Raw genomic sequence first — 262977 nt, 5'->3', positions numbered from 1 at the left:
TTACAGATCTCGTCAATTTTAATTGCTTGTAATCTTTCACTCACTTTGTAAGGCAAATATCTAGCACTTTTAAAATACACGTTTTGATCCATATTTTTACATCCCACTTTTTATAAAACTACTCTGTGTGTGTGGGATGCACAGTGCAACACATTTTTGGTGCCGTCTCTTTGAGCCTTTGATGAGCTGATTGATCGCGTTCGATTAGCTATAGTTTTCAACTGCTGACACGTGTCGTCTGATCCCAGATGAAAATTATCAATTTTTATTTTTAATAGCTTTTCATTTTCTACAGGTTGCAGGGGCGGACTGGCTATACGGGCATTTGGGCAAATGCCCGGTGGGCCGGTACCCAAATGGGCCGGTAGGGCCACCGAAATGGCCTGATCGAAGTCACTATAGCCCATATCAAGTTGTTAAAGGTTTTATAATATTCTCATTATGTTATTATTATTATTTTTATAAAAGGCCCTTTGAGCGTCGTGTTTAAAAAAAAAATCTTTCACAGACATTTCAGTGTAATACTATTTTAATCTGACACATTTTCCGAAAATAAAATGCAGAATGTAGACAGTGCTACTAGTAGGCTTCATCTTTTTAGGGCCTACATAAATGCTGATTAAAAAAGACGCTATATTGCTTATTAAGATATAGAGTTCACTGTATGCATGCATATCGATACATTATCCAACTTAACAATGATTTTTAAGGACCGATACAACTAGAAATGGATGCCCATCACATGATAGAGAATTTGTGGGCCGAATTTTATAGAAATGCCCTGGCCGATTTTGACACCCAGTCCGCCCCTGACAGGTTGTATTTATTATGACGAAAATAAAATAATATTTAGAATATTTTATGTCGGGGGAAAAATATTATTTGTACTATTTATTTGACGCGGCTTCAGAAATGAAGATTATGACGTCGTAACAACACCTCCTCCAGGACGTCAGGGGTTGACGTCTGCCTGGGTTAGGCCGAGACCAATCGTTATAAAAGACCTGAACACTGACCTGCCACGTCATAATCTGTGGGCAGTTTAGACCAATAGCTCGTTGCTACGTCTTACAGACCTATGAAGTGCGAACACACACACACACACTCCATAATTCAAGGTTCGAACCCGGGACCATCAAGATGAGTCAAGAGCGCTTCCCACGCGCCAATGACCCACATTATCCTATCAAATATTAAATATTTTGTTTGTCTGAAGTCGTACCAATTTATGTTTTAAAAGTTCTGAAGTCCTTTATATGTGTGCTAAACCATTGTTAAACAGACAAGATTAAAGTCATGTTTCGTTTTTTTTTTTTTTTAATCAAAGCACTTTCACAGCGAGGCTCTTTCACAGCGAGGCTATTTCACAACGAGGCTATTTCGCAACGAGGCTATTGTTGAACTGCGAGAAGAGGGACTTCAGAAAGATGACGGAGTGAGTTAAGGGAAGAGTGCGACACAGCGCGGCTCGGACAATCTTTCAATCTTGTTCCCTTTTGACAGGGCAGAGAGATAAGATGTTTCTCTTAAAGTCAGCGCTGCTCACCTCAAGTGCGTTGCTTTGTGCTTACGGTGCTCAATCAGCAGCAAGAAAACAATCGGCGCTCTGTCTGTTCAACATGTAGATATAGTTTTTATTCCCTTGTGTTTTTATCTTCTGTGTTGTCCGCCCCTTTTTTTTTTATGTTCGAGTCGCTTTATCATTTCAAATTCGGTTCATGCGTTTATGGAGTGACTCTTTCTCATCCCCCCTCTCTCGCTCTCTCCGTCTCTCTCTCTCTCTCTCTCTCTCTGTGTCTCTCGAGACACTCTGGCTTCTTATCTCATCATTGTTCCTCCATATGTTGACTGGCTTCTTTCGCTGTTGGAGTTCTGCCTAAATATGAAACACTTTGTGCTCACACAATTAGAGACACTTTGATGGACGAGGTTCTCCCGTGGCTTTTGAAGTGGAAACAATTTGTTTTCAATTCGTCTCTTTGTTTGTCCGTGTATTTGTCCATGTATTTGTCCATTTAGTTTCGTGTTTTCTTTTTCATAAAAATCTCCAAACTAACGTAATCTTTAGATTTCTATAAATAGAACCGTTGTTGAAATTGTTTGAACTGTTAACGATATAACCGTGTTATAGTTTTACAAAGTTTTTATCAACTCACTCTGTCTGTCTGGTTAAAAGTTTGTACACGTTATTTCTCCCACACCCAATCTCGGATCAAGCTGAAATTTCGCACAATTATTTATCTTACTGACAACACAAGAATCAATTAAAAAAAAAAAAAAAAACAAATTAGTTAATTAACTATTGGTATTATATTATTTTGTTTGTTATCTTGAACAAGGGAAAAAAATTGTAATTGACTGAAATGGTGGTACAAGCTGAATTAGTCCCCATTATATACACAAACCTAAAAAATAGGACGTGACTATAGAAACAATAGATAACTATGCCATCTTCCATGTTCATAAGCTCGCCACTGACATAGTGGTTACCGTGTTGGCTTGAGAAGCCTGAGAAGGCTTGAGCCTTGAGTTCGAATTCAAGTTGTTCCCCCTTTTTAAAACTTTAAAAATGCTTTTTTTTTTTTTAAAGTGTAGATCTATTACAAATCTAATTACAATGACTAATCCAAACTAATTGATACAAGTACGCTTAATATAAGCCTTGTTTTTTTTTTATATTATTCATCCTTCCATCCATCCCAGTGGTGCTACAGCCCATGGAGGGCTCTGGCCTGCTTCAACACATCCTTCCATTCAGATCTCTCCTGGGCCTTTCGTCTCCACGCTCTAACCCCAAGCTGTTGCAGATCTGCTTCCACATCATCAATCCATCGCATTAGGGGTCTGCCTTTGGGTCGCTTCCTTTTTTAGTTTTTGCCTGTATACGATTTTTCGCGCCTCTGTTATCTGACATTCTTTCTGTTCTTATTTATTTATTTTCTTGTTATTATTTAAATATTGATTCCAGACTAGATGTTGCTTTATTGTTTTTAAGTGATGAATAATTTCGGCGTTTCGAAAAGTTCTTAATAAGCGATAAAGTAATGCGACACAATAAAAGCACTAATATTTACACCCCGGTTATAACTGGCATTTTAAAATTTTAGTGTTAGTGTCCGTATTGTTCTTTTTTTTTTGTCCCCTTGGCTTTCTTTTCCCTCACCTTTTCAAGACCTCGGTTAATACTTTGGTAACTACATTAAGTTGAGAACTGTAGGTCTATGTCACACTGTCACAAGGTCGTTTCAGCAGGTTTGGCCTTGAATTTCGTTTACATTGAAACATTTAACTAGAATGACGTCATCAACTTCTAGATAATAGCGACTGGTTCTGGAAAGGTTAAAAATAGATCAGAAAATTCATGTCAATAAGCCCTGTGAATTTATAAACTCGTGAGGTCTATAACATCAGAATTAATCCATATTTTTACATTTTTCAATTATTTTTTTTAATACAGTTCTGACATCCTTGTATGACCTAACGACATAATTTACTTTGTCCAATGGGTTAGATGAAACCCGTTCGTTTTATCACAAGCTTTACAGGATTCATAAATGGAAAGCAATAGGGTCTCCGAGACAATATTTCATCCTGAAAAAGCCTTTAAAAATGTCCCTTCCAGTGAGTAATCTTTGATCTCAGATACCCTATTCAACCAAACAGTGAAACAGCTTTCACATGTTCCTTCTAGTGAGTTATCTTTGAGTTTCCATACCATAGCAAACCAAACAGTGAAACAGATTTCACATGTTCCTTCTAGTGAGTTATCTTTGAGTTCCATACCATAGCAAACCAAACAGTGAAACAGATTTCACATGTTCCTTCCATTGAGTTATCTTTGAGTCCCAATACCATAGCAAACCAAACAGTGAAACAGATTTCACAACATGTTCCTTATAGTGAGTTATCTTTGAGTTTCCATACCATAGCAAACCAAACAGTGAAACAGATTTCACATGTTCCTTCCATTGAGTTATCTTTGAGTTTCCATACCATAGCAAACCAAACAGTGAAACAGATTTCACATGTTCCTTCTAGTGAGCTATCTTTGAGTTCCATACCATAGCAAACCAAACAGTGAAACAGATTTCACATGTTCCTTCTAGTTAGTTATCTTTGAGTTTCCATACCATAGCAAACCAAACAGTGAAACAGATTTCACATGTTCCTTCTAGTGAGTTATCTTTGAGTTCCAATACCATAGCAAACCAAACAGTGAAACAGATTTCACATGTTCCTTCCAGTGAGTTATCTTTGAGTTCCAATACCATAGCAAACCAAACAGTGAAACAGATTTCACATGTTCCTTCCAGTGAGTTATCTTTGAGTTCCAATACCATAGCAAACCAAACAGTGAAACAGATTTCACATGTTCCTTCCAGTGAGTTATCTTTGAGGTCAGATACCATATTCAGCCAAACAGTGAAACAGATTTCACATGTTCCTTCCATTGAGTTATCTTTGAGTTCCAATACCATAGCAAACCAAACAGTGAAACAGATTTCACATGTTCCTTCTAGTGAGTTATCTTTGAGTTTCCATACCATAGCAAACCAAACAGTGAAACAGATTTCACATGTTCCTTCTAGTGAGTTATCTTTGAGTTCCAATACCATAGCAAACCAAACAGTGAAACAGATTTCACATGTTCCTTCTAGAGAGTTATCTTTGAGTTTCCATACCATAGCAAACCAAACAGTGAAACAGATTTCACATGTTCCTTCTAGTGAGTTATCTTTGAGTTTCCATACCATAGCAAACCAAACAGTGAAACAGATTTCACATGTTCCTTCCAGTGAGTTATCTTTGATCTCAGATACCATAGTCAACCAAACAGTGAAACAGATTTCACATGTTCCTTCCAGTGAGTTATCTTTGATCTCAGATACCATAGTCAACCAAACAGTGAAACAGATTTCACACGTTCCTCCCATTGAGTTATCTTTGAGTCCCAATACCATCGCAAACCAAACAGTGAAACAGATTTCACATGTTCCTTCTAGTGAGTTATCTTTGAGTTTCCATACCATAGCAAACCAAACAGTGAAACAGATTTCACATGTTCCTTCTAGTGAGTTATCTTTGAGTTCCAATACCATAGCAAACCAAACAGTGAAACAGATTTCACATGTTCCTTCTAGAGAGTTATCTTTGAGTTTCCATACCATAGCAAACCAAACAGTGAAACAGATTTCACATGTTCCTTCCAGTGAGTTATCTTTGAGTCCCAATACCATCGCAATCCAAACAGTGAAACAGCTTTCACAAAAAATGTCCCTTCCAGTGAGTTTTCTTTGAGTTTCCATACCATAGTCAACCAAACAATGAAACAGATTTTACATGTTCCTTCCAGTGAGTTATCTTTGATCTCAGATACCATAGTCAACCAAACAGTGAAACAGATTTCACACGTTCCTTCCAGTGAGTTATCTTTGATCTCAGATACCATTGTCAACCAAACAGTGAAACATCTTTCACAACATGTTCCTTCCAGTGAGTTATCTTTGAGTTTCCATACCATAGCAAACCAAACAGTGAAACAGATTTCACACGTTCCTTCCAGTGAGTTATCTTTGATCTCAGATACCATAGTCAACCAAACAGTGAAACAGATTTCACACGTTCCTTCCAGTGAGTTATCTTTGATCTCAGATACCATAGTCAACCAAACAGTGAAACAGATTTCACACGTTCCTTCCAGTGAGTTATCTTTGATCTCAGATACCATTGTCAACCAAACAGTGAAACATCTTTCACAACATGTTCCTTCCAGTGAGTTATCTTTGAGTTTCCATACCATAGCAAACCAAACAGTGAAACAGATTTCACACGTTCCTTCCAGTGAGTTATCTTTGATCTCAGATACCATAGTCAACCAAACAGTGAAACAGATTTCACACGTTCCTCCCATTGAGTTATCTTTGATCTCAGATACCATAGTCAACCAAACAGTGAAACAGATTTCACACGTTCCTCCCATTGAGTTATCTTTGAGTCCCAATACCATCGCAAACCAAACCCTCACCTGGAAGAGGGGACGGTTCTGAAAAAAAAAAATAGCGCCGAGATTTGGAAGCAGATGCCAAGTGGATGCACCAGACGTGGACACGAATAGATGCCTGGGAGGAAGATGGTCGGTGGCCGACCCCAGAAGGGACCACAACTTATGAATGAAGGTAATTGTACGATTTGGGTAGCCGCATATTGGGGAAATGTAAAAAAAAAAAAAAAAAAAAAAAAGTGGGGGGGGGGGGGAGTTGCCAAACAAGAACAAAAAGTTGAGAACCGCTGCGCTAATGCGATCTTGATCTTTGACCTTGCTGAGGAGATTCTCGTTGAAGACTGACACCTCATAGCTGATGTGTGAGATTTACATTTCAGTTGTCGTTGGATAACTGTGGTTGAGAGTTCAACAAAGAGTTACTTTTTTTTTTTTTTTGTGTGTACATCAGTGTTTCTCAAACTTTTACCTGTGGACCCCCCCCCCATCCATGAAAAAAAAGTATGTTCTCGCCCCCATTAGTTAGTTAGCAGAGCTACTGAAACTTTTTCAGTTCAGGGACTTCCTTCCTAAGCCATACGATGTTGGCGAACACCCGACACAGCCAGATTTGTCTGCCCCAATCGCATATTTCCAAAGCCGCTGGGATATTCATACTCTCCGTAAAAATGTGTGCTTTTTTTTTTTAATCTACGCTATTGCTATTTGCGATGAATCAGGGAACCCATTCCAAGCTCTAATAGCACTAGGGAAGAAATAGCGCTTGTACAAATTTGTCCTAGCATATGGAACGAGGAATGTGCCTTTATCTTTGTGTCTTTCTGAGTTTTTTTTTTTTTAGTTTTTGTTTTTGTATTTGAATATTAGGGTTTAATGCTTTATGTATAATTGATACTTTACTTTTAAGTCTTCTATCTTTCTAAATTTAGTGATTTTACTAAAGGTGTTACTCGAGTCAAATGCAAATATTCGGTTGTTATGAATCTCACTTTTTTTTTTTTTTTTTGCTTTAATTTTAGTTAGTATTGAACTTTTAAAGCTGAAGAAGTGTGTATTTTTGGGGGGTGGTCAATACTAAAGACATCCCGTAGCTGCTCGCAAGTTGAAATCATAAAAGGATTAACAAAAATCTGGCACAGACGACCTTTGATCACCCGAAAGTTGACTGGCTCAATGTCGAGATGGTCGCATCAGAAAGAGAACGCCTCTGGCTTGTATACCCACTGGCTACTGATGTCATTGAACCAGCACAGCTGTAGCCGGATGTATTGATGAAAATTAAGATAACTATTAAGATGCGAGGATCACAGGCATCCGAAGATCTCGAAAAGAAAAGTCAAATAGGATCTTGAGATCAATTACTGGACATTTCGAGTTGATCTTTAGACTTTGGTTTCAAAGCCAAACACTAATCATTCTGCCATTATAAAGAAGTCAATGTTACACGTTATTCTATATAGTAAGAACGCTATTTAATATGGATAAATATAGTTCAAAGGAGATTTTCATCTATGGCACAAAAAGCTATTTTTAAAATTCTATCTGTTTGGTGTTTCGGGTGTACAAAATAAAATTGTTGGCCACCTTTAGTTGTTCATCTCGTAGAACACTTGTTCACGTGACTGTGGTGACCTATTTTGGAGAGACACTCCCGTTCACCTATATCGCAGGTTAAGGTGGCTTTTGCTTTGGTGGTAGAGGAGCCAGCTATTTTTCGTATGTCACGCATTTTTTTCCATAGATGAGGCCCATGTTTGTTCGCTGTTTAAAGCGTTCATGGTCACCTTCTCTCTCTTCGTATTGCGGTCTAAGGCTATGTCTTCCTAATGGTCAGTATCAATGTTCACTGTTTGGAGGTCTCGTTTGATGACATCCACGTAACGGAGGTGAGGGCGACCAGTTTTTCTTGATCCAGGCGCGAGTTGCCCTTAGAGAATGGCTTTCGGGATGCGATTGTCCTCCATCCGGCGAACATGTCCGAGCCAGCGCTGTCGTCGTTGCGTGAAGACTGTAGAAATGCCTGAGAGACCCGTTCGAGCAAGGATCTCAGTATTGCACATTCTCTCTTGCCATGTGATTTACAAGATCATCCGGAGGCAGCTCAAGTGGAATGTGTTTAATTTTCTCTCTTGATTAGCAATAGTAGCCCACGACTCACTGCCGTACTCAGAACGCATGCCTTGTAGATCTCTATTTCCGTTGCTGTAGTGAGTTTCTGATTTTCCCAAACTGTTGGCCTGAGTCTAGCGAAGGTCGATGCAGCCTTCCCTATCCGTTTTTTTTAAATCTCCTCTTCTAGAGACGGTCATCTTGAATAGAGAATCCAAAAGAAAAGCATTGTTGATAAACTAGGTTTTACGTAATTTTCTAGTTTGCAATTTTTGCACTGCAGTGTCAAATTTTCTCATCTTTTTCCGTTTGTAGTCAATTTTTTTTTTATAGAGTTGGCAACGTTAACTCTTTCTCCCCGTAATTATTTTTCCACGTTTTGACTGATTTCTTCATTTTGCTCATTACTATTTCACTCCCCTGTTATGATTGGTCTTCAATAGCTTTGTTGTTTGTTATCAGAAAATGTTGTATTTGGTATAGAATTAAAGGGTAGTGCATGCTTTTTTTTATGTAACGCAAAGTCAAGTTTATAAAATTAAATATTAGTTAAATTTAATGATGGTATCGTCAATAAGGAGAGAAAGAGTTAAAGCTCAATTTGGCGTCCTTGACATTGTTTAGTTTAGCTTGAAAATACCCAATAAAATACAACATAATACCATCCATGGCATTGCCTCGTTTTCTCATTGTCTGTACAGTTGTTAATTAATTCCACTCATTGTTTAGACAGACACAGTCTGAGAGCTGTAGATACAGCATGAATACAATATTGCTCTAAGTCAATAAGGACCCACTTCAGAGACAATTTAACTCAGCAGAAGATGACTAGCCGTTGAAACTCGCGCGCACACAAGCCCACACACACACACGCAGTTGGGTCGAGTTATTTATGAATACAGTATCGATCCCAGTCTCGATCGATTCCCATTCAGTTTCTCATCCGATAATGTTGGAAAGTGTTTAAGGGAAGTCGAATACTTGAATAGATTAGTCCGCGAAGGGAGAAAGGGAAACAACTTCTTTATCCCGACGTGTTTGAAAATGACTAGAGATCTAAACTAATGAATGGGAAGTCGTGGCCATGGGTTTATTGGCTACCAAACATTTCAAAACAAGACCAAAGTTTTTCAGGGCTTACATTCTATTGCTTTATTCTATTGGACTTCGTGAGCGCTCTTTAGCATTGTAGTTTAGCAACAAAGGGCTCCCACCAATTACGTTTTCGTAGCCAAAGTAACAATACATGGGCTTTGCTGCCAAGGGCACTATGTATAGGTGGCAACTTATCACATGTTCAAATACACCATACGTAGACCATAGTCTCTCAAGCCATAGTTTTTCTTATATATATATATATTTGTTACGGGAAAGATATGGTATTCATCTGTTATAATAAAGTATTAGTTGACCTAGATTTATTATTATCGAGTTCTTTCTAATTAATCATAATAACATGTGACTTCAAGATTTACAAAATGATTTTTTTCTATAAATTATGTAAAATAGAAATTTGTTTTAGCAATGAATAATTGAAATTTTCATATGCACATAATTATAACTATGACTAATGTAGACTATTTTATGATCCAAATGAGATGTTGAATTATTCAAATCGTTCAGCTGTTCCGCTCTTTAAAAAGAAAATGAGTAATGTCGCTATTTATTGTTGTTTGATTCATTGTGTCTTTTGATTCGTGTCGATTGATTCATTGTGTCTTTTGATTCGTGTCGATTGATTCATTGTGTCTTTTGATTCGTGTCGATTGATTCATTGTGTCTTTTGATTCATTGTGGCTTTTGGTTCATTGTGTTTTTAGATTTAACGCGTCATTTGATTCATTGTGGCAATCGATTCATTGTGTCTTTAGATTCATTCTGTCGTTTGCCTTCTGTCGCCAGTTCACATTGTAACGCAAATATTTTGTTTCGTTTCAGCTGTACCTGTTTGTCCAGACTTTTAACATCCCACTGTCCTCACTGATAATGGTAGCCATTGGCTTTGACCGCTACTTCTGCATCTGCCACCCTTTCCTTCACGCCGTCACAGTGCCCAGGGCCAAGTGGTGCGTGGGCATCTTGACCGTCATAGCAGCTCTCATCGGCATCGTCCCCATGCTGTCCCACGGCGTCTACCACCCAGTGGTCAGGCAGGTCAACGTGACTCTAAGCTCGCCACCTGCCCAGGTCAGAGCCTCCACCACGCCGTTTTCGGACGGACTGTTCGTGCAGCCTCTGCCTGTGTACAACGTGGACCCGGGGGAGTCGATCAACTATAAGACGGGCAGCCTCGACGCGCTGGCCCCGACTCCCGTCACGCCCATGGACGAGGTCAAGCTGGACGTGGACGTTGGTCAGTGGGTGGTGCCCATGAACGTGACAGAGGTCGACTACTTCGGCATCTGCATTTACACATACTTTTTACTCAGTGAGCAGTTCGTGGACATGTACCTCAAGGTCTACGCCTCGCTGTTCCTGGTGGAGTTCATCGTCCTCGCTCTCCTCTACGCTCTGATCTACAGGTCCATTCTGGCCCGCCGTGCTTGGAAGAACAAGAGGAAGCGTACCAGCTGCTACACAAGCACCAACTGCCCCGAGACCGTCGCTGAGGAGACCCAGCTGACACACCTCAACGGCACGGCCACGGAGACGGTCCTTCTCAAGGCGCACACCGAGAAGATGTCCACGGCCATGATGGACCGCGCGCTGTACGCCAACATCAAGACGGCCGCCATGCTGTTCGTAGTGACAGTAGTGTTCGTGATATCCTTCCTTCCCTCCTGGCTCATGGGACTCAAACTCTTGCCCTTCAGCTACATAGCATTTTACATGTTTTACATCAACAATGTGGTTAACCCTATAATCTATGCCTTCATGAACAGGACTTTCAGGGATGATTTGGTGCAACTGCTGAGATCGTGTGTGCGGCGCTACTAAGAACGATAACAAGAAAAAAAAAGTAATTACTTCAAGGGACATCATCATGGTGCTGGGCGGTGTATGACAAAAACCTCCCAAATTTGTGAATTGTATGAATGCGTATTCGGTTTACTAGTTTATATAATCTATAATTAAACTTTATAAGCATATTAGGAATATTAATGCATATTAGGTCAACATGTTTATATAATTATGGATGCATTCGACTATTTTGTAGAGATTAACCCCCTCGTGTGTATCTTGCATATATTTGTGTCCTGTGTGTATATTGCAGGTGAAAAGTCAATTCCGGTCAATTATACAAAATATTATGTTCAGGCAAAGTAGGAAATCATTTCATCATGATATATTTTGCCTAGGCATTTAATAGAATGCCACTGTATCGAATAACTTCATATACATCAGGCAATGTAAATTATGTCTTTTTTTTTTTTTTTAAATTAAGTTATAAATAAAATGTACTCATATTAAAATGGGATGCGTGGTCGAGAGGCCAAGTACACTTGGCTTGGCAACCTATGAAGAGGGCTCGAGGTTCGACATCCGACTCGAACAGAGTTATGTTTACTGAGCGCCTAAAGGCAGCACGGAAAACCTTCTCCCAGATACCCCCTTGCCCAACTGGTCCACAAATGAGATTGAACCATAGCGCCCTGAGCATGCTATAAGCATAAAAGTAGAGCTATATAAAAGCTATAATTTTTTTTATTTAGATTACAATTACATTCTGTCTCGATACTAATTTTGGAACAATTCCTTAAAGCGATTAATTATATTTTAAAATAGTAATATACATTAGGGAAAAAAAATCATTTTGTTTCGCTTTTTCTCACTAGTTTACAAAAGGGAATTAAAAGATGCAGAAACTTTTTGGTAAACTTAGCCGGTAAAACTATTTACAGATACAGAAGTAATCCAGAGTACTCTAACTTGTATGCTGCTCATGGTTCGTAAATATTTTGTGTTAGTTTCTCTTAAACACAAATACAAATATACATGACCTATATAGTAATGTTCAAATCAGTTGCTTGTATTTATAATAGGAAATGGCAATTTAAAAGAACTGTCTATAAAGTACAACAAAAAAAATTAAAGTCAATGTTCTGTTTGTAAGCATTTCATATTATATTCCTCTCTACTCTTCTTCGAGCTTTACTTCTTGTAAAATACAATATCTTGAGGGTAGATATAAATTAAAGGGTAACAATTATCTAGGCATTCTATGGATTACCGGATGTCGCATTTTGCCGGCAGAAGCGGCCTTAGCAGTGCGCTCGTCATATCAGGGCTTGCGGGGGAAAAAAGATTCGTAAGATTTTCGTAGGGCGCAGGACCTTGGCGGTCGCCCCACTCGCCGCCCCCTAAGGCCGCATCTGTAATTTGCCGGAAACATAAACATTTCTTGTGATGTAATGGAATTATTTTGGAGATTTACACATTTGTATCGGAGGTCTATGTTTTGAAAAAAAAACATTTTTTTCCATTAATACTAAAACACACTATAACTAGTCAATCCTTGTATCAGTATGAAAATATGAACAGCATTGAGGTTTTTAAAAAAAATCATTTAGTTTCATGGATTTCAGTAGTTTGGTTCATGTCTGCTTAGTCATGTAAATAGGCCTACATCTTTTTAGCGATAGCCTACTTAACATAATTTACATAGAGTACATTGAATGTATTCATACGCTGTGATATATAAGTTGTGTATTTATTGTGCATCCATACGCGGTGTAATTTGGTCTTGTGTTTCGCTTGTGTACAGAATGGAAACCCTTCCTTGTGCCTCGACTGAAAATTATTTTCAATATTTATTAATTTTGTGCCAAACTTATGCGCTATACAGTTTTGATTTTATATGTAAACTATTTATATTATTTCTAAATGTATGTGTATGATGAAGCCTTCGCTTCAGTGCAGCCTATTAGGAAGCTATAGATAGATTTCGTAGTGGCAAATCATTTTACATCTAAACACTATTATTCATTTTAACAAGACTGTTATTATTACAATTCCTCTATTCAGCTCGCATACTCTTCGTGGAAACTGGAACCTGCATGGTCACGGGTCACGAAAACGACTATAAATGATTTTCCCAGAAATTTGATAGTTGATCTTTGGAAAAAGAATTACTAGCTTATCGACCACGCTTGCAAAAGCTCGTAGTTTGATCGCTATAGGTTTTTTTCGAAATATTATTTTCGAAAATTAAATTTGGTCTAGAAAATCTTTATCTTGATAAGACATACGTCAGCGGGTATTCCCGCATATTCAGTGGCGTAGCTAAGGATTTAGGACCCGGGGGAGGGGCTTGACTTCTTTAGGGGCCCTGCATTTTGACATTCGACAGCATGAGATAATGGCGTAATATTTAGTGTAAAAAAAAAACAAACTTCGAACACTCATTTGGGTCCCTCCCTCAAGTGGGGGCCCGTGGGATTTTCAAATGTGGACACCTTTCCTCCCCACCCTAGCTACGCCACTGGAAGAAATTGTTTTTTTTTTTAAATATGTTCCTTGTCTTTAGAACTAGATCAATACTTGTATGATCAATCGAGCAAGGACGTTTCAATGTAACTGTCATTTCTCTTTCTCATCATGTCTTACCAAGTCCGATAATTATTTAACATTGAGTAATGTCCCTTTAATTCACCAACATACGGTATATTTTTGAGAATTTTATTTATGACATAAAAACTATAATTAGCTAGATTTTTTTGGGGTGTATCAGGTGTTAAGCAATGTTTTTGCTTTGCAATGAATCTGAAAAAAATTCTAGCACTTCAAAAAAAAAACGAAACAATATTTTAAGCTCCAATGTCAATCTCCTTAAAACTTACTTTAAAAATAAGCAACTAACTAGTCTAACTAATCATTGATGAGTGGAGAGTTGAAACGAAGATCAGCTGCAACACATTGAGATATTGTATATTGTAAAACCATAACCTTTTTTTTTTATTTAGTTGGCAGAAGTGAGAATCCATAGAGCGTCCTTGACATTGTTTAGTTTATCTGCCTGGTCGTGCGGTTTGCGCGCTGGACTGTCGTTCAGATTTATCGATGGTCCAGGGTTCAAACCCTGCCCGCTCCCATCCCCCGACGTCCTGCGGGAGGTTTGGACTAGGAAGTAATTATCTTCAACTCTGAAGGAACATCCGAAACATGTCAAACATTTTACAATCTCTTACATGATCGTTACATTAACTCTTTCTCTCCGTAATTATTTTCCTCGTTCCGATAGAATTATTCATTTTGCTTATTTGTATTTCATTATCCTTTTATAATTAAACTTCAATAGCTTTTTTTTTTCTTTGTTATCAGAAAAATGTTATATTTGGTATCGAAGTATTCTAGGGGAATACATGCGCTTCTTACACAATACAAATTAAAGTTTATAAATCCAAAAATCAACTTAGTTTAATGGGGGATCAAATCAACGTTGGCATCGTCAATTAGGAGAGAAAGAGTTAATCAATCCAGAAGTATGGCTAAAAACAACAACAACTAATACGCAAAGACGAAAAGTGCATTTCTTATTCCCGAAGCCAGGACAAAGTCACACAGTAACAAACACCAAACCTTTTTTAGATCGCTCATTACGGGTAAGGAATGGGCGGGGAAATAAGCCAGTGCAAACCTATAAATAGGAGGCGCGGTGGCCTAGCGGTAACGCGCTTGGCTTCCGAACCGGGTCCGGAGTTCGAATCCTGGTGAATAATAGTATTTTTAATTTCGGGATCTTCTTACAACTATTTACTATAAATACTTAAGAACCTTATATCAACATCCTGTCATGATCGATTCATATATAATAAAGAAAGTTTAAGGGGGCGCGGTGGCTGAGTGGTTAAGCGCTCGGCTTCTGAACCTGGAGTGTTGGGTTTGAATCTCGGTGAAGACTGGGATTTTGAATTTCGGGATTATTAGCGCCCCCGAGTCCACCCAGCTATAATGGGTACCTGACATTAGTTGGGGACAATTAAAGGCGGTTGGTCGTTGTGCTGGCCACATGACACCCTCGTTAACCGTAGGCCACAAAAACAGATGACCTTTACATCATCTGCCCTATAGACCACAAAATCTGAAAGGGAAACTTTACTTTACTTTTTCTAAACTTATAAATAAATAGGTATTAACTTTTGGAAATGCTTAGGACGTGTAAATAGGTAGTTTTAACCAGCATCGGTTGAGAATGAATCAAATAAAATGTATAAATTACAATGGTTTAGCCACGAATGAAGCCTTATTTTTATACTTGTAAAAAATATATGTTTAGTTTTTTTTTAAAGTAGGCCCTATAAGTTAATTCTGGAATCTAGGTCTAATGTACAAGTATAAATATAGGTCATTTATACCAGTTTTTACATTAGATTTTAAATAAAAATTATTACGTAGCTTACGTGTGCGGGCCGCACCGGGTGATACTGACCCTAGTGACACCACTGCTTACATGTAAGCTCAATTTTAGTTTATTTCTCAATTATTACATAAAAAAAATAACGCAACTTTAATATATGTAACTTTAATTGTACAACCAAAAAACTTTTTGTTGTTTTGTTTTTTTAATTTTTTGTTTTGTTTTCTAATGACAGTTCGGTACTATACTGAGTAATTTGTACAGTGGACTAGTTCTTCATGTATATAATGTATAGAGAATTATACCATCATCTTAATGTATATAATGTATAGAGAATTACCCCATCATCGGTGTCGACACTATATGGTGTACCGTAAGATCCGGTTTATTTGTGTGTTCGTCTGTCCGATGTCTTCTTCTCAAGGCGGACGAATAAAAAAAAAAGAACAAACACGATGCTTTTGTTTTATTTCATTGTTTTCTAAAGAGAAAGAGAGAGGGAGAGCGAGAGAGAGAGAGAGAGCGAAAGAGAGACAGAGAGAGAGAGAGCGAAAGAGAGACAGAGAGAGAGCGAAAGAGAGACAGAGAAAGAGCAAAAGAGAGACAGAGAGAGAGACACAGGGGGAGAGAGACAGAGAGAGAGAAAGAGACAAAGAGAGAGAGAGAGCGAAAGAGAGAGACACAGAGAAAGAGAGAGAGCGAAAGAGAGACACAGAGAGAGACACAGACAGACAGAGAGAGCGAGAGACAGAGAGAGCGAAAGAGAGACAGACACAGAGAGAGAGACAGAGAGAGAGAGACAGACAGACAGACAGACAGACAGTCACAGACAGACAGAGAGAGAGACAGACAGACAGAGAGAGAGAAAGAGAGAGAGTGTGTGTGTGAGTGCGTGCGTGCGTGTGACTTACGTGACTGATGATCAGTATGTGTATGTATGTCTACTAATTCTGGGCTTTTGGGCACTGGTTCAATTTATTAGTAGAAATCACACAGAAAGCATTGGAGTTGGTATACGATATCGCACCGATGCAAGTTTATTCGATGCTCAGAGCATCAAGGCAAGGACCAAAGTAAACTACGACAGCATCAGAAACCTGCTATTCGCAGACGACTGTGCCCTTAATGCCGCAAACGAAGAAGATCTCCAAAAGAGCCTGTCCCTCTGCAAAATGCCTGCAAAGATTTTGGCCTCACCATAAATGTTAAAAAGACAGAAGTGCTGCACCAACCTCCTCCAAATAAATCTGTCACAGAACCTGAGATGAACTCCTATTGAAAAAAAAAACAGAGCAGGAAGGACTCAATCCTCCCGTAGTGCTCTGGCTGTCACAGAACCAGACATTCTCATTTTTAAGAGATTCCGCACTAAGAAAAAACATAATATATATCGTGAAAGGCGCGGTGACTGAGTGGTAAAGCGCTTGGCTTTGGAACCGGGGGTTCGGGGTTCGAAGATTTTCGAGATTTTTTATTTCGGAATCTTTTGGGCGCCTCTGAGTCCACCTAGCTCTGGTGGGTACCTGACATTAGCGGTTGATCGTTGTGCTGGCCACATGACACCCTCGTTAGCTATATGCAACAGAAACAGATGACCTTTATATCATCTGCCCTGTAGATCGCAAGGTCTGAAATGAGAACTTTACTTTTTATCTTGAGAGCAAATCAACGGGTGTAGCCGGTGACTAATGCTAATAATTTAAGAATCATCGATATATCTTGAAAATAGTTTGTAATATACAACATGTTAATTTGTAAATAAATTCTTTCGTCGAGTGAATGATGACGTTGTTATTTGTTTGTAAAATGTTTGACATGTTTCGGATGATCCTTCAGATTTGAAGATAATGTGCTTCCTGATCCAAACCTCCCGCAGGACGACGGGGGGGGGGGGGGTGGAAGCGGACAATGTATGAGCCCTGGGACCATCAAGACGACCAAGCGACAGTCCAGCGCGCATGCCGCACGACCAGAATGTTGATCCAACCATCTACCTTCACACTATTTACAAGCAAATAACACATACATTTAATCTGCACACATAAGACTTTAAGGTTGTAGATAATCCTAGTTCTATTGGTAAGTAATGTGGACGTGGTTATATTAGTTTGGTCTGTGATCTACGATTTTTTTTTTTTATTTTTTTTTATTTTTATTTTTTTTTTATTTTTTTTTTTTAATTTTTTTTTTTTTTGATTTTTTTTTTTTTTGATTTTTTTTTTATTATTATTTTTTTTTTATTTATTTTTTTTTTTGATTTTTTTTTTCAGTACTGAAGAGATTACATTGCCAACAACACATAAGACACTAACATAAGTTTACGATTGCCAACAACACATTACTCTTATTAAGTAAGAGAGCCCTATCTTTTTTATTGACAAAATTCAAATATATACCTATTTAAATAACAATTGATATGCATTACTGGAACCACCAAAGATACTGGAAATGTCTTGCACATATAATCAACAGGCACAGAGTTATAATGCAGGCAGCAGATACTAGATCTATATTTAGATGTGAAATTATGTACAATTTATTATACAAGAGAAGATAATTAAAAGGTGAAACGCTGTACAGGCTCATCATTCGTTGCTACAGATATTATGTTTCAAATAGGAATTTGTTGTTCTAAGAAGTAGTTCGTCAAACAATAAATATTAATTAATTAATTAGTCTGGCTCAAATATTGGGTCAGCGGAACTGTTGTCTCAACCAGGGGAAGGGGCGAAGTAACTGGCGTCTAAACCAGTGGCCTAACATAAGTTTACGGTTTACACAACAGTCCATGTCCTGTGTTTTTATGTAGTGTTCGATATCAAAATAAATAAATAAATAAAAAATTCTAAATTGTTTATTTTTATTTCAAAACCGTTTAGGTATATTTGCATAACTCAAAGAAGAAAATTCTAGGGATTCTAGTTTCTAAACGTATATAATAATACATTGATTGATTTACAATCTAATAATACACATATATGAATAGAACAAAAAACCCACTAACTTCAAATACTTACTAAAGTAAACTTAGCAATTTTTGTGTAAGCTTGGGAGAAAATTCGCTTATTTTTTCCACACGTAGTGAACACAACAATCAATAATGCATTTTTTTGTTCATTCTCTCCTGAATGTCATTTTATTTAAGAAGAAAAAAGGGGGCACTGATGGAGCAAGTGTACACAAAGAGAACGCCGCCTCCGGCAAGTCGGGGTGCTCACCGCACTATAAAAATATAATTTCTTTTTCGCCTCGGTGTTTACACTCTCAATCTATAACTGGTCCGCTAAAAAATGTCTTCTGTCCTCACCCAACGGCCGCCATTATGCACGCTGGCAGACAAAAGTTAATGAAGAACCATGAGTGTGAGTTCTATAATCAATATTGATATATTTTGTGCTTGTTTATAGTGAACCATATCAAGGGAGAGCTTCCACTGAATGTCTCTAATTTAATACAATGCTTTTCAAGTTAATATTTGCGCTGAAATAAAATAGATCAAAAGTAAAACAACAATTAGGCCTATATCTAGTTATATAGATGATACGGATATATCTACACGTACACACATGCATTGATATGTAGGCCTACTTACTCACAGTGTTCTGAGTACTATTTATAGTTATCTAGAAGGCATTATTGGCTATTGGTGACATTTGGGTGTACTTCCCTTTAAGTCAAAGACATGCACAATTATATAGAATCTACATTAGGCTTTAGGCTGTTAGTGACAATTGAAAGAACTTCCCTTCTAATCAAAGACAAAGCACAATTATCTAGGTTCTAGAATCTACATTATAGGCTATTAGTGACAATTGAATCAAAGACACACTCAATTATCTAGAATCTACATTATAGGCTATTGGTGACGATTGAATCAAAGACACACACAATTATCTAGAATCTACATTATAGGCTATTAGTGACGATTGAATCAAAGACACACTCAATTATCTAGAATCTACATTATAGGCTATTAGTGACGATTGAATCAAAGACACACTCAATTATCTAGAATCTACATTATAGGCTATTAGTGACGATTGAATCAAAGACACACTCAATTATCTAGAATCTACATTATAGGCTATTAGTGACGATTGAATCAAAGACACACTCAATTATCTAGAATCTACATTATAGGCTATTAGTGACGATTGAATCAAAGACACACTCAATTATCTAGAATCTACATTATAGGCTATTAGTGACGATTGAATCAAAGACACACTCAATTATCTAGAATCTACATTATAGGCTATTGGTGACGATTGAATCAAAGACACACTCAATTATCTAGAATCTACATTATAGGCTATTAGTGACGATTGAATCAAAGACACACTTAATTATCTAGAATCTACATTATAGGCTATTAGTGACGATTGAATCAAAGACACACTTAATTATCTAGAATCTACATTATAGGCTATTAGTGACGATTGAATCAAAGACACACTTAATTATCTAGAATCTACATTATAGGCTATTAGTGACGATTGAATCAAAGACACACTTAATTATCTAGAATCTACATTATAGGCTATTAGTGACGATTGAATCAAAGACACACTTAATTATCTAGAATCTACATTATAGGCTATTAGTGACGATTGAATCAAAGACACACTTAATTATCTAGAATCTACATTATAGGCTATTAGTGACGATTGAATCAAAGACACACACAATTATCTAGAATCTACATTATAGGCTATTAGTGACGATTGAATCAAAGACACACTCAATTATCTAGAATCTACATTATATGCTATTAGTGACGATTGAATCAAAGACACACACACAATTATCTAGAATCTACATTATAGGCTATTAGTGACGATTGAATCAAAGACACACTCAATTATCTAGAATCTACATTATAGGCTATTAGTGACGATTGAATCAAAGACACACTCAATTATCTAGAATCTACATTATATGCTATTAGTGACGATTGAATCAAAGACACACACACAATTATCTAGAATCTACATTATAGGCTATTAGTGACGATTGAATCAAAGACACACACACAATTATCTAGAATCTACATTATAGGCTATTAGTGACGATTGAATCAAAGACACACTCAATTACCTAGAATCTACATTATAGGCTATTAGTGACAATTGAATCAAAGACACACTCAATTATCTAGAATCTACATTATAGGCTATTAGTGACGATTGAATCAAAGACACACTCAATTATCTAGAATCTACATTATAGGCTATTAGTGACGATTGAATCAAAGACACACTCAATTATCTAGAATCTACATTATAGGCTATTAGTGACGATTGAATCAAAGACACACTCAATTATCTAGAATCTACATTATAGGCTATTAGTGACGATTGAATCAAAGACACACTCAATTATCTAGAATCTACATTATAGGCTATTAGTGACGATTGAATCAAAGACACACTCAATTATCTAGAATCTACATTATAGGCTATTAGTGACGATTGAATCAAAGACACACTCAATTATCTAGAATCTACATTATAGGCTATTAGTGACGATTGAATCAAAGACACACTCAATTATCTAGAATCTACATTATAGGCTATTAGTGACGATTGAATCAAAGACACACTCAATTATCTAGAATCTACATTATAGGCTATTAGTGAAGATTGAATCAAAGACACACGCACACAATTATCTAGAATCTACATTATAGGCTATTAGTGACGATTGAATCAAAGACACACTCAATTATCTAGAATCTACATTATAGGCTATTAGTGACGATTGAATCAAAGACACACTCAATTATCTAGAATCTACATTATAGGCTATTAGTGACGATTGAATCAAAGACACACTCAATTATCTAGAATCTACATTATAGGCTATTAGTGACGATTGAATCAAAGACACACTCAATTATCTAGAATCTACATTATAGGCTATTGGTGACGATTGAATCAAAGACACACTCAATTATCTAGAATCTACATTATAGGCTATTAGTGACGATTGAATCAAAGACACACTCAATTATCTAGAATCTACATTATAGGCTATTGGTGACGATTGAATCAAAGACACACTCAATTATCTAGAATCTACATTATAGGCTATTAGTGACGATTGAATCAAAGACACACTCAATTACCTAGAATCTACATTATAGGCTATTAGTGACGATTGAATCAAAGACACACTCAATTACCTAGAATCTACATTATAGGCTATTAGTGACGATTGAATCAAAGACACACACAATTATCTAGAATCTACATTATAGGCTATTAGTGACGATTGAATCAAAGACACGCACACAATTATCTAGAATCTACATTATAGGCTATTAGTGAAGATTGAACCAAGAATTGAAAAAAAAAACTATTGAGAGCCTACGTCTTAATTGTGATTTATTAGGTTCTGCCCGAAGATTAATGAGGAATGCAGTATTTCCCTTGGCTACGTAGCCCCAGCTGTGACCTAAATATTTTGCCACACCTAGGGCAAGCATAACCATTCGTTGGTTGATTAAGATTTTCTGTTCGCCGTCTACGTCTGCCCTTGGCAGCGGATTTTCTTTTGGTCTCAAGTGTGAATCCCGCGTCCTTTCTAAGTGACAGCACTACAAACAAACCGAAATAGTCAACAGCAATTAGTCTTTCAAGATTGTTATTTATTTTTTTGTAAATGTTTTCTTGTGTATCTTCAAGCAATCGTAACCGTGCACTTTGCATGATTACAATTTTGAATAATTTTTTTAAAACTATCCTAGCCTTCAGAAATGGGTAGCCTGCAGTGTCGGAGCTAGGAATTTTGGGGCCGGGGGGGGGGCTGCAGTTGGATTCGACATCACGACATGAGATATTGGCGTAATATTCAATGTAAAAAGACGTTTCGGACACTTATTTAGGGGGCTCCCCTCAAGTGGGGCCCCAGGAGGAGGGTTTTCAAATATTGACCTCAATTTTCCGACCCTAGCTACGCCACTGGTAGCCAGATCGTGCGGTATACGCGCTGGACTATCGTTCGGACTTTTCGTTGTTTTTGAGTTCATATTCTACCAGCTGCTATCCCCCTTCGGGAGGTTTGGACTAGGAAGTAAATTATCGTCAACTCTGAGGGAACATCCGAAACATGTCAAACATTTTGACAACTACCTTTTAAATGAGTGCAAAATAGATTTTATTCATGTGATAATTTTCCCAAAAGGCTGGCAAATAGAAGAGTGTGTAATAAATAATATTGGAAATGAACAAAAAGGCTTGATAAATTATATGTGCTAATTCTTTCTCTATCTTCTCGCGTCAGGTCACTGTTGTTTAGATGCAGGGAATTGTTTTAGAATAGTTCAGGAAATATTTAATTTCTTTTCTTAATCAACAGATAGTTGGGAAGTTATGTTATTATTAATTAAGGATGATGCAAAAGTTTTAAAAATCTTTGTCAGACTAGAAAGGAAGTACATTCAACGGCCACAAGTGCAATACTTGATAGTTGTAATTACGCTTGTGCCCATGCCTCAAGGCCAGTTGGAGCCCACATTAGAACTTAGGAAGAACATTTGTTTGTTCATTTGAAACACTTTTAAGTTTAACTCATTTTAGAAGTTGTAAAAACATTGACTTTTAAGACGCTATTACTTATATGCAGTCCTAACTGAATCAAACGTTATGACATAATTACTTTTTTTAAGAAAAAGGTACGATCTTTACATTGGAATATCTTTACATTTAGTTTACTCATTTTTTGTCACACACTAAATTTGTCTTATTGGCTGAAGAGGAGCCCATCAAGATGTTCTTGAACCCGGAGTACTAGTGTGATATTTACTTGTGTAGCAGGCAGTGGTTAGGTCCTATAGTCCTCGCAGTAGGCCTACTGGTGTGATATTTACTTGTGTAGCAGGCAGTGGTTACGTCCTATAGTCCTCGCAGTACTGGAGTGATATTTACTTGTGTAGCAGGCAGTGGTTACGTCCTATAGTTCTCGCAGTAATGGTGTGATATTTACTTGTGTAACAGGCAGTGGTTACGTCGTATACATCTACAGTCTTTGGCCATCACCTAAATTAAAATTTAACTTAACACTAATAGTCCAATATTTAAACTACATGCTTACATATTACTTCGTCTTAAAACGAAAAGATATTAATTAATAATATCGTTTTATCCCGTGCTTTTAAGAATGTGCGCTTATAATACTGTCTCTAATTCAGTCACAAGAAACACTGGCACTTGATTTCCAACATCAATTCGGTTCAACACCAAGCCGTGTTTATGCCATCTCCCATTTAGCTCGAGCCTGTCACACAAGTCCTGGGTTGGATCCCCATACTAAATGAAATATAGACGTTAAATGTTTTCTTGGAGGTTCAGCGAGTGCCTGTTTAAATTATTCTGACAGCGGATTCCAGCGGTGGTTGATTTTGAAATCAATACGATGCCAATGCCCATACATTCTCATCGTATGACCTCAAAACCATCCATTCGAAGTTTGTTTCTTTGTTTTCTAGCGGTGGTTGATTTTGAAACCAATACGATGCAATGCCCAACCATCCATTCGAATAACATTTTTTTTTAAAAAAAGGTACGAATGTCTTTGCATTTAGATTACTCATTTTTGTCACACACTAAATTTGTCTTATTGGCTGGAGGGGGGCCCACCAAGATGTTCTTGAACCCGTGCCCACGGGTACCTTGCTACGCCACTGCATGCATGAGCAGTTGATGCAGTAAACTCTAGGCCTATATACACATCGGCGCCGCGTCGGATTACTGAGTGTGTGGGTTCAAACGTGTCGGACTAACAAGAGTCAACCAATTGATTCCTGAATACAGTTGAAATTACCGAGGTATCTAGCAGTGTAGTCAATTAATCAAAATTTATTTATTTATTTGATTGGCCAAAAAAGTTGTTTTTTTTTTCAAAGCGATTTTCATGAATTTCATGAAACATTTCTATTCCTATCATTGATTCTTAGGACACAGGGTCAAAGACTCAAAGGGGTACTCGTTTAGCTGTTATCAAATCTGTTTTCATTCTTTTAGAACATGTGCGTGGGGGGGGGGGCTATCTGGAAAAAAGTTTCTGTAAAGTAGTCCTACATACTGTACGATTTCCAATCCTAATCTAAAATCTACATCGATCTAGAATCTATAACGTAGGCCTACTGAAGATAACAACATGTTTTTTTTCAATGCAAGGGAAGTAATTCTAAAATACAAATATTTTCCGTTTCAGAATTTTTACTAGCCTAGTTTCGTTTTCAATAGAACTTATATTTCATTTCATTTGTTTATGCGTCGAATTCTGGAATCTAGGACTAGGATCACTGGTCTAGATTCTAGAGGGTCTAGAACTCTAGGTCTAGATCTTTTTTTTTTGCTGCGCGAATTTTAATTAATTTATTTGAAAAGATCTTAAGAAAAAATTTCATTTCAAATGTTTATTTGACACACACACATCTTGGAAAGCTCCACAAACGCGCTCGTCTCGTTTTACAACAAAAAAAGAACAAGTTGAAAATCAAATTATCAATCAATGAATGTCTTTTTTGACAGTAAATCATGTAAATGACAGTCTTGAATGAACTTCAACAAGTTAAAAGTTCAAGTTTCAAATACAAAGTAAAATTTTCATATGCCACATTCATCATTCATAGTCATACTAACTATACTATAGATAATAATAATAACTATTCATAGATTCTAATTCATAGTCATAGTCATTCAATTCATGCAAGACTCTGGATCTAGAGTCTAGATTCTGTTTTGAAGTAACATAGACATAGAATCTCAGTGGCAATCTGTATTTTATGTCAATCTAGAATAATCTATATTAGCATTAGTATATACTGAGTATATTAATATAGATCTAGGGTAATATAGAATTTAGAGTAAAGATTTTCTGATAGGGAGAGAACAAACTGTAATAATAAATGGCTCTAAATCAACACCGATAACAGTAAACTCAGGTGTACCTCAAGGAACAGTCTTGGGTCCACTACTGTTTTTAATTTACATAAATGATTTACCAAATTGCATTAGTTCAGGAACAAAAGTCAGATTATTTGCAGATGATTGCATAATATATAGAACAATAAAAACAACACAAGATACAGATATTTTACAAAGAGAATTAGATGAATAACAGAAATGGGAATTAAATTGGAGCATGTCTTTCCACCCAGAAAAATGTCAGTTGTTAAGAGTAAAAAAAAAAATAAAACAAATTAATTCCACTTATCTTATTCATGGTAAACCAGTAACACAGACTAAAAACGCAAAATACCTAGGTGTTATAATAAATGAAAAACTGTCATGGAATCTCCATATTGATGAAACTATCAAAAAATCAAACAAGCGTGTAAAGCATTAGGGTTTATTAAAAGAAATTTCTATAAATGAAATAAGAACATAAAACTAAAATGTTATTTAACCTTAGTTAGGCCAATAATAGAATATGCATCCTCTGTTTGGGACCCCTCAACTCAAGAAAACATTAAGAAACTGGAACAGACACAAAATAGAGCAGTGAGATTCATAACAAACGAATATTCACATTTGACTAGAGTAACACATTTAGTAAAATCACTAAATTTAGAAAGCCTTTAGGATAGAAGACTTAAAAGTAAAGTAGCAATTATGCATAAAAATGAACTCTGGACTATCGAAGCAACCAAATAACAGTCCAACACGCATCCCTTATGACCAAGCAGCCGTCCATATAAAACATCTTTTTAATATAGTTTTTGGCTTAAGTTGATCAATATTGGACTCTTAGTAAAATTAACATGAAATATTAACAGTATTATGCATATATAGATTTGCATGTTATGTAATTAAAGAACATTGACATATTTTGTATACTTTTGATAAATAGATTTTACTAAAATTTGTATTCAAAAGCTTAAGCTAGTTCTGACACCAAGTAGCTGTGAGTTCATTATACTTTTGTATTATTTACTAGTGAAAAGTAAATAAAAGTTTCCATTTTCAGACCTAGCAGTTTAAAGATAGCATTTGTTTTGTCTTAACATCCAATGAGGCAGCTTGTGGTATTGCTTCTTACTCAAATGTTGTTAATAACTTTGTTAAGTTAAATGTGGCTGTAACTTTAAAAAAATTCAGATTCTATTTCCCTGTTCTTAGGTGTTGAATGTTATTAGTCTGAAACTATTCCACATTTCACCAACATGGCTACTAGCAGCTCAGACGACATGAAAGCTGCTGCAATCAATGTGCTGTGTCCAGTTACTATCCAGCTCTTAAAAGAACCCTCCGTGCAACACGCAAAGGCACTGACCAAAGCACTGGAGGAGATTGATGTCAGGGTGATCCAAGAACTTCAGACCTATATTATTTTCCCATTAGAAGCTGGCTTGCGAGACAAAAATGTGTAAGTGTATTGTGTTTTGCTTAATTGCCTAGACAAAAATTAGCTTTTCTCTATACTAGACATAATTCTGTCAACTCCCAGGGGAACCTGAGGCAATTTGCTCCCATGTCGTTCCAGTATCCTCAGCTTCACTGATGACGGACCTCTTTCAGAATTCCTTGGGGCTGCCCACTTTCCTCTTTCCTTGCAGATTCCAATCAAATGCCTGTCTTGAAACATTGGTAGAGTAGGGTGTGTCCTAACGAGCTCCACTTTTGCTTTTTGATATCTTGGGCATACTAGATTATGAGATATTTCATAAATAGCAAAGAGAAATTCCACAGCCATTTCAATTACTGTTGAATTATTTGTTTGCTATGCTAGTAGCTCATTCATCAATGGGGAATATCTCATTATGAACTTATCAAGATTTTTAAAGGAAGTGTCCTCTGCATCTGAAATTTATTATACAATCGGCTACACAATGACTTAACTCCAACAAAATAAGTTGTACCTATTTTTGGTTAATTTCAAAATTGGGTGTTAAGCCACTGTACCTATTTAGCAGTGTTGGACCAGTACATGAAAAAAAATTTTGTCAGAATCTAAAAATAACCAACCATTCTTAATTAACAATATATTTAGCCATTACAAATATCTGCGCCATGTGTTTATATTGATGTGGATTTGAATGAAAAATTTATGAAAATTTGTACCAAACATAAGCCAGGCACATATATGGTAGGTCTAGGCTTGTAATAAGCCTAAAGTTATCAATATTTTAGTTAATTTGGACTCTTAGGAGTAAGAATATAAAATAATAAACTAAATTATAGCTTTTATATTGCTTATAGCATGCTCAGAACGCTATGGTCCAATCTTGTGTGTGTACCAGTGGAGGGGGTGGGAATATCTGGGAGAAGGTTTTCCGTGCTGCCTTTAGGTGCTCAGTAAACACAACTCTGTTCTACTCGGTTGTTGAACCATGAGCCTCCTTCAAAAGTAGCCATGCCAAGTTCAAATGTGCTTAGACTCTCCACCAGGCTTCCCAATATCACTAAGAAGAATGTTTTACTGCAATTGAAAGAGTCTAAAAACTTGTCTGATAAGAAAAATTTGAACTTCATTAGATGTGGAGTGAGAGAAGTTGTAAGAGGAGGGGAGTTTGCCTTAGGAACTCAGACATAGCTGACTGTTATCTGCAGATGTAGAGAGAGGTTGTAAGAGGAGAGTTTGCCTTAGGAACTAAGACATAGCTGACTGTTATCTGCAGATGTATAGAGAGGTTGTAAGAGAAGAGTTTGCCTTAGGAACTCAGACATGACTGTTATCTGCAGATGTAGAGCGAGATTGTAAGAGAAGGAGAGTTTGCCTTAGGAACTCAGACATAGCTGACTGTTATCTGCAGATGTAGAGCGAGGTTGTAAGAGAAGAGTTTGCCTTAGGAATTCAGACATGACTGTTATCTGCAGATGTAGAGCGAGGTTGTAAGAGAAGGAGAGTTTGCCTTAGGAACTCAGACATAGCTGACTGTTATCTGCAGATGTAGAGAGAGGTTGTAAGAGGAGAGTTTGCATTAGGAACTCAGACATGACTGTTATCTGCAGATGTAGAGAGAGGTTGTAAGAGAAGAGTTTGCCTTAGGAACTCAGAGCTGACTGTTATCTGCAGATGTAGAGAGAGGTTGTAAGAGAAGAGTTTGCCTTAGGAACTCAGACATGACTGTTATCTGCAGATGTAGAGCGAGGTTGTAAGAGAAGGAGAGTTTGCCTTAGGAACTCAGACATAGCTGACTGTTATCTGCAGATGTAGAGAGAGGTTGTAAGAGAAGAGTTTGCCTTAGGAACTCAGACATGACTGTTATCTGCAGATGTAGAGAGAGGTTGTAAGAGAAGGAGAGTTTGCCTTAGGAACTCAGACATAGCTGACTGTTATCTGCAGATGTAGAGAGAGGTTGTAAGAGAAGAGTTTGCCTTACGAACTCAGACATAGCTGACTGTTATCTGCAGATGTAGAGAGAAGTTGTAAGAGAAATAGAGTTTTCCTTAGGAACTCAGACATAGCTGACTGTTAGGTGTAGGGACCAGGACCTGGTAGTGTTCAGTTTAAATATAAAAATTGTGTATTTATATCTATTATTATATTTACAGGTCTGAATCCTTATTATTAAATCTGTGTGAAGCTTCCTATACAGTGTTTACAAAATCTAGAGTTCTCTCAATTAAGATATTTTACCAGCTGTACACAACAATATTAACAATATTATCAAAGTCTCGGCTCCAAGGTAAGTTATTTTGTAATTAAGATTATTTAGAAAGAATTATTATATTGCACTGCTTTTTTTAAATATTTTTTTTATTTTACAGTTGCTATTTCCAAGTCTTGACCAAATTTAAAATTGTAATTTTTTTTATTTAAGTGCTTTTCTTTAGATTATTTAGAACATTATGACACAGTTATTGCTATATTCATAAAGATCTAGTATAACTCAGTACAGTTTGCCCCTGATAGGTCAACACTTCATTATCTGACACAGTAATCCAATGTAATTAATGTATAGGTTTAAATTGTAATTTAGTACAGTGTTGGAAAGATGAAATTGTATTTATTTTTTAACTCAATAAATTTTTCTTTTTCATCTATTGTTTATTTTATACCCTTGAAAGTCTTGACAATATGGGTGGGATATGTAGTCCGCATGTCAGACAATCACCTTTCCAAATGACTTCTGTACGGGGAGTTATGTGCAGGAAAGCGCTCCCAGGGAGGTCAATACAAGCACTATAGAGACACTCTCAAGAGCTCCTTCAAAGAATGTGCTATTGACTTTCACAGCTGGGAAGCACTAGCTCTCGATCGCTCCTGATGGGGTGAAGCTGTGAGTCTCGGAGTCTTGAGATTTGACTCAAGAAGAGTTGCCAGGGTGAAAGAGCGCCAAACCAGCTAAAAGCTGAGAGAAGAAGCAGGCCCATCTGCAACTGACCTAACCCACCCATGCCATGTATGCGGCCGGCTTTTTAAAGCGAGGATTGGATTTTACAGTCATATTCGAGTCCATAGGAAATGAGAAATGTGCTCATCTTTGATCAGGAAGGAGGAGCTATATATAATTTAATTGATATATACAGTTAAATTCTTTGAGGTACAGCCACTTTATTATCCAACGTCTTAGGTCATCCAACTTCCCCCCTGGTGCAGTAGCTGTCGTACTATCAAAAATATATATTCACCACTTCTACATTACTCAGTGGGTCATCATAATTAATAATATTTGGTTAGGATGTCATAGCACTTATAGCAAGGGAAGCAACTAATGTTACTTTTTTTTCTCTCAGTCCCTGCCAAATTATCAGAAGAATCAGAAACAGCTCTAATAAAAACCATAATGTTGATGCTGCAAGCGAGTGATGAAAAGTAAGGTTTGGCTTTATTTAAAATTTGATTTCTCATACAGTTAGCTTTGTTAGTAACCTTAGTGTCATTATTATGATTCATTTATCAGAAAGCTTATATCAACTCACTCTGTCTGGTAAAAAGTTTGTACATGCTATTTCTCCCACACCCAATCTCGGATCAAGCTGAAATTTATCACAATTATTTCTTATACCTGACAACACAAGAATCAATGAAAAAAAAATTAGCAACTTATAAATTAACTATTGGTTGGTAATTATTTTGTTTTGTATCTCAAACAAAGGAAAGAAATTTTCCTTGGCTGTTAAAGTGGTATAAGTTGAATTAGTCCCCTCTATTGTTTGTAGAAAAAAAAATATGAATATGTAAATAACTATAAAACCTATTATCATAACCGGCTCCCTGGCTCAATGGTTACCATATTGGCTTGAGTCAGTATCCCTCGAGTTCGAATTCAGGTTGCTTTTTTTTTTAATTTTTTTTATTAATACATTAAAAAAAGCGATGACCCAGATACCCCCCTTCTTTCTCCCCCTACCTCTTTCTAACTGGTCCAGACAAGTGAATGGTCATAGTGTATTGAGAAAGCTAAAAGCATGAAATTGTGCTAAACAAAAACAATTAGTAAAAAATATCTTATCGCACAGATTTATTGTTGTTGGTCTAGATCTATTATAAATTTAATTACATGACTGATCCAAACTAATTAATACAACTACACTTACTATAAGCTTTGTGATTTTATAAAAGTATTTTTTTGTATTTAGTTTGTTCTCTATATGGTTATATATATCCAATATGGGGACGAACTTATGCCGAAAGCAGTCCTTTTGGTGATGTAACAGAGGTGCCCCAAGGAAATGCTTTAAAGACCAGCTTGGGCAACAACTTGCCTTAGCTGACATAGAAGAGAGCTCATGTTGCATGCTTATAAGAACGAGACAGCTGCAGGTCACTTACAAATGCCGCAGGATACATATTTGAGACCAAATAAAAATCTGCTGCCGAGGACAGACATAGATGGCGAAAATATCTTAAACAACCACCAAATGGCAATGGTTATGCTTGCCCTGGATGTGGCAAAATATGTAGTTCATAGCTGGGGCTGCATATCCATGGGAAATACTGCATTCCTCATTAATCTTCGGACTCGAAGAAAAGCCTTATTATTAAGCGGTCATATGTGTTTTAATAAGCTTATACATATCAGTTATTTATAGCTAGTAATGTGTAAATTTCTATTTTTCAGTGTCCTTTCTGAGTTTTACAGTATTAACTACATTCATATTCTTGCTCAACAAATTACTGTCCTCATCAACATAGCCAAGCTAGACAAGTCCAGAGAATTACAGAAACTGGCTTTGAACTGTATCTTGCAGTTTATGCAGGAAGGAACAAAATGTTAGTTGCTTATATTGAACTGTACTTTGTATCTGAATTAAGTTAGTTAAATAGAGCTCATAGTATGTAGTCGAAATATTTGAGCCTTTAATAAAAATGTATTAAGTCTTGTTTAATCCTCTAAAGATGCTTATATTAGCTTTTAATTAGCAATTAATTTTTAAAAAATACAAAAAAAAAACACTAATGTTTCAGTTTTTCTACTTTTTATACAGGAAGCTAAAATTAATATTTGAAATCATTCTTGCAGCAAACTCTAACCTTATAAAATACATGGGAAGCTTGGTCGAGAGGCTAAGTGCGCTTGAACTTGGCTTGGCTTGACTACCTAGAAGGGGGCTCGAGGTTCGACACCCGACTCGGGCAGAGTTGTGTTTACTGAGCGCCTAAAGGAAAGCATGGAAGACCAACTCCTAGATACCCCCTCCCCCCCACTGGTCCACAAATGAGATTGGACCAAAGCGCTCTGAGCATGCTATAAGCATGAAAGTAGCGCTATATAAAAGCTATAAATATATATACATATGTTACTTCAAAAAAGATGATTACGTCCTATGCGTGTCCCTTGGTCAATCTAGTCATATATGTTATAATCAATGACTTAAACTCCGCCAAGTCATTTGTTTTCCTGGCTGATTCAGGCAACCTATTCCATGCTCTAATATCACCAGGGAAGAAGGATCATTTGCTCTAGCATATGGAACTAACAATGTGCCTTTATTTTTGTGTCTTTCTAAGTATTTAATTAGTTTTTGTATTTGAAGATTATAATTCAGTGTTTTCTTTTTAATTGCTACTTTACTTTTAAGTCTTCTATTCTGAAGGGTCTCTAAATTTAATCTAATGCGAATATTCGTTTGTTATGAATCTCACTGCTCTATTTTGTGTCTGTTCCAGTTTCTTAATGTTTTCTTGAGTTGAGGGGTCCCAAACAGTTGATGCATAATCTATTATTGGCCTAATGTTGGCCACATAAGCTAATTAACAATGAAACTGGGCAATTTAATGACTTCAAGGAAATACATTAGACTTCCAACCCAACAGTTTATGATTTTATTTCCAACATACAGATGGTGAAGTGAATGCAGTGAAGTTGGGAGATGTGTTTGCTCACTGTTTGCCTGGTATAGTGACAGGGATGGTGCTGGTAGTGACGGGAAGTTCAAACCAAGGTCAGGCTGTGTTTGTGGTGAGTCTTTGACATCACTTCCCCCGTTTAAGAAATTTTTCCATTACAGCCAAAACCAAATTGTATTATTAACTAAACACAGTATATTCATACTCTGAGTCTCCGACTGTAAAGAAAATATCGCAAAGCAAATGAAATTGTCCATTATAATTGAAGAAATGAATGTAGGTCAGCTTTATTTTGAGATGGCTGATAAAACTGTCGCAATAGTGCAGTAAGCATTCTAATAATTCAATAGTAAGACGCGTAGAAGTTGGGTTTAATTGGGTATTTCCTTAGTGACTAGAGAGACTAACGAATGGCAAGAAGAAGAAAAAACTCTTGTAGTGATTTTGATGACATGGACTTTGCACTTCTTTATGTAATAAAGTTTTGTGTTCTAAAAGGCCGGATTAACATATTTTATACTTTTTCTTTCTGTTGTTGGTTATGACATTTAAAAACTCACGATTGCTATTAATAGCATTTCAATTCAACAGATTGTTCAACAACGTCTCCACTCAACTGCCAACCACTAACAGCACAATAAAGTAGTGAATTTCTTTGTACTTATGGAAGACTTCAAAATAGATAAACTTTAATTTTGAGACCCTAAGAAAAGCCCTTGTAGAAGACAGGAGAAAAAGACTTTAAAAAAAAAACTAAATATAACCCTGGGCGACAATGGCTTTGTCTGCATCAGATATGGAAAAATATGCAGGTCACAACTAGTTTTGCGCAGTCTTGTCACTGCACTCATCCATAATCTTGTAGTACTACAATCATAGTGACTGATAGAATGAATATCACTGTCCACCATTGGAAATCGATGTAGCCCCCACTTAAATGTCATAATCTCAAAACAGCTCAACAGGAGTTTTAGATAGCTTTACACTTTTGACCAGTGTAAATTAGTTATTTAAGGTAATTTACTTCAGAATATGTCAAACAGGCTAAAGCATCTCAGGTGATCAAATCATGTTATTCTTTATGGCCCCAACTTTTATGGTGGTTATTTTTTGTGGTCCTTTTTTTTTGTTTTCTGTTTAACTCCTCTACAGATTTAACTCACTAAAATTAATTAGGCAGTACTATGTTTTTAAGGACCAAACTTAAACAACTTTTCTATATCTTGCAAGTTTTCATCATGAGTATGCTTAGTATTCTCGAAGAAAAAAAATATTTATAAAATAAGCAGAATCAATAAATAGCTATTTTTAATCACTTGATAATTTTTTTTTATATTAATTTATTTTGTATTGTTCCACTAGAAAGCCATATCTGTGTGTTGCCGTCTGCTTACCTTGACCTTATGTGATAAATGGTTGCAAAATTCTCAAGAGCAAATAGAACAAAATAAACAAAAAGGAAAAGGTTTGTATTGGTGTATTACATAGAACAAGATAATTTAGGAAATCAGCTACATTATTAAAAGAGGTTTTTTTAACAATTAAAAAGTATCACTGGTAATTTTGATTTTTGCAAAATTATTTTTTTGTGTGAAGTAAAAAAAATTGATTTGAAAAGTTTGTCAAAGCTTGTGTAATGAATTACTGCTTTCCTGCAGATCCAAAAGATTCTGTTGATGCTCAGTTGAAGTCGTTATATGTTGAAAGAAGTCAGAGCTGGGTGAAATCCACATCAAACCATCTTGGACCTGTGATTGATGCCATCTGTGGTTTAGTTTCCAACAGTCATTGGAGAGTTAGACAAACTGTGGTGGATTTTGCTCAACAACTTTTAATGACTTGTAGCAGGTATAAATATAGATCTTGTCCAGTATAATACATGGTGGCCAAGTCCACAATTGACATTCTTGACTGCTTTAATCAAAGGTTCTTATTTTCTGTCCACAGTGGAGATCTAGGAGATCTCGGATTCATATTAGATCTTATAAGATGTCTTTAAGCAAGAGTAGCTTAGTAATGAGTTTATTTGGAAAAGTTACTAAATTGTTCTTGTATACATACTGGATGGCTGCCTGGTCATGCGGTTTGCGCGCTGGACTGTCATTTGGATTTATCGATGGTCCAGGGTTCAAGCCCTGCCCACTATCATCCCCCATTGTCCTGCGGGAGGTTTGAACTAGGAAGTAAACTATCTTCAATTCTGAAGGAACATTCGAAACATGTAAAACATTTTACAAACAAACATGACATCCTTGTCCTCTGTGTTCAGCGCACTCTAGTACTCTCCTTCATGGACTTATGAGGGGAGGGTGTATCTGGAAGGTTTTAGTGCTGCCTTTTTGCCACTCAGCTGCCTAGTCATGCCGCATGCACACTGGACTGTCATTGGGTGGACTCGATGGTCATGGTGCATACCCTGCCTGCTGCCATCCCTGTCGTCCTGGGGAAGGTTTGAGCTAGGTAGATTGTCTTCAACTCTGAAGGAACCTCCAAAAACATTTTACAAACAAAACAGTGGTTTGTGACACTCTGCTACACAACTATTAGGAAACTTTTCTTACCACTGGCAATTTTAATTTTATTGCAAATGTTTTGTTTGTCTTTGATCATAAAACTTTTTTCATTGCTTTCTAATTGTTTAAAAACCACGGAATAGAATAAGATAGTTTAGTTGCTAATAAAAAAAAATAATAATAATAAAAGAAAGTAATTTGGTTTGAACTAAATATAAACTAAAATGCTCATTTATGATTTTCTCTTCCACCCTTCCCCCAGTTCACTGAGTGATCATGTTCCCAAACTTTTAGAAAGTTTAGTTGGCCTCATTCACGATTCCTACCAAGCCGTTGCCCAGAAAGCAATGAGTGCACTGGAGGCTTTCAAAGCCAGTCAACTCGGGCAACCAGGACAGAAAACACTGACAGAGATTCTAGAGGAGAATATTTTTAACTTGGCCGCGTCACTCCCCAGACTGATGAAATTCTGCGGTTAGTTTTAGAGAGATCTTTTTTACATGACATTTTGTTTTTCTAATGGATAATTTATGTTTCATTGAAATTTTTATTTTCTCCTATTTTTTGTTTAGTACATGTTGTGTAAATAAAAAATAACTTTATATTTAGTTTACTGGCCCCTTCATATTTAAAAATATTTATAAACTAATAAACAATATAATAATACCTAAAACATTGGTTGGTGCAATTGTTGATGAGCCCAAAATTTGTAAATTACAAATTGTAAATACTTACCCAATCAAAACAATAATTGAAGACTGAGGTCATTCAAGTCTATCAAATACTAATTTTTTAAATACTGGAGCCTCTGATTATGCATATAAATATTGTGGGATCTATTTGGAAGGGGTTTGTTGGCTGAGTGGTAAAAATCTTGGCTTCCTAACCATGGGGTCTTGACTTCAAATCCGCCTCGAGATTGCAGGATTTTGAGGACCCCCACCAACTCAACTATGTGCCTGACATATGTGGGGGGAAATAAAGAAAGGCAGTTGGTCGTTGTGCTGGCCACATGACACCCTTTCTCATCATCAGTCATTGGCAAAAAACAACCCCATTTGGGCAGCTGTTTTAGACAAATATTCATATATAAACTTAAAAGATTCTAGAAATAAAAATCAGCCTTTGGGTCAGGATTTTGTGAAGACACAAAAGAGACACAAGACACCGATAGCAAAGACAAACAGACACAAAAACTCTTTTGTTCCCCCTGGCAATCAAATCATTAAATAGAAACAATCTGATATAAACTTGTCACATGTAAATTATGAGTGAGTCTGGTGTGAATGTACATTTTGGCTTTTTTTTATAGTTATAATGTTTTGTTTGGTGTAATGCACAGATTGTTAGACAAATTTCCTTATGGACAATAAAGATTATTATTATTATTATTATAGAAAGAGATGAGCTTAATATCGTCCGTCCTCACAGATCATGAGGTCTGAAAGGGGCTACCTAGTCAACAAACAAATAATAGTTTCATCCTTCAGTTTATGAGCTAGAATTGTAGTATTTGCTTTGAAAAAAGGAGGCACAGTGGCTGAGCAATAAAGTGCTTGGCTTCCGAACCAGGGGTCCCAGGTTTGAATTCTGGTGAAGACTGGCATTTTTAATTTCAGGATTTTTGGGTGCCTTGGAGTCCACCCAACTCTAATGGGTACCTGACACAAGTTGGGGAAAAGTAAAAGCAATTGGTCAGTGTGCTGGCCACTTGATACCCTCGTTAACCGTGGGCCACAGAAACAGATGATCCTTTACATCTTCTGCCCTATAAATTGCAAGGTCTGAAAGGGGAACCTATTACTTTGAAAAGTGCAACAAAAAAAACTTTATGATTTGAGATTTGATGTGTTAATCATGTAAAAACATTTTGTTAAGGAATATTTGCAGTCTAAAAATTCAGAAGTATCTTTTTTTTTTTTAGAAGAAGAGAATAAACTTCATTTGATTCATCTCTTACAAGGCTACATCACATTGCTCGGTAAGATTGAATTAACTACAGTTAGAATAGAAAGCATTAATAATTGTAAAGCAAAAGTTTAACATTTTATTTTTAAACTGCATTGTTGAAGAAAAACATTAAAATAAATAGTATGATTAACATTATAGTAGGATGGATAATTACATGAGGTCGTTAATATCTGGTGTTAACATTTACCATTTTGCCACAGGTTCAAACGTTTCTGGGTTCATCCACTCCTCCCCTCATCTGAAACGTTTATGTCTTGTTCTGGTTCAAGTTTTGGAAATGGAAACCACAGACGTCAGAGTTGTAGAGGAAAGGGGTTCACTTTTACATACAGGTAATGTTGGTTGACGACGACCACCTGTACATATATCTAAATGTGTGCGTGGAGTTGTCACTCAAAAGAAAAAGTGAATGAACCACTTCAATAAGATATTTGCAATGTTTTCTTTACAGTCCCTGAAGTCTTTACTGAAAGTGGGAGCCTCCATGTTTGGAGACCTTGCAAATACTTCAAACACTTCAGAGATGATGCTGTGTACAAGGGACTTATGAATGTATGCAGACTGCTTGGACAATATGGTATTAATTCACTGTACTTTTTTGCTTGTAGTTTGTATTCATTATTTAAAAAAAAAACTAAAGTTCATTTCTTTTAAGTGCTATTGCTGCCTAGAATGGTTAGCATGTAAACTAGTTTTTAATTAACATGGTTAAAAGGTGGATAAAAATTTTATCTACTTATAAAATAGATAATAATACTACATCAAACGAAATCTACAGTGTCTGTGTTCAAAATTCAAATATACTAATTTTATAGACTTAGACTTGGATCCTCCCGCACTGTTTGGTGCATAATGTGGCGAAGCTCTCTCACAGTGATCAGTCTCGTGGGACTTCCTCAGCCTCTTCCCAGATAAGTGTTGAATATCCTGTTGGATTTGGTTCAGTGTGGTCATTGAGAATGGGCCACATGTTAGAGAATGGGCCACACGTTAGAGAATGGGCCACACGTTAGAGAATGAGCCACACGTTAGAGAATGGGCCACACGTTAGAGAATGGGCCACATGTTAGTGAATGGGCCACATGTTAGAGAATGGGACACATGTTAGAGAATGGGCCACATGTTAGATTATCTCTTTGTTCAGTCTTTGCCATTTCTGTAACAATGAAAGATTATGACAGTTTATAGATTTATACGCACTTTTTTTTTTTTGACAAATGCTATAGTCATAGTCTTTCTCCATTCTCCGGTCGACAAATCTTGCTTGGTGCACCAACCAGACTAAGGGATAGGTAAAGGTAATAATCATAGTAAACTAAGAAATAGCGTAACAACCAAAAACTTCCTCTCTTGGACACACATAATAAAACCCTTTCGTCATTAAAACTCAAACTACTTTATGTATTGAAAATCAATTTTTCAAACTAGTTTTTCTTTTTTAACAATCTTTCAATCTTTTTTCATTTATCAAATGTTGATCAATGATCTATAAATTCAGTATAAAGTACCCCTTTCAGTCAGTGCAATCTATAGAGCAGATGTGACTAGCACAATGACCTACTGCCCTTACTTTCCCCAGTTAATGTCATACCCACTAGAGGTGGGTGGACTCAGGGGTGTCCTAAATTCTTGAAATTTAAAATCCGTCTTCACCCAGATCTGAAATCAGGACACCTTGGTTCAGAAGCCAATCGCTTTACAATTCAGCAACCATGATCAATCATATAAATATGTGTAAATCATTTTTTTATTGTAAGAAATATGTGTTTTTCTGTTTAATAAATTAAAAAGGCAAATTATTTATAACTTTAAAATAGAAAGAAGATTTATTTTACTTTATGATATTTCTTGTAGAAAGATTCGATAAGAAAAAATATTTATCTTTACAGAATACGTTTTTGTCATAATTAAAATACTCACTTTCATAGAATCACATAATCACATCATTGCCCATAAATGCTTTTTTTTTTCATGAATTGTTTTTAAGATTATTAAATATTGAGCAGAGGCATGGTGGCTGAGTAGTAAGAGTAGTAAAGCAATTGGTTTCTGTACCGGATTCGAATCCTAGTGAAGACTTAGATTTTTTTATATCGGATCTCTAGAGCGCCTCTGAGTCAACCCAACTTTAAAGGGTACCTGACAATAATTGTGGAAAAGTAAAGGCGGTTGGTCAATGTGCTGGCCATGTGATGTCCTTATTAACTATGGGCCATAGAAACAGATGACCTTTAAATCATCTGCCCCATAGAGCGCAAGGTCTGAGAGAGGTACTTTACTTCTTTACTAAATACTCAGCACAAGGCTCTGTATCCCTGGCTTGTCATTCTTTCACCCTATCACACTTCCAGCCCATAATAGTAGTTTCTAAATATTTAGATGATAGATCCCATTTCCAGGTAACATCTACATCCTTGTTGATCATATGCTGGAACTGTATCAAGAGAGTGTTGTATACAAATTAGCTGCTGTTCTGGCCATCAATGAAATGGTATTTGGGGCTTCCCTTCAAGGTATGATTAGTTTAAATACACTGTCATAGCTGATGACCATCAGAATAACATAGACTTGTCATTGCTGATGACCATCAGAGTACATAGACTTGTCATTGCTGATGACCATCAGAGTACATAGACTTGTCATTGCTGATGACCATCAGAGTACATAGACTTGTCATTGCTGATGACTATCAGAGTACATAGAAAGTGTCGTCAGTTCCTTTTTTTGTACTTTTTAAATTTTTAAAAAATTTATATATTTTTTAATTATTTTTTTTTTAATTAATAATTCTTAGATGTATGGGTTTTTTGTAATGCTGTTTTTTTGTTTTGTTTATTGCTGTTGTTGTATTTTCATATTTATAGTTTTAAAATTTTGATGCTCTTAATTTTCATCAGATAAAGAAATGGGCAGGATAAAGGATCTACAGATACTTAAAGATGTCATAAAGTAAGAAAATATAAAATTTACTTTTAGAGCTTTGTAAATATTGTCTGGAGGCATGGTGCCCCAGTAGTAAAGTGCTTGGCTTTCAAACTGGATGGTGAAGACTGGGATTTTTCAGTTCTGGATCTTTAGGGATCCCAGAGTCCACTGAACTCTAATGAGTGCCTGACATTTGTTGGGGAAAAGTAAAGGCAGTTGGTCATTGTGCTGGCCACATGACACCCTCATTAACCATGGGCCACAGAAACAGATAACCTTTGCATCATCTGCCCCACAGATTCCAAGGTCTGAAAGGAAAACTTTACTTTTTTTTTAATATTGTCTAGTGTGGAAAACATAGATGTCTTACTATTCACTTAATTAATATAAAATCCCAGAGTTCATATTTATATAAAGGATCTAACGTAAAAAATAAAAATTTACTTTAAGGAGCTAATTAAATTATAAAGCATTTCGAATGTCTTATACAAAAATTAATGTGTGTTGTAATAGCTAGTGTGCAATGCAAGACTTGATAATTCATTCTGTCTTCAAAGGATGAAACTTAAAGATATAATTTATGTAAATACACAATTTTAAAAAAAAAAGCGTTCCCTTTATGAGGATGAAATTTCAGTGTTCAACAACTAAAAAAAAATATTTGTACTTCAAATGTTCACTTAGAAAATAGATTTGTAAAAGGCCATTAGCCATAGAACTCTTTCACAGAGTGTAAAGCAATAATCTATCAAATAGATACTTCACTGACAGTGGTGGTGACAATATGCTGTTAAACATTGGTATTTGTAAATACGTTTGAATAGATGTGATTGATATAATATTAATAATAAGGCTTGTCTTCAAGTCTGAAGATAAATGAGGAATGCTGTATTTCCCGTGGCTTCGCAGTCCGATTGTTATAAATAGATTTAAATACCATTTTATATTAGTAGTTTTTTAGTTTTAACAATGCTTCTATTTTTTATTAATTTTTCCTTCCGCTATAGAATGTTGATTGATGAATATCTCTCCCAGTCAAATTTAAAGCTTATCAGTGACATCACTGCCTGTCACAAACAGTCAGCACCAACCTCCACATCTACCTCATTAGTCATTGTTGGACGTTACGACCCATTCTCCCAGAAAGAAATCACCATTGCTAACAGGAATAGGATTATATTGTTGACCTGTCTTTACATGGAAGGCCTTGGAAAATTTGCAACTGTGAGTTTTTTAATTCAACTTAAATTTTGTAAGTTAGTTTGTGCATTTGTTCATTTTTTGAAACTTTGAATGAGGTTTGATTTCAGAGAAGTCTTTCTTATTAATTGTAATTGCTGGCTTTTTAATTAGGCACTTGGTAAAGATTTTCAAGTCCATCTTATTAGGGGCCTGTACCCGCTGGTTGAAAATTTAGGTCATGAAAACCTCTATCTCAGCAGCACAGCTTACTCATCGCTAGTGGAAGTAGCTTTGGCGAGTGGACATAGGTTAGTTTTGTTAATAATGTATTTTCCATCATGAAATGTTATAAAGTTAGTCAAACTTTTTTCAAATGCTGCATCTTAAATATTTGAATCATATCCTTGAAATGAAATATACAGCAAGATATTAGGCTGAAAGGGATGACTGCAACCTTTGTCATGGTCACACAAGATTTCTGCCTGAAAAAAACAAAGAGATTTGAACATTTTTTTATAGTAATTTCCATAGCATGAAATGCCACTATTTTATTTTGTTTTTATTCAAATGCTGGTCAAGATTTTTTGTTTAACATTGTTAATTTGTGATGCTGAATAATACAGCCAAGTCTTCTTATTAGAAATCTTAAAAAAAAAAGTTTTCCATCCAGAATTGGGCAGATGATTTAAAATTTTATAGTCCATTGTTATCGAGAGCATTATATTGCCACCAAAATGACCTGAAAAATTTTGGGTCCCCATCAGACCTTTTTAACCTTACAGAGGTCTTTCCAAAATCATGAATTTCTGTTGAATGAAATACTCTTGTATTCTAGACCACCACTTTCTACCAAGCACTTTATTATTTCATCTCTTTATTTATTGTATCAAGAATTTGATCTATGTAGCAGTCTCTCAGCACTGCTGAAAGAAACACTCAAATTACTCCTTTAATAAGTTTGGCCTATGGTAAAAATGTATGAGAAAATGTTCCTCTGTCAACAAGAAGTTGTCTGTCATTTTAAATTTACAAGTCTTGTCAGTATTGAAATCAACTCCAATAATGTTTCAGCATTGGTTTTCTAAAAACTGGACATAAATCTTTGATAAATTTCTGCTATAAACAGAGCTGCACTATTTGGTTGATTTTTTTAAAAATGTGTATAAAATAGATCCTTAAAGTTTCCATTGCATCCCATAATAATGTTAAAAATATATATATATATATATACATGTTCACAGTAGTTTAGATCAGCTGATCAGAGACAATGCAGACTATCTAGTGACTTGTGTATCTCAACGTCTTCGCCACTTTGACCAACACTATCGAGCCCCAAGAACTATTTGTGTGATGCTGCGCTACTGCTCAAAGGAGCTTTTGTATTTGATTAGCAACAACATCACACAGGTGATCAACTTTTTATACGCAAACTTGTTGGCACTAGCCAAATATTATTTTTTCCTTGATTGGATGTATCTTTAACATTTATTATTGATTTTATGCTTTGTTTTTTCATAAACATAACCAGACTCTGAAATAAATAAATCACAGAACATATCCAAGAACAAAATTACTGGTTTTACTAAGAAATGCAATGAGAATAACACACCCAGTAGAATCACAAAATTGAAAATGAATATTGAATCATCTAGATTTAAAAAGGCAAACTGTTAATATAAATTAAAGGAACCACTGATTTGATTACGATTATGTCCCTTATATAATGTTCTAGTAACCACGATACAATACTGGCATATAGAACCTTCCAGTCCCATCCCAAGATTTGGTTCTAGAGCTCATGATTGAATGACATAACACATTTTTTTGTTATTTTCCAAGTCGAAGTAATAAATTCTATTTGCTACCTCCGTTGTCTCTGGCAGTGTTTGTGTTTTAGATAAGTTTAACAATTTGTAAAGAACAAAATAAAAAAAGTATATTATGTATCAAGCCATGACATTGTGACCAAATTTTTTTTACATTTTTTTTGTAGACTCTTATAATGCTAGGGTGACATGTCAACTATAATTGTACTTTTGTTACTTAGAATTTTGTTGTCTTTCAGCTGTTTGAAAGTTTGGATGATAACTACACCCACCACTTGATGCTCTTTATGCCGGTCCTGTTAGAACTGGTTCGTGCAATAGGAAGATGGTTTCCTCCAGTTTCATCAGACAAGGTTTGACTTCGGATACATTTAATATTTCATTGATTCGTCAATAAGAAAAACAATATTCCAAAAACAATTTGTGTAAAAAAATCTATTTTGATGTATCTTGTTTTAATATAGTTTTTTTAAACATGTAACTTCTTCTTCGTTCTCATTGTTATGTTGGAGTGTTCATATGACTAGACCAATACATGAGATGAACTGCGCAGTGGTTTCCAAATCAGGGAGATCTCCATATAGTTTTCTTTCTATTGGGGTGATTTGGGGCCAATGTCTTATACGGGCCTCTTGGTAGAGAGAGCAGTTTTGGAGGACGTGGTCGGCATTTTCTGGTGATACTCCACATGGGCAGATTTCACTGGTTCCAATTTTGAGCTTCCGGAACATGTGTTGTCGCATTCTGTTGTGTTCGGTCCTGAGTCGAAAGATTAGACGTTGGTCTTGTCGGGATAGCTTATAGTAAGCATCATCTTTCTTGTGATTTGGATGGGAGCTCGTCCATTTCTCATTTATTTTATCTACAATTAATTTCTTCTGGATAGAGTGCAGAGTTTACTTGTGAGTTTGTTAAACATGTAACTAAATATGGAGACTATTGCCATTCTAGTCAATATATTGACTTACAAACTTGTGATCCTCTGACATAATACAAAATTATAGTTTTGTTCTATATTGAATCATCACTTCATAGCATAATTCAAGCTGCAAGGCTATAGAAGCTTTTATATATATATATATAAGGTGCATATCTATCTTATATATATATTTGAATGGCCTGCCCTTAATGATAACAAAAATGGTATTTAAGGTTTTTGGTGTGCTAGCCCAATAATAGTTCATTTAAAATAAGGTAGAGACATTATATCCAATTCCTGGTCATGTGGGATGTGCTTCAAGCTAGTCTTCACATTGGTCCTGGGTTCCAACCTTGTCTGCAGCTAAACCTGACATCTTTTCTAAGAAATGTCTGAAACGTTTAAATCATATAAAAAATTCTAAAACAAACTTTTAATATTGTATATATTATTTATAATTTTGCTGATTTCGTTTACTTTTTGTACAAATCACAGTATATTTTTTCTTCTTATTAGATTTTAGATTTGTTTTCCTAATCTCATAGTCAACTAGAGTTGCTTTTGAAAAGTTGAACTCTAAGCTGTTTTTTTGTTTTGTTTCGTGTAATAATGTATAATTTGAAATATATATTTTGTTCACCAGGAAAAGCCCTCAATCCAGGCTGAACACTCTCTAGACCATCAAGCAGTGATTTCATGTGTGACTGAATACATGAAGGACAAGATGACAGTGCACGGCTATTTCACTGACGCTGATGCCAGGGACTTGAGTTGTAAGAGTCATCAAGAGAGGACACTGGAAGACATTGAGGCTGACATGTTGCAGTTACAGAATGAGGTCAAAGAGAAGGGAGACACGGAAGATATGATGGAAGAAGAAGAGGAGGAGCCTGGGAAGAATGAGCCTCCTAAACATGTGCAGATAGTGCTAGAGGTAAATTTTGGGTTTTATCCTTGTTTTGTCATTATTGGTTTTCAGGGGTCGGCCTTATGCTGATTTTACAGATTGACCCAAATTGAGCCCGCGTCTGGCAGGCCCAGCAATTTACATTTAGCATATCACAATCACACATTGCTCTTATCTCAGGCTTTCACAGATGTAGTGTATCCTACGTAGTGATGGGCAAACATGAAATAAAAAGCTCGAAACGTTTAGATTAACTTTAAAAAAACTAATCAGTTAAGTCCAAAGTTTAATTAGGAAAAAAAATAATAATTTTATAATGTTGTTTGAATCGTACGTAGTTTAATTAATTTTTTTTTTAGTTACAAACTAAAAAGTTCAATTAAAATGTGGTAGTGGTTGAACCGCACATCCCTGTTTTCTGATCATGTACATGATCTCAACATCATTGATTATCAAAAAAAAAAAAAAGATGTAATTAACAACTACTTAGTCACAGTCTGCATTTGCAGAGGATTGGTCAAGTGAGATGGTGGTAGAAGTTATGGAACCTATATCTGCACTTGAACGTGACATCATTATAAATGTTGTTTTCATTTTTGCCAAAAGCTTCTATACAATATTATGAATGGGATTGTTCAGAATTTTTTTTGAGTCATGTGGTGGTGTTTAATGTCTGTTAATTTAAGTAGGAATTTGATAAGCATGTAAGGTAAATATTTAGTGATTTTTAATCAATTCATTTGTGGAAAAAGATAATTTATTAACTGCAGGAACATTAAGTACACCCTTTTTTTAGCTTATACCTTAGATGAAGCCAAAGCATACAATAGTCTTTATTAGACCTATTATTGAAATCGGAGTGGTAGAGCGGTTCACAGAAACTAGACCTAGAAGTTCATTTTACTCATTGATTAGGACTTGTTTGAGCTGCAAGGGAGGCATGTTGGCTGAGTGGTAAAATGCTTTGTTTCCAAACTGGGGTCCTGGGTTCGAATCTCAGTGAAGACTGGCATTTTTCGAATGTCTGGATCTGAGTTCACCCAGCTCTTATGGGTACCTGACATTAGTTTGGGAAAAGGCAGTTGGTTGTTGTGCTAACCAAATGAAACCCTCAATAACTGTGGGCCATAGAAACATATGACCTTTACATCATCTGCCTTATAGATCACAAGGTCTGAAAGGGGAACTTTTTTTTTTGCGCTGCATGGAGCAAAGTATCTGTTCCCTCAGGCTCATACTAAAACAATACACCAAAACAAAGGCAGTGAAACAAAAATTTGAACTTAAAATAGTTGAAACACATTATGTAGTACGAAAAGGCACTGCAGTTTCTCTGAATACGTTTATCTAATATTAGTTAAGGCTTAAACTTATTGAAGTAACAAAGTCATTCTTCACTAGCATCACGAAATTCAACTGCGTGACTCAACCAGATCAACCTTGAGACTACTCTACATAAAGATTGGAAATTCCTCAGCTATTTTAGTTTGCTTATCAAATTGTGGAAATCTCTGCAGTGAATAATAGATTAGAGCTTGTGACGCTATTGAAACCATCTTGACGTGGAGGCTTTAAATTTTTTTAATATGCTGGTGCTTAACTCAAACACAGTTAAATCTCGTTTAATGGACTAGCTAATAATTAGGACCGAAATACTCAAATGGTAGGATTAATTGGATTCAATTGTAGAAGTTTGTCAAGAAATACTTTCTGTTTGTTTATATGACTTTAAGTCCTTGTTTCTCTCTATTCTGTCCTTTGACTTTCATGTGACAGTTCTCAGAACCAAATCCCTCCACTTTTCCCAGTCAGCAGTTGATCTTAGTAGGATATCAAGAGAGAGACCGGTCCATTCTATTATGTTGTCCTTCAAGGTTTTCTTTGGATGACCCTTTCTTCATGCTCCCTTCAATGTACCTTGAAGGATGACTCTTGACAGCGAGTCATGTCATGGAAGCTGATGTAACTTTTCCAACATAGCAATAATGATTCTGTAAACAAGAATTTATTTAACTCTTTAATACATTTTCGGCCTCTTCTGCTAGTCTTAATTTGAGTGTTTTGATATGTTAGAATATATTATCAATTCTAAATTAGGTAAGATATGGTGAAATATTGTCTGTCTGTTAATTTTACTAAATATCTTCCACCTTCCATCTTCTGCAGGTGTTTAAAAGGGTCCGTAACTTGATGTTGTGCAAGGAACCAAATCTGAGAGTGATGGCCCTTGATGTTGTATGTCAAAGTTGTCAAGATCTCTGTGATCATGAAAGTAAGAGCTTACAACTAAGTTCTAGGTTGTTGTTTTTTTCAATAGCTTTTATGTAACATAAATTTTACATTAAAGTATGCTGGTACTGCTATGGTCCAATTTCTTTTTTGGACCAGTTTGGGGAGGGAGTTTCTGGGAGTGCTTTTGGCCACTCAGTGAGCACAACTCTACTTGAGTTGTGTGTCGAACTAGAACCCCCTTGATAGGTAGCCAAGTTCTATGATAGGTAAAAAGTTCCCCTTTCAGACCTTGCGATCTATAGGGCAGGTAATATTAAGGTCATCTGTATCTTTGGTCAACGGTTAATAAGCAAGGTTTCGTGCGGCAGCACAACGACCAATGGCCTTTACTTTCCCCAACTAAAGTGAGGTACCCATTATAGTTGGGTGGACTCAGGGGCGACAGTAAAAATCCCGAAATTCAAAATCCCAGTCTTCACTGAGATTCAAGCCCAGGAATCTACATAAGAATACAATTTAATTAACTTTTAACACTTTCTCTCAGGAGAGCTTCTTCCCCAGCTCCATCAACTCTGGCCTAGTTTAGTGTCTGTGTTTCGGCAAGAAGAGAAATTTATAATTGTCAAGGTTTGTTCTTCTTTTATTTAGTACTAAATATTATCCATCCACATGCCACAGATAGTGCAGTTAATCATAAATAAAGAATTGCCTTTTAAATATTTAAATTCAAACAATTATTTATAAAAAAATATATAAAATGAAAATTTTCGAGTGTGTTATTAATTCAATATTTATTATCAAAACAATTTAGACTCGTTCTGAAGTTATAAACTTGTTGCTCACCTTTTATGATCATTGAATGTAACTTACCAATGTGTGTGTGAATGTTTGTGAAATGATTACCGCGACATTTGTATTCCTTTTAAGTATGAATTTAATTTAAACTTGTTGCTCTAATTATCATCAATATTTTTTTTCATTGTTGTGAGCTGACAGAGTGATTGCCAAGAGATGCAGTAAGAAATAACTGAAAACTGCAAAAGCATTTTAAAAAAAAACAACTCTTTTTTATTTTATTATAATTTTTTATTTAGATATCCATCTAGCTTGTTTCAAAAATAAGATAAAATGGGGGGGGGGGAACTAATGGTAGCTGGTTCTTTAACTTTTAAGCAATTCCATAAAGGTTTTTTTTTTTGCAGTTACTAGTTAATTGTTGTTTGTTTTTTTTACAGGCTTTAAAAACTTTATTAATTTTATCAAAGCTCAGTGGAGATTTTATGCGCCTGAGAATAATGAAAGAGATTGTTCCAGGGATATCATCCTACATGGAGAAACAAGCCAAGATCAGGTTGCTTATTGTCTATCAATATTATTAAGTGACCGTGGGGTAGCAGGGTGGTAACATTTCCATTTTTGAGTCATGAAGTTAGCATTTTTTAATAAATATTACTTTTACTGCATTTATCCATTGCTTATGTGGTGTTCCTTTGACTTGCAGGTTGGGGTATCTTATGAAGTATTATCAATAAAAATACTTTTATTTTTAAATCTTCTAGATCTAGATATCCTACAGACTTTCATAACAGCTTACTTTAGTAGTGTGAGTGTTCTTGTATGCACTGGATTATTTTTCAATTTTCTAGAATTTGTACCTAACAGATTTTCATAATAGCTAACTTAGTAAAGTTAAAGGTAAAGTTCCCTTTTCAGACCTTGTGATCTATAGGGCAGATGATGTAAAGGTCATCTATTTCTGTGGCCCATAGTTAAGAAGGGTGTCATGTGGTCAGCAAGACAACCGCTTTTACTTTTGCCTAATGTCAGGTACCCATTAAAGCTGGGTGGATTCCGAGGCACCCTAAAGTTTCCGAAATTAAAAATCTGAGGATTTGAACCTTGGACCATTGATTTGGAAGCCACCAAGCCTCCAGAGCTAACTTTATTAGCAGGAAAATTCTTGGCTGCACTGGACTATTGCAGTCATAATATTTTATTTTGAATCATGTTACACTTAACAAAACCTTGCTTTCAAACTTCCTTCCTATTAAAGTTGATCAAAAACTTTTTTATTCATTCAGCTTAACATGCCATTTGTACTCCTTTTATTTTTTGTTCCCTTGACAAATCAAATTATTGAATAAAATCCAACTTTTTGATGTTAATTTTACAAGTAAGGTTTAAGAAAAACTGAGGTACTAACATATATTAAATCTGCTATTATATAACTCCTTTGCTGTTATAATGTATTATTATGTGTAATGATAAATATCCTCATGAATAATAAAGATTAATTTTATTTTTATTTAATTTTTTTGTATTTGTTTCTTGTTTTTAGTTTTGATAGTAGGTCCCAGTACCTGTACTCTAGCAACTACAAGCTACAGCTGTGTGTGCTGTCATCTCTCGGAGAGCTTGCTCATAATGTAAGCATCAAACGAGGATTTTATTGTCAGTAATCGCAACAGAAATTTTTCAGCATGAATTTTCATTGCTATAAAACACAGATATTTCATTGCTACAGTGTATAACATATTCATTTCAGCTCCAGTTAGAAGGGAATGACTTGAGTGCCCTAGTCAACATTTGTTTACCATATCTAAGTGACCGTCAGCCTCAAAGTTTACAACAGGTAATTAATTACCTTTTCTTTGTTTTTTTGGGGGGGTTTTAATGATATCTATTCATAAAATGTTTTTAAGGGGGTAAGAGGTTTTTTTTATTTTAAAAAATGATTAACTTTTAAGATTCCAGAAATTACCAGAAGTAATTTTCTTTGACACACTTTATGTCCACTCAGTTCCGCTTATAAGGTGGCAAGCGCTCTCCACAGAAATAGGTCATAGGCGACACCCAACATCCTCTTCCCAACTGGATTTTAGGTCTTCTAAAAAAATTCGATGGATGCCATGTTATCCAATTAGGGTTGGTTTCTTGGTATTGAAGAGCTTGCTATGAATCAAGCATTGGACTTGATGTGGAATGTGGTCCTATTAGGACCAGATTTCTTCAAAGTTTGCCATATCCACTACAATTTTACAGGGTGGGTTTTCTAGCTCCATGTCAATTCCTCCTCCTTTCTAATAAGCATTCTTCCATTTTTTTTAGATTTCTTTTTTGTTTTTCATGAATAGTTCAGGATATTCAATTAGTTAGTCTATAACAGGTTGAAACACATGACTGAATTTTGCTATTTATGTTTTACATTTTCAATGTTTTTACAATATCGTTTGTTCTTCAGGCTGCACTGGATTCCTTTTATTATTTCTGTCTCCTGGAGCCAGATGCATTATGGTATACTTTAAATTGTACCTACTCCCCAACACAGCTGACTCCACCTGGGCCTGAGTTTGCTCCCTTTAAGGTGATTTTTTTTTTTTTTAAATATAGAAAAACTGTACAGTATTAGAGCAAATGTTTTATAGGTTATAGTTTTTAGAGTTCATGGAAATAGTGTTATTAAGCTGCATTATTAATAAGCAACTGTTTGAAAAGAAAATGTTATTAACTGGAAAGAGTAAAATAGATATCAAAATACAGAATAGACATCGAAAGGAATTAGTGATTTTTTATTTTATCTAGGTTTTAATCTTTTCATAGTTCTGACTAGATATCCTGCTTTCTTAACTTTTGAGTTGTGAGTGCTGAAGTCTTTTTTTTTAACCCAAAACTTTAAACAAAAAAAATGTGGAACTAGCTCCACTTTAACCACATCCACCCAGTTTGAGCTTTTAGTACTGGCTTTCGCATGATTATTTAAGACAAGTATTCAAGAAGTATGTCTATCAAAATAATTTGTTGATTTTTATAGGTGAGAATATATATGAGTAAAAAAAAAAAAATTCATATAATTTCAAATACCTAAACATCTATGATATAAAATTGGTTTCTGTCATACTAATTGAATTAATGCATTTTTTTCATATTCTTTTCCAGTTTCCTGTTAGCACTGAGAGTAAAAGCTTTGCTAAGAACATAACTTTTCTACTGGAGAAATATTTCAGCTGACATTGAATGTCAATCTGTTATGTTTAAAGATCATGTTAAATTAAATCATTGTCTGGGCCATTCATTTTCACTGCTATATGGAAATTATAAGACTTGATAGTGTTCAGTGTATGAATTTAATGTTTTTTGGTGTTTTTTTTTTTATTTGTACTGATTAAAAATGCTTATATAAACAACTATTGATTAAAAATGCTCATATAAGCAACTATAAAAATGCTTATTTAAACAACTATTGTTTCAATTTTTCCCACTTGCCTACTTCCCACTAATTTTTTTTTACTTACTGCACCACATTTCATAAGATAAAATAATATAGAGTACATACTAGATCTGTATAAACCAGACTATAATAAAGTCTTCAACATTTAACCAAAAAAAAAAAATCACTACTACTGAAAAGTAATTTTGGTAAGTCTAAAATAAAAAGCAATAGCTGATAAAAGTTTCTTATTTACGATTTAGACACTTTATGGCAGTTTAAAAAAAAAAATAAATAAATAAATAGCTCTAAAGAAATTTATACAATTGAATCAATAAATATTGCTAGGTCTTAATTACTATAAGCGATTTTGCAGTCAATGTAAGGGAGGCAATCAATGAGATATAAATAGCATCCAGCTACTTTCATCAATTTTTACAATTCATCAATTAAAAATAATCTTGATGGTATATAATGTGCCACTCAATTGAAACTGGTATGTTCTATATAGCTTCTCCTTCGTGGTCGAAGATGAGCACATTTCTCATTTCCTATGAAGTCGAAGCTGGCTATGGAGTTCAATAATATAAGAGATGAGAATGTGGCTTCCGCGAAATTCGCGCTGCATCAGTCTCACCCACTCGCAGTTCAACTCTGTTAATAAGCTGTAAAAACATTGACTTTTAAGACACTATTACTTATATGCAGTCCTAACTGAATCAAACGTTATGACATAATTACTTTTTTTTTTAAGAAAAAGGTACGATCTTTACATTGGAATGTCTTTACATTTAGTTTACTCGTTTTTTGTCACACATCTAAATTTGTCTTGTTGGCTGGAGAGGAGCCCATCAAGAGTACTGGTGTGATATTTACTTGTGTAGCAGGCAGTGGTTACGTCCTATAGTCCTCGCAGTACTGGTCTGATATGTACTTGTGTAGCAGGCAGTGGTTACGTCCTATAGTCCTCGCAGTACTGGTCTGATATGTACTTGTGTAGCAGGCAGTGGTTACGTCCTATAGTCCTCGCAGTAGGCCTACTGGTCTGATATGTACTTGTGTAGCAGGCAGTGGTTACGTCCTATAGTCCTCGCAGTACTGGTGTGATATTAACTTGTGTAGCAGGCAGTGGTTACGTCCTATTGTCATCGCAGTACTGGTGTGATATTTACTTGTGAAGCAGGCAGTGGTTACGTCCTATTGTCATCGCAGTACTGGTGTGATATTTACTTGTGTAGCAGGCAGTGGTTACGTCGTATACATACATCTACAGTCTCTGGCCATCACCTAAATTAAAATTTAACTTAACACTAATAGTCCAATATTTAAACTACATGCTTACATATTACTTCCTAATGTGTCTTAAAACGAATAGATATTAATTAATAATATCGTTTTATCCCGTGCTTTTAAGAATGTGCGCTTATAATACTGTCTCTAATTCAGTCACAAGAAGCACTGGCACTTGATTTCCAACATCAATTCGGTCCAACACCAAGCAGTGTTTATGTCATCTCCCATTTAGCTCGAGCCTGTCACACAAGTCCTGGGTTGGATCCCATACTAAATGAAATATACATGTTAAATGTTTTCTTGGAGGTTCAGCGAGTTCCTATTTAAATTATTCCGATAGCGGATTCCAGCGGTGGTTGATTTTGAAACCAATACGATGCCAATGCCCATACATTCTCATCCTATGACCTCAAAACCATCCATTCGAAGTTTGTTTGTTTCTTTGTTTTCTTGCGGTGGTTGATTTTGAAACCAATACGATGCCAATGCCCATACATTCTCATCGTATGACCTCAAAACCATCCATTCAAAGTTTGTTTGTTTCTTTGTTTTCTTACGGTGGTTGATTTTGAAACCAATACGATGCCAATGCCCATACATTCTCATCGTATGACCTCAAAACCATCCATTCGAAGTTTGTTTGTTTCTTTGTTTTCTTGGGTGGTTGATTTTGAAACAAATACGATGCCAATGCCCATACATTCTCATCGTATGACCTTAAAACCATCAATTCAAATAACTTATTTTTTTTAAAAAAGGTACGATCTTTACATTGGAATGTCTGCATTTAGATTACTCATTTTTGTCACACACTAAATTTGTCTTATTGGCTGGAGTGGGGCCCACCAAGATGTTCTTGAACCCGTGCCCACGGGTACCTTGCTACGCCACTGCATGCATGAGCAGTTGATGCAGTAAACTCTAGGCCTATATACACATCGGCGCCGCGTCGGATTACTGAGCTACCTTGCTACGCCACTGCCCACTCGCCTCTTGCCAGTGTGGCCAAATAGGAAGTAGTTCTTTTCCAAAAGGTATACATCAACTGGCAAATTTCTGAGAAAATTGTTAGAGCGGCTTTCGACATCCGTGTCCGGGTTTTGCAGATAAATCTGCAAGCTGATTAGAGGAAAGTTGTTTGTTTTTTTTTTAAGTATTTCTATGCTGCTTGTTTTACCTTAGTACATTACATGGGCGTAGCCAGGGGGGGGGGTTTTGGGGTTCAAACCCCCCCCCCCCCCGAAATGAAATCCCCCCCCCCCCCGAAGAGGGGGAGTCGGAATTTAGTGACTGATTTTTTGCTTTGATTTTGTTTATTTTAGGTAAGATTTTAATACTAAACCATCACCTGCCCCAGCACAACCAAAGGGGTTTTGAGTTTAAAACCCCCTACCAGGGGGGTTCGAGTTTAAAACCCCCTACCAGGGGGGTTCGAGTTTAAAAATCCCTACCTGGGGGGTTCGAGTTAAAAAAAACCTACTAGGGGTTTTGAGTTTAAAACCCCCTACCAGGGGTTTTGAGTTTTAAACCCCCTACCTGGGGTTTTTGCAGTTAACTTTCCCTCTTCTATTAAACAAAACAAAAAAAAATGCAAACGAAAATCCCCTAATTCCAAGTTACACAGTTAAGGAAGATTTTGATTTTAAAACCCCGTCTAAAATTTTGTTATGAGTGTAGTCAAAGGAGTTTTGAGTTTAAACTACCCTCCAGTGGAGTTTGAAGCTAAAAAGTACCTCTTCAATATAAATAAAAGAAAATTACTCACTCTAAAATCTATGAGCGTAGTCAAAGGGGTTTTGAGTTTAAACCCCCCGCCAGGGGGGGGTTTGAGGATACATTTAAAAACATCTTCAGTGTAAGAAAAAAAACAAATTACGCACTCAAAATGCTATGAGCGTTGCCGAAAGGGGTTTTGAGAGGGGTTGGGTGCTGAAAATACATCTTCAATATAAAAAAAGGCAAATTACACACTAAAATTATTTGAGCGTAGCCAAGCCAATCGGGGGTTTTGATTTTAAACCCTTCTTCTACAGATGACTTTTTTTTAAAGTTTAAAACCCCTCCAGATGGTTTTGAGTTTAAGCTCCCCCTACAGAGCATTTTGAGGTGGAAAACCCCCAACAGAAGAATTTTGACGTTAAAACTTCTCTTTTCGATATAAAATCTAATGCAAACTACAGTCACTTAATTCCAAGAGCGTATTCAAGAGAGGTTACACATTTTTACCAGTGGCAGGGCTCCATTTATAAACTGCAGTGAATAGTCATCTACCGAAATCGAAAAACACTACATGTGTCTCAACAAAGATGGCTAAGACAGATTTTAGGAGTCAGTTATAGAGATCGGGTCTAAATCAAGGAAATCCTTTGCCGAACTAGGAGTCGACCCCTTAGTAAGATTGTGAGAGAACGACGCATAAGGTTTGCGGGACATGTTCTCCGACAAAATGAATTACGCATAAAAAGAGTTGCAATGATATCCTAGTACAACTTGACGCCACTCATTCATGGAGGTCCTCATGGTAGGTGGGAATAGGCTTCAGACATTATCAGTGACAGATTTTTATGGAAACAGCTTGACGTCAAATGCTCCGAACGGCGTGGGAGAGTCTAAGTCAGTAAGAATAGCACATTAGGTTTTTGAAATAAAACTTTTTTAATAGCAGGAAAATGCAGTGTAGATACCTCAGAATATGCATTTTGTTGGCTTTCAATACCAGAAATAGTGCTTGGCGGCGGGGTTTCGCCCCGCGCTGGGGGAGATTCTAGCGCTCCCCCAGACCCCCTTGCTAGTAATGGCGGGGAGTCTACAATTTTATGAAAACAGGTTGATGGCAAATGCGCCGAACGACGAGGGAGGGTCTAAGTCAGTAAGAATAACACATTAGGTTTTTGAAATAGAACTTTTTAATAGCAGGAAAATGCACTGTAGATACCTCAGAATATGCATTTTGTTGGTTTTCAATATCAGAAATAGTGCTTGGCGGCGGGGCTTCGCCCCGCGCTGGGGGAGCTCCTAGCGCTCCCCCAGACCCCTTTGCTAGTAATGGCGGGGAATCTACAATTTTTCCACTAACTCACGGAAGAACCTATTCTAGGGCACAATAAACGTCTTCCGAAAGAATGAAGGGTCAGAATGTAATAAAGATTTTGTACGCACACACACACACACACACATAAATACATATAATTTTTTTTCGGGGGGGGGGGGGGGGTCGGGGGGGGGGTAGAAAAAAAATCACCCCCCCAAACCCCCCCCGAAAAAAAATCCTGGCTACGCCCATGGTACATTAGCACGTAGCGTCGTAGACAAACAGGGGACTATGTCAGGCGCGGTAGCACGCGAGCTAAAATAGGCGTGGCTTCCCAAGAAAAAAAAGCAGGGGAGATAGAAAAACAATCGCTATCTGTGGTTTGTATATGATTCAATGATATGAGTCGAAAAATATCTTCGTTCCAAAATGGGTCTACACCTGCAGGACTACGTTACAAATAACCATGTTCTGATGGAGGCCGGTGTAGTTTGTAGGCTATTGAAGCGCTTATACTTACCATTCGGTAGATGCGCTGGGTCGGTCACATCCCGCATGGTCGTCTCCACCGAATGCCAAAAGCAATCTTTTTTTTTTTTTGGTGCTATAAAGATCAACTCAGCCGCCAATTTGCCCTCTTTGGAAAAGAAGAGAGTAGCTGGCAGCAGATGACCTCTAAAAAAGACAGTTGTGGAGCTCTCACGAAGGCCGCGGAACACATTTGACGCCCAAATCCAAAGAAAAGCCTTTGTAGGGCGCAGAAGAAGTAAAGAAAAATTAAATGGACCTCCGGTGGACAACGCCTTTGTATCAGATGTGAAAGAAATGTGCTGGTCGTAACTAGGTTTGCGTAGTCGTGTGAAAAACTGCAATAATCCTTAATCTTATCTTATAAAATACAGACGTTACTTCAAAAAAGAAGATGATTACGTCCTACGCGTCATGGATCTAGTCATGCATATTAACCAATGACCTAAATTCTGCCAAGCCACTGGTTTTCCTGGCTAGCTCAGGCAACCCATTCCATGTTCTAATAGCACTAGGGAAGAGGGGGCCTTTGTACAAATTTGTCCTATTATATGGAACGAGGAATGTGCCTTTATCTTTGTGTCTTTCTGAGTATTTTATTACATTTAGTTTTGTATTTAAAGATTATGGTTCAGTGTTTTATGTATAATTGCTACTTTACTTTTGAGTCTTCTCTCCTGAAGGCTTTCGAAATAAATTTCAAATACATTGCCATTATTATTATCATTTGCGCTACGGACCTCTTCCAATAGCGGCATGTAGTGAATTGACGCCCTTACAAGAAAGGGAGCGCAAGTTGTGCTCACTTTCGAGGCACCAAATATATTATTTCGACAGTGGGTAAATGAGAAATGGTTAAAATTTTGGAAAGAATCCAATTAGGCAGTGGATGCATAGGCCTATGCCTCTATGCGCCGCCCAGACAGACCCACCCATAGTGATTACGATTAATCGACCGGCAGTAGCGGCCTTAGGGGGTCGCAAGTTGGGCAACCCCACCAGGCCCCGCACCCGATCGGAGATTTTATTGCCACCAACTTCGAAAACCAAATCAGTTGTCATAAACTAGGACTTGTTACTCAATATTTTCCCAGTATCTTTATGATACCAATTACGACTTAAGCTCTTAACATATATTTTTGGTTTCGAAATACCGTTCAGTTTCGTTAAAGACAGCATCTAATGACCTGCCGAGGGTATCATATTGTTTAACAGTTCACAATAAAAACACTTAGGTGGAAGCAACCAATCCTAAATCGTATATTTCGTATTTAAACATCGACGTCCAAACGGATTTTATTAGGAAGATTTGTAGCCTACCGATAAAGTTTAAACTATCGTTTGAATTAAGAAAAAGTTGTATATGAAAGAGTCATTTATAACATTTATATTAACATAAATGCAACTTTTGATAAATTGATTTTTTTTAAATGAACATTAATAAACAAATATACAGAGTTTTCTTGAATTTCGCTGGTTACATGTTGACCACATTTTCGCGGTATTTAATTTCATATCGTACACTATTTTCGGATATAAACAATGTCACAGGACATCCCCAAACACTTAAAACCTCTAGATAACAATTTCACGTTTCATTAATAGCTTTACATGCTGTTCCTTTTAAAAACTCATTAAATTTTGAGTAATTTTTAAAAGTGTCTTGCAGCACTGTTAGGCTATGTCGCATTACACAGTATAAAAATAATTTGTACGTATACATTAAATTAGTCTGTTAATTTAGTCTGCAATGGAAAAAAAAAAGGTTGAGGGTGTATGAGAAGGATTCTTTATTTGGTACTGTAACCTAGCCTGTATTGGACCAGTTGATGTGCTTGCACAGCTTATTTCGGCCAATCAGCTTCCAGAAAGTTTTGCGATGACGTATTAAGTTTTTTTTTTCAATAGGCTACTGTGTATATAGACATCGTGCGGTCGTGGGAAAACCCGTGTAATTGTCACCGTGTTAAAAAAAAAAAACGTGGTATAGCCCTTCCGCAAAAGTCGGGTCTGCGAAAGTGTAGGGACCACTGTATCTCTTATAGCACACGATGTTCTTATAGAACGTCCAATGGCATTCAATTTTCAGAATGAAAGAGTAGACATAATATTAGTAGTGCGCGAGTGTTTTCCTTTTATTTGCTTCTATTAATGCAAAACAATTAAAGTACAGTATATAATGTACTTACGTAATGTACCTACGTAATGTTCTGTGTTTTGTAGCAAAATTTCGACCCAAAGCTTGGCGGCGGACGTACTGTATTGTTATTGTTACAGCGTTAGAGACGGATTAGCCCATTAGCGTGATGAGTTTACGGTATATATGTATATAGTCTACCCTTACGGCTAAGGGCCCCGCACATGACGCTCGACCAGGGCCCCGCGCAATAGTAGGCCTTTATAGGCTAGTAGCGAAACATACAATAGGTCGTTGCTCAAAGGGCATAGGGCCTACCGGTTCGGACCAAACGGAAATCGTAGACAGCTTTATGTGTATATTACATTGGTGTCGGCATCCCCAAGAGCTGCGCGGTGCAGCTATGCAATGATGCCAAACAGTAGAGTTTCTTGACAGGGAACTAGTCTACGGGAGTTGTCCTAGAGCCAATTTGAGTTCGTCTGTCTGCTATCACTCAGGTGGAAGAGACCATCCAGTAGCCAGAATGAGTGCAAAGTATTAAGACTGTCGAATCGGTACATTTATCGCTTTTGGACTTTAGGAGTGTCCAAATCCCGTAAATCTATTTTCTCCTTTCCCCGTTTTTTTTTTCTTTGACTGGTCATATATATTAAAGAAAGAAATATAGGCTACTATCTAGTTGACTGGATCTAGATATCTTAACTAGATAGGGCATGTTCGCCTCCTAGGCTAGTGCAGTTCCGAATTCGTAAAGGCTGCTTGATAAATTAGGATTTTTAAAACTGAATCCTAATAATTATATTATGGATCTAGATCTATATAAAAGATAAATATGAAACCGATCTACTGATCTAGGTCTAGAATCTATACCCTAGACATGCCAAGATTTAGTTTAGCTCATTGATCGATAGCACGAAATATAAATCGAACCAGAGATGGCTCAAATTATCGAAAAGTTATGTACAAGACCCCGGATGATGACATCACAGGACGTAGCAGCCATTTTTGTTGATGAGGAACCTCAAACTACTCTTCTCTGTTGCTGTCTAGCTCATTTGGATTAAATTGGTGCTGTTATCGCCAGCAGAACAAACTCATTTATAAAAATGTAAATAGATTTGATAAGTTCTATTCAGCATAATGAACAACTCTACACCATACATTTATAAATTGCTTTTTTAATAGATAGACAATTGATTTTTATTTATTTTTTTATTGCCAATCCTGGCCAAATTAGATCTAGATCTATGTTTTATTTGCTTTTTAAAGTGTTGTTAACTTGTTATGTTTATTAATTAAAAAACAAATAAAATCACAGAATCATATAATCTAAAAGAGTGAAAAAAAATGACAGTGACTGAGTATGATGATGTGCATCGACATATATTGATTAGATCTAAAAGTAAAAAGCAAGACCTCTAGAATTACTCAGTTTGTCTAGACTCTAGCTAGACTAGACTCTACTAGAGTCTAGAGCCAAGGCCTAGGCCTAGTCATGATCCTACCTACTACTAACCAAGATAGAGTCTAGTATTCCTAGTCACAGCCTAGTGACTAGTGAAGTGGAAAATGAAGTTTTTATAAAGACACTCTAGATCTAGAGATGAGAGTCTAGTGTGACTAGTCACTAGCATGTCTAGAGTTCTAGAGTTACTCCAGACTCACTATTGACTGTATACAGTGACTGTGAAGTAGTGTCACCTAGATAGAACTATTATTCTATACTAGACTAGATTAGATACTATAATTATAATAGAGTAGACCTTCTATATATCTATTGTAGATTATAAATAGATCTAGACTACTCTAGACATATATAGTATATAGACTAAAAATCGAAGCTCGATCAGGTTGTAGAAAGGTTCTATTACTATCTTATCTTTTATATAATACAGATATATGTTACTTCAAAAAAGAAGATGATTACATCCTATGCGTCATGCATTTAGTCATGCATATTAAGTAACCAATGACTTGACTTTAAATTCTGCCAAGTCACTGGTTTTCCTGGCTAGCTCAGGCAACCCATTCCATGCTCTAATAGCACTAGGGAAGAAGGAGTATTTATATAAATTATAAATTTGTCCTAGCATATGGGACGAGGAATGTTCCTTTATCTTTGTGTCTTTCAGAGTATTTTATTAAATTTTGTTTTTGTATTTGAAGAATATGGTTCAGTGTTTTATGTATAATTGCTACTTTACTTTTGAGTCTTCTGTCCTGAAGGCTTTCTAAATTTCTTGAGTTGAGGGGTCCCAAACGGAGGATGCATATTCTATTTAAAATGAGCCTAACCAAGGTTAAATAACATTTTAGTTTTATGTTCTTATTTGATTTATAGAAATTTCTTTTAATAAACCCTAATGCTTTGTTTGATTTTTTAAATAGTTTCACTAGTATTCACATAGTATTACTAGATCTATATACTCCATATTTATACTAAAACTTCTTTAATTCTATGTTATCTAGAGCAAGCCACTCTACTAAACTTTAAAGTGTCTAAAGCCAAGGCCAAGCCCACAATAGAAATGTTTTTAATATAGATGCTAGATATCTAGTAATATACACAGACTATGTATACACACACTACACAATAAACTGATCTACTCTAATTCTAGACTAATCTAGATTCTACAATATTCAAGTCTACTGACTCTTGTCTAGAATAGAATTTTTAACTATTTAGTTTAGAATGTCTAGATTCTACATCTAATAGATAAATATTATAGTTATATTATAAATATAGATCTATATTAATAAATATATTATGGGGTTGTTATGAATTTCTTCCAAGTGACATGGTTGTTGTGTTTACATCTCACTCAGGCCGTGCTTAGTTTCTAATAGTTTAAAGTGGGAATCTGAAGCCTTTTAAGTCAATATTTAGTGGTTTTAATTAATTCATTAGCGTCTAACTATAATCATTAATAGTAAACCAGACACACATATTGTATGTTGCATTATTATCCTGTATAAATATAAGTATAGTATTCATGACAGGGACGAGTAGGTCTATATAGTGGGTAGTGAAGTTACATTGAGATATGTGTCGAGCAAAAAAAACTTAATTATAGCAGTTGTTGTTCCTTCATCAACATGCATAAAATAATTGAGCTAATCATAAATAATTTATTCAGTTGACTTAAACATGTTATTAAATACAAAACGTAGAATTTAGAACTTTTGATTTTACCCTCCAATGGATTTATTATATCTCTATGTCTTGGTGTCAGTTTTTTAAAACTTATGTATTTAATTACATTCTAATCTTTGTCTTCATTTTGTTGAACACATTACAAAAAAATGACAGTGTTCACTGTTTAGCGATTGTTTACCATAAAAATATTTATTATATATATATTATTATTATTATATTATCATACACGTCACACACTATTATAGGATCAACTCATTCTGTCAAATTGCTCAATTTTCCACTTATTAATTTTTCCTTAAAGATAAAATATATTTTGTTTCTATTAAATATTTAATAATGTTGTTTATAAATTAAAACAATTTTTTTTTACTGCTGCTTTATTATAAAAACACAATTGAATGTATTTATATATTTTATATATATATATTGAAAATATTATAAACATTTATAAAAGACATGCATTTGTTATATAATATTAAAAAAAATATCTTTGTAATTTCATTTTTCACTGCAGACTATATTTTTAAGAGTAAGAAGGGTAAGGAAAATTGTATATATATTATATATCCTTAAAATCACCCTCAACCCTTCTCCAATTTATTACCATGGATGCCAAGCACCCCAATAAGTAATTTTACTCCCATGTTTTAATGATGAGGGGTATAATAAAAAAGAGCAAAAAAATTTTTTTTTTCTTCTTTAAATATGATATACGATTCTCAATTTTCTTAGTATAAGTTCTGCCAAAGTATGATTTTAAAAGGTTTTGTAATTTGTAGTTGTGATTGAAATATATATAAATATATATATATGTATATATATATATATTATGCAGTCTCTATAAACCATTGTTAACTGCCTTGCTTTTTGCTTGTGAGGACCTATTTTTTCTTTAGCCTGCCTTAAGTTAGCATACCTACTAATAATGTAAATAAGGAATACACTTAAAAAAGAAGGAACTTAAGACAACAGCAGCTGATTAAACCCATTAGCTCATATATTGCAGTAAATTGCAATATTAAATATGTCAAGTATGCAGTGTTTTGTTTTGTAAAAACAAAAATAGGTGCCTGTACTCTGTGATGGATTGCCTAACTTTAAACTACTAATATACTAATAAATTAATAATAAACGTTAAAATACAAGAAAAGTACTAATTTTTTCCCCACATTGAAAAAGGCGTATCGGTGCCTACAGGCACAAAAATATAAGCACTATAATAAATATATATAGCAGACTGCTCATCATATAGCTCTGGTAGACTAGGGGCAAAATATTGTCCCACACTCTTTTCTGCAGACGTGACATGGTGCCCATTGCTTTGACTATCCTGTTGTTGATGTCTTTATCCAGTAGCAGATCTTTGGAGATGATGGAGCCAAGGTAGCAGAAATGGTCAACAATTTCCAGAGGTTGGCCATTAATGGTCAAGTGAGGTGCAGTGCTTGTGTTTTGAACTAGTATTTTGATAGACTTGCTTTGACTAATATTTAAGCCCAACTTCTGGCATACAGTAGATAGATAGTCTGTCAACCAGAGTCTGGAGCTTAGTAGCTGATTCAGCAACAATAGCTTCTCTGCATCATCAGCGTAGAGAAAATCCCTGATTAGTACCCTTCTATCTTTGTTTTTAGAGAACTATACATACATTCTTAATTACAAACCCACACAACTGTTTTCTTTTTGAAGTAACGTCTGTATTTTATAAGATTTAATAATTTTAATGACAACATTATGTATAGAAAATAGAACTACCATTATGTTTATCTTTTATGAAATTACAATACAAAAGAATTAGTAAAACATTTTGTCTCATGCAAATGTACAATTTATTCATTATCATGCTAGTAAAGTATTACAGTCAATTAATTAGACCACATCAGGATGCAATATTTTTGTCTCTCTAATAATTGGCTGGTCCAGTTAACTGGATTTGACTATTATTACATTTCTTTAGGTAATATAGGATACCTTCTGAAAAAGTGACAGCTATATATGATTAACAGGTGGTCTAATTAACTGTGGTATATTTGAATTCATTTGTTCAATTGCAAAAATGACTTTTTTTTTTTGTGTGTACCTGTGGCAGGTGACACCTTTCAGTGAACCCTTTTTTTCCTCTTTGACTAACATTTGCCCAAATTTGAACTATGTCCTTCCTGATGTCTTTTAGTGAATGATGCCTCAGTGCAGTGTTTCCCAAACTGTCAACTTATGTCTACCCCTTCAGTAAATTTCGTAACTCTGAGTACCCCCCCCCCCTCCAAAAAAAAAGAGCAATTATTGAAAATAAAATTGCTCATAAAAAATATAAATAAATGTTATATTATAACTAACATTAATTTGCATCGATGAGAAGAAGCTTAGTTAATCCATACCTCCTTCAAACTCTTCCTGTACCTCTGAGGGTATGCGTACCCTACTTTGGGAAACACTGCCTTATTCGATGTATTGCAATATATTTATTATCCTTAAAAAAATGTACCAATTCACATGGTACACACACATATTATATTATATTTATCCACATTAGCTGATCAGGAACCCACAGTAGCAGTTCAGTACAAATCACTGATTAGGAAGTACAGAACTAGGGAACATTTTATCTTAAAAATAGTTCCAGTCCATTTTTATAACCTTTTAAATTGTTATTGTATTCTCTTTAAAGGAAACATAAAATAATATTTGTTGTAAAAATCTGTTGATTGATATATGATTCTCTAAAGCGTGGAAAAAAGTTAAAATTTTAAAGTTTCTGTGGTTTTACTGTAATGTTCTAACTATTGAAGTTTTTCATGATACCCTCTGTAAAATTAAAGCCTTCAATACCTGGGGGACACTCAAGAAATTAAAGTACCGTAAATCCCTTGCAGTTCAGAATTTATAATAAATCTTTCTATTTGTATACATTTATACAATATTATCAATATAGGCATTTGGTTAAAACTTTATATATTTAATAAGTTTGTTTTTGATACATAGTCAGTTACAATAAATGTAAAGATAAAATCAAATATTGGTATGGAATATGTAAATAGATGGCAGTGCCTTACAATATAATATATAATATAGGAAATTTAAATGTATTTTTGAACATAAATGTTTTCCTTGTCTAATACGCTTATTTAACGTTTTATTAAGGGCTGCTCCCTTAAACCCTCAGGCAGGCCCTGGTGGCCCACCGTAAGTAATTAATAGTCACTATGTTATACGTGTGTTTTCATTTTGCAATATATAAAACCACCTGAGATGTCACAGTAAATATAGATTTAAATCATAGAGATGTCGTCTGCTACTTTTAGACACAATTCATTCAATACAAAGTGACATGTCAATTTTGTTCCTGAAACTGTTCTCTATGCACTCTGCTACTTTGTTGTACTTGTTGTGGCAGTGTTACTACGTATCTCTCATTGAAAGTTGTAATATTTTGCATGTCTTTATTGTACAACGTGGCTACTCTCTAGTATCACATTGTCCAGTCGCAGAGACTGATTCTTTATCAAAATATATGCTTTACAACTTTTTAATACTAGACATAATTTTATATCTAAATGCCCTCTATGAGTTAAAATCAAAAACTGGAAAGTGAGATTTATTATTTGAAAGGTGACTGCAATGTAGTTTTTTTGGTTCTCAGAATGGGAATGAATCACATCTTTGGGCAGCTAGTAAGTTTCTGTTAGCTAGTCACTTTCAGTAGTTACTGGCTCGGGAAGATAGAAGTAAACTTTGCTAGTTTGAGCAGTACTTGTATTAAATATTAAAAACATGTTTCTATTTCTATGTAGACATATCTAGTGATTATTGATGACAAAAAAAGAAAACAATATATATAATATATTGCCTTATTCACAACTTTGCTGTACATAAAAATGAATAACCTGTTAATATATATTGTTTCTTTTCTTTTCTCTCCTTTTTCAACCACCCAACTCAAGAGTAAAACATTTATCCACCGTAGGAAATTTCTACATTAAATTAAACTAAGCCTGTTATTGTTTAATAGTACAATGTACCATGTTCCTATGCTTTTTCTATCAGATAGCTAATTCAATATAAATTGTCATATATATCTTCAACCATGTGTCTTTTCAAGTCAAATAAATACTTTTTTTTTTATTTTACTTTTTACTAAATAGTGAAATCATAAGTACTTGCATGAGTTGAGTAGTTGTTTATTGTGAACTAACTGTTTGAAGTAAATTTAGTTTCTCAATTATTTTGGTAAGCTGAAAATTTTTTTTTTTATAGAAAAGCATATAAACATATTTTAATAAAGTTCATCCCCCCCCCCCCTTTTTTTTTTCTTCTCAATATGGATCTGTTCAATATTATGTTTTGAGACCTGTGCTCTGAAAAACAAAATTTAAATTAAAATCTTAAAAAAGTTTTTTTATAAGAATTAAAAATGTACTAAAAAAAATGTTTTAATGACTACGTACTCATTGGTGTGTCTGTGTGTTTTTTTTTAAATGGAAGGACATCAGTTCATATGCTAGGACTGTTTTTTCTATTTATACCAAATGATTTCTCTACAGTTAAAATGATGACCCAGTTGCTTATTGCTTCATGTCTCTGTATATATTGTTTTATTTCTGTTAAAGGTACTGCTTTGTGTGTGTCAATGTAAAACTGTTGGAGAAGATAAAATAGAAATCAAAATGTTTTCTGTGTCCACAGGTCAGCAGGACCAGGTGGCCCAGGAATGCAGCCTCCAAGAGAACAAAGTAAGCGCTTGCAGCAAACACAAGCCCAGGTCGATGAGGTAAATACTGTCAAGCTCTAACTCTTAGTTGCATATTTTTTTTTATAGAGTGGATAAAGTACCCCTTTTAGACATCAAAATCTATTGGGTAGATCAGTGATTCCCAAATTACGACCCGCCGAAACGTCGGCTTAAAGTGTAGGGGAAAATAGTTGAACGATGTATTTTTCCCTATGTTAGGATCTCACTTTTTAGCTGATGAATTGGTACCCTGACATTTAACATTTGTGCGTTTATAAAATGGGACTCTGAATGTAATGTAGAATCTACCAGGAAAAGTGGGCGGATCTTTACTTTTTTTGTGTAACATGATAATAAGCCAACATATTTGTTTATAAGAAAACATTAAACATCACTATGTAACCAATATGGCGACATTCTTGGTTTGAGCCGCGACTAAAACATTGTTACACCTAGAAATTGGAGAATGTATGAGAGCATTTACCAAACAGAGACGACAATGAGTCGGTGGTAAAGCTTCAACGTTGTTCACATTTTAAGTAGAGAGTTGAAGCCAGTTTCCGACAATATGCTTCAAATTTGTCATTAATAAATGTAAATACTAGATAAATAAATAAGTTATAGTTTTTATATAGCGCTACTTTTATGCTAATAGCATTGTCAGAGCGCTATGGTCCAGTCTCATTTGTGGGGAGGGGTATCTGGGAGAAGCTTTTTCCGTGCTGCCTTTAGGCGCTCAGTAAACACAACGCTGCTCGAGCCAGCACCTTCGACATAGAGTGGTATCAGAGGTCACGCTCGAGCCCCATTCATAGGTAGTCAAGCCAAGCCAAGTTTGGGCATACTTAGCTTCTCGACAACGCATCCCACGGGTTTCTTATACTTTCAAGTCAATTTCATCTCGTTTTTATATCTTGTGGCCCGCAACACGAGTGTCGTATATAAAAATGGCCCGCCTGTCAAAATACGTTGGGCATCACTGGGGTAGATGATGAAAAGGTCATCATCTGTTTCTGTGGCCCACAGACTGTGGTGGACTAAAGACCTATTGCCTTTGCTTTTCCCTAACTAACATTAGAGCTGGGTGCCCTAAAGATCCAGACATTAAATACCCAGTCTTCAACAGGATTCGAACCTGGGTTCAGAAGTGAAGTATTTTTCCATGGTGTATAAAGATGCCACAAATTTGAAACATGATTTTATCAAAACTCCCTGATAAAGGTAAAGTATTAATATCTACTTCAAATACCATTGTATCTATCGTGCTCTTTACTTAATTGCAACTTCACATTTTGTTTTATCACTGATTTAAAAGAAAAAGATAACATTTGGGGTTATAATTACTAACTACCATAACCACTGGCTGAGCATCAAAAGTAACAGATAGTTGGTATAAATACTTAGCTTGTTTTAGACAGCCATGAGTAATTATGTTTCAAATCTGTGGCAACTTTGATTAATGATAGCAGGGGAGTTGCAGTAATATGTACCCACCCACTCTTCCGGCTAGGTATTTGTAGTTTCCCACTAGACCTGTTGGTACTTCATTAAGCACATTCACACACAAACATTCAAGGTCTTAAAGGGAAAGATAGCAAGCATATTGCTATTTACTATTGCGACATAGCCTCAGAAATCTGCAAAATTGATTTCCATCATGTCCTTATACAGTACTTAAAATATTATATATATATATAACAAAAAACTTGCTCTTATTTGCAAAGCTTCGTATGCCACCATGCAGGTGAAGAGCCTGTGGCTTCCCAGACCTGTCAAAACAGACTTCAGCAAGTCTAGTACATTTGACAAGAATTTGAGACGCAGTTTTCTCCTCCAAAGCAGTGGGGCACCATGACTCAAAGTTTAACTTTTTATAATTTTTTTTTTATCTCTATAATATAAAAGTCATCAACAGATAAAACTTGTTAACCTATTTTGTTTTCCTTAGGGGAAAGTTTACCAAACAAAAATTTTCCCAGGATAGGACTTACATTACCCAAACATTGTAACTATTGAATATCTTTCATTAAAATATGTTTTGGTTTATAATCATCTTTGTTTCTGAGAGTTCATAAAATGAAAGTGTTTTGTTCATTTTTTAGGTGGTTGACATAATGCGTGTCAATGTTGAGAAAGTTCTAGATAGAGATCAGAAAATTTCACAGCTTGATGACAGAGCAGGTTTGTTCACTATTAATCTATGGGTGAAAATAACAATTACACGACACTTTCTAACAAAATTACCTTTTTATAAACATAAGCATCTTTATTTAAGACATTAGTGAAAAAGTAAAAGCTTAAAATTCTTGCTCCACCTTTTAAAAACACTTGTAGTCGAGCTTTACTTAATAATTTGTCTTCTAACTAGCTTTCGAATTTTTTCTTTTTTTTTAATTAATGGAAAAGAAAAACTATTACCTAAATTGTTTTCTGTTATCTTTATCTAGAGGCTCTGCAAGCAGGTGCATCGCAATTTGAGGCCAGTGCTGGCAAACTGAAACGAAAATATTGGTGGAAAAACTGTAAGGTAAAGTGGCTTTATTGAGTATTAATGCAACTATTTCATGAGATTTAGTCAATTATTGACATGCATAAATTTTGCAGCAAAGTTCATTTCTATTTAAGGTTTTTTTTTTAAAATTAAGTGATTCACATTTTACATTATTACTTTAAAATAAAATAATACTAGTGTTATGTTACACCCTGGCAGAGCCTGCGACGAAGCTGATCCCAAACTGTATTGTCACTTGCTGTTGTTTTTTTTTTGGAGAGGGGTACCTGCTGTGGGGTTTACATCATTCCGACCATAGAGATGGTCCATAGTTGCCTGGCGACTGATAGAGACCATAGAGTATTAAATTCAAAATCCTGCCCTTAATTGTTAAAGAGTTTACCATGAGTGGGAGTATAATACCATGTTTTTGTTTTACGAGGATACATAATAGCATGTTTTAACCTTGTCATGACATTATTCCCTGCAGATGATGATAATCTTGGGAGCCATTATTGGCATTATTGTCATAATTATCATTGGTGAGTGGAGGGAACAGGAGTCTCCTTCATGTTCACTTGGTGTTCAGTGTTTGTCTATATAGAATCCCCCAAAGTGTCCTCACATTAATATCTTTCAACTCCCAAGTTCAATCTTTATGTTGTGAACTGCCCTGTTTATTGTGATAGGCCTTATTTGTAATAGTAAAAACTACGTATATAACTGATTTCCTTAATGTATGTCATATTGGTGCATGAAACTACATGTAGACAGAGTGCAAACTTTCATAAGCTGTTCATTTCTACCATTTCTTTAAATGTATTTTTGAGGCACAATATTAAAATAAGGTGACCATTTATACCTACCTGATTATCAGGGAAAGTCGCGGCATATCACAGTTTTAGAAAGTCCATTATCCCCCTTTTGATTGCTGTCCCAGGATTGTGTAAGTGTTATTTCCAAAAAAGAAAACAAATGTTGATCAGGACACTCAACAGTTTGAATTTATTGTAACCAATAAATTGTTGAAGACAGACAACACAAAGCTGAAACTACGGGAGTAGAATTTCTTTAAAAAGTTCTCTCTTCTTAAATACTGTTAGCATTAGAAAGGTGTCACGGCTGGCAGATAAAAACATACAACAATGAGGATGAACTATTTGTCTCAACAAAATCATGTCCAGATAATCTAGTAATGAAGTCACACATGTTTGTTAGGAATCTGACTAGGTTCTTATTTAGTAAATTGTTTTTTTTTTTCTAAATTTAAATTTTGCATGACATCAATAAATATTTCCTTTAGATGTCATTTTTTATTTATTTAAAACCTCTTCCAAGTCAGTGTCAATGAATAACTTGCAATACAAGCCATAACCTACTTTTTGATTGTCCATATATACTATTAGAAATAAGCTCCCTTAGTATTAATTTTGTGGATATTGCCTGATCTTTTTTTCCTAAACAAGTCAAAATCATTCTTAAATAATGCTTAGTTAAAATTTTCCTACTATATATCTGATCTTGCAATTTGTTTTTTTAACAAATCCATCTCTAGGTTTTTTTGAAATCGTTTTTTTTTTAAAGTGATTTAACAGGAGATTATTTTGTTTGAGGTCTGTAGCATCCTGTTATGTTTGGAGTAGTTAGATTTTAAATGTTAAATGGGATATGTCAGGAGTCCTGCTATAAATTGGGGTGGTCCTCAAGCATACTTTTCCTTGATTTCTCTTTTTAACGCAATATTTTTGGCCTGCTGATATGCAGGAATTGCTTTAAATGGCTTTGTAAACATTTGTATGCGATTCTTTCTACAAATTTACCTCTTCAGGTCCTGTATCATCCTGTATCATCAGTCAGTAGTAATAAAAGTATCAATAGTTGTTTTTTTTTCTCTATAAGTCTAGTTATGTATATATTCATATACATATTCTGTAACTGTTTACAATATATGTATATTCATTTGTTTTCTAGTATATTTAAAAGAAATGTGGGCTACTTTGAAAATGATATTGTATGTGGTTAGTTGTGCTAAATGAATATCAAGGGTATCCCAAGAAAAAACATGGTCACCTTATTTTGTGTTTGCTTTTTTTTTTTTAACCAAATAATAAAATGGATCCCTCCCTTTTGTTTTTCTCAATTATGAACAAATATAATGCTAGTATGAATTAAATCGCGATAGAAAATGGGATTAGTAAAAAGACCTTTTTAAGAAATCCTTGAACCCTAAATTCTCACTTTCTGATCATTTGTACATGTAGTCTCACTAAAAGAGAAACTAATTAGCTGCCAAAACCAAAGAATTACACTATAAAATGTCATTAAGTAAACATGTTTAAAACAAAGGCTTTATCTGTTTGATGTTGTCTTCACCTATTCATGTTTTTTTTTTTTTCTCTTTTGCTGACTTGTGTATGTTTGATGTTTTATACCACGGTTTCCACACAATATGATAATTTCTTTTCAAATCTCTACTTGTGCATGTTTAATGTTCCACCACTGTAGTTTTGTAATGATGTTGACCAACACTTTTCTACAGATGTGGCTTATTCTTATTGGTGTTGTTGTAGTCATCATTATTATTATTGTTGGTAAGTTGCTTAGGAATTTTTTTTTTTTCACTTTCATAATTTGTTTATGATGTAGCTGCATCCAGAAAGTTATGTTTAAATATTCATTTAGCTTTGAGTATTCTGAACAGTAAAGGCAAATTTTAGTTGTTGCCTTTTTGAAAAAATTAATATGAAATAATTGAATTGGATTCACTTGTGCATGCGTAAATACTAATATGTAGATGTAACTTGATAAATGTAGAAACCCAAGTTCTCATTGAAAATGTATGTACATAAGACTCATGCAGCCTTTCAGTTCACATAATAGAATCAGTAAACAGTGAAGTTACTAGTAATTATTTAATGATAAAACATGAGTATATACAGTGAATAAATGGTAGAATGATAATTAAGTGATGCAATCATCAATCAAGCATTACAGTCACGAATTAAAGGCATATTATTTATGTAGGATTACATCATGACTATTTATTGATTGAGGCAACAGTATGTGAAACACCTTGCATTCTTATGAAAACAGTACTCTGCAACAACACAACAGGCACATCATGTCAACCAAATAAATAACCCAATACTGTCCTAACACTCTAGTCTCAAAACAAGCTTAATGCTGCTGCATCAGCCTAGCTGCAAATAAAACATAAACAAAAAGTCTTGCAATTGCTAGTCACAATATTGCTATGATTCCAAGACTTTAAAATGAATGCACATTAGACAACGTGTTGAAAAGCTGTTAAAGACAAATAGGCTGATACTGGTGGTGCGGTGGCTGAGTGTTAAAGCACTTGGCTTCCGAGCCGGGTGTCCTGGGTTTGAATCCTGGGATTTTTAATTTCAGGATCTTTGGGCGCCTCTGAGTCAACCCAGTTGATCATTGTGCTGGTCACGTGACACCCTAGTTAACAATGGGCCACAGAAACTGATGACCTTTACATCATCTGCTTTATAGATCACAAGGTCTGAAGAGGGAACTTTACTTCTCTGGTACAACGTCTATGCCCAACAAAAAAGTGAATGTAACAACATGTAATATTTTCCGATGTACTTACTGGACCAAACCTAGGTGTGCACGATGCTTTGTAAACGTAATAAAACATATTATCTTAATTCCACATAGAAAGATGCGTCTCTAGGAAAGAATGTTTTATCCTTTGTGTGTTCTCCATCTTGTACTCAGTTATCTCAAAGAAGCCATGGCTTAAGTAGTAACAAAATCACTTCAGATATAAATTAATTTATGTACAAAACATTAATTATGCAAGTTGGATAAAATATATCTTCTTTCTTTTGAAATTTAAAAGTCAATTATTTACTTAGTGACACATTAGTGTTGTGCCCTAATGTATAGTGTACGGTAACAGTAGATGTACTGAAACCTTTAGGGATTGGCCTTATAGAGTTCAGTTCCATCTTCATTTTATGAAGAAAAAAAAGAGGTCATGAACTGAACTCTGTAGGCAAATGTAAAAGAACTTATAGAATCACTAAGTTTATTTTTGTACATATTTTAAAATATGATACCATTGACAGTAGAAATGTTTTTAGAAGAAAAAAGAGTGGACTTGGGAATCAGTTCTGTTACAAATATCTGTCATTTGTAGTTGATTATAGCGTAGAAATCTGTCAAACTTGGCACATTAGATGTTGTTTTACTGTAGTGCTGCACCAAATATGTTTTAAGAAAGTTACACATATCTTAAAAGAAAGTTACACATAACTTGAAAGAAAGTTACACATGACTTAAAGGCTAAAAAAAAATGAGTTTCTTAAGATGAGATTGTTTGATTTCACTGATTGATAGTTTTGTTGAGTTATATGAGTTTCACTGAAACATTCACACAAAATTAACCTATAAAATGTTCAATTTTATTTCAACACCCCCACTAATATGTAGATCTATCTTGATAAATGTAGAAACCCAAGTTCTCATTGAAAATTTTGTTTTCATGTTCATCTTGGTTTATATACATGTTTTTTTAAAAGTTTAATTCTGTGTTTCTTTTTTAACCCCTCCCTTTATTGAATTTTCTTTATGCTGCTTACAAATGCTTACAGTGTGGGTGACACAAGGCTAAGGGTGATTAACACTTTTGTCACTTGACATGCTTGCTGTATAGATCTGTGTGCTCATTGAGTTACATTAGCTTAATAGTTGGACTGAGCTGTTTTTTTGTCTAAAGTATGCACCCCTTCTGCTAGTTTATTTTGTTGGGGGTTTATAATATGATAGCAAAATGTACATTTGAACATTTAATCTGGTTATTTCAATAAAGTGTAAGTCAATTTTTTTTTCTCTTTCTTAAAGTTACAATAATAATAGATCTTTCTCTATTGTGACATCGTATTTTACAGCATAGACGGCTTTTAAGTCTGAAGTCATACAATTTGTTTAAAAAAAAAAAAAAAAAAAAAAACTTTTACCGGTACATTAAAATGTTAGTAAGTGTGGACCATATAGATAAGTTTTATGTGGTCAGAGATGAAACACATTCACTTTTGGGGATTGTAAGGGCATTTCCTTCAAATGAAAGGAGGCTGGGCTTCATGCTCATTTAATAGATGTAACTTGCAATAATTGTTTTATGTCTTTCTGTTGATTGCATGTACATTTAACTAAACAGTCATAATTATATTTCACACTGAATAATTATGATTTGTGAAAATATTTTTTTTAAAGACACTTATTGTTCTCTTAAAATAAATGAACCAATGAAATGAAAACATGAGAAAATGGCCTGCAAAATAGTAAATAGAATAGACCATGTTGGACCCACTTATGTTTTTTATTTATCTGAAATATAATTAGAAACATGTTTTTAAAAAGAGTCTAAGGGCTGATGTATTATATTACATAAACTTCAATATAGTCATTCAGTTTTGTGTTGTTTGACCCAGCTTTACAATTTGCCTCCTTAGTAACCTGCTGTACATCATGGGATTTTATGTTCCAACTTCTAGTAACCCCTTCTCAAAGTCATTCTTGAACCGCATGACCTAGTTTGTTCTTAAGTGTCAGTGATGACTAGTTTGATCTGCTTTGACATTTCCAACCATCCTCTTTTTTTTTTGTTCTCCCAGAATCTTTATATTGAGGATTATTTGCACATTTATTTTTCACCTCTTAGATATTTTATAAAGCATTAAACGTGAAAAAAAGAATTTTTGTGTATGTTTAAATTTGTAATATTGTCAGTAACTCAATCCTACAAGAACAAACTTTTTTTTTTGATGGTGTGGTGACAAAATTATTATGAAAATGTTCATTCAGGAATGTTAACAAATATAGTTTAATATAACCTACCCAAATTCAAATCATCATGTACTGTTACACATCGTAGACTGTTCAGTATATTAATAATAAGAATGATATAGAAGTGGAGTGTTTTAAAAATACAAAACAAGATACAAATCTTAATGATTATTGTGAAACCTTATGGAATACATAACACCTAAACTGAATGCTTGTTAAGCATTTCCATTATGGCTAATAATTTATGTGTTACTTTTATAATTTGATCATTGCCCTGCCTTACTTTCATAATTTGATCATTGCCCTGCCTTACTTTCATAATTTGATCATTGCCCTGCCTTACGTTCATAATTTGATCATTGCCCTGCCTTACTTTCATAATTTGATCATTGCCCTGCCTTACTTTCATAATTTGATCATTCCCCTGCCTTACTTTCATAATTTGATCATTGCCCTGCCTTACTTTCATAATTTGATCATTGCCCTGCCTTACGTTCATAATTTGATCAATGCCCTGCCTTACTTTCATAATTTGATCATTGCCCTGCCTTACTTTCATAATTTGATCATTGCCCTACCTTACTCTCATAATTTGATCATTGCCCTCTTCTGTTCTCTTGACAGTGTGGGTAGTGACGAGCACTGGAGGAAGCAATAGTAGTAGCTCAGGAGGTCAGACACCAACACCATTACCAGTAACAACCACTCACAACAATAAAGCCTAGATCTACATAGTCACAGCTGGGAACAAGACACAGCTAAACTTAGGAAGAAACATTTATTAAAGAGTTAGTTTACACCTACAAGAAGTTTTTTTTTTCTTTTTTTTTTTTTTTTTGAAGTTTTTGGATTCCTAGCATTTTCGGACTTGTAAATACAGCAAGTCAGACATGTGGCATATGGTGATATAAGAACAAGTTGATTATTGCTTTCATTACTTCCAGGTATCTCCTCTTTTATTTGTCAACATGTGTATCTGCCACCATTCAAATTCAGAAATGTATTGGACATGAATTATGTGATTTAATCATTTTGTATTTATCAAAGTAATGTGTATACACATTTTTTTTTTCATTTCACTTATATCATTACCATGTCAACAAAACTACACAAATATTTGAGAGAGAGAGAGATTTGTGATCTTTTTCTTTTTTAGTTAGGACTTTTATAACAAGTTGTTATAGTGATCAGAAAATAGAATATTCTGATATCTATCATGAATCACCAATTTGTTATCACTGGTCAATGTTATGCCCACTGGTTTACTGAGGTGAGACAAGTGTATGAAACAAGTTGCTGCTCCTTGGGAAATAACATTTTGTTAATGAGTGGATTAGTTTTTCATCTTTCCACATAAAATACTTTAAAACTAAACATCATTTGTAACTATAACAAATAGAATAAACATTTGTAATGATTGTCACTAGTTGTTTTTTTTATTTCTTAAGTTTACATTTTTTGGGGGGCTAGAAAGAAAAGTCTAGTTAGTACACTGGCTGCAACTGTTCTAATGTATATTAAAATGATTCGTTTCCCATTTGATGTACATTTAAACAGAAGTGGGTTCTGAAAGGGACACAAGATTGTTGTTTTAGATGCATTGTGTGCCAGTTTGAGGTGATGTTACTTGCAGACTTAGGAGTCGAGCTTCACTAATTCCCACCGCACTTTCGTAATCCTTCCCTAAACCGATCAGATTGATAAAATCCTCAAGTGATGAAGTTTGTATTTATTTTATTTTGTAAAGAAGAAATATTCAATAAAGTCTACTAGTAGCCATGAATTTGTTTTATAAATATTTATATCCCTCATGTTTGCTTTTTACAATGTAAATAAAAAGTGTACATTATCTTGTCATTTGATTTCCATTATTTTCTATGGATCTGTCTCCACGCATTCAATTTTTTTGCTTTTTTTTTTTTTGGTTGTTAACTCTTACGTTGGAGGCATAATATTTTCTTCTTTAGTGGATTATTTGACTTTGAATAACTTTTGAACACCAGATTTCAATTTATGTGAAGATTAAGCAAGGGCTTACATGAAGATTTTAGTCATTTGTAAATTAGGAAATAAACAGTTGCAATTTTGTTTAGTTTCCTTAGTGACAAAGTTAAAGTTTTAAAACAGTTTGGTAGAGATACAGATCATTCATTGGCTAGTCATGATTTAACATTCCAGATCATGTCTTTGTTTCATTTGGTACACATGATGTTTCCCCCCACCCCACCCTTTTTTTTTTCCCTTTTCATCCTACTAATTTGTGAAATTCATCTATAAGTAAAGCTTTTTTTGTACTGTTGGCAAGACTATGTGTGCAATGCATCATAAAGTGATCTTCCATTACCCTGGAGATCTCACTAAGATGGTTACGTTGAACTCTTAAGCAACCCTCTGTTTGGTTCTACCCACTATACATCTCATGACATGATCTATTTCTATGATATAAACAAAAATCTGGCCTGGAGACATGTTTAGGTCTATTTCTAAAGAACTGGCTGTTTCATAGAGGGAGGTTTTATAAAGTGAATATGTTAGAACTACTTAAAGTATTGTTTCATTTCTGGTGGACTCTCTTTGTTAGTCCTTAAATAAGCAGTAACACATTAAGTTTGTATGTCAGATTTCCTTCAGAAAGTTTGGTTATGAATGTTTGTTTTAATAATTGACTTGCTGCTTTTGTAATCAGGCATTTATTGGTTTCTTTTTTCATTTATTAGAGATAATTTCTAGTATTGGTGTGTTAAGAAATTTTGGTTAAGGTTGATTTTTTTTTTTCCCTCTTAGAATTATGTATTTTTTCTGTGAATGGTGAAATTATGTCTTGTCTCAATCCTTGTTTTTTATTTTAAACCAGTCATCTGGGTTTTTATTTGTCTTTCAATATTGATTTGCTGTCCATGTAGTAAGCACTTGAACATTGTTTCCTTTCTACTAGACTGGGTTCTGTGTGAATACTACAGCTAGTGACAAACTTCTCTTGTCTAGTTACAGTAGCCCTATATAGGCTATCTAGTTTTAACACATTGAAATGTTCTGTTTTGTGGGGGGCAGGGATGAATGCACCCTATGACTAGTGTTTTTTTTGTTTTGATACTTTCTCACTTTCATGTGATCATTTCAATTTCTCATGTTTATTTTGTGGCTCTTTTTTTGTGTTTCCAAATGGTTTCGATCAGATTTGTCATTTTCTCTGTTGTTTATTATTTGTGTATTTTGTCATTAATGTAAGAATAAATTAGTAGACTAGCACTGGAGGGCTCTTGTTTTTATTTCTCTTCATTCATAAGATCATTGCTGCAAAGAGAAAAACCTGGACTTTGGACTTCTAGGAAGAAAATAGAACTTTCTATACATAATATTACATAGTTACTCTGCGTTACTCTTTTACTATAATGAAATATCCATTACATACATTTTGAGTAATAGATGTAGACATTGAAAAAAAAAAAATATTTTTTTAAGGCAGAGAAATACATGGACTGTAACCTGTGGACTTCTAGGAAGAACATAGATATTTCTATACATAACATTACAGACTTAACTTGGCATTACTTTTATACTACAGTACCCATATATTGAAATATCAATTACATTAACTGTGTGTAATTATAGATGTAGATATTGAAAAAAAAAATAAGATAACAGTATTTTTTTAAGCAAAAGGAAAAACACAATGATGAAGCCACAGTTTTCTTAGTAAATGTACAACCCACTTCATGGAAGTTAATGTGGTTAATGTTTCCAAATGTTAAAACAAAATAAAGCATCTGAATGAAACTACATACCAAATGAAACATTCAAAATAAGTAGAGAATTATCACCAATATTTAAAATACTGATCAATAACAACCTGGCCATATGAAATGTGCTTTGGACTAACAAGGCCCACATTCAAACATCTTATTTGATGAATTACAGACATTGCTTTTTTTCAGACACACTGTGCCATCCTTTGATTTTGACTGAACATCTTTGCAAGCAAGTCATTTATGGCACACTTAACTTATCTCGCTAGTCATTTATGGCACACTTAACTAATCTCGCTAGTAAATTATAAGAACACATTTTTGTATTGACATTGACATTTTAAAAAAAGGTTTTGTTTTTAATCCACATCAACATGGCTTTATAAGAAAGTTAGACTATAACAATTCAGCCAAAGATATTTCGATACATAGTTCTCCAGCATTTGATTCTAAAACCTAATCGAGTCCACTTACAATGACAATTGTGGGTCACTAAACAAATGGAATCAGCATGTCAAAGAATGTCTGTAATTAATAAGAATATGGGCCGATGCATCTTTAAATAATTATTGAAAGAATCTTTTTTAAATAGAATAATACACAACTGAAATCAGATGTACAAGTCAAGAAATAGTTTACAAATTATTACATCCACATCTGACTTAAGTCATGAGGTCAACAAAAGTATGTTATGCTATGAAGAAACACCATCAAAGGCTGCCTTTGTATATGCTTATTGGCAAGTTAAATGTGGTCAAAATTCAGGAAATAACCCTAATTTCAAAAGAAAGCTGTTTTCTGGCAATCTTCTTGTCATGTAAAAAAAAAAGTTGTTTTATTTTAGTTTTTTAGTTGTTCTATTCCATTAAATAAATAAATTGTGTATTATCTTTCTTCAAAAAGCAAAATATTTCTAATGAAATGACTTTTCTTACAAATATAAAAAGAATTTAATATGACTACCATATAATTCAGTAAAAATAAAACATTCTAGTTTAAATTAATAATTAAAATTTAACATAAAATTGTTTTGGGTTATGAATACATCTTCAGAATAATTTATGCTTGTAATGTTCCAGGGAACTAGCAACTAAAATTAAGTCATCTATTTCTATCTATTTCTCTGGCTCAAATTCAGATGTAGGAATCGGGAAATAATTATAAATCTACTAATTATATGCTTGAAATCTACTATCTAGTTCCTTTTAAATATCTTTGTAATAGCCATAAGACTTGAAGACTCATGGAACTCCAGGTTTATGGAAGCTCCTCTCCATGGGCCTGTATCAGTCTGGAAGGATCCAAGCAGATGGAAATTTGTGACATCCTTATTATCACAAGATGCATAGTTGGAGGTGAGGCTGGAGAATGAACACACCAAGAAAACTTCCGCATATTATTCTCATGCCACATCAGCCATGAACATCTTGAATGTTTTCTCGCATGCAGCATTTTGAAGGGGGGTAACTCCAATTGTATTCATAGGAGCCCCTTAAAATATATTCTTTTTTACAAAGTTGACCTAATGTTAATAAATTATCATGCAGTTCCTGCAGTTTAGAAGCCGACTGTTTGTGTGTAATTATATATGAGTTTAAACAGCCTCTAGACACATACTCTGTATCAAAATTTTGATCATGGTGACGGTAGATTTTTAAAGGAGATAACCAAGTGCCAATGGAGACATCCTCGCTGAGGTAATGTTGAAACAATGGATGGTTGCTTGTTATGAAATAAACTAGGTCACTTGATAGAACATAACCCCCACCGCGTGCATAAGGCAAATATTTATCACACAATATCCAGTTTGTTTCTTTCCATTTACCGCTGACCTTCACATTGGCCCTTCCATCGAAAAATCCCCAATACAGTTTTTCTTTCGGTTTATTCTGAAGTTCTGACATTAAGTTAGACACTCTTACGTAGCTGTCATCATCCACTTTTAGCACATGCTGAAAATCAACATTATAATTTAACCAAAGAAATGCTTTCAGAACTTTATTGGTCAATTCTTGATACGAATCAGACACATCATCTAATACTATCAAGTCCTTGAAGATAGATTCTTCCTTGTCAATCTTATCCTTTGCTTGTGTGTCAAGAGAAGCTCCCCCTACAACAAATTTCGCTAAGATATTAAAGTCGTTAACATTTTTTAACCACGTGTTTCTGATTGTCTCTCTTACATGAAAATTATCAGGACTGGATATTATTAAAATAACAAGAGAAGCCTTAAAAGGTTTGTCATCAGGGGCTTGCCTGTTAACCAGTTCGTGGTGGCTACTCTGTATAACTCTTTCAGTTCTGCACTGTGTGTTGTATGTAGATGAATACAACAAGATGCTCAGCGTAAAAAAAACACAGCAAATTAACACTGGGATATATCTACATTTGCAGCAATAACGCACAGAGAACTGCAGTCTTCTTAACATCCCCATTTTACAGGATGAAAGCTATAATGTGAGAACTACCTGTGAAATAATTAGACATCAATTGTGAGTTGATAAAAAATATGCCTTAAGATAACGACAAAAACAGACAAAATAATAATAATAATACTTGACACATCATCGATAAGTCCGAACAACAATCCAGCACGCAAACCTCATGGCCAGGCACCCATCCGTAGTCTCTAGTACTAGTAGTCTAGACTGATCTATAACTAGTCACAATCTAGTGAGTAGATCTATATCTAATCTAGATCTTAATTCTTAGTCATCATAGACTAGTAAATCTAGTTTTAGAATAGAATATAGGACATATAAGAATTAAAAGTTCTACTTATGTAGATCTAGATCTAGATCTATATAGATTTCTACTCATTCTAGATATAACTCCAAGCCATCTAAAGGATGATAACAGAATCAAATAGAGTAAAAATAGATCTAGATTCTACAATTCTACATTGATCTGATAGATATTGAATCTAAGAGTGATACCCGTGAATCGTGATAACCAGTTATATCCGAAACCATAACTACTAAACTAGACTCTAATAGACTAATAGTAATATATTACCAAATTTCAGTAGATCTACTGATCTACTAGTTACTAGATCTAGATCTATAATCTATACTAAGAAGACTAAGTTAACAATAAACAAAGTACTGTCTATAATAGTCTACTAACTAGATAGTAGATTATACTAGACAAGACAGTACAGTATATGATACCTAGATTTACTATCTATATTAATATTACTAGATCTAATAACTAATTTATAACTAATTATTACTAATTTTAAATTTAGATTACAATATAAATAATAATTAAATATATTATATATACACTGTGTGACTGTAAGTGTAAGTTAGTGTAACACACTTTACTGTCTTTACACAGTCACAGTGTGACACTAGTGATAGAATGAGAGTTCACAATCACAGACTCTACTAGACTCTACTTAAGGACTTAGGCTTAGGACTACTAATTACTAAGACTAAGGCACTAAGGCGTCTAAGGTCTACTACTAGATCACATCAAGATCTAGATCTAGATGCTAGATCTAATAGTAGTAAAAATAGTGATAGTCTCTTGAGTCTAGATCTACAACTACATACTATCCCTAGTTTTAAATAGATCTATTCTAGTCTAAATTGACTCTTGTATCTAAAATCTAGATCTAGACTGTCTATAGTCTATAGCCACTAGGCATCTATGATCTATTCTAATGATCTAGTCTTAGTCTATACATGGACAGATCTACTATATTTAGATCTAAATCAAATGTAAACAGATAATTTATAGGCCAGTGCGCGAATACTCTTCTTTTTATGAAGGTCATTATCCACGAATAATAGAGTTATCATCTATGAGAGTTACCTATACGTTTCTGAACATGGGAAACGCCCACTTGCTTTGCGGATTTAGTTTATATTCTTGACTGGAGTCTGGAATGTAGAACATAGCCAATGGAGCTTATTTTGCTAAATTTAAAGCTAACTTTGATTCACTTTGTAGACACTGCCAGCAAGACGAAGAAACGGTTAACCACCTACTTTACGAGTGCGCTATACTACAACCCAAAAATGGTTATTTGAGTGAAAAAGAAACTGGTATGGTACGCATGGCGAGCTATCTCTGTAGGAAGACAGGGCAACTGCAACAAACTGCTGCTTTTCTTGTCCGTGTTATCAGACAATAGTGTTCTCAACACGGTGCCTCGGTGCTATGAGACTTACACTGTTCGGCGGAACTAACAGGACATGGGACAAAGGCGAGCAATTTAAATATAAATCTTTAAGCTTTGGGCAGGACGGGCTAGTTAACCTTGACTGGCTAACTAGAAAAAAACTCTAAATCCCAACCTCTGCTGCCTTGCGGTGCTACCCAAACATGGCAAAGGTAACGGGAGTCATCCCTAAGGAAAAAATCCCTTAGGTAGCTTACAGAACACAGTGCTACACCTTGACAGAACGGGCGACGCTGCTGATTCCCAAAGTGAATCAGCACATGCAGTTCCGTTGGAGACATCCAGCTGCGTGATGAGGGGGAACTGCTGTGTGGAAGACATCGTTACGTCCATTATAGTTAATGCCATGGGATGATGCATGGTCTCGTCATGACTAAAGGAGGCCATATATTTATTTAACACCTGGCTTATCTACGTTATAGTAACTTCAACGCTGAAATTATTGGGTTTAGTTTTTTTAATTCGTATCTTCTATAATACAGACGTTACTTCAAAAAAGATGATTACGTCCTACGCGTCATGCATCTAGGCATGCATATTAACCAATGACCTAAACTCCGCCAAGTCATTGGTTTTCCTGGCTAGCTCAGGCAACCCATTCCATGCTCTAATAGCACTAGGGAAGAAAGAGCTTTTGTAGGATACAAATTTGTCCTAGCGTATGGAACGAGGAATGTGCCTTTATCTTTGTGTCTTTGTGTGAGTATGTGTTTAGTTTAATTCTACATTCTTTCAAACCAGATTCAAATTTTTGTTGTTTGTTTGAAATGTGCGTTCTCCTTGGTCGAATCATGGAATAGCGTGACATTAGTTATAAAGTCGACTTTCAGAGCTGCAGGTCGTCCACTCTTATGATACTCTGAAGTATTTAGACCTAAGCCCGGCATGAGACTCAAATCTTGAAGAGATCGTGATAGGATGGCTGGCTGGTCGTGCGGTTTGCGCGCTGGACTGTCGTTCGGATTTATCGACGGCCGACGGTTCAAACCCTGCACGCTCCCATCCCCCGTCGTCCTGCGGGAGGTTTGGACTAGGAAGTAAACTATCTTCAACTCTGAAAGAACATCCGAAACATGTAAAACATTTTACAAAAGACCGATCCCAGCCGTTGGGGGAAAAAATAGAATAAAAAAACAACAAAAAAAAACAACAACAAAGCAAACGAAAAAAAAAAGAATACTTAAAAAAAAAAAAGCTTTTCTAAGGGAAAGAACAAAAAATTACTGCTATTTACTGAAAATTACAGGGTTTAGCTCCCCCTATGCCATATAAAACAAAATTGATTAGTTAGTACTTAATGATTAACTAATTGGTTAATTTTTGGATTGATTCGTATATTGTCATCGATTATGACTGAATAATTTTCCAAAATTTCAACTTCATCAGAAAATGGGAAATGGGAGCAAAAACTTAGCGAATCGTGATAAGGGGATAAAATCCATATATACATCCACATCTCTCATTAAGTAGCATTTATTCCCATTATTTCGATATCAAACAAAATAATTATACACCAATAATTAATTAACTGATTGGTTACTTTTTTATATTGATTCATGTCTTGTCAGGTTCAATGAATAATTGTGCAAAGTTTTAACTTGATCCGAGAATGGGAAATGGGGAAAAAACATGTTCATACATTTTTACCAGACAGATAGACTGAGTGAGATGATATAAGCTTTGTAAAAACACAAGGTATTATAGGCCCACATAGAGGGCAAGCATAAAGGAGAGCTCCTGGATAGCCGATGAACAAACCAGAAATAGGGAAAAGGCTGAAAACGCAGCAGCATCTGTTGATTACAACTTGTGACAGTGGATGTGTACCAAGGATTCAGCTCTATAGCTGCATATGAGAAGCTGTAAGAGGAAAAAATATGACCTCTCAAGATCTTAACGGATAAATTAATCATTAATATTATGAATTAATAATTATCAATTTAAACTCGAGCTTGAAACAATACAGCTCATGCAGGGGCGTAGCATCCATGGCGCGAAGGGGCTTAATGAACCCGGGCCCACGACCATTAGGGGCCCACAGTCCGTGGAGTAGTAGCCATGCCACGTAAGGGTTTCATTGCACTAGGGGTCATGAAACATTACTGATTGGGGTCACGTCACCCCTTAGGGTAACACCAAAATTGAAAAAAAAAATTAAAACTTTTGTAAATCACAACCACTTTTTAAAAAAACCTGAATGACAACCACGGTACATATATATAGCTCTTCACATAGATTCAAAATGAGATAATAAACTAATAGTTGGGCAATGCAGTTTTAACAAAACGTCTCTATCATTGTTGGCAGCACTCAAGGCACATCAAACGTTGAATCAATTAGCATTATTTCACGATCTTATTTCGTGATCTCCGAAGTCGGAATACCCCAAACAAAAATAGCAACCTGGGAGTCTTTTCTAGATTTTCATATTCGTGAGAACCAGAAGTCTGCAGAATTGGCTTAAGAAATAAAAAGTAATTTTAAAAATCATCATTTATCTTTAATTAAATTGTGAGGCCAACGCTATGATGGTAGACCTACTTTCACTATCAGTATACAGTCCAATGGCCTTCAAGCATTGCTTCAGCAAGTGGTGCATTATAGTCACAGTGCTAACCACAATTTCTATTTGGTCTTAAATGATTCCGTCAGCTGTGTTCAAGACGTTGCAGATTTTTAAAAATCTGGTACCGTATAAAAGTGCATGAATATTTATGCTAAAAAACATATGAAAATAAGCGCTTCTTTAATCAAATGACACTCACATATTGTAGGCCTACTCTACAAAGTGACCATTAAGGAATAACACTTTAACAGCAATGAGATTTAGATATTTGGATGTACTAAAGTTGTCAACACAAATCACTTGGAAGCTGTAACACGCTTAGAGGAAAATAGGAAGCATTCGCTACTATTATTCTGCTTATTGTCGAGTACGACATTGAAACGGCAATCAACATTGTGTTTACCTAATTAATAAATGGCTTTGAGAGTGTAAGAAATGAGGTTACTGGATTAGGTCTATCTTGTGCTGTTGGTCCAGTCTTTTCGCCCCACCCGATTGCGTAAAGTTGAAAGACAAATTGATGAGCTTACCACTATAACTACCGTGAAGAGAAAATTTAAGAAGCATATAAAACTTTCAAAATCAACGTAGGTCTATTGTATCCGAAATGACGATGTCGTTGATGCCAAGTTACTTTGCCTGTAACAATTTGTTCAGCGGTCGAACGGCCATTCTCGAAGCGTCGATTGATAAAAAAAAATATTTTAAAAGTTCTATGACACAGAGCAGGTAGAGTTCACTTACTGTTCTTTCCAATGAACAATTGTTTCTCGTTTGCTACTCAGAAAAGAATGAAATTGTAGAAAATTAATGTTACACCTATTTACTGTTAGAACTAGAGTATATCTTTTATCATAGATGTGTTTTCGGAATGTGAATTTGTATAGTAGGGAAAAGAACTACTAAAACATTTGTTTGTTCATTTGAAACGCCATTTAGTCGTTTAATACTGGTAAGAAGTACAAAATTGTTTTAAGACACTATGCCTTGTATGGAATAATAGCTGAATCAAACTTACTTACAAAAAAAAAGCTGCACAGCTTATATATTGGAAAGACTTTTTGTTAAATATATACACTAAATTTGTTTTATGGGAAATGGGGGCCCACAACATATTCTTGAACCCGGGCCCACGGGTACCTTGCTACGCCACTGAGCTCATGTAGGCCTACAAAGTAGATACAGGATACTATAACGATGATCAATAAACTAACCAACTTTTTACTTTAAACTTAGCGACTTCTAAATCTAACTTTGGAACCAAATAATTCCAATCTTCCTACTAACCAAATAAACTCAAACAGAAGACACTATACACCCTACGCGCTTCATGTGTCAATCTAGACATGCAGGTTAAACTAAGTCGTCGGTTTTCTTGGCTGATTCAGGCAACCCATTCCATGCTCTAATTCCACTCGGGAAGAAGGAGCACATGTACGACTTTGTCCTAGCAAATGGAATGAACTAAAATGCCACATAGTTATTACACCATTCCCAGAAAAGACGGGTATTATACTTAGTGTTTTAATGTAGCGCTAACTCAATGACGTCAATTTCATATTTTGTTTTGTTTAAATGGGACGTCGCGACTAAGATCCAGATCTAAATTTTTAGTTTGACTAAACAGACAACAAAATATGACAGCCAAATACAAAAGATAAAATTAAATGGTTTTCTATCGTTTTGGTAAGTTATACTTAGGCCTTTAGGTCTAGATTCAGATCAGAACGTGAGTCAAGCCTAAGGCTAATCCAATTATAGAAAACAACAGCTTCACTACTTAGATCCTTAATCTAGATAGATCGAGCACAGATAGAATTTCATGTTCAAAATCTACACGACTACTGTCCTACACTCAAAAGTTTCAAACTTACTAACACTGCAGTCTTTAAAGATGAACCTTTTACTACATTTAGTACTTACAGTTACATCGACCCTATACGATACCTAATAGGGCTAGGTGTCAATATACTAGTTACCCAAACTAGGATCCTGTGTTCTAATCTCGGTGAAGACTGGGATTTTGAATTTCGGGAGTTTTAGGGTGCCGCTGAGTCTTCCCAACTCTAATCATATTGGGTACGTGATATTAGTTGGGGATAGTAAACACGATTGGTCGTGACACCCTGCTGGTTAACTGTTGGCTAAAGAAACAGATGACCTTAACGTCATCTGCCCTATACTTTACATTACCCTGATCGTACATGTTAAAATACAAAGAGGAAGAGATTGTCTCTTGAGACGTAAAATGCCACAGATGTTAAAACATTAAACTCTGATAAACCAGACATTCTGTGGGTCGCGACCGCCTTGGGGGTCGATTGACAATTTGCCAGGGGTTGCCTAAGACCATCGAAAATATGGATTGTTATTGTCTACTTTTCTATTGCTGTATGTGTGTGTGTGTGTGGGGGGTCGTGTCAGGGGGGGGGTTGTAAAAAGGGGTCGCGAGCTTAAAAGGTTGAGAACCGCTGCTCCATGTGATGGCACTCACTCATACCCTTCCCCATGAAAACATTAAATCTTATATTTGAATTGAACTCTATGACATGATTTCAAATTTTTTTGCTATTACTAAAAAAGTAAAGCATAACACTTGGCAAAGGGTGAAGACATCGCATTAGATGTGATGTCCCCATCCAAGGCATTCTATAACGATTGGTCTTGCGTTAGTTTAATCAAAAGTGAATATTCGTTTATTGTAAATCTCAGCCTTTGAGTCTGTTCTAGTTTCTCTATGGTTTTCTTGAGTTGAGGGGACCCAGCAGAGGAAGCATTTTCTAATATTGGTATAAGCAATTTATTTCATGAAATTTAAATACAGAGTCGCAGTGTAGTTTCAATCGAGTATGTTCACATTAATGGTACTATCAAAACTGTATGCTAGATTTGCAGTATTCCTAAATTTTTGTTTACTTTACTTTTTAATCTTATTTTTGTAAATATAAAAGGAATATCATTAAAAGATGATTGATAGTTGCATACTGGTAACTAAATGTAAAATTTTGAGGTTTGTAAGTCATTCATCATTGGATGAAAATTTCACTTAGATAGTGTACTAACCACCTAAATTGTAAGATGGATGGCTGCTCGACCAGATGGTGTCCACTTCTCTGTAGTTGCAATGGACACATGTTTGAGAGCCCTGTTTAAATTGTAACTTGGATGGCTGCCTAACCCTGCGGTGTCCATTTCTCTGTTGATGCAATGGTCCCGGGTTTGAACCTGTCTGCTGTCATCCCCTGCATTGGTTTGGGCTAGGTTGTAATAATCTTCAATATCTGAAGGAACATTTGAAACTTCCAGATGCAGCTCCCACATATCTGCGCAAGGTTTATTGTGGAGTGACAATACCTTTATGCCATTGACATTTATTTGTATACAACTTTCATAAATTTGCATAAAGTTTATTGTGGAATGACAATACCTTTATGCCATTGATTATTTGTATTTTCTCTCAATAGTTATAAGAATGACTTTTATTGTAAGAGAATAATGTCTAATTTGTTACTGTTAATTTTACTTTAGATTTGAAGGACAGATGGACCATGGCCTACACTGTGCTTGGACATTACCACTAATCTTATGTATTCTGTACAACAAACAACAGTTGACATGTGGCGACCTGAACTGTTACTTGGCTAATGGTAAATTAGATGAAGCCCCTTATGACATCAACCTTTTCAAAAAATACATTCTATATTTCCAAAATGATTCCAACTCTCAAGTCCAAACTGGCAGTAACTACTTCCATGCAGATCTTCAAGTAAACATAAACCGACATTTTTTGAACAGTTTTAAATTCCATTACTGTTGCCAGTTAGTTGTGAAACTGAAGACAAGAAGAGAATGTTTTTTAACTCATCCTGGCAACACATTGCTCAGCGTACCTCAACTGACCAGATTTTTAAAACAGAACTTCATTGAATCAGGAGATAACCAAATTGTGAAAAATTTATGTCAAACATTTTGGAGGTATTTTTATGGGCAAGCAAATAATTCACACTCACATTTTTCTGTCACAAGAGCCCCAGGTGCTGTAAAATTATATATGTCTTGGTCAGCTCATTGTCTCCTTATTACGACCAGGAATTCATCAAATAAATTAGAGTACTTCACAGATAAAGACTTCCAGTTCACTATTATAAAAAGCAAAGCTTCACGCTATGTAGTGTCAGAGAAGGGAGATAAAAAAGTAGGCTTCAAAAAATGCAGTCAAGGTAACTGTTCTCCATTACACAGACTAACTCGACAAATTATGTGTGAACAAAATAAGTTTGGACAAAGCTGTCGTCACGAGTGCCATTGTGCACTGTCAAAGGCATGCAACACATCGACAGGGCATTGTCCAAATGACTTGTGTATTTTTGGTTGGCAATTACCCAACTGCAGTGTCAGAATCTGTAGCCATGATACATTTCTTGTCTACCCTAAAGAGGAATGCCGTCCTTGTGGATGCCAAGGTGGGAGCACCTGCCACATGCTGACAGGAGAGTGTATGACCAGCTGCGAGAGTGAAGCCTTTTGTGACAAACAAACCTGCAGAAGGCACACATACTCTCCCCCCAACTGTAACAAGGACTGCTACTGCACAGCTAGTTCAGAGTGTCACCCTGTGACTGGAGAGTGCCGCACAGAGAGCTGCAGCATGCCAAATTTAAACCCGCCAACTTGCAGCACTGACATGGGCGATGTCAACATGTGGGAAACTGCCAGTGCTTTGATGATTCTTGCCTCTTTCTTCCTAATCAAGTTTGTTACCTTTATAATCTTTGATAACATGTGACAGAAAGCGAGCCCACAGAGGACTTATTACATAAATAGTTGGTCCATCATCTGATGTTAAAGTCAAAACATTTCTTGGGATAGAATAAGAATCTAATAAAAGATCTGTATTCAAGTTGATATTTGTTGCTGAAACTCTACTAGAATGTTGTGCTAGAAACACAAAAAGAAACAGACGATTCCTTTTTAAATCAATCATTTATTTCTATTTTAAATCCTCAAAATTGTATGCTAGGCTTAGTAATAATTATAGCAAAATAGTCATTTATTAGCAAGGCAGGTAAAAGGGTTGGAAAAAAAAAATCAAATTCTAATGTGGAAAAAAAAAAGACTTTTAAATTTAAAAATTACCTATTTATTATTTATTAAAAAAAAAAAAAAAAAAAAAGTCTCTAAAAAAAATAATTAAAACTAACACTATTGTATGTAACAGCTTTACTGCTAACATGAAACTTTTTTTTAATGACAATAATTGTCTACTTAATGCTGTAGAGCAACATCCAAAATTAATGGGGAAATGCTGGTACTTTGAAGATTGAATATTTGTAAAAAGGAAACATTGCTTCTGTCTATAAGCAGCAATGAAGACATTTGGCTGGAATTATCTATGAGTACTAACAGGATAAACCGTCAATAATTTAAAATTACAATTTATGTATAAAGAGCTGAACCAAAAAAAAAATAAATGAAAAGATAACATACAAACACGATGCATATCTGAATGATGCAATTAGGACATACAATGTCAGTGAACTATGTCAAGTTGTTTCAGTGTCACAGCTTGTCAGCTGAGTCCAGCCTCATGCCAGTCTCTGGTACAGGTACAGATAGGCTAGGTCTTTGGGTGGGTGCTCAGAGAGCGCCACTTTCTCATCATTGAAGATTACCCACTGTCCATCCTTGAGAATGTGGCAAACATAATGGCCGACACTTGTTGAGGTTCCCATGTGACTGATAAAGGCAACAAGTTTATACTCTGAAAGAAAACACATTTATTGTAGACAACCAATACAACAATTCATAAACATGTAATAAAAAAAGGTCTCGACCTGTAAAATGATCAATTGTTCAAGGCATGGTATATATAATTCCTAGTATAGCACAATATGCAAAACAATATGCTTCCTTATAAAAGTAAGAAAGTGTCCCTTTCAGACCTCGCAATCTATAGGGAAGATGATGTAAAAGTCATCTGTTTTTACGGTAGACACTTTAGTAGAGTGTCATGTGGCCAGCTTAATGACCAACCACCTTTAGTTTCCCCATCTAATGTTTAGAGTTGGTCTTCACAGAGATTTGAACCAGAGACCTCCTTCAGAGGCCAAGTGCTTTACCACTTCGTCACCACGCCTCCCATAATTCTTTATAATATAATAATAAAAATATTTTATTTATAGAGCGCTGCTAATAAACATAATGTAGGCTCAATGCGTTATGAGAAAATAACAAACATAAACACAAGAGTTTAATTGACAAACTAATCTAAAAATGTTTTGAACACATAGGTCTAAATGTTCTTCTTCAATGTAGTGAAGCATGTGATTTGTCTGAGCTCAAAGGGGAGCAAGTTCTTTGATCCTTGCACTTAAAAAGCCAACAAACCAATATTTTTTGAGGGAAAACTGCAGCACAACTAGAATACTAATTTCTTGGACCACACCTCCTTAGAAATCCACTGATGTAATTCTTTTGTTAAAAATATGTATATATTTGTTGATTTAGATACTGGATTTCTAGATTCAATGAACATACAATATAACATTTTGTTATTTGTAGTGAAAAACACAAAAAATACAACTAGTCTGTAAGGTGAATACAAAGGAATGAAATTGAATATCATTTTGTTTAAAGCTGAAACAATAGATGAAAAATTGTAAAGCTGCTGAATTCAATCATCATTACCCTTTTTTTCTTTCTCATAGCATCATCATTAAAAGAGATAAATATTTACATAACATTTTTTTCTAAGTTGTAGTTTCATAATACTACAAATTCACATGGACTTTTAAAAAATATTTTTTATATCTGGTTTGACAAATGGTTTATTTGTATGTGCATAAAATAAACAAAACTTAATTTGAAAAGTATTCATTTGGAAAGCCGCAAATAAAATTAGGAACTATTTAAAAAATGATGAAGATGATACAAAAAAATTAAAACATGTCGAACTACACAAACTCTCTTTTTCTCCTTGGTTTGAAAGTTTACTATTCACAAAATGCTTAATTAATTTTACAAATAAAAGGTCTCTCTTTCAGATGACCAAAAATGTTGACCTTGCATCTACTTAAAATTTAGAGCTTGATAAAGACAATTTTTAAATTTGATTTTCAATAATGCTATAGTGGTGGCTGGGTGGTAAGGCTTTCAAACTAAGGGATTTCAAGTTGAAATGGTGGTGAAGAGTGAGATAAGATTCTGGACTTTTTTTAGAATGCCCCTGGATCTACCCAATTCAAATGGGTACCTGACTTTCATTGGGAAAGGCCTTGTTCTGGCCACATCACAATATCTTTAAATTTAGACCAAAGAAACAGATGAGCACTACATCATCATCATTCCCCCCCCCCCCCCCCCCCCTAGAATGGTCTGAAAAAGGTACAGTTACTTTATATATTTTACCTATTTGCTTTTGAAATTCAAACAAACAAGCAATAATCATGAGTGGTTTGTCCCTGTTGAGGGAAATACATGCCTTGTACTATAACTTAAGTCTAAAAAAAACAACTTAAAACTTACTTTCTGAGCCATCTTTAAATTTTGGAGCTTGAGATTGACCTTCAGTTCTATCCTCTGTTTCCATTGGTTGACTTATTTCATCTGCATGGCTAAAGATCCAATCCACTGCCCTTTCAGTATTGTTGTCCTAAAGTGATGAAGTTAACTTGGTGTGAGGAGATTTACATCTTAAAATGCTAGTCAACTATTGAAATATAAAATTTAAGAAATGGAAAGAAAGCTGGTAAAGCTTGTGCCATTTAAAAATTTTATGCAAAAGTTGTCAGTTGGCTTTACCACAACTCCTAAACTTTCCTTTCTAGTGTGTTTTATAAATCAGCAAATAATAACCATTCAACCACTTTATAAGTATTAATATGACACATAATAATAAGGCTCGTCTTGGAGTCTGAAGAGTAATGAGGAGTTCAGTATTTCATGCAGCACCATCTGCGACCTACATATTTTGCCACATTTAGCACAGAAATAATCATTGTCTGCTGGTGGTTGATTTAGATCTTCTTTTTGCTGTCTATGTCTGTCGTCAGCAGTGGATTTCCTTTTGGTCTCAAATGTGTATCCCGCAGCCTTTGTAAGTGATCTCCAGCTGTCTTGTTCCGAATTCACCTGCAGCCAGGTGCTCTCTTCCATGTCAGCTATACATATTATATAAATAGTCCTATTATTTTAACTAGTTGTGTTTTCAGATATTTATAATCTTTTTTTTTTTTTGTTGTGCTGTGCTACTCTCTTGTTAAACCTCTTCTTCATCCACAAGACTATTCTACTTCATACTTACAGTGGCCTTAAGGGCTTTAGTTGCTTGTTCCAGGTTGAATCCCATGGACATTAGCATCCCTAAACCTTCTGGGTTAGCCTCAAAATGTTTTGTACCAGCTGTAGGGACTTCCAGTGGCTCTGAAAAGTCTGTTCCAACAAAAATATTAGCAAAGATTTATTTATTAGGGATAACAGTGGAATCACAATATCAACACACAAGCACACACATGCATATATATAGTTTACAAATAGAAAAACAAAACCTAATGAAATACTCAGAAAGACACACAGATCCATACACTAGAACAAATTCGTACAAGTGCTCCTTCTTCCCTAGTGCCATTAGAGAATGGAATGAGTTGCCTGAATCAGCCAGGAAAACTAAGGAATCATCCAGGAAAACTAAGGAATCATCCAGGAAAACTAAGGAATCATCCAGGAAAACTAAGGAATCAGCCAGGAAAACTAAGGACTTAGCAGAGTTTAAGTCACTGATGCATGACTAGATTGACACATGAAATTCTTAGGACGTAATTATCTTCTTTTTTTTGAAGTAACGTCTGTAATACCAGTATATAGGATAAAAAAATTATCAGTTGAATCAAAAGTAAATAATAATTAAAAAAAAAACTAAAATCTATTGAAAAAAAGATTGAGTTTAAGAAAAGTTAGGGCTTAATTCTATCTCATCTCTTATTTTGTAAATAATTAGATTTGTGTCAAAAGTATTTTTTAAATAATAAATGACCAAGTATTTAAGTGTATTTCGGCCATTTAGAGAAAAACAAAGTTGAAGTTTGTTGGTCAAGCTGAAATATTTGACTTTTGTTTTATTATATCATATTTTACTTATTCAGGAGTTTCATGCTAAAAGGTAACTCACAACAGTAATCTTTGATTTTAAAGATCCAGTTTAGGTTATTAAAGCAATAAAATAAGAGTGAGAGAGAAACAAAAAAAGCAAATGGTAGGGAAAAACATTTTGTAGCAATATAATGGATACTAAGGAAAAACTAAGAAAAAGATTGAGACAAATTTCAAAATAAATTAGACAAAATAAACAATGTCATAGATGACATAGTGAAAGTCCACTACTGCCAATTTAAAAAAAAATTACTTTGTGCTAGAAGTGAAAGAGCTAAAAAAAATGCACACAAATTATTATGCATGATTTACAAATATAAAACGATTATACTCATTAGAAACCATTTTTTTAGAAATAATTTTTCTGTTGAAATTTGTATTACTTTCATAATAAAGCTCTTCAAATGCTCTAAGGAAAGAATCTAGATTTAGGTGCAGTGAAGACCAATCTTACTGATCTAAGCAAACGCGACATGAAACTCTTCATTCAAAATTGACATAACAGTTGGAAAAAAAGAGGCACTGGATAGATTCAAATGGATAGCGAGCATAAAAGAAAGGTCCCGAATTGAAGATGTCATACACAACAGAAGTAGAAAGAAGGGTGAAAATGCAATGGCGCCTGGTGATTACAGATGCCTAACCTGTGACCGCAACTGTGTATCAAGGATTGGCCTCTTTAGTCACACAAGAAGTTGCAAAGGGAAAAGATCCCTCAAGAAGTAAAATGCCAGAGTAGACCATGCTTGAAATGAACAAAATTTTGATAGACGGGAAAGGAAAGTGCCGTCACATTGACAGTGTTGAGCTACAAGTCTTTATTAAGTACAGGCTGTTCTATTTATCAAGTAACTTTTTATTTGTCAGTACTGGAAACCACTTTGTTGTCCAAACTAAAATTTGTGTTTCTATTTTTATTTCTGTTTTTTAAAGTGTTTTTGAAATGTAAAATGATTTTGAATAGTTTAATATATGGCCAACCTGGATCCTCCATGTGTTCCATTACCCAGTTCATGGCTGCTTCTACACCTTGGTTCTTTGTTTTGAATACAGCTTTCCGACAGGCTTCTCGTGGGAACCCCATATCTACCAGCTGCCCTACAGTTATCTCACAAATCTCCATGGGAGGTTCTGGAAAGAAGTTAATCATTAGTTGATTTTATCACAGCTGTGATACACACACACACAAAGAGACTCATTGTTATCAATTCACTGGTATTTTGTTAAGCAAAAAATGACTTTATACCTGGTGGTGAATCCCCTGCAGGCAGCTCCTCTTCCCCTGACTGTAGTCCATAACCTCTTAAATAACTTAGATCTAGTTCGTCTGGTACTTGCACAGAGACATCTTCAATGAAACATTAAACATTCTATTACTAATGCAATGGCATGTATAAGGACTATGACATTTCATTATCTAACAAGAATGTTCCAAAGAAAAGGCATTATTAAGTAGTGCTACATCTAACAAGAATGTTCCAAAGATATCTCATTATTAAGTAGTGCTACATCTAACAAGAATGTTCCAAAGATAAGGCATTATTAAGTAGTGCTACATCGAACAAGAATGTTCCAAAGATATCTCATTATTAAGTAGTGCTACATCTAACAAGAATGTTCCAAAGATATCTCATTATTAAGTAGTGCTACATCGAACAAGAATGTTCCAAAGATATCTCATTATTAAGTAGTGCTACATCGAACAAGAATGTTCCAAAGATAAGGCATTGTTAAGTAGTGCTACATCAAACAAGAATGTTCCAAAGATATCTCATTATTAAGTAGTGCTACATCGAGCAAGAATGTTCCAAAGATAAGGCATTGTTAAGTAGTGCTACAGGAACATGTCTTACAATACCAGCATCTAAATAATCAAATGTTTTACTTTAATATTTGTTGGTGACACTCACCTAGTTTTCTGGGTACCCAGTCATCACCAACAGTAAATTTTCTGAGCTGAACCATCAAATAGTCTGGGAATGAAGCTAAGCGAGTTGTCCTACAAGAACACACAGTTTAGTTTAGTCAACTTAGTAAATAAACTTGAAAGTAACAATAAATACAACACAGAATATTAGTTGATTGTAGTAAGTTCAATTAAGACTAAACATGGAATGGAATTCATATTAGTTTAAAAGGTCAATACACAAATTCCATATGCTAAGAAAAATGTGTACAAACGCTCATTCTTTCCTAGTGCTATTTAAGCATGGACTAGGTCAACGTAACAGAGGTGCCCCACAGAAACGGTTTAAAGACCAGCTTAGGCGCCAACTTGCCTTAGCTGACATAGAAGAGAGCACCTGGTTGCATGCAGCCTCAGAAAGAGACAGCTGGAGGTCACACACAAAGGCTGTGGGATAAACATTTGAGACCAAAAGAAAATCCACTGCCTAGGACAGATGCAGACGGCGAAAAGAAAATCTTAATCGACCACTGGCGGACAATGGTTATGCTTGCCCTGGGTGTGGCAAAATATGTTGGTCACAGCTGGGGCTGCGTAAATACGGGAAATACTGCATTCCTCATTAATCTTCGGACTCGAAGACAAGCCTTATTAGGTTGCCCGAGTCAGCCAGGAATACCAATGACTTGGCAGAATTTAAGTCATTGATTAACATGCATGACTAGATTGACCTAGGAACACGCTTAGGACATAATCAACTTCTTTTTCAATTATTTGATAAGATAAAAAAAAACTAGAAAAAGACATAATGCATGAAAAAAGTAGCAGAAGTCTATAGTAAGAGAAGATGATGTATGGTAGATGAAATAGGAGTAGCTGAAGTCATAGAATGAGGAGAGAGTAGATGAAGTCACAAAAAGATGGTTTACTTTAAGGCTAGTGTCTTCCCCTGTATTGCAGAGCTGTAGAATTCTTCAACAGGTTCTGATTCTTGAAAGACAGAAAGGCATTCCGTGAAAGGAATGATGGGACGGACTATACTCTTAGGATCACTGGAAAAAAACACAAATCAGATCAGGTTACAATTTACAATTGCACATGTTTTTAAACTATTATTAAGAGCATTTATGATTTTCAATATTGAAATGCCACTTTGGGAGAAGCGGTAAAGGTATCACAATGTAAAAGTAGATCACAAATATCAACAAGTAGATTAATACATTCAATGAGTGGACAAGATGTGCAGCAAAATTACACAATACTATATAGAGGATAAAGCCTCTGGGGATTATATGCTAGACAATAATTGATTAGGAGATTAAGTGATGGGATTAATAGTCTAGCATTATTCCAACTTACCTTAACACATAGGATGTACCCGCTTGACTTTTTTGTTCATTATACTTTCGTACTTCTTCTGAGGACATAATTACAATTAATTTAGACAATTTAATTTTTTCACTCAATATGAACAGTTTTCACTATTTACATTATATTGGTAATGGTGTATTATGCTGTTCGTATCTGATTCATTTCTTAATGTGATACTATTGTTTACATAATAAATAAATCTGCACCCCTAAGCTGTCATAAGATAAGTTATTGTCTTAATAATTAAAATTTTGTTCAAATTATTAATACATTTATAATATATATGTATAATAAATATATCTAGATCAGGGCTCTATTTAGTCTTATTTAGACTGTCAAGTGTAGGCCCACACAATGAGGATATGTCAAAACTGTGCGCTATAAAAGTAGTTCATTATATTTGAAACTTATAACTGAAACGAAGTTCGTATCAAAATTCTTTGTTAAACACAACATTTGAAAATCAGTATTCAATTCAATGAGTGAGTTAATAAATGGAAAATATATTTTGCAATGATCCATTGACACTGTTACCATTGTGACCTTAGATGCTATTTTTTTGTACCAATGCGTGAATCTATGAATGAAGCTTGACTTATTAAGGAAGAAGTCCATGACCTTTTAAAAAAAGTTACCTCCCCTGAAGTTTTTCACTGAAAAGTGGTGTAATTTTTTTTTAAAAATCTGCTTGCATATATAATTTAAAAAATTAGATGATTCACTTTCGGAAAAGAAAAAAGTAGCCGTTGCATCAGAACTTTGAATGATCTAAAATATCACGATGTCCGATTTTCATTTTCTCTTCTAGTTTCTGAGATCTAAACAGGACGGACGGACGGATAGACAGACAGGCCACACACAAAAATAATAGCGTCTTTTCCCCTTTTGGGACCGCTAACAAACATCTTTTTTGCTCGAGTAGGTGAACCATTAAAATTGATAAGTAGTTAATCATTTTTGATACTTAAAAAAAAAATTCTTTGAATGAAAGAAAGAAAACAGAAAAGAAGGTTAAAAATGAAGATTTACCTTTATTTATAGCTGCTTCCATGGGCACAGGAAGTGAAAGACAATAATCCTCTCTCCTTGAGTAACGCACTTTTTTTGAAATAGAACACATTACCCTTTCTTCTACTTGGAAACGGAAACAATCACATGGGTTGACAGAGTCTCGGCTGTTTTTCTATCAGGAGAACAAAGCAAACTTTGATTTTTTTTTAAAACCTATTTTAAACTTAAAAGTATATTATCATTTCATTCTCTGTTTCTACAGACAGAAGCAATATATATATATACATTTTGTAAATAAAAGTTACATTCATTTTTGTTTAAAAAGAAGTTCGTTCAAATTTTAGTCAAGTTCGTCATTTAGAGATTAATGCTCCAGGATGGCTGCCTGGTCGAGCGTTTGCGCGCTGGACTGTCGTTAGGATTTATCGACGGTCGAGGGTTCAAACCCTGCCCGCTCCCATCCCCCGTCGTCCTGCGAGAGGTTTGGACTAGGAAGTAAACTATCTTCAACTCTGAAGGAACATCCAAAACATGTAAAACATTTTACCAGCAAACATTTACAATGACTTAGTTCAACAGACTACAAACCAATGAGCGTGTATCAACACACAGTCATTTTAATTCAGGACTAAGTTGTACTTAGGCTACTGAATATACCATCATAAAAAAGAAAATACCTTCACAAAAAAGATCATGTGAATATAGTAATTAGGTTTACTACAAACAAAAATCAGATTCAACATTAAGCAGCAAAATGAAAACTCCCACAAACCTAAATGTTAATAACAACGCCTAAAGATACATACATGACAATTAGTGATACCACTATCAGACCTTGTGGTCTAAGGAGGCAGATGATGTTAATGGCCAACACTTAATGAGGGTGTCATGTGGCCAGCCAAGGAAATGACCTACCACTTTTATTTCTCAAATGTAAGCCAGGTTGGGTGGACTAAGGAGTGTCCTAAAAATACCTTATCAAATCCCAAACAACACATGCACCGGAAGCTCAAAATTGGAACCAGTGAAATCTGCCCATGTGGAGTATCACCAGAGAATGCCGACCACGTCCTCCAAAACTGCTCTCTTTACCAAGAGGCCCGTATAAGACATTGGCCCCAAATCACCCCAATAGACCACTTGGCCACCACACAACAAATAGATGTCCATTTCTAATCATTAAACAATCACTAACATGTTAAATATATATATAAACTGCAAGTGATAACTATTTAGTGATAGAAACAATCTTTAGATGGATTGTTCTATATTTTAAAAAAATCTTTTAGCTTGGTTTCTGAAAAAAATCTCAAGATGCATGATTTATTTCAAGCTTTGAAGTTTATATTTCTGAAACAGGCGGAAATGATAATATTGAAACAAAGCTAAAGTAAATTTTGAGGTCACAGACTAATCTTTTTTGTTTTAAAGGTTATTTTACTGTCATCTTGATCTTTGTTCACATATTTTTAATATTATAGCTATCAAATTGAATTTTATTCCTAGGAATGATGTAAGAGCCCCTTGGTGAATGTATTACCTCAATGAAACCTCAAGGAGAATACATTTATATAACCTTAATAAGACAGTTTACTGTATAAAAAAAGTATTACAGGATGAAGAGAAAACCAATGACTTAGCAGAGTTTAAGTCATTGATTATCATGCATGACTAAATTGACACATGATGAAATACGATGTAATTATCTTCTTTTTTGTAGTAACGTTTGTAATCTATAAGATAAAAGATATTGCTAAAAGTGTCTCCAAAGAAAGGAGAATTACCTCTATAAGCGAGACCATATGTAGAAAAAACTCCTGTGCATCCTGTTGTTTTTTGGTAGAGAACTCAACATGACCTTTCCCTACTAGATTTTTAAATACATGTGGGCGTATACCTTGCGGTGACTGTGGACAGGGAGAAAACTTATTAATAGCCTACACATGATAAACCACAACACATGATAAACCACAATGCATGAAAAACCACTATTAATCAGCTTATAACTATGTAAAGCACAGTGACTCCAGCAAAACAATGAGTTCAATAAAAGTGAGAGTTCAAAGGCTGTTGGACTTACAGGTAAATATTTGGCTTCACCAGGCGGAGAATCTTCTTTTTCAGCCTCACTAAATAAAGGGAAACAGAAAAAATAATTTATAAGCTGCATCTCAGATGTGATAACAGCATTATTTCATGAACTATAAAGAGGTTGAAAGAAATCTATAATAAAGAAAAGAAGTCATAGTGTCTATAACTGTTCAGAACTTAGAAATAGCTACATGAGAAAAAATTATATTAAAAAGTGCCAAAAAGTAATTATGTGCATTTATCATTGGTAGCAGAATTGGATAATGAAAATGACAAAGGCATAAATTTAAAAAATGATATAGAAACAAATTTTGAAAAAGCGTATCAAACCTACCCACCACCCATTTTAAACTTATTTTGCTTTTATCTAAAAATAAACTTAGCCATCACAAATTCACATGAGTTAAGCTTTTAGTTGCATTTATTCCATGCTGTAATGAATTTCTATATTTTGTACTAAGAAGATTGCATTTGGTATACAGTCATCCCCCATACAGGATAAGTGCCCTAATATAGTTATACAAAATATTGCATAACCTCCAGCTGTGCTGAGTATTTTTAAAGTAATAATTGACTTGCGCAAACATTTTACATTAAATTTTGTGATTTCCATCTTCTAGACTGGCTAAAGACCAAAGCTTTAGAACCCAGTCTGCCCCAAAGTTGTTTTGTTTTTTAAGCTTCAATAATAATTAGACTTTTAAAACTAGGTCAAGGTTGAGTACAGAATAGAGAACTTGACATTAAAGGCAAATATCATGGGCTGAAAAGTGTCCCTTCAAAAATGCCTAAAGGACAGCTAGGCGAAAGGCTTACTTTAAATGAAATAGAAGAGAGCACCTAGTACCAAACAGCTTTTAAACAAGATAGCTAGAGATTTCTTACAAGGTTGCACGTTTGAGATCAAACAGAAATCTGCTGCCAGACATATACAGCTAAGAGGGAGCCTAACCCAACCACCAGCAGACAATGTATAGCACAGCCTTTTCAGATCTTGTGCTCCGTCATAATCTTTGGACTCAAATACAAGTCTTATGATTATCTATATTATAAAGTAGAATGTGAGGTGTATGTATGTATGTATGTTACTTATAGACATCAAAACCGCTTGACCAATCCTGATAAAACTAGGCAGGAATGTTCCTTGGGTACCAACTTAGACCGTAGTGTATGTATTGTAGCCCTAAAACAAACTTAAGACCCTCAAAAAAAAATAAAGTTGTCCGACTCTATAACAGCTATAGTATTTTATGGATCTAGGCCATGGTTAACAATGTTGACATGAGAAAAGATCGAAAGAATTTAGACCTAGATCTAATTTTAAGAAATACACTTTGCGCACATAGTTTTTTACTTTGACACATGAAAATACAAAAAAAGATCCATTGATTTCATTATGTAATAAAATTAACCTTCAATTTTGTGTTTCAAAAGCATTTTTTACATAAACTAGTTGTATATAAAAGTAACTTCCATGTAATAAACTTTGAACTTTAATATCAACATCTTGATGTTTTCAAAACTTGAGTGGGAAGCTCAACGACGGGAATGAAAGAAATTATTTATTGCATCTGATAAAATTCTAGTCTCCATATAAAGAAGCTCATACAAACTTGTAAATCACCTGTTGAAATATTAAACAACAGAACAAGATTTATCAAACTTACACATTCTTGGAATACTCTCCTGATAACAATCCAAAAGCCAATTTACTCCTAAAAAAAAAAGAAACATAATTTTGAGCTTTACTTTACTAAATAAACAATTGTTAATAATTGATTTCCATGTCAAATTCTAACATTGACCTATTTTGAAGAAATGCATTACAAATTAAGTTTATTTTATATTTAGATTTGAAATATATGTCTGAAAAATATAACAATGCACAAGATTTATTGATGTAGTTTACTATGGCCTCAAAAGGCTGCTGAATCTGTTGTAACAGAACAGACTGGTTTGTGGCAGCTGTTTGCAGATAAATATTATTTTTATCATCAGACTTGACAAAAGGGCAAACTTCCCTCTTCATTCTTAGTGTAAAATGCATTGTTTACAACTATTAAATCTTTATGTTCAAATATCTTCCAACAAAGTGACAATATCTTATGGATTTTAGTAATGCATTGTGTTCAGCCTGGATAACTTCTACAGGAATAAGAGCCAATAAATCATGCACTCCTTTGAAAACTAGTAAGTTAGTAAGGAGAAATGGGACGGCCATGGGATAAAGAGTAACATAAATAATTGTAAATACATAAAAGAAAACATCAAGTGAGCAATTTGGTCAATGATGACTTGGCAACCAAAGGCAGACAAACTATAGTAGAAGCTAGTCCAGTCTGGGAAGGTGAGACTATATTTCACTTGAATATGACAATAAACTAAGCCATGTTCTGTTTTCAGTCTGTAGTTTCTGTATTAATAACATTTTGTCTTTATCACTACCAATTATCATATCTAGTGGACACTGTTGACATTATGTATATAATATGCAGAATTATTCCCCTTGGCAAGAGAGTTCATATTGTAATGTTGTGTGTTACATGTGCTATATTAGTCATTTAATGTTGTGTGTTACATGTGCTATGTTAGTGTGTTAATAAATTGATCATTGAATACAGCATTAAATTTTAGTCACTTATTGAGTTTCTGTGATTGAGTGTAACTATAAACTAACAGATGCCATGGTCCGGGCCTTGGTTTTCTCTAAAAAAAAAACCCCAGTGTTATTGGATTTTGTACCAGTAATTTAGTACTATGATTTATACTGAAGAATCTTGGTAGTAATATTTGAATCTAAGATGAATAAATTAAACCCAAGACTTACATCTGAAAATTAAAATCTGAGGCAGGGTTGGGTGGAGCATTTTGTACAAGTTGTTCAGTATTGACATAATACCTGCAAATGAAATGAAAAAAAAAAATGAATAAGAACGCATCGATGTGAAATGAGAGCAAACATAAGAGCCAGTCAACAAGGGCAGTCTTTACTCACACCTCTCTAAACAATACTCCGACACAATAATAACTGAATATAAATGTGCAGAGATAGAAAGCATGTCATGCTTAAATTCTTTGTAGCCTTGTGCTATTGAGATATCAAAAATGAGTAAAGCAGATATGAACTGTCCACAAGATGAAATACTTATACTTTCATTTTTTAAAAATCTAGCTTGAATAATTGCATGTTTGAATTCACAAGAAATAGATTTGTTAAGACAAACTGGTAATTACGGAATGAAAAGAACGGAGTACATCACCCTTAATCGTGCATTCCTTTTTTAGTTCTGAACCCAGTGTATCCTAGATGTTTGGAGACACAGGATGCTATGAAACAAGCTAAGTTTTCCCCCCTTTCTTAAAACTTTGACAATGTATTAATGCATGACAACATTCTAGTAACAATTTTTTTTGTAATAAATAAGTCTCAAGGTTATGTCACCTACACACACACACAATGCCAACTCCTGAATAGGATAGAATAAAATATGCTGCAATGACCTATTTTGAGCTATTTGGGAAGCATGGTTGAGAGGTATGCTTGAACTTGGTTACCTATCAAGGTGGCTCGAGGGTCAACACCCGACTTGAGAAGAGATATGTTCACTGAGCGCCTAAACTAAAAGCAGCTTGAAAAAGCTTCTTCCAGATACCCCCCCCCCCCCCCCCCCCCACTGGTCCACTTATGAGATTGGACCATAGCGATCTGAGCATGCTATAAGCATGAAAGTAGAGCTATATAAAAGCTATAAATGTATTTAATGTGCACACCATTTTTTGAGACACTGCAGAGAAAATGCTTTTAACATCATCATATAATAACAATGACTACAAAAAAAAAACCCTCTTCTTAAACATTTAACTGAAAACTTTTTGAGTTAGAAAATACAGCAATGTAGTTTTAATTTAATGGGATATTTCACTTAAATGAAGAGTCAGTTGTAAAATGTAACTTAGAAAGCAACGTAGTTTATATTTAATTTATATGTTTAGTCAGCTGTAAAATGTAACTTAGAAAGCAACATACTTTATATTTAATGGGATATTTAACTTATATGATTAGTCAGATGTAAAATGTAACTAAGAAAGCAACATACTTTATATTTAATGAGATATTTAACTTATATGATTAGTCAACTGTAAAATGTAACTTAGAACTCACCGCCTCTGAAAATCTGGTATGCTAAAGAGGACTTGCATAACAGAGTTTAAGTAGCAGCTGTTACCCAGATTGCGCATGCCAGTGTAGCCTGAACCATAACAAGGCCTGAGTTGACTTCCTGCCTCCTGGATGACGTCCCACTCTCCAATTTTTTGATTAATGTCAATCTCTAGTTCTGTCATTGTTTTATCTGTCTGAGGGTAAAGGAAGTAGTGACATTTGTTTTAATGGATACAAAAAAAAAAAAAAAAAAAAAAAAAGGTTAAGAAATCTAGTAGTATTCATACAAATTACAAAAAAAATCAGAGATCTGAAACTTGTAGTATTCATACAAATTACAAAAAAATCAGAGATATGAAACTTGTAGTATTCATACAAATTACAAAAAAAATCAGAGATATGAAACTTGTAGTATTCGTACAAATTACAAAAAATATCAGATATGAAACTTGTAGTATTTGTACAAATTACATAAAAAATCAGAGATATGAAACTTGTAGTACTCGTACAAATTACAAAGTGAGTGCTATATAAAAGTGTAATGGGTTAATAGTGTAATTCAACTTAGCAATCAACTTGCTCTACTCAGCATTTTTTTTTTAAATCCATTAGTCAACTGAACCAAGGAGTGTTATGAACTTTTGATTAAAACCAACTATTTAACATCTTATTTACAACCAAAATTAAGTGGGTAAAAAAAAAAGTATGTTTTGTTAAAATGACTTGAAAAACTATAGAGCCCTTGGTCTGAAAGGCAGGCTTTAATTACTTTTACTACACTAAAAAATAAAGTTCCCCTTTCAAACCCTGCTATTTATTTATTTATCTATCTATTTATTTATTTATTTGGGGATTTATAAGGTCATCTGTTTCTTTGGCCAATGGTTAATAAGCAGAGTGTCATTTGGCCAGCACAACGACCAACCAACTTTACTTTTCCCAACTAAAGTCAGGTACCCATAAGAGTTGGGTAGATTCAGGGGCGCCCTAAAAATCCCGAAATTCAAAATCCCAGTCTTCACCCGACACTGGTATTCATGACCCAGGTCTGAAAGCCAAGCGCTTAAACCACGCAGCCCCCCCCCCATACTTAAGCTTTGCAATATTAGTTTTTGTTGCTTTTTAGTAATGATGTGCAGTCCAGGCCTACCTTTTCTAAAGCAGCTACATTGATACCAAAGTGGGCCAGATGTTTAGCCAGGTATGGATCTTCTACCATATCATCTTCAACGTAGGAATACACATCTGGAGGGGGAGACAAACAACATTTTCAAGAGATGAAGGGGAGGGAAGTAAAGGAGAGAAAAAAAACAACAATAAATAAAACCAAGTTCATGAGTAGCTAAAGAATTACTGCGCATACTTTGACAATATTGTTTTGATCAAGACAATGAGGAACAAAGTACCTCCACATTAAGACAATGAGGAACAAAGTACAGTACCTCCACATTAAGACAATGAGGAACAAAGTACCTCCACATTAAGACAATGAGGAACAAAGTACCTCCACATTAAGACAATGAGAAACAAAGTACCTCCACATTAAGACAATGAGGAACAAAGTACCTCCACATTAAGACAATGAGGAACAAAGTACAGTACCTCCACATTAAGACAATGAGGAACAAAGTACCTCCACATTAAGACAATGAGGAAAAAAGTACAGTACCTCCACATTAAGACAATGAGGAACAAAGTACCTCCACATTAAGACAATGAGAAACAAAGTACCTCCACATTAAGACAATCAGGAACAAAGTACCTCCACATTAAGACAATCAGGAACAAAGTACCTCCACATTAAGACAATGAGGAACAAAGTACCTCCACTTGTAGCTGTGATAGTTCCCAACTTGACAGCCAAAGGATATTTCACCTCCTGAAAATGCTCCACTGCATGGTTGTTCCCCCCTGATCCATCAAAAAAACGTCGCCCACAGAGGATGGAGCCATCGGTCAAGTTCAGCCACAAGTTGGTCATCAGTTCACACTTCTCACACTTCCAGCCAGAGGGAGGAATCTTTTTGCCATTGTTGAGCTGCTGGAGATTCTCTGCATACCTAACAGATGAAACAAAGACTTTACGAATACACATTCCAATATAACATTTTGTCTTTCATCTCTCTAGTAATCTACACACAAAAAAAGTTTGTAGGAATCCTTTCATTTTTTTTGTTTCTAAATGTCATTCTGATATACTCAACAGAATGAATAAAAAATAGTTTTTCCCAAAAGAAACACAGATTCTTCTTATAAATTACAAATGTTCCTTTAAAAATGAAGATAATTAACATCCTACACATGTTAAAGACTAAAACTCTTCTAAGGCGTTGTTTTTTTTGGCTGATTCAGGCAACCTGTTCCATGATCAAATGGAATTGGGGAAGAAGGAGCACTTGTATGTACAACATTGTCCTAGCTAATGGAATAAGGCATACATATTACATATATAATGCGGCGGGTGGTGGTGGGGCTCTGTGGTGCTATTAACCTCTGGGTGGCAAGAGCATGCTTGCGAACACCGCTGATCAGAAAGTTATTTTCTTGGCAAGTGCTGTCCCTTTTTTTTCTATATTTAGTTCACTATTTGCTCTCGTAAAAAATGTGGTCCCTAGTGCCAATACTATATTAAATTATTTGTAATACACAAGCATTCTTCATTGTTTCAGCACTTAGCTTCACATCTGTATTTACACATGGAACAAAGAATGTGCCTTAATCTTTGTGTCTTTCGGAGTATTTTATTTTATTAGGTTGCCTTTTTGTATATGTTTTAATTGTTTCAACGTGTTTAAATGTTTTCCCCTTCATCATCTTATAAAAAAGCTTTCTAACTAATTCTTATTAGATATGAGTGCACTTTTTTTTTTTTTCAATTGTGAAGCCTAACACAGTAAACAACAATTTTGTCACATTAAACAAGTGTAAAGTCTAAGGGACAACAAATTGAAACACTGACTTTGAAACCACTAAGGGTTCACCCTCCCAGGTGCCAGCCATGGCAGCAGCCTCTTCCATCTTAATAGCATCTTCTGCGGCTATTATCAGAGCAGCAGACTGTTGTATCTGTAAAAGAAAATATACAGACATTATGATTTAGCAATGTCCTTCAGAACACTAAAAGACAAAGAATAATTTCTTTTACTTTGAATTATTAATGCCGGAATTTTAAGGTTAGTAAAATTCTAGAGAGCATCTTCAAATGAACTATTTCTAATGTAAGGGAAATGCTGCATAAAAAAATTAAAACTTTAATAATTATTTTTTAAGTCAATTACATTTCAATAAAACTAATGCCTACCTGCATAGGTAAAGATTCATGGGGAAATCCAATCTCTCCTTTGTCTGGTATGACTATAGCAACCCTTTCTTCAAATTCATATCGCTTTTCATCAGTCTGAAAGCCTCCAGCTACCCCTAGAGATGAACAAATATGCAGTTTGATATGTCTAAGCACAAAATCTGCAGTCATATGAATTTGTAAAGTTATTGAAGATGAATTAAAGATTTTCTGTATAAAATATAGGTGTTATACTATCTAAGCAACAGGCCTGACTTTCAAAAGGTATGTAATTACACTTGATACATTTCAAGCAAAAGAAAAAAGGTATTTGTCAACTATTTAGGTCATCAACTCTCTGCCACTCAGTTGTTACTTGAGCTCGATATTAAATAAAGTCCGGGGGATACAGTAACCAAAAAGTCTGAATAAGTAACTTTCCTCCAGAGAGTAGGCACATTGTGATATTTTTGAATCCCCTATCCCATAAAATTATTTTGAATGGACAATTATCCTATCTTTCATTTTGAAACTTTGTTAAATTAAACAACCTAGCAAGTTCTTAATCTTTGCTCAAAGAGATTAAAGACGTCATCCCACAAAGTTTAAAATTAATAAAACTAAAAATTTTAGTTTATTTTTTTTTTTTTAAACCTTGAGAATGTGTTGTAGCTGCCCCCCAAAAAAATTGATATCTACCTATCTCTATATATATTATGTATATAAAGGTTTTACCTATGGCCAGTTTTGTAGGTTTTTCTATATTTGCTGTCTCATCTTTAGGTATCTAAAAAAATAATAGAAATAAACAATTAATAGAAATAGTAGACCTGTGCCCCTAATTGTATGTAACACCACATCAATGATCAAAAGTTTAAGCTCTCATTTTCGTATGACTTAGTTAATCACCAAATGACTGAGTTACCTCTTTCCTAAGCCTTTGGATATGTAGAAATACATCGTGTTTGCTTTTCCTAGAGTATGGATGCAAGTGTCTTTTACCAACACCAAGAAATGTATTCATACAGATGTAAAGACCATCTGGACTTTCCTTGAATTTTAGAAGAAGAAAAATAATTTTTAAAATAACAAGTAGGGCAACTGATATATTAATTTCTAAAGTCTGTTATTAAATTAATTACAAAATGAATTAATTACTTGACTAGTGATAATGTATATCTATATATTATGTAAAGTCTTAACTGTCCTTGACATTATTATTAAAAGATCTTAAAAGCTAAAATTGTAGAAAAAAATCAGAAAAAAAAAACGTATCCATATAGTATAGTCTGAGTCTGATAGATCTATAAATAGTATTATAACTACTAAACTTAACGTATTCCTAGTAGGTTAATTTAGTCAATTATAGTCATGCATGTTAATCAATTATAAAATATATTATAAATATATCTAGATCTCTAGAAATCTAGATCTACTTAACTTCACTGACTTCAGCCAAATCTATTAACATTGATTTTGATCATTGGTTTTCCTGGCTGACTCAGGAGTCAGATCTATTTATAAATCTATACTTAGTACTATAATTATAATCACTATTATAATGATATAAAATAATAATGTAATGTAACTAGAATCTATATTACTATAGTCTAAGACTATAGTATAGTAATAGTGTACTATAAGTCACTATGTGACTATGTCAGTATGTGACTATACTCCTATAATACTCCTATAAATAATAATTATAATAAGTATAGTGTCACTATACTATAATTAGTCAACTATACTATAGCATCTATAGATAAATAGTCACTAAGTGTCTAGATCTATAGTCTATAGCATAGCAATCAGCATAGACTAGATAAGTCCACATAAGTTAGATAAAGTTAAAAGTAGATTAGGATTTTCATTACATTAGTGATAGTCTTAGTCTGAAAATAGGTGATGATCATGATGATCTGACTCAGATCTGACTCGGCGGAGTATGACAGTATCAGAGTCAGAGTATCTAGACCTAATAATCGTATTCAAGAAAATTAAATATCGATATATCTGTAAGAGTAGTCAATCAAGTCTACTTACAGGATTATCAAATGAAAATGCACATTCATCTTTATAAACCCTTTCATTTTCTTTAGGAGTTTTCACTGTGCGTTTACTCAGTTCGTAAATAAGATCAGACTCCATGTTGTTTACGGTGGCCTCTAAATACCGAAACGAAATATAGAGTGTAATGCCACCTATACTATTTTTTTTTCTCACAAGACTGCCTTCACAACCTCAATTAAAGCAAGAGAGAGAAAATAAGAACCTTTTTTTTTTTTTTTTTTTTTTTTTTGGGGGGGGGGGGGGGGTTCAAAGCACTACAGATAAAAAGAATGAGAGAGTGAGCGAGAAAAAAAGTGTGTATATGTTCGTGTGTGAGAGGGATAGATGCAGGTGATCTCATAAGACATTATAGACTATAAAATGTATGTTTATAAACAGTGGCGTAGCTAGGGTTGGGGTAGGAGGGGAGAGAATTTGAAGATCCCCCCCGGGCTCCCTCATGAGGGGGGTTCCCAAATGAGTGTCCAATTTTGTTAAAAATAAATTAATTATTACTTCACTGTCATGTAATCTTTTCACGTTGTTACATAAGTTAGTGACCCTGGTGTATGCACATGTATTCCACACAGATTATTAACTCTTTCCGTGTGGAGTTACTCTCAATTTAAAAAAGTAGCGCTGACTAGGGCCTTGTTACTCCCATGAAGTTTTAGTTTAGGGTAGTTTATTTCATCATCCTTATAATTTAAGAAGAAACCTGATAAGAGCACTGAAAACAAAGGAGACCATGAACGTGTTGAAGAAAAGTATCACTATTCAGATTATTCAAACAAAGATACAGCAGTCGAATAAGTGAAAATGTCTCTTAATAAAGTTAGTATATATATATATATATAGTTCGTCCATCGTGGTTCGATGATGACCAGTTTGTCATCCAGGGGGCTGAGCATGTTGCACTGGGGTTTTGTGCCTCCTCATGTGGCTGGTGAGACCTATGTGAGCCCGGAATGTTCGGCTGAACACTGGGCAGGTTATTCCAGCTGAAGCTAGTGTCATTGGCCTTAATTTTTGCTTTTATTCTGACAGAAGAAAAACGCCAGAGATAAAGGTAGTAGTGCTATGATACTCCAGGGGAATACCCTTTTACCCCAGTCAGAGAAAACATCTAAACTAAATAATACAGATAATGAGTCAAGTGTTAGACTTCCAAAAACACTTCCCCCAGAAGTGGAAGAAGCTGTAATTAAGCACAAAGACTTTGGATATAACCAGCCTGGAATTTTATCCGAGGAACTGCGAGCAAAGATTGTTTTAAACGATAGCTTATTTTTCCAAAACAATGTTGTATGGTATCTGTTTCCAGTAGAGTTTACTCAAAATAAAACACGAAGTTTGACATCATCATGGTTCACTAGAAAGCTTCCAACAGGAGAAATTTACAACCGATCATGGCTCTTCTTCTCTCCACATTTGGGATGTCTGTTTTGTTTCGCTTGTGTACTGTTTTCTGAGGCATCAGAAAAGAAATCTAGTGTATTGAGCAAACCTGGAGTTTGTTTCAGCAAATGGAAGAAATCTGAGAGACCGAAAGAACACGACGAAGGAGCTAGCCCACCACAGACAAGCTTTTTTGAAGAGGAAGTTAAAAGAAGAAAAGCTTAAGGCAGAACTGGAGTGATATTTACTTGTGTAGCAGGCAGTGGTTACGTCCTATAGTTCTCGCAGTACCGGTGTGATATTAACTTGTGTAGCAGGCAGTGGTTACGTCCTATTGTCATCGCAGTACTGGTGTGATATTAACTTGTGTAGCAGGCAGTGGTTACGTCGTATTGTCATCGCAGTACCGGTGTGATATTTACTTGTGTAGCAGGCAGTGGTTACGTCCTATTGTCATCGCAGTACTGGTGTGATATTAACTTGTGTAGCAGGCAGTGGTTACGTCGTATTGTCATCGCAGTACTGGTGTGATATTAACTTGTGTAGCAGGCAGTGGTTACGTCGTATTGTCATCGCAGTACTGGTGTGATATTAACTTGTGTAGCAGGCAGTGGTTACGTCCTATTGTCATCGCAGTACTGGTGTGATATTTACTTGTGTAGCAGGCAGTGGTTACGTCGTATACACACATCTACAGTCTCTGGCCTTCACCTAAATTTAAATTTAACTTAACACTAATAGTCCAATATTTAAACTACATGCTTACATATTACTTCCTATTGTGTCTTAAAACGAAAAGATATTAATTAATATTATCGTTTTAAGCTTCTAAACGTTATCACCGACAGGCGACAGCACCTCGGAGGTGGGGAAGGGGGCTGGGGGAGCGAAACAGCGGGTAGATTGGTCATGAGGCCATTATCTCCAAACGCACTAATTCAGATTTAACAATATCTGTTTCAGAACAGAAAAGAACTAAAATAGATTCTAGAACCAACACGTTAGACACATGCAGATCTATGTATTGAAAAAGACTGAATCATTTATTTCAAAAACAAAATGCTGATTGGTTGTTGACACGAAAGCCCTGGGTTCGATCGGCATACTAAACAATTTTTGTCAAGGACAAATGAAATATAAATGTTAGATGTTTTCTTCGAGGTTCAGCGAGTGCCGATTTAAATTATTCTGACAGCGGATTCAAGCGGTGGTTGATTTTGAAACCAATACGGTGCAATGCCCACTCATTCACATCGTATGACCTCAAAACCAATCCATTAGAAGTTTGTTTGTTTGTTTTTTCTTTTCTAGCGGTGGTTGATTTTGAAACCAATATGATGCAATGCCCACACATTCATATCGTATTACCTTAAAACCATCCATTCGAATTACTTATTACTTATACTGATCCAGACAAGTGATAGGATCATAGCGCACCGAGAAAGCTAAAGGCTAAACAAAAACAATGGTAAAAATATTTCTATCGCACGTATAAAAATGTCTTGGTCATTTTACGTCTCGAGAGACGATCTTTTCCCTTTACAACTCCTTGTGTGACTAAAGAGGCCAATCCTTGCTACACAACTGCGGTCACATGTTGGGCATATGTGATCACCAGGCGCCGTTGCATTTTAACCTTTCTTTCTACTACTTTTGTATATGGCATCTGCAATCCAGGACCATTCCTTTATGCTCGCTCTCCATGTGAATCTATCCAGTGCCACTTTTCCCATCTGCCAGTATCTTATCTTATATAATACAGACGTTACATCAAAAAAGAAGATTACGCCCTAAGCGTCATGCAAGTTAACCAATGACTTAAATTCTGCCAAATCACTGGTTTTCCTGGATGGCTCAGGCAACACATTCCATGCTCTAATAGCACTAGGGAAAAAAACAGCATTTGTACAAATTTGTCCTAGCATACGGAAGGAGGAATGTGCATTTATCATTGTGTCTTTCTGAGTATTTTATTAGATTTTGTATGTCGATTTTGAAGAGCTTCATTATGTCATGTCAATCATACATATAATTACATGACATATCCCAACTAATTGATACAATTACACTTAGCATAACCTTTGTTATTTAAAAAAGTATTTTTATTTTTTTTTTCTTGTTAACAATAGGACGAATTATTTTCCTCACCAATGCAATGTCGATGACGTCATTGTCTTTCTTCGTCTTTTACTTTGTTTTTATTTATAAAAAGTTCGTAATTTAGCGAAACGATGGAATCCATATTCCACATACAATTCATTGTTGGTCTCTCTATTTTCAACTTAGATCTAATTGATTGCCACAAAACATTGAAGCTAAGTATGTTGTAAAGTGCAATTGGTAGCTAGAAAGCTCTTAAATAAATGTATGTAGTTTTAAATCGAGATCTAGTGATCTAGATCTAGATACTTTATCTTATATTATGGCAATATCTTCGAATCGGTGGCGTAGCTAGGGCTCATGACAAGTTAAGATATCAGTGCGGCAGCTCTTGTGATGCCCTCCAAATTATATGTAAATGATGCTGCAATCACCAATCGTAAAAAAATAACATTTAGTCACGTGATGATATTGATAAAACAATGAAAATTACGTATCACGTGACAGCCTTTATGGATTGCATAATTTGTACGACTGAATGCATGACGCGTAGGACGTAATCATCTTCTTTTTTGAAGTAACGTCTGTATTATATAAGATAAGATAAGAAGCTGAATGAGGTTCATTCTTGATCACCTTGTAGCTACACCTACCTTATCAGAAATATGAGAACATATAAGAAAATATGTTTGACTGAATCCTCTAATCGAAATATCTTTTTTAAAAACTTATAAAACACGAGAGCTCAACAGGTTCTTGTTTAAAAAGTTCGGTGGCGTCTGAAAAGACTGTGACAAGCCAGTTGAAAACATCCTGACCAAATTCATTTTTGTCCATGTCTATAGGAGCCTATAGGGGTCACGGGTTCTAATCCTTATATAATAATACAGACGTTATTTCAAAAAAAGAAGATGATTATGTCCTACGCGTCATGGTGAAAACTGGGATTTTTAATTTCAATTTCTTTGGGCGCCTCTGAGTCCACCAGCTCTAATGGGTACCTGACATTAGTTGGGGAAAAGTAAAGGCGGTTGGTCCTTGTGCTGGACACCCTCGTTAACCATAGGCCACAGAAACAGATGACCTTTACATTGTCGGCCTTAGACCTCAAGTTTTGAAAGGGGAACTTTACTTTACATTTTTATAGTAGTACAATCGGGATTGATTTAGATTCAATAGTTGGGAGGGCGATACTTTTTTTTTATTTATCTGCCACACCACGATCTTTCAAAATTTAAGTGATTATCTCTTGAACAATTTGGTCCAAGGAAATATTAATCCCCTCAAGTAATTTTTTTTTCACGTGAGGCATACAAAAATATTCCAGTTGCGATCTTTGATCTAAATCTGTCAATTAAATCTATTCTAGAATCGTGACCTATATTCTCTATGTCTTACTTTAATATAACAAAAACCATGTTAACATCTATATAAATTTTATAGCTTTTAGCTTTTATATAGCGCTACTTTCATGCTTATAGCATATGGCTTATGCTCAGAGCGCTTTGGTCCAATCTCATTTGTGGACCAGTGGGGGGAGGGGGTATCTAGGAGTTGGTTTTCCGTGCTGCCTTTAGGCGCTCAGAGTCGGGTGTCGAACCTCGAGCTCCCTTCTAGGTAGCCAAGACAAGCCAAGTTCAAGCGCACTTAGCCTCTCGACCACCATTCAATGTACATTTAAAATCTAATTTTGGACGATGTGTTTCAGTGCATTCATCTGTGATCGAAATGCCTTCTCATCTAAGTTCGGTACATGTTTTGTTTATCTTTGGTGCTTTTAAGTACATGCTTAGTATCATCTAAAGCTTTATTACACTGAATAACGAAAATAACTACACACATAGTAAAGATCAATGGTCAGTACACATCTGACGTGAATCCACAAATGTATACAAACACTAGGGGTGACAATCGAACTAAACAAATTCACGACACTCTAAAAGCCAGTTTCATAATGGAGCTTTTGGTATATCCGGTATTATTATAACGGAAGTATTGACAAGCTATGTATTTTGCAAAGCCTAACTTTTCAATGACTTCAAGAGAAGTGATTCCTTTATTAATCTTGATGGTAGGAATTTAAAGTTGGCATTAATTTTTTTTTCTAGGCATGTGTCCAGCAGAAGATTATGACGTCGGAAACGGGAAGTTGATGTTGAAAGGCGTGGTCTCCTATAAGCTCAAGTGTCACCCGGGTCACGCAGCCCCATGGGGCTATCAGAGCCCGACTTTCAGCTTTTCCTGTAAAGTCGGCATGCACGGCATGACAGTGCCACGTGGCTGCATAAGTAAGTTTAGTGATACATGACAGTGCCACGTGGCTGCATAAGTAAGTCTAGTGATACATGACAGTGCCACGTGGCTGCATAAGTAAGTTTAGTGATACATTACACTACCACGTGGCTGCATAAGTAAGTTTAGTGATACATGGCAATGCAACTCTGTTGCGTAAGTAAGTTTAGTGATACTTGACAATGCAACTTTGCTGCGTAAGTAAACCTAATTCGAAGCGACAGTGCCACGTGGCTGTATAAGTAAACTAATGCCGTGGCTGCATAAGTAAAGTAGTGCGGCGTGACAGAGCCCAAGTGGTTGCATTAGTAGGCTTAGTGCGACCGCAACGTGACATTTCCACATGTTGCACAATTAAGCTTAGTACTTTAGATCTACCAAGATCAACGTATGATCACTTCATCGTTGTGACCGCTACCCCCCCCCCCCCGGCCTCTTTTTAAAATATTTTCTTTTTCACGACTGAACCGCTAAACAAGCGAAAGACAAAAAGATTACTCTTTGAAAAGCAAATCTTATCTAAGGGAAAGAACCGCAAGTTACTGCCATTTATTAGGAAAAAAAGGCAAGGTTTAGCTCCCTTTTTCTTCCATATAAAACAAAAATAATTAATTAATACTAATTTATTAACTAAAACTAATTGTTTAACTTTTTTGATTGATTCGTGTATTGTCATGGAATATAAATTATTGTACAAAATTTGAAGTTGATCCGAGAATGGTAACGAGGAGAAGAAAAAAAAACGTAACAAGGGGATTTAATCCATATATGCATCCACATATCTAATTGAGTAATCCCCCTTAGTTAGATATCAAGCAAAATAATTATTCATCAGTAATTAATTAACTAATTGGCAGTGGCGTAGCTATGGCGGGGGATGGGGAGAATTTCAAAATCCCCCCGGGTCCCCACTTGATAACCCCCCCCCCCAAAAAATAAGTGTTAGAAATTATTTTTTTACATTAAATATTGAATATTACGCCATTATCTCATGTCTTAATGTCAAAAGGCAGGGACCCCTTAAAGATGCCAAGCTCCCCAGGGCCCCCAAATCACTTGCCACTGCTAATTGGTAATAATTTTGCAATTGAAACAATAAACTATTCTGTATCGGTTCTTGATTAAGCGTATGCCCTGTTTATCATACCGTGTTGGTTAAATTGTTAGATTGTTTAATCAAACTGATTTCATTAAGACAAATGTTATTATTTGCAGAGTTTACATTCGCTCAGCGTAGAGTATCTTACAACATAAATCTCATGGGTGTCACCAATAACGCAAATGCCACGAAACTATGTTCCAGTGATTTGATTAGCATTGAATCCACGTATAACGAGACGGTCCAAACCGGGTCTACTTCCACGCTGACCAGAGGATACTTCTCCGACTGCCATGTTCTAAACAACTCCGTACAAGTTAGTCACTTTAACTTCGACTGTTTTTTTTTAAATAAAGTTATATAAGATAAGAGATAAGATAAGATAATTTTTGTTGATCCACTTGACAACCTCAGCGTAACTACTGTACAATAACAATATAGATGCAAATACGAACAACATTCACACACGAAAACACATACACACTTAGACTTCAAACTAGACTTCTAGTAGGTACTTCTCGATGTCGACAGATGGTCTTGTAACACTGACAGAAAGAGGGATGAAGGAGTTTTTAAATCTTTCTGTTTTAGTCCTAATGGAAAGGAGACGACCACTTCGTTCAGATCTTATGGTGGTTTAATGGGGGCAGGTTGTCTTTAAGAATCGTGTTTTGGAAAGGCATCTTTCAAGAGATAGTAGTGGTGTTCGAGTGATATAAGATGCTTTTTAATTAGTCTTTTTAGTCTAAGTCTTTGTGCCAGTGAAGTATTACCATACCAGCAGGTGATGGCAAAGTTAATTAGAAAGCTGATGGTTGCTGTATAAAAAAGTTTAATTATTGTTTGGTCGATGTTAAATAAAAATTACATTTCCTTAGCTTTCTAAGATAGAGCAGACTTTGGAAAATTTTGGTGTAAAGATTTTGAAAGTTTTCACTCCATTTCAGTTTGTTGTTGATGGTTGTACCTAGATATTTATATTCTTGCACTTGTTCTACGGTTTGGTTGTTTATCTGAATTTCTGCAAGATGACCTTTATGTTTCCTAATATATATATATATATATATATATATATATATAATCTATCTATCTATCTATCTATCTATCTATCTATCTATCTATCTATCTATCTATCTGTCTGTCTGTCTGTCTGTCTGTCTGTTTGTCAGTCTATCTGTCTGTTTGTCAGTCTATCTGTCTGTCTATCTGTCTGTCTATCTGTCTGTCTGTCTATCTATCTATCTCTATCTATCTATCTATCTATCTATCTATCTATCTATCTATCTATCTATCTATCTATCTATCTATCTATCTATCTATCTATCTATCTATCTATCTATCTATCTATCTATCTATCTATCTATCTATCTATCTATCTATCTATCTATCCATACATACATCCATCCATCCATCTATCTATCTATCTATCTATCTATCTATCTATCTATCTATCTATCTATCTATCTATCTATCTATCTATCTATCTATCTATCTTAAATTATTGGAAAAAAAAAATGCGTTTGTTGCAACTTTTACATGACAGGTTTGAGTGCTTGCAGACCGAGAGTCCCCCCCCCCCCCCCAGCGAAGAATGGGATTTTTTTTCGGAATCTCTAGGGCGCCTCTGAGTCCACCCATCTCTAATTGGTATCTTACAGCGCTTGGTCGTTGTGCTGGCCACATGGCATCCTCATTAACCCGTAGGCTACAGAAGCAGATGACCTCTACATCATCTGTCCTATAACAAAGATCGCAAGGTTTGAAATTCGGGAACTTTTGATTCAATGTACATTTAAAATCTAATTTTGGACGATGCAAGTGTTTCAGTGCATTCGTCTGTGATCGAAATGCCATCTCTTCTTATCTTATCTTATATAATACAGACGTTACTTAAAAAAAGAAGATGATTACGTCCTACGCGTCATGCATTTAATCATGCATATTAACCAATGACTTAAATTCTGCCAAGTCACTGGTTTTCCTGGCTAGCTCAGGCAACCCATTCCATGCTCTAATAGCACTAGGGAAGAAGGAGTGTTTGTACAAATTTGTCCTAGCATATGGGACGAGGAATGTGCCTTTATCTTTGTGTCTTTCAGAGTATTTTATTAAATTTTGTTTTTGTATTTGAAGATTATGGTTCAGTGTTTTATGTATGATTGCTACTTTACTTTTGAGCCTTCTGTCCTGAAGGCTTTCTAAATTTAGTGATTTTACTAAAGGTGTTACTCTAGTCAAATGTGAATATTCGTTTGTTATGAATCGCACTGCTCTATTTTGTGTCTGTTCTAGTTTCTTAATGTTTTCTTGAGTTGAGGGGTCCCAAGCAGAGGATGCATATTCTATTATTGGCCTAACCAAGGTTAAATAACATTTTAGTTTTATGTTCTTATTTGATTTATAGAAATTTCTTTTAATAAATCCTAATGCTTTGTTTGATTTTTTTGTAGTTTCATCAATATGTGGATTCCATGACAGTTTTTCATTTATTATAACACCTAGGTATTTTGCGTTTTTAGTCTGTGTTACTGGTTTGCCATGAATAAGATAAGTGGAATTAATTTGTTTTAGTTTTTTTGTTACTCTTAACAACTGACATTTTTCTGGGTGGAAAGACATGCTCCAATTTGATTCCCATTTCTGTAATTCATCTAATTCTCTTTGTAAAATATCTGTGTCTTGTGTTGTTTTTATTGTTCTATATATTATGCAATCGTCTGCAAATAATCTGACTTTTGTTCCTGAAGTAATGCAATTTGGTAAATCATTTATGTAAATTAAAAATAGTAGTGGACCCAAGACTGTTCCTTGAGGTACACCTGAGTTTACTGTTATCGGTGTTGATTTAGAGCCATTTACTATTACAGTTTGTTCTCTCCCTATCAGAAAATCTTTAATCCACTGATGCAGTGGACCATTAATGCCGAAATATTTTAATTTTTTAAGCAAACTATGGTGGTGAACTTTGTCAAAAGCCTTAGAAAAATCTAGTAAGATAGCATCTATTTGTTCACTATTATCTAAACCTTTTGAAAAATCATCAATTAGTCCTATTAGTTGTGTTTCACATGATCTATATTTCCTAAAGCCATGTTGGTATGGTGTGAGGATATTATGTTTGTCTAAGTGGTTTATGATGTTGCTACATATTATGTGTTCTAGGATTTTACATGTGATGCTGGTAAGTGATACTGGTCTGTAGTTTCCTGGGTCAGATTTTTCTCCTTTTTTAAATAGGGGGGTGACATTAGCTTCTTTCCAGTCCTTTGGTACTCTGCCCTGGTTAAGTGAAGCCTGAAAGAGTATTTTGAACACTGGGGCTAGCTCATTACTTTGTTCTTTGAGTAATCTAGCTGGAATACCATCAGGTCCAGAAGCTTTATTTGGTTTGGTGTTGGCTAATAGTTTTTGAACTCCATTTTCTTGTACTAATATATCTTCTATGTTGTCTACTTGGTTCAAATTCAGTAATATGTCTTTGTCTCCTGGGGCTGAGAATGCTGATGCAAAGTATTTGTTTAGGATGTTTGCTTTAGTTTCATTATCATTATGTATTATGTTATGTTCATCTTTTAATGGCGCTATGCCTGTTGTTTCCATTTTCTTAGACTTAATGTATGACCATAGGTTTTTGTTGTTATCTTTAGATATTACATTGTTTATGTATTCACTCTGCAGCTGTCTGCTTACTTTTTGGGTTAAGTGTTTAATTTTTATATACTTTTTGTAAACTCTTTCTGCATTAGTTTCTTTAAATTTTCTATATAGGCTTTCCTTCTGTTCTCATCTGTGTTTGGTACATGTTTTGTTTATCGTTGGTGTTTTTAAGTAGGCCTACATGCTTAGTATTATTATAGTTTTATCATTTATGCATGAAATCAGGTGGAGATGATGCTGATCGACTTACCGGCTCACGGCGGCGTTACTGAAAATGTTTCCCAGTCCGAATGGCAGCTGGTATTACGTTCCTATGCCAAACTGAAACCACTGTTCTCTGAATATGGTAAATATGGGCTTCCATACTTTTCAAAATATTTTCCCGAAAAGTGGGCCTTATATTTCACATCGTATACGTTATAGCCTAATATTTATAATAAACATCATAGCAATACAAGAAAAAGGTTATAATTTTAAGCATGTCTCGGTTAGACAGCAGTGCGCATTCGTATATAGTCATAGTGGTATCATTAGTGGCGTAGCTAAGGTGGGGGGAGGGGAGTCCACATTTTAAAATCCCCCCGGGGGCCCCCACTTTAGCGATCCCCCAAATGAGTGTCCGAAATTTGTTTTTACATTTAATATTATTGCCATTATCTCATGTCATGATGTCGAATGTCTAAATGCAGGGGGCCCCTAAATAGCTCAAGCGCCCCCCCCCCCCCGGGGCCCCCAAACCCCTAACTAAGCCAATGTATAATATATTTTAAAAGATGAGTCTGAAACCTATAATGTCATCCACGGAGAGAGCGAGACAATAAATACATAAATACACAAATACACAAATACACAAATACATAAATACAAAAATACACAAATACATAAATACACAAATACATAAATACACAAATATACAAATACACAAATATACAAATACATAAATACACAAATACATTAATACACAAATACATAAATACACAAATACACAAATACACAAATACACAAATACACAAATATACAAATACATAAATACACAAATACATAAATACACAAATACATAAATACATAAATACATAAATACATAAATACATAAATACACAAATACATAAATACACAAATACATAAATACGTAAATACATAAATACACAAATACACAAATACATAAATACACAAATACATAAATACATAAATGAATTCACGTTTGTTTTGACTGGGGGTGCTAATGATACGTCACGAAGGAGTTCAGCGTGGTTTGTAAACAAAAAAATGTTTGACATGCTTTGGATGTTCCTTCGGAGTTGAAGATAAATTTACTTCCTAGTCCAAACTCCTGCAGGGCGACGGGAGATGGCAGCGGGCAGGGTTTGAACCCGGAACCATCTGAACGACAGTCCAACGCGTATACCTCACCACCACAGCATTGGCCGCAGAGTGTAGGCCTAGCCCTGGAAGACATTACTCTTATTGAGTCATTTAATCCAATTAAAATTAAAAAGTAAACCTGTTGAATTCTGTTATGTTAATTGATTAATTTTTAAAATTAATTTTATTTCGGTCAATATTTGAGTTTGCTTTTGCTTTTGGGTTTTCAAATAAGAATACCTAAATTGTTTTTAACCTTAGTTAGGCCAATAATAAAATATGCCCCCACTTTTTTTGACCCCTCAGCTCAAGAAAACATTAAGGAGCTGGAACAGACACAAAATAGAGCAGTGAGATTCATAACAAATGAATATTCACATTGATAGTTATAACAAACGAATATTCACATTTAATTGGAGTAACACCTTTAGTAAAATCACTAAATTTAGAAAGCCTTCAGAATAGAAGACTTTAAGGTAAAGTAGCAATTATACATAAAACACTGTACCATAATCGTCAAATACAAAAATAAAAGATAAAGGCTCACTCCTTGTCCCATATGCTAGGATTAGCCACCCCACAGATGCTCCTTCTTCGCTAGTGCTATAGCATGGAATGGGTTGCCTGAGTCAGCCAGGAAAACCAACGACTTGCCAGTATTTAAGTCATTGGTTAACAAGCATGACTTAAATCGATATAGGAACATGCGTAGGACGTAATCATCTTCTTTATTGAAGTAACAGCTGTATTTTATAAGATAAGATAAGATATATAGATAACCATTGAAACCGAATGTTTGAATTTAAAAAGAAAAAATAAATGTGTGTTTTTCTTATCTCCCAGTGACGCTTCAACCAGTGGACGTCTCCAAGGGTCCTCTGCCCGAGATCACTTCCGCTACGGTGCACAGTTATTACTGTAAGGAAAACTTTGGATACCGACAAGATGGACATCTCCATATCTGCGGTGAGGGAAAATTAGTGGGAACAAGGAGGTCGGAAAGGCTCAAACTTTCTTGTGACATAAAAACTAATAGTAGCTTTCACAATACTCAAACCGCTGTGAGAAAGTAAGTTAAAATTGGCCCAAGGTATTTACTTATATACTGAAAAGGGAAGCAATTTTCTTTGTCTCGATTGTTTTACATCGATGATCAACCTTGTCATTTATTGTGAGCGATTTTGAAAGTTTGTGCAACTCTCGACAAATACATGTAGGCTTACACACGTTGTCGTACTGATTTGATTTGTTATAAATTGTTATAAATTGTAGATGTATAATTTAATATTGTACTGCACTTCGCCATTTTCTTCTTCTTCGTCCCCATTATCATGTTAGAGGGTTCAGATGACTTGACCAATATCTGAGATGAACTGCTAAGTGGTTTCCAGAAAAATGAAGCTTTCCACTGTAACGGATGCATGTGTAAATCAGATGTACCTGAAGTATTTCTAACGATGTTAAATCAGACTAAGTGCGTGCGTACCTTGTTGAGTGTATTTCAACTGCGAGTTCGAGACATGGACATCACGTTACAAGATCGAACAGGTACTAAACAGGAACGAAGACTCAATGACCAAGTCCACTCAAGATGAAACTTTGAATAACTTTTAATACAGAATGGGCCACAGTCTAGTCCCTCACTAACAGCGATGTTATCCCAAGAGTCTAGCAGTAACTGATTTCTAAAAGTCTATTCTCTAACCCAAAGTCTGTGTCTATTCTAATTTCTAACCCAAAGTCTATGTCGTCACTATAAAATGTATGTTCACTGTCGGTCTAATAACGTGCGCAACCCAACTAACTAAACTAGCTATCTAACACCATATAATTTTTCTTCTAGATAAGGGGTTTCGGGGACAGAGTCTTGTTTGGGCTTCTCGATGGAGAAAGCAGTTCTGAAGAACACGGTCGTCATTCTCTGGTGACACTCTACGAATGATGCAGCGTACACATACAAGAGTATACGATCCCTCGTCACCACAGATTGTTGGCACTTTGGTACGATAGCTGGGACGCTTCCGATAAAAGGCCGTGAGCTATGGAGGCAGAGGTGTAGACCAAAGAGCTGCGTGGTGGTAAAGCAATCTTGCGGCGCAGGCCGCCCTAGCCCAGTTCCGAGGCGGTCACTGTCCGAGTGGTGTTTACTTCGGACGGTTTCGAGAGAACTACGACACAAGGTGCCGCCACTGCATGGAGGACGATGAAACAGTAAACCACACTCTTTATGGATGTCGAGTTTTGCATGAAGGGCGATTGGGACAAGGATATGAGAGATGGAGAGACAGAGACAGAGACAGTGAGACAGACACAGAGAGAGACAGAGACAGTGAGACAGACAGATAACTGGTCCATGTGCAGCAACGGGTCTGTCCTTGTACGGGGACAAGGCGACCTTAAAACTCACTTCTGCTTTCTTTCATGTGTTCTAAGGGAAGTAATCTCAGCATGATCGTTAACTAATTGACTTTCTGATACGGTGACACTCTAGAAGGGAACATTTCACTAGTCCCAAATTTCATTGTTTTGTGTCCGGATCTGATGCGAAAAATTAGAAGTTGGTCGTGTCAGGATAGCTTATAGAAGGCGTCGTCTTTCTTGTGATTCGGATGAGAGCTTGTCCATTTCTTGTTTATTCTAATCTCTATTATTTCCTCTGGACAGAGTGTGATTTTTGACAGTGTATTTTTTCTCCCACGCTTAGGCAAGTGGATCAATGTCACATCATTGTTTGTGACATGAATTAGTGGGAATCACGTGAAAGTGAAACCTAATCGAGAATTATGGGCAGGGACTCTCGTTCTGGGGGTTAACCACATGGCCAAGAAGCAGTCGACGCCATGAGTGTCAAGAAGACAGACGTGTTATATATCTTTAAGTGAGAGTATTGCTAGCTGAGTGTTTAATGAAACTCTATTTGGATTATGGTGTATACTTATGTGAATTATGTCAAGTATTCTCATTGATGGCTAAAGTTGCTAATGTATTTAATATAACTGTTATTTTCTTTTAATAAATATGATGTCTGCTAAGTTTGAGTTTATTCGTCATTCTACATGTTGTGGTAATATTACTCAGTAGATTTAGGTTAGGACATAGGCAACAACAAAATTGGGCGTGAAGTAGAGCATTTAATTAGTACTGCAGGCATACCAGTAATACCACAAGAGGTATTGAAATAGTACGAGAAACACTCATTCAAATAAAGCCTTACAATCAACCTTCTCATTTACTTCTGTTTCAATATGTCTTATCTTGTCTTATCTTGTCTTATCTTGTCTTATCTTGTCTTGTCTTGTCTTGTCTTGTCTTATCTTATCTTGTCTTATCAATCGCGATAACCTGTTGTCAACAATGAATCCAAGATATTTGTAGATGTTAACTTTTAGTATCGGTATATTGTTTGTCTGCAGTTCATATAGTGGACAAGATTACTAATGCTTGTTATTGCAATAAAAGGTTGTGTTGTTCTCATGATATGCATTTACTAACAAGTCAGCCTTCTATCTCAACATGCTTAGAATCAGGAAATTTCTTTTTGGTTTAGATCAGTGATTCCCAAAGTGGTCTATATAGACCCCCAGGGGTCTACGAAGACTTCCAAGGGGTCTACGAAAGTTAAAATGGAAATTGGGGGTCTATGAGATGTGCTCGGGGGTCTACGATAAAGAATCTCAATTCAGCATGTCGTGACTTTAATTTTGACAATTGGAATTTTTTCATCCACACATTTATGATTTGTACCTTAGGAAATCCTTAAAATTTTTATCCTGCTGAGTAAATGAAATATTGTTTAATTTAATTTGAAAACTATATTTAAATAGTGTAGTTTTGTCTTGTTATAAATTTAACAAAAAGAAATGTCGACTGTTCAGTGTTAAGTATTTGAAATTGAACTTCATTACTTCCCTGTCAAACATGCGAGTGTTAATGTGCCATTTTTTTATGATGCTATGAAACCAATCAAGCTGGAGCATAATTTGAGATGATGCCACCCGATAAAAAGATAAAAGCTTGCAAAACTTTCAAATACTTAAAGATAAAGTTCAGAATACACCCACAAAATCTCTTTTTAACCCGATATTGAGAAGATGATGATTAAAGTAAAATACTGAAAACCTCACATGATATTGATTTTCACCAGCCATTGAAGAAATTGTAAAAACTCTTACACAAACTTATACAATTAAAAGAATTTCATGTTTGGGTTTTGTGGCCGGTGTCTTGTTTTGGGACTCTTGATGAAGAATGCAATTTTGAAGACGTGGTTGGCATTCTCTGGTGACACTCCAAAAGGGCTAATTTCAATGGTCCCAATTTTAAGCTTTCGGAACATATGTTTTCTCATTATGAGGTGTACAGTTTTGATGTGAACAATTATACGTGGTCCTATAATTAGGATAGTTTATAATAGGTTTCATCTGTCTTGTATATCGAATGAGAGCTTGTCCATTTCTCGTTTTTACAATTCACTATTAGTTTCTTCATTTCTTCCTGATAGAGGGCGATGTTGAAGTGTGTATTTGTTTTCTCACATTTGGCAAGTCAGTCAGCCTTCTATTTCCTTCTATTTCAACATTGGAGAATAGTGTTCTTGCTGTTGTTGCACTTTGCAAGGTCACACAATATGTTTTGTGCAAAATCTTTTGGATGCTCCTTCAGATTATGTGGATAATTACATCCTATCCCAAATCTCCCGAAGGGAGATGCAAGCAGGCAAGGTGACCACCGAACGTCAGTCCAGGCATCATGAGTTGTTTTATTTAGGAAGCATCAGAGTTGTCAAGCTTTGAAGGACTAGTTTTATATTGGTCACGAAATAAATTTAATTGTTTGGTGAACTTGTCTGATTCGCTAGCATGGTGGCTGTTAGCTCCAGTACTCCTATTTCTTCTCTGTGGTTGTCATAGAGATCATTAGTTACAATGAACTTAATTTTTATGTTATTTTTTCTCCATTTGGCCGTTAAATGAGTATTCCAGCTCCTCCGTTTGTGGTGGCTTTCTGAGAACCATCCATGCAAACTCTGACCCATCGGTTGTTAGGGCGATGGATTTGTAGAAGAGTTCATTAAATTCTTGATCTCTGTTGGAATATAGTCAAATATTTCTTTCTTCCTATGTAAGTCTTTGCAAACGAAATATTTCTGTAACATATTTCTCTATAAAGCTGGCTGAATCAACCTTGTCTGATAATGATTTTTTTAATTCAAATTATTATGGCTCATGAAATCCACAAAAAACTGCTCTTTGTGAAAACTTTAACTATGATACTTAAGGCACAATAATATTTAATGTTTTGAAGAACTACTTCATAAAACAACAAATCCGTATTTGAAAAATAATCTCTGTAGCAACGGATGGTGAGCTTGCAAGCCTTTAAAAACAAAAAAGTTTCCAATGTGTTTAGTGATTGTATGCTGTACGTATTAACTATTAAATAATGGGTTGAAATTTGAATTTTGTTAATCAATTTATTTAAAAAAAATTGATTCAACTTAAATTGTAGTTTTAAATTACTTTTTCACTCCTCGTGTCACTTGTTAGATATTATTTTAAACAAAATGTGTAATTTGAAATTGATGAATTTTCAAAAATTCAATATAGGCCTAACTTAAGCAGGGGGTCCACGGAAAACCAGAAAACATGGCAAGGGGTCTACGAGACAAAAAAGTTTGGGAACCACTGGTTTAGATCATAGGTATATAAGAAACCCAAATTGTTTGTCCTTTCTTAACAATGACTAGTTATGAATCATGATGCAGATCTAGATCTTATATACTAAAATTGAAGCTTCAACTCAGATTCCATAAAAAAAAAAGAATTTATATGGATTCTGTTAATTAATGCTACTTGTCATTCTAAATGTTACAGTGAGACGTCGCTATTTTGTATGCTTTATGTCATTCTAAATGTTGCTGTGACTATATGTCATTCTAGATGTTACATTGTGCTGTGACTACTTTGTATGCTATATGTCATTCTAGATGTTACAGTGTGCTGTGACTACTTTGTACGCTATATGTCATTCTAGATGTTGCAATGTGAGATGTGACTACTTTGTACGCTATATGTCATTCTAGATGTTACAGTGTGCACTGTGCTGTGACTACTTTGTACGCTATATATCATTCTAGATGTTGCAATGTGATGTGACTACTTTGTACGCTTTATGTCATAGTAGATGTTGCAATGTGATGTCACTACTTTGTAGGCCACATGCCATTCTAAATTGATCAGTGTGGTGTGACTATGTAGGCTACATGTCATAGTAGATGTTGCAGTGTGATATCACTACTTTGTATAATACACATGTCATTCGTGGTGTTGCTGTGACTATTTTGTATGCTACATGTCATTCTAGATGTTGCAGTATGTTGTCACTACTTTGTAGGCCACAATTTTGTGTGCTGCATGTCATTCTAGATGTTGCATTGTGCCGTGACCAAATAGTGTGTCTGGTTCTTTACGTTGCAGTGGGCTGCGGTAGAGGGTGGTGGATGAACACACAGACTCAAACCTGCCACCCCTGTGGACCTGGCTACTACAACGACGAAGAGAGCGCCACCGATTGCAAGGTATGCGAGGTGCGTTTCCTCTACGCTCCTTGGGCGTCTATCAGTCTGGACGACTGCTTCCCGAGGGAGTCAAAACGTAAGTGTGAGCAACGCCCGTCTTCGAAATGCGAATATTGAGGGTTTTGGTTTTGAGAGGTGTTGTATAGTATGCAACTAGGCTGTTTAGGTATTTGTTTTCTGATCAGGTCTTTGTTTTCTGATCAGGTCCTTGTTTTCTGATCAGGTCTTTGCTTTCTGATCAGATCTTTGTTTTCTGATCAGGTCTTTGTTTTCTGTTAACGAGGGTGTCATATGGCCAGAACAACGACCAACCGTCTTTACTTTTCCCCAACTAACTGAGGCGCCCAAAAAAATCCCGAAATTAAAAATCCCAGCCCGCACCAGGATTCGAACCCGGGACCCTCGGTTCAGAAGCCAAACGCCTAACCGCTCGGCCACCTCGCCTCCTCAACATTGCCGCAGTGCCAGAGTGACTTATATAGGAAACGATGGATACTTTTTTTTCGCGCTAGGACTGTTTATTGTTTATCTACTGTTGTAGAAGAGGCAGACAGAAAAAGCGATGTGAGGACAACATTAAAGAATGGACGGGCCTGCCATGGAGAGAGGTTCTAAACAAGGCAAAAAAAAAAAGGGAGGAATGGACAAAGACGGTCGACACCCCTGGTGCCCCAACGGTCCAACAGACTTAGGGATAGGTAAGGTAAAGGTAACACAAGCTTAGGGCCCACAAGAAATATTTTGGACTTGAATGGGCCCCGTATCTCAAATAGCCTAAGGGATTTCAAGTTGAAATTAGGCACTGTATTTAGACAGTTTATAACCCACAAAATAGAGCCTGGCAATAAACAATCCTAGCGCGAAAAAAAAAATCCATCGTTAAACAAGCTACAACGTGTCCCAACATTAATATTTTATACAATTCATTACCAATAAAAAAATATAATATGATCTCTCTCTTTTGTTTTGTTTCTTTGTTTTTAAGTTACGTTTGATCAGCTTGTGATTCTGTTTTTTGAATGTCTTTCTGCAGCTTTCGACAGAAGCAAACACAAGGCTCTAGTCTTCCCATTTGTCTTCATACTGATTCTTATTATCATCTTGGTCTTAGGAAGCAAGTAGGTGGCTACCAGAACTTAAGAGCTAGTGTTTTCCAAACGTTTTCTTTGACGCAGGGGTTCTCAACCTGTGGGTCGCGACCCCTTGGGGGTCGATTGACGACTTGCCAGGGGTCGCCTAAGACCATCGAAAATAAGGATTGTTATTGTCTATTCTTCTATTGCTGTGTGTGTCTATTGGGGGGGGGGGGGTCGCGGCAGAGTGATATATTGTAAAAAGGGGTCGCCGAGCTTAAAAGGTTGAGAACCGCTGCTTTAACGAATCTTTTCGTACTATTGGAGACCGGTCCGGCATTTAGTCCGATTTTATTGAATGCCACAAATGGACCTCATTCACCAATCGTAAACAAACAACATTTAGCCACATGGTGCTCTATCTCTTCTATACAATTTACGATCTTATGTTTTATTCATGATGGTTGTCACGTGACAGTTTTTTTTGTCGTTGTTTTATCAATAAGATCACGTGACTAAATGTTGTTTGTTTACGATTGGGGAATGGGGTCCATTGGGCCCCGCGACGCATATTAGTTTTAGCATATAACAATTAGTCACGTGGTCTTGTCACAGGCTTTTAAAGATGTGAAAATGAAAAGTTTAACAGATTTAGTGTATCGTACGATTGACGTAACTTTAATGAAACCACTGGCGCCTGTTACATTTGAGTTGCTTCCTATGCATGCTGTATAATACATTTTGATAAAATGATCAAATTAATAGTAGGCCTAATAGTTGTTATTGTTTAAAAAAGAAGAGCCGCCTCACAAGCATCCATTAAATTTAGTTATTCCGTTTGTAGGGCCGACCCTGATAAGAGAATTTAGAGGAACATTGTGCTTGTTTTTGTAAGGTGGATATTTTTTTTTATTTCTAAACCGTATTCTAAATTTAGCTTTACGTCTATACTAAAACTTATGTAAAGGGGAAGAACTCCGTCCTTAAAAACTATAGTTACCAATAATGTAAATATTATTTCCCTTATTTGATATCAAACAAAATAATATTTACCAATATTTAATTGACTAATTGAGTAATTTTTCTTATTGATTTATGTTCTGTTAGGTACAATAAGTTATTGTTTAAAGTTTAAACTGGGTCAGAGAATTACCAGTAATTAATCATCTAATCGGTTACTATTTTCATTAATTCATTTATCGTCTGTCCGTATATATTAATATCAGTCAACCGAACCTCGCTCGGATGAATAATTTGTTAAGGAAGGATATATACCCGAAGTCATTATGGGATAATTTTTGTAATTACGAAAATGAATGATCGGGTAAAGACTATCAATCCGAAGAGTTTCTTTTTCGTTCTGTCAGTTCTCAATGTAATTGTACATGGGCGATTAGAATAGAAAGTCCCCCCCTATAGAAAACCACAGCTCACGTCTTAACGTTTAACATTGCTTCTTTCGCGTAAAACTATTGGGCTATTATAGGCTTGGAAGAAAGTCTTTGCAGTGTAACTTCTAAAATGGTTACTTTCTGACATTTAATATTGCAATTAATATATTCATTATGGCTCTGAGACATGGACACTGTACAGAAAACAACTAAGACTTCTTGAGTGCTTTCACCAAAGATGCTTGCGCTCCATCATGGACACAGCGATGTCCTTGCCAACGCCGGTATGGACAGTATAGAGGGACTTCTTATGGTCCACCAGTTGCACTGGGTATGGCACATATTCCGTATGGGAGACGAACGTATGCCAAAGGCAGTCTTTTTTTGGTGAGCTAAAAGTTGCTTTAAAGACCAGCTTAGGCATCAACTTTCCTTGGCTGACATAGAGCACCTGGTTTTATGCGGCCTCCGAACGAGACAGCTGAAGGTCACTCACGAAGGCCGCGGGATACACATTTGAGACCAAAAGAAAATCTGCTGCCGAGTACAAACGCAGACGGCGAAAAGAAATTCGACCACCTGCGGACAATGGTTATGCTTGCCCTGGATGTGGTAAAATATGTAGGTCACAGCTGGGGCTGCGCAGTCACGGGAAATACTGCATTCCTCACTAATCTTCGGACTCGAAGACAAGCCTTATTATTATGGCTTTAGTAAGAATCATCAAGTGATGCAAAATCTTTACATTATAGTGTAAAACGTGCACCTAGTAACAAAGTAAAATCGCGCATTTTTTTCCTAAGAGTTAAAAACATCGCGTTAGTATTCTAAAGAAGCGTTATTGTGAGGCATCTCTGTTACTCCGACAACCTTTCAGCTTACTAAAAATAAAACATAGCCAAAAATATGTTCGTCCCCCATATGGAATAATTGCCCTGTCGGATTATAAGAAGTTCATACCATTTTGCAAGAGTATCGCTGTTTGTATTGCGGTCTTTAATGAAGTCGTTCAAGAAGTCTTAGCTGCTTTCTATAAAGTACTTATATCTCAGATCCACATAGAGGGGTTGAGAGAATCACTGGTTGACACAGATTTTTGTAGACAGGTGGAGCGATTTATTTCGCCACACTCTCGCTTGGAGGCGTCCAAAAGCATGACTATCCCTGATCACATATCAACCTCCCTTTAAAGTAGTTTAAAGCAATGTGTCATTTGATACTATGGTTCCTTTGAATGCCCCTCCCTAATCCACCTTAGGCAGACCCTACTTCCAGTACAGCCCAATATAACCAACACCATGTACGGTAGTGCTGAACAACTGAAGAAAACAGCACACTTTTTTCCTTGGCACAGTCTGCAAAAGAGCTCACAGCTCAGCAGCAATAAAGCTGGCTAGAAGAAGAAGAAGATACTATGGTTCCCAGATATGTGAAGTTGTCTACCACGTTAAGGAATGCCTATTCGCGCTGAACTTTGGGGCTGTGTAGATTTTATTGGGTGACTTCTGGAACATGACTTCAGTTTTACCGAGGTTTATAGGTTAATTAAAAAAAGCAGCAGCGTGATGAAAATTCGTTGACTGTGAGCTGGATATCATCAGGGCATGCCTTAGGCCTATGCTGCCGCAGTGGACCCCTAAGATTCAAAAGCCCCGCGCTAATTCTAGGTGTAAATTATTAAATTTAACCATTATAATTTATAATAGGGTTCCCGTGGTCTCCTTGTTTTCAAGGAGCTCCTGGAAATCTGAAACTCATAAAAATGTCCTTACAAAGACAAAATTGTCATTTTGGGGTGTCAATCAATATGGTAAACGCCAGTCCTACGCATAATATAAAAAATGGCATCGTCAGCTTTCATTTAATAAAAATGTAATGCAAATCCGAATTTATTTTCTAATACAAAATCTGTATTTTCACTTATTATCCTTATCCATACCCTTACTGGTCCGTGCGCAATCCATTTCACATAGGGCCCCTCAAATGTTAGGTCCGGCTCTGGTTGTGCAAGTATAAGGCATAGATAAGCTGTGTTATGACCATTTCCTATGTTTTAGTATGGGACAGTAGACTTCGAAGCTTAAACACATTGCAATAATTCACCAGCCAAATAATAACAAAGTAAAAGCTACCTACGGGTGTAAGCAATTAAAGTGTAAACAACTTATAAAGCCTTTAAAACATAATAACTAATCATACATAAAGATATTAAATTTCATTATTTTTCTTCCATAGTTTCATAATGGATCAATGTACAACATGGGCGTAGCCAGGGGGGGGGTTTGGGGTTCAAACCCCCCCCGAAATGAAATCCCCCCCCATGGGGGGGGGGGAGTATCGGAATTTAGTGAATGATTTTTTGCTTTGATTTTGTTTATTTTAGGTGAGATTTTAATACTTAACCATCAATTGCCCCAGCACAACCAATGGGGTTTTTAGTTTAAAACCCCTTACCAGGGGGTTTTGAGTTTAAAACCCCCTACTAGGGGTTTTGAGTTTTAAACCCCTTACTTGGGGTTTTTGCAGTTAAAACCCCCTCTTCTATAAAACAAAACAAAACAAAAATGCAAACGAAAATCCCCTAATTCCAAGAGCACAGTTAAGGGAGATTTTGATTTTAAAACCCCCTCCAAAATTTACGATAAACCCCCTCTTCGATATAAAAAAAAAGTTAATTACGATCTCAAAATGTTATGAGCGTAGCTAAATGGGTTTTGACGTTTTTTAGTTTAAACCCCACTTCAGCGGGGTTTGAAGGTAAAAAATACCTCTTTAATAATAAAAACAAAGCAAATTATACACTCAAAATGTTTTGAGTGTAGTCAAAGGGGTTTTGAGTTTAAACTCCCCGTCAGGGGGGTTTGAAGCTAAAAAATACATCTTCAGTGTAAGAAAAAAAGCAAATTACGCACTCAAAATGATATGAGCGTTGCCAAAAGGGGTTTTGAGTTTAAACCCCCATTCAGAGGGGTTTAATGCTAAAAATACCTCTTTAATATAAAAAAAGCAAATTACACACTAAAATTATTTGAGCGTAGCCAATCCAATCGGGGGTTTTGAGTTTAAACCCCTCTTCTACAGATGGCGTTTGTTTAAAGTTTAAAACCCCTCCAGATGGTTTTGAGTTTAAGATCCCCCTACAGAGCATTTTGAGGTGGAAAACCCCCAACAGATGATTTTGACGATAAAACTTCTCTTTTCGACATAAAATCTAAAGCAAACTACAGTCACTTAATTCCAAGAGCGTATTCAAGAGTGGTTACACATTTTTACCAGTGGCAGGGCTCCCTTAATAAGCTGTAGTGAATAGTCATCTTCCGAAATTGAAAAACACTAAATGTGGCTCAACAAAGATGGCTAAGACAGATTTTAGTAGTCAGTTATAGAGATCGGGTTTAAATCAAAGAAATCCTATGCCGAACTGGGAGTCGACCCTTTAGTAAGATTGTGAGAGAGCGACGCATGAGGTTTGCGGGACATGTTCTCCGACAAAATGAATTACGCATAAGAAGAGTTGCAATGATATCCTAGTACAACTTGACGCCACTCATTCATTGAGGTCCTCATGGCAGGTGGGAAGAGGCTTCAGACATTACCAGTGACAGATTTTTATGGAAAAAGCTTGACGTCAAATGCTCCGAACGGCGCGGTAGGGTCTAAGTCAGTAAGAATAGCACATTAGGTTTTTGAAATAGAACTTTTTAATAGCAGGAAAATGCATTGTAGATACCTCAGAATATGCATTTTGTTGGCTTTCAATACCAGAAATAGTGCTTGGCGGCGGGGCTTCGCCCCGCGCTAGCGCTCCCCAGACCCCATTGCTAGTAATGGCAGGGAATCTACAATTTTATGGAAACAGCTTGACGGCTAATGCGCCAAACTGCGCGGAGGGTCTAAGTCAGTAAAAATAGCTGATTAGGTTTTTGAAATAAAACTTTTTAATAGCAGGAAAATGCACTGTAGATACCTCAGAAAATGCATTTTGTTGGCTTTCAATATCAGAAATAGTGCTTGGCGGCGGGGCTTCGCCCCGCGCTGGGGGAGCTCCTAGCGCTCCCCCAGACCCCCTAGCTAGTATTGGCGGGGAATCTACAATTTTTCCACTAACTCATGGAAGAACCTATTCTAGGGCACAATAAACGTCTTCCGGAAGAATGAAGGGTCAGAATGCAATAAAGATTATGTACACACACACACACACACACATAAATACATATAAAAAAAAATGCGCGGGGGGGGGGGGAAAATCCCCCCCCAAAACCCCCCCCCCGAAAAAAAATCCTGGCTACGCCCATGATGTACAATAAGATGGTGCGCAAATGTTTAATTACGCCAATTGAATCATTAAAACTTTTTCTTGTTTGCGAAGAAATGTCTTAGTGTACTGCTGTGAGCCTAGTGACGTAAGCGGTGTCAAGTTTTTTTTCCTATTGACGTCAAATAGAAAATTTCATTCATAAAACATTCTAGCCAAAATTAATTTTTCGATAATGAGCCATTTTCAAACCGATATAACGGTCGACTTCGAGTTTTCCCAATGTGGCCAATAAGTTGATATTTTTTTTCTCACTATTATGCACATACCGTGAAATTTTAAAGAAAATCGTTAGAGCCGTTTTCGAAATAAAATTTATATATATATAAATATATATACATACATACATACATACAAGAATTGCTCGCTTAAGAGTATAGGATATGGCCGTATATAGTATTGACTTAATCCGAGAATGGGTGTGGGAGAAATAACGAGTAGGCCTTCTACAGGGCCGGTCCTACATGTTGTGGGGCCCTATGCGAAACAGATTGCGCGGGGCCTAATATGGGTTGTGATAAGGATAATACGTGAAAATTAAGATTTTGTATTAAAAAATAAAGTCGTCTTTGCATTGTATTTATACTTTTACTAAGTATAAAATCACTGTCAAAATAACTTTACTAACCATCTACAGTAGATAGTAGTTTTCCATAGTGTTCATATTGAATGACACCCCGAAATGACTATTTTGTCATTTTTAAGGAGATTCGCTTCAGTTTTAAGAAGATTTTAATAATTTCAGGAGATATTCGTGACTTTTTCTTATATTTTATTATTTCAGGAGAATTCCAAGAACGGTTTAGTAATAAGTTAAATGGTTTTATTTAATAATTTACATGCCTATGTAAGAGCGGGGCCCACTACGACCGCATAGGTTGCAGTGGCCTAAGACCGGCCCTGGGCCTACACAATTTTTACCAGACAGACAGACAGACAGAATGAGAAGATATTAGCTTTGTAAAAATAAGGTAAATAAACTCTGATGATATTGATTACTTGAAGATCATAACTTTTTGATATAAGGCATGATATTGTTAAGATAAAATCTAAAATCAGGTGTGGCGTCAAGAGTGTTTGTAGACTTTGACATTGTTGCAAAATAAAAAGATAAAGTCCTAGATACTTTTTAATGCCATAAAAGCGCCGGCACGGACGTATATAATTTATAGCCTATTTTGTTTTATTATAGATAGAGATGACCACACTCCACACTTATAATTTTATATTTACAATTATTCCTAGATTTGTTTACCAGTTTAATGCTTAGTATAGATATAACCTATGTAGCTCTAAAAACGTATTCGCCGCACTATCGATACACTATACACACTGTAGTAGATTGTATAATATCTAGATCTGGAGACTGTATTGATCTATCTAGTTAAGTCTTAAGTATAATAAAATACTTTTACAAAAGGCTAGTAGTTGATTCTAGCTAGTGCTAGACCTCTATCATTACTAGATTTACTAGTATTCACTAACTCTAGGACTAGATCTAGATGTAGGACTAGATCTAGATGTAGGACTAGATCTAGATGTAGAACCAACTCGGCAATTCGGCCATTGGGCAGACTGGGCTCTATAGCTTTGGTCGGCAGCCAGTCTAGCAGACGGAAACTCCGATATAACACCTACGGCTATCTGTGGTCCACAGCCGTCTCAGACTTCTGTGCTACTGTGAACTGCATGTAGCTTAAAGAGTGGTATTGGTCTGCGTGAGCCAATTACCACTTTAAAAATACTCTGCGCAGGATGGAGACAGTACAGTAATTAGCCCACAAATGTGTCTGTGTCTGTATTTGTTTGTCTTAATATCCAAACGTTTTTCCATAATAAAGTCCTCTCTCTCTCTCTCTCTCTTTCTCTCTCTCTCTCTTTTTTCTCTTTCTCTCTCTCTCTCTCTCTTTCTCTCTCCCTCTTTCTCTCTCTCTTTCTCCCTCCCTCTCTTTTTCTCTTTCTCTCTCCCTCTCTCTCTCTCTCTTTCTCTCTCCCTCTCTCTCTCTCTCTTTCTCTCTTTCTCTCTCTCTTTCTCTCTCTCTTTTTCTCGTTCTCTCCTTCTTTCTCTCTCTCTCTCTCTCTCACCCTCTCTCTCTCTCTCTCTCTTTCTCTTTCTTTTTCTCTCTCTTTCTCTTTCTCTCTCTATCTATCTTTCTCTCTCTCTCTCTCTCTCTCTCTCTCTCTCTTTCTCTCTCTCTCTCTCTTTTTCTCTTTCTCTCTCTCTTTCTCTCTTTCTCTCTCTCTCTTTCTCTCTCTCTTTTTCTCTTTCTCTCTCTCTTTCTCTTTCTCTCTTTCTCTCTCTCTCTTTCTCTCTCTCTCTTTCTCTCTCTCTCTCTTTCTCTCTTTCTCTCTCTTTTTTTTCCAACCTGTTTTGTAAGTAGTAAATGTTTAAATGTATGTTTTTCATTAATTTTCTTAAATTCTTTTTTTTGTGTCTCTTTTACAGATTCTTGGTTGGCAGAAGGTCGGAGTATCGAACCTCTACTTGATATAGATCTTCGATTCTGTGGTCAATACTTGCACGTGAAACATGACCCAAAACCGTTTGCAGGAAAAGAATACTTCTATGCTATTAAAATACTCAGTCTAATTAACATATCTTGGTTCAAGTTGGTGACTATTTCCTTTAAAACAATGTTGTTAAATTGGGTCATTTCCTGTTTCTGCTCATGTTCCTTTCTGATACCCACACCAGTCGTTACAGGAGGCCTCAACACCAGGGGCGGACTGGCTAGATGGGCATTCGGGCAAATGCCCGGTGGGCCGGTAACTAAACGGGCCGGTAAGTCCACCTAAAGGGCCTCACGAATGCAACTACAGAAAGTATTAAATTGTTAAAGATTTTATAGTATTCTGTTGTAAAAGGGGGCCTATGAGCGTCGTGTTTAATTAAAAAAAAAAACAATTTTAACAGACTCTTACAGTGTAATGGTAATTTAATCGATCACATTTTCCGAAATAATGTAATAGCCAACAGCCGTAGTAGGCTTCATCCTTGAAGAGCCTCTACATACTTAGCCATTACAAAGCAACATAAGTCCTAGATTTCATATAAAGATATAGAGTTAATGTATGCACGCGTATAGTTATCGATACATTGTCAAACTTAACAAAATGATTTTTAGGTCAGCTAGAATTAGAATTGGATGCCCGTTATATGATATTCAAGTTTTGGGCCGAATGGTATAGAAATGCCCTTGCCGATTTTGACACCCAGTCCGCCCCCTGCTCACCACTGACCTGCGACCACCCAAGCTTTTGGCAGTTTCGAACAAAAGCTAGTAATTTTTTTCCCAACGATAAAAATCATTATCATTTCTTTAGCGCAATCATTAGAGGTGTTGTTTTAGGTTTTATAGCTTTTAATTAAGAGGAGTTGATTTGGCTCTAGCGGCAGGTGAGCTTGAGTGTTAGATACGTTGAATGGGTTAGAAGTGTCCTCATCACATGAATCAAATAGCCCTGATGTAAACTAAGGTAACCAATACAGTAAACAGTTGCCTATGCATATATATAATGATGTCTTCATTGGAAGTTCGTGATACCATCCCAGGTATATATGTGTAGTTCGTCCTTCGTGGTTCGATGATGACCACTTTGTCATCCAGGGGGCTGAGGGCTTTGCACTGGGGTTTTATGCCTCCTCATGTGGCTGGTGAGACCTATGTGAGTCCGGAATGTTCGGCCGCACACTGGGCAGGTTGTTCCAGCTGGAGCTAGTGTCGTTTGCCTTGCTTTTCTTCTCTGGCGTTTTTCTTCTGCCAGCCCATCCCAGGTATGTCGGTGATCAAGGATGCCTTGAAATACAAAGACGTGACATTGTTTACCTTAATTATACGATTCTTTGTTTTTATTTGGGATCAAAACTCATCTAATTTTTTTTCCAATTATACTTAGAAATCTTTTATATGCAATCAGTCTCCATCCCCCCCCCCCCTTTTTTTTTCCCGTTCTGTTTTCACAGAGAAATTCATATACTGTAGACGTTAATAATAACAATAATAATATTAGAGGCTTTGTGTTTATATAAGTAGACATTAAAGACTATCATTTTAAATACTTTCTCACAAAAACATTCACAACAAACAATGACGTAATATAAACATATTAGCACATCCTTTCTTTTAGTGTTCTTAAGATTGATATCTTCTAGGAACTTAAACAACTCGACCACTTCTGGTTGTCTTGATTGGCACAAGTTGTCTAGACGTTGGTCTATAACTGTTTCGTTTGTTCCAACTGTTTGCTGTTTGTTGTCTTCATCGGTATTATAGTACCCAGAGATGTCTTCTTCGAAACTCTTGTTTAAAAAGCGTGGATTTCGTCTGTAGGTTTTTCCATCGTTTGTCTTTATGATCTGGATAATGAATGTTTGTCCTATAAAAATTCGTACTCTCTCTCCGACAGAATAATCTTTAGGTAATCTTGCATGAGCATAGTACTTCCCTTTGCTTTTCATCTGTCATTCTTTGAGTAATGTCTCTGCATTTTCAGGTACCGATGGTTTCAATAGTTTAAGATCAGTAGGAATGATGTCCCTGAGTCTTCTACTCATCAGCAGTTGTGATGGTGAATAAGGCAGTCCGCTTATCGGAGTATTTCTATCCTCGAGCATAGCTTTCCCACTTTTGTATGCTCTGTTGAATATCTGTTTTACGATACCAACAAACACCATTAGATTGAGGGTACCTGGAGCTTGATGTGGTTATCTTGAAACCCCATTCATAAGCAAACTCTCTATAATGATAGCTGCTGAATGGCATATTGTCGCTCACTATTTCTTCTGGTATGCCATGTCAAGTAAAAATACCTTTCAGTGCCCTGATAACACATTCTGCTGTTCTCCAGTCGTTTTATTTCAGGGTATTTTGGAGAAATAGTCAATAACTAGCAAGTAGTCATTGTTCTGCCATTCAAACAAATCTGTCGCAACCTTTTTCCATGGTCTCTTATCTTATATAATACAGACGTTACTTCAAAAAAGATGATGATTACGTCCTACGTCTGTCTGGTACAGCATGAGGTAACAATTTTTCTTTCACATTATTTCTTTTGAACGTTGCACATGTTGAGCATTTCATTATTGTCGAAAAAATATCTTTGGACAATCCTGTCCAAAACACACTCTGTCTTGCCTTCGATCTGGTTTTCTCAAGACCAAAATGACCTGTGTGCAACTTGTCAAGAACTTCATTTCTCATACTTGAAGGAATCACAATTCTGTTCTCATAAAACAATATTCTCTTCATGAATATTGTCTTTAAATGCCCTATACACTTTTACTGTTCATGAACTTGAGTTTTCAACTTTGGCCAACCATCTTTGACATAATTAATTACTAGTTTCAATTTAGCTGTGAACGTAAACAGAGTTGAAGCTAGGTGCTGAAACAAATGTGATACATACATATATTAGACATAAATTAATAGCAGCACCAGGGACCAAGTTTTTAAGAAAGAAAGTAGTGAATTAAAATGCTACGAAAATAAGGGAATGCGCCGACCGAGGCTCGAACCTGTGACTGGATTCGACACCACCGCCTAGCGATAACGCTCTAGACTCTAGACCATCGGAATGACCAATAAACATTCTTCTGATCCAGAGTCATTTCGCCCGTATGCCAATTACCACCCCAGTGGTCAAAGGTCACAAGCCTTATCTAGCCCCTTCCCCACCTCGCAGCATCCGTTCACTAACAACTTCAATAGAGCCGACACTGACAGCCGTTAGGCATGTATAAGACAAACAATGGCTCTATCTAATTGTGTATCTCTCCTAACGACAAGTGGACAACATAAATACATTACATATAGAAGCTTCAGTGGGTATGAGCAATTAAGCTGTGAACGTACACATAGAGTTGAAGCTAGGTGCTGAAACAAATGTGATACATAAGATAAGATGAATGTAAAGTGAGACAAAACAATTGTGTAATTTGAATGTATCAATACATTTACCAAAAGACATTCCAATTCAAGTAGTGTACCTTTCTTTTTATAAGTAATTAGTAACAATGTCATTACGTTTCATTCAGTTAGGACTACATTCAGTTAGGAGTACATTCAGTTAGGGCTACATTCAGTTAGGAATTCAGTTAGGACTACATTCAGTTAGGGCTACATTCAGTTAGGACTACATTCTACACATTTACATGGTACTAAAACACTTCTAGTTGAAAACTTTGAAATATTGATACAAACTATAATCTAATTCTACTTCCATCATTTAACAGTAAAATTTAAAAGTAAATACATGAACCATTTTTCTGGCCATCAAATAGTGAAGTCAGTAACCAGTGCATCTATTTCTAAACTTTTGGCTGTTTCTCGCTCATTGGAAAGAACACAAAGTGAAGCAAACTTAATTTCGAAAACTGAACAAATTGATACAGACAAAGTGATACATAAGATGCATGCTGTGAAAATGTTTGGAAAACTTTATGATAAAATGTTATTGTCTATGATAAAAACAGCCAAAATGTAGCTGTTTATGATAAAAAACTGCAAATCTCGGACAGACTTGATATGTTGTTATGAAAGGCTTCTTTAGAGGATTGCATCCCTGAAAAATATCCTATGGCAATATCATCAGGGTCAAATACGATTAGGAGAAAGGTGGCATCATATGTTATTATTTTTTTTTTGTGGTCATAATTGTCGTTTGCACTTGAAATGAAACTGGGCATTAACGACTCATACATGATGACAATTTTTCCATGTCCATGAAATCTGTCAAGTAATTGTGAAACAATAACAATGATAGTTCTGTAAAATACGTTGATTTTGAAAGTCTTCTCTTAAATCTTAAATTTGAATGATTTTTTCCCAGTAGTTAGTGGTAGGCTCATCTCATTTTCTTGCAACGTTCCGCAATGGTGTACAGCAAACAAAAAACTGTATCAAAACCCCAAGATCGAGCTACTTCAGTAGTCTCTTTTATTACTCTCTAAAAGTCATTTCTCCAATGATTTACTTCAATCTTGATCTTCTTCAGTTGACTTTCTGTTTTATGTAGGTCATGCTGCTCACTTTCAAACATTTTGGACACAACTCTGACTGTGCTTACAATTTTGTACTCAACAATAAGCAGAACAACGTTATAGAATGTTTCTAATTTTCCTCTAAATGATGCAGTTTCCAGGCGTTCTTTTTCCTTTGAGGAACACAAAGTAGTTTGTATTAACAGGTTTAGGACATCAAACTATCTGAATCTCATTGCTGTTGGAGACTATCATTCCTTGAGGACCAGCTTGTGGACAACAGGTTTAGTGTGTCCTATGCTCTCCCTATTGTATTCAAGACGCGCCCATCTTGAGATGTTGTGAGCAAAAAAAAACAACCCACATACATATTTTGAACCAAGTCCTAGATATCTGCAACGTCTTTAACATAGCTGACGGAATCATTTAAGACCAAGTTTAAGTTGTGTTTAGCACAGTGAGCATTGCCCGAAGGCCATTATACTATCCACTCATATTTGGAAACACCAGTATATCTTTAGCCTCGCAGTTTATTTAAGATTATATGGGGATTATTCATTACTTGGAGCATTGGTTCAGCCAATTCTGCAGTTCTCACACATATGAAAATATAGACTCTCTAATTATTTCTTTGGGTATTTCCACATCGGAGATCACTAAACACAAAATTCTAATTTGATCAACTTTTGGTATGTCTTGAGTACTCTCACTAATGAATAGAACAATGGCGAGGATTTGACCTTATACAGTAACGGTATTTTGGTCAGAACTGCACCACCCAACAGGTCTATTATCTAGTTTTCAATCTGTGGGGTTTTGTTTTCCTGTCAAATTTCAATATTCATAGCAATTTTAAATAAAGCCTGGTTACATTCTTTTGTATAAATATAATGGTGTTAACTTTTTTTTTAAAACAATGAACCAGATACTAAGCATTGGTCAGAGAATGACACTATTCCATGATCAATGTAGACATCTCTCTAGCTTCTAGATCTTTGTTATAAACCTGCTCTCTAATTCGGTTTCACCAGTCGTTGTAATAACACAAGCACTAATACCTGTGTAACGTAGTATCTTTCATTTGCTTGCTTAATATTTAATATTATTTGTTTCTTTTGTTTAGATTTCATCTCCTTTTTTTTTGTATTCTGTTGTTTCAATTTTGTACACACTACAGCAGACGACAAAACAATGCGATGAGGACTTACTCTATTTGACAAGATCTACTTTGTCGGATCGGATAAAAAATTTTAAAATGACATTTGTTAGCTTAAATCTCTGACTTTTTTTTATTCGGATTTTAATTTAATTCACAATAAGACAAACATTTTAACATATCACTGATATTTAAATAATTTTTTTTTAAAGGAAACCTCAGAATTTGCGCTATTCAGTTTTAGCTTTATCATCATAGGAATCCTTGGGCCTTATGCCTCTTTTCTTTGCCTCTTTTTGGGGCTTTATATGCCTCTTTTATGGGCCATCTTGCCTCTTTTGTGTTTTTTTTTCTTTTTAATATGTTTTTATTTGTAAGTTACCATAATTCACAAGTATTAAATCATAAACAATTGAAAAGTGATTAACCTAAAAATATAATAACAGTAATAGAAATATTATTTAATATCAAAGACATACTACCTAACCAATGAACCCCCTAAAGACAGAAAAATGATACAAGTATACTCTACTCCAGAACAATCAACACAATATCAGATATCCCTGACCCCCCAACACCCTATTTCTGAAAAACTACATGAGCATTATACAGGTATATGAAAATCAAACTAGATAATTCTCTACCCTAAAGTCCATTATTTTTCTAAATGTTAATTCCAAGTGATTAGGATCAAACACCTTATTATTATGATATTTAAATATACACTAGAGATTAGTATATTTCATCTAAACATTAAATGAGTTCATATTGGGTATTTTAAATACACCAAATAAAAGAAACAAATAAAGCTTTAAGAAAATTGAATAATTAGCAGATGTGGCGAAATATTAATTCGTGACCACCAGGGCTTTCCCTATAGAGTCCCTATAGACTTAATTGTATTGTTACTCCGCCCCCTTCCTTATTTTTCTGTATAAAACATCAACATTTTCTAAACCAAACTCTCTCTCTCTCTCTCTCCCTCTCCCCTCCCATTAATAATAATACTATCAATGGCAACAGTAGTTCCCTCAAACGTACAGTAAGGGCAACCACCATCACAATAAACCTGGTGGAAAGCAGATATTTACATTAAAGTAATCCAAGCCGTTGGTACATTAACTCTAGCTTAAAACACGGGTTATTGTTTTAAACCTAATATAAAGTTTCATACAGCGTTTAAGATATTTTCAAGGAGCTCTTCAGATCTATACATCTATACGATATTTTTTCTTTAGTAACATCTCTCGTGAGCCTCAACTGGTCAAGAGACATGGGCCCAAGTGCAATCAACCCCTTTGCGCCATTGCTGATACGCCACCGGCTGTGGGCCCCCTAATGGTCGTGGGCCCGGGTTCATTGATTTCCTTCGCGTCATGGATGCTACGCCACTGGTTGATTGCCTAACTTTTACCCTTAAGCTTCCCATTTAATGGAAAAGCTGATTCAGCGTCAAAGAACATATCTCCAAAAAGTGACCTGAAAGAGAAGTTACAGTCAGTTCTTTCTCGGGAATATTATGAGTGCCAGAAGCTTTAAAAAAATGTTGATGCTTATTTTTCGCATTATTTGGGTCCACATACATCTGTGAACAAGTTTATTTTTTTTTGTTTGAAAATAAGTGAAAGAAAAGGTCAGTGCTGACTGACTGTAATTTGACAGCAGTCACAAGGAAAACAACTAGTAAGCTAATTCCATATTTCCTAAACATTATACACGGGTGTAAATTAATACTTCACATTAAGTTCAACAGTACATTTTGTAGTGAAACGTGATGTAAAAAGACGACAAAATTTAAAAAATAATCTTAAAATTTTGTTTTGGAAATTGCTAACTCTTCTTTATAATTCCTTACATGGGAGCGTAAAAAAGATGAAAAGTAAAAAAATAATACAGTAGGCCCTATACACGTGAATCAAAAAACATTACACACAGTTAGCTGGCGTATTTTCCATTTTGTAAGTACATATTATATATATGATGTTTTGTTTAATGTTTTACATTTTTCGGATGTTCATTCAGAGTTGAAGATACTTTATAGTCCAAACCTCCCGCAGGACGACGGGTGATGGGGGCGGGCAGGGTCTGAACCCGGGACCATCGATAAATCCAAACGACAGTCCAGCGTGCAAAATAATTTATATTGGATGGCCAACATTACCAAAAAGAAAATGTTGCAAACCCCTGATCTAACCGGTTTTTATTAATATTTTTTAAAAATTAAAGTTAATAATTTTGTTCACAAATTGTGTAACATGTGTATGAAAAGTCGAATCGATCCCTTAGAATCTCGATTTAGTCTAGAACTCTAGATGTATTTTTTTAAAATATTATTATAACAATAAAAGTTGGCAAACGATATAAAAAAATTAAAAAAATCTGCTCTCTTTCTTTAACGAAACAATCTAAAATCTAAACATAGATATAGAATTTAATAGATCGATCTACTGAAATCCGTATTGAAACGGTATTGTTAGACAGGCTCAGAAAGCTTCATTAATAATTTGCCTGGAATTTGGGGTAAGAAATAATAGAGAATTAACCAGCAGAGTAGGCGTAATAATTAAATAACGATTATTTAGTAGATCTTTATTTATTATATCAGACGACTCAGTATAGATTTACTGTCTATAGACTATACTCTATAGTGATTCATAGATTGAGATTCTCATTCTCATTCTGGAAGAGCACTGGCAGTGGCACTGGCTTTGGTCATGATGCATAGATCTAGTCTAGCTACTGAGTACTGTTACACAACTTAGATCTAGTAAGACTGTTACCTCAACTACTAGTAGTACTAGATCTATTACTAGATCTATACTGGGTATAGTACTACTACCTAGTACTAGCTCTAACTGAGTAACTCTACTCTAGATCTAGTTACTAGTACTAGATCTACTCATCTAGTACTACTAGACTACACTGACACTACTTACTACTATAGTATGTCTTAAGTCTATAGTTCTAGATCTAGTACTAGTACCTACCACTACTAGTTAACTAGTACTACTACTCAATACTAGTTCTACTACTTAGTACTACTACTACTAGTACTGAGACTAACTTGACTAAGTATTACTGGTACTCTACTAGTCTAGTACTGAGACGACTGACTGAGTACTAGTACTACTAGCCTACATTGTCATTTAGATCTACTTTCTTGTCTCTGACTCAGTCAAAATCTTTGGACCATGTAGTCAGTAGTGGTGTTTGCCATTTTGATGTGGAGGCCATGGCAATCTGTGAAGCCTTAAAAGTCATTGACTCTCAACTTAGCAAGGGACATTTGAGGGCAACACAGATTGTTGTGGTCACTTACTCAATACCTGTACTACAGGTTTTGCAAAGCCCTGGACCATGGTCCCCCAATATTAACACTGTCATTATGGCTTCACACAGCATTATAAAGCAACGCTATAGCACCCCTGTAATAATGCAGTGGGTACAGAGTCACATAGAAGGTGTGACTGACAACACTATTGCAGACTCCTTGACCCACGAAGGAGTGCGAATTCCACCCACCAAACAGGCTGTAAGTTTCCACCATGCTCTGGCTATAATTAAAAAAAACAGAAATGAAAAAGTGATTTGAGTGCTGGGACAATTCCCAAAAAGCCCCTGAGTCTGGGAGAGCATGAGGCGCCCTGACCACACTTCCCCATGGTGGAGGCTGTTCAGGCCTGAGCAACCTATTATAGCACAGTGCAGGACAGGCCACTATTCCGTTGGCTCAAATTTCTCACTGCTATGGCCAAATTTTGATTCTCTGTGCCCCCGCTGTGGGGAAGAAGAGGAAACTGTGCCTCATATTCTGTTTGACTGTCCCAAGCTTGCTGATATCTGTCTCGACAGGTCTGGGAAACAAAAAATTCTCGACCTGTATGGTGACAAGCATGGACTGCGCAATACAGCAGGGTTTCTGACCAGGGCTTTAGCAAGAGAGGCTTTGAGCCTCTCAAGCCCTCACTCAAATGGAATTTTATGATGATGATGGCCTAAGATTGTGTGAAAGGGGGAATAAGTGATACTGCCAATCAAATGCACTGTCTAAAAGTATGTACTTGAGAGGGGGAAGCATTTTAAAGTGGGCCACATCAATTAGATTTAGCTTCTTGTTTATATTTTTTATATTGTTAAAGATAAGAAAAAGATGGCAAAATTAACAATATATAGCTTGGGGACAAATCAGCAGACATATCTTTGAGTAATGCTAGTAGCTCAACATTCACTAGACTATAATCAGTCTATAACTCTATATCTATATAATATTTAAATAAATATAATATAAAAATACATCTAGTATACATTTAGATCTATATTATTTAAAAGATCTAGATCTATCAGATGTATAAAAATACATCTAGTATACATTTAGATCTTTCAGATGTATAAAAATACATCTAGTATACATTTAGATCTTTCAGATGTATAAAAATACATCTATTATATCTAGATCTATATCATATAAAAGATCTAGATCTATCATATTTTTATCATCCTTATAGCGCACTATGATCCTCTGGTCCATTGTATTCATAGACCTTTTTAGGGTATCTGAAATGAGAGATGTAGAGAGCCTAGTTTAAAAAGAATTATTTATAAGTTAATTTAATAACCACCGACGATACATTAAATTTTATTGATTTTGTGACATGTATCATAAAAAATCAGAGAACCTAATTTTAGAATTATGTATTTCTCTATCTCGATAGGCCGCACTTCAGTAACTACTAAAAAGAGATGACATTGTGCATGTTGCTATTTACTCTGCTGCATGTAGGTTGTAGGCAGTAGGATTACCCAGGTAATTTTTCTTTTCATGAAAAAGCCCTTCTTGGGAGAGTTCTACTTGTATTATATATACTTGTTAATTCATTAGATAAGGCATGGAACTCACTCAAATACTTATTACAAGGTACATTAGCATTGTTTTGGATTAATTACTCTAATTTTTTTTTTTTTTTAATTGCAAGTAGTGTTGGATTTACCTATAGGCCACATAAGCTATAGCCTAAGAAAAGTCAGTTTATTCAATCTTTAGCCACAGCAACAAAATAGCAAAAAGAAACTAAATCCTAAAAATAGACTCACAGCCAATAAATAAAGAAGAAAATCCAACATATCTTGGTGTAAAATTAGACCAAAGACTGTCTCTAAAACACTTTATGGCTGATTTAAAAGAAAAGGCATCACAAAGATTAAACATTATAAAACACCTAGTAGGAACATCCTGGGAAGCTGAAAAGAAAACCTTAAGACAGTTATTCACTGGATACGTCAGATCTGTAATGGATAACTGTCTCTCCATACAAGTAGCCGCCAACAAAACCTATCAATCATCATTAGACACAATCCAAAACCAAGCCTTGCGTCTAATTAGTGGAAGTTTGAGAACTACTCCCACAGCAGCCTGTGAAATAGACTCCAATATTAAACCTCTTAAGTTAAGGTGCAACAGAGCAGCATTAGAAGCTATTGAGAGATACAGAAGGTTGGAGAACGATCATCCTAATAAACTACTAACACAGAGTAATAGGAAGAACAACCAAAAAAAAAGCAAAGAACTATAATTAAACTTACTGACAAACTAGCCCTAAAACACCACCTTCCCAATAACAGAGACAAAATTACCAGATTTTCAAACATAATGCCCGGACTAAACTAACCATTAAAACACATTTACTAAATAACACCTTAACAAAAGAATCAAATCCACTGGAGCTCAAAGTAGGCACACTCGAAACAATTGAAAGCTATCCAAAAACAGCTATCCATATATATACACCGACGGATTGGCTTTCAAAGCCACCATCAATGCTGGTCTTGGTGCCTTCCTGGTCTTCCCTAAAAATAAACACTTTGAAATAAGTGCACAGTGTGGCGAGTACTGCTCAAACTTCCAAGCCGAAATTGAGGCAATTACCATAGCACTACAGACAGTGGAAAACAAATTATATGAAGGAGTGCAATCACCATCAGATATTGTTGTCTTTACAGACTCCCAATCCACTCTGCAAGCACTTAACAGCAACACCTCAAACAGCCAAAGAGAGTTGACAACACTAATTGTAATAATCCACCAGATGATATCAAAATTAAATATCAATATCACACTACAGTGGATCCCTGGACACATTGGCATCATGGGAAATGAAAAGGCAGATAAGCTATCAAAGGCAGGTTCATCTATGGAACAACCAGACAGACCTGTAAGCTACCACACCCTAAGGTCAATGTTAGTCAACAATCACAAAGAGGAGTGGCTCAACCAATGGGCATCAGGAAACACAGGCAGAGCCATGTACAAAGAAATGACTATGCCTAACAAACTGGACAGTATTAACTTCCTCCCCCGCAAAGAACAATCTACAATTTTCCAACTAAGAACAGGACACACACCTCTATTAAATTACCATCTGAACAAAACAAACTCCACACAACTCCCCCTTTGCAGACACTGTGCCCACCCTTATGAAACCTTAAACCATATCCTCTTTGAATGCCCCTCTCTAATCCACCTACCTTAGGCAGACCCTACTTCCTTTACAGCCCAACATAACCAACACCCTGTACGGCAGTGCTGAACAACTGAAGAAAACAGCACACTTTTTTTCCTTGGCACAGTCTGTAAAAGAGCTCACAGCTCAGCAGCAATAAAGCTGGCTAGAAGAAGAAGAAAAAGAAGAATAGCCTAAGGACTCACTTATTTCTGGGGCCTATAAAAATGATTCCAGGGATATTTCCAATCATATTGAAGAAAAAGCAAAGTATATTGCTTTATGTTAATAACAATGGGCTTAGTCTAAATCCGGTCCCGCTTGTAATTACAAGGTAATTGAATATTGTTTGTGCATAGATTTATGTCTGACATTTATGTGACAGAGTCCCTAAAAAAAGTTGGCCCAATGTAAAGTGTTTTCGACCTAGCCCTTATTTAAGTAATTCTATTTATAGTTCGTTCTGGGTCTGGCTTTGTTTGAAATTCAGAAGATTTTGATTTTGATGAGAGAGTAAGGATGTATATAGGCCAGTTACATGATGTGTCTTTCAAATATTGCTGTGGTACAACAGCTTTATGTATTGCATGTTGAAACTTTAAATGATTATTAAAATAGCATTAACGTAAAATTAATGTTTTGTTTTTCTGATTTCCTGCTATAGCTAGCCCACTTGTTGAAAGGTGATGATATTGTTGCCTGTTACTAGGTGAGCATGAGATTTGTTTTTCTCTCTTTAAAATATAGTCATACTGAAATATAATTTTAGAAACATCTCAACATAAGTCTTTAAATGAATGTCCTGTTTAGTGCACATGGACCAAAAAATTGTAGAGACCAATAGAGAACTGGAGCTCAGAAAATCGAATCAATAATTATCTATGTATGTATTTATATATATACATATAGCTACTCCTTTATGATCGAAGATGAGCACATTTCATATATCCTATGAACTCGAAGATGACTGTTAAGCTTTAAAAAGTGGCTGCATACGTGGCATGGGTAGTTTTGGTCGGTTGCAGATAGGCCTGCTTCTTCTCTCAGCTCTTTCATGCTGACCACTCTTCTTGCTTCAAATCTTGAGGCTCCACTAATACTATATACCATAATTGATACATTTAAGCCTGGGAGCATTATTTAATTGATTTTAATATGAAAACATTCAGATATCTCTACCTGCTTTTAATGTGAAAACATTTTGACCTCAATTTTCGGATCATTCTTTCCTCCCTTATTATGACTAAACTACTAAAGCAATAATCACTGGTTACAATAACTATTAGGCCCAGACCTTTGAAAATAAAAAACAAGTTTACACAATGTGATGTATATGATAATAAAATATTTCTATTTATTTTTACCAAAAACGTTTATACAAATACATTATGATGCAGATACAAAAAAAGATCCCTATTTCTGTTATTTTTTATTTTTTAAGGAGTGGGATGCATTTGAAAACAAAGTTTTTACCTAATGTCAGCAAATTTTTAAAATTATGTCCATTTGTTGATACACACCCTTTTGTTTGAATAGGATTTAAATGGTGAGTGTTGGACCTTTTTGGTGTTTACGTTTTGTCCACTTTTAGCTATTCCCTTTCAAAGTTGATTTTTTTTTCCTCTGTTTACAAAAATGGGAGACTTCAAAATAATGAAGGCTCCTCATGTGTTCCATCTTCTCTGCATGTGACTATTGGGTAAAGCTTAGATAAATTTAGATTAAATTATTATAAAAATCTAGGAAAATCTTTTTTTTTTTTTCATTTGTAACTTCCAAAGCTAGCCTGAAGTACTAAAAGGTTTAGTCTGAATATTTTATTCAGTAACTGGCATGGGTTTAGTCTGAATATTTTATTCAGTAACTGGCATGGGTTTAGTCTGAATATTTTATTCAGTAACTGGCATGGGTTTAGTCTGAATATTTTATTCAGTAACTGGCATGGGTTTAGTCTGAATATTTTATTCAGTAACTGGCATGGGTTTAGTCTGAATATTTTATTCAGTAACTGGCATGGGTTTTTGTTTGTCCACATGCAATAAATGATATAGCAGAATGTTTTTGAACTGAAAAGTTGATTACTTTTTCACAATTGGTTTAAAACAAGCAAAATTGATTTGCTAGAAAATCTTAACCTTTTTCAGCATTATTTCATAAAAATTGTGTTGGTAAAGACATTTATAATATCTTTAAATGTTTTATCTCTGGTGAAACTCTCGTAATGTCCTGAGTTTTTTAAAACTTACTTAATAACAAAGAATGAATATATCGTTTCAGTGCAAATATACCAAGACTAGCATATTAAAATAACTTTATGCCATCTGGTTTTTAGATTGTCTTGCTAACCGATGCAAAAACAACCCTCCAAAGCTCGCAAAACTCTGATTCCTCTTATATTAAAAACCTCAGAACAGCACTTACAAAGCTCAACAACAACAGCAAAAAAACTGTTATTCAATGGATACCAGCCCATATAAAACTAGAAGGAAATGAAGGAAGGCTGACACACTCGCCAAGAGTGGGAGAACTAACTCTCAAATAAACTCTGCACTCTATCCAGAAGAAATTAATTGTAAACAAAATAAATGAGAAATGGATGAGCTCTCATCCAAATCACAAGAAAGATGACGCTTACTATAATCTATCCTGACAAGACCAACGTCTAATCTTTCGACTCAGCACCGGACACAACAGAATGCGACAACACATGTACCGGAAGCTCAAAATTGGAACCAGTGAAATCTGCCCATGTGGAGTATCACCAAAGAATGCCGACCACGTCCTCCAAAACTGCTCTCTTTACCAAGAGGCCCGTATAAGACATTGGCCCCAAATCACCCCAATAGAAAGAAAACTATATGGAGAGCTCCCTGATTTGGAAACCACTGCGCAGTTCATCTCATGTATTGGTCTAGTCATATGAACACTCCAACATAACAATGAGAACAATGAAGAAGAAGAAGAAGATCTGGTTTTTACAAAACGTATATCAGCTCACTCTCTCTGTCCATCTGTAAAAAGTTTAAACACATATTTATACACAGAATTTCACCCATACCCAATTTCAATTCAAGTTGAAATTTTGCACAGTTGTTTCTCGTACCTGGCAAAACAAGAATCAATTGTTAAAAAATTAACCAATTAGTTAATTATCTAATGCTAATTAATTATTTTGTTAGGTTCAAACAAGGGAAAGAAATAGTTCTTGAGATGTGGTAAAGTTGAATTAGTCCCCTTGAGAAGGCTTGATAAGTTAGCCATAAATTTTTTTATTTATTTAAAAAGCAATCACAGTAACAGTAACATTTACATAGTGTTACGTGCGCATCTTAGTGTAAATGTGAAATGGTGCGAATGTGTGTTGAAAGTAAAAAGGAAGAACCGAAATGGAGGAATATGAACAAGAAAGTGTTTTCAGTGTTAATAAAGATTAAAGTATTTATAAACTGTGATTTGTCGTTTACATGTCTAAAGAGTCTCATCCAATACAAAGACGTAACAAGTGGCGCCCAACGTCTTTCCCAACTGGTCCAAACAAGTGACAAAAATAATTGGTAAAAATATTTCTAATCACACAGATCTATTATTGTTAGTCTAGATCTATTACAAATTTAATTGAATGACTGATTCAAACTAATGGTTACAATTAAATTTAATAAATAGAAGAATTTTTTTTATGTTAATCTTGTTTATTATATTAATACTGCAATCCAAGCAGAGTTTACCATTGGCATATTAATCATTCAATCACACATTTTTGTTTGGCTTTCAGATTTGCTACATTAAAGTGAAAGGAGTCTTAAATTTAGGTAATTATTTTATTTATTTTCGTGAGTGAAAAAAAAAGCCCCTAACAATACCCCAAAAAAGAAAAGAATATGTTACTATTAATACAGGGGCACGGTGGCTGAGTGGTTGCTTGACTTCTGAACTGAGAAGTGCTAGGTTCGTGTCTCGATGACGACTGGGATTTTTTATTTAGGACACCCTTGAGCCCACCCAACTTTAATGGGCACCTGACTTAAGTTTGGGAAAGCAAAGGTGGTTTGTCCTTGTGCTGGCCACATGACACCCTCATTAACTGTCGGCCATAGAAACAGATGACCTTTACATGATCTTCCCTATGAATCTCTGGGCCTGATAGGGATACTTTATTTTTATTTAATTTTAATTATCATTTGGCAATCACAAAAGTTGTGATTTGACCAATGAATATACATTTTTTCCTTGGTTTTCTGTAACCTGTTCTGATATTGGATATTCCTTTTTTTTTCACTTGCAATTTGTGCTTGATTTTCTTCTTCTGTATTTTAAATGTTATACCTTAAAAAAGAAAAGTCAGTAAACGTATGTGAGCATGCGTTGAATGTTGAAAACTCACCTAAAGATATAAATGATAGTGGCTAAGCTTATCTTTGTTGTAATCACAATCTTTGCACAATCATAATATCTTGATATTGCTTTCAAGATAGGATTTTGGGGGCTAGGCCTATCTTGCCTTACTTTATTATCACAATCGTTGCACAATCTTGTTTGAAAACACTATTTTAAAGACAGGCAGTTCGGTGGCTTGGTTTACCTCCTTTGTTATTATGTTCTCTGCTTAATTTTATATCTTGATGCTTTGATGATCTTGGTAGCTAGGCTTGTCTTTCCTTACTTATCCCCATCTTTGCACAATCGTGTCATGAAACACTGCTTCGAAGGTGAGATTTATGGGGATCAGGGTTATCTTAAGTCTCTTTTTCATCCGTCTCAGTCTTTGGGAGTTCATTTTAAAAAATTAAATGTATCTTACCAAAAAAATAATCCTGTATGTTTTGGTGACTTGGGTTATCTTTTTGCACTTTTTTATGAATCTGGGTAATTGCACATTCTGTCTTGCTAATACTGATGTTGGGGAGAACGTTATTTTGGTGGTTGCTCTATCCTATTTTATTATCATTATAGTCATTGCAGAGTTGCTTACAATTTTCTTTTGATAATTGAGAACAATAGAGTAGCAACCAGTATTTCTTTAAAAAGTATAAAAAAACAAACACATAGTCAATTAGAGTAATTGGTTCATGATTTACATGATAAGTCATAAAGTTTGCAAAGATAATGCTTAACTAGTCATGTAAAAAAATACTAAATACATTTATTTTTGGGATTCTGAAATGGCAGACGAGAAAAATTTGTCACATTTATCTGACATACTTTTTGTATTGGAATTATCAAGATTTATTGCGCAGCTAATATTTTGTTTTCTATACAGCTTAAGAGAAAGGAAAAAGGATTTTGAAGAAATGATTTGGAAATTTTTAAAAAAATAATTAGCAATTTAAAAAAAAAACCAAGGACATTTCATATAAAATGTTATCACCTATGTCGTCATTTTTCCTATCACATTGGTGCAAGAGTTTCATTTCTGATTGTCACCTCCCATTTGTAAATCATCTTTCTACTAACATGGATACAATGACCTGCTAACCATTGTCAAAAAAATGCAAACTTAAATTCTATGACCATATTACAAAATCCCCTCATGGCTCGCAAAGACTTTCCTTCAAGGAACAGTACCAGGAAAAAGAAGAAGAGGCAGATAGAGAAAGTGATGGGAAGATAAAAGAATGGACAGGCCTGTCTTGAATGAAATTTTATCTAAGGCAAAAGACAGAGAGGAATGGAAAAAGACGGTCAACAGATCTTGTGTGATGCACCAACGTTTTAACAGATTAAAAGATAAGTGTAGGTGAAAGGTCATCAGTCACATATTAATTTGTAAATCATCTTTACAGTAAGATTGGTACAAGCATGACTTCACAAAACATTAGTTTTATAGACATATTAAGAAACTGAGAGTCAATAACCATGTCTGTATACTATGGCTTTCATCTGATGAATGACTTATCCCAGTACACATCTCTATCATTTCATGACCACATTCTCATGGAAGAGTTACAAACTCATCTTACAGTAGTACAGCAACTGATACAATAAATCATTTCCATCACCATTGGATGCACATTTCTTGATATCATCACTCTCACAGAATAGAAATGTTGCTATTAACTACATCTTGCGTTGATTAGTCACATCCAAGTTGTGAATCATCCTTCCAGTGACATGAGTAAAAGTGTGACTTAACATTAGATCAGGGGTGTAAGGAGGCGGGGCACACACAGCCTATATTTCTATGTGATGTTCATGGAAAATGGGGTGGGTGGGTAGTGCCAATAAAGTACCTTGCCCCGGGCGCACATCTTGTTCACTACGTCTCTGCATTAGGTCCCCCTTTTTTTTTTGTTGATATTATCCATCACTCTGACAAGATCATCATCATCTCCAAACACCATTTCAGTGAGGGTCTGAGAGGTTCTAATCTTCTCTTGTAAACGCCCCGGTCAGAAACCTTGCTGTTGTAATGCATATATAACACCATACATTTCAAGAACCCGTGATCTGTCAAAACATAATTTTGCAAATCTGTGGCAGTCCAAAAGGGATATCAGACTTCCTCAACTTTCTGCAGCAGGGGGACCTTGAGCTGAAGTTTGGCCTGAACTATGCAGAGTATGAATCTATGGGACAGTTGCCTGTCTTGCACTGTGCTATAACTTGTTCAGGCCTGGACAGCCTATACCGTGAGAAAGAGCTGTTAGGGTGCCTTATGTGCTTCCAGACTTGGCAAGCTTTTTGGGACTTTTCCCAGCAGTCTCCTGCAGGCTAGAAGTGTCGCTCTATTTTATATTGACTACATCTTACATTTGGTCATCCCTCCATTCATGACATGTATTCTGAAAATATAATGTTCTTGTCAGAGCACAAATATAATGTTCTTGTCAAAGCACAAATATAATGTTCTTGTCAGAGCACAAAATATAATGTTCTTGTCAGAGATCAAATATTATGATCCTGTCAGATCTTATAATAAAGTTCTAAATAAATCAATCTCAACCTAATCATATAAATATCTTTCCACCTTAAAGCATCCCTCTTTTTGCATCCACCTTGGTGGTCGCCATATTCATCACATTTTGTCACTGGACTCTGAAAAATATATTCACCAACCCATGATAGTATTATATCTTGTCACTGTTCACACAGGTGCTTATCTTTATTGGAGTAGCTCCTCGCAAAGTGTGCTGGACTGAGAGAATCATGGGATATTTCTTGTTAAGTTTTGATTGGACTGCCATGAAAGTAAACACTCACCAAAGTTATTTAGTTTTGTTTCGTTTCTTCCGTTACATATGTTCCTTCTTTTTTAGTTTTTTCTTAATTCTTCATTTGGTCTACACATTTCAGGTATTCTTCAGATGTGGGTGGCTGACAAACACATTGAAATAGGATTTAAAGTAACCAGATAATGGAGACATAAGAATAAAAACTGATTTATTATTTTTACCAAAATTATCTCAAAACCTAAACACTTACCCTACATCTAATTTCAGTAGCGCAATAAAAAACCTAAAAATTATTTTTTTCGGTGTGTAGTAGTATCCCGTTGCATAACAATACTTTTCAAACCATACATTGATTTAAAAAAAATAAAAAACACCCACGTCCGAAGAGTACCTCTTAATTGCTTCTTGTAGCGTAAGCTACTAAAATATTGATTGTGATCTCAGCAAATATACCATTACATGCATTGAAGCAGTTTAGTGTGACGTGGCTGTCTTTATTTCCTATTTGGAGTGAGTGGTAAAGGACTTGCCTCCGAACAGAGAGGGTCTTGAGTTTGAGTCCTAGTGAAGACTGGGATCTTGAACTTGTGATTTTAAAGGACGCTCCTAAGTCTGACGTAGGCTGGGGAAGTTTTGTGCTGGCCTCATAATACCATCATTAACCGTAGGCCATAGAAACAGATCAGCTTCAAATCATCTGCCATCCTTAGATTGCAATGCCTGAAAAGGGGGGGGGGGGACCTTTACCTACCTGCCTGTGGTCCTCAATTAAGTGATTTTTTTTATTAGTATTGTTTTAATAAGGGAAGTAACTTGTGATATGTCCCTGTTTAAAAAGGGAAGCAACTAGAAAAATAGTGCTGTCTTGTATTTCTAAAATGAAACTATAGCTGTAAGTTTACTACTGGTTCAAGAATGAAGCAAATGATCGAACAACTGTTCATTTTTAGTGGTGCTCAAATAAGGATGAGCTATTTAAACTACGGAAGTTGTTTGTGATATGTTGCTTTACAAAATGGGAACTACAAAATAGTGTTGTCTTAAATTTCTAGAATGAAGCAAATGATCGATTTAAAACGAATGACTGTCAATTTTCAGTGGTTCTCAAATAAGGATGTTCCTTAAAACAAAACGGGAAGCAAATCTAATAAGAATGAGCTAGAATGAATCAATTGCTTGAACTTAGCTACTGTTTCTAGTATAAACCAAAGGATAGATACAACACTAAAGACTGTTGGCCTTCGGTACAAGCGTATGTATCTTCTACACTAGTATAATATCTAGTACCTGTGATTCATACATTATCTAAGTGTGCCCTACAATCATCCAGCTCAGTGACGGGCAAACAAACAAACAAAACAATTTACTATTAAATTTAAGAATTTCAATGTTGTTGTTTTTTATGAAGCTGCGAATAATTTGATTATGTTTTTCATTTATCGGTTGAAATTTTTACGTAAATATTTTTAACAGTGGCTGAAAGCCTAATTCTGACACAGCTTTTTGTAAGCCTCATTAGTTAAAAAAAAATCTCTCAAGTATAATAAGATGTAAACAATGCACACATTTTGTGAGCATGAGATATTCGATCGGTAAGACTCTAATTCCTGTAGGCTAGACTCCACTTTTGTAAAGGTAAGAAATACTAGTTTGAGATCACATTGAAGTTAAATATACTCAAACTGTACGTCTGCTTTCTCTGATTCAGTTTGCACATTGAAAGGCGGGAAAGGCCAGATCACTGTTATCACATTGAAGTTACATGTACTCAAACTGTACGTCTGCTTTCTCTGCTTCAGTGTGCACCTTAAAAGGCGGGAAAGGCCTACTTGAATACAAAATTGTGAAAAACTTTACTTCCGCTTTCGTGACTGTTGATAAAAAAACGTCATTCTGAATCGAAGTCTTCGTTTTCATATTCGAAATTTTAGAGTTGGCATGCTTGAATGGTATGGGTGAAATACTTGAACAAATAAACAGCTGCTGAACGATCGCTGGTTTGAATAACATTTAACTCTTTCTCTCCGTAACTATTTACCACATTCAGGTGGAATCAACGTTGGAATCATCTGTTAGGAGAGGAAGAGTTAACTTGTTACCCACCCGTGCGGTTAACGAATTTCTAGTCACATTGAAGCTAGCACTAGAGAATCCTTAAAAAATTAAAATGCGCAATTACGCTCCCATGTTTCAATTTAATTTAAAACTTGACTTTTTATATTTTGAAAGAAAAAAGTTTTAATTATTATAACAAAACATCCGGCAGGCCGGATCAAACCTTCAAGCTGGCCCCTCGGGCCGTAGTTTGTACATCGCTGTTATAACCCATGAACGCAATCTGGAATGGTTTAACTCAAAGTGTAAGCTGGAGACACCATTTTTGTTTTTTAAACTTAGGCAAGAGGCTGTCACCATCTTTCTCCCCAACTCCCATCCTCTAATGAAGTCTAATGGGTGCAGGGGAGAGCAATGCTGGCTTATCTAGGAGCTGACCACACGACATCCAACGTAAACTGTTGGTTGCCCCAATAAATATCCACAGAAGCTGCTGCTTGAGAGAGAGAGAGAGAGAGAGAGAGACTAATGATAGTTCTTAACAAACATTTGAGATTCAAGCCCTGATCCTGATTCCTGGTTAGATTTCAGTTGAAGACAGACGTTCTTCTGTCCGTCATATTCTGTAGCCCTCTGCTGGCGTGTTGAAAACAACAATGTACCAAATAAAGAGACATCACTCGTATGTAGAAAAAAAAACAAAACAAACAAACGCGACTAAATTAACTTTGTAGAAATAATAGGACTTTAAAAAAACGTTTTGCTTGAATGTACAATTTGTCTGGAAAACTGCTTTGGAACTACGAAGACGGGAGATTGGGAAAAATAAAAGAGCTTCCACGTTCAGTTTAAACATTCAGTTGCAGACGAGACTGAAAGTCAAAAGTATGTTAATGTTTTTTTTTGTTTGTTTTTATTTTGTCAACTGACAAAGATAATTACTATAGCAAATTTCACCTAGGCAAAGCGAATTTTTAGAGACCAAATAAAGTAGCCAAAGCAACTGTTGTTGTTGTTTTTTTTTTTGCATACTACAAAATAGTGTAAAATAAGAATTTCAATTATAGTTTTTGAGAGCTAAACCTGACAGTCGTACGGACAGATCGACCTCATAAAACTTATATCGGCTTTTCCCGTTTTTTTTCAACTAAAATTAATTTATGTAGCAAGTATTGCTGATTTATGACTCTCCCAGTAGCCTTGAATGAACAGTACTCGCACACAAAACGTGTGCATACCATTTGGAAAACAAAAACGAAGGTCTTTACGTTTACCTAGGCCTCCAGAATAAAAAAAAGGGCTTAATCACAAGAATCTATTTGAATTCTACTTTTACCTTAACTTTTTTTTACTAAAAAAAAAAATAATTAAAAAATTCAAAACGAGACAGGACAAACAGTATTCTGGGACGAATGGTATACGTTGTATAAAGTGTTTTAAAGGGACAGACAGACAGACCGGGGAGAGAGAGAGAGAGAGATCAAGCGAAAGCAACATTATAAGAATAAAGTCATTTATATTTCATCTGTCCCGCATCCCTTAGGAACAAACCGTCCACAGTCATCCTGAAATGATAATGCAAAGTGACTAAATGACATTTCTCTTTCGGTTAGCAAGCACTTGTGATTTTCGCAAAGCCTGTATCATCTTACTCTGTCTGTCTGTCTGTCTATCTGACTGGTAATGACTTTGAACATGTTTTTTCTCCCATTTTCCATTCTCGGATCAAGTTTAAATTTGGCATTATTATTTATAGTCGATGACATTGCACGAATCAATCCTAAAATTAACCCAACCCATTTGAGTACTAATCAATTAATTGTTTCATATAACAGAAAGGGAGCTAAACACTGTAATTTTCAGATAAAAGGCAGTAATTAGCGGTTATTCCCCCTTAGATAAGCTTTGCTTTTAAAACGTATTCTGTTTTTCTATTGCCTGTTCTCTTCTTTGTCTTCTTCTATTTTCAGAGGTGTTAGGAGTTGGGATACATTAACATTTTCTCTCCGAAATGACGATGCCAACGTTGATTTGACCGCATTAAACTAAATGAATTCTTGAATTTATAAACTCTAATTTGTGATGTGTTAAAAGAGCACGCATGCCCCTATAATTGGACACTATACTCATACAATAATGAACGATTGAAGTTTAATCGTAACAGGATAGTGAAATACAAATGAGCAAAATGAATAATTCTATAGGAACGAAAGAAATAATTACGGAGAGAAAGAGTTAATTTATTAATAAAGTTCTTTTTTTAGTCATCTTGACTCCGGTATTGTCTGCTTGCTTTAAAGTCGACCTAAGTATAAAAAGGACATATAGTCTATTTTTTTTTGTGTTAAATGTTTACAAACACACAACTCTGTGTTAACTCCCTTTAAAAAAAAACAAACTAAATCACTTTCTATTAATAGATTTATTTTCCAGACGGCATTAATGTTTTCCTGTCTCTCTCCCTCGCTCTGGGGATTGAGTCTGATCGTTATAAACATCTACACGAGCGTGTGGCATTGTGTGTCTTCTGTCTGGACTCATTGTGTCGTTACACGCGCGTGTCATGCTGGAATCACACGTCTGCTGGTGTCAACCCCCTTTCCATCCGTCTGTCTCCTTTCTGTTTTGTTGTTCTTTTTTTTTTTTTAATTCTATTTATCACTCGTGCAATGGTTCCCTGCCAATCTCCCCCCCCCCTCCCCCACTTCCCCGTTTCTATCTATTCTACCTCGTCCTGTGCTGCTGCGTCTTTCATGTATCGATTTTTCTTCCCTCGACTGCGAGCCCGGCATTTGTCCACGGTTCCGACTACTGATGCTTGGATATTCTGCCAGACTCGATTACCTCGTCTGAGCGATACTTATTCAGACGTTAGGGATTCAAGTCACTAATTATATATTTTTTTTTATTTTATTCTTCATGTTATGAAAGAAGGGGAGTTGGGAAGCGGGGGGGGGGAGTGAAAAAAAAGGGGGGGGGGCACCGTTTAGGGTCAGCCATTAGCGTTTGTTTGGCTTTAAGATTATTCACCGGAGAGGTCGGATCAAAACATCACCAGGAAGGGTCGTTAGGCGAGCGAGCTATTATGGCGTGGGCTCAAACGATGGGTTCATGATTCCGGGGTGGATATGAGAGATTGCCATTAGGGTTCAGATCTACTGGAGACATTACGCCTGGTATTGATCGATAATTCTTTTAGTTCTGGTTACCAACATTAACAAGCAACCCCCAAAACCCCATCCATTTTTCTTTGTAGTATTTTAGATACTGATGCCTTTTATATTCAAACAGACTTGATAACCCCCCCCCCCTCTCCGGAACCAAATAAATAAGTGGTGGCCAGCTTCATTTTTGGGAAAATTCTTTTTAATGTTGACCTACCTGGTGGTAATCTATTAAAACATAGTGGTAATTCTGATTTGGATTCAATTACCGTGACTTAGATTGATGTTAGATTTACGTTTGTTTTATAACTATCCAACGTGATTGTGTTGAACTGTTAGGAGCAGCATGGATGTGTCTAGTGGAGCAGCATGGATGTGTCTAGTGGAGCAGCATGAATGTGTTCATTAGAGCAGCATGGATGTGTCTAGTGGAGCAGCATGAATGTGTCCATTAGAGCAGCATGGATGTGTCTAGTGGAGCAGCATGGATGTGTCCATTAGGGCAGCATGGATGTGTCTAGAGAAGCAGCATGGATGTGTCTAGTGGAGCAGCATGAATGTGTCCATTAGAGCAGCATGGATGTGTCTAGTGGAGCAGCATGGATGTGTCTAGTGAAGCAGCATGGATGTGTCTAGTGGAGCAGCATGAATGTGTCCATTAGAGCAGCATGGATGTGTCTAGTGGAGCAGCATGAATGTGTCCATTAGAGCAGCATGGATGTGTCTAGTGGAGCAGCAGGGATGTGTCTAGTGTAGCAGCATGGATGTGTCTAGTGGATCAGCATGGATGTGTCTAGTGGAGCAGCATGGATGTGTCCATTAAAGCAGCATGGATGTGTCCATTAGGATGTGTCCTATTACAGCATCATGGATGTGTCTAGTGGAGCAGCATGAATGTCTCTAGTGGATCAGCATGGATGTGTCCATTAGAGCAGCATGGATGTGTCTAGTGGAGCAGCATGGACGTGTCCATTAGAGCAGCATGGATGTGTCTAGTGGATCAGCATGGATGTGTCTAGTGGAGCAGCATAAATGTGTCCATTAGAGCAGCATGGATGTGTCCATTAGGATGTGTCCTATTACAGCATCATGGATGTGTCTAGTGGAGCAGCATGGATATGTCTTGTGGAGCAACATGGATGTGTCCATTAGAGCAGCATGGATGTGTCTATCGGAGTTACAAACAAATGCACTTAAAAAAATTGAGCCTGCGGTAACAAACAAACAAACAAACACTATATTTTATCAAGACTTCCTTTATTTTGCACACTTGACACACTTATAAAAAGCTTGCTATTTATAGGTTTTCCACTGGAAACTCAAAACAGCCTTTCATTGAACTAGGAACAATTGACGGCCAGTTGTGTTTCAAATTAGACACTCTACCATGCACATGTTTTACCTACCAAGCTTATATCAACTGTCTCTCTGTCAGGGTGGATTCATTTTTCACATTTAATCTCCCACTTCCCACTCTCGAATCGGGTTAAAATTTCGAACAGTAATTTGTAGTTGAAGACGATACATTCATAATTAACCAATTAGTTTATCAATTAGTGGTAATTAAATTATTTTAGTATAGAAAACGGGTAAGTTAACACACCATTGAGATATGGCAGTAATTGTTCTTTCATTTATATAAGCTTCGATTTAAAAAGCGGAGTGTTCTCACAGAATAAATCAAGACATTATCTTATTAAAGCGCTTTTTTTTTCTTTTTATTTTGTCCCTTTGTTCTCGTACCGTACTGTTGCTGTCAAAGGGAGTGTACTCTGCGTCACTTTACAAATGTGTTGTTACTTTCCAGTTATATCAAATTACCGTTTCTAATCGGATTGTTGGCAATTGTATCGTCTGATAAAGAGTTAACATCTGGGTTGCCAACTGTGTATTTTTGTGTTCATCTGGGCTGTTTATTATCCTGACCAGAAGGAAGATCATAAAAGTTCGTAGTATAATTTGTATGTCTAGATGTTAAGCAACATTTCTGAAGAAAACTAGTAATTCACAAAATACTTTACCTTCAATGACACCATCCTGAAAACGAAATGGTTCAAACAGCTCTTTTTTTTTTAACGCAACTTGGCCACACATTTTACTTCAGTAATGGTGTGAACACCTAGGGGAGTAAAGGTCCGCAACCACACTTCTCTTGGTTCCGATTAGCTTTCCTCATCAGCTCCCATGTCATTCCAGTACCCTTAGCCTCAGCTTCAGTGATGACTGACCTCCTCCGTTTGCTTTGGCCTGCCCACTTTCCTCTTCCCTTGCGGATTCCAATCAAATGACTGGTAACATTGGTAGCTGGTTTTCGCAGGGTGTGTCCTGTCCAGCTCCACTTTCGCTTTTGGATATCTTGGGCTTTTTTTTGTTCTCTTCCACAAGTTGACAGATATATTTTTTCGGTCACCTAATTCCCAAATATCCGGCGTAGGCATCTGTTAACAAAGGTCTGTGGAGTTTGTCCATATTTGTTTTCGTGACTCTCCATGTATCTGAACTGTATAGAAGTAGGCTACTGACTTCACGTTTGCGTTATAGATTCGTATCTTGTTTTGTAAAGGCATTGCCTTGGAGTGTCAGATTGCTTGAAGATTGGGAAAGGCAACATTATACAATCCATTAGGAATGGACAAGAAATTTTTGTTATTAAATCTGAAAATGTCTTTTAGTATCTATAGATGTATTTTCCAGATCGCCCTTCTCTCTCTCTCTCTTCCCCCCTTTCTCTTTTCTTTTTGACTTTAATTTTTTCCCCCAGGACAAAAGACGAAATCTTTTAATGTAATGTTTTTGTTTTGTTTTGTTCGAACTTCTCTCTGCTCTCACTTTTTATTCTTCCTCTTGTCTTATTTTAGGGGGCCCGTGACGGAGTGGTTAAGCTTCCAAATCTGGGATCTTGGGTTCGAATCTCGGTGAAGACTGGGAGTTTGAATTTCGGGATTTTTTTAAGGGCGCCCATGAATGCAACCAACTCAAGTGGGTACCTGACTTTAAAGGCGGTTGGTCGTTGTGATGGCCACATGACACCCTGCTCGTTAACCGTTGGCCAAAGAAACACATGACCTTAACATCATCTGTCCGTAAGGTCTGAAAGGGAAACTTCATTTTTTTTAAAACTGCCTTATTTTGCCTTGCACGTACCGGGCTACCTCCCATAATTCATGTCACTAGGTTGAAGCGAGATCTTATAAATCCTACTCCTTTCTCGTGAACGCCTCAAAGTATTTCACCGCTTCATTTCAATGCACCTTCTGTGTAGACCAGCGGTTCTCAACCTTTTAAGCTCGGTGACCCCTTTTTACAATTCCTCACTTTGCCGCGACCGCTCCCCCCTTACACACACACAGCAATAGAAGAGTAGACAATAACAATCCATATTTTCGATGGTCTTAGGCGACCCCTGGCAAATGTCAATCGACCTCCAAAGGGGTCGCGACCCACAGGTTGAGAACCCCTGGTGTAGACTTTCAAGAGATTAGAAAAAAAAACAAAAAACATTCTAACTTAGAGATCATTGTTAGGCAGTTTTATTTAGGAGAAAGTATGGAAATTTAACATTGCAGTAACTGAAGGGAGTTTTGGACTTTGCGTTGCACACAGATTTTGTTTGTATTGTACTTGGAGTTTTTCGTGCTCAAACTTCTTCACATTAATTTGCTCTTTGTTTCCATTACGTTATCTTTTGTAATGTACACTTGTTTGTTTTTTAATGAAAGAGACAGCTTTCACAAAGGCTGCGGGACAACTATTTGAGACTCAAAGAATTATTATTATTGAAGACAGGCGCAGAAGACGGAATGAAAACTTATATAGACCGCCGGCGGACAACGACTTTGTCTGCATGTAATGCGGGAAAATATGCAGGTCGCAACTGGGTCAGCATAGTCATGTGAATCACTGCACGCATCCTTAATCTTCGGAATCGTAGACATTGCCATTCTCTGGAGTGGACCAATGTCTCTAGTGGAATGGAGTAGTTTTAAATTTAAATGAACATAAATAATACTCGCTATTTTCATCTGTTAATTATTGATAGCATTAAACTGAAAATTCAAGGTAATTTGAATAAAACCAAGGTTCTTGTCAAGAATGAAATATTATTTTGAATGCTTGCATGTACTAAATGAATTTCCATTCATCTGTTAACGTAACTTTAATTTTGACCAAGTTTGCAGTTCTGGCCTCTCCATTTTATCTCACGCATTCCACGTCTGCTAAGCACGTTTGTTACTGTCACGGCGCCGGATCTGTGTACTCCTCGTTATCTGCCACAGACACTGGATAACTTGTTCCTCTTCACGTGCATCTAGTTATCCACGTGACTGACTTCGTCCCCCCCCCCCCCCACTCCGCCTCTTCCTGGTCGACGCCATGTTTTACGTGTCCTAACTTCTGCATTGGGTGACCTCGAAATCGCCCCGGACGGACGTGCGTAGTTTTGGTTCCGTATCGAACGCTCACCCAGTAGTCGATTCCGCCTGGCTCCATATCGCTGCTCGCTGTGGAAGGTGAGATCAGTAAAAGTGTGTCTACAGGAATTGTCATCGGTCCGCCTCTCGCGTATTCGATATCCATCGATTTTTCTTTTTTCAACGAAGTGACAAAAAAAAAAAAATAAATAAAGCAAAACAAAAAACCAAAATAAACAATGAGCATCCATTGAAGATGTAATCTTGTGTTATATCTGGTCTTTTTTTGTTAATTCATTTTTTTTTAAAATAGTTTTTTGGATTGTGTGATTCCTGTATAATTAAACAGTGGAGGTATAAGCGTCAAAAGTAATTCAAGAAAAGGATTAAGTGAATGAACTGTCAGCTTTCACGTGAATGTTTTGACTGTCTACTTCGTGTTTTCATTTGAATGTCAGGATTTTGACTGACAACTTCGTTACTAACTTGTGTGGAACTTGGTTGACCTATTTTTGAAGAGGCACATCAGGGTCAGTGGACAGTGCTCTAAAGAAATTGAATTCAAAGCAGATTGCATCCACATAGTTCCTTGTTTACTTCTTATAGTTCCGCGTGGTCATTCCTTATAGTTCCATGTGGTCACTCCACCTAGTTCCATGTGGTCACGTCCTATATGTGGTCACTCCTTTTAGTTCCGCGTGTTTTCACGTGAAAAAAGATTTACAATGACTTGATACTTTGGAAATATCAGAAATATTTCGGCTGTTTAGCTTTTTTGGTGTAATACAACCTATGATTAAAATGACATGGTCAATGTAGAGTTGTGACAGAAGACATATCCGTGACTGTTGACATGCCAACTGTAGTGCCAGGAGCAGTACCAGTATCAAGTGGAGACATCAGTTCCAGCAGAAGAGTGCCATCTGTCAGTAACACTTCCATTCTACGCGTGTGCCTTCGATTCTTTCTTTTCAATGACGCCAACAGGAGAAAATAAAAAAAATGCTAGCGCATTTGTAGGCATAGGTCAGTGCTGTAAACGCCCTCATTAAACTTCCTGATACCAAGCTTTTCGTGCAGAAAAACACCCAGCTTTCCACTGCATACCTTATTAACTGCTATGATTGATAGGCTTATTGAGTAGATCGCTCTAAGGCAGAATGCAAATACATTGATTCCGGATGTGTTAAGTGTTGTTAGCGCGCGTTCGGTCACTAAGCTGATGGATGTTCTCGGGTTCCGTGAGGTCACTGGACCAAAGGATTGAGACGCTCTTGTTACAGCCGAGGTTAGCAGCGCAAAAAGTTTCAGTTAGCTGTAAGTTCTGTTTCAATCTCTTCTTACTGAACACATATAGCACACTCATATAGCACATACTCATATAGCACATACTCATATAGCACACTCATACCCCCCCACCACTTATTCAACATAATACATCCATACTACACCTATAACGTATGCTTTAAACATATGCTTTATGCATTCATAATACATTCATACTGCATCAATAACATCACAACACGTTTATAACATCTTCATAATAAGTTCATAACATACTCAATTAACGTCCATAACTTATCAATATTACATTCATAACACATTCATAACATCCTAACACATCATAATACTTTTTTCACAACATATTCCTACTACATTCCTAATACATTTATAACATCATAAGACATTCATAATATCATAATACACCCATAACACATTACAATACATTCACTACACATTCACACTGCACCCATAACATATTCATAACATTCATAATACATGTATAACACATCATAGTACATTCATACTAACACCACACACCATACAGTCGCGTACAACTTATTAAAAAGTAGTGTATTGATCAATGTTTTAAGAATGATTTTGACTTATGCACTCTAATTTTGTGTGTTGTGGACATTATTATATTTTCGAGCTATCCCTTCTAGCATTTGGTCATAGACCTAATTAATATTTCATAAACATTAGTTAAAATATAAACCACCCCCTCTGCATTTGTCAACATGCAATGCGGATTTTTATATATTTTTTTTTCTTTAAACCTCTTAGAATCAATATATTTATTTTGGGGAAATTTTTGGCAACAAATTAGGCTTAATTAAACTTAAGTCCATGCTACCTACGTGTAGATATTATGCTTATGTGTAAAGCATTTTTCCCTGCGTCAATCTGGGCGCAATTTTACGCCCTCGTCAGCGCTCTTTTCATTTTCACACGTGACCGTGTGGGCTGCAGATGTGATCACTGTTGATAGATTGTTGTACACTGTATGATCTTTCTCAAATGGGGAAACGGGGGGCGGGAATCTTTAAGACTGAGTACAAAATCCACTGTCTCAATGTATCGTTTAATGTTTATGTTTTACACACATTTTTAAAACTTTAAAATGCAAATTTCCCCCACCTATTCTATAGCAAACAGCTGCTGTTGTCGCTGCATCAGTTTACCCTAGAGCTGGTGCTAAGTAATGTTCGGGTTACCAATGAAGCAAGTTCAAGTATGTAATCCAACAGAACTTTCTGTGTTTTGTTTCTTTATCTTCGGTGTCTGTCTTTTTAACGTGTCATGCCGCACCACGTGCTTTGCGTGTAGTTCCCATGATTCCCTTATTCTAGCTGTTGTGATTGGTGGATTGCTTATGTGTTTATTGTCCTATAGAGAACCACCACTGTGCATCTACACTTGACTGTCTATAGCAGTGATGCTCAACCTAATTCGACTTGCGGGCCATTTTAACTTTAGACATGCGTGTCGCGGGCCACGTCAACAAAAAAGGTTTTAAAAAAAAGGAAATAGACAATGAACCATTTTTTTTATTAGAAACCGGTGAATCTAGTACTTACATTAGTTCTTTTAAAAAATCCGGCTGCATAAGATGAGAACCGAATCTAGATGTTCATTCAAGAGACGAATGACATAGCATGGGTTTCAAAAGATTCATCACTGAAAAGGTTTGTCATCACAACAGGTGCTATTAATTAGTGTGATTATCGTTAATGCTTGTTCTGTGGTGAGATTTTGTCTGTCTGGGCACTTGACACATTGGCCGCAGATGAATTTTCGAAACCATCGAAACATTGTTCAATCTGAACACGATCATCATCACATGGTTCAGACTGAACTCCTTGCCACATAGATTGTGTTGGTGAATAATTCAGAGACTTTGTTCCATTTGACTTAACAATTTTTCTAAAAAAAAAAACTCTTGCTGTCAAATTATACCTATGGTATCATCCCATTAATTTCTCCCACGCAAGAGAAAGATGTGGCCCGCGGGCCGTATTTTGGGCATCACTGGTCTATAGTTATCCTGTCTATCCCAGTGTTTGGTGTATCGAAGTATTATTTAATATTGCATTTATTTTCAGCTGTACTAGGATGCTCAGGAAGGATACGATTTCTTACCCATCCATCCCCCCTTTTTTTGTTCTTCTTTCGCCAGATTTTTCTTTCCTTAACGACATTCTTCTATTTTTAGTTTAAAATGTATGGGTTATTTGTCTTGCAATTAAAGCAATAGCAGACTGAAATGCTAGGCACACGCTTCCATTGATTTCCGACCCTTCATATTGCTAGAGAAGTGGGGCTTGTTAAAAAGGTTACAGTTTTTTTGGCTGCTCCTTCCGTTCGTGTTATAAAGTGTTGTCTGTAACGTTTAGTGTTCTTATTTAAAGCTATATCATCATATCATACTATAATGTATTTGATGAGGTGTTTGTCCTACAGCGCAGTGGCGTAGTAGGGCGGTGGAGAGGGGGGAGAATTTGAAAATCTCCCGGGCTCCTAAATGAGTGCTTTTTACATTAAATATTACGCAAAATGCAGGCTCCCAAAGAGGTTAAGCCCCCCCCCCCCCCCCGTGTTCCCAAATGATGGCGAATTCCTAGCTACGCGCCTTCTACGGCTGCCGTTTCTCTTAGCATACACTCTCAGTTATTTGCACGTGCTATTCTAATCTCATAGGGCATCACATTTACGGCCCATATTATTATTTTGACATGGAGCTATAATAATGAAGTTTTGTAGAATAAAAAGATGCTTTGGGGGGTGGGGGTGGGGTCAGAACATTTGTCAACATGATCTCACTTGAATAGATTGACTTCTGCTGGTCGAGGCCGAGAACAAACTGGCGGATTTTTTATGTAAGAAAATAAATTGAGTGGCTGTTTAAGTATAGGCTTGAAGGTATTTCTCGCAGAGTATCCCGAGGTTGTGAATCTGTCCTGTTGTACTGAAGACTTTGTCTACACCCCCTCCCCGTTCCTTTGATATAATTTTGCTTGTTATCAGTTTCTGACGGTTTAGTATAATTTTAATAGGACTTTGCTGGATCGCTCACGAGGCTGCCGAAGCGTTAGTTTTGACAGGTAAGTTGCCAATTGTTTTTCTTAGGCTGATGATGAGTGACAGGGTCCAGGGTCATTCTCCTATCTGCCAGATTTTGCTGAAAATCTTGTAAAAGTTCACCAGGAATGTTGTCAAATCCGGCTGGTTTTTCTCGTTTTCAGGTATATCACCGCTAATACTAGTTTCGAGCGGAGAATAGGATATTTCTCAATGTTGGTTACTGCGGGGACTTTTAGTAACTAAACTCAGGATACTCATACTATGACATGGTGGGCACTTTGAGCGACAATAGAAAAGTAAAATATAAATAAAAAACATAATAAAAGTAGTCCAGAACCTCTACAAGGAGGCCACTAATGTGGTGTACTTTAACAATATCTAAAACCACAGTTGGATGACAGAACGCTGCTTACTTTCACTAAGTTTATTAATATCTTCCTTGAAAGACTAACGATGGATGTTCTCAAGGTCTATGAAGGTACTGTAAGCATAGGAGGAAGGAAAGTAACTAACTTGCGCTTTGCGGATGACATTGATGGTCTGGCACATAGACTAGACTTCCGCAGTATGTTGTATGCGAATCAATGCCGAAAAAGCACAAATATGACCAATAATTGATCAGGACATACGATATTGCAGGCGAAAACAATTATTCATTGTCGACGACAACACACGAATCATTAAAAAAAATAATTAACCAAATAGTTAATTAATTAATTAATTTTGTTAAATATGGAGATATACTTAGCAATAATGATTTCATTCAGTATATGCGAGTTTGTTTTAAAAGTATTTCTTTTTAACTTGACCCTTCCCGAATGTCCTATCTCATTCTCTTCTAACTACTGTTGATGCCTTTTAAGTTTAAAAAAAAATACACAGAATCTAGGTGTTGTGGAATCCCTCCCAAAAATACCCTGATTTCTGAAATCCTTTTTTTTTTTTTTTTTAAATAAAAATCGTTTAATAACACTTACCTATATTGTAGTGGAGGTATTGTGGAATTCAAATACTCATTGAAACATTAATTTCCTTTTCTTTTGTCAAGTTAAAAAAAAAACAACAGCAAAGGCGTGGTGATGCCAAAAAAAAAAAAATAATAATAACAAAAAAATCTCCAAGATCTAGTGGAAAGTACTCAGCGTTGGAATCCTTGCCTGCGGCATTTTCCTTCACTGATTCTTGTGTGCGGCCTAGATCAATACGGCTGCGGTAGTCGAGTTATTTGCCCATAGTTAATCATGTGTAGCGTTCATTACACTTAGTGGGAGGCCGAGTCACTTCCCTTTCCGCGCTTCTACCACTGATAATAATAATGAGCCGTTGAAAGGGGAGGCAAGTCCCCCTTTGGTCGTCTTTTTAATTTGTAGCCGGCTTAGTAGCACAAAGTCAAGATTTGTCTCCCTTTAAACATTGTTAGTAAAGTGGAGGACTGCACGACTTGGCCCAGTTTGTTAGCACTAAGTCTAAGTCCACGCGTAGCTTAGAAGTAGATGTAGGTCACGTCTCTGAATTACTGGGTAAGGAAAAAGAAATAGATTATTCTTTACTTCTAAAACTATGCTTATTTTAGGGAAAGAGTTTCACAATCACTGCCATATGTTGCCCAGACATAATAGCGCAAGTTTTTGCAAGTTTTGCATTTTAAATATTGGTGGTACAAAAAAAAAAGAATGAGATAAAAATTTTGAAGTACTCTCTTTCTCTGCAAATATGGCATAATTTTAGATCTATTAATATTGAGGAAGATCGAGACATAAAATGCTGCCCATGACCTTAGGGTTACGGTTAGGACCTTCACCTTAGCTTGTTTGGAACTTTGTTGACCTATTTTTGAGCTGGTGTTGTTACACGTTCAAACAAAAAAACTTGTGAAGGTATTGTTGAGATAGCAAGACTTTGTCACTTGCCCATTGGTTGTACACTTTTTCTCCACATGCCCATTGGTTGTACACTTTTTCCCCACATGCCCATTGGTTGTACACTTTTTCTCCACATGCCCATTGGCTGTACACTTTTTCCCCACATGCCCGTTCGTTGTACACGTTTTCTCCACATGCCCGTTGGTTGTACACTTTTTCTCCACATACCCATTGGTTGTACACTTTTTCTCCACATGCCCATTGGGTGTACACTTTTTCTCCACATGCCCATTGGGTGTACACTTTTTATCCACATGCCCATTGGTTGTACACTTTTTCTCCACATGCCCGTTGGTTGTACACTTTTTCTCCACATGCCCGTTGGTTGTACACTTTTTCCCCACATGCCCATTGGTTGTACACTTTTTCTCCACATGCCCATCGGTTGTACACTTTTTCTCCACATGCCCATTTGTTGTACACTTTTTCTCCACATGCCCATTGGTTGTACACTTTTTCTCCACATGCCCATTCGTTGTACACTTTTTCTCCACATGCCCATTGGGTGTACACTTTTCCCCACATGCCCATTCGTTGTACACTTTTTCTCCACATGCCCATTGGGTGTACACTTTTCCCCACATACCCATTCGTTGTACACTTTTTCTCCACATGCCCATTGGCTGTACACTTTTTCTCCACATGCCCATTGGGTGTACACTTTTGTCCACATGCCCATTGTTTGTACACTTTTTCTCCACATGCCCATTGGTTGTACACTTTTTCCCCACATGCCCATTCGTTGTGCACTTTTTCTCCACATGCCCATTGGGTGTACACTTTTTCTCCACATGCCCATTGGGTGTACACTTTTTCTCCACATGCCCATTGGTTGTACACTTTTTCTCCACATGCCCATTGGGTGTACACTTTTTCTCCACATGCCCATTGGGTGTACACTTTTTCTCTTGGCCGGTAATTACAACAAGCGTAAGCGTTTCTCTCACACGATACGCCTTTAAAAAAAATGATCTTAGTGCGTATACCTTTAATAAGCTAAATAGAAAAATAATTTTAAAAATCCCACCTAAGCTTACATAAGGGAAAGAACCAATTAGTTACTTCATTATCTATCAATGATTTATCTCCCTTATAAACATATATTAGGAAGTGGGAAAACTATCGTGTACTAGATTTGTACCAGACAGTCAAAGTTGATGTCAGCTCTGTAAAGAAGAAATCCGTAATTAACATGTTTCTTTTTTTTAATACATTTATGTAATCTGAATTAATTTAGTTGATTCCAGCCTCGATCTGAATTCCAACTCCAAACTCACTTCTGCTTAACGCTTTACTAATCGGCCATGTTTTTTCTCTGTACCCAAAAGCTAATGGAAATATTTCCAACACAGTGTTGACGGTTTAAGGATTTCAACTTTTTATGTTTTACAGGTAAAATAAGAAAAAAAACAAAAAGCAAAATTATTTCTTTTCTCTTCTTTCTTCACTCTTTGTAGATTACTTCCCCCTTTTTTTCTTACTCTCACATGTGCATGCCCTGTACCAGTGGCGTCGCTAAGAGGTTGCGTTTGAATTCCGGCAGCGCTTAGTGCCAAGAACCTTAGCGACGCTTCTGCTATGAGACTATTGCATTGTTTCCCTTACTTTTTGTTACTATAGCAGTCTCTCCTTGTTTATCTATACATTTACCACTTAGCACAATACTATAGCATTAACACATATAACCACATTGCAACTCGACCAGAATGTACGAATCGGTTCATATTGTTGAACATAGTTGTCACCCTCAGTGATGTCGAACTTTATAAAACCCCCCAAAATTGTCATCTTTCCAGTACACTAATTATATGAGAGCTAAAACACAACATTGTTTTTCAAATATCATCTATCCAGAAGTTTCTAACTATATAAGATATAGAAATTTAATAAATATGTAATCAAACTACGCCAAGAACCATAATCAAAACTATTCTGTAAGCTACTGAAGACATCAATTGTATTAACAGTAAGAGGGTTGACCACTTATCGGGGTCAGTCGATAAGTGTCAGCTTTATGTTAAAACTATTTCTTGACTTTGTCATTGAAATGAATCGGCAACTTTCCTTACTTAGTACATCATGTTTGTGTATTCATTTTATAATTTCTATTCTTGGAATATTATTTTTTTTATTCTTTTAAAAGTATTTTTCTTCTTTCTTCATGATGTCAGGGCGCGGTGGTTGAGCGGTAAAGCGCTTAGCTTCCGAACTAGGAGGGTCCCGGGTTCGAATTCTGGTGAAGACTCTTGATTTTTTTTTTATTTCGGGATCTTTGGGCGCCTCTGAGTCCACCCAGCTCTAATGGGTACCTGACATTAGTTGAGGAAAAGTGTTGTGCTGGCCACATGACACCCTCGTTAACCGTAAGTCACAGAAACAGATGACCTTTACACCATCTGCCCTATAGACCACAAGGTCTGAAAGGGGATCTTTAACTTTTCATCATTTCAAATACCCTTGGCTAGTTTGTGATTGGGTCACCAGATTTAGTGGCTGATAGTGTTAGATCGTACTATCTAATCATTGCCAGCGTCACGATAATTCCTTCTAATAAAGGAATCCATCATAATTAGTTCCCTTCGATTTCTGGAATGTCTCTAGCTGAAAACTCTCAGCATACCCCACCATTATGTTTTTGGTTGAAGCTTACTGAACAGCTAGAATGCTAGATCTACATTTGTTTACAGTTGTGCAACTTACCAGCTGAGTCCTACCACAGGGGAGAGAAAATCGATTGTTTTTAATCTTGGGCCGTCTGCGGAAATAAAAAACCAAAAATCTCCATTTTATTTTAAATATGGGATTACGTGGGTAGAACGATGTCTGTAAAACTCCCCATTTTATTTTAAATATGGGATTACGTGGTTAGGACGATGTCTGTAGACTCTTCTTTCAACAATACTGGCTGTAAGCTGACTTACATTGAATGCACTAGATCAGTGTTTCCCAAACTGTGTTCTTCAGAACCCTAGTGATCCACGAGGATTGAATAGGTCTTCCACGAAGTACTTAATTAAATAAATAAATATCAAGTAGGCCACCACGTGAATTAATCTATTTAACAAATCAGCAGAGTGTTCCGCTAAATGTCCTGAATGTGCGAAGTGTTCCGTTAAAGAAAAAAGGTTTGGGAACCACTGCGTTATATCCACTACGTTTTCCCATTGTGTAATGTCTCGCGCTGTTCTCAGGATACTGGTGACACTATTTGCATAACAATGACTTGAAGTCCATTAGTGTAGGGTCTTCACTGTTGGTACTTGGTCTTCAGTTCCACTGACACATTTATGTGAGACCAGCCTTTTTGTCATTCTGAAGAAATGAAAGCTGTTTGATAATCTCCTGTTGTGTGTTGAAGGAAGCTTCAAAAAGATTGGAACTCAATAACAACAGTTAAAAAAAACAAAAAAACAACTCACCTTGTTTTTTTCTTGTTTCTCTCTGCACCTCTAGGCATTGTAATAGAAATAGGCCTATGTTACCTGTTAGGGATATACTTTGTTACTGAGTGGGCTGTGTAATGATAGGTTGATACTGAGTGGGCTGTGTAATGATGGGTTGTTACTGAGTGGGCTGTGTAATGATGGGCTGATACTGAGTGGGCTGTGTAATGATGGGTTGTTACTGAGTGGGCTGTGTAATGATGAATAGATACTGAGTGGGCTGTGTAATGGTGGGTTGTTACTGAGTGGGCTGTGTAATGATGGGCTGATACTGAGTGGGCTGTGTAATGATGGGCTGATACTGAGTGGGCTGTGTAATGATGGGTTGATACTGAGTGGGCTGTGTAATGATGAATAGATACTGAGTGGGCTGTGTAATGATGGGTTGTTACTGAGTGGGCTGTGTAATGATGAATAGATACTGAGTGGGCTGTGTAATGATGGGTTGATACTGAGTGGGCTGTGTAATGATGGGCTGATACTGAGTGGGCTGTGTAATGATGGGTTGTTACTGAGTGGGCTGTGTAATGATAGGTTGATACTGAGTGGGCTGTGTAATGATTGGGTTGTTACTGAGTGGGCTGTGTAATGATGGGTTGATACTGAGTGGGCTGTGTAATGATGAATAGATACTGAGTGGGCTGTGTAATGATGGGTTGTTACTGAGTGGGCTGTGTAATGATGAATAGATACTGAGTGGGCTGTGTAATGGTGGGTTGTTACTGAGTGGGCTGTGTAATGATGGGCTGATACTGAGTGGGCTGTGTAATGATGGGTTGTTACTGAGTGGGCTGTGTAATGATGGGCTGATACTGAGTGGGCTGTGTAATGATGGGTTGTTACTGAGTGGGCTGTGTAATGATGGGCTGATACTGAGTGGGCTGTGTAATGATGGGTTGTTACTGAGTGGGCTGTGTAATGATGGGTTGTTACTGAGTGGGCTGTGTAATGATGAATAGATACTGAGTGGGCTGTGTAATGGTGGGTTGTTACTGAGTGGGCTGTGTAATGATGGGCTGATACTGAGTGGGCTGTGTAATGATGGGTTGTTACTGAGTGGGCTGTGTAATGATGGGCTGATACTGAGTGGGCTGTGTAATGATGGGTTGTTACTGAGTGGGCTGTGTAATGATGGGTTGTTACTGAGTGGGCTGTGTAATGATGGGTTGTTACTGAGTGGGCTGTGTAATGATGGGTTGTTACTGAGTGGGCTGTGTAATGATGGGCTGATACTGAGTGGGCTGTGTAATGATGGGTTGTTACTGAGTGGGCTGTGTAATGATGGGCTGATACTGAGTGGGCTGTGTAATGATGGGTTGTTACTGAGTGGGCTGTGTAATGATGGGTTGTTACTGAGTGGGCTGTGTAATGATGGGCTGATACTGAGTGGGCTGTGTAATGATGGGTTGTTACTGAGTGGGCTGTGTAATGATGGGTTAATACTGAGTGGGCTGTGTAATGATGGCTTGTTACTAAGTGGACTGTGTAATGATGGCTTGATACTGAGTGGGCTGTGTAACGATGGATTGTTACTGAGTTGGGCTTGTGATCTTAACAGGTGGTGACTGAATTGACAAGCTCTAATAATGAAAGACAGTCGTTGTGCTGCCTACACTATACCATAATGACTTGGGCCACATAACACGGAACCTTGTCCCGTTGGGCGTTGGATCTTCAGGCCTTGAAGAAACTTTAGATTTAAAAGAAGATTGAATTGAATTCAATGGATCCCTATGTCATTAACTTGGCATTGGATGGTGTGCTTCAGGCTATTTCCTTGTCGTGATAATGGCTTTGTGTGTGTGTGTGTGTGTGAGAGAGAGAGAGAGAGAAAGAGTGTGAATGAACGGAATCCAATCCTTAATTCTGATTGTTTTGATCCTTTGAAATCTCACAATTATAATATATTTATTTCGTTTGAAAGTATTGACTTCTAAAAAGGTTTGGGCTATGCTTCAACAACAAACATGACGAACAAACTCTCTTGGAATATTGGCGGCATATAGGGCTTATAGATCTATATACATATAATAATTGGATGGCTTCCTGGTCGTGCGGTTTGCGCGCTGAAATGCAACTCATAGAGCCATTTTGTTTTTCTCTTAATAACTAATGAATGTTAAATTAAATAACAATGGACAATTTGTTACCCTGCTTCCCAGAGAAAGAACCCTAATGTAGGCTATAGATCTACGAGACTTTATAAGGTTCCGATGGTAGGCCTTTAGATGTAGACCATGATGTAGACTTTGTAGTCGATGTGCACATTTTTCTTGAACATTAATTTATGTAACTCTTCAATCAATGTGGGAATACCCGAAGACATTTTGTCCGTTCAACATAAATACTGTTACAAATGAACAGTGATAGGTAGAGGTCAACGTATGACCCCGGCGAGATGACACAGCAGCTAGTGTTCCCTGGAATCTACATGTACAAACAAAGACAGGATGTGACGTGTCCTCACGTGTTGTTCCAGGGGACGAACAGATCTAAGTAGGGGGACAGTTACTAATGAATAGTGACAGATAGAGGTCACAACTTGTGACCCCGGCAAGATGACACTGCAGCCGATGTTTTCTGGAATCTTCATGTATAAACAAAGACAGGATGTGACGTTTCCTCACGTGTTATTTCAGAGAATACTAGCCGTGTTTGTGCAACTTTGGACAAGCGATTAGGGACTCTATATAAGCCAGAGAGTTAATGTGAAAGTCAGTCGTATGGAGTCGTGAGTGAGCCGTTACAGTCGATACAGTCGATGTAAGACGTGTGCGGCTCTGATGTGGTAGACTGGAGTACGACTTGGTTCAGCTTTGGGAGACCTGGAGCGACACTGGGAAGTGTGTCGTTGGTCTGTTCTGTAGAATACGGCTCGAGGAAAGTTGAGAAGAGATGAATTGCAACGAAGTGAAGAGATGCAGTGCAACGAAGTATAGCTAACTGTAAACTGACAGATATTGTACAGTCTTCTACGCTACATGTTACAGTAATGTTAGAGTTAATAGTCATTAAAGTTATATGAAACTGAAAGTTTAGTCGTCAAGTTCTTTGCTGTGTTTTTATTTGTGTGCCAACTAATACTTCTAGCCAGAAGATTCAGAAATACGTAACAATTGGTGTCAGAAGTGGGATCTTTCTGGCTAGAATGTGTTCCATGAAACTTCTTATTGAACTTGACATGAAAGAACTTAGACATGAGCTTCGAGAAAGAGGTCTACAGCTTAACGGAAATAAGGAAACGCTAACAGCACGTCTCAGACAAGCCCTGTTGGAGGAAGATGAGAATCCAGACACTTGCCAATTTGAAATCAAACCTAATACGATGGAGCTCCTGAGAACTTTGCAATACAAAATGAACTCGGTGAAAGAGAGCATTAAGAAGATAGAATCAGAAATCAACACCAGATTTTCTTCATTTAACCAGTTGATTAAAGTCATGAATGAAAATGAACAAATAGCTACCACGCCCAAGAAGACAGAAGAAGAAACAGATACGATAAAAGATCAAACTAGAATCATGATTAACGAGCTGCTGAACACCCAACAGTATCAGATTGAGTCGACAGATGAAAGAGCTACACCATTGATGAACAGCGAACAATTGTCCAACCAAGTATGTGGCGATACAGACAATTACGATAGGGATGCTGGTGATGGTTGTGCTGTCTGTGACTGTGATAGCAAACCAAACGAATGTGGCCCACAAGAAATGAAAAGAGACGGTAGCTGTTACTATTTCAACGAAAAGCAGAATGAGATCGCTGAAGAAACAATAGAAGAGACCTATAGTTTGACCGAAGCTTTAGCTACAGATAAACCTGATATGAGTACTTCAACTAGCCAAACAGATCAAGACAACGTTGGGTCTGCGTCCAAGCCTGTTGCTGTGGGCCTTAAAGACTTCTGTCTTCTATCTGCCAGTGTCTACGAGAGGAACTCGAAGCTTGATTATTGCACCCATGTGTTTGACAAGAACTGTACGTACGTAGCTTTACAAGAAGACTGTGAATGCCAAGAAATACACCAGCAAGGTCTGGACTTAACAGAAGCATGTCCAGCTGTCAAGATCAGCGCGAGAAGCCCTGGTGAAAGTCAAGGAAACACAATAGAATCTGATGCTGAAGTTGATGGACCTTTGCACGTTGAATGTTATCAACCTGCCCCACAGTCGAGTCATCCAGACTCGGATAAAGGTGCTGACGTGTTTGACAACTTGCCTTCAAGTGGACTTGCAGCTCATTCGCAAAGCACCCATCGAAGAATAATGCTGAAACAACTTGTTAGATCAACAGTCTTGATGACTACAGCTATGAAATACAATGCCTTCCTATGTGCTAAGTCGCTGCCATCAGCATTGATCGACAGGAAAGCAAGACAACGACAACGACATCAACGCAACCAAAGAAATATCAAATTGAGGAGGCGGAGAAAGCGACATATGCAGAGTGCAACGTGGATGGCTCCAACAAGATCAAGATACAAAACCACCCCTTCTCCCACTGATAGACCCCCACCTGCATTTATGAAACTCCACAGCCCATGTTGTTAGAAAATAAGCCCACCACTTCTCCCGTTGATAGACCCCCACCTGCACTAATGAAACTCCACAGCCCATGTTGTTAGAAAGATTCTGTCCGGAACCATCAGACCAAAGAAGAAAGCCGTACGAATCAGATGAAAGTGTGAAGCCACTAAAGAATAATCTAAGAACATTCCTCATTAGAATAGGTTTGATGAAGTATAACAGAGGTTTTAGAAGAACGATAATCAAGTCAGAAGCAAGAAGGACAGAACTAGTTTAAGATGCCAGAACTGTGAAGTGAGTAACCATCTGAGATAGAACTGTACAAATAAAACTGTGCGAGAAGATCAACCCAACAGGCATCGTACAAAACCAAAGTCAGTTGCTGTTGTAAGAAGAACATGTGAATATTGCTGTACTGTAATGAACCTGGTCATCTCTGAAGAAGCTCTGGAAAAAGCCCTAACCCATCTGTAAAAAGATGCTTGAAAATGTAAAACTCAGCCAGTGAAGCACGAACTCGTTAGAATGCTGATGAATTTTCTCGACAAGAGTGCCCAATGTCGTCATCTGAAGGTCGATGTTTCCATACCAAGATTGATGAAAACATTTGTGAGGAACTGCTGAAAAATGAAGATTTGGCTCCCATTCTTCTATGGAAAGAAGATGGACAACTGCCAGATTGAAAGAACATCTCTGAGAAGGGGGCAACCACCAAAGCTTCCTTCTTGATCGTCGATCGGTTTCTTCAGTATCGTGGTGAAATGGAATCTGTTCGGGACGAACAGATCTAAGAAGGGGGCAGTGTTACAAATGAACAGTGATAGGTAGAGGTCAACGTATGACCCCGGCGAGATGACACAGCAGCTAGTGTTCCCTGGAATCTACATGTACAAACAAAGACAGGATGTGACGTGTCCTCACGTGTTGTTCCAGGGGACGAACAGATCTAAGTAGGGGGACAGTTACTAATGAATAGTGACAGATAGAGGTCACAACTTGTGACCCCGGCAAGATGACACTGCAGCCGATGTTTTCTGGAATCTTCATGTATAAACAAAGACAGGATGTGACGTTTCCTCACGTGTTATTTCAGAGAATACTAGCCGTGTTTGTGCAACTTTGGACAAGCGATTAGGGACTCTATATAAGCCAGAGAGTTAATGTGAAAGTCAGTCGTATGGAGTCGTGAGTGAGCCGTTACAGTCGATACAGACTATGTAAGACGTGTGCGGCTCTGTGGAAGAGAAATGTGTACGACTCGATGCAAGTTAACTAGGGTAGAGTTAACTGGAGTGGACAACTGTCGTAAAAGTCTATACAGCGAACTACAGTGGACTTGAGCCGTTACAGTCGATACAGTCGATGTAAGACGTGTGCGGCTCTGATGTGGTAGACTGGAGTACGACTTGGTTCAGCTTTGGGAGACCTGGAGCGACACTGGGAAGTGTGTCGTTGGTCTGTTCTGTAGAATACGGCTCGAGGAAAGTTGAGAAGAGATGAATTGCAACGAAGTGAAGAGATGCAGTGCAACGAAGTATAGCTAACTGTAAACTGACAGATATTGTACAGTCTTCTACGCTACATGTTACAGTAATGTTAGAGTTAATAGTCATTAAAGTTATATGAAACTGAAAGTTTAGTCGTCAAGTTCTTTGCTGTGTTTTTATTTGTGTGCCAACTAATACTTCTAGCCAGAAGATTCAGAAATACGTAACAATACGTTCTCGTCCTCTAGCCAAATTTAATTTTTTTTTTTTTACTTTGAAAAAATTATAACGGTCTAACTGAAAGTTTATCAGCGTGGCCAACGAACTAGTAATTCTTGTTTCCAACTAAGACTAAGACTGCTTTATTGATTTTTACGGAAATTTGTTGTGATTACAAGGACTCTTTTCTCATATAAAGACAACACAACAGAAAAATACACATAAATACAACAGATTTTTTGATAGTTTCATCAATATGGGGATTCCATGGCAGTTTTTCATTTACATATACCGGTACAGCAACTGTAGAAATGCTTGGAAAATTGTTGGAGCCGTTTTTGAGATCCGTGTCCAGGTTCCACCCAGGATTTTCCCACCCAGAAAGTTTTAGGTTCCACGAGGTTTCATAGAGGTCTTGGTGAAAAGATAACTAGGATTTCTTTACTGACATTCTATTTCGAGACTAAGGGGTTATTTCCCTTATCCCCGTCATTATTGTAACCGACTTCAACAAAAAAAAGTGCCGTGTGTGTAATGATAGGTGTGTGTGTGTGTGTGTGTTGTAGTTAGGGAGCAGAGCTAGAGTGGTTTCCAAGATAATAGGATGAGCTCTTATCCAGAGATGACCCGCTTGTTATCCACCGCCCCCCCCCCCCAACGTGATGCTCGAAATGAGAGTCATCCAGGGGACCAGTCAATATCGTTCACGCTGTCAATCAGAGATGTGGCACAGTATTGAGCTCACTGTCACCGCGGCTGTCTCCAAGCTAAAGGAAGGTCTTGGGAAAGAGGGGGCTACGTATAGGAAATGAGATATAGTAATACACTTCAGGTCTAAGTAATTTCTTTATAAAAATGCTTTTTAAAATCCTTTAGTTGTTCAGTATTGTTATTATTTTTTTTTTTAGAATGATTGGCCGAATTGCATTAGTTCAGGAACAAAAGTCAGATTAGTTGCAGACGATTGCATAATCTATAGAACAATAAAAACAACACAAGATACAGCAATTTTACAAAGAGAATTAGATGAATTACAGAAATGGGAATCAAATTGGAGCGTGTCTTTCCAGCTAGAAAAATGTCAGTTATTAAGAGTAACAAAAAAACTACAACAAGTTAATTCCACTTATCTTATTCATGGTAAACCAGTTACACAGACTAAAAACGCATATACTGTCATGGAATCCCCATATTGATGAAACTATTAAAAAATCAAACAAAGCATTAGGTTTTATTTAAAGAAATTTCTATAAATCAAATAAGAACATAAAACTAAAATGTAATTTAACCTTGGTTTGGCCAATAATAGAATATGCATCCTCTGTTTGGGACCCCTCAAATCAAGAAAACATTAAGAAACTGGAACAGACACACAAAAAAAGAGCAGTGAGACTCATAACATAATTAATTGACTAATTGGATACTTTGTTTTATTGATTCATGTCTTGTCTATGTCAAGGAATAATTGGGTAAAGTTTCAGCTTGATCCGGGAATGGGTGTGGGAGAAATAACGTGTGCACAACTTTTACTAGACAGAGTTGATATAATCCTAGTAAAAAACACTAGGTAATAAAATACTTAGAAAGACACAAAGATAACGGCACATTTCTTATTCCATATGCTGGGACAATTTCATATAAGTGATCTTTCTGTTGCCAGCACAACGACCAACCGTCTATACTTTTCCACAACTAATGTCAGGTGCCCAATAGAGGTGCCCAATAGAGCTGGGTGGACTCAGAGGCGCCGAAATAAAAAAAAACCCAGTCTACACGATGAATTCGAACTCGGGGACCCCACGTGTCAAACTATTTTGCTGGAAATAAAGTTATGTACGTTTTTTTGTTGACGTCGGTGCCGGGTCTTTTATTTATCTTCAAGTTGGAGAAAGTGACTTCCGATCCATTGTGCACACGACACGAAATTCATCCGCTGTTCACCGAGACGAGGGAATACTTTCAACGAGTTTCAACAGTGGACTTTTTTTTTTTTAATCCCTGACAATATTGGGCCTCACTGTGCAAGCCTAAAGGTTTCTCCATTTACGACGTTCTCTCGAACACAAAAAAGGTTGTGGGGGGGGGGGGGAGCTAAAGTTATGGGAAGAAGATAAGGGCAGTGGAGGTCAGTTCCTTATGATATATCTTTGGGCTCGTGAAATGGTCTCTATACATGCTAAAACTTGCTTAGAGAGGGGGAAGACATGTTGAAGTTAAAGGATATGATAATATGACTCATGCAATACTGCAAGGTTTAACTCCCTTTTTGTTAGTAAAACTAGTTTTTAAAAAGCACTACTTTTTAAAATTGATTTATGTATTGTAGTTTTTTTTTTATTTATCTATGGATTGTAGTCGACTATGAATAATTGTGGAAAATTCCAACTTAATCCGAGAATGGGAAGTGGTGGAAAAACCTGTACACAATGTGTATCAGACAGACAGACAGACAGACGTAATTAGTTCATATGATTTTATTTTTGATCCTATGCTCATTTGTATTATAGTTCATTGAATTATCATGGCACAGCCAATTATGTGCATTTTTTTTTTTGCTTTAATAATGACAAGGTGTTATTCAGTTTTCAACAACAATGCACTCATTTTTTCCCTCTAAATGCAAATAAATATTTGCATAATAAAATAATATATGTGTTGTGCAATTTCGATTGAGTTTGCTTGACTAATAGTATTGAAATATATTCTAGCAGCGGTTAGAAAAAAAAAAGTCTATAGCGATAATCTTTATCATACATTTGTAGGAACAAAAATTGGTATCGTATTTGTGCATTCACTCTCTGTCGATAACTTGAGGCTAATTGAATTATATCGGCACTGCCTTACGTCTTGGAATACGGCCCATGTTGACACGACTATTATTGTTGTGTGTTGGCGTCATAATTGGATGACACCTAACTTGATAAGGTCACAACCTCTTCCTCCTATCTCCACCTAATCTTACACTCTTAAACTTATCACAGCGTTGCTAGGTCTGCACTGTCACCAAGGCTTATCTAGCGCCGGTATTCATTACATAACTGAACTAATTACTGGACGTAGCTATGAACATAAAGGCTTACATTCCCGACGTAGTAACCGCCGCGTTGCCGTATGATTGGTTCTCGGTGATGTCAACTGCTTGTAAACAAACACTTCATTGTGCGAACTGACGGCCGAGATCTGGTCGTGTAGGGGGGCTGAAAAAAAAAGGGCCGGGGAGGGGCGTAGTGTTGTGTAGCAATGACAAAAGTCGTCTTAACAGAGTTTTAATTCTTTTATTAACATGCATGACTAAATTGACCCTGGGACACGCGTAGGACGTAATCATCATCTTTTTTTTTTAAGTAACGTCTGTATTTTATAAGATAAGAATATAATTAGTTTAAAAAAAATGTAAATACATCTGCTTCTTATTGATGTTTCTAAATCTGTTCCTATGTTGGAAAGCAAGTCGGTCGGTTTTTTAGATGTTGTTGCCCTTTTCAGACTTGGGCCTTAATCACAAACATTATTATTATACAAATGGGCTTTTTGAACTAACTGAAAAACTGTTACAACTATTCCAGAAGAGTAGATTGTAGATCTTTGACTCGTATGTATTTCTATATATTAAGCTTGGACTTCTATTGACATTGTTGGCTCATAGCTTGTGTAAGGATTGAAACTTCAGAAGAAAAACAAATTAAATAATAAAAAAAAGCTTATGTAGGGGACAGAACTCTGCAAATACAATTATATCACTCAAGAATTTAGAATTTATTTACCTTTTTCTAAAGCAAACAATTGGTCATCAATAATTAGTTGACTAATTGGTTCATTTTTTAAACTGATTGATTCAGGTTGTTTTTTTTCAGGTACAATAAATAATTGTATAATGTTTCATCTTGATCTTAAAATGGGTTACTGGCTCATATGGAAAACTCTCGTTTGACGGTTTTAATTTTTCAAAGTCTAAAGTCTAAACAAATAAATCTAAATTTGGCTAGAGGAGTGGAATAGATTTATTTCGAACAGACTATATATAACTTCGGATATTTCCGCATATGTATGCTTATTTCATTCAAGAGTTTAATAAATTAATGCTTAGGCACTTTTTGTGCACCGTCTAGATCAGCGGTTCTCAACCTTTTAAGCTCGGCGACCTCTTTTTACAATCCCCCACTCTGCTGCGACCCCCTGCCCCCACACACACAGCAATAGAAGAATAGACAATAACAATCTATATTTTCAATGGTCTTAGGCGACCCCTGGCAAATCGTCAATCGACCCCCAAGGGGGTCGCGACCCACGCGTTGAGAACCCCTGGTCTAGAGTCTAGATCTAAAAGCTTTTCATTGGCATAGTAGTAGATTATACATTCGCTTAACCAGCATTTTTTCTCCCGAAAAATAGGGGTGGTGTGTTGTTCAAAATAAAAATTATCCTTTTTTTTTTTTAAACAAATCTAATAATCATTAGTTATTAAGAGCAAAGAAATTGCTCTTATAAGTTGTATACAGGAGCTATTGTCTTATAGTACAAACATGCTAAAAGACAGACAGATATGTGGTTTGATAGTTTGATTGGCGTATGTGTTTGACTGTAGGCAGGTGAATAGCTTGAAAAGGTCACGAAAAACTCTCCGGCAAGGTACATGACCTTCAAAAGGTTAAGTTGGACTTAAAATAAAAAGTAAAGACGCTAGAGCCTCAGACGATACGCCTTGACACAGCCATAGGGAACCTTTGCATCGTCGTCAGTACTTTCTGTTCCTCATAGAGCATAGGGAACATTTTCTTCGTCATCAGTACTTTGTGTTCCTCATAGAGCATAGGGAACATTTTCATCGTCATCAGTACGTTGTGTTCCTCATAGAGCATAGGGAACCGTTACATCGTCATCAGTACTTTGTGTTCCTCATAGAGCATAGGGAACATTTTCATCGTCATCAGTACTTTATGTTCCTCATAGAGCATAGGGAACATTTTCATCGTCATCAGTACGTTGTGTTCCTCATAGAGCATAGGGAACCGTTACATCGTCATCAGTACGTTGTGTTCCTCATAGAGCATAGGGAACCGTTACATCGTCATCAGTACGTTGTGTTCCTCATAGAGCATAGGGAACCGTTACATCGTCATCATTACTTTGTGTTCCTCATAGAGCATAGGGAACCGTTACATCGCCATCAGTACTTTGTGTTCCTCATAGAGCATAGGGTATCAGTAAAAACACGTCACTCCCCACGGTCTCTTGCTAGTTTGTTTAAACTCTATCTCTCCTAATTGACGGTGTCAACGTTGATTTGACCCCCCATTAAACTAAATTGATTTTTGGATTTCTAAACTTTAATTTGTTTTGTGTAAAAAAAGAGCGTGCATTCTCCTATAATTCAATACCAAATATAACATTGAACTGATAACAAACAAAAAAAGTTATTGAAAGTTTAATCCTAACAGGAGAGTGTAATACAAATGAACCAAACGAATAATACAACTGAAACGAGAATAATAATAACGGGGAGAAAGAGTTAATGACTTCCTAGATCTTTCCTGCCCTCTCGGCTTCACTGTTTCGCCATTTTTTCTTTTTGATCTCACTCTGCGTCTTGTGCCCTGTGGGTTCCAGTTTAAGGCCTTTTTACCTCTGTGAGAGCTTGTCAGTGAGTCTTTTGCTTTATAGTTCGTCCATCGTGGTTCGATGATGACCGCTTTTGTCATCCAGGGGGCTGAGGGCTTTGCACTGGGGTTTTGTGCCTCCTCATGCGGCTGGTGAGACCTAGGCCCCATATCCGAGCCCGGAATGTTCGGCTGCACACTGGGCAGGTTATTCCAGCTGGAGCCAGTGTCATTGGCCTTGCTTTTCTTCTCTGGCGTTTTTCTTCTGCCAGCGCTGTTCTCTTTTCCTCAGCAATTTTGTGCGCCAGTTTTCACAGCGCGACGCCATGATGCTCTGTCATGTGCTTCTGTCTCCTAGGTGGCTGGGTCAATGCTGAACGTTTTCGGAGAAGCTTTGAAGGTGTCCCTAAAGCGTTTTCTTTTGCTTAAATATATTAAAGTCTACAACAGTTCATATGTTTACGATAACACAGCCGCATAGGGAAACGTGAATGACAAAGTCAAGCGCTTCATTTTTTGAGAATAGGTGTTGTATTAAACACAATTATTTACTCACTGCGACTCGCCAGCCCTATAGCTTATTTTTTTTTAACCGCGCGATTGTCAATACATCTATTCAGTTGGAATTCCTTCCTAACAATCGTTGCGTCATTGAATAACTTCCAGCGGGCATTCATCGGGAGATGTCGAAATAAAGAAAGACTATGAACTCCTATTCTCTGCATACATATATCAAATATCAGCGGAAATTCAACCCCCTGTTGACCTAATCAACATCAGACTTTGAAGAGATATGACGTGTCGGTACCTTCGTTATCTCTGGACAAACACAGGGGAGAACACAAAAAGAAGCTATCGCACCTTACGCCGTTCATCAATGCTCAACCAAATTCCTAAACGAAAAGATAAATGTGATACCTCCCGCCGGCCCCAATTATTATTCGTCAGTCGTACCTACACTTTCTGTGTACTTACCGTTAACAAAGTCAGTACTAAAAGTTGAGGTATTAAGTAGGGCAAGATTTCGTTGTTTCAAATGTTTTAAGACAGATTTACCTTCCAGGCCTAATTTTTTTTCTTTTGTTAGTTTTTAACCATGCTGATGGCCATCGTGGAATCAAATCGTGTTGGAGTTTACTTACCGTAATTGTTGGTCTTTGCCAATGGACGAAGTTGTATTCTTTAAAAGTCCACTAACCTGACCGGGAACAAGTCTACGTTTTAAACCAGGTCATTGTCATACAGAGGGATGTCTTTGCAGTTTCTTTTTTTAGAAAAGAGTGTCAGGTGGGGTCCTGAAAGTGGGTGACAAGAGTAAGGGACGCGGAGAAGAGTTTGTAATTGAAAAGGTAAAGACTAGTTTGAATATATCTCATGTCTTAATCCCTTCCAATCACCATCCCGTTTTGGCGCATGCGTGAACTCGACACGGACGTTGAAATACACGCTTGAAATCTTTCTCTTTAACAATATAAACTCCATTTTTATTCACCAGTTGATTTTCAGACATGGCGAAAAAAAGACAAACAATAGATACCGGTACCATTATTATTTATTACACATCTTGATTGATTTCGAAGTCCGGAAAACCGTACACACTTGTACACTGTTGGTGAAGAACTTATTTTGACAGCCTGTTAATGAGGCAATACGCACAGTGTTACACAGACTAACTTTCGGCATTACAAGAACCTCACTGAGCGATAATAGGCTACAGGTACACGAAGGATTTGCGAAAATGTCTCAGAGCAAAATTAGTGCATAGAGAATTCTATATGATTAATATCAGATTACTTAAAAACATCTAAATTTACTATACCTATTATTTTAACGAGACCATTTTACCAGGAAACAAAAGCTTTACCTTTCGCTTATGTAAGACTAGTAGTACTCACCGACTACGCCCGTTGATTTGTTAGCAGGTTTTATTTTGATAATTATGACCTGAATACCAACTTTTTTTTTTTGTAATTGTAATAAACGGGCCAAATTTGAACGATCAACCTAACAATTTTTTTAGCCCGTGAATAAGTTTATCTGAACGGCCCGTTCTCTATTTCCTTTTCTGTCTGTCTTTTCGCGCTCTGGAATCCCCATTTGGTTCTCGTTTAACTGCGCATCGTAATTTCTCCGACATAGACTTTTGATTTGATTTGGAAGCGCCCGCTCCATTATGCGCCTCCGACACATACAAGCACTCAAATGACTTATAAAAGATTTGAAATGTTAATTGCTAATTGTTTGGATTAGGGGTACAACAATTGTGACAAATCTCCGAAACATCCCAATTTACTGAATTTAAAAGATTTGTCAATGTAAAATCTATACCATTCAAGATACCCAGTCTTTCTCTCACGCTTAAAAACAAGCTTCGCTGTATTATATATTCTGTAAACTGTGTCATTCATCGCCATTGTTTAATCTTAGCGAACGTTTATACGTATTACTAGCTTATGTCATTAGAGCAGTTAACAGCAATAAAAAGGAATGCTTACGATGATCGTCTTTTTGTTTTTGGAAAATGACTGAAAACTAAAACTCTATTATACTTTATTGTTTCTCACATATCTAGGAAGCATAGCATCAAATGACGCATCGCTTTCAAGGGTAGCTGATAACTGTCTGGCCAGGGCCAGTAGTGTCTTTGGACGCCTCCAGGCGAGAGTTTAGCGGAATAAATCGCTCCGCCTGCCCACAAAAAATCAATATCTACTAAGCAGTGGTTCTCTCAACCCCTCTATATGGATCTGAGACACGGGTAATATACACGAAGCAACTAAGACTACCTGAACGCTTTCACCAAAGATGCTTGCGCTCCATCATGGACATACGGTGGCAAGACCGCACTACAAACAGCGATGTTCTTGCGAACGCTAGTATGGACAATATAGAGGGACTTCTTTTGGTCCGACAGTTGCGCTGGGCAGGGTACGTATCCCGTTAGGTGCACGAACGTATGTCAAAAGCAGTCTTTTTTGGTGAGCTAAAAGGTGAACAACGTAACAGAGGTGCCCCACAGTAACACTTTAAAGAGCAGCTTAGGCGCCAACTTGCCTTAGCTGACATAGAAGAGAGCACCTGGTTGCAAGCGGCTTCAGAACGAGACAGCTGGAGGTCACTTAAAAACGCCGCGGGATACACATTTGAGACCAAAAGAAAATCCGCCATCGAGGTTTTGCTTGCTCTGGATGTGACAAAATATGTAGGTGGCAGCTGGGGCTACGTATCCACGGGAAATACTGCATTCCACATTAATCTTCGGACTCGAAGACAAGCCTTATTTTATTATTTCTGACAGAAGTACGTTGGTTATCTTAAAGTGCACGTTGTTTTGGGATGTGTTGTTGTTGTTGTTGTGTATACGGGTACTGTTTATACGACATGACTTGATAATACTTGATTTGAGGTAGTTGTGATTCTGAGTTATCGGTAACTCGGTAACTAACAACTTGCCAAACATGAAACTTGTACCAGGAACTAATGTGTGAAATGTAAACACTTAGTTCAATCCCGGTAAATAAGGAAACAATCCAATGTTGGCGTCGCTGAAGTAAACTCAGTCCAAGGCTGCCTTTCAGAAAGACAGTCTTTATTTCCAACACTATTCTATGGCGTATTCTCATACATGGAGGCTAGGCTATAAATAGCAAGCCATTTGGTGTATCCGGTGGTACAGAAGAAAGGAAGTGTTGATAAACTAGCTTTTTTTTAAAGAAGTAAAATGAGACGTTTTGTGCACTGCAGAATCAAATGTTCTAAGCTCTACCGTTTGTAGCTTTCATTTAGTTGGCAAAGTCATTGACATTCTGTTGGTTTGAGAATGCATTAAATAGTTTTGATGACTTTCTAATTGTGATGAACTACAAAACATTTAATCACAGTAACAAAACTCGAATAGCTTTATTTTATATTAAACTGCAGCACTTTTTCCTCTCTAGTTTCTACCTCACAACCTTTACAAAAAGGCCTAGCCGCTCAACTGAGCTTCTGCATCCCTGACCTCTCGTTACCCCGCTTAGCTGACCCATTCAACCGCTGGACAGGTAAAGAACAGGGGCGTAACTTAAGGATGACACTCATGCTCCACGACATACACACACACACCAAAATCCTTTCACAACAAATAGTGTTTTTTTTTCTACAGGGAAAAAGCATTTGTGAAAAATCTTAATTATATATATATATATATATGCAGTATTTCCCGTGGCTAGGCAGCACCAGCGTTAATTAACTAACCAATATATATATATATATAGCCTAATCTTGACATTAACATTTAATACTGCACTCCTCATTCATCTTCGGACTCGGAAGACTAGCCTAATTGACATTTAAATATTCTATTTTTCTTCTCCAGCTATCCTTTAATTCCACTCACCTAATTCTCTACTCAAGGCTCATCTCCCCTTAGCTCAGTACATTTTCTCTATAACAACAAAATTAATTAATTACGACTAATTGATTACCGAATAGGTTTATTCTTTTTAACGTTTTGTCATCGATCTTGAATGCAGCATTTGATCACAATTGAATGACTAGAACGGGTCGATGTGTTTCGTCATAATTTAAGAATGCAAAAGGGATTTAATATAAACGTTGTAATAAGCGATGTAAAATAGGTCACTATTCTCGAGACTAAATTGTCTCTTCATAAAATTAACTCTCTTCCACTTGGTTAGGATTTTTTGTCAGAGATTTCAGGAACTCGATTTTGTTTCCTAACGCGTTGTCCAGTGACGGGTTATCGTCATTACTACGTCTCGACTAGAGGGATCAAGTTACAGACTAAGGGTCATTCCAAGCCTAGATCTCATCTCCACTGGTTGATACCACAGGCTTCACTTCTTGGCTGATGTGTCGCTTCGTGAGTTTTCGTAAGGTGCTCGGCTCCTTCCGTCCTGTGTAAGGTATATTTAGTAAAGAAACTTTTCAATCTGCGATAAATCTAAGTTGGGATTTTTTTTTCCTGTAATTTAAAAATACTTTCTTCTCCTGTTTTTTTTTTCTTATCTGTACATTTTTTAAAATCGGGTCAAGGTCTGCCTAGTAAGCTTTGTACTTTTGTTCTCTATGGTGACATCACTTGAGATCTACTTCCTTGTTACGATACCTTTATTTAACTCTTACCTTCCTGGAAACTTCTGGGTGGTTGGATGGACACGGATCTCGAAAAAGGCTCTAACGATTTTCCTAGAAAACAGTTTCTATGGAAAAACTAAAAAGTATCTAGACATTACCCATCCATTTTCCGATAAAAATAGATGCATTGTTTAGTTTTGCAACACGTATTTAAATTTCACATTCAACTCGACTGTGATATGGTCAGTCACAATTACGGAACAGTATTTTTTTAAGAAGTCGCAATTGCGGAACACGGTAAAAATGTCGGAACAAAGCCTATTATAAAGCACATATTTTATTAGTCTTAAATTATACTTGAACTCCTTAACCTTTACATTAATTGTTTTGTTTGTTTTACATGTTTCGGATGTTCCTTCAGAGTTGAAAATAATTACTTCCTAGTCCAAACCTCCCGCAGGACGACGGGGGGAATGGGAGCGGGCAGGGTTTGAACCCGGGACCATCGATAATTCTGAACGACAGTACAGCGCGCAAACCACACGACCAGGCAGCCATCCTTGTTTGTATTAAAGCTTAAGACACCCATTGTCACTGTTAGGCTCTTTACCTCATCTTTAGCGCTTCTTTCATTGTAAGTGACGTCACACTACCCGAGTTTCCTTTCAAGGTCTTATATTTTATTTATTTATTTTCTTTAATAAGCTATAATTCTTTTTTGTCATATTAATATTATATATTAATGATTATTATTATATTATATAATTATATTATCATATTATATAATTATATTATTATATTATATAATTATATTATTATATTATGTAATTATATTATTATATTATATTTTTATATTATTATATTATATTATTATATTATTATATTATAATTGATATTATTTGTTTTCAACTGTAGACAAAGCAATAACATTAACAATTAAACGAACAAACCAAAAGGGAAAAAAAATAATTAGACCTACATATCTATAGGCCTATACAGCGGATATTTACATAATTATATAAAAAAAATATTTATGCACAAATAATAATTTCTTTTGGTTGAAGGGATAATTTCTGGCAGTCCTATAGCAGTTTGAGGCTAGCTCGGGTGCTGCTACTTTACTCTAAATAATTAACAACTTTACTCTAAATAATTAACATCTATAGTGTTTCACAATTTCACCAATTAAGAACTATCTCAATACACAATGCAACATATCTAATTACCGCCAGATTACGTGTCTGCATTCATTTTTTTTAATCAGTTAGCGGTAATTACACTAATTAATTTTTTTTTTGGGGACCTAGTTTTAGATATCGAAATGGAGTAATGAACAAAAGCGTTGTGCGTGGATAGCTTGAGAATGACGTAACTAGTTACAAGGAATCATGGGTAAACATAAAATTAATTGTTCTGAACGATTTCTTCTTGTAGAAATTTTAGGAGCCTAATAACTATTGGAGATTTTTAAGTGACTGAAAGACCGGAATAAGCTAGCCTATTTGGGGTATCCTGTGTGCAGAGAAGTACAGGAAGCGTTGATAAGCTAGGCGTTTTTTTAAAAAATATTTTTAACAAGTTATATTGTAATCTTTCTTTCACTTTTTGGCTCCGCAGAATCACATTCTCTAAACTTTTCCGTTTGTAGATCATCTTTACAAAGCTTATATCAACTCACTCTGTCTGGTAAAAAGTGTGTACACACCCATTCTCGGATCAAGCTGAAACTTCGCACAATTATTTATAGAAATAGACAAGATATGAATCAATCACAAAAGTAACCAATTAGACAATTATTTATTGGTTATTCATTATTTTGTTTAAAAGCGGCTTCAGTATTCACATATATGGTTAAATGTGTTGTGTTTAGTCCCCTTAAATAATTGTTACTGCTATTTCTCCCTCACGCATTCTCCGATCAAGTTGATACTTTAAACAATTGTTTATTGTGCTTAACCAAACATGAATCAATAAACAAAATACTGAATTAGTCAATTAATTATTAGCAATCAATTATTTTGTTTGATATAGAATAAATTAAAGAATGTGTACAATATTTGAAGATATAGTTTAAAGGACGGAGTTATTCCCCTTTAGATTAGTTTTTTTTTTTTTCAAGTTTAAAAAAAATTTTTGCTTGTTTAAAATTTTATTCAGCGGGCTAAGTTCAATTTGATGTCCTTGACATTGTTTACTTTTTTATTGTGAATTCCCCAAGTGTTTTCTAATGACATTCAGAATGATCCTGTGTGTCCAGATGTTAATTGATATCAACGCGGCTTCTTCCTGATGTCTGCTCCAAAACGGCCAAGAGAGCAGATCGAAAACTTGACTAAGAATTTCGTGCAATAAGTCATACAATACATCAGCCCGTATCTAAGTGAGTCGACGTCAATCGACCTAGACTAGTCAATGAGCCAACCATTTACCCAATCAGTTGGCAGATATTTGAATTGGTCAATTCGCTTGCTGTGACTTGCGTACTGTACTCTAACGCGTTCGTTACTCTGTACAAACACGTTGTTTTTTTCCATTTCCTAACAGTCCATATTATTATCTTTCTCTCTCTCTCTCTCTCTCTCTCTGTCTTCTACCTTCTCTGTGTGTTTGTATAGTTTGTGTGTGTGAATGTGTGTGTGGGTGTGAATGACTGTGGTGTATATGACACTGCGTTACTTACCGAAACGTCTCAGTGCGTACCCAACACGTCGCCCAACTCTGTAACGGGACCATAACCCAGTCTGGACCGCTTGCGTGACACAACTCAAGATGACCAAGGCGAAGGAGAACAGGAGCGACCTTTCTGTGATCAGTGCCCCGGAGCCTGCGGTGAGTGTGACCTATCTCTTTTGTTTTTTAGCCAGCAAACTGTCACTCTTAGCTGTTAAGGTCACGAGGGTTTTGCGTTCGCTAGGCGCTGGTGACTTGTCAGAAATGTGACATTTCATAAACATGAATAAAACGTTGGACGTCTCACATTAAGGCCACTGTCGCTCTGTTTAATTTCCACATCTGCAATGGAGGCACTGGTGATGTTGCATTTTAGTGCGCGCTCAATTGTGAGCTTTTTACAAAAGCTTTTATCAACTCTGTCTGTCTGTTCTGGTAAAAAGTTTGAACATGTTTTTTCTCCCATTTCCCATTCTCGGATCAAGTTGAAACTTTGCACAATTATTCATTGAACCTGACAAGACAAGAATCAGTCGAAAAATGACCAATTAGTTAATTGATTATTGGTGATTAATTATTGACACCTTGTTTCTCCCACTTCCCATTCTCGGATCTCGAAATTGAGATTTTGCATAATTATTGATGATGACATTGCACGAATTAATCAAAACATTAATCAGTTAGTTAATCAATACTAATAACAAAAAGCTGAGTAATGAAGCAGGTCTATCTGCTACTGACCAAACCCACCGATACCACGTATGCGGCCGGCTTTTTAAAGCGAGGATTGCACTTTACAATAATCTTCGAGACCATAGGAAATGAGAAATGTGCTCATCTTCGATCACGAAGGAGGGGCTATATATAGTACTAATAAATTAATTGTGTTTTATATAGCAGAAAGGGAGCTAAATCCTGCCATTTTCAGATAAATGGCAGTTATTAGCGGTTCTTTCTCTATTTTTTAAAGTAATCTTCTGTCTAAAGCTTGTTACTTCTCACCAACTCACCTTGGCACTTTGAACCAGGGACGGACAGGGTGTCAACATCGGCCCCTGGCATTACTAGACGATCCTTCAGTTTGCGTATGATAATGATAGGCAGCCATTCGTCGTAAGAGTCTACATGTGGAGGCGCGGTGGTTGATTGCTAAAGCGTTTGGTTCCCGAACCGAGGGGGGGGGGGTTCGAATCCTGGGGAAGACTTGAGATTTTTAATTTCTGGATCTTTACGATGCCTCTGAGTCCACCCAGCTCTAATGGATAGTTGGTGAAAAGTAAAGGCAGTTGGCAATTGTGCTGTCCACATGACACCCTCGTTAACCGTGGTCCACAGAAACAGATGACCATTACATCATCTGCTCTATAGATCGTCATGTATGAAAGGGGAACTAGACTAATCTAAATGCGTAAAGGCTCGGTCTTCATTAGTTAGAATTCTTTTATTATTATCTTCACACTGACGTCAATTCTACAGGACGTCATGAAACGAAGCCTTTTGTCAGTTAATCCCTTAGTAGGATGATAATAATAACAAAGGGACCCGTCCAATGTCGTCAAGCTAAATCTCTACGTTCATAAAAAAGCTGCCTCTCTAAAGCCGCCCAGAAGTATTCTGTTTACATCGGTTGATGTCTCGCTATCTCCCCTCAAAACCTAGTCTAGTTTTTTACTAGTCGCGTCGTTGTCTCTAAGTCAAAACTTCCACTATTTACAAAACAAATAGCTCATTCCTAAGCGTGGCATAACACATTATACATGCTTCTTCTCTAAGAGAAATGTTTAAAATCTGTTACTATATTACGGGCCATTTCGACGTAGGCACCCTAGGGATGCCGTACCACCAAGTTTCAGTAATACACAGTCAAAATGTAAACAGCACGTCTTAAGTGTACAAGACTTCATAGTGTGTCACTGGCTATTGATGTGTGTCACTATCTATTGATGTATGTCAGTGGCTATTGATGTGTGTCACTGGCTATTGATGTGTGTCACTGGCTATTGATGTGTGTCACTGGCTATTAATGTGTGTCACTGGTTATTGATGTGTGTCACTGGCTATTGATGTGTGTCACTGGCTATTAATGTGTGTCACTGGTTATTGATGTGTGTCATTGGTTATTGATGTGTGTCACTGGCTATTGATGTGTGTCTCTAGCTATTGATGTGTGTCACTGGCTATTGATGTGTCACTGGCTATTGATGTGTGTCACTGGCTATTGATGTGTGTCTCTAGCTATTGATGTGTGTCACTGGCTATTGATGTGTCACTGGCTATTGATGTGTGTCACTGGCTATTGATGTGTGTGTCACTGGCTATTGATGTGTGTGTCATTGGTTAATGATGTGTGTCACTGGCTATTGATGTGTGTCACTGGCTATTGATGTGTGTCACTGGCTATTGATGTGTGTCACTGGCTATTGATGTGTCACTGGCTATTGATGTATGTCACTGGCTATTTATATGTATTGCTGGGTATTTATGAGTGTCACTGGTTATTTTTATTTAATGTTGGCTTATTATGTGTCACTGGTTATTTATAATTGCCATGTGTGTCAATGCACATTTTTTTTAGTGACCCTGGTTATTTATATATTCCTAGTGTGTCACTGGCTATTTATATGTCAATGGGCCATTTATGAGTGTCACGGGTTATTTATATGCAGCGCTGGCTATTTGTCAAACTTAAAAGAAATTAATTTACAAAAAGAATGTAAATAAAAAAGTTGCATTTATTTATTATTTTTTTGTTTCTTGTCTGGCAAGCAAGACCTTCACCGCTAAACTTGCGAGCTATTCTTCTGTCGATTACATGCAGGCACAGACTTTTACCCCTGGTCTTGTGTAGCTCCGGAAAAGAAATTCACATTTATACTACCTAATAAAACAACATATAATGTAAAATATCTACGAGCTGCATTTCAGAATTTAACAAAATATGAAGGAAAAGAACAAAATAAAAAAAAACCTAAACCTTGGTTATTTTAGAGCTGTGTTTCCCAAACTGTGTCCCACGAGGCCTGACTAGGTGTTCCACAAACTGCTGGAATAATTAACTAGCAGGCCACCACGTGAATTCAACTATGTAAAATATAAGCAAAGTGTTCCGCTAAATAATCAGAATGTACGAGGTGTTCCGCTTGACAAAAAGTTTGGGAGACACTGTCTTTAGAGTTAAAACTGGTGAAGTTACAGTTCTGTATGTTTTTTTTCTTCTTAAAACTTCGAAATACTGACTCCTAACTAGACAGTTACATATTTATCTTTTTTTTTTCCCTTCACGAAGACCACAAAAGTATTTGCGAAATTAATGACTAATCGGTTGAGAGACACAGGGCCAAGTCTGTTACGTGCTATATATGTGCTTTGCATGTTTGCGTTAGATGCCACTTTGTCTTTTCTTTGGTTTTTTGCTTGTTAGACTATCCATTGTTTCTCTTTCATGGTATATGAAGTAACAAGGTCATTCTAAATGCCGAGATATAGATTTTCTAAATGAAAACATTTGCGTAAGTAAACTATGAATTTATTTATTTCGGATAGCGCAGTAGGGCTTCCGATGTCAACATTATAACGAGGGTTTTGTGTCACTAGTAGAGTGGACAGTGTTATTGACCTCGCCAGATGAAAGACAATTATTACATCTGTGCAGCCTTTGGAGCCTGTTAGTATACTGTTTATAATTGGCTATTGATGTGTGTCACTGTGTTTATAAATGCTGCTGGTAAAATCATCAGCAAAAAAAAAAACAAACCCCATTTGGGCAGTTGTTGGAGACAAACATCAATAAAAAAGCTAACAAGATCCTCGAAATAAAGAATTGCCTTTTGTGTCAGGATTTTGTGACTTTACCATCACAAAAAAGATACAAGACACCGATGGCAAAGACAAACAGACACAAACACTCTTTTGTTCCCCTGGCAACCAAATCATTCAATAGGAACAATCTGATATAAACTTTGTCACATGTAAATTATGAGTGAGTCTGGTGAATGTACACTTTGGTTTCTTATAGTTATAATGTTTTTTGTTTGGTGTAATGCACAAATTGTAAGACAAATTTCCATACGGACAATAAAGATTATTATTATTATTATTATAATTATTATTATTATTATAATGCAGCATATAAAGATATTTCTAAGAATAAATAATGCGTAATGTGTAGACAATGACCATAGCGGCATTCAAGTTTTAAACCGTCTCGTACTAAGCGTCAAGGTCAAGGTTGTTTTAATTGCATAAACCATGAACAATAAGCAACATGTTTACATTTCGAGAAACAACAGTAAATTTCTATAGTGCTAAAAATAATACGTGGAATTAAATAGAGTTCTTGTTTTTTTTTTATGTTGGAGAAGCTAATTTTAGAGAGATAAAAATAATAGGGATCCCTTCAGCTAAAAAGCTTCAAGCTTCATGTTAAGCCTAATTTTTTAGTGAGTAAGAAAATACTTCATAGTGAGCAGTTTATATTTACAACGCCCCCTCCCCCTCCCCTCCCATTGTTGTAGACAGTCATTGACCTGCAGCACTAAACTGCTGGTAGACAACAAAACCGCGTATTAGATCTTAACTTATAAAACTGGAAATAACTTGAATAACTTCTTTGTGAAAAAAAACTAGATACACATTTTATAACAAATAGAGACACATTCAAACTTAAGATGGAATCCAATAAACGGTGCAGGCTTGAGCAATACTAGAAAATAGCATTTGGAGCAAAAATTGAACTCACTACAAAAACATGTTGTTGTTTTTTGTTTCCACTCTGACGTTCTGGGGTTGTGTGTTCTGCCTAAGACCGCTGACGACAATGCTGGATCGGTATTGTGAGCTGACAACCCCCGGGTGACATTTGTTGTTTTTATTTGTACACCGGAGCGCTGATCAAGTGTCATGGGTGACTGTTTTAGTGCTAGTTGACAGCGAAGTGCTGATACTGAAAGTCTGGGTAGAATGACCGAACAAGCATAAAAACACACACACCCACCTCAACTAAGGGAATAACTCCACATTTACAGTTGCTCATCTCAGTACTGTAAGAGTTATTTCCATTTGCGATTTCAAACAAAAAATAATTAAATACCATTATTTAATTAACAATTTAATTAATTTCTGTTATTGATTCTTGTGCTGTCTTCGACAATAAATAATTGTGCTAAGTGTGAAATGGTAAGGAAGTTGGAGAAATAACGTATTTAAAATTGTTATCAGACCGACAGACAGAATGAGTTGATATAAGCTTTGTAAAAAAAAAATAGGTAGTTACTGGCTTACTATTCAATATTTCTTAAGTGTGTACTAGTCTCCGTGACATTCAAACCCTAATGTCTCCCACATCTGCTTTTTGATTAGCTTTCTTCATTATTCTCTTAGTAAAACTAAGTAAATTTCCCCTTTCAGACTTTGGGATCTACGGTCATTTGTTTCTGTGGCTCACGGTTAACGAGATTGTCGTGTGGCCAGCACAACGACCAACTGTCTTTATTTTTCCGCAGCTAATGTCAGGTACCCATTGGTCTCGGAGGCGCCCAAAGATCCAGAAATTAATAATCCCAGTCTTCACCAGGATTCGAACCCGGGACCTGCGGTTCGAAAGCAAAGCACTTTACCGCTCAGCCACCACCCCTCCTTATTCTCTTAGTACTCCAAGACTATGTGCTGTGTCTTTGGATATCTCCAGACTGAGTCCCGGACTCTCCCCTTGACCTGAAAGAAAGTCTTGCTGACTGAGAAGACGCCACTCCTTTTCAATCAGATAATAGCGGGGGGTCTCGTTTTGAAATGAAAATGAACTTCGTCAAAAGTAGATTGTATATTTAAACATTCCATTTAAAATTCAATTACCTAATAAAACGTAAACCTGTTTTTGAGAAACCGTTTTTTTATTTCTTGTATTATATTATTTGTATTATTTTGAAATGACATGCATGACTAATTCCTATCGTGGACTTTTATCTAAATGGAATGAGTTCGTAGTTTAAATGTGTTCCTTGCCTGTTTTACCATGTGGCTAACTAGGACATCTTGACTTTGCATTGTACGCCATTGTACTTCACTGTTGAACTAATCAAGACATTTTCATTTAAAACTAATATTGCAGTGTTTCCCAAAGTGGGGTAAGCGTACCCCCAGGGGTACGGGAAGACTTTGAAGGGAGTATGAGTTGCTTATTTCACACTATGCTGATTTAAAAAAAACAACAACCATTTATTATGTTCTGTTAATAAATTAAAGTGTGGTGGGGAGGAGCTGGGGGGGGGGGGTTACTCTATATTACAAAAATTATAAAAGGGGTACACATAGGTCAGAAGTTTTGGGAAAATTGATCTATTTCAATGTATGCCATTTTAATCTAAAAACTAATCAAAACATTGCAACATATGCCATTTTTCGTAGCATGAAAACCACTCTGGACATAACACTGAACGCCTACACTAATCTTCCCGCTATTTTGTTTTATTGAATATTATTTCCAGCTTCGAGAAACATGTTGGCTTCTTTGATCATCTCCCTTTTTTATCTGAGCTTATATTTAGAATAATCTGTGCGACTAAAATAACTCACGCATTTCCCGACACAGAGACACCAAAAATGCGCTGTGCTTTTTGAAAATACATGTCCTACTTTTCTTGCCTCAATTTGGCTCTCAGCGCAGATATCACAGGACTGCTTATTGTTATTAAAAAACAACAACTCGCGTACAATGCTAAACTTAGACTTCGTTGGGTGTCGTACTTCCGGTACAAACATGGAGGATCGGGGAAAAAAGCCAAAACAGTTCATACTATTAGGAGTGTTGGACGATTCAAAAGACTTGAAAGGCATTGTGGGTAGTGGTTGATTTCTTGTCTATGGTCTCTCATACTGAAAAATAAATAAAAAATGAAACATTTGCGTACTAGTTTTTTCCAGCTCTATTTTATCTCTTCGATTTCTCTCGTCTCTGGAGAGAGAGAGAGAGGACAGAGAGAGAGAGAGAGAGTGAGTATACGAAATTGGTAGATTCTTACTTGATATTGGATCACTAAACTGTGTCGTGGATACAATGGTTGTACTTTGCATCGATTTAACTTAATTAACTGACCTTAAAGAGAGAGAGAGAGTGTGTGTGTGTGGTGTTGGTAAATCAGTATTAGCCTTTGTATTCTTTCTAGAGGACGTAGTATTCTTTCTAGAGGACGTAGTATTCTTTCTAGAGGACGTAGTATTCTTTCTAGAGGACGTAGTATTCTTTCTAGAGGACGTAGTATTCTTTCTAGAGGACGTAGTATTCTTTCTAGAGGACGTAGTATTCTTTCTAGAGGACGTAGTATTCTTTCTAGAGGACGTAGTATTCTTTCTAGAGGACGTAGTATTCTTTCTAGAGGACGTAGTATTAGTTTTTGTTGTTGTAACATAGTTGGAAAATTAAATAACATGGCATGTTGACCCAATCAGTTTTGAACCTTTTAATGTTGACCCAATCAGTGTTAAGCCCATCAGTTTTGAACCCATCATTGTTGACCCAATCAGTGTTAAGCCCATCAGTTTTGAACCCATCATTGTTGACCCAGTCAGTGTTAAGCCCATCCGTTTGGAACCCATCAATGTTGACCGAACCACTGTTAAGCCCATCCGTTTGGAACCCATCAATGTTGACCGAACCACTGTTAAACCCATCAGTTTTGAACCCATCAATGTTGACCGAACCACTGTTAAGCCCATCCGTTTGGAACCCATCAATGTTGACCGAACCACTGTTAAGCCCATCCGTTTGGAACCCATCAATGTTGACCGAACCACTGTTAAACCCATCAGTTTTGAACCCATCAATGTTGACCGAACCACTGTTAAACCCATCAGTTTTGAACCCATCAATGTTGACCGAACCACTGTTAAACCCATCAGTTTTGAACCCATCAATGTTGACCGAACCACTGTTAAACCCATCAGTTTTGAACCCATCAATGTTGACCGAACCAGTGTTAAGCTCCATCTGCGCATGTGTGATCTTTCGGTCTTGGTTACATGACCTAGGTCAATTAAGTAGTAACTTTTTTTTTGAGGGTCTTAAGTTTGTTTAAAGGCTACTTTACATGTGTTACTGTTCCAGTTAGTATACTTCTCAATCAGTTTAAAGCGAGGGCCTCGTCTGGAAATGAAAATGAACTCGTCAAAAGAGGATTCTATATTCCAGTTAGTATCCGGCGGTCCCGGTTCGGATCCTGGTGATGACTAGGATTTTTAATTTCGGGATCTTTGGGCGCCTCTGAGTCCACCCAGCTCTAATGGGTGCCTGACGCTAGTTGAGGAAAAGTAAAGGCGGTTGATCGTTGTGCTGGACACATGACACCCTCGTTAACCGTAGGCCACAGAAACAGTTGAACTTTACATCATCTGCCCTATAGATCTTAGGGTCTGAAAGGGGAACCTTTTTTTTTTTTACTATACATACATACATATATACGCCTTGCGTTCTGGTTTATATTCTATTATATTATAATTGTAAAGATAATTTTTTATTATTAAATGTAAAAAAAACCAAAGAAATGATAATCGATTTTCGTAGGGACAAGAAGGGAAATGATATTGTTTCTGTAGCTGGAGAGACTATTGAAATTGTGCAAACCTTTAAATACCTTGGTACTATCCTAGACAATAAACTAAATTTTACTGCAAATACTGATTATATCAGCAAAAAAGGGCAGCAAAGATTACGACTACTAAGAAAACTGTCCTCGTTTAATGTTAGCGAAAAGGCCTTGGCTATGTTTTATCACGCTCACATCTGCAATATTTTAAGTTTCAATATCACTGCCTGGTATGGCAATCTGAGCATTAAAAATAAAAATAAACTTAATAGAATCCTAAATGCTGCTGGCAAAATCATTGGCAAAAAACAAACCCCATTTGGGCAGTTGTTTGAGACAAACATCTATAAAAAAGCTAACAAGATCCTCGAAATAAAGAATCACCCTTTGTGTCAGGACTTTGTGATTTTACCATCACAAAAGAGATACAAGACACCGATAGCAAAGACAAACAGACACAAACACTCTTTTGTTCCCCTGGCAATCAAATCATTAAATAAGAACAATCTGGTATAAACTTTGTCACATGTAAATTATGAGTGAGTCTGGTGTGAATGTACACTTTGGTTTCTTATAGTTATAATGTTTTTTGTTTGGTGTAATGCACAAATTGTAAGACAAATTTCCTTACGGATAATAAAGATTATTATTATTATTATTATTATTATTGTATTGAAATATACCTTATTTTGGAGCCCTGAGTTGTCAAGTTCTTTAAGTTGGTGCTGTCGTGCGGTGCAGTTTGAAGAGAGAGTAGATAGTGACATTCTTTACAAATAAATAAATATATATATATATATACATATACATACATATACTAGCCGAACATTACCCGCGGCCTGCGGGCCTTAGTTTGTGTATTCCTAATATATCTGGTGGATTGGTTTTATATCTGTCAAACTTAGCTAATGTTCCTATCAAGTTTTTCTCTTTCGACGCGAAAATAAAAAGTAGTTTTGCAAAAATGAGATTACATCCATATCAAATGTGAAATACTATGGACACGTGTTTACATGATTTGTTAAAAATCTTCTTCAAGAGATAAATTTAGCTATTAAAATGAAAGAAGCGCGAGATGAATGGGATATAAAGTACAATTAAAACGGGATTACCCGATTTGTTTAATGAATGGGATTATAAAGTACGTCAGGACTTCTAAATTCGCAGAAATAGGGAACGAATTTATGTAGAAATGCTTTTAAAACACAAATTTGAAGGTTAATTTTATTGAATAATGAGATCAATAGACTGACTATATGTAGTATTTTGATGTGTCAAAGTAAAAAAAAACTATCTGTGCAAAATGTAATTTTAAAAATTAGATCTAGATTCATTCGATCTAGTTTAATGTAAACATGGCCTAGATCCATAAAATAGTAATATGCCTACTTTCATTGAGTTTGGGCAACTTTTTTTTGAGGGTCTTAGGTTTGTTTTAGGTCAAACGGTTTTGATTTCTTAGCCTTACTTTCTAATTTATAGTATATATATATATATATATATATATATATATATATATATATATATATATATATATATATATATATAGTGCTCCTTTTTTATCGCTCTCCTTCTCCCCCCCCCCTCGCACTGCTTTGGATATTTCCACCCTGTCTGCAGTAAACTACGTCAAGATTTAGGCTCAACTATAGATCAGCTACAATTTAAATACAGGGGCCGCTCAATAATAGCATGTGCTGACAGCGGAGTACGACCCACGACTCTTAATCTTACATTTTCCAACTTCACCTCACAGTGAACCGATAATTAACTTTAAAAAAAAAAAAACATTCTACTCAAGGTAAGATATTTGGTGTTGAACTGTACCGCATGCATAAGTTGCTAGCTTTTTGGTGTATGCAGACTATTGGAAGCGTTAATGATCTATGCCAGTGATGCCCAAAGTACGGCCCGCGGGCCAGATCCGGCCCGCGATGTAGTTCCATCCGGCCCGCCGAAACGTCGGCACAAAAAGTAGAAAATCCTCCCCCCTTAAAAGGAGTTGTAAATGTATCTTTACCTTCGTTTGGGCCCTAACTTTTTCTGTGATGGATTGATACCATGACCTTTAACGAGTGTGCCATTATGAGTCTATGAAATGGAGCTCTGAATGTAGAATCTACCATTTAAAGGGAATGGATCTTTTTTTGGTGGAACATGATAATAAGCCAACATATTTGTTTTGTAAAGAAAGTCTGGCTGTTTCAAACAAAAAAAAACATATACAGCGACATTATAAAACAAATATGAAGGGCTTCTTGATTTAAGCCGTGTCTAAAAGGTTGGTTAAACTACGCCTAGAGATTGGAGGACCGAGGAGAATATTTACCGAAAAGAGACAAGAAAATAAGTTGGTGGTAAAGGTAGCTGCAATGTTGCTCACATTTGAAGTAGAGAAATCAAACCATTTTAACTTTTAAGACGCGTAAAAAATGATAGACTTTAACTATCCCATTAATTAATGTAAGTACTAAATCCAATAGTTTCAAATAGTTTCAGGTGAATTTCGGTTTCATTTTTCGTACCTTTTTGTTGATGTGGCCCGCGACACGCGTTTCGAAAGTCAAAATGGCCCGCAGGTCGAATAAGGTTGAGCATCACTGATCTATGCATTTAAAAGGTTACGATAAAATCAAATGTCTATGCACGTTTTGAGCATTTAGCATTAACTCCCTTATATAAATGAGTTGGCCACAGAGATAGTTTAATATGGCTTCCCGGACAGCGTTGGTCTATTGATTTGAAATTCTTTCCCTGTCTTCCTCTTTTAATTTAGATACGTTTTTATTCAGGTTTTCTTGTATCGGCCCCGCAGCTCTCCTTATCTCAATCATTTTTTATATATGTACGTTTTTATTCAGGTTTCCTTACATCGGCCGCGCAGCTCTCCTTATCTCAATCATTTGTTATATATGTACGTTTGTATTCAAGTTTCCTTACATCGGCCCCGCAGCTCTCCTTATCGCAATCATTTGTTATATATGTTCAAAGTTACTTTAAACTGTTTCTTTACAATGAACATGAGATGCGATGCAATTTTAAAACAGAACGTGACCTACTAGCAATGGCGTAGCTAGGGTGAGGGAAAGGTGGGTCCAAATTTGAACGCCCCCACTTGAGATGGGCTCTTAAATGAGTGCCTGAAATGTGTTTTTACATTAAATATTACGCCATTATCTCATGTCATGATGTCGAAGGTCGAATTAGTTTTAAAGTTTAATCTCGTTTCAGGTAAAACCATGGTTACAATATTAGGGAATAATATATTGTTATAACTCTTGTGGTGGTGCGAAAGGGGTTATATGTGTGGGCTTATATATATATATAAATAATAATAAAAGAACATTTAAATTGACCTTTACTTGTGGCAAAATATGTAGGTCACAGCTGGGGCCGCGTAGCCACAAGAAATACTGCATTCCTCATTAATCTAATATATATATATATTATTTATACAAACCGAAATGCCAAAGAAGAACGGGTTCATGTTATTGTGAGTCGTTTTTTTTTTTTTTTTATTCCCCTATTCACCACCCTGTGTCATTGTCCCTTATTGTCTCTTGGATGTTGTATCTACTGACACCATTTGCATGATCATTGACTGTGTTTGTGTGTGTGTGTGGTGAACAGCTCTCAAGACTATCAACTATGTGCTCGAGAAGAGGCCTGGGATGACCTCAGCAGTTGTACGATAATCTACTGCCAAATAAACGCCATAGATCTTTAGTGTACACATGAACAGTGGGAAAGAACAGTGTTGTGCATACTCTTAACATTGTTGCTTATGGTGAATGCATTGGGGTGTTCAGGGATTCTTAAAATGCGATCGTCGTCCCCCCGACTAGGTCGATATCACATGCGTAATCCTGAGGTTTAGTAATAATAACCTACTCTATAGCTTGACCAGTTGGCACGCGATATTTACGGATCTTAGTTTTTAATCAGTACTTCAAAAAAAATGTTTTTATTTTTAATTTATGGTCAATGTTCAAAGATAGTTAACTGAACAAATCGCTATTGAATTATGTATGGCATTAATGTTCCATACAAATACTTGGGTCAAGTGCTTCTCGTTGCTGAATAGGTGTAGCCAATATTCAATGATTGCATATTACTTTGTTTATTGAGGTTTGATACAGTTTTCCGTTAAAGAAAATAATAAAGATATGTATGTCTTTCTTTTCTGATATAAATTTTTTTTTCTGTTTTTCAAATGAACATCTTACAACTATTCCCTCATACATGTTATGTGGTTGAAATAGCAACGACAGACAAATACAACAGTTCCCTCATACATGTTATGTAGTTGAAATAGCAACGACAGACAAATACAACAGTTCCCTCATACATGTTATGTAGTTGAAATAGCAACGACAGACAAATACAACAGTTCCCTCATACATGTTATGTAGTTGAAATAGCAACGACAGACAAATACAACAGTTCCCTCATACATGTTATGTAGTTGAAATAGCAACGACAGATAAATACAACAGTTCCCCTCATACATGTTATGCGGTTGAAATAGTAACGACAGAAAAAGAAAACAAAATAGAATATTTAAAAATAAGAACTTTATAGGGGAGCAAAAATAAAATTAATAGGGGTTCAGCTTGATAAAAACAGATTGAGAACCACTGAACTCGTCTAATCTTTTGTTCACATGTTGTCTTTCTGTAGATGGCTGGCCAAGGCTATAAAAGAACCAACTTTGAAGAAGACGACTACGCCTCCAATGGAGGGACACCGCCCCCTATAGACGTGGTCTTTAGAGGGTAAGACTTAGTTCTGTGTTTAGTATATATGTCACTGACAAGCTACGCCCGTGTCTTTAACAACGTAATCTATAGAGAGATCAAGTATTTTCGTAAAGGATTATCACGTGTCTAATATTCTTCAATGAAAGAAAAACCAAAAGTATCCGAGTACAGTCACCTCAAGGAGACGTCCGATGCAAAGTAGGTTACTAAAGAGTGTTCACGTGTTTTAAAGGTGCATGCAGTATGGCACATATATAATGTATGGCACATATGTAGTGCGGGTCAGGATTTACGACATTGCTAGACCCTGAGGCAGCCCAGAGCCTCACCTTCCACGTTGCCTGGTCGGGATGGCTGCCTGGTCGTACGGTTTGCGCGCTGGACTGTCGTTTGGATTTATCGATGGTCCCGGGTTCAAACCCTGCCCGCTCCCATCCCCCGTCGACCTGCGGGAGGTTTGGACTAGGAAGTAAACTATCTTCAACTCTGAAGGAATATACGAAACATGTAAAATATTTTACAAAAATGAAATTTTTTAACAATATACATTTATGAAATAATAGAAACTAGAAACATGAGATGAAAAATACAAAAATCTACTCTATTTATTAATTTTTTAACAAATATAACATGCCGTAAGATTTATTAATATAATTAACTAAATTGAAACTCTGAAGAAGGTAGAGGGCCTCTATAAAAGTCCTGCACAGTGCTTCTACATTCGGCGCTAATAAAATGAAATGCTAACGAGAGATGGTGGTTTATTCAATATGACGAGATAATAGATACAGGGCCGGCCTTAGATAATTGGAGGCCCGAGGCAAAGTGAATTTGGTGGCCCCAAACGATATAGCAAAATAAAAATAAACATCGAAAAAATGAAATTACGCAATTCATAAAAAAGGTTCTTGTAACATAAGTAGTCTACCAAAAGTAGATTTAAACCTAGTGCTCTGCTATATTTGAGATTCCATCCAAGTTTCACAGTGATTTAAGTCCTGTGCGAGGTCCCCACCAATCGGAGGCTGCCTAGTTTGCCTATGCCTAAGTTCGGCCCTGATAGAAAGTCTTGACCATGTTACGGGCTACGGACCCTCGAACTAGCCAACTCTACTGACCAGCAATAAATTTGGTTCATTGGTACTGCCATTATATATGCAACATATACGCGCCTAAGCGGGCGCCTTCATTTTCCCAGCACTAGGCTTTACGTTTATACATGTGTTTGGAGGGTACACGTTGGCCATAGTTTCGCTGTTCTCACTAACAAGTAAGTTTCGTTAGCTGGTGGGTACATTAGCTGAACTAGAGGGTCAGTGATGTCCAACCCTATTCTACCCGTGGCCCATAGACATTTCTGAACTAAGTGTCACGGGCAGCAGCAGAGAAAAAAATCGTATTAGACTAAACCTTTGTGGCTTCATTTTAGGCATTAATGTCAGACATAGGGCCGAATATGGTCCGCAGGCCATAGTTTGGGCATCATGGAGAAACAAAACAAAGAAAATCATTAGCTACAAAACAAATAGAATCATTTGATACAAGTTAAAACAAAGAGAATCATTTGATACAAGTTAAAACAAAGAGAATCATTTGCTGCAAGTTAAAACAAAGAGAATCATTTGCTGCAAGTTAAAACAAAGAGAATCATTTGATACAAGTTAAAACAAAGAGAATCATTTGCTGCAAGTTAAAACAAAGAGAATAACTTGTTTAAAGTGAAAATACAAAAAAACAAAACAAAAAAAAAAAAAAAACTAAAACTTTCTCATTCAACCAGATACAACGTGTCTCTGATGTTGAGCTATTTAGTCTTAAGTTCATTGAAACTTGAAATAATTGATTAGAAATACAATACACTTGTTAAGTAAGTTAAATCTTGAACAACATCACATGTAGACCCCAGCCATAATAGGCCTACGTGTCTCTCAACTGTATCATTCATTTAGTAGGTGTGGAGATCTTTAAATGAAGTTGTGAATTCGGAGATAAGCTACGCACAGCGAGGGCTATGAATCGGTGTTTGCAACATCTGGTAACCAGCGTCTTAAACTAGAGAAGCAGTAAACGCACTGTGGATCAGAATCTATTAGAACAACGGTGCTCAACTTTTTGTTACAACCTGGGGCCAAATTTACATTTCTGACACGCGTTTCACTGACGGGCGTAGCGTGGCAAACAATTCGTCGAGTGCAATGTCATTGATCCTGTTCGGTTTCATCATGAACAGTGGGCAGAATAGACCACTGCTTCACGTGCCGGATAGGGCCCGCCGGCCGTAGTATGGGTAGCACTGCATTTGAATGCGCTCTTTTGATATCTTATAACGCTGAGTCAGTGATACTAAGCATTGATTCGTGATGTTCAGTTCGGGTTTTACCAGTGGTTTTAGTTTGAGTTTTACCCACTAGATCTAAGTTTAGTCCAATATCAAGTGGTAAGCTGTTTTTTTTTTGGTAATCAGCCGCGCTCTGGTTCACAATGTGTTCATGCGCTGCTTGCTTGACGTTTTGCAGACCCTCTGCTGGGCTGTCTTCGTGGAGACACAGGACCACGCAAGAGAAATGTCTGCTGCTCGTCTCAGTTCTTCTGGTACTGGTCATTGTGGTGTTAGCCATCGTCTTGGCTTTCAAAGACTCGGAGATACAGGACCTCAAGCTGGAAAATGAAAGTAAGTTTTCGTGTTTTATTTCCTCAAGCTGAAATTCTGGTAACATTGTGTATAAACATTATGTATCATACAGTATGTAACATTGGGTATAATATTATGTACCGGTATGTAACATTATGTATGTGATATTATTGCAAATCAAGTTAAAAACTATTTCTAAATGAACAAGGCTTACTGACTCTGCCGTTAACGTGAACCAAAAGAGTTGACATTTGCTTTAGAAATGAGTTCTCTCTGATTGAAAACTGGGATAGGGTAACCAGACGTCTGGCAAAAGGGCGCCATGTTCTTCTTTTTGGGTTCTTGTCCTCTGTCCGCAAGCATTGGTCTAAAGTGTAAAAATGTCCGGCTTTTTCATAACATTTGCATATTATTCATCAAAAGGTTTTATTCCTTCATATCTTCTAGATTAATTGCACAAACTCACAAACAGACAGCAAATTAGATGACAATTATTTTTTTGCTTTAAACTCCTTCTTGAACAGGTTTTCGTTTTTTTTTTCAAGGATGTTTAAAAAACAAAACAGTTACTCAAAAAAAAAATCAAGATCTGCTTGTGTTTATTTTGCATTCCTAGGCGTATTTTTAAAGTTGACTGTCCAGACACGGCCCCCCTTAGCTCCCTGAGATGGGGACACTCGTGCGAGATATGCGACACTAATATTACACTGTTACATTTAACTTATCAGTTTTTTCCACTCCCCATTTAGCTCACGGAGCCAGGCAAAGACCATTCTTTCTAGAAGGCCTGGAGGCAGTTTAGACCAAAACATGCTGTGACGTTGCAGGTCAGAGTTCCGGCCTTCTATAACAATTGGTCTCGAGCTAGGGGACACTACTACAGTATAAGCGACGCCGTTTTCTCTGAATTCTCTACAGTGGTGGCCCCTTGAATCACGATTCGCTAGAAACGAGGGCATTACAATACGCCTACGCTTTTACTGGGATTTGGGGATTTTTAGCGATTGCTTCAATCCTCGACCAGCTTTTATAATGACAGGGTTTGAAGAAAGTCCAATTGGCCAGTTGTTAAATTACACACGTCTTCGACCTTACAGAGGTCTTTGATTTGACACACATCTTTGACTTTACAATTATGATTACTTTGTTCGATCTCTGAAAGCTTCTTAAATACCGGTATTAATATATGCAGGGAATTATTTGGCTTCATTTACGCTCATACATATTCATGATCCCTAGTTTGATGTTGCTTCTAGCAAATCTTTGTAAAACACAATTCGAAATGAATAATCCTTTGGTGAATCTATTTAAGAAATAGAATAATGATAAAAATTTGAATTTTATTCACACACGCGCGCGCACGCACGCACACACGCACGCACACTCACACACACATATATACATACAAGCGTGGTCGCTTGAACTTGGCTTGGCTTGGCTACCTAGAAAGGGGCTCGAGGTTTGACACCCTACTCGGGCAGAGTTGTGTTTGCTGAGCGCCTAAAGGCAGCACGGAAAACCAACTCCTAGATACCCCCTCCCCCCCACTGGTCCACAAATGAGATTGGACTAAAAGCGCTCTGAGCATGCTATAAGCATGAAAGTAGCGCTATGTAAAAGCTATAATAATATATATATATATATATATATACACAGACAATGACATCAGTCTTCACGACACAATGAGTCTTGCCTTCTTAAGTTCCACTTGCCCTTTCCTACCGACCTAATTACAGACCATCCGACACCCTGCCCAGTTCCATCCTCCAGTTTTCAGGCAGTAGTAAGGACAGCTCAGACTCCCGAAAGCCGAGTACACCGGGAACCTCCGCCGTTTTCCTATGTTGTACCAAGCTAACCGTGAGGGACTCGCCATTAGTGTAACGGTCCCTTGAGGAACGGCGCATGGATTATCGACAGGGACGTGCAATGGAAAAGCTCTCCCATTCCCTTGGACACTCCTTCCGGAGTTTTGTTTCGCTATTCATTTAGCCTAATTACTTCCTCAAGTAATCGTTTCCACCCGGGTTCCACGTTGATGCAGAATAGCATACCCATTCTGTCCACATTCATGTCTCGGCCTAGTTTTAAAGAGTGCGCTGGTGCACACCAGAAAAAAAAAAACGCAGATTTACAACATATATACATATAAGATCTGAAAGTATTTCTTTTCCTACTCACTTGTCTTGATCACACCAGAGTACTGCATGACACCGGAATGTGTAAAAATCGCCAGCACCATCTTAACAGCCATGGACACCCAGATAGATCCTTGCGAGGACTTTTACCAATTCGCCTGTGGGGGGTGGATGAAGAACAACCCGATACCCCCTGGTCACTCAAGATGGGGAACATTTGAACTCATGTGGCAGAAGAATATGCTGGTCATGAAGAACGCCATAGGTGAGTTATGTCCCCTGTGAATCACAGTGTATGATTGCTGCTTTGAATATTCTAAAGCTATTATGTCCCCTGCTTTTGAGTGCTATCGTGTACATTCTATTTTAAATCTTGTATTACATATGTTCCTCTTACTTCACAATAAACATGTTCCCGTTTACTTCACAATAAACATGTTCTTCTTACTTCACAATAAACATGTTCTTCTTACTTCACAATAAACATGTTCCTCTTACTTCACAATAAACATGTTCCTCTTACTTCACAATAAACATGCTCCTCTTACTTCACAATAAACATGCTCCTCTTACTTCACAATAAACATGTTCTTCTTACTTCACAATAAACATGTTCCTCTTACTTGACAATAAACATGCTCCTCTTACTTCACAATAAACATGCTCCTCTTACTTCACAATAAACATGTTCCTCTTAATTCACAATAAACATGTTCCTCTTACTTCACAATAAACATGTTCCTCTTATTTTACAATAAACATGTTCCTCATAATTCACAATAAACATGTTCCTCTTAATTCACAATAAACATGTTCCTCTTACTTCACAATAAACATGTTCCTCTTACTTCACAATAAACATGTTCTTCTTACTTCACAATAAACATGTTCCTCTTATTTCACAATAAACATGTTCCTCTTACTTCACAATAAACATGTTCCTCTTATTTCACAATAAACATGTTCCTCTTACTTCACAATAAACATGTTCTTCTTACTTCACAATAAACATGTTCCTCTGACTTCACAATAAACATGTTCTTCTTACTTCACAATAAACATGTTCTTCTTACTTCACAATAAACATGTTCCTCTTATTTCACAATAAACATGTTCCTCTTACTTCACAATAAACATGTTCCTCTTATTTCCCAATAAACATGTTCCTCTTACTTCACAATAAACATGTTCTTCTTACTTCACAATAAACATGTTCCTCTGACTTCACAATAAACATGTTCTTCTTACTTCACAATAAACATGTTCTTCTTACTTCACAATAAACATGTTCCTCTTACTTCACAATAAACATGTACTTCTTACTTAACAATAAACACATTCCTCTTACTTCACAATAAACATGTTCCTCTTACTTCACAATAAACATGTTCTTCTTACTTCACAATAAACATGTTCTTCTTACTTCACAATAAACATGTTCCTCTTACTTCACAATAAACATGTTCCTCTTACTTCACAATAAACATGTTCCTTATATATTTGTGCTATAAATGAATACGACTCCAGGTACAAATGTATATAGTATCAGCGTTGTATCCCGCATGAGGCTCATTTTTGTAAAACAAAGCTGCCCCCCCCTTTTGAAGTGCTGTTTTTTTTTAACTTAGGCGCCATTTTACCATCACTGGCATAGAGGAAAGCGTCTGGCAGCAGAAGGGTCTATAAAATAGCAGAAGAGCTCTCCTAAAAGGTTGTGAGACACCCGAGGCCCAAAGAAAAGCTCTTCCCAAAAATAGTTTCCAAAATCTGTGCTCGATTAAATGTTTGAGAAAAAGTTCTTGAATTTAGAGGCTGTTACAGGGATTTCCCTCTCCTGAGCTGTATCATTGGTCCACATTTTTTTTTAGCTTTACTATGTGTTGATTAGTTTCTCTAATGTCAATAGACATATTATGGAAGAATTTAAGAGAATTCATATAGCAATTTTTTTATAAAAATCTTTGTCTAATCACTCCTTACAATTTACTTTATGAAACATCAATGTGCTAAGATTTTTATTTTTCATTTAGTGTGTAACATTTTGAACACTCCCGCCTGTCATTGAGTCCCACGTTTTGAACCCTCCCACCTGTAATTGAGACCCACGTTTTGAACCCTCCCGCCTGTCATTGAGACCCACGTTTTGAACCCTCCCGCCTGTCATTGAGACCCACGTTTTGAACCCTCCCGCCTGTCATTGAGACCCACGTTTTGAGACCCTCCCGCCTGTCATTGAGACCCACGTTTTGAGACCCTCCCGCCTGTCATTGAGACCCTCCAGCCTGTCATTGAGACCCACGTTTTGAGACCCTCTCGCCTGTCATTGAGACCCACGTTTTGAGACCCTCCCGCCTGTCATTGAGACCCACGTTTTGAGACCCTCCCGCCTGTCATTGAAACCCACGTTTTGAACCCTCCCGCCTGTCATTGAGACCCACGTTTTGAGACCCTCCCGCCTGTCATTGAGACCCACGTTTTGAGACCCTCCCGCCTGTCATTGAGACCCACGTTTTGAACCCTCCCGCCTGCCATTGAGACCCACGTTTTGAGACCCTCCCGCCTGTCATTGAGACCCACGTTTTGAGACCCTCCCGCCTGTCATTGAGACCCACGTTTTGAGACCCTCCCGCCTGTCATTGAGACCCACGTTTTGAACCCTCCCGCCTGTCATTGAGACCCACGTTTTGAGACCCTCTCGCCTGTCATTGAGACCCACGTTTTGAGACCCTCCAGCCTGTCATTGAGACCCACGTTTTGAGACCCTCTCGCCTGTCATTGAGACCCACGTTTTGAGACCCTCCCGCCTGTCATTGAGACCCACGTTTTGAACCCTCCCGCCTGTCATTGAGACCCACGTTTTGAGACCCTCTCGCCTGTCATTGAGACCCACGTTTTGAGACCCTCCCGCCTGTCATTGAGACCCACGTTTTGAGACCCTCCCGCCTGTCATTGAAACCCACGTTTTGAACCCTCCCGCCTGTCATTGAGACCCACGTTTTGAGACCCTCCCGCCTGTCATTGAGACCCACGTTTTGAGACCCTCCCGCCTGTCATTGAGACCCACGTTTTGAACCCTCCCGCCTGCCATTGAGACCCACGTTTTGAGACCCTCCCGCCTGTCATTGAGACCCACGTTTTGAGACCCTCCCGCCTGTCATTGAGACCCACGTTTTGAGACCCTCCCGCCTGTCATTGAGACCCACGTTTTGAACCCTCCTGCCTGTCATTGAGACCCACGTTTTGAGACCCTCCCGCCTGTCATTGAGACCCTCCAGCCTGTCATTGAGACCCACGTTTTGAGACCCTCTCGCCTGTCATTGAGACCCACGTTTTGAGACCCTCCCGCCTGTCATTGAGACCCACGTTTTGAGACCCTCCCGTCTGTCATTGAGACCCACGTTTTGAGACCCTCCCGCCTGTCATTGAGACCCACGTTTTGAGACCCTCCCGCCTGTCATTGAGAACCACGTTTTGAGACCCTCCCGCCTGTCATTGAGACCCACGTTTTGGTTGACTGTCTTCATAATCGTTGATAACATTGAATTTCATATTTCCTTGTTGTTAATGTGGTTGGGCTTTGGCCTGTAGCTCCAACCAGCTACTCCGACAACCCATGTAGGCGAATAACTTGACTTTTACCAAAATGTTTCTGAATAAAACATAGTTTTCTTCAAACGTCTGCTTTCGCCATGCTATAAACACGCGTGTTTCTGTCTATACGACTTCATCTGTCTTTCATCCGTAGTTCACCCCCATTCTATCCAGTCATCTGCATCAATCCTCTTTAAAGTAACATCAGAATTCCCCAGCCAATAGGAACACTCCATTACGCTCTTGTTGTTTTGAATCCTACTAAACATATCCTAACAGTTGAATGAGAATGGTCCCATCACGAATTCTCCTCCCCAGACAAGCCTGCCTCTTGGTTCAACAGCAGTGCCGAGCTGAAGGCTAAGCAGTACTACATCTCCTGCATGGACGAGAACAAGCTGATCGACAAGGCAGGGGGGCAGCCTCTGCTGGACCTCATCCACAGACTGAACTGGGGGGTCAACATCTCCGAGTGGAACGTGGACTGGCAGCTGCCCCAGCACTGGGACATGACCCCTCACCTAGGGGACATGCACCTGTTGAACATTGCGGCGTTCATGAACTTGTATGTAGCGGAGGATGATAAAGATTCAAGTGTCAATATCCTGCAGGTAAGCTTGAAAACTTTGGTGTGTGTTTTATATTTTATATATTCATTTTGATGTGTACTTAAACGTTGGTGGTCTAGTGGTAATGTTTGTGACTAAAGGTAACTTCAAACCCTGGAAATACCGTTTTAAATTTTAAACAGAAAGTTGCTAGTTTTGTTAAAATGTTGGTATTCCTGGACACTTATGACACTCTATTTTATGGGGTAAAAACAAAAAGTGACTATAAACTTGAAAACAAATAATTTTTTTTTGGTAAGAAATTTGTGCTGATAATAGATCTAGTGCCCTGCTGATAGATTTGGGTCCTAGTGATATATCTGATGTGCTTCTGATAGATTTGGTATGCTATCGATAGCTTGTGATAGATTTTGATGTCCTGGTGATAAATTTTGATGTCCTGGTGATAGATTTTTTTTTTTGCGCTGTTTGGATGTTATGATGTGTTGATTAGAAATTGTTTTTGCTGTTCAAAGCTTGAAACTAACAACAGTTTTGATATTTGAATAAGTTGCTCAAACAATATTTGCATAGGTATATGTGTATCAGTTTTCCTTGTCTTGCATTTGACACTTTGCTTTTTGTTATTCAACTCTGACTTGGTCGTCCTAATTTTCATACTCGGACCGCCCAAACGTCATTTCTTCTTACTTGACACAAACCAACTTGTTGAAATGCAACAGTACTCTGCTTGCGGGGTGGGGGAGGGAGCTGTACTCTTCCTTTACATCCCAGAGAAACAAAACAGGCAAGAAATGATGTGGGGCGGGGGGGGGGGTTTAGTCCAACTGGTAACTTTAAACCGATTAGCCTCGTTAGCCATTGAAGAAAAAAAAAACACTGAAGAGAAGGGTCGCACTTTACTAGAGAGAGGACTTTAATAAGTCGTTGCGTGTCAGCTGTGGAGATCGATCTTTATGTCTGCTGGCTCCATGTATGATAACCCAACGATTTGTGGGGGCAAGGGGGAAAAAATAGTACTTTCTAGAAAGATTCCGGAATGGGTCATTTTCATTTTTTTATATTATAATAATAAGGTTGTTGACTACTTGATCATTCTAATTCTATTAGGTGAAACACGTTGGTCATTATTAGTAACAGTGTTGGTGGAAATTAGTTTCACCCTTGGTTCTCGCCTGACAAATTGTCATAAACATACTGCTACGGTTCTCTCCCCTTATCAGACCTTCTATAACCACTGCTCAACACATCTAACGCAAGAACTTGCAGTTCCAAAATAATGTAGTACTCTAATAAGTAAATAAATAAATAACAGCCAATACGACACAGTTGGCAGCACAATAAACTGACTACACTGCACACCACCATACTAAACTCTAGTGTCTCTTTATCTCATCCTGGACATGTACTGCTTCTCTCGAGGACTCACTCCACCCCGGACTGACTTCATGGTAGACTAAACAGTCCCGGTCTCCGCGCTGAGCTGACACACATGACCAATCGCGGGTGATTTTTTGCGTATAATGGTCATACTGTATGATACTAGTACTGTCCCTTATATATTGACACAGTTGACTGCCCTGCAGCACGTGACCTACTTGTGTTACGTGTGTCAGTTGGTCACACACAAAATTAACTCTATCCCTCCGCCAATACAGATACATCAATACAGTCGGACGTTGATAGCAAGTAGCTAAAAGCGTTTTTTAACAGACAACTTCTCCTTTGAACGAAGCTGACTCTTTGTAAGAGCGATTATTTTGCTCTTGATAACTATTGAATGATATGAATGATAAAGTTAAAATGGGGTATTTTTACCCCGCCCTAATTCCCCACCCCTCCCGAAAAAAACAAATCCTGGTTAAGCGCATGTATACATCTACTCCGAGTTAATGAAACTCTTATGACAGGCCTATAGATCCCTACTCGGGTAAGTGATAGGTCTACATTGTACTTACCAGGCAGCGTGCATGCAGCGATATTTAATGTGTATCTCACAGTGTATTCGACCATTGTCAGTATGTCCTCTTCTTAAGCGTGGTCGAGAAGCTAAGTGCGCTTGAACTTGGCTTGGCTTGGCTACCTAGAAGGGGGCTTGAGGCTCGACACCCGACTCGGGCAGAGTTGTGTTTTCTGAGCGCCTAAAGGCAGCAAGGAAAACCAACACCTAGATACCCCCTCCCCCCACTGGTCCACAAATGAGATTGGACCAAAAGCGCTCTGAGCATGCTATAAGCATGAAAGTATCGCCATATAAATCTATAATAATATGGCTGCTGACACATCAATGACTTATACTTCAAGAGCTTATGCCTTCCGCTGACTTGTTAATAGTTTTAGTTGCGGACTAATTTGACAACTGGAAAAATAAGCGTGGCTCAAATTTAGACATGGCGTTGGAACATTTAGGATTCCATTTCTCTTTCTTATGAATAGAATAACCAACCAATTATATTATGTATACTATTGACACTATATTTAACAATCCACCAGTAGAAGGCCTAATTAAGCATTGTCTAATTTCATTGGTTAAACAGATTCTATATCAACACTTTTACGTTGTACGGATGTATGCAAACGCGACATGAAGCTCTTCAAAATCGACACTAGCAGCTGGGAAAAAAGTAGCATTGGATAGATCCACATGGAGAGAGAACATAAAGGAAGGGTCTTGGATTGCATGTGTCATACACTACAGACGCAGAAAGAAGGGTGATAATGCAACGGCGCCTGGTGATCATATATGCCCAACATGCGATCGCAGCTGTGTATCAAGGATTGGCCTCTTTAGTCACACAAGAAGTAGCAAAGGGAAAAGATCGTCTCTCGAGACGTAAAATGCCAACAGGATATCAACACTGAATACTTCTAAGAGACCGAATCAAATATACCAAGTGTGTCTTATAAGCGATTATCTCTTACGAAGTGTGTGTGCATTTCTAACGTTATTTCTTCTCATTACTGCCTGAGAGCAAAGACGCCTTGCTGCTATATCTGGCTCTCTGAAGTGGGGTTATTGACGTTTTTGTCAGTCGGCTTACTGACAGTGGCATTGGGGGGGGGGGGGGGGGGGGCAGGGGGGGGGCTATCATCACGTGACTACATCCATCAAGACTCAGACTAAATTGACTTGATTGTTTGGCTCGGTTCTGAATGAAATGATGACGAAGTCTTAGCTGGGGATGACATCGGTTGTCTCTCTTGTTGGTTCCAGGACTCCCAAGTCAGTTACAGTTTGAAGTCAAAGATGTACCGAAGGAAGCGTTATCATTCTCAATAACAACTATCATAATCTAAGTCTCCGCGGCTTAGACCACATTGGTACTATAATGTTTAGACAAGTGTTTGAAAGCACTAAAGTAATTTGAAGACCCTATTTTCATTGATTGGAAGCGCGGTGGCTGAGAGGTGAAGCGGTGGCCTTCCGAATCGGGAGTCCCGAGTTCGAATCCTGGTGACTGTTTTTTTTTTATAATTTCGTGATTTTTTAACCTTACATTATTTGGGGGGAAAGTAAAGACGGTTGGTGGTTGTGCTGGCCACATGACACCCTCTTTAACCGTGGGCCACAGAAACAGATGACCTTTACATCATCTGCCTTACAGATCGTAAGGTCTGAAAGGGGAACTTTACTTTATTAGCAGCCCAAACAACAATACTACATACAGTAATACTATACGTACGTTATTAATGTTGCTACGCCGTCAGTATTAATCATATTATACCTTCGCTATTAATGCTGTTATACCTTCTTTATTAATGCTGTTATACCTTCTTTATTAGTGATGCTATACTATCGTTCTGCTAATCACGTTAATTTTCGACCTGGGACATGCGCTGGAAATCTAAGCATTAATGCTCGAACATAAATTTTGTTTTTTATGTATCTGTTTCCTTCTCTCTCTCTCTCTCTCTCTATCTCTTCTCTGTAATTTAAAGGCTGTCAGGTAAGAAACTCTGCTAAGTGGGCCATGCAGTGTGCAGGCTACTACCCTGACTTTTTGTGACCTAGTTCACCTCATTGAATAGTATATTTTGTGGTCAAACTTAGTCAGCCTTGGTGTAGGTTTCCTGTAACCATCGGGAACTACAGTGTATCGATAGGTTTCGTATCGCTATCGTGTATTTTGGTTTTTGTTTTAAGTCCACATCTTTCTTTGTACATGTACTTAAAAACATTTAACCGTTTTATTTGCCAAAACGGAGGGGGGCTATCATAATTAATCTCAGTTAACTTGTTAAGTCAAGAGAAGGCTGGGGGAAAAATAAATCGCTGTTTGAATAAACTATTTATAGAGTTTCTGTGAGGTCATTTTCTCGCAGTCCCACTCAACACCAGAGAATTCCACACAATTTCGGGCGACCGTCACACGATATCAGCGAATACCACACAACACCATCGAGTCCCACACATTTCTGGGCACCCCGCACACAACACCATCGAGTCCCACACATTTCTGGGCACCCTGCACACGACACCATCGAGTCCCGCACATTTCTAGGCACCCCGCACACAACACTATCGAGTGCCACACATTTCTAGGCACCCCACACACAACACCATCGAATCCCACACATTTCTGGGCACCCCGCACACAACACCATCGAGTCCCACATATTTCTAGGCACCCCGCACACAACACCATCGAGTCCCACACATTTCTAGGCACCCTGCACACAACACCATCGAGTCCTACACATTACTAGGTACCTCGCACACAACACCATCGAGTTCCACACATTTCTAGGCACGCCGCACACAACACCATCGAGTCCCGCACATTTCTAGGCGCCCCGCACACAACACCATCGAGTCCCGCACATTACTAGGCATCCCGCACACAACACCATCGAGTCCCGCACATTTCTAGGCACCCCGCACATTTCTAGGCACCCCGCACACAACACCATCGAGTCCCCCACATTTCTAGGGACCCCGCACACAACACCATCGAGTCGCACACAACACCATCGAGTCCCACACATTTCTAGGCACCCCGCACAAACACCAGGCTATCCCCATACAACATCAGCAAATATTTAACAACTACAGGCATCCTCCCACCACCACCAAAAAAACAACAACAACAAACAACAAATGGATGGCTGCCTGGTCGTGCGGTTTGCGCGCTGGACTGTCTTTCAGATTTATCGGGAGGTTTGAACTAGGAACTAGGAAGTAATTATCTTCAACTCTGAAGGAACATCCCAAACATGTAAAACATTTTACAAACAAACAACGTGAATCATTTAAAAAAAAATAACAAATAAGTCAATTAATTATTGGTAATAGATTATTTTATTTGATATGGTATACTATAAAGGAAGTTACAGCTACATTATTGAGTTGTATAGTTCGGAGATCTTCCCATTAGAAAAGCTTTGTGCTTGTTTTTTAAAGGATTTTCAAAACCTTTTTGCTTGTTTTGTGTTGCACTTCTCATGCTCCATGAAGGTCGATGTGGTTTCTGTTCTTTATTCTCACCTCCAAAAAAAAAAAAAAAATAAAACTCCAAAACGCACAGCATGAGCCAAATACTACCATACCTTGTTTACTGCTTCTTCTGACCTCTGAGCCCGGAACGTGAGAGAAAGACCAATTTCCTGCGTAACGCGATTACCTTAAGTGTTTCCAATTCCCACAGCAGTTTGTCTGTGAATCAGTGTTAGGCTTTGGAGAAGAATGGATGTATCTTGTTGTGCCGATCGGATGGCTCTACCGTCTCGCCTGCCCAGGCGTCCACTGTACACTGCAATCATTGGAAACAGACACCGCAGCCCATTATGCTGCTCAAGTTTTATCACTCTGGTTGCCATCGTCCACTCCTCCATCCACACACACACACACACACACACGCACACACACACACATAACTTCTTTCCTTTTCGTTCACGAGTAGGTAAAATATAAAAATATGTTCCTTGTAGCCTCGATGTGGTCTATAACTTAACTCTTTCCCTCCGTAATTATTTCCCACATTCTGGTGGAATCAACGCTGGTATCGTCAGTTAGGAGAGAAAGAGTTAATGCCATAGGCGAACCGAGCAGGACGGGAGTGGGGGGGGGAGGATTGCAGGAGTTAAGGAGATACTGCTTATTGTTAATTCTTTTCAAAATGAGGTAGATTTTCTTAGAACATTTTTTTTCTAGCTGTTCAGGACACTGAAAATAATGTAAAATGGATTTTAAAAGAAGAATGGTTAATAGAGTGAAATAAGTATGTTACTGCCCCCCCCCCCCCGGGGCAATTTCTATTACCCTCCCCCCCCATCCTCTCCATCCCCTCCCTTTGATGTGCTAGCCCCAGAAGTTGTTATACAACAGTTGGCTGTTACATTCTTTTGTAACATTCTCCTCCCAGGAGAGAACAGACCACCAAGAAGTTCAATCTTGAGGCTAATTGAAGTGACCATCCCAATTAAGGCCTGTGCCAGTGCTAGCCAATGAGTCTTTATTGGCTGGACACAGTCCACTTAGAATCAGTAGTCTCTAGGATCCGAGATCACTTTGTCAGTATTAACTGGACCATTTGCTTAAAGTTTGTATTAGCAAGAAACAAAAATGTAGTTTACCTTTGTTCAGGGCTGGATTTAGGGCAGTGAAGACCCTGCGCTGAACCTCACCCTCAAGATGGGGGAGGTCCACAAACTCAAAAATTTAAATACATGCGTATACTGCCTCTCTAGAATTGGCTTGATCTGTCATTCCAGATTCTGCCCCCGTCTCAAGACGAAACCAATCCATTGACTCATCTGGGTGCATTCATTGTCTTCCGAGACAGAAGTAGCCAACGGAGCCATATAATATATATACATACATATATATATATAAAGAAAAAAAGGAGATTACACAGTTCTCTTATGTATTGTAACCCAAATATTAAGTTAGCATCATTTAATATTTCTAAAGAGGGCTGGTTCTTCATAAAAAAAAATATAAAAAAATGGGCCTCTACATACTTAAATCTGGCACTGCCTGTATTGGTTAGCTGCTTTTCATCTATTTATTTGAGCTCTCTTCTTATTGTATGTCATTGCCAGCTAAGTGTTTTAATGTACTAGTGAATGGAACATATACAGAAACGTAGTTTTTTTTTAATTCAAGACCACTGTTACCAAGAAAGCTTATATTGGTTAAAAAGCTTTTCTTAGCTGGTTAAAGAAACAAAAATGAAAGGTGGATGTGAAAGAGAAAAAACAGTGATGGCTATAAATAGACCAAGCTTTCAATTACAGCTCCTGGCCTGATTTTCATGGCTTGGAGTAACAGAGCCTTTATTGGATGAGACCGACTATAAAGTATAAAGTGAGATAGAACTTGAGATTAATGACTTTGTTTTATAGAGAGAAATTGAGGGGGCCATGATAACAGCTCCCATAAAATAACATCTGCTCTCCTAAGAGAGTTTCAGTCATAGACACATCAATATGGAATCCCCAGACTTGTTTACCAGCAAAGAAAATACTGTCACTTTTCTAAAAGGTATTTAGATATGGATGTGTCAGGTAGTGACAAGTGCAGGCGCATCAACAAATTGTCAGACTGTGGGGCGGCGTGGGGTGGGGGAGGAAAAATGAAAGATATCCCCCCCCCCTTACACAAGTGAAAGTTTCCCTCCCTTTCAACACCATGACATTATTAAACACTACCTGCTCATTTCAACCTAAAGGCAACTTTTATGAACATAGAACTATGAGTCTTTGGCTACTGTAGTCACCTTTTGGCAGTATTCTTAACAACCATCTGGCCACTTTTTGTGTATGCAGCCATGTGCTTTACATACAGCCTCTTGATGTCTAAACATGTATGATATATATATATCTAAATCTGGCAAACTGAATCATGATGAATATTGGAAATCTTACCTTGTACATTATAGATGCTCCTTCAAAACAGAAGATATATATGCTGTACATAATGGAAAAGCAGAAAGACCTCTCTGAGCTCCACCAGTTGTAATGAGTATCTCACATCTTTGGGGAAAAGTAAAAAAAAAGTTCTTTTATTGATTGACTTTCCTCTTCCTTTATCTTACTTTCCCTCATATGACACGAAGCTTTCTGCATAAATATTAATAATTATTCACCTCCAGTGGTGAAGACTGGGATTTTTAATTTCAGGATCTTTGGGTGCCACTAAGTCCTTCCAGCTCTGATGGGTACCTGACATTAGTCAAGGAAAAATAAAGGGGGTTGGTCATTGTGCTGGCTGCATGACACCCTCATTCCCCGTTGGCCCACAGAAACAGATGACCTTTACATCATCTGCCCCATAGATCCCAAGATCTGGAGAGAGAACTTTACTGTGAAATAATAGGCTGCTAACTTTCATGTCTAATTCTTTCATACAAAACCAAGCTTTCATTTAGAACATCATCAATAAAACAAAACAAAAACATATAAGATAAGATAATTTTATTGATCCAATGAAATGGAAATTCAGTTTGACTACAATTGACCATCTCATCATAACTACTTTACAAAAACAATATGGATGAAAAATTCGAACAACATTCACTCACGAAACACATACACATTCAGAACCAGCGCTTTATGAATTGGACTTCTATGTACTTCTTGATGATCTTGTAACACTCTGACCGATAGTGGGATAAAGGAGTTTTTAAATCTTTCTGTTTTTGTCCTAATGGAAAGGAGACGACCACTTCGTTCAGATCTTATGTAACAGTGGTTTAATGGGTGCAGGTTGTCTTTAAGAATCGTGAGTGATTTGGAAATGCATCTTTCTTGAAAAAGTTCTTCAAGAGGGTGATATACAATGCTTTTTTAATTAGTCTAATAAGTAATGTCTTTGTGCCAGTGAAGTATGTTTTGTGTTCGTACTAAGCTATAGGCCTATTAGTGGCAAGTTCCTTCTAGTAAGATGTTTATTCTTCTTTGTATTTCAAGTCATTGGGATATCTGAATAATGTTCATGTGTTTCTGTTATGTATATATAAACATATTTCATATATCTTGCATTTTCTGACTTTCAGATTGACCAAGGAGGACTGCAGCTACCTGATAGAGATTATTACCTGAACAAATCCATTACTGACAATAAGGTCAGTTATTATTGATTTCATAACAATGTAGCCTGTGTTCAAATTCAGCAGATCAATAATTCTTGCTTGGTAGACTAATTATATCACACGTTGAACTGGTTGTGAAATTGTAAGGAGATTTTTAATGTCTGTTTTATCATCCTGGTACTACAAACATTTTTAATGTCTGTTTTATCATCCTGGTCCCACAAACATTTTTAATGTCTAGTTTATCATCCAGGTCCAACCTTCCCTCTTGGGTACCTGTCATTTCTGGGAACATCTGTTAAATTTGAACATTTTTTCTGCTATGAACTAGTCTAGGAGTGAAATTTATTTGCTTATAAAAACTAAAATCTTTTTTTTTTCAATTACCTGAAGCATAATTTGAATTCTGGTCTTGTGATTAGTGTCTATAAAAAATCCTAGGTTGAGACATCTATATAAATGTGTCTATAAAAAAAATCTTTGGTTGAGGCATATAAAATTTTTTTTTTCCATCACTTTAAAGATTTTTAAACCCATCTACAAGAAGAAGTTAATGTTTTAAACAGATGATGCATATATTTATTTCTTATTCTACCAGAAAAAAAAATCTGCACATTTCTTATTAAAAGTAACTTATAAATAAAGAATTTAAAATGCATTTGTTTAGTGCATATTAATATATTTATATTATATAATAATATATATAAAAAAAATATTATCAATGTCTCATTTCAAAAGAAAAAAAACTTAATTTAAAAAAGTACACATTTTAATAGTAAGAAAATTAAAAGCCCAAAACTTTTTAACTGTTAGGAACATGTTGTGCAAGGTGGCCTCAGTAATTTACTTGATTGGCAGACTGTCAGGCCAGAGTTTGTAGCATTGCAATGACCTCTAATAATAGTAATGGTGATGATAGTTCTTTTTGGCTTTAGGTCTCCCTGGTTAAAGTGTTTGCTGTAAAAAGCAAGAGCTGTTTCAAGAAAAAAGTAAAAGTTCCCCTTGTCAGACTTTTCTAAAGGTCATCTGTTTCTGTTACCCATGGTTAATTAACAAGGGTGTCATGTAACCAGCTTAATGACCTGAGAGGGCTAAGGCCGTTGGCGGCCTTAATTATTGCTCCGGCGGGAGTGTGTGCATAAGGGCCTGCAATAGGGTCCGGAACTCGAGAGTGGGAAGTGCACTCTGCTCATCACTTCCACTGTTGGCAAGAGTTTCCCATAATGGGGAGTGGTTTGACGAAGATTTTTTGACGTCCCCAGTATCAGAATTGTCACTGGGTATGACGCGTTCCTTTACTACAACCTCGGAGGACGGGCTAGATAGAGCCTAACTCATACGTGCAATAGAGCCGCCCGACTCAGTGGGCCAAGGCCGTGCCTGTCATCCCAATTTTGCCCATTAGAGAGACCCGCGAATCAGCTGAGTACCAGGAGAATCCGACCAACCTTTGAGTTGGTGTCCAGTGCTATCCGCTTTTCGGAGAACCCGTGGGTCTCTTACTCACCATTGCCCTGGGTCCCCATGGGGGAGGGGGGGGGAGGGCTGAACATAACCCCTTTGTTTGCACTTTTACACTTGCTGGCTGCTCATTCATCAGTGGCAAGCAACCAGTACCCTTGGCCACCCCTCTAAAGAGCGGGGTGGTGTGTTCACTCTGCAACCACGATGAGGTGGTACAGGAACGCCGAGAGCTCAATGACCAGCTGCCTTCACTTTTCCCCAACTAAATTTCTGGTACTCATTAGAGTTGAGCACAAGGTATCATTCATTAATCCTTTTTGGGCAGCTGTTCATTCGTTTGACCACAGAATACCCTCATTAACTCAGGCCAGTGGATCCCAAACGTTTTCTCTAGCCTAACACTTCATTTATTCTGAGTATTTATTAGTGGAACACTTTGCTTTTTTTTTTTTAGAGAAATTAATTCACGTGGTGGCCTACTATACAATTATTCCAGGGTGCCCTAAATAATCCCGAAATTAAAAATCCCAGTTTCATCAGGATTAAAACATGGGACTCCTTGGTTTTGGAAGCTAAGCACTTTACCACTCAGCCACCATGCTATAGCTGTTTGATTGATCTTTTAGTATTAAAGTTAAAATGTATCATTGGCTAATGTATTTTCGTTATATTAAAATGAAGTCCGACAATTATCAGATGTTGTTTGTTCTGTTGAGCTCAGGTTCTATCAGCATATCTGAAATACATGGTCGAAGTGTTTCAACTTTTGGGGGCACCAAATGAAACCTTCACTCGAGAGAGTATGATTGATGTTATCTTACTGGAGACAGAAATTGCAAATGTAAGTTCAATGACTTTAATAATGTCCATTTTGTTTGACACTCATAATATCCATTAGTTGATGAGAACAAATGCATCAAAGGTTATTCCACTTATGCTGTAGGAGTTTTTATTTGCAAAAAAAAACCTGTTTTGTAAAATTCCAAAGCAGAAAAAACCCTAACCTCCTCTAAAATATATATATACCCAACTTGCTTGCTTCTTTTATTCTGCCTCAACTTCCACGACACCTTGGCCTTTCAGGATAATTTACTCCAAAGGATATAGGATATATCCTAACCCACTTGCCCTCTTATTTTGCGAGAAGGGACTTAAGATTTGATGCTGTATACACAGGATGCACAGATCAAACAGAACCAAATAAACTAAATACATGTCCGGTTTCATAATATTTCTAGAATATGGCTATTTGTTTACAAATATTTTAGATTTCTCCTCAAAGCTACATCACCCATCCCCATATTAAAAACTTTCAAACCCCTTGACTCTTTTTCTCCTAACTGATGATACCAGGGTTGATTCCACCAGAATGTGGTAAATAATTACTGAGAGAAAGAGTTTACCCCCTCCATTTTAGATTTTTTCAACCTAATGTTTGATAGTTCTCTATTAGATTGCTATATTTTTTTCTTTGTGGATCTTTTCTATGTGTTAAATTTTAAAAGGATAGGGAATATATGTAACAGCTCCTGTTTTGTGTATTTGTATGAAAACAAAATCAAATTATTTCTCTCACTGTTTATATGGAAACACTCAAAGAACTTTGGTGTGTGGACCTAGACAAACTTTTACAACATCTTGACTTATACTGTCAACTGTCAAACTTTTACAACATCTTGACTTGTACTGTCAACTGTCAAACTTTTACAACATCTTGACTTATACTGTCAACTGTCAAACTTTTACAACATCTTGACTTGTACTGTCAACTGTCAAACTTTTACAACATCTTGACTTGTACTGTCAACTGTCAAACTTTTACAACATCTTGACTTGTACTGTCAACTGTCAAACTTTTATAACATCTTGACTTGTACTGTCAACTGTCAAACTTTTACAACATCTTGACTTGTACTGTCAACTGTCAAACTTTTACAACATCTTGACTTATACTGTCAACTGTCAAACTTTTACAACATCTTGACTTGTACTGTCAACTGTCAAACTTTTACAACATCTTGACTTATACTGTCAACTGTCCCCTTGTAAACTTTCACAATTCCAGTCAATCTTGCCTCCATTCCCACTGGCCCTATATAAACACACACATATTCATCTGTGTCTTTTTATATATCTAACATATAAAGCAGAAAGTAAGGCGTATGTATGTATGTCCCGTATAGAAATCAAAGCCGTTTGATCAATCTTGATAACACTTTGTATAAATATTCCTTAGATCATGGCGGAGACCGTAGTGTATGTTTAATGTTCCACCCTAAAAAAAGGCATTAAAAATTTTTTTAAAAATTCCTAAATATATCTCTATTGAAGGAAGAAACTTTTTAACAAATCAAGCAAATCGTTTTCACAGTATTTTATGTTAGATATGAATATATCGGCTGAACCTATTTTCACACTCTATTTTCATTTTTGTGGCAAAATATAAAAAAATGATAAGGAAACATTCACCATGTTTGACTTAGATCTACATCCAATCCAGTAATACCTAAACTGAGGCCTGCAGGCCATGGGTAATATCTGGCCAGTATACACATATTTTTTAGTTTGAGCATTAGCAGCACCATTCCAAAATGCTTTGTAAAATATTTAATTGGGGATTAAATGACAAGGGATTTAATGACCTGGGGATTAAAAGCCCCACATTCCATCATATCCTGAGAGAGACAAGAAGCAATTTATCTTAACTAACTGGAGGGTTTAATGGTGTTAAGGCTTAAATTGTTGTATTTCTGTCTATTGTATATTTCCTTGTTGGTGAACTGTTGTGTTGGAACATTGTCAATATTTTTTTTTTCTTCTTTCATACCAATGTTTAGATTACAACACCCAACGAGGAAAGACGTGATGAGAATAAAATCTATCATCGTTATGATATCGCCAACTTGACAAAGTCCTTTAATCAGGTTAGTCCTAGTGTCTTAGCAAGCATTCATAACTCGGTTAGCCAGATTTAGTTATTTCAGTGTATCTTTTTCTTTTTTTTTTTTTTTTTAAACTGCTTTGGCATAATGCAACTTTCATGCTTATAGCATGCTGAAGAGTGCTACAGTCCAATCTCTATTTTGGACCACTGGGGGAATTTGGTGTCTGGGAGAAGGTTTCCATGCTGCCTTTAGGCACTCAGCGAACACAACTCAGGTCGAGTCAGGACTCCAACTCGAGCCCCTTGATTGGCAGCCAAGCAGATTTTGCTTCTCAGTCACACACTGAAAAAACATTAAAAGTTGATTTCTATTTCAGTAACATGAAAAATAGAAGCTGAGTCTTATTTTAATAATTGAAAACATTTTCGGCCTAAAGATCAAATTGGCATAAGTATAAACATTTATTGAATACTTTAATATACGTTTTGAATGTAAGAATATACTTATTAAATACATGAATTTACTTATTGAATACATGAATATATTTATTGAATACATACTTATTAAATACATGAATATACTTATTAAATACATGAATATACATATTGAATACATGAATGTACTTATTTACATGAATATACTTATTGAACACATGAATATGCTTATTAAATACTTATTGAATCCTGTTCATTTTTATTGGCACCATTGGGCACAAGGTATCATTCATTAATTCTTTTTGGGCAGCTGTTCATTCATTTTACCACAGAACACCCTCCTTAACTCAGGCCTGTGGATCCCAAACTTTTTCTGTAACAGAATACTTCATACAATCCGAGTATTTAGTGGAACACTTTGCTTATTTTATTTAGAGAAATTAATTTACGTGGTGGCCTACTATACAATTATTCTAGTAGTTGTGGAACACCTATTCAGGCCTCACAGAACACTTGGGTTCTGTGGAACACAGTTTGGGATACAATGACTTTGGCCATAGAATTAGTTAAATCATACTGTAATAAGTAAAAATCAGGAGTCGATGATCCTTAGTCAGCTTGCAGTGCACTGTGCAACACTCTGGAAGATCCTCAATGGTTCGAAACTGTATTGGCAAAGGTTTTACCTTTGAACAATCTGGCTTCATAGAGAAAGATGGGGGAAACTTATACCTCATTCATCTTTGAGATGATACAGATGCTTTGTGACTAAAGGAGGCCATATATACACTTATGGAAGTTCAGTTTGATGGCAGACTATATACTTTTTGTTAACTTGAAAGAAAGTTTTAAAATTTAAATCAATTTCTATTTCTACGAACATTATTCTTGTTTCAGATCAACTGGGTACATATTATTAACCATGTTTTGTCCATTGTCAATCTGACTGTGTTACCAACCGAGCAAATAGTTGTTTATGCTCCTGAGTTTTTGGCCAAGCTAAATGACATCCTGGCCACTTACCAGTCTACAGAGTCTGGCAAAAAGTAGGTCTCTTTGATTTGATATTTAGAAATAAGTTTTTTGTGCCATTTCAGTTAGTTGCAATAAGCATTAAACAAAACAGGAATTGAATTATGGATGAATATTTTTTTTTAATTAGTACAGGGCATTATGAATACATTATAAACCAATATAAACATACAGAGGAGGCGCAATGGCTGAGTGTTAAAGCACTTGGCATCTGAACTGGTGGTCCTGGTTTCAAATCTCAGTGAAGACTGGGATTTTGAATTTTGGGATCTTTAGCATTAGTTTGGGAAAAGTAAATGTGGTTGGTCATTGTGCTGGCCACATGACACCCTCATTAACTGTGGGCCACAGAAAAAGATGACTTTATATCATCTGCCTTATAGATTGCTTGATCTGGAAAGGGAACTTTACTTTACTATATAAGCAGCCAAAACAACAATACTACACACAGTGATGCCTTGAATGAAATGAAACAGAACCAAAACAAAGTGGTAACCAATAAATTTAGTAAACAGTAAATTTAGAAAATGATAAATTTAGAAAATAAGTTAAGAAAACTATAGCCGACAGAAGATAATTTCTAATGAAAATTCAATAGGCCATAATGTTATAGGTTACTCTGTTAATCATTAAAAATAATTCACTTGATGTCTGACAAAATCCTTAGCATTTATTCATTCAGACTGTCTTCAAAGGAAATTGCAAAAAAAAAAAAAAAAAAAAAAAAAAAAAAAAAAAAGTCAGTCTTTGATGTTCCAAGAGTGAAAAAAGAAACATAATTGCATAGCTGTGAATAAACCCAGATTTATAAGAGATTTTCCTATTGATTAAATCTATTTTCAGGATTCTGTTCAACTATATGCTGTGGCATATTGTCAATGATTTTGTTGGTCTGTTGTCAAAACCTTTCAGGGATGCTAAAAAGGAGTTTACAGAATCGATGTCAGGTACTAATAAAATTAAAAAAAAAGTATCAATTTGAAATCATTAAGGCTTATTAAGTTTGTTTTTTTTAAAGATGTTATATTTTGAATAAAATTTTCTAAAAGCAAAAAGCTGGCAGAATGATAAATGCTTGATAATTAATTGGTTTCATTAAGACTTTAACACTGTATAATTGGAAGCAGCTGCGAGCAAGTAAAGTTGTTTTGTTTTTGGTGAACATGTGTTTTTGTCTGAAAGGTATAGTTCTGATTCATTTCATATTTTATAATTTCGACATGATGAATCTTTCTTTTTTTTTTTTTTTTCATATTTTTGCTATGCTTAAGGTATTAGTAGTTTTGTAGAAAAATTTTTATTATAGTAAAAAGCGTAAGCTTTATCACTCAGCCACCGCGCTTCCTCTACTCTAGTTGTTCTAAAACTGTCATCTTATATATATTTCATCATTATGATTATCACAGTTCTTCTAAATCGTGAAATAAATTGATGTTGCCATCACTTTTTTCGTATTAGTCGTTTAGACAGTCCAAAATGTTAAGTCGGGTGACATTCAAAGTTGTAAAAGATTTTTAGTTTTTCCCATCCATCAACACTTTGTTCTTGGCAGACTGTCTAAAAATGTCTGGAACAGATGAGGTATCACCACAAACACAAAGCTAGGGGTCTATCGAGCTGTCATCCTCCCTACATTGCTCTATGCCTCAGAAACGTGGACAGTGTATAGAAAACATGCAAAAAAACTGAACCACTTCCACATGACATGTCTAAGTAAAATACTGAATGTCAAATAGCAAGAAAAAATACCAGATACTGAAGTCCTTCAAAGAGTGGGTCTGCGAAGCATCCACACAATCCTGATGCAGTCCCAGCTGTGATGGGCAGGCCACGTCTGCAGAATGGAAGACAGCCGCATCCTTAAACGAGAAGTGCTAGAGAACAAAAGCAAGGCCAATGACTCTATCTTCAGCTGGAATAACCTGCCCAGTGTGCAGCTGAACATTCCGGGCTCATAAAGGTCTCACCAGCCACATGAGGAGGCACAAGACCCCAGTGCAAAGCCCTCAGCTCCCTGGATGACAAAATGGTCATCATCAAACCACAATGGCCGAACTATATATAAACTGTATATTTGGTTGGTTATTGTGCTGGCCACATAACAGCCTCGTTAACTGTAGGCCACAGAAACAGATGATCTTTACATCATCTGCCCTATAGACCACAAGGTCAAAAAAATCTTGGGAGACAACGGCCACCTGCTCCATCAGAACTACCTCAGGTCGTCGTGAAGTGGGTGACTGCTGTCAATCAAAACAAGAACAGAGCGATAAAAAAACTCCTTCGTACCTCACTCTGTCAGACTATATCACCGCCACTCGTCTTTATATGAGAAAAGAGTCTTTGTAATCACAATAAATTTCCTTAAGGATCAATAAAGCAGTCTTATTCTTAGTCTTAGGTCTGAAAGGGGAACTTTACTTTACAATACCAAAGGGCATAGGGTGAAATAAGTAACAGTGTCATAAGAATCAATTAAATTGTATTAGTATGCTACAGACTTTCATCACAATGGTCCCAAGTTCTAACCTGGTCCACTACCATTGCTGCCACCCTGTAGGACTTAAATATTCACTTTTGATGATACTTTTGAAACATAAAACAAAACAATCAAGAAATTTAGTGTCACTAATCTATGTAACCACCATGTGAACACATACATATCCCTAAATAAAGTTAGTAACATCCGCCACGAAAAGAATTAAGGGGACTCCAGTCTCAGCAGCCATGAGCCCTACTCAACCACCAATGACTGTTCATACTAAACACATGTTATTGTATACATCATTCAGTTAAACAAAAATGTAAATGTTGTTTTTTTTATAATTATGATAGTTTAATATTGTATGAAATGTTATGCATTTTTTCCATTATAACTGAAAGTTGTATCAGATGGTTTTTTTTGTCTTTTCCATCAGGCTTAACTGGCAACGATGACATCTGGCACACGTGCATCACTGACACCGACTCTGTCCTGGGCTATGCCCTCGGGGCCCTGTTTGTAAAAGAAACATTTTCTGGTGAAAGTAAAGCTAAGGTAACGGTATGGACACAAAACTATTTCATTGGTGTCCTTTGGTCTGTAGGTGTAGGTCTTCTGCTTGCTGTCAAATGGAAGGGTGGAGTGTTTGCATGATTTGTTTTTTTATCTTTCAGTTTTGATTGTTCACTAACCAGTTCAATTTTCTTTTACTTTGTATATTTAACATCATATTTTGAACATAACATTATTAAATAGTTTATGTAAACATAGCATACAAATACTTTTCTTCCAACGTATATGTTGATTGTATTATTCGATTTCATATGGACTTCTATTACTGTTAAACCTTTTCTGGTGTATCCCTCTACCAAAAAATGTAAATAATAACTTTAATCTCTGCCAAAATATGCTTTCTGATGTTTACTACCTAAATCATTCAAGTCTCACTATGTTCTGCTGTTGTAGTGCTGCTAGTTTAAGAAATTCATTTGTTCAGTCCCTGTAACAAGACTGAGGTCTAGGAGTGTGTAGTTATATTGTACATGCCCACCTCTCTCTTGGTGTTTCTGTACTTCTGCTAACCCGAATATTTCTTAGTGCTTATTACTTACACAACGGACTAAATACATTGAATAAAGGTACTGGGTAGCAGAGGATAAGTTTATTGAATAAATATAATTTGGCTAATCCAGCCCCAAAAGCACAACGTACACTCAATTATTATCATCATAAAATATAGTTACAGCTCCATGTTCAGAATAAGCTCATTTTTCTTCACAAAATACACTTGGCGGCTGAAAACTACGTATGCGTCCTTACTCTACCAGCACCAAGTAACAACTGAGGTTTTCACTTCGTGGTCAGTTTCAGACCGAGAACTTTCCCGTGAAAAGAACACGAGATGATCAAGTGATTACAAAATCACTTCCTGTCTCAGTGAGTCTCAAACGAGGCTGTGACAGTCCCTTTTAATCACTGGGACTGTTGATATTTTAATCTAGAAATCTAACCTTTCATATTGAGTAACGTAATCAACTTCATGATCATATGGTATGTGTTCTGGGCTGTGTCGCAATGGTCCTGGGTTTGAGCCCTGCCAGCTGCCATCCTCTGCTGTCTGGGCTAGGACTTTATGTTTATTTCTAAAGGAACATTCAAAATGTATTCAACAAATAAACCTCTTCTATGTGACACCAAGATTTCTTTTAGAATTAAAATTAAAGTTTTACAAACTTATTATAAAACATTAAAGTCCTGCTGCCAAACTTCTGAATTTCTTCCTAAAACTACATCCTTCAGTTGAATTGGTGTAACATAAAGTACAGTACTGTGCTATCTTTCTTTATTAATATTTTTTTTTTACTATGCAGAACTTGTAGTAGCCTTGTGCTAGATCTTTAACCACCATTTAGGGTATCACCAGTATATAATAATTCTCAGGGTAACAGCTCAAAATATTTGCACATTAGTCTTTACCTTTACCTACAGCATGCAATAAATGTTGTTTTTTTATATTCTGGAGTAATTCTTTTGTGGCAAATACACCTTTATTGATGCCTTACACATTTCCTGTTTAGCTGTTGTTCTATTGTTATATTCACAGTGTGCACACACATATTGTGCTTGGCCATTGTTCTATTCATTGTCTGCCCCATTGAGATGAAGACTTAGCATTCTAATTAAAGTTACATTAAAAATTGAACTGATCACAGAGTAGATTGTTGATAGCACTTGTTGTGAAGATGGCCAACAGGTGTGATGGTATAGAAAATACAACTCTGGATGATTGGGACTAGCCTCTAAGAACAATGGGATGATTAAAACATACTGTTCTGTGTTTAATAGTTCCCCCTTTCAGACCTTGTGGTCTATAGGGCAGATGATGTAATAGTCATCTGATTTTGTGGCCTACGGTTAATGACGGTGTCATTTGGCCTGCACAGTGACCAACCGCCTTTACTTATTTAATACCTGCATATAAAAAACATTTAAAAATCAGTTTAGCTAGCCTTTAGTATTGAAAGTTTACTAAACATAAATAAAGATATCTCCTTTACAATTAAACCAATCTTAATGTCAACATAGGATTATTTTCTTCTTTACAAGATAAGATACCATTTTTTAGTTCATTTTGCAAACTTTTAAATGGACTTAAGTGCATTCATCACATTTGTATAAAAAGTTCCTCTTTCAGACCTTTTAATCTATAGGGCGGATGATGTAAAGATCATTTGTTTCTATGGCCCAAGGTTAATGAGGGTGTCGTGTGGCCATCACAATGACCAACCACCTATACGTTTCCCCAACTAATGTCAGGTACTCATTAGAGCTGGGTGAACTCAGAGGAGCCCTAATAATCCCAAATATTAAAAATCCTAGTCTTAACCAGGATTCAAACCTGGGACCTTCTTTTCAGAAGCCAAATGCTTTACCACTTAGCCACTGTGCCTCACTGAGCTTTTCATAGAAACTTTACACAACCTAAGTTTAGATCAAATCATTAAAAAGCCAACTAGATTAAACAACACGTTAGATCTCTTCTTAACCAACAGACCTGGATTAGTAGTTGATTATGAAATTATCCCTGGTCTATCAGACCATGAGATCATAAAAATACACAGTCAGATAAAAGCAGTAGCCAATACAAAACCCAAAAGAAAAATCTTACTCTGGAATAAATGTAACCTGACACAACTACACCAAGCTGCACTAAACTTTCAACAAACATTCTTATTAGAAAAAGACATTAACCAACCAGTCGATGACCTCTGGAATTTCATTAAAAACCATCTTAAAAGCATTATAGAAAATCATATACCAACTAAATACACATCAAACAAAATAAATAAATGCTGGTTTAATAATAGACTAAAGAAGCTTTGTAAACAGAAGGTAAACCTATATAAAAAATTTAAAGAAACTAATGCAGAAAGAGTTTACAAAAAGTATATAAAAATTAAACACTTAACCCAAAAAGTAAGCAGACAGCTGCAGAGTGAATACATAAACAATGTAATATCTAAAGATAACAACAAAAACCTATGGTCATACATTAAGTCTAAGAAAATGGAAACAACAGGCACAGCGCCATTAAAAGATGAACATAACATAATACATAATGATAATGAAACTAAAGCAAACATCCTAAACAAATACTTTGCATCAGCATTCTCAGCCCCAGGAGACAAAGACATATTACTGAATTTGAACCAAGTAAACAACATAGAAGATATAGTAGTACAAGAAAATGGAATTCAAAAACTATTAGCCAACACCAAACCAAATAAAGCTTCTGGACCTGATGGTATTCCAGCTAGATTACTCAAAGAACTAAGCAATGAGCTAGCCCCAGTGTTCAAAATACTCTTTCAGGCTTCACTTAACCAGGGCAGAGTACCAAAGGACTGGAAAGAAGCTAATGTCACCCCCCTATTTAAAAAAGGAGAAAAATCTGACCCAGGAAACTACAGACCAGTATCACTTACCAGCATCACATGTAAAATCCTAGAACACATAATATGTAGCAACATCATAAACCACTTAGACAAACATAATGTCCTCACACCATACCAACATGGCTTTAGGAAATATAGATCATGTGAAACACAACTAATAGGACTAATTGATGATTTTTCAAAAGGTTTAGATAATAGTGAACAAATAGATGCTATCTTACTAGATTTTTCTAAGGCTTTTGACAAAGTTCACCACCATAGTTTGCTTAAAAAATTAAAATATTTCGGCATTAATGGTCCACTGCATCAGTGGATTAAAGATTTTCTGATAGGGAGAGAACAAACTGTAATAATAAATGGCTCTAAATCAACACCGATAACAGTAAACGCAGGTGTACCTCAAGGAACAGTCTTGGGTCCACTACTATTTTTAATTTACATAAATGATTTACCAAATTGCATTAGTTCAGGAACAAAAGTCAGATTATTTGCAGACGATCGCATAATATATAGAACAATAAAAACAACACAAGACACAGATATTTTACAAAGAGAATTAGATGAATTACAGAAATGGGAATCAAATTGGAGCATGTCTTTCCACCCAGAAAAATGTCAGTTGTTAAGAGTAACAAAAAAAATAAAACAAATTAATTCCACTTATCTTATTCATGGCAAACCAGTAACACAGACTAAAAACGCAAAATACCTAGGTGTAATAATAAATGAAAAACTATCATGGAATCCACATATTGATGAAACTACAAAAAAATCAAACAAAGCATTAGGATTTATTAAAAGAAATTTCTATAAATCAAATAAGAACAAAAAACTAAAATGTTAAGGTTAGGCCAATAATAGAATATGCATCCTCCGTTTGGGACCCCTCAACTCAAGAAAACATTAAGAAACTGGAACAGACACAAAATAGAGCAGTGAGATTCATAACAAACGAATATTCACATTTGACTAGAGTAACACCTTTAGTAAAATCACTAAATTTAGAAAGCCTTCAGGACAGAAGGCTCAAAAGTAAAGTAGCAATCATACATAAAACACTGAACCATAATCTTCAAATACAAAAACAAAATTTAATAAAATACTCTGAAAGACACAAAGATAAAGGCACATTCCTTGTCCCATATGCTAGGACAAATTTGTACAAATACTCCTTCTTCCCTAGTGCTATTAGAGCATGGAATGGGTTGCCTGAGCTAGCCAGGAAAACCAGTGACTTGGCAGAATTTAAGTCATTGGTTAATATGCATGACTAAATGCATGACGCGTAGGACGTAATCATCTTCTTTTTTGAAGTAACGTCTGTATTATATAAGATAAGATAAGATAATTTATATATAACATTGGTTTTTATGTATTTTAATTTTTTTAATAAAATTTCTGAATAGCAGGATGACTAACAAATAATGAAATCTTCAGCTTCTACTTATTATTAAGGAGATTCCAGTCAGTCCTGCTATTTGTGCTTGTTTTCTTGTTGATTTAAGATTTTTAGTGTTTTAACTAATAGGAGACCTGAGTTAAACTTCAGCTGTATAGGCTTTCATTATGTTGATGTACATACATTATACATTAGAAGCTTTTAATGAAGGTAAAAACAATAATTCACTGAGGAAATGCAGTTACATAATTAATTTCAACAAACTAAAAATGTTTCATATGTCTCAGATGTTTAGAGTTGAAGATAATCTATATCGTAGCCCAAACCTCCCAGAGGACAATAGTAGCATGCAGAATATAAATCTGTGACCATCAAGAGGACTGGACAATAGTCCAGCAAGCATACTTCGGATCCAGGCAGCCACATAGGCTTCAGACGGTTATCACGATGGTTTCAAGTTTGAATTCTGCTAGCTGCCTGGGGGCTGGGACAAAATGTAATAATCTTCCTTTCTTTAAGGCTGACAGAAACTTGTAAAACACAACAAAAAAATATCATCTGATTTTTTTTCAATTATGTCTTGATTTTTTTTTTAGTGGAAATTATAAGCTTCAGAAAAAAAAAATGTACAGCTTTGAATATAAAATGTTTTCCATTGCAGTGTGCAGATAATACACTTGTTGTCAAATTATAGTTAAAGTATTGATTTAATGTATATTTTAAGTGCTGTGTATTTATTTGGCAGGCCAAGAAGATGATTGAAGATGTCAGAAAGGCTTTCATTGCCAATCTACCAAAACTTGATTGGATGGATCCTGTCACGATGCAGGCTGCTATTGACAAGGTAACATTTATTTTTGTATTAACAAAGACAGGATCTGATTCACTTTGAGTGATGGATTATTGGATGATTGCCAGATGTAGACCAAAAAAAAAAATTTTGTCAAAATTGTGAGTCTAGCTTAGTCATAGTATAAAATATTTTATTTTAGAACAGCTTTAAAAAAAAAGTAAAACAAATTACACTTTAGTTTTGTTTTTAGTAATTGGAATGTTTAAAATATTTAATTGATGTATCTACACTTATGGTTTTTGATTGACAAAGTTTTTTTTGTAAACATTAATTTTTAGCTGTCCAATAAAATATTTCATGTCCCAAGTTTAGCGAACAGCAAAATAGCCCCCATGACAAAATATTATTACCTTAATTTAATTTTTTTTTAAATTTTCTTTTTTCATTAAACAATTCAGATTTTTTAAATTATAAATAGGCAAACATAAAAGAACAGAATGCATAGTCATACAGATAAATATTTATCATATACAAAAATGTACTAAAAAAAAAACTCATAATCATAATGACACATAGAATAATACTTCCATTCTTGTCAGATCTACAAAATTGACTAATTTTGAGTCAACATATATGCAATGTCATGTAGAAACTCCATCAGTGGTTTGTTTTCATTTTTTGGCAAATCGCCTGTTAAGTTGGAGGTACTTTGTCTTGCTTGCAATTAACCAGAATCTTGGTTTTTATTGTACTCTTATTATCTGAGGAAATGACTGGTCAGCTTGTAGGCATTGGAGTGATGACTGGTCAACTTGTAGACATTGGAGTGATGACTGACTGGTTAGCTTGTAGACATTGGAGTGATGACTGACTGGTTAGCTTGTAGACATTGGAGTGATGACTGACTGGTCAGCTTGTAGACATTAGAGTGATGACTGACTGTTCAGCCTGTAGACATTGGAGCAGCCACCAGATAACCTAGATTTCTGACTATATTATAACACCCATGTGTAACACATGTGATTTGCAACAGTGCAAAACAGTACCTCACTCTCAAACTGGTTTCCCATATTTTAAAATATATATAATTTTTTACAAAATATGCGTAAGAAAGTAAGGAAAATGTGATTCAATTTTCAAGTACTCTATGTCTTTCACCACAAATAGAACATATTGTTAGATCTATTAATATTAAGCTTGAAGAGGTTAGGGGCTCCACATAAAATCTCTGTCCAGGTCTTTCACTTACTGAAATCTGGTACATATTGCTTATCAAAAATAAGTCCACACTATTTTGTTGGCGCTATTTTGCCATTTGCTATTTGTTGGGTAACCAATGTCTTTAAGTGTTTTTTTAAGCACCTGATTGTAATATAAAGATCTAATAGCACAAGTCAAGAGACTTAATTTAAGGCTAAAACAGCAAGTTTTAGCAAGCTCATTGTAGGAATACAAAAGCGCAAGTCTAAACAAATCATTTTAGCTGGATTAACACATTACTAAAAGCATTAATATTCAAAGCTAGGATAGCACGGTGTCAAAGAAAAAACTAAACAGGAATATTTTTGTTTGTTGCAGGCCAACGCTGTCATTGACATGATTGGATATCCAGATTATATCATGGATGAAGTGAAGCTGGATAAAAAATATGAAAGTGTAAGTTCATCGATTTTTTTTTCTTTTTCATTCATCATGCTAGTTGCTCTTAGTCAGATAATTGTGCACCAACTTTATTATTTGTATACAGGCAATAGTTCTTGCTGTTTAATCTGATTTTAAGCTTTCATGTTCATCTTGGCTAGGATTGCTTTTTTTATACTTCGGGGGCCGATTTAGAGTTTGTGTCTCCACACAAACTCTCTTTGTCACCTTGTTTATATTATTCCCTTCTTCCCCCTTATGTAAAAATTTGGTTGCAAATTTAAGTTTTCGGCTGAAGTCATGGTCGACACTAGAATTTTAAGGAGATTTGAGGAAATGTATAACTTCATCCAGTTATAATAATTAATTATAGCTTTTCTATAGTGCTACTTTCATGCTTATAGCATGCTCAGATCGCTATGGTCCAATCTCATTTGTGGGCCGGTGGGGGAAGGAGGTATCTGGGAGAAGTTTTCCCTGCTACCTTTAGGCGCTCAGTAAACACAACTCTGCTTGAGTCGGGTGTCAAACCTTGAGCCCCCTTCATAGCTAGCCAAGCCAAGTTCAAGCGTACTTAGCCTCTCGACCACGCATCTCACTTGTAGTAGGGCATTGTGCATGAACAGATATCACACTGCTGACACCAAATGTTAAAAGAATGTTTTCTTCTCATGTTGACTAGCTAATTATTGTTTTTCCACTAAATATTTTTGTATCTATTTATGCAAAGTTAATTTGCTCTATTTCTTTACTCCTCAGTTAATCATTAATGAATCTGATTATTTCGGCAACAACTTGGCTGCCAACAACTATAGCATCAAGCAAAATTTAGAAAAATTAAGGAAAAAACCTATCAATGAGTTAGTATTTTTGTTTTTGCTCTACTAAACTTGGTGTTTTGGGGATCAAGTATTTTTGTTTTTGCTCTACTAAACTTGGTGTTTTGGGGATCAAGTATTTTTGTTTTGTTCTACTAAACTTGGTGTTTTGGGGATCAAGTATTTTTACTTTTGTTCTACTAAACTTGGTGTTTTGGGGATCAAGTATTTTTGTTTTTGCTCTACTAAACTTGGTGTTTTGGGGATCAAGTATTTTTACTTTTGTTCTACTAAACTTGGTGTTTTGGGGATCAAGTATTTTTGTTTTGTTCTACTAAACTTGGTGTTTTGGGGATCAAGTATTTTTACTTTTGTTCTACTAAACTTAGTGCTTTGGGGATCAAGTATTTTTGTTTTTGTTCTACTAAACTTAGTGTTTTGGGGATCAAGTATTTTTGTTTTTGTTCTACTAAACTTAGTGTTTTGGGGATCAAGTATTTTTGTTTTTGTTCTACTAAACTTAGTGTTTTGGGGATCAAGTATTTTTGTTTTTGTTCTACTAAACTTAGTGTTTTGGGGATCAAGTATTTTTGTTTTTGTTCTACTAAACTTAGTGTTTTGGGGATCAAGTATTTTTGTTTTTGTTCTACTAAACTTAGTGCTTTGGGGATCAAGTATTTTTGTTTTTGTTCTACTAAACTTGGTGTTTTGGGGATCAAGTATTTTTGTTTTTGCTCTACTAAACTTGGTGTTTTGGGGATCAAGTATTTTTGTTTTTGTTCTACTAAACTTAGTGCTTTGGGGATCAAGTATTTTTACTTTTGTTCTACTAAACTTAGTGCTTTGGGGATCAAGTATTTTTACTTTTGTTCTACTAAACTTAGTGTTTTGGGGATCAAGTATTTTTGTTTTTGTTCTACTAAACTTAGTGTTTTGGGGATCAAGTATTTTTGTTTTTGTTCTACTAAACTTAGTGCTTTGGGGATCAAGTATTTTTGTTTTTGTTCTACTAAAATTAGTGTTTTGGGGATCAAGTATTTTTGTTTTTGCTCTACTAAACTTAGTGTTTTGGGGATGACTCTAACAGATGAAATAAACAATGTTGTATTAAATTTTATTTCAGATGGGGCATGAGTCCTCCTACAGTGAATGCTTATTACACTACCAATAAAAATACCATAGTCTTTCCTGCCGGAATACTTCAAGCTCCGTTTTTTGACAGAAGTTTTCCACAGTAAGTTATTTCATCTAGTCATCATTTTAATCTGTATATAATGGTGTGATACAGCATGGTTTTTAAAATAATGCTTTCTTTAATCATTATATGAGTTTTTTATTTTGCGTGTTTTTTGTGTAAAAAAAAAAATTAATACATTATTAAAGTTAAATTTTTATCCATTAATTGGCAACATTTACCTTCTGGAACATCTGTTTAAAAAAAAGAAAAAGTGAAATTTTATTTTATAATTGCTGAAAAAAAAAAAGGGGGGGGGGGGCATGGTGGCTGAATAGTAAAGCTCTTAGTATCCTGGGTTGGAATATCAGTGAAGACTGGGATTTTCAATTCTGGGAATCTTAGGTCACCCCTGAGTCCACATAACTCTAAATGGGTACCTGACATAAGTTGGGGAAAGTAAGGCGATTGGACGTTGTGCTGGCCACTTGACGCCATTGTTTACCATTGGCCCTAGAAACAGATGATCTTCTCTGTAGATCACAAGGTCTGAAAGGGTTACTTTTTTATATTATATACAATATAATAAATATTTATAAATATTTATATTCACCTAAAACTAAATTCATTGTTACAGAGAATTAATTTTCTTATGTGTATTTCTTTATTGACCAGGTCACTTAACTATGGTGCTATGGGTGTGGTCATGGGACACGAATTGACACATGGTTTTGATGACCAAGGTGAGGAGTTGCCTCTTTTTTTAGTTCCCTCCCATCCTCTCACTCAACCCAAAAACATAACAAATGGTTCACTTTAAAAGTTATGCTTTGGTTGCAGTCTTAAAGGGTTCACTTTAAAAGTTATGTTTTGATTGCAGTCTTAAAGGGTTCACTTTAAAAGTTATGTTTTGATTGCAGTCTTAAAGGGTTCACTTTAAAAAGTTATGTTTTGATTGCAATCTTAAAGGGTTCACTTAAAAAGTTATGTTTTGATTGCAGTCTTAAAGGGTTCACTTTAAAAGTTATGTTTTGATTGCTATCTTAAAGGGTTCACTTTAAAAGTTATGTTTTGATTGCTATCTTAAAGGGTTCACTTTAAAAGTTATGTTTTGATTGCTATCTTAAAGCCTTGAACTTAAACAGAATACTTGTAACAATGACTATTTGAAACAAGACCAATGACTTAACAACTGTGATAAATCTAATGATCGACCAACTGTGAACAATGACTAGCAACCCCGATAGTTAGCTCTACTGTCTTCAAATATTACTGTACAAAGATTTTTTATGAAAAGCCATTTAAATATTTCATTAATGCTTTTTTAACAATTCACAATATAATAAACATTAAAAGCAAGAAAATAAATTAAATTACTTCCTTACTTCTTAATGGATGCTCGTCTGTCGACTTAACTTTATGCAAAGGATCACAAGCTTTTTTTTTTAGCAAAGACTGAGATTTCATCTCTAGTGGGGAGTTAGCATTTTAGACAGGGAAATGGAAGGTGGTTTGTCATTGTGCTGGACAAAGATACCCCAATTAGCCAATTAGCCTTAAATACCATCTACTCCATACACTGTCAGGCCTGAAAAGGAAACCTTTTTACTTTTTACTTCTTCATAAGATTTGCTGAAAGGTCGTAGAAAAACTCCATCTATAAATTAATTACTCTTTTATGTTCCCAGAGAGAAAAAAATATGTTAATTTAACATAAAAATGTACCATGCAAATAAATGAAGACTTAACTCAAGGTTCAACTGTTCTTTTAGGTCGTCAGTTTGATAAAAATGGAAACCTGAAACCTTGGTGGGATGCAGAAGCAGTGCTGAGATTTAAGAACAAGACTCAGTGTATGGTGGATCAATACAGCAGCTACCAGTTAAATGGAGAGAAAGTAAGTGAGTTACTAACTTGGTTGGAAGCTTGAGAAGGAACAGTTACCACAAACATTAAAGAAATAGCGAGGTTAAAAATATTTTTGCATTCAACAGAAACAAACTTGTAAGGGCCTTTACCATGTCCAACTTATTGCAGTAATTGTAATAACTCTTCAAGTTTTATAGATCAAAAGAATGAGCTACCTGCTACATGCTGAGACTATTTCCTTTGATGAGCTTGTGAAAGGAATCCATCAGTGTTTTTGTAGTTCTTGTAAAAAGATGAACCTGAACTGGAACATGTACCAGTTCTCTCTCAAATCGTTGTCCCCAATCATGCATGATGGGATATTCTGTGAGATGTAGGTCTATTGATTAATTGTCCTCTCTGAAGTGGCGGCATTGTGTAATGTTATTCTCACTAATTTGTCCCTTCTTGTTATCTATCTCTTTTTTTCTATGGTTCTTAATGTGTTGAATCCAATCCTTGTCATTTATCATTCAAAATTTTCATTTGTCCTTGTCACGTAGCATGATGAAGCTTTATTTTTAGTTCTCTACAACCATCTCCATAGCAACGAGTTCTTGCAGCAAGCAAGCTTTCTTGAAAAAGTTGAAATTCAATGACCATAAAAGGAGCAGCGAATATTTATCTGGGTGAAAGGCGTGGCTTGTTTACAAAAGCAGAGAGAGGTTAAGGAATAAAAAGTTTTGCAAAGGACGGACAAAGTCAGTTGTAGAAAAATTGTTGAATTGTATTGTACAGTGTGTATTTAATTAAGTGACCCCTAGTTCCAGAATTAAAGCTTGGTATTTATTGTTGAAGGATCTTCATTAACAGTTCTATTTGAATCTCCGGCAAAATTAAATAAGAACAATCTGGTATAAACTTTGTCACATGTAAACTATGAGTGAGTCTGGTGTGAATGTACACTTATAGTTATAATGTTTTTTGTTTGGTGTAATGCACAAATTATAAGACAAATTTCCATACGGATAATAAAGATTATTATGTTAGAAATGAACGAGTAGTCATTCTCTGGCGCTGCCAGGGTCGAGTTTCGCTAAAGAGAAACAAAATTCATCGTAGTCCCTTTAACAGTTTCCACTGAGGAATTTTCTGGTGATGTGGCAGGTCTGCAGCAGTACCGCCCTCTGACAGGCAACGAAGATGTTCCTAGGAATGTTAAGGGCCTTGAAGGTGTCTGTGAGGTCAGTTGTTATTATCCCCTCGGTTGATATAACAATGGGGTATATTGTTATTTTGGACAATTTCCATAGACGCTTAATCTCCAAGCCTAGGTTCCCATATTTTCTTTGTTTTTCTATCTCAGTTTTTCTTAAATTATGAGACAGTGGTACGGCGATATCGATAATGGTAGCGTTTTTTTCTTTTTTATCGATGAACAGCAGATCCGGGCGATTGAAATCTACCGTTTTGTCGGTCAGAATAGGCCTATCCCAGTACAGCAGATGTTCAGTAGACTCGAGAACCTCTTGCGGAGAGTATTTATAATAAGGGGGAGTGTCCTTACCGATCAATTTGTACGTCAAAGCCAAGTGTTGGTGTATTAACTTTGCAACTTGGTTATGGCGACCTAGGTAGGCTGATTCTGATAGGGCTGAACATCCTGCCATAATGTGTTCAATCGACTCGCCCACATTTCCACATTTTCGGCATTTGTCGACAACATTGAGTTTCAGGATATGCTTCTCGTAATTTTTTGTCCTGATTACTCTGTCCTGTATTGCTGTAACAAAGCCTTCCGTTTCAGGGTAGAGATGACCTGCTTTGAGCCATGTTAAGGAAGCAGCCTTGTCAATGTTGTCCCCATGTAATGAAGCCGGAAATTTTCCGTGGAGTGTTTTTTCTTCCCATTGGCGAATCTCATGCCCTACGTCGTCCAAACCGATATTGACATCAGCATTGTGTAGGTTCAGAGGGGTTGCATCGGAGTCGTATTTCCGTAGGAAGGAAACTAATTTGTTGCTGGAGGCGAGCAGTTTTGATCGTATTTTTAAAACTTGCATCTTACACAATTTGAAGATGTTCTGCAATCCACGACCCCCATCCTTCCTGGGCAGGTATAACCTTATGGTGGAGGACTTGGGTGTTCAGTAATTGTTTTAAATAGAAATGTACTATAAATTATAATCAACACAAACTCATTGAAACATCAAGACATCTTTACATCAAGCACTCATAAACAAAAGATTGCCACAGTCCCATCTCCTTGTTCTGTCTCTTGTAGCATTGGTTTTGAATCTCTTGACCTCTTGACTATGACAATGTTGAATCAGTCATTAGATAATGCTATATCGTCATCATTCCTTTGGGTTCCTCATGGAACATAGGGCCTCGACAAAAACACGCCACTCTCCATGGTCTCTTGCTAGTTTTTTTATGGCTTCCCAGCTCTATTCAGTCCTCTCGGCTTCATCTAGTATACTGCGTTGCCATGTTCTTTTTAGTCTTCCTCTATGTCTTGTTCCCTGGGGGTTCCACAATAAAGCCTGCCTAGCTCTGTTGCTGGTATCTTTTCTAAGGGTGTGACCAATCCATCTCCACTTTCTAAGATCTGCACCTCTATATTTTTCTGCCCACTCATCTCCCAAGGTATATCAAATTATGGTATATAAATGGGATTAACTTGTAATCAGAATCTGAGTCACAGTCACAAGAAATTTCATTTTTCACTATCTGTTTTACAGGAAAGGGGGAAGCAAACTCTTGGAGAGAACATTGCAGACAATGGAGGGCTGAAGTCTGCATTTTATGTAAGTAATTGTGGTCTCAGCCCCCTGAATGACAAAAGTGGTCATCATTGAACCACGATGAACGAACTATTTAGTATGTTTGCATAAAACAATTAATACAATAAAATCAAAAATAAAAGCACAATTATGATTTATAAAAAACATAAACTCAAAGCTCTTTGAGAACATAGCAGACCTAACAATAAATAGAACATTTTATGCACCACCTTAAGTAGAAATCAATTACTGGAGTGCTAATAGAAAAACTAGATTGTGTAAAGCTTACTGGAGAGACTCTATGCAATAAAGAAGATAAAAAATTAATAGAATTGAGATATTCTGTGGCATTTTTTACGTCTCAAGAGACGAACTTTTCCCTTTGCAACTTCTTGTGTGACTAAAGAGGCCAATCCTTGATACACAGCTGCGATCGCACGTTGGGCATATATGATCACCAGGCGCTGTTGCATTTTCACCCTTCTTTCTGCTTCTGTTGTGTATGACATCTGCAATATGTGACCCTTCCTTTATGCTCTCTCTCCACGTGGATCTATCCAGTGCCACCTCTTCCCAGCTGCTAGTGTCGATTTCGAAGAGCTTCATGTCGCATTTGCATACATCCGTATAATGTAAAAGTGGGCGACCAGCGGCCCTCCTGCCTTCCTGCCATGTCACGGTTGCAGAAAAGAGTCTGGGACAACATATTGCTGACTAGCAGTACGAAAGCCCTAGTCTACCGGACCTGTGTGTTGAGCACCTTGCTGTACGGAAGTGAAACATGGTCAACCTACTCATGGCAGGAAAAAAAGCTGAATGTCTTCCACCTCCGATGCCTAAGGCGGATCTTTAAAATAAGGTCGCAAGATAAGATAACCAATGAGGAAGTGCAACAAAGAGCAGGGTGCCAGGACATCAGCAGACGCCTTGGCTGGCTTGGCCACATTCATAGAATGCCAGTAGATCGACTTCCACAGGATATCCTGTATGGGGATCTAATAGAAGGCAGGAGAATGAGATATTATAGATCACAATAAAGGAGGAACTGATTTAAAAAAAAAACACTATATCCCTTGTGTTTTAAAGGACTGGGATTTCAGTAAGTAAAAAAGAAATTCTCTTCCATACCTAGGTTTAGAGCTTTCATAATTCATTACTTTTAAACACTTTTTATTATAAAGAATTGATAGAGTTGTGATACTTGCAGTCTAGGTTAATTTAAGGATTTTGTACATTTAGTTCTAACATTAAATAGAGCTGGAAAGGCATGAGAGATCTTAAGTTTTTCTTTTTTTTTTCCACTAATTTGTTCATTGATTTGTCTCTGATTGTTGCTATAGACTTTACAAAAACTCCATTATTACTATTTATCTGAAATTTTAAGAAGATCTTTTCCAAAGTAACATTATCTTTTTTATGACTGATTTTGAAAATGAAGTGTCACATCCTAGATGTGTCTTGTTTATGGCCTTTTTTTTTCCATTTTAAATTCTGAATAGTGTAAAATCTCAGTATCCATCTCAATGTTATTCTTAGTGAACTTGATATCTTAGAGATTTCACTAATTCACCATTTTCTGTGAAAGTATCAAAATTATTGACTATTACTTTACCATCTTTTATTCTGACAGTTTTTACACCCTTATCACTAGTGAACTAACTTTATCAATTACTTTGTTCTTATTTTATGTTTTACCTTTTTCTTCTCTGTTCCTTCCCCCCCCCCCTTCCCCATCATAATGAATTTGTCTGTTTAAGTTTAGACAATTACGAATTCGCCCCCTTCCTCTTGTGATTTGTCTCTGCAATGATTTTATAAACTTGGGACTTTAAAAAAAAAATTTTAACGAAACAATTCTCCCCCCTTCTTCTCCAGGCTTATCAAAAATGGGTGGAGCTGAATGGTAAAGAGCAACTCCTGCCTGCACTTGGTCTCTCTCACGAGAAGTTGTTTTTCTTGTCTTTCGCTCAGGTTGGTGTTTTATAATGTTCACTTGAAAGATTGACTCACCTTTTTTTTTTTTTCTAATAAATTCATTCTAGCAGTATAAATGACCCTAACCCTAACCTTTACATTGACTTCCTAAAAATGAATGGAAAATGAATGTGATTGATCAAATAATGAAGTTTTATTTTGGCGCAGCAGTAGAAGTTTTGTTCTAAAAAATTTTTAAAAAGCAATAAGCAGACCATTTGCTCATGTGAGCTTCAAATTTCAGTACGACTATTTGCCTCTACCTGAAATATACTCTAGCCATGAGCCTTGTACAAAACAACTGCCATTGCTTAGCTATACATAGAGTCACTGTACCCTGTTCAGTGTTTAGTCATAATTATAATATGACTCCATAACTAGAATGACTATCACTTCTCTGTCTTTGAATGAAATATATATACTACAATGATAGCTGCGTGATCATATGGTATGCACTCTGGACTGTTGTTTGATGGTCTGAGGTTTGAATTCTGCTCCTAGCCTTATCCCGCTATCTTCCAGGAGGTTTGGGCTAGGATGTAATAATCTTCAAATCTGAAGGAACATCCGAAACATTTAAAACAAAACAAAATCAAAGAGTGACTGGAGTTTTGAAATACTTTGATGTGACTGAGAGAGACTTAACAAGAATATGATATTGAAACTGGGTACTGTAACGGATGCATGTGTAGTCAGATGTAGCTGAAGTATTTCTAAAGATGATTATGTAGACTAAGTGCGTGCGTACCTTGTTTGATGTATTTTCAATCCGCGAGTTCTTCATGCACACCGTCACAAATATAGATAAGGTACTAACACGAACACAGATTCAATGACCAAGTTGACTCAAGGTGAACTTCAAACAAACGTTTATTACAGAATGGGCCACAGTCTAGTCTGTCACTATAGAATGATGTTATCCCCTTGAGAATCTAGTGATAACTGATTAATTAAAAGTCTATCCTAATCTCTAACCCAAAGTCTATGTCGTCACTATAAAATATACGTTCACTGTCGGACTAACAAAGTGAGCAACCCAATTAAACCAAAACAAAGAGTGACTGGAGTTTTGAAATACTTTGATGTGACTGAGAGAGACCTAACAAGAATATAATATTGAAACTGGTTTCACAAGTTCACGGATAAGTTTCAGCTGAATCTTTGCTGATGTGTAAATATTTTAATCTTAATTGATCTGATTGTAGCGTAAGTCTCCATAAAACTAATTGGTCTTTCATTGTGATGATATAGGTCTGGTGCTGGAACAGTAAGCCAGAATCGGATCACTTACAAGTGTTAACTGATGCACATTCACCAGCTAAATTTAGGTAAGGGCTTTGATACTACCATAGCTGACAATGTTAAAGACCGTATTACTGAGCTATAATAAGCTAGATTTAGATAGGTATTTTGACACTATCATAATGAAAACCTCATTCACCTTCACCTTTCCCTTAGTCTGTTGAACTGTTGGGGCACCACATAAGATTTGTCAACTGTCTTTCTCTATTCCTCTCTGTCTCTCGCCTCGGATAGAATCTTACTCCTTCCATACTGTTTTCCCATCACTTTCTCTGTCTGCCTCTTCTTCCTCTTCCTGGTTCTGTTCCCTGAAGGAATATCTTTGTGTAGTAGAAAGTCTAGATCAAGTTTATATTGTTAAATGCAATTTGGCTACTGTAGAGTAGTTGATGAAATAGTAGTTGATTTGCATAACACCCAAGATACTAGCCAGAACATTATTTTGGTGACCCCGAGGCCTGAATGAACAACCTTGTGATGTGGCCATATAGTTTAAGTTTGCCATTTTTTAACCATGGTTAAAAAAAAAAAAGCCAAATGCAAATACCTCATTATTCAGCTATAAAAGACATCTTATGTGATGACATAGTTAGGTAATCATGGCCATCTTTCAAAGACCTCACTGATAAGAGAGTATGGACATCCTGATGGCTGTGTACAGCGCCAAGTCCTTAGAAAAGTAATGTTAATATCTATTTAAAGATTATTAGCTGTCCACTTGTTTTTATATTGAAACCGCTATACATTTTCAAAGATCCTAATTAGAAGATGAAAGGTCTCTACTTAAAATAAGGTAATCTGTTAGACTTTCTTAAAAATGTCATTTTGGTTACTATTCAAATGTGAAAAACAAATTAACCATCTTAATGCCCTCCCTCTCCAGTCAGGACACTGAGTCACCCTTTCTCCTGACATGGTGCCCCACAGTTTGAGAAATTCGGCCTTAACTATTTTATTTTTAAAAAATGTTACATACTATCACTGACCTAGTTTTTCTTATTTTCACTTTTGATTTTTTTTTTTTTTGGTTAGAAAAAAAAAAAACTAAAAAAAAATATTTTATCAGTCACGTTACAAATAAATCTCATCAAAACCAGCAGCAGGGGGTTATTCTTAAACACAATGATAGCTTTCATTTTTAAATTAACCATTTGTAAAATACTACAGATTTGCTTTTTTGTTTTCCAAACCTGTACATACTCTTTTTTCAGTGTATCGAGAGAATAATATTTCCATCACAAGCAAACAATGGACCTCATTCACCAAAACAAATGGTCACGTGATCATATTGATAAAAACAGTTTAAAAACTTTAACGTCCCCCATTGTTGATTAAAATTAGATCGTAGTTTGTATAGAAGAGAGAGAGAATCACGTGGCTCGATGTTGTTTGTTTATGTTTGGTGAACGAGGTCCATTGTCTTTCTAAAATAGGGAAAGATAATCCTCTCTCTCTCTCGCTTTTTTGGTATTTCAAGAACCTTTGTTTTGGGATAAAGTAGCAATGTTTTTTTTTAAGTTCTGGTTAGTTTTTGTTTCATTTTTGATGGTAATGGAAATGCTATTCATTTCTTTAAACTTCTATTTAAAGTCTCTGTTATATTGCAGTATTTTTAGTTTGAAAGAAGCAAAAATATAAGCTTATTATGATTATAGAGATCTAAAAATGATTACATGGGCAGATAATCACAGTGGCTAACTTATCATCTACTCTTTAATCATTCCAACTTCCTTCTTGTTGCTTAAGAGAGCATTTTAATTCAATGTTAATTTGTTAAAAAAAATTTTCCCAATTATTTTTAATTTGTGAATAATATTTTTACTTTTCAGAGTTATTGGCCCTCTGTCCAATTCTCCAGATTTTTCTAGAATCTGGAAATGTAGTGACAAGTCCAAGATGAATCCCAAAAAGAAGTGTGAAGTATGGTGATCTGCTCACGTGTCCTATCATATTGTAATCTCGTTAGATCAATGGTCTATAAGAACATGGTCCACACAAGTACACACTACCACTATATGGTGAACTAAAAAGAGAGCCAACTAAATGTTTTACAACATTGAGACCTTGTTTTGCTTAGGATCAAATGTTAATTTTAGAACCTTTTTAGAATATTAGTTTGTTTTTAAATAATTTCATGTAATGTTAGTTTTGATTTTTATAAAAAGATAACCTTTTACTCTTCAAGCCTTCTCTAATTTTGAAAATATTCAAATTAGTTTTTTAATTTAAAGATGTTCTGTCCCCTTTTCTTCAGTTGATTTACAGAAATTGTTTGTTTTTTTTGTTTTTTTTAATTTGAATTAGAATAATCTGATCCGCTTCATTGACTTTATATCAGCATAAATATCAAGAGATAGTAGCCCTGCTATTTCAGCCAAATGAATTTGTAGTACTAAATCAGATTTCGGTTTGTACTGTGTTTGGTATTTTTAAAAAGATCTGGAAAATTTCACTTAACTTACTGATAGGTTAATTTTACATTATATCTAATTTACGTTTTAACTTGTACAATCTTGTTATATTATTTGACTGTCTTATATTTATTAGTTTGCAGTATTGTGTTGTTTTTAAAATCAACTCCCTTGTGTACATAAGAACACAACTTTGTTGCCATATAAAAGACACTATGAAGCCAAAATTTTCTTTATGTACTCGGCTAAGTCGAAGATTTGACAAAAAAACAAAAATTCATATATTGACTTGTTTTCCAGAGACAAAGAATATCATGTGGGTTTTTTTTTTTTTTTTACACACTAATCCTGATGATTTTGTATTACTTTTAAAACTTTTGTTTGCGTTATATATTTTGTACAACTTTTATATAATGTGATCTTGGTTTACTTTATATCCAAAAATGTTAGCGAAACTTTGCCTATGTTTTTTTTTTTTGAGTCTTTGAGAGTTGTTGCACAATTTTAACTCTTTCTCTCCTAACTGACGATACCAACGTTGATTCCACCAGAATGTGGTAAATAATTACGGAGAGAAAAAGTTAAATCCTATGAAAACCATCAACCTTTTTTTTATACATTAAACAAAATAAATCTGAGATTGAATTTAAAAAGGAAATTTCAGATTTTATGAAGCTCAGAAAAAAATCATTTTATACTAAATTATAAAAATAAAAAATCTGTAAAACTTCAGTTGTACCTCAAATTTGAAAGTGCTCAATTTGTTTTCTATGTCCCAGCATGCTTCTTTCAATGTCCCAGCATGCTCTTTTTGATGTCCTGGCATTCTCCTCTCCATGTCCCTTGGAAAATATTTAGTTCATATTTGTTGGACCTGTAATAAGTTTACCCTTTTGTTCTTTTCTTGAACATATTCTATGTTCTTTATAAAACATGCATGTCTTTTGTCAGCAAATTATGATAGTATGTTTTTGTTTAAGAGAGCGCCTATATTTTATGATTAGTAAATCAAAATCCTTCATTTTGTGAAATCCAACCCATTCTTAGATCTGATCATTCAAAACTGATCAATTTTTTGTTGAGACATTCTTTTTTTTATGACGATAGGTCTGTAAATAAACTTTTTCATTATGATATTTTATGGAATGATTTTATCTTAAGTCCCACTTTCATCAGATGAGCCACTTTTACCAAATAACCCCCTTTCATCAGATGACCCACTCTCACCCAATGACCCACTTGTTTGTAAGAGGAAAAGAAAATAACATTTTGTTTTAGTCCTTAATTCATTTCTTGTCAATAGTTTTTGACCAATGTTTGCATTAATGGAACATCTGAGCCACGTTGTATAGAGATTGTATTAGCATTTACTAGATGGCCCAAATTTGCATGTTGATAATCTTGAGTGGTCAGCAAGCAAAATGTAAAATTATCAATTTGTAGTGCAACAAATATTATATACAGTTTATTTAGTATAATTGTCTGCCACACAGATACTAAACTCATAATTTTGTATATTGAGTCACAAGAAATGTATACCTGCTGTGATAAAATACTTTGCTCTTCAAGTCTAATCTAGACTTGAGATTCAAGTTATTTCAACTGGTCATTGAACTGGCCAGGTAATATTCCTTCTAAACTATTGATTTAAGCTCTTGTTAGTTCTTAACCTTTCTGGCAATTAAAGGCTATGGCACATATTGGGCTAGGTAGCATCAAGTGTTCATTGTACTGTGTGTTTAATATTCATAAAATATGATGGTCTTACCATGTGTGCATCTGTCTCTCAAAACGACTTCTGAGTGAGTGTTACCCATTTTGTGTTCCAGATGACCTCATTGAGTGTAAGCCAAATGTTGTTGCCAGTTTGTACCCAGAGATTTGTTTACATCATATTGCGCCTCAGCTAATGGGGCTTAACTCTTGAAACTTTTCAAATGGCAGTGTCATAAGCTGAACTGACATTCAGATAGAATTTGTTGTTGGAAGTTTTGGGATTTGACTATTCTAGAGCTTGGTTCACTTTTATATTGAGCTATTCAACACAAATCAATGAATTTGTGAAATAGTTATAATTGGTACCCCATGGAGCCCTCTGCTCTATCCCTTTGGATTAGGGAAAGAAAATGTGTGGTTCTTATACAAAATTCATTCATTTTGATTAATTTATTGTTTTACATAATTTTTGTTTATAAATATTTACTCTTTTATATAGACTGGAGCTTAGCATCATTGGAAAATACAAAAGTGGAATCACTTATTTCTACAGATCTAAATTGATTTATTGTTTAACATAATTTTTTTTTTTTTTTACAAATATTTACACTTTTATATAGACTGGACTTTAGCATCATTTAAAAATCATTTAAATTTTGTATTATCTACATGTATCATTATACCAATGGCCATATCCAGTAATGTGATTTTTTTTGTAAATCCTGTGTGACTGTATTATGAATGATTTACACTGATTATATATATACCAATATATTGAAATCTTTTTGTAGGTAAGTGTGATTATTGACTGCATTCATCAATAGATGAATAAGACTCATAATTATTTTTTATTATTATTTGTAATTCCACTCGACACCAATAACTACCAGAGGGGAATTTTTTGTTTTGGTTTTACACCAATCAATCTACTCTCGCATAAAATTATGCTTGAAATACATAATGTTAATATTATCATTATAAATTTTCATTTGGTATGTTCCAATAAAAGGTGTGTCTATGTATCACTAATGTTAGCTGTTACCTGGTTAGAGGTTGTTCATGAGCATAGTCCTTCTTTGTTGGAACAGTCACTTGAATGGAAGCAATGGCTGGAGCAAAGCAAGATTTTAAATGCATATTATTTTAATACGTTTATCATTTTGTTCTACTCCACCCCTCTTTAACAAAGGAATCTTATTTAGTGCATCATTTCTCAACTTAGTAGTGGTGAACAACATTGCGAATATAATGCCACAGTACATGACATTCATGTAAGCTCTGTCATCAAAGGAAAGGACAGATTTTTACAAAGCTTGTTGACTCAAAAAGATGAACTGAAAACCCAACTCTACTGCCGAATCATTTTAAATAAGTTTTCGGGGGGGGGGGGGGGGGTCATCTTTTTTGGATGATGCTTGTATACCACATCAACTTTTTGTTATTTCTGTGTTTTTGTTTAGAAACTTTCTATGGTTGTCATGTATGGCTGACACGTGGTGACCTCTGACCTTGTTGAAGAACTAAGTAGCCAAGTCATGTCAACATGCAGTTCATTTGCTGTTGTGGCTGGTAGCACTACAAGTGGAAGTGCACCAACAGAGTGGGACATAGAGCGTTTCAATAGAAGGTTGAGAGCCACTGGTCTGGTAGAAGACTGACAACCACTGGTCAGATGCTTAGAACCACTGGTTAGATAGAAGGTAGAATACAACTGGTCAGGTAGAAGGTTGAGAACCACTGGTCAGATTCTTAGAATCACTGGTTAGATAGAAGGTAGAATACAACTGGTCAGGTAGAAGACTAACAACCACTGGTCTGGTAGAAGATTGAGAGCCACTGGTCAAATGTTTAGAACCACTGGTTAGATAGAAGGTAGAATACAACTGGTCAGGTAGAAGACTGACAACCACTGGTCTGGTAGAAGATTGAGAGCCACTGGTCAGATGCTTAGAACCACTGGTTAGATAGAAGGTAGAATACAACTGGTCAGGTAGAAGACTGACAACCACTGGTCTGGTAGAAGGTTGAGAGCCACTGGTCAAATTCTTAGAACCACTGGTTGGATAGAAGGTAGAATACAACTGGTCAGGTAGAAGGTTGAGAACCACTGGTCAGATGCTTAGAATCACTGGTTAGATAGAAGGTAGAATACAACTGGTCAGGTAGAAGGTTGAGAACCACTGGTCGAATGCTTAGAACCACTGATTAGATAGAAGGTAGAATACCACTGGTCAGGTAGAAGGTTGAGAACCACTTGTCAAATGCTTAGAACCACTGGTTAGATAGAAGGTAGAATACAACTGGTCAGGTAGAAGGTTGAGAACCACTTGTCAGGTACACAGAAGATTGAGAACCACTGGTCAGATAGAAGGTAGAAAACCACTGGTCACGTAGATAGAAGATTTAGAACCACTGATCATGTAGAGCACAAAGAAAAACCCCAGTTTTTTTTCCTCTAGACTTCCATTGTAAACAAATTTCAGTTGAATCTCATGAGCTGATGCATTCAAAAGTTTAGAAATGTTTGATGTCACTGAAGTTGTATTCACTTAAATTTGTAATAAAATGTCTCTTCCAAAAAACTTTTTCAGTCTAGAGAATGTAAGAAATGTCTTTATGTTTTCCTTTTCTCCTATTCAGACTCAAGTCACATGCATGTTCAACTCTGGCTTGATCATTGATGTAGGTGTGATGACTAAGCCATGGATTCTATTTCTGACCATTACTGTGACTTACTTAGACTTACTTAGACCCTAAAAAAACTAGAATACCATAAAAAAAAACCATAATATCACAGTTAATCTTTCTTTAATAAAAAAAAAAACCTGTTGACCTCTACTTCATTTCCTATGGATACTGTATGATATAAATATTCCTCGAATCTCACGTGACACTCTGTTCGTTAACCGTTGGCCAGAGAAACAGGTGATTTACAAATCTGCCAAATAGATTGCAATGTTTGAAGAGGGGTTTACTTTTTACAATCGGTATATAGTCTTCAATGGAATTCGAACTAAAGACCTGTCGGTTCTTAAGTCAAGCGTTGTGCCACTCGGCCAAAATGCATCCAAGACCACTTATCAAATCAAAACGTCCTTTATTTGTATATAGTAAAAACATGAAACTGTCTGTGTGGCATTTTACGTCTCGAGAGATCTGTTCCCCTTTGCAACTTCTTGTGTGACTGAAGAGGCCAATCCTTGATACACAGCTGCGGTCACAGGCTAGACATCTGTAATCACCAGGGGCCGCTGCACTTTAAACCTTTCTTTCTACTACTGTTGTGTATGCCATCTGCAATCAGGGACCCTTCCTTTATGCTCTCTCTCTCCATGTGGATCTATCCAGTGCCACTTTTTCCCCAGCTGTTAGTGTCGATTTTGAAGAGCTTCATGTCGCGTTTACATATATCAATATACCTTAGAAGTGGACGACCAGCGGCTCTCCTGCCTTCTGTTAGATCACCAAATAGAATATCTTTTGGAAGTCGAGCTTGTGGCATTTTATGAACGTGACCAGGCCAGCTAAGGCGTCTGCTGCTGATAACAGAGCACCCTGCTCTTCGTAGCACTTCCTCATGGGTTAGTCTATCTTGTGTTGATGGTCTATTTTGTTGATGAGTATATATATGTTAATGGTGCATGCGAGTCCATATGACACAACAACAGAATGAATCAAGAATATACTTAATAACGCAGGCTGATAACTTCAACAATTTAATAAACAATAAAAAGGGCACAGTCCTCTGTCGTCGCTAGCCTAGCGTCCTCTTAGGCGTCTTGTCCGTTATTCTTCTTGTTCATAATCCTACTCTGTTCTTACTCGTCACATTACTTAGGAAAAACCCGATTCACATCAACTTCTACGCATCTTGTGTCATTACATATTTCCTCCCCCCTTTATCAAAAAAAAAAATTTTGTCAATTTTTTTTTTCAGTCTAAAACACTATCCCTACTGTCATGTCTGTACAATATATATGGCCAAAATTTTGGGGAAAGACAAAACAAACATATATCTTGATCTTGATGGACATCATAATGTTTCCCATCTTCATCAGTTCCCTGGTAAAATTGTCCATGTTCCTATGTCACAAAGTTCACACTGTAGTTGAATGTTGACACCAAGAAAACAATACAGTTCCAATACAGTTATTGGTAAGAAAATATCCGGTATATAGTGTTCTAATCATCACTCATGTCATTGACGATGAAATAGTATAGTACAGTGTAATAGTTTCACCAACCAATAGTACTAAGTCCATCAAGACATGTATACAGTCCCCATACGACGATGCCTTTGTCGATTCCACAGACATAAAACAGTTTTTCAGAGTAAATACACATGTATATAGTCCACATACGAAGATACCTTTGCTGACTCCATAGGCATAAATCAGAGTTTTTCAGAGTAAATACTGTCATTGGCTATATGTTCAAGGCTGGTCGCCTCACATCACACCAAACTTTTCCTGTCAGACAAAATGTAATATTTGTGTCAAAACAGCTTTCCAAATTATTCTACTTAACTTTTTTGTTGGGTACCAATAAGTATATTTTCTCTCCACTTACCATTTCCAAACTGACCTAGCCTTTTACTAATGGATGATAATGATTATATAAAAAAATAATGACTGTAGATGATCATACTTACTTTAATTTACACCTTTGACTTCAATTATTGAAATTTTATAGTTATCTCCCTTGATTTAATAAAATTCCCAAGTTATATTTTACTGAGTTATCTTCCTTTAAAGGAAATAAAATATATAGTCCATATATAAACAACTTATTCATACCCATTGACTAAAACATATACATATATATACATGCATAAACAAATCAAAATGAATAATCATTATTTACAACAGTTTATCTCACGGTAACTCTTGACAACATGTCAGCTACAATATTAATTTCTCCCCTAATAGCCTCCAATTGAAAATTATATTCTTGTAAAATTAGAAACCACCTGTATAATCTACCATTTTTAATACTTTTTTCTTGCATAAACTTTAGAGGCCTGTGATCAGATAACAATATGAATTTGTTTCCCAGTAAATAGCTTTCCAACTTAGTTACAACCCAAACAACAGCTAAAGCCTCCTTCTCTATGACACTGTATCTCTTCTCAGTATCAGATAATTTCCTACTTACATAAATTATTGGGTGTAATTTATCATACTGTTGCATCAAACAACCTCCTATAGCACTACCAGAAGCATCAGTAGTGACATAGAATATTTTAGAAACATCTGGTAATCTCAATATCAAATTTGTAGAAAAAATATGCTTAACTTTCTCTATAGCTTCTACACACTTTCTATTACAAGTCACTTTTCTAGGCTGTCCTTTCTTTAATAACTGGTTTAATGGATCAACTATCTCTGCTAAATTTGGTATGTATTTTCTATAATAGTTTATCATCCCTAGTATTGATTTAATCTGTTTTTGTGTTGTTGGTATTTCTATTTCTAATATCTTCTTTACATTATCTTCAATGGGACTGATAGTA

General features: G+C 36.3%; 8 protein-coding genes across 27 annotated transcripts in view; 6 read left to right on the top strand and 2 right to left on the bottom strand.

Moving 5' to 3' along the window:
- LOC106065153 (octopamine receptor Oamb-like) overlaps positions 1–11425 on the top strand; it is a 171550-nt gene extending 160125 nt beyond the window's left edge. The window contains exon 5 of the mRNA XM_056009059.1: positions 10049–11425. Within this exon, the coding sequence (XP_055865034.1) occupies positions 10049–11047 (999 nt within the window). The 3' untranslated portion in view covers positions 11048–11425. The remainder of the gene's footprint in view (positions 1–10048) is intronic.
- A 13239-nt stretch (positions 11426–24664) lies between these two features.
- LOC106078721 (TELO2-interacting protein 1 homolog) lies at positions 24665–51254 on the top strand. 2 transcript variants are annotated; one of them, XM_056008845.1, is made up of 26 exons: positions 24665–24982; positions 26534–26780; positions 28910–29043; positions 30095–30173; positions 31423–31574; positions 32645–32763; positions 34014–34116; positions 34310–34499; positions 35427–35638; positions 37089–37145; positions 37336–37467; positions 37587–37712; positions 39535–39648; positions 40033–40084; positions 41068–41284; positions 41414–41550; positions 42484–42649; positions 43308–43421; positions 44631–44921; positions 47061–47166; positions 47671–47753; positions 48362–48477; positions 49465–49552; positions 49672–49758; positions 50368–50490; positions 51063–51254. In XM_056008845.1, exons 2-26 carry the CDS (start codon positions 26578–26580, stop codon positions 51132–51134), a joined length of 3273 nt encoding a protein of 1090 aa, XP_055864820.1. In that variant the 5' UTR covers positions 24665–24982; positions 26534–26577; the 3' UTR covers positions 51135–51254. The 2 variants fall into 2 exon arrangements, with proteins under 2 accessions (XP_055864820.1, XP_055864819.1); XM_056008844.1 differs by having other exon boundaries at positions 24665–25009.
- An 8020-nt stretch (positions 51255–59274) lies between these two features.
- LOC106065404 (synaptobrevin) lies at positions 59275–77774 on the top strand. Of its 6 annotated transcripts, none has more exons than XM_056007675.1 (8): positions 59290–59433; positions 64624–64665; positions 66166–66250; positions 68314–68392; positions 68659–68738; positions 69193–69244; positions 73331–73352; positions 75150–77774. In XM_056007675.1, coding segments are annotated over exons 1-7 (360 nt in total). In that variant the 5' UTR covers positions 59290–59431; the 3' UTR covers positions 73351–73352; positions 75150–77774. The 6 variants fall into 6 exon arrangements, with proteins under 6 accessions (XP_055863647.1, XP_055863650.1, XP_055863646.1 ...); XM_056007674.1 differs by lacking the exon at positions 69193–69244 and adding an exon at positions 71242–71293 and having other exon boundaries at positions 59293–59433; XM_056007671.1 differs by lacking the exon at positions 73331–73352 and having other exon boundaries at positions 59291–59433.
- LOC106065403 (beta-1,3-galactosyltransferase 6-like) lies at positions 76609–81985 on the bottom strand. Of its 5 annotated transcripts, none has more exons than XM_056007668.1 (2): positions 81964–81985; positions 76609–80742 (listed from the first exon to the last, which is right to left on the bottom strand). In XM_056007668.1, the coding sequence occupies exon 2, from the start codon at positions 80707–80709 to the stop codon at positions 79684–79686; it is 1026 nt and encodes a 341-aa protein (XP_055863643.1). In that variant the 5' UTR covers positions 80710–80742; positions 81964–81985; the 3' UTR covers positions 76609–79683. The 5 variants fall into 5 exon arrangements, with proteins under 5 accessions (XP_055863643.1, XP_055863642.1, XP_055863644.1 ...); XM_056007667.1 differs by lacking the exon at positions 81964–81985 and adding an exon at positions 81832–81896; XM_056007669.1 differs by lacking the exon at positions 81964–81985 and adding an exon at positions 81596–81614.
- Positions 81986–86590: 4605 nt separating this feature from the next.
- On the top strand, positions 86591–90500 carry LOC106065405 (uncharacterized). Its single transcript, XM_013224200.2, has 2 exons — positions 86591–86715; positions 88558–90500. Exon 2 carries the CDS (start codon positions 88571–88573, stop codon positions 89813–89815), a length of 1245 nt encoding a protein of 414 aa, XP_013079654.2. The 5' UTR covers positions 86591–86715; positions 88558–88570; the 3' UTR covers positions 89816–90500.
- Positions 90195–110186, bottom strand: LOC106065406 (ubiquitin carboxyl-terminal hydrolase 5-like). 2 transcript variants are annotated; one of them, XM_056008445.1, is made up of 21 exons: positions 110041–110186; positions 108923–109048; positions 108733–108784; positions 108019–108134; positions 107677–107783; positions 106542–106777; positions 105868–105962; positions 104718–104911; positions 103383–103454; positions 102223–102270; positions 100545–100593; positions 100249–100371; positions 98483–98636; positions 97442–97499; positions 97012–97134; positions 96087–96175; positions 95423–95524; positions 95158–95307; positions 93332–93459; positions 92554–92680; positions 90195–90790 (listed from the first exon to the last, which is right to left on the bottom strand). In XM_056008445.1, exons 1-21 carry the CDS (start codon positions 110143–110145, stop codon positions 90615–90617), a joined length of 2430 nt encoding a protein of 809 aa, XP_055864420.1. In that variant the 5' UTR covers positions 110146–110186; the 3' UTR covers positions 90195–90614. The 2 variants fall into 2 exon arrangements, with proteins under 2 accessions (XP_055864420.1, XP_055864421.1); XM_056008446.1 differs by lacking the exon at positions 110041–110186 and adding an exon at positions 109439–109483.
- Positions 110187–113651: 3465 nt separating this feature from the next.
- Positions 113652–137906, top strand: LOC106076435 (uncharacterized). The gene is made up of 8 exons (XM_056009140.1): positions 113652–113763; positions 115653–115832; positions 117052–117251; positions 120818–120938; positions 122798–122920; positions 128431–128607; positions 129565–129649; positions 137757–137906. The coding sequence occupies exons 1-8, from the start codon at positions 113676–113678 to the stop codon at positions 137797–137799; spliced, it is 1017 nt and encodes a 338-aa protein (XP_055865115.1). The 5' UTR covers positions 113652–113675; the 3' UTR covers positions 137800–137906.
- Positions 137907–145864: 7958 nt separating this feature from the next.
- Positions 145865–258487, top strand: LOC106071422 (endothelin-converting enzyme homolog). Of its 9 annotated transcripts, XM_056008949.1 has the most exons (25): positions 145865–145965; positions 148158–148249; positions 150607–150651; positions 153715–153751; positions 157032–157127; positions 209309–209403; positions 211905–212059; positions 214220–214423; positions 218068–218360; positions 227315–227383; positions 229536–229655; positions 231652–231738; positions 233031–233179; positions 234009–234112; positions 236084–236208; positions 241748–241846; positions 243374–243451; positions 244196–244296; positions 245378–245488; positions 246104–246171; positions 247201–247325; positions 250021–250086; positions 251938–252033; positions 253288–253364; positions 255168–258487. In XM_056008949.1, exons 5-25 carry the CDS (start codon positions 157086–157088, stop codon positions 255265–255267), a joined length of 2364 nt encoding a protein of 787 aa, XP_055864924.1. In that variant the 5' UTR covers positions 145865–145965; positions 148158–148249; positions 150607–150651; positions 153715–153751; positions 157032–157085; the 3' UTR covers positions 255268–258487. The 9 variants fall into 9 exon arrangements, with proteins under 9 accessions (XP_055864924.1, XP_055864926.1, XP_055864929.1 ...); XM_056008951.1 differs by lacking the exon at positions 157032–157127; XM_056008954.1 differs by lacking the exons at positions 150607–150651; positions 157032–157127.
- The last annotated feature ends 4490 nt before the right edge of the window (positions 258488–262977 follow it).

The sequence above is a fragment of the Biomphalaria glabrata genome, chromosome 13, assembly GCF_947242115.1.
Source record: "Biomphalaria glabrata chromosome 13, xgBioGlab47.1, whole genome shotgun sequence".
NCBI classification, from domain to species: Eukaryota; Metazoa; Mollusca; class Gastropoda; family Planorbidae; genus Biomphalaria; species Biomphalaria glabrata.
Note: the sequence above shows the minus strand (reverse complement) of the source record. Positions and strands in the feature narration are given on the sequence as shown.

Bases quoted from the DNA above. Each gene is read 5' to 3' on its own strand.
- LOC106065406 (XM_056008445.1), bottom strand. From the start codon at position 110,145: ATGGAGTCTGATCTTATTTACGAACTGAGTAAACGCACAGTGAAAACT. The intron at 98,637-100,248 runs GTAATTCTCCTT...TTCTCCTGATAG, and splicing joins ATATGGTCTCGCTTATAGAG to AAAAACAGCCGAGACTCTGT. The intron at 90,791-92,553 runs GTAAGTTTTAAG...GTTTTCTTTCAG, and splicing joins ATTTAAAGATGGCTCAGAAA to AGTATAAACTTGTTGCCTTT.
- LOC106065404 (XM_056007671.1), top strand. The intron at 66,251-68,313 runs GTAAATACTGTC...TTCATTTTTTAG, and splicing joins CACAAGCCCAGGTCGATGAG to GTGGTTGACATAATGCGTGT. The intron at 69,245-75,149 runs GTGAGTGGAGGG...TTCTCTTGACAG, and splicing joins TATTGTCATAATTATCATTG to TGTGGGTAGTGACGAGCACT.
- LOC106065405 (XM_013224200.2), top strand. From the start codon at position 88,571: ATGGACCATGGCCTACACTGTGCTTGGACATTACCACTAATCTTATGT.
- LOC106076435 (XM_056009140.1), top strand. From the start codon at position 113,676: ATGGAATCCATATTCCACATACAATTCATTGTTGGTCTCTCTATTTTC. The intron at 122,921-128,430 runs GTGAGGGAAAAT...TTTACGTTGCAG, and splicing joins TGGACATCTCCATATCTGCG to TGGGCTGCGGTAGAGGGTGG. The intron at 128,608-129,564 runs GTAAGTGTGAGC...GTCTTTCTGCAG, and splicing joins CTTCCCGAGGGAGTCAAAAC to CTTTCGACAGAAGCAAACAC.
- LOC106065403 (XM_056007668.1), bottom strand. From the start codon at position 80,709: ATGGGGATGTTAAGAAGACTGCAGTTCTCTGTGCGTTATTGCTGCAAA.
- LOC106078721 (XM_056008845.1), top strand. From the start codon at position 26,578: ATGGCTACTAGCAGCTCAGACGACATGAAAGCTGCTGCAATCAATGTG. The intron at 29,044-30,094 runs GTAAGTTATTTT...TTTTTCTCTCAG, and splicing joins ATCAAAGTCTCGGCTCCAAG to TCCCTGCCAAATTATCAGAA. The intron at 42,650-43,307 runs GTGATCAACTTT...GTTGTCTTTCAG, and splicing joins TTAGCAACAACATCACACAG to CTGTTTGAAAGTTTGGATGA.
- LOC106071422 (XM_056008947.1), top strand. From the start codon at position 196,152: ATGACCAAGGCGAAGGAGAACAGGAGCGACCTTTCTGTGATCAGTGCC. The intron at 246,172-247,200 runs GTGAGGAGTTGC...CTGTTCTTTTAG, and splicing joins ACATGGTTTTGATGACCAAG to GTCGTCAGTTTGATAAAAAT. The intron at 253,365-255,167 runs GTAAGGGCTTTG...TTTACTTTTCAG, and splicing joins CATTCACCAGCTAAATTTAG to AGTTATTGGCCCTCTGTCCA.